A 244,609-nucleotide genomic window follows, 5' to 3' on the forward strand; every position below is an offset into this window, starting at 1 on the left:
TCTCCATAGGAATTCACACTGATTGGGGAAGATGAGTAGCAAAGTAAAGACTGCTCTTCAGGAGAGCAGACTTCAGCTTATGCAGGCATCTTACAGGTAGGATCCTATGGGAGGTAGCTCTGAAGGGTAAAGGAGTTCATGAAAGCTGGCAGGTCTTTAAGGACAGTGTCCTCCAAGAACAAGAATGGTTCATGCCAACACTCAGGAAAAAAAAGTAGATGTATTAGGATACAGGCTTGACTAAACAGGGAACATATGACAGAGCTCCAATGGAAAAAGGCAGTAAATGAGAGGTGGAATCAGGGACAGGCTACAAAGCAGAAATGTATAAATGTTGCCTGGGCATGTAGGGATGATGGTAGGAAAGCCAAAGCTCATCCAAATTTGACCTTTGCAACGGATGTCACGGGCGACAAGAGCTCCTACCACTATGTTAGTAGTAGTAAAAGGCTGAACAAGGAAAATGTGAGTCCATTTCTGAATGGAGCAGGTGATCTAGTGACAGTGAACACATAGAAGACTGAGGTACTCAATGCCTTTTCTGTTTCAGCCTTCTCCAACAAAGTCCTCTGTCCTGGTTTCAGCTGGGATAGAGTTAATTGTCTTCCTAGTAGCTGGTACAGTGCTATGTTTTTGAGTTAGGTATGAGAAGAATGTTGATAACACACTGATGTTTTCAGTTGTTGCTAAGTAGTGTTTAGTCTAAAGTCAAGGATTTTTCAGCTTCTCATGCCCAGCCAGCAAGAAGGCTGGAGGGGCACAAGGATTTGGGAGGGGACACAGTCAGGGCAGCTGACCCAAACTGGCCAAAGGGGTATTCCATACCATGTGATGTCGTGTCTAGTATGTAAACTGGGGGGAGTGGAGCTGGGGGGATTGCCACTCAGGGACTAACTGGGCATCGATTGGCAGGTAGTTTGTGCATCACTTGTATATTCTAATCCTTTTATTATTACTATTGTCATTTTATTAGTGTTATTATTATCATTATTAGTTTCTTCTTTTCTGTTCTATTAAACTGTTCTTATCTCAACCCACGAGTTTTACTTTTTTTCCGATTCTCTCCCCCATCCCACTGAGGGGTGGGGGGAGTGAGTGAGCAGCTGCATGGTGCTTAGTTGCTGGCTGGGGTTAAACCATGATATCCTCCAAGCCTCTTTGCTTAGAAAGTTTGAGAAGGAGAACTACCAGCAGTGTTTGAAGATCCAGTCAGGGATTATTTAAAACTACTTGACCCATACAAGCCCATGGGATGGGCTGCATCAGCTACATCCAAGGGTGCTGTGAGACTTGGTCAATGTCCTTGCAAGGTGACTCTCTGTCATTTTTTCTAAAGTTGTGGAGACTGGAAGAGATCCATGACTTCTGGAGAAAAGCAAGTGTTGTACCCATCTTCAGAAAAGGCCGCAACGGACATCCAGGAAACTACAGGCCAGTCAGCTGCACTTTCGTCCCTAGGAAAATTGTGAAGCAAGCCATCTTGGAAGACATTTTGGGCAAGATGAAGAAGAAGACATTCTGAAGAAGATGATTGGGAACAGGCAACATGGATTTACAGAATTCCTTATGCCCAACAGATCTGATCATCTTTTACAATGAAATGACTGGTGTGGTGATCAATGTGAGAGCAGTGGATGTCATTTACCTCTATTTAGCAAGGCTTTCAAAACTCCCTCCTCCATTATTGTTATATCCAAGTTAGGATTTTTTGGTCTGGACAGTGGACAAGTAGATGTGTGAAAAGCTGGTCAATGGTTGGGCTGGTTAATGGGTTGAACTCCACCTTGAAGCCTGTTCCAAGTTGAACACTGCAGGATCTGTACCAAGACCTGTCCTGTTTAACAACTTTATAAATAGCCTGGAGGAGACAACATCATGCACTCTCATCTTGTTTGCAGATGATACTAAACTAGTGCCTGTCCATATGCCTGAGAGCAAGGTCAGCATCCAAAGGGACCTAGAGAGGCTGAAGGAATAGGCCAACAAGAACTTCATGAAATTTAATAAAGACAAATGCCAACTCCTGCACCTGGGAAGGAAGAATCCATTGCAGTGATACAGGCTGGATATGCACTGGCTGTGGAGCAGCTCTGCTGGAAAGGACACTAGAGTTTTGGTAGACAGCAAGCTGAACATGAGCCTGCAGTGTGCCCTGGCAGACGAAAAGGCCAACAGCATCCAGGACTGTATCAACAGCAGCAAGGCTAATACATCAAGGGGAGTGATCATCCCCCTTTGCTCAGCACTCTTTAGATGGCACATAGAGTACCATCTCCAGTTTTGCCCCTCCTGGTACAAGGAAGACACTGATCAAATGAAGAGTTCAGCAGAAGGCCAAAAACATGATCAGCAGCTGGAGCAATTGTCCCGTGAAGAGAAGCCAAGGGACCTGTGCTTGTTCAGCCTGGAGAAGAGGGCATTTCATAGCAGCCTTCCAGTACCTACAAGAAGGCTCTCAAGCAGATGGATCCAGGCCTTTACATCTGTGTGTGACTTCAGAGTTTGAACAGGAGTTTGGACTGCAAATCTGAACTTTGCCATCAATATTGATTTGACATCTAGCCGTTATTGTTTAATTTTAACATATGTATGTGTAGGGCAAAATTATTCCTGCGGGGTGGGTAGAAAACTTGGCAATCCTTTGAATTTGTATCTTGTAATTTCTTTCCGTGGAAGGACTTACCCTCACAGAATACAACGGACTTCCTTCTCACTTCTTGGCTGGAAGTATTTCCCAGCTTCTCTGTCCTTTTTCCACAACAACCCTCATAAGCTAGGCTTCATAACTTTATACACAGGTGTGTTTTTTCCTCACTGTCATTCCAGGTTGGCTGATGTCTCTCCAGATTGCACTGAGCAAATGGGAGATTGTCCCAGTACCCAAAGGGAGCACTCTCAATCTTTTAAAGCTTTGAAGGTTTAGGGATGGAGAGGGATCACTGAACAAACACAAAGCATGTATTTCTCTCTGTTGTGCATTGTTTCCCACCTTCCTCACTCATAAAGTTTAAGTCCTTGCAATAATAAACAAAGAAGTATAGTAGGAATAGTAAGGACATGTTATTATTCACACAGTACACAGATTAGGGAGACCACATCTGCATGGCAGCACCCAGCACTGAGATCTATACTTGGAAAAGGATGCTGATTAGGATACAGATTGAAAAATGTTCAGAAAACAGTTACAATTCATGGTCTGGAAAACCTGCCTCACAATGAGAAAATAACACAGCTCAATATGGTTTCTCTAAGAAAGAAGATCCCAGAGCTCTAAGAGCCAGGGAAAGATTTCTATTAGTAAGAAATCTGTTCTGTCGAGTAGACAAAGGCATAACAAACAGGAGGAGCTAGAAGTCTATGTGCAGTTACAGGACTATGGCCTCTGGGATCATGTGGACGTGGTGGGAAGGCTCACATGGCCAGAGCGCTGCAAAGGAGTGATACAGGCATTTCAGATGGCACAGGCCAGGAAGATGGGGAGGGGGAGTTGCCCTTTATGTGGAAGAGCAGCTGGAGTGCATGGAGCTCCGCCTTGGGACAGGTCAGAACCAGTTCAGAGCTTATGGGTCAAGGTTAGCAGGCAAACCAACATGGGTGCCACTGGTATCTGCTACAGGGCACCTGGTGATGGAGAATGCAAATGTCATGGTTTAACCCCAGCCAGCAACTAAGCACCACGTAGCTGCTCACTCACTTCCCCCCCACCCACTGGAATGGGAGAGAAAATTGGGAAAAGAAGTAAAACTCGTGGGTTGAGATAAGAACAGTTTAATAGAACAGAAAGAAGAAACTAATAATGATAATAATAACACTAATAAAATGACAATAGTAATAATAAAAGGATTAGAATATATAAGGGATGCACAAACTACCCGCCAATCGATGCCCAGTTAGTCCCCGAGTGGCAATCCCCCCAGCCCCCAGTCCCCCCAGTTTACATACTACACATGACATCACACGGTATGGAATACCCCTTTGGCCAGTTTGGGTCAGCTGCCCTGGCTGTGTCCCCTCCCAAATCCTTGTGCCCCTCCAGCCTTCTTGCTGGCTGGGCATGAGAAGCTGAAAAATCCTTGACTTTAGACTAAACACTACTTAGCAACAACTGAAAACATCAGTGTGTTATCAACATTCTTCTCATACCTAACTCAAAAACATAGCACTGTACCAGCTACTAGGAAGACAATTAACTCTATCCCAGCTGAAACCAGGACAGCGAAAGAGGCTGAGGTACTCAATGCTGTCTTTGGCTCAGCCTCTACCACTAAGATCAGTCTTTAGGAATCTCAGGCCCCTTCTACAAGAGTGAAAATTGGGAGCAAGGAAGACTAACTCTTGGTGGAGGAGGACCAGATTAGGGAGCACTTAAACAAACTGAACATACACAATGAGTCCTGGGAGAACTGGCTGATTTCATCACGAGGTCGCTCTTGATTATCTTTGCAAGGTCTTGGTAACTGGGGGAAGTTCCTCAAGAATGGAAGCAAGCGAATGTCACTCCTATCTTCAAGAAGGGCAAGAAGGAAGAGCTGGGGACCTACAGGCTGGTCAGCCTCACCTCAGTCACTGGGAAGATGATGATGAAAATCCGCCTGGAAACCATTTCCAAATAAGAAAGTAATTTGGAGTAGTGAGCATAGATTTATAAAGGGGAAATTATGTTTAACCAGCCTGATGGCCTTCTACAATGCGATGACTGGCTTGGGGGAGGAAGGGAGAGCAGCTGATGTCATTCACCTTGACTTTAATAAGGCCTTTGATGCTGTCTCCAGTAACATCATCATACACAGCTGACAAAGTACAAGTTATATAGTGGGTAGTGAGATGGATTGAAAACTGAGCAAACAACTGAGCCCAGAGAGTTGTGATCAGCAGCACAAAGTTCATTTGGAGTCAAATAATTATTGGTATACCACAGGGTTCAATGCTGGTGCCAATACCGTTTAGCCTCTTTATTAATGACCTGGACACTGAGACAGAGTGCACTTCAGCAAGTTCACAGATGATACAAAACTGGGAGGAATGTCTGATACATAAGTGTGCTACCATTCAGAGGGACCTGGACAGGCTGGAGAGTTGGGCAGAGAGGAACTTTGTGAAGTTCAACAAGGGGAAATGCCAAGTCTTGTACCTAGGGAGGAATAACCCCAGGCACCAGTACATGCTGGGGGGCAACCTGCAGGAAAGCAGCTCTGCAGAGAAGGATCTTGGGGTCCTGGTGGACAAAAAGCTGATTATGAGCCACCAGTGCAGCAAAAAAAACCAACAGTATCCTGGACTGCATTAGGAAGAGTGTTGCCAGTGGGTTGAGGGAGATAATCTTTCTCCTCCACTCAGGACTGGTGAGGCACATGTGTGGTAATGTGTCCAGTTCTGGGTTCCCCAATATAAGAGAGATATGGACTTAGTGGAGTCCAGTGCAGGGCCACAAAGATGATTAAGGGACTAGAGCATCTCTTGTGTGAGGAGAGGCTGCAAGAGCTAGGACTGCTCAGCCTGGAGAAGAGAAGGATTGGGGGGGGAGGGGGGGGGGCCATCGTATCAACATGTATAAATATCTGATGGAAAGAAATGAGGAAGATGGAGCCAGACTCTTCTCAGTAGTGCCCACAGGCAGGACAAGAGGCAATGGACATAAACTAAAACCAAGAAATTCCATCTGAATACACAAAAACACTTTTTTGCTGTGAGGCTGGTCAAACATTGGAATAGCTTGCCCATAGACATTGTGGAGTCTCCATCTGTGGAACTATTCAAAAGGCAACTGGAAATGGTCCTGGGCAACCTGCTATAACAGACCCTGCTTGAGCGGGGGGGGTGGACCTGATGACCTCCAGAGGTCCCTTCCAACCTTAACCATCTATGATTCTGTGAAGTTCCCATAGCTGGCAACTGACACTGAACACATTGCATTTAGAACTTGTGTAAAATGTTAATGGTGAGAGTAATTAGACTTTGATGAAATTTTTCAGCCACTCTGATAGCTTCTCATCAGCTGAAGCCTCTGAATCAAGAGAAAATATCTGCCTGAAAAAGCTGCTCCAGCTAATTCCACACAGGAATTAGACATTATTTCTAACAAGCACAGAAAAATAATCCTGCAGTCTAAGTCAGGCAAAAGTTGGACCAAAATGTACAACTTCGGTTATCAATGTCAGGCTGCTTTTTTTTGCTCCTTGCACTGAACCTGCTCCAGCATACTCACACACAGACCTAGATTAAATTATTATAATGGTGTTTCCTGGTTTTAATATCTGTGAGTAGCTGAACACCAGTTCTCTGGTCTGCGATGCATATTTAAATATAAGTTAAAACTTATATTTAAGTATAAGCATATTTGAAGTGCACATGTAAATTCTTGTAGATATAGCAGGTGCATTTAAATGAATGTGAATTCCCTTTCAAAATGTAGATGAGGGCTACGTTGTAAGAAATTTTGTACACAAGATTTTCAGAAGAATTGACAAAGAAACTCACTATTTTCTATAATCTGTGAAATACTGGAAAAGTTCAAGATCACTAAAAGTAAGGTAGTATCATGCCCACATCTTAAACAAAATTACTGAGTTGATTATAAATCAGTCAGCTTGACAAAGAAAGAAGGTTGGTTTTATTAAGGGAAAAAATAGCCAATGAGCTGAACACTGTTTCAAGTGCAATTCTGGGGCTATTGAAATCTTTGGATACATAAACAAGGAATATCAACTAGGGGAAAAGAGCCTGATATTCAGGCTCGGCATTCAAGTGGCCAGGCAGCCACTGACCCCCTGAACGAGTGCAGTTGGGGCACGGTGTCCAGTTCTGCTGCCTACCCTTCAGGAAGGTTGCTAACAATACTGAAGGGGTCCAGAAATACGCCAGAAAGAGTCACTGAGGTGTTTTTTATCAGAATAAACTTAAGGAACCAACTTTAACAAGTGTGAAGTTGACAGCTCAGTTGCGTTAGTAAAAGTGATCTTCGGTCTAGCCGAGAAAGGTAGAACAATGCAATGCCAAGAAGCTGAAACTAGGCACATTCAGACCAGGAGGAAGTTGCATGTTTTAAACAGTGAGAACAGCTATCATTGGAACAATTTCTCTAAGGTCATGGTGCATTAACATAGGAAACTGAAACATTAAGATTTTCTTTTCTATAGGCATGATCTAGTTTAAAGAAATTAATTCAGTGCAGTCTTCTGCATTGCACAGGGGGTCCGATTAGATGCTCACAGTGGTTCCTTTGGGCCTTTTAACTGTAATCTGTACTTTATGACTCTCCCGCCCTTCTCTAGGCTGTTGTGTGCATGTAAATGCTGCTCACACAAGTGCACATGCCTGCAACAGTTACAGGAGGATGAATTGCACACTCCCTCCATGGCACTGTAACCCACATGTTTTATGCTTCAGCATTTGACTTTGGCCCAAAGAAAGAGAGAACAGCTGTTGTTTAGGCTCATTAAGAGCCAAGGAGCCTGACAGAGGTCTGTTCCATGCATTGCCTGTGTGCGAGCGGATTGGTACGGCGCTACAGGAGCACAACCCAACAGTCGTTTCCAAAAGGCATGTGCCAGCACCATCTCACAACACACGTCCCCACACCTTCCCTTAGCAGGCACACACCATCACCATCTTCATCACTTTCATATGGTTAACACAGCAAAGACCTTCAAATACTTGTAAATGAACTATTACCTTAATTAACAGAATTTATGCTGAATTAGAGTTGCATATTTTTCATTTGGACCTCTGGGTCTACCCTGACACAGCCTTTTCCTGACTGTGCCATATTTTGGGATTCAGTCAACTCTACCTGCTGGTTGTTGCCTGAAAATGTCTTGTGCAAAACAATTGACTTAATGCCTCTTGTCTGCTCTCCTCTTGGCAGAGCATGTGTCCATCTGGAGTTACAACCTCCTATGACCACCAGGCTACCTCTCATGACACAACCAATATCCTCACAGATATGCAGACTGTTTTTATCAAGTGGTGGCAGCTCCTAGGGCGTTCTGGTTTTGCCTTATCTACCTCTTTTATTTTTGCAGTTATCAGTCTCTCTCAGTTTATAACAGATTTTTTGTGTTGTTCTCACAAGAAAATCTAAGGTCATGTTAACCCTGTTTCATTGGCACCATTCTGTAATAGAAGTACTAAACATAGTCAGAAGTTGACTCTGCAGCCCTTTTTTTTTACAGTAAGTACATTATTATTATTTCAGTGATAATTTCCAACAAAGGGACTGAAGAAAATGGGAATGAAAGGGTGCTCACCTAAGCCTGCACATTACTGCAAACAGCTAAATCCAAGTCCACATAGCTGAGACTGTGTGACTCTAAATTGTGCCTGCTGTTTCAGACAGACCAGCAAAAATTACCTGAAATACCAAAATTTCCTGTTTAGTTGTAGCAAGGTTGTCTCAAGGATGTGGGAACAGGGAGGATAGTAAGGTTTCTCAAACATTTCAGTGAATAATCTATGTCAAGTTTGATCTAAAGGGATAAAACTTCCCTGCACCAGCTGTGTCACCCGTGGGGATAGTTAGTCTTTATGTCCTTTTGCTTTAATTGATCTGTATATTTTGTAGAAATTATAATCCTTAACAGTGTTTGAAAACTCACAATTTCTTTGCAGCCATTATAACATCCTTTTCATGTTTCTCTTGGATTTTCTGGTTCCCAGATTATTTCTTTATTTTTTTTTAATAAACCTTTTTCTGTAACTGCCTAAGAATCACAATACAGGCTGAAATAAAAGTATGAAATAAATATTGTGAATATTGTGAAATAAAATCCTGACTGTTCTGGTCCTTTCCTTCAACTGACAATAATTTTTGGAAATAAGCTGTTCTGTCTATCCTATGCTAATACCCTTCTTTTTTTCTTCCAGGGTTTTATTCCAGCAGCAGTTCTGGCAGCTGTTGTCCACCTTTCATTTGAAATTGGATGGATTTCTGTTTTCCTCACAACATAGCATAAACATGATCTAGCACTAGACTTTGTTACACTGCATTTCTATTAACTACCAAACCTCAGTCAGGTTTGTATTCAGTCTGCAGCATCACTGATTTGGAGCTGAAAGAAAAATTCCTATAATCCCAAGGTAAAAGCTGCCAGGCCCTCCTTAGTGATGGCCAAAAGTGATGTATGGTCAGTCTCTGACCATAAATGTCTTTACCACTGATTGGTAAGGTAAAAAAAATTAAATCCAAGGTCTGAAACCAATGACATTGAGTCTCTTGTTTGTCCCTAAAATTTGCTGACCCTCCGTACTGCCCAGTTTGGCCAGTTCAGTAGGACAAACTTCCCTTCACCATTTGACATCCTGGGGAAATTGTGCAACATTCACTTGTCAGCTGAAAAGGTCCCAGATATAGCCTGAAGCTTATATCTGCACTCCTAAGCAAAGGGGGTGGGGAGCAGTCCCTAGTCCCCAAGGCAAAGTGGCACAGACTGATGGATACCCACATTGCTAAGGCCAGACCCCGCTTCAACAGGCTGGCTTCACCCAGAGCCCAGAGCATTTGGCCTGTGTCTCCTCAAGCCCCTGGTGGCCTTAAGATGTCATTATTAGTTTGTGTTTCTTTTGTCGGTTTACAATACCTAAAATAATATGAGAGATGTGGTATTAGCAGCCTACACAGTGTGTGCACCATCAAACTAAGAAAAAACAGAGCATGGTGACAGATCTGGCATCTGGAAACACAAAGCCTTCCAGGGTGGTCTAAGAGGACTCTGTAACATGAAGGAAGCCAAACCTGGTGCAGTCCATATTGCCCTTTGGGCATGAACTGGCATGAACTTCTTTCAGACTGTTAGACTCATAGAATAGTTTGGGTCAGAAGGGACCTTTAAAGATCATCTAGTCCAAGTCCCCTGCCATGGACAAGGACATCTTTAAATACATTAGGTTGCTCAAAGGCCCATTGAACCTGGCCTTGAACACTTCCAATGACTGGGCATACACAACTTCTCTGGGCAACGTGCTCCAGTGTCTCACCACCCTCATCATAAAGAATTTCTTCCTTACATCTACTCTAAATCCACCCTCTTTCAGTTTAAAACTGCTACCCCTTGTCCTATCACTACAGGCCTCCGTAAAAAGTCTTTCTCCATCTTTCTTATAAGACCCTATTAAGTACCGAAAGGCTGCAGTAACATCTCCCCAGAGCCTTCTCTTCTCCACACTGAATAACCCCAACTCTCTCAGCCTTTTTTCATAAGAAAGGTGTTCCATCTCTCTGATCATCTTCATGGACCTCCTCTGGACCCGCTCCAACAGGTGCGTGTCTTGTGCTGGGGACTCCAAAGCTGGATGCAGTACTCCAAGTGAAGTCTCATGAGAGCAGAGTAGAGGGGGAGAATCACCTCCCTCGACCTGCTGAGCACACTTCTTTAGATGCAGCCCAGGATATGGTTGGCTTTCTGGGTTGCAAGCACACTTTGATGGCTCATGTCCAGTTTTTCATCCACCAGGATCCCCAGGTCCTTCTCTGCAGGGCTGCTCTCTATCCATTCATCCCCCAGCCTGTATTGCTGTTGGGGAATGCCCTGACCCAGGTGCAGGACCTTGCACTTAGCCTTTTTGAACTTCATGAGGTTCACATGGCCCACTCCTCAAGTCTGAATCTTCTCAAACTGTTTTGGAAGTGGCCGGCTGAAATGGTTGAAAGCAGAGGCAGAGTGTGTACTAGCAACTAAACAGTGTGCACAGCTCGTGCTCAGGCTCGCTCTCTGCCTTTTATTTTCCTTTTCCTAGAAGTGTGGTCTACCTGCTGCATCTATAGTGAATATACATCTTACTTTTACCTCTTACTGTATTAATATCTTTCCCTTACGAAAGAAAAAAAAAAAAAAGCACCTTATTTAACTTTACAGTAACATTAGGTCTTTTATATGAAAGCTCTTCAGGTCCTGTGATCTATCGTTTTCGAAATATCTTTGAGCACGACGTAGTAGGTGCCCCCCAGGCTGACTGCAGCCACTAGGATGTTCCCATCTGGCCTGCCATCTTTTCTGTAGCAGACAGAGACCAGATGTTCAAGGAATCAAATTCACTGGGACAGCTGAATTCCTCATGCCTTCAGAGCCGGGCACAGAGAGAAGCACACCACTACTCCGCCCATCAGAGCTGGGGTGAGGACAGGAGGGCTGATAGCATTGTTTCTGCCCATGCCCTGGTTCTTTTGTTAGCATCCAATTTAAAAATCTTAAAAGTTCCCCTTGCTTTCTGATTGATCTTCTGGACACACAAGCAAGTTATCACGAGGCAGAGCACAAACGACAATAACTCCCTGAGTGCCCGCTTGCCCCGGCTGAAGCTCCTGATCCCACAATGTGTAGGGAGTAATTTACCCAAACCCACATTTAGCGTAGGATCTGGGTCTGTAGCCACAGCATGTAAACACAGAGCTGACAGGATCCAAATGTGTACATGGTCTTTCCCTACGATTTATTCTTATGTTGTTACCTTTGCAGTCTATTTGTCTCCTGCTAAGGAGACATAGGATTTACCCCATAGGATTTTTGCAGCTGCTATTGCTGCTGCTGCTCTCCTTGTCAAAATATCTTCGAGCACAATGCCTATCCCTCTTCTGCCCTGTTTGTGGTGCGGTCTGACTTAATGCCAAACGAAGGGTCCTAGTCAGGCGCTCTCTGCTAACTAAAAACCAGTAACACATTTAAGTGCTTCAAAAGCAAGCACTGTCAAAAGCAAGCACTGTCATTTATAAGGCTCGCTGCTGTCTGCCTTCCTGTCCCCTGCCACCCACTGTCTGCAGACACAGAGTTTAACCTTCTGCAGCTGCCTTGGGAAGAGTTTCAGCTCTGCTGGGGGTTTTAACCAGTCTTCTGTCTGACTCATGCTGCTGTATCCCGTGTTGTAACCACGTTGTAGGAGGCTGGCAGAGCTCTCCTCCTCTTGGAGCTTAGGTCCAACAGCCCCACATACCGCACCGGGAACTGCTGTGCAGGACAGCCACAGGCTACCATGGGCTTGTGCCAGGGCCTTTAGATACATGTTCCCTCTGAGAAGAGGCACGGGTTTTGGATGGAGTGCTTTGTGTGCAGGCAGCAGGACAGGGCAAAACAGGTTAAAGGGCTCAGAAAGATTCAGAAGCAAAGGATGAGGCAGGTGCTGGGTGTGTCTGATAGCCATTTCTAAACATGCCCTAAATGGGGTGAATCTCTTGATGAGTAAATCCAGGAAATGCAGGGCACAGTTTCTCAGACTCCTGGCCCATATGCCCTACCCACAGAGCAAAGTGCAGCCGTCCCTTCTTGCTGAAGACCCTAGGATGAGGAGGTTGATGGTGGGCACCAGGGGGAAAGATCGTCCCTTGGTCCATCTTGGAACCAATTTGATAACAGACAGGTCACAAATGCAATAAAGTACACTTGTTCTGAAGGAATGCTGCCAGAGCAGTAACTGAATGGCGTTGAGACCAGCAAAGCTTATTAGAAATGCTCAGGGAACATACTATTTTAAGGGTAAAAAAATAAAGTGGCATAGGGACAGGTTCTGATGTGGTTCCCCCAGGGTGATTTGCACGTCCCACAGTCTTGCCCTGGGATAGCACCAGGGCCACCAAGATCGGCCACTGGCACCAGCTGAACAAGAACCATTTGTGCCAGTTTCCTGGTGGGAGTGATTGATTAGAGCTGGTTGAGCTTGCTCTGTCCAGAGCAGGTGTGGAGCAAATTTGCCCTGACTCAGTCAATTAACTTTATCAGAGAATCAGAATCAACAGCATGAATATGATAACAATGTGTTGCGGGCTCCATGCTTCTCACTGTGCCTGGTCTCACACTGCTGGCATAATTCTGAAGTTATCACTAAAAATGGTGCCCAAATCTTGTGATGTGTGAGCACATGGGTCCAGATTCATCCCATGCATGAGCAGAAGGTTAGTGAGCGCACTGAAACTACACTCCTCCGCACCGTGGGCTTCATCTGATACGCAGGAATAATTATCACTGCTGAAAGCATTTGAGTCTTTGTTTTATCTTTGGGTGAAGTTGTTTTGGTTTTTTTGCTTCAGGTGAGCACCACAGAGAACCCACCCTAAGAAGCAGAGGAATCCTGAAGGAAATCGTATGGTATGGTACAAAGAAGGGAGGCAAAACTTAGAAAAGCAAAACATGGACCAAGCAGCTAGATGCCCAGATGCCCAAAGGTCAAGCCTGATGTGTATCATGGGACACAGAACATGCATCTCCAGGGTGACTTGGGTTTATCAGAGCCAACGTCAGTGTTGGAGCCTCCGTCTCCCATCCTTCTGCCATTACACTGGGAAATTCCTGCATAATTTTGTATGGCCACAGTTAAGGGAGGGAGGCAGGGAAAATCCCATGCCCTATTTGAGAAGTCTAAAAAATGTGTCTCAGGGAACCTTTGGCAGTTCAGGCAAGTGTCCCTCCGAGTCCGATAGCTGGTCAGACTAGTATAAAGTTGACCTCAGTGACCTCACCTCTCAAAAAAGCTGCGTGTCATTCTTCACTAAGCTCTTCATTCAGGATTATTGACAAGAAGAAGGTAACCAACCACTACATTAAACAGGACTTCTTTCCTGTGTTAACATGGTCTGATGCTATATGTAGATGTGTGTAGGGCCAGGGATATGAAAAGGCTGCCTATGCCCTTTCCCTGACAGTGTCTCAGCTCACAAATCCACAGATGCAATCTTACATGTTTTCTAGATCAGACGCACCTAGCCTTGCCTCAAGCCACACTGTTTGTTTTCATGCCCATTTAACCTCAAATAAATCAAACCATTGTCCAAGTGGGTGGCCAGTGAGAGAAAAGGGACAATAATGAAGTAAATCAGTTTGAAATATGTTCAGATCTCCATGCAAATTTGCCTCTTCAAAGGTGACTGTCACCTTGGTGGATTCAGCCTGCAGGTGCACGGAGCCCCTTGCCTCCAGCAGTCCTCTCCTGGAATAATCAAATAACTCTGCAAAGGAAACATCAGTAAGTCTCTGTGACAGCCTAAGACGGGACTAAGAATGCTAAAAGCTTATGTCAGCCCTCAAGCATTCTCTGGTCACTCGGTCTTACCCTCAGAAAGGAAGTTGTGTGTAAGCTTTGTGGTACCTGGACTGCTCTTGGTAACTGAGGCTGTGGTGCAAAATACTCTGAAAGCCAAAGTTCCTGACAAAACTGAACTGTATGGGTTTTTTCTCCATGGACAGCATTTGGCCTCTGTCCTCACCCCACCTTGGTTTCTGGCTGAGCTCTGGCAGTGGGTGTGCTAATCCTGGGTCTGAACGAAGGACTAACTGAGCTACCAGCACAATGCAGAGCAACACCAAGGTTGCTGTAGGCATCTCCAGATGTCAGAGCTCAGCAGCTGGACCTCTCAGGAGCATGGCAGGGTCCCTGCTTCACCTGCTCATGCCTCCCTGCTTTTCCTTCCCTTGCCCTTGTGCCTGCAGTGAGGTGGAGTCCTTTAGTTTGCACCAGCAGGTCTCTGCCCACACAGAATCAACGACAGGACTGGGACCGTAGCTGGCACCATCCTCCTCTCTGGATCAAAAAACAAGTTTAAATCCCATTGCAATGGTTTGGCTCAAAAATATTATAAGTGAGTGTCAGCACTAATCAGAGCTAGGCACTGTTACAAGGAGCTTTCCTTTTGGTCGTGATCTCTGCTGTCATTAAAGGGTCCTGTCACTTTTAAAATGAAGCAAGGCCATATGGTATATGAAGCAAAGCAAGCAAGCAAGCAAAAGTAAGTAAGCAAGAGAAAGAAAAAGAGGTAAAAAAGAAAGAGAGAGAGAGAAAGGAAGTGAGAAAGACAGCAAGACAGAAAGAAAGAAAGAAAGAAAGAAAGATACAGCCGAATACCAATGAGCTGTGCTGCTTCCCTTTTTTTTGTTAAATGCCATTTCCCCAGACCCAGCCTGTAGCCAGAATCACTGTATTGTACTCCAGTGAAGGCAAATAGAAATAATACCCAGGAGAAAAAATGCGATCTAAAAAAGGGAAAAGTTCTCCTACCTTGTATTATGTGCAATTCCAGACACTGTAACAGTGAAACATGAGCTGATATCTCTGTTTCTATGAACATGCTATGTTTTAGAGGATGTTACTCTCAGAGCTTCTAAACTTTGTGACATAAACAGCAAACCTAATTCTGAAAAAAGCACCTACCACACCTGATTACCATAACCAAGAGCACACATCTTTAAATCAAAAGTCAGTTGAGTTGGAAAAGGTTTAAGTTTTTTCAATAAATTACTTTTTATAATGACTATAAAAGTTATATAGTACACAGAGACTTGCTAGAGGTAGATACTTTACTGTACCTGAATTGCTGGGAATACTTCCTGAGACATAAAGCTGACAATCAGACATCTGAGTGTGTTTGAAAAACATCGTCTACCAAAAGATTAAAGTATGAATTTAGCAAAGTAACCCAGGAAGGAAATTCTTTGTTTTTTCTTGTTACTTATCATGGCAACTGACGGGATGTAATGAGAAATGAGCTTACACTTTAATTCAAAAATAGTTGAAATACAGGAAGTGTTTGAGAACAAAATTATTTTTCACTGTTAAATATATGGATTTTGACTCTTACTGAACCGTATTTCAACACACTTTTGTATTTTATGCCCATGATAAGTTATTAAACATATAAAATTGCCTTATTTATAGAGTATTACAACACTGCTAGCGATAGTGCCTCCATTTTTCAATGTAGCAACTCCTTAGATGTGTATAGATTCTAGATGATTTTTTAATTACAAGGGGATGAAGGGAATTGCCAGGAATAAAAGAGGATTGTTATTCTACAAAAAGTGAACACAAGGAGTGATGATTCTAAATTAGCAAAAGTATTGAATTGTATTTTTTATGAAAAATAAAGTACATTTAGGAAAAACAACCTTTTAGTTAGGATTGTTGAGGGAAGGTCATAAGGAAGGTTGAGGGGGAGAAAACTAAGTATGTGAAACTGAGCATATCTCTGTGATGTGCAGCACGGGGAGGAAAGGGAATTAACTAATGAACTTAAACAAACTACTGACAATTATTTTAAAGTGTTCCTGGAGAGTTAGTGAACTCTAAGAGGTCTGAAAAGAAAGGGGAGCCTGTTACTGGTCTTTAAAAATGGCAAGGGAAGAGGAAGAGAAAGAGTGAACCTGTCATCTACCATCTGGTAAGCCTAACTTCAGCCTGCAGTAATATAGTGGAAAAAATATTAAAAGGTAAAAATCCTAAGCATTTAGGGGAGAATGGATCCACAACCAATAAACAGCATGGATTTATAAGGAATGGAAGAAAGGCACACGCAAGCATTTTTTTCTTCCTATAATTGCAAAGTGGTGACTGAAGGGAATACAGTAGGTGTAATATACGTGCCTGCTAACATATAGATTTGGATGTATGGGCTTCAGTAAATTAAATAGGATCTAGCAGTGTGACCAAAAAAAAAAAAAATTCCAATGTAATTTTTGGGCTTCTAACACAGAGGCATCGTGTCATGTACCCGGGAAGTGATAGATGTCTCTCTCAGTATACAATACTGATGAGATAGCACCTCAACTACTGCTTTCAGATTTAAGTACTTTCAGTACCAATAAAGGTGAACTGGAAGGACTTCAAGAAGCATGGAAGGAAAAGGAAAGGCCTATAGAGACTGTTTGGTGATGAAATATTAACTGAAAATAAACATCTGTAGTCTGTCCAAGCAAGGGTGGAAAGAGTAAGCTCAGCACCACATTCCCTTCAGTGGAAAGTTTCCGGTATAGACAAAATAGAGTCAAGTGTAAGAATGAAAGCTGGGCAGGGAGTAAATATTAATTGTACTTGAGCAGAGCTCTGCCCTCTGGTCCTGCTGAGACCCACCCAAATATTTGCTGGTGGGTGTCTGAAAGGAGCAGAGAGAATGAGGACCTACTCTGAGAGCTGGAAACAAGAGAGGAGCAGTTACTTAGAGCTGCATGAGGCAGAATTCAGGCTGAAGTAGATAAATAAGTATAACGGGTAGCTCTGTCACTCCAGGGAATCGTTTGCTAAGGGCAACTATGTCAATAACCCTGGTTTGGCCAAAGTGGAAGTGCCCATACGTGGGGAACCATGTGCATGAGGAGGGGAATGGCTTGGAGGCCCTCAAGGGGCTTTCTCTGGGGAAAGGAAGGAAAGAAAAGAAGGAGAGGGAGCGAAAAAAGGGGGGGGGGGACAGAGAGAAGGAAGGAAGGAAGGAAGGAAGAAAGAAAGAAAGAAAGAAAGAAAGAAAGAAAGATCTCAAACTTCCCAAAACCAAAACAGAGCACACTGAATTGTAGGATCTTCCAGTCTTTCGCCACAAACCTCAGTGTAACACCTCGGTGGGTTTCTCACTGCATATACACCTGGGGTTGTCCCTGAAACTGGGATGCCATCAGGCCCTTCCAACCATAATCTATTTCAAGCACATACATTTCGGGGGGGGGGGTATGTAAATGAATACATAATACCTCCCGAGAGCCTCTTGACTCCTGTCCAAGCACAGCCCTCAACCCATAGGCTTCAGCTTCAAAAGGGTGATAAATAATTATTTCCCTCCCCATGCCAAAACACGCTGCAGGATTGTTTTATATTTCCATGTAATTTTTTTTTTTCCCCCACATTTCCATGTAATTTTCTACCTCTCCAGCCCCATGTCGGTCCTTCCTTCTTCCACCGCCGACATCAACCCCGCCGCCTCCGAGGCGGGCCGTGCATTTCTCTCGCTGCCCAGGAGATGGTGCTGTGGATTTTGGATCGGGAGCCCAGCCACCGGGGCCGGGTGGCCCGTAGGTCCCCTCCGGGCTCTGCGGGGAAGCGCGGCGGTCGCCGCGCTTCCCCGCAGAGCCCGGAGGGGACCTACGGGCCACCCGGCGGGTCTCAGCGGGGACCTTCAGGTGTCGTTGATCCCTCTGCAGCCCTCCAGACTTTCCATCTCCAGCCCTCCCCTTCCGAGGTGCCCGTCTGCGGGTGGCATCCTCTCACCCCAAGACGCTTCAACTCCGCTGCGCTGTCGGGTCAAGTCCAGCAGTGCAGTTTTTCTCCTCCGGCAAAGGACCGGGGGTGGAATGCTTTCCTCCGTTTCGCAGCCCCTCGCCACACAAATATCCCCCAAGCCCGGCTGCACACAGGGCAGCCGCCGCGTCCCACCACCCTGCCCCGCTCCCCGACCCTCCCGGCTCCGGGGAGCAGGATGCTGCGCCGGGCGTGGCGGGGGCTGAGAGCATCGGCCCCTTCTCCTCCCCTACGTGCGGCCCCCAGACCCCGGTGGGCTGCCCGGTCCCCGTCTGCTGCTGGAAACGCTTCCCAGGCTGGGAATTCACCGGCCTCCCGCGGCTGCCTCCGGACTGACACCTCTGAGGCGGTTTGCACTAGGAGCGAATGCAATGGGGGGGAGATCATTTTCTTTCTTTTTTAAGTGTCTTTTCTTCACCCTGAACTTAAATAAACTTTGCTAAAAGCGAGGACAACACAGAAGCAGCTGCGGCGAACGAAAACACCCTCCGACGCTTGACTTAGCGCTGGAATAGCCGGGCAGACCCTGCAGCTGGGGCTGCCCCCCGCCCCGCTGCCTGGGGAACGCTGCGCCCGGCTCGGCTCTCTCCCGGGCTCGGCGTGCCAGAGGCAGGAGGGACTCGGGGCTGAGCCGCTGGAAGAAGGACGGGGACTTTGCGGGGGATCCCAAGCCCTCGGCTTGCTGCGGGGCCGTCCCGCCGCAGTGGGCACGCCGTGCCTCTCTGCCCGGAGCAGGCAGGGAGAGAGGACGCCTTCATCTGTCTAAAAGCTGCCTCGCCGGCATTGAGCTCCTGGGCGCCTTTAGGGAAAATTTGGAGAGCGTCCTTCCTCCCGGAGGCTTTTCAGCAAACGGGAAGCCCGGCCCTGGGGAGAGGGAAGGGGTTTTTGACCTGGGGGAGGGGGGCAGAACAAAGTGACTCTCGAGCAGATCTTGCAAAAGACGCTATGGAAAATCAGCAACCGCTGTGCTGTCGGCTCTCACCTGTGTTCTGGGCCCCTCCAGCCCCCTTGCAGCCCCTGCCCCTGCCTCCCCCCCGCCCGGGACGGCCCCTGCCCGGCCGCTCACGGCGGAGGCTGGGTGATGCTCCGGAGCGGCCGGCGCAGTCCCTTCTGCAGCTCGGCTCCGGGCTGCTCGTTCCCCCAAATAATGACCCAAGTGAAGTGGAGCCGGTGGCAGAGGGCTGCGGTACAATTAAAGCAGGTAACGAGACGCTGGGCAGATGTGTTTTCATTGCGCTGTAAGATAAACGCGGTGTTAAATGCCTGACAACTTCCCAGAAGCAATCAGCAAAAGTTTACGAGTGCATAAACCTCAAAGACCATTCCCCGGTATTTTTATAAGCCCCGCATTTAAAGCTTCTATAAATTCTTCTGCCTGCTTCCAAACTAAAGTTCCCGTAGACTATTAAACAGCCACTTCTTCGGAAGAGGGGGGAGAGGCAGATCACAACAGGCGGGTCCGGGGGAGGCGAGAGGGGCTCTCTTTTTGCCTCCTGCACTTTCCTCTCCCTGCCACCCCCACCCCCCTCCGAGCTAAAGTTTGGAAGAAAGTTGGCATCATCAAAGCGCGGCAAGCCACGGATGAAGGCATCGGCAAGATGACTGGGATACATCCATGTCTCAAGAGCAGGGGGCAGACCCAGAAAGAAGGGGAAAGGAAAGGAAAGGATGAAGAGAAATAAAAGAAAAAGCGAGGTGGATGACAGGACGGGCAGAAGCAGGGACGAGCACATCCACAGATCCACAGACAGAGCAGCAGCAGGCAGGCTGGCGGGTGGACAGGGACGAGCAGAAAGCTTAGAGGAAGAGAGACATTTCAGACGCAAATTGCAAATCTGAGCGAACGCAGCCGAGGTCGAGAGGAGGCGGCCGGCACCTCCTGGAGGTCGCCGCGGTGTCCCCGTCCCCCCGCCCGACGGCGCGGCCCGGCAGCCCCCGCCGCCCCCCAGGGCAGGCGAGGCGGCTGCAGCCTCCGGGCCGCCGGCGGAGCGGGAGCGTACGCCGTCCCCAAAGGTGCAGGCAGAGGGAGGGCAGGTAGCACTAGTGAACCCACAGATCAGCGGGAGAGATCGAGCCGGAGACCTCCGTCTTCGGAGAAACAAGCTGCGAGGGATGAAATGTTCCCCCTAACCGTCAAATTATAATAACAATATCCGTCATCCTTCAGTGACCACATGAGTTTTACAAGTTGGATATTAAACAGATTAAATAACAATAAAAAAAAACCCCAAGCCCTCTTGCCATGATAAAGCCCTTTGTTTACGGTCCCAGGGAAAACGAAGTTGCTAATTGGAAAACAATAAACCTAAAATGCCTTTGGATTAATAATGATAGAGGTTAACGGTGGCATCCCTCGGAAAGGGGGAGGGGAGCGAGGCTCTCGGTGACTGTGCGCTTGGACGGCGACCAGGGACAAGCGCAGCAGCCAAAGGGGGCTGGGGGGGCGGGGGGCGAGACCCCCCCTCTTCGGAGGGCTCGGCTTCTATGTTCGCCTCTGATCCGGAGACACGAGGTGAGGAAGGTCTGTATTGTAGTCATGTCCTCGCTAGATGAAATCTCAGTCAATTACTCTGAAATCTGCAGCTTGGCTTCTTTTCATTCTTTCCAGGTGAAAATTCAAACGTTTTCTGTTGTCGCCTGGTCCTTTCTTTCCTGAAACAAGGCACCCAACTGTTCTGATATTACCATTCAAAAACAGGTTCTGTGGCAAACCTCATTTGTGAATCTATTACAGAGATTAATAGATTATTTCTCCTTTTTCAACTAATTCTCAGTGGGGAAATTTAACCATATGGTAAGGAGAGAATTAGAATTTCATCACATTAGAGCAAAATGTAATGAAAAGAGTCCAACACCTGGGGCCAACTCCGAAAGACACAATTAAAAGGTTTTTAATGAAACCAGAGAAACCAAAAAATTTCATAGCCTTCAGTAATTCTGCCGCATAAGAATGATTTACTGCAAGTGTTGGGAAATATTGTTTTTACTGATGTCATAAGGATGAAAACCTGCCACTAAATACTCTGAGCACTACCAGTAAAGCGAGAGCGAGCGGCTCGCCTCGAGCATTAGAGGAGCAGTGGGACAAAATTCAGACCAGCCCCCGGGTTGCCACTCCAGCTGCTGGGAGAGCGCGGAGGAGCCTGTGCCCGGCTCCGAGGAGAAGCCCCGGGAGGGGAGCGGGGGGCCGGCGCGCCCGGGGGAACCGGGGCGGCATCCCGGCCTCGGGGAGCGGAGCGGGGCGCTCCCGCCGAGCCGGGCTCGCCGGAGGGAGGCAGGGAAGGACGGAGCTGCAAAGAGTTGGTCAATCACAATAAAACAAAAGTTTGGTGGGTTTTGCCCTTTGTCACCCCGCCCTCCCTCCTCCCCAGATCGGTTCATTTTCAAGGTAACTGCTGGGGCTTTATATCTTTTACAGGGACACGGGGGATAATCACTGGAAAGCGGCAATCTGCTACTTGCAAGGGGCTGAGGGGAGGAGGAGGGGAACCTCCTCGTAGTTTGGTCTCCGTGTGCTGGGGGGGGGGGGGGGGGGAAGAGTGGGCTGGGGACCATCCGCCTCCCAGGGAAGCAAGGTGGACTTTGGCGGTGGGCAGGAGTGGGCACGGCGGTTGGGGTTGGTCCGGGGTTTTTTTTCTTTTTTTTTCTTTTTTTTTTTTTTTTCTTTCCCAGGCGATGCTTTTCGGGAAGACGGGTGGGGGGTGGGAGGGGGCTATAAGTTAATGTAAATGCGGGGGGTGGGTGGGCTGCGGTGGGGGGAGAGGGTGTCACTCCTGACTCCACGGCTAAGTTAGCAGAAGTCTGCTGGCAGCACTCGGAAGGGGAAGTGTTGAAGCGGGCTTTTCTGCAGTGCAGGGCTGTAATTTGCTGAAGGAGGCAAAGAACATCCTTCGATCTAAGTAGGGCTTTTAGTGTGCTCATTGATGAGTGAAAGTCGCCACACATGTCAAGCTAAAGGCAGTTGTTGGGTTACTAACAGGACACAACGTCTTGCAAACATATGCGTTAAGCTGTGTATACAGATGGCAGGGAGAATAATGGAGCAGGCGCCTCTTATAAAGCTCTAGCTGCTGCCTGTCTTCAGACCTGGGAAATGAAACTATTCAGACTCAGGGCCAGATAGCGCCTGGGATTGTTTGTTACCGTTTTAATCCTATTAATTAAAACGTTAACCTGATTGGGTAGAAAGCTCTGTCCCAACAGGCGAGTCTTCTTCATAATAACCTACTCTCAGAGATAATGATGTAAAAGACTCCCCCGTCTGCGGCGGCTGCTGGTTGATGGGTCCGGAAATCTCTTGAAGGTGAATCCAAGCAAGATAAACGGTGGAAGCGGCTCCGCTGGCAGCGCACAATGCCCCAGCGCGGCGCCTGCTGAGGGCGAGCCCGAGCCGGAGCCGCAGCCCGAGCCACAGCCGGAGCCGCAGCCGCCGCCGGAGCCGCAGCCCGAGCCCGAGCCGGAGCCGCAGCCGCAGCCGCCGCCGCCGGAGCCGCAGCCGCAGCCGGAGCCGCAGCCCGAGCCGCCGCCGGAGCCGGAGCAGGGGCAGCCGCGGCGCCGGGCACGCCGCAGCCCCGGCGGGAGCCGGGAGGCGATTTCTGCCAGCGGGACGCCGGGGAGCCGCCCGCCGCGGCGCGGAGCCTTGGAGGAGCGGGCCGGGAGCTGAGGGGGGCGGAGGAGGCGGAGGCGGAGGCGAGCGGGGCGCCGATGGAGCGGGCGCTGGGGCTGCCCGCAGAAGAGGACCTCTTCCACAAGAGCCTCGCCGCCTCGGCCAAGCGCATGGAGTCCGCCTTCCGCTCGCCCCCGGGGCTCGACCTCTCCCACCCCCGCGACCGCCAGCCCTCGCCGCTCGCCTGCTACGAGGCGGCGGAGCCCGAGGCGCTGCTGCAGCCCGGCGTCGGCGGCGACCCGCTGGCGCTGCCGCCGGGCTCCGTCTGCGTCAAGTACGGCGAGAGCGCCAGCCGCAGCTCGGTGGCCGAGAGCAGCGGCGGCGAGCAGAGCCCCGACGACGACAGCGACGGCCGCTGCGAGCTGGTGCTGCGCGGCGCCGGGGGGGACCCGCGCGTCGCCTCGCCGGCGGCGGGCGGCGGCGGCGGCGGCGGGGGGGGCGGGGGGCTGAAGGCGGCCGAGGGCGGCTGCTCCAACAGCCACGGGCACGGCGGCAGCAAGAAGTCCAAGGAGCAGAAGGCGCTGCGCCTCAACATCAACGCGCGGGAGCGGCGGCGGATGCACGACCTGAACGACGCGCTGGACGAGCTGCGGGCGGTCATCCCCTACGCGCACAGCCCCTCGGTGCGGAAGCTCTCCAAGATCGCCACGCTCCTCCTGGCCAAGAACTACATCCTGATGCAGGCGCAGGCCCTGGAGGAGATGCGGCGCCTGGTGGCTTATCTCAACCAGGGCCAGGCCATCTCGGCCGCCTCCCTGCCCAGCTCCGCCGCGGCGGCGGCGGCGGCGGCGGCCGCCCTGCACCCCGCCCTCGGCGCCTACGAGCAGGCGGCCGGGTACCCCTTCAGCGCCGGGCTGCCCCCCGCCACCTCCTGCCCGGAGAAATGTGCCATTTTCAACAGCGTCTCCTCCAGCCTCTGCAAACAGTGCACGGAGAAGCCTTAAGCGCCGCCGCCGCCGCCGCCGTTGCCGCCCCCCGCCGCCGCCGCGGCCCCGGGGAGCGGCGACAGCCGGCGGCCCGGCCCCGGCCCCGGCCGCGGCCCCGGCCCCGGCCCCGAGCCCGGCCCCGGGCCGGGGGGCGCGGGGGCGGCGGAGGGACTGACCGCTGCCCGGCCCCCGCCTCCCTCCGCCCGGCCTCGCCTCGCCTCCCTCTGCTCGGCGGGCTTGGCCCGGACGGGGCCGCGACGGGAGCCGGCGCGCCCGCGGCGCCGGGGAGGGGGCGCGGCGGCGGGGGTGCCGCGGGGAGGAAGGCCCGGCCCGGGGGGCGCGGGGGGGGCTGGCTCTTGCCGGGCGCCCGCTGCTCGCCCGGACAAAGGAGAGGCCGAGGCGCAGCGGGCCGGGCTGGGAGCCGGGGCTAGCGCGCCGGGGAGAGGGACGGAGGGCGGCCCCTGCCCCGGGGTCCCGGCCCCCCGGTCCCCCGGTCCCGGCCCCTGGTCCCCGGTCCCGGTCCCGGGGAGGGGAAGGAAGGGGCCGCAGCGACCCGGGCGCGGAGGTGGATGGGACACATCGGAGAGGGCACCTGAGCATAGAATTTTTTTTTTAATTATTATTATTATTATTAGCAGTATTATTATTATTATTATTATTCTGAGCCAGGAAACAAACAAACTTGAAATGTAAACTTATTATTTAAGCGACTCGCAGAAACAAAGAGACTGGACCATTGCTATGGAAGACTTTGTATTTTTTATCGTCTCTAAACTTTGATCCTGTGAAAATGCGCAAAGTTTGGTGAGAGTGATTTAAAAAAAAACCCGAGAGAGTTAAAAAAAAAAAAAGACAAAAAATAACCGATCAACCCCCCTACTCCGTGTGGCTGAAAGTATCGCATTTTTAAAAGAAATATTTATGTGCACCTTGTTTCTTTCCACTTTGCAATGATGTATAAACAAGACATGCTATTTATTTGTTATTCTTTAAATGACCCTTCCACACCAACAATATTTATCATGTGTTAAGGTCACGGGTCTTATGTGCAGTTACTTTAAATGCTTCTAAAATTCTGTTTATGGATTAACTTAAACTGTGTGCCAAGTGTTTAAAACGTTTATTTGCCAACAACGTATAACCAGAAATGTTGATGTATCCGAGCTGCTTAGGTTTCTGAAAGGTCATCTGGATTTTAAGTTGCATCATCCCTGTATTTAAATTGAGCTTTAATAAATTGCTTCAGTCCAAAAATTACAGGAAAGGTGTATTCTTAATTGCTCAACAAACTGATTTTTGAAAGGGTATTCTTTGCATTATAACAGGTAATATCTATTTACTTTTACAAGGCATCAGAGCAATAGCTGCTACAAGAACACTTGCCAAGCCAATGTTTTCCCAGGCGCTGTGTTTTCAAAGGTATAATTTAAACCGCTTTTAATGTGTATGTAAATTATTCTGACTGTGGAGGATTATTTAAGTTGAAATACTTTAAAATACTTTAGGCTGATTTACAGAACGCGTGGAATTCTTTTCTTTTCTCTGGGGGGTGGGGTGGGGTGGGGGGGTGGGTTTTTTTCGAAGAAAAAATGAGAGATGAAAAGCAAGAAGTAGCTATTTACCCAAAGTGAGCCTTCAGTTTGAGTTTGCATGGCTGGGTGGCTGTCTCTCTGCCATTTGTAAATCAAGATTTTTTTTTTTTTTCCTTTTCAAAAACGAGTCCTGCTATTTTCCACTACTTGCAGATAATACAAATTCGGACTGTCAGGTTGGATGGCAAAATAGGAGCCATGATGGATCTGTTGGCAGGTCACGGATGTGTAAAGAGTGATATATATTAAATAGGTCAATCAGATTATGACAGCAATGTACGATCGTTTGTATGTGTATCTATGTCGGAAAGAATCTTTATTAAAATATTTTGAACAAACGCTTGTATTATGCTGTGCTTTGTTAAGCGTGTATCTCCAGATTTGAGGGGGCGGATGGCGGGGGCGGGTAGTTCCCTTTCCTTTGCCTTGCTCTGAATGCGCCCCAGCACCCCCCTCCCGGCTGAGGGTGTCCCAGGGAGGGGGGCGAGAAGTTTTTCCGCCGCGGTGGGTCCCCCCCGGGCCGTGGCGGGCGGACCCCGGCGGTGCGGGGCAGCCGTGGGGCAGTGCCGGGCCCTGCCCGCCCGTCCCGCCGCTCCACGCACCGCCCCCCACCCGCCAGGCCCGTGGGGCTGGGAGCGCCCCGGGGTGAGCTGCAGGACCACCCCCCCCTCCTCCCCACCCCCCGGGGTTTGGAGCCGCTCCTCCCTTCGTGGCCCCTCCGCCCTGCCCCAAACCCGAGGGCAGGGGGCGCGGGCAAGCCCCCCAAAGCTGCCCGGCCCGAGCCGGGCCCGGGCCGGGGGTCCCGGCCCCGCCGAGTGCCCCCCTCCCCGCGGGCGGCCCGGGCCGGCTCCGGGTGTCCGCGGAGCCGCCTCTCCCAACGGCAGCAGCACGGGCGGGGGAAGGGGATAAATATTTTCTGCTCCACTTCCCATCAAAAAAGATTAATCAGAACCTGTAACTTTTCAGGAAACATAACTGTAAAGTGCCACGGAGCTGTGGGAAGGCAGCCCAGAGAGGGTGGGCAGATCAGCCCCCAGGCGCAAGGAGAAGCGTCTCTCAGCATTTACTAGACAAAGGCTGGGTGCGTCTAATTATGATTATTAAAACAATTTCCATGACGATGTCTAATATTATGTTAATTTGAAAACAACTGTGTATGAAAACTGTCGACTATAATACCTAAATTCATTTAATGAAACACATCGTTAAGGCAATTAAACCTCCTGGATGTGATTAAGGAACATAATTACGACACTGTTCTGCGCCATAATTGGGTGTCTTTAATCAAGGGGTAAAGTGATCAGCAACACAGCCATTAGTTTGTATTGTTCTGTCTCTGCTGTCCATCATTCTGATTAGGAATTAACCACCGCCACCAGCTTGGCGTGGTGCGTGTGTGTGTGTGCGCGCGCGCGCGTGTGTGGAGTGTGAGTGCGTGTAACATCGCAGGACACATTTGCTGCAAGATTTACCGCTTAATATCTCTCTGGCTACCGAGCGGGCTTCCCGGAGAGGTTCCCCTGGAAGGCGCGGGCGCCGCTCGGCTGTGCCCGGCCGTGGGACGGGGGGAGGCAAACCGGGTCCCAGCAAACTCCTGGAGCGGCCGGGACCTGGGCAAGGGGCTGCGGGAGGCCCACGCTCTGCCTCCTGCCTCCCGCGGGAAGGGGCCGAGGCGCGGGCGGCGTGTGCGGGCCCGGCCGGGGCTGCTCCCCGCCGGCTCGGCGGAGCGAGGGCGGCCGCTGCCGTCGGTGGCCCGTCGGGCGGTCCCTCCGTTCGCCTCTCTCTCTCGCCTGCCTCTGTTTCGGAGCGACGGGAGAGGAATGAGAGCGCTTCTCATTCCTGCCGCCCGACTTTGGGCTCTCTCGCCTCCTCCTGGCTTGCTTTGGGGGGGTGGGGGGGGAGCGGGGTCTGTGCCGGGCGGCGGTGCCGCCACTGCCGGCCCCTCGCTCTGGTCCCTCCGCGCCCCGCCGAGCAGCCTCGCCGGGAGGCGAGACGGAGCCGCCGGGCCAGTCCCCGGGCAGGTCTCGCCAACGCGAGCGCCGTGTGTGCCGGGGGTGGGGGGAGGAGAGAGGCTCCCCCGCCCCGCTTAACGCTTGATAGATCGCTTCGCCAGAAACGATCGTGTCCCCCTTCAGAGGAGCTTCGTCCCCGTTCCCAACCGCCCCGCCGACCCGGGGTCTCTCCCCCAGCCTCCTCCGAAGGCTCCCTCCGTCCCCGCCGCGCAGCCCGGCTCCCTTCCCCCGGTCCCCGGCCCCTTACCCCCGCTCGGAGGCCGAGATCGTCCCAGCATGAGTGACATTGGCTTTCCTAATGTAATGACTTATGAAAGATATAATCATGTGTTAAATTGAATCCTCCGCTTAACTGTTAATGGTGTGCTCTGGGCACATTTACGTATTAGATGCTATGGTAACTAATTACCACTAGAAGAAGGGATAATACACTTTCCAGACTTTGACAAATAATTATGAGTGTTCACATCCCTGCTAGCAGCAGTTGCAGCGGATCTGCTGGAATGAGTAAGTGAATAAATGAATGGGTAAGTGAACTTGTGTGCATGGAGGGGACTAGATAATGAATAGTGGTCAAGTGAGTTTTCTTATTAAAACCTTTAATGAAAATGTGATTTAGGATGGAAGGGGGGGAAAAAGTGCCACGCTGCCTCTAAACGTAATTAAATCGCGTAATATAAACATCAGAAACATAAATAAGTTTGTTTTTAATTAAAACGCAGCAGTCAAAGTAAATTATCCACGTGCTCGGAAACTTTACAGCAATTAACACTTTTTTGGGGGGGGGGTGGCGGAGGGGGGCTGCTGGGGGCTACAGTAAGCGAGCCAGGACTCCGCGACTCCCTCCGGGATCATGTGTAACTTGGATTGCACCCGCTGCCAACAGGCCGGAGGGATCCTGGGGCGTTAATCAGATGGCGGAACGGCTCCTTGCCGCAGCGGGACAAAACTTTGGGGAAGTCGCGCTGGGCTCCGCGCCGGCCCCGGCCCCGGCCCCGGCCCCCGCCGCCGCCGCCCGCCGCTCGCTCCGCTACCGCTCGGCGGGGCAGGGCCCCCGCCCGCGGGGCTCTGGCGCTAGCGGAGCCCGTCGGAGGCTTAATACCGGCTCTCCGTGGAGTATCGCGCTTGGCTTAGGCAGGCGCCGCAGGGGTTAAGCAGCTCCTGCCCGCCGGCACGGGTGCCGGCCCGGCCCGGGCAGGAGGAACTGCGGCCGGGAGCCAGCGCGGCCACCCCGGCCGCGGCCCCGGCCCCGGCGCCGAGCCTGACCCGGGGACTCATACCAGCCGGCCACGCCGCAGAAGGGACATGTGCTAAATGAGCCAAGAGCTGCAGCCAGCCCCATTTCCCCGTGGTCACTCATCAGCTCGGTGTCGCCCAGCCTCCCCCGCCCCCGAAGCGCTCCGGAGGCGGATTTGCTCCGCTTTGGCTGGATCTCCAGCCTCGGGAAGGGTTAAATCCTTCCCCAAGCCCCTAGTTGCCCTTGTCCTCTCAACCTGATTCAGAGACGTGTAATAAAACATGAAGCAAATTTATGGTCTGTTTCAAGCACTTTACTGCTGTATTTTTAAATTCATATATGCACATACAAGAACTATGATCTGTGAATAATTTGAAATGCTATAGGAAAACGATGCATTTTAGATCAAACATAACCGTTTTCTTACATAATTGTCTCGGATTAAAATAAAAAGAAAGCTACATTTCGAACAGAGACAAAGCTGAAAATCTAATGACAGCCATAAACTGCGAGACAGCCATAAATTAACGTCTTCATCAAACACTGAAGAGATCAGGGCTTATCTAAATCAACAATTATTTCTTCCGAGAAGTTGCAGAACAGCTTGCCCCTCTAATACTGTTTTTAAATCCTCATAATTGAGGATTAGGGGCAAACAATCGCCTTTCCAGAGTAAACCTCCTCTCCGCCAGCCGAAGCCCTCCAAACTCACCTAACACCCGGACCGGTTCTCTCGGAACCTCCTCGGGGGCTCCAGCCCCCTTTCCCCACTCCAGCATCCCTGGAGGCACGGGCTGCTTTTGGGAAGGGGCTGCAGGAGCCCCCCCTCACCCCCCCCCCCCCTTTCCTCCTGATTTTCGTAGGGGGCCGGGGCAGGTGGGAGCGCAGCGAGCGCAAGCCGGCGCCGGGACTCCGGCGGGCGGCGGCGGGGGTGCGGTCCCCCCCCGCCGCCGGGGCCGGGGGCACACAGAGGCGGCATCCCGGAGCGGCGGCATCCCCCCCCCAGCTCCCCGTCCGGTGCTGCAAGCCCTTCGTCAGTGCCGAGCTCCACCGATGCCCGTCCACTTTGCGGGTTCAAAGCTGGAGCGATGCGGCTGCCGCAGCTACCTGCGGCGCCGATTTTGCAAGAGGCTGCTGGAAAGATTTCCTTTTCAGAAGGCAACTGAAAAACACGTCGAGAAGACAGCCGATTCACTGGCTCACCAGATGGAAATTAGACAGGGAAAGACTTGCTGCCTGTAGGAGGTTAGCGACTAAACTATTTGGAAGGAAGAGGTAGTTTGGAGAGAGGAGCTGATAGCAAAGAAGTCACTGTCAAAAGTCATCACAGGGTGTTTACTTACTCTCTTTTGCTCTCTCTGTAGCCAGAGCCTAGACTTTTATTCAACTTTGCTGTACTCATAGCTCCTGTTTGGGGGGGAGGAGGGGGGAATACAAAGCAACGCATCAGTGTCAAAATCGGTTTAACAAAATCTTGCAAGATAGAATCCTGCAAGGCTCCTAGCAGGAACAGCTGAAGCTTAGGCTTCTTTTGATTATTTATTTCGGTGTAAATAGTTTTGAAGACAAGCACATTTCTGCTATTACGAATGATGTATTCACACAACCTCAGTACCCGAGATCCCAGGCAAGCCTGATGCATAGGATAGGCTACGTAGACACGGTACTGGTTTATATGAGGATAAAGATCCTACTACAGTTTCATTCCTTGCTTTCAAATGAAAACGGAACATTTGCTATTTTTTACGTGCTTCCATATATGCAGTACCCATTTCTTCATACTTACTACTATTTATAAACATAGACAATAACTCAAGGTTCACAATACTTTCATATGCATAGTTTTAAGGGGTGTTTTTGTAATGAGATCATTTTTCTGATATGTTGTGGGTTATCGGGACATGACTAGCCAGGGTACATAGCCTGGTTTAGGTAATAGGCAGGAAAAGACTTCACTTTCTATGGTCTGACAGTTAAAATAGGTTTATTCATATGAATTAAGCATGTCATGCATAAATTGATGTCTCAGATAATTTTAAAGTAGAGTACAATATAAGTAACATCAAGAAAGCACCTAGTGTCAACCCAAATATTAGATAAAATACAGTGTTAGGAGGTCTTATTAATCCTTCCCCCCCCGCCCCAAGCTATCTTTCGGACCATCATGGAAAGTTCACTCAGAAATGTGCCCTTCAAGAAATCTCAAACAATGCCACTTTTTATTTATAAACATCAGTAACTTCTAATATAATCTAGAATTAAAGCAATTGCACAGTTACAAAGACATCTATCAAACCCAGAAAAATGCTGCAGGTCTATCTTCTCTAAGATGTATCTTCAACAACCCTCACCGACATACCTGACAAGCATTTCTGCATGAAGGAATGAAGAAACACTGATGTCTCTGGGGTACAACCTTCGTATTAAACACCTACTTGTAGAACTCGGTAGCTACAGTAGTACCTAGAAATGCCAAGTTGCCCTTTGCTGGCACAGTGCTGTATATTGTAACAATTTTCATTAATTTTCCCTTTTAAAATGAATGATCCGAGAGGACAGAATATTTTAGACTAGGTAGTACATCTTGTGCTATACAGAGGTTTGCAAAAGGAAAAGCCTAGGAGCTGTATTTGGGAATCACTAGTGGCTTGCAGATCTTTATACTAATTTTCAATAATGTCCTAAGAATGTCAGAAGTACCACTTGTTTTTCCTCACCTGATAAGAACAGGCTCAAGTTTGAGGGGGGAGGGAACAGACTTGATCATTTCCTAAATTCAAAGGAGTTGCTCCATGCCAGTGCTGAATTAAAGGCTTTTCTTCTCCTTACAGAAATACCTTTCAAGATCAAGTAACAGAAAAATGCGGTATGCTGAATAAATAATTTAAAAAATGAAAGCAATAGTTGTGAATCTGTGAGAAAAGTGTAAATGTAAGCTAGAAAAAAATACCATGGACAGTCATTCAATATTAAAATAGATATATTCATTTTTATTGTGTCCTTGAAATACAAAATTCACTTAAGATGTTAGATTACTAAAATAATGAAGTTTCAATTTTCTTGCTCAGAAATTCACAATATACCTTATTCAAGCTAAGAGCCTTAATGGTGGATATTAACTATTAAAATAGAACCCAGCCGATGTTCATCTATACACAAAATGTCAGTTTGCACAATTAAGAGCAGTTCACAATCTTTTGAATGTCACGAAGTTCAATAATGATGAAATAAAAGATCATTTATAATTCTACAAGATAAATTCACAGACCAGTAATTATTCATAAAAATGGCAACGCCAAAAATAGTGACATGCAACTGGCTTAAAAGCATAAACTAAAGAACAACTCTTGCACGGTTTTATATTAGCACATTAGGACATAGTGGCAGAGATGTGAATGTCTAATCTGCAAACAGGTACACATAGAGTAGCACGGTCTTTTAAGTAATGTAAGAGTTTAAAAAGTTTACAATAGCTTATAGCAGTACTGAATGCCAGCATGAAAATGGAAAACATACAATCTATAAATTAAAATAAGAACAATAATAATAAAAAAATCACATTTTAGCATTCACATTAGTTGATGATGAATTCACTTTTCTTCTCTGGTGCTATAAAGGGCCATACTGACTTAATAAACCTATTTTATATGAGGAAAAAAGGTGATTTTTTTTTTTTTTAATAGCAGAAGATATTACCAATATAGCCATAGGCAGCGGCAACTTACAGTCGGAGGCTGGTACTGACCAGCCGAGTCACATCTCAAACTGATGAGGGAGCGCACCATTTCACTCGAGGAACGGCAGAGAAAATTCAAGGGGCACCCACGCACTTCTCCTGGCTGACCCTACGCCCGCCGGGCCAGCCGGTGAGACAAGCCGGCATTGCTGGGCTCGCAGGGCAGACCCCCCTGCTGAAGCGGAGAGGAGGGACAAGGAAGCACAAGGTCTGACTGCCTCCGACCACTCCCCACCGCTGGCACCTGAACGCTTGCAAACAGCACTGCCGTTTCTGCTTAGATGATTTTGCTGTCTTAGTGACCCAGCGACAGACACTAAGAGCTGGCCGCTCCTGGGTGCTGCGGCAGAGGAGGCCACCAAAAACCATATTGTGCCCTACATCATGACACACGCCCTCCTCGGCACAGCACGCTGCGGCCAGCTTGGCTCCAGCCGGGACCTCCAGGGATGGTGCACGCTCATCCCGTTGTGCTGCTACAGCTTATTGACCGGGAATACCGACACCGTGGGCCTTTCACTCCCTGCTCCGTGGAGACCGAGTCGCTCCTGGTCAGACCAGCTGCCAACGACTCTTACTAAGTCACCTCCTCAGCTGCTGAGTACATGGACCAGAAGGGCTTAACGTTTCCTCCGATCTGCTCTAGCTCTCGTGACTTTACCTGGGGGAGAGGCTTACCTCCTCCGCAGCTGGGGTGTGCTAAGGTAGTGATGCGCTGCTTACCAGCAAAACTAATCTACCAGGAGTGTGGGTTACCAGGGACACAGTTCCAGGACAAGCTGGGCAGGCCCTGCTTTACATTTGATTATTTTGGTCCCTGAGCAAAAAGAGCAACTCTTGTCCCAGCAGAACTCGGGCCTCTTGCATGGTGCAGAGTGTTCTCCAACCCTGACATGAGGCCCCCAGGTGCCTTCACGGAGGTTTCCTGCAACTCCCGGGAAAGATTCCGACCCTTTTTTTCTTTTTTAAATGGAAGCATGCCCTACAGATTTAATTTGCTATTTTGCAGACAATCTAGCTCTTCTTTTAATTTCAAAATAGATACTATACAAACTGATCAGCAATTAATCTGAAATTACTAATGATTTGCATGTACTTTTGGCACAGTTCTATTATGTCCTACCGAATTATGCAGCAGCCTGTGATATTCTAATTCAAAATCCTAAAAATAGAATACAATTATAAAAAAAAAAGTCTTCTGTTTGAAACAAATACCTACTGTTATTTTCACAGTTGCTTCAGGTTTGTTTCAAAGTTGGATGCCAAAGAAAGATTTATCAGAACTGTGGCATAAGACATTTTACAGCTTACATTTCAGCAATAATGGAATACAGTCAATGGTGTAATGATATCAACATTTCCTCTCTCAATAAACCAGGCTCTAATGTCCAAACTGCATTGTGAGCTATGGCTGAGTACAGAATAGCTCCTACAGAGTAACAACAGCAGTAAGTAACTTGAGTACAAGAATCTCTCCATAAAAACAAATTTTATTCTGTGGCACAAAGCAATAATCAGCTTTTGCTGTTGATTAAATGTTGAAGCAAAGTTACAGCATTTAATCAACTGCAAAGCCCATTTAATGTAAGCATACTCCAACACTGTAGACATCATGGATATTATATATGAAGAGAAAATGTTTATCCAATATATCTCACAAAACCACAATTTTCTCCTCGAAGGATTTGGAATGTGGCTGTGCCAGTCTCTGAAAGCCTTTCTACTGATGCTGATGCTTATTTAGGATATGTGCTTTACATGAATAACTAAACAGGCTTCTAAACAAATAACAATACATAATTCTAATCCTGAGTATGTACGTAGCAGTTTCCATCCAAAGGCCATCAAGTGCTTTAGAGATGAGTAAAGTTTCTGATTTTTAAAGACTTATGCTGGCACATCCCAAAGATATGTTTTTTTGGGAACACAAGGCAAATTGAGACTGGACAGCCACAAGAATCCTTATCAGTCTCTGAAGTGATGGCTAGGAAGACAGACAGGGTCTAAAAATCTCAGATCTCGCGCACTAGTAAATTCATTTTTGAAACAAGAGCTGGTCACCCAGTGAAGCAGGTTGGGCAGCCAGCATAACAGAGGTAACTTCTGTGGCTGCCCAGGGTTTTCACTTGCTCAGATTTTGGCCCCAATTTTCCAATTTGTAGATGGAAAAGTCTGTTTCCAAACACAGGTCACACTACTCTGCCTATGCATCACTTAGGCACAGTAAAACACTATAAAAAAAAGTAGTTTTAGATACCACACTTGCCCTTGAAGCCCTCTTCTTATTTTGCCTTTTTGGAGAAGCAAACAAACACAAGAAATGGTCAAAATAAACACACGGACATGTTACTAGGAAAACTGCGAGACAAACAGAAGGTAATTTTTGAGATGACAGAATCATTTCAAACAGGCTTCTATATTTTCTCCCTGAATAATATACTTTTTTGGCTCAAAAGCCAAAATAGATAATTTAGGCTTGATCCAGAGCCTATTAAAATCGACAGAACCTCCCTTCTGACTTTAAATGACTGCAGGAAAAAATCACAGATTTTAATTTCTTTGCATTGCACCAAAAAAAAAAAAGAAGAAGAAAAGCAAAGCATTCACCCTCAGTACATAAAACTGAAGTCAGAAATGTGTTGCCAGTAAGTTGTTCTTGCAAATCATCCCCCACCACTCCACACATCTTCCATCACATCTCCCAAATAAGGGCTAGGACACTTGAGACCATGAAGGGAACAGAGTAAATAAAAAGTTAGAATAATAATCACTAAAAATTCTTTCACCCTCTAGAATTAAGTTCCCCCTTTCTTCCTATTACGCTTCTATGAGCGGACGCAGAGTTGCCTCCAGATGGTGGGTGTATTGGGACCTCCCAATCTAACAAGGGGGAAGCCCCTGTGACAGAGGGCTGCCGAGCCCGTTTCCCATACAAATGGCCTGGATTCAGCCTGATGTCATCCTCCCTGTAAATCCTACTCCACTCATGGCCAAGTGTTTGGGGGTCTGTCTTGTAGGGACATTGGGCTGTTCACTTGGCCTAACTCTTGTCATCTCACCTCACTACTCACAACTCAGGCAGGACAAATTGAGGTGGCACGTCCCTGCATCTCTTATCTACCTCCAGCCCAAGGGCTTTTCTTAGAAACAAATAGGAAGGAGGTAAAGGCAGAGAGGGAAAAGCAAATGTTTCCAAAAATACAAAGCTGAGTGATGAAACAAAACAAATATGGAGATTAGTAGAAGGCATATAGGCAGCCGCTCACTTTCTTAAGGACCTTAGCTTGTAACGAAAGGTAATATCAACGTCTGGCAGGAGGATACCAAGGCCCATACGACTGTTATCAAGTCTGACAGCTTTGTCTTCCACTAGTTCTACATCGAAATGAGCCAACAGTAAGAAAAGAAACATCTTCATCTCATTCATTGCGAGGAACCTCCCTGGACACATGCTGATCCCAGAGCCAAAGGGCATTAGGAAATACTTCAGTTTTCTTCCTGCCTTGTAGAATGTGGTTTTCTTCTTGCCATTCTCTATGTATCGATCGAATTTATACTCCTGAAAATAAAAGAGAGAGCACGCGTGATATCTAACAAGGCAGTTACATGAGTTGCTTTGTTTGCACAACAGTAACGCTTCTGAAATGCAGAAAATAAGATAAAGAGGAAGACAAGGAGCTGACAGCTTCTCCTTTCTAGTTGGTTCCCTCAAGTTTCATTAACTCACATTATCTTCCCTGCAAAGAACACTCCTTAAATCTACTTACTTAGCTTAGCCCTTTTACATCAAGCTCCTTCAACTTCCACGTCTCATCCACTGAGTGTCTGGCCTATATTGATTGTAATTAGATTTTGACCGCTTTGTAGCAGGGACAATGAACCTTAGTGGAAGGACAATTTTCTTGTAAAGCATCATACGCGCTCAGTGTGGTACATACATCATGAATAAGGATAATCTGCCAAATTCTGCAAATGCCTATGAATAAATTAATGCATTGCACTGATCTTGCTCTTGCAAGCTAGAGCAAAATCCATCCTTCTTTTGCACCCAGTGGTGCAGATTATTCGAAAACCAGACCTGATGCTTTGCAGTCAATTTTTCCTTCAGCTGGAGATGGCTGCTGCTTAATTTGCCACATCTGACCTTCAAATGTTTTGCCTCGGAAGCTGTGTGCAAAGCAGGACAACCGCCAGTGACTGGCCATCATAAAGAGGGTGCTTTCAAGTAAGGCTTGAGGTTGCGCTTGTAACCTATGTTCCATAAATTGAACATCTTTCTGACTATTTTCCAGTAGTAGGATCCCTGTTTAGAGATAATTCATGTTTTTGAATGAAGGAGATCTGGCATCCTCACTCAGTCAACGGCAAATTAACCACTTACAAAATCCTCCTGCATGCTTTGAATAAAAATGACAGACACTTCTTGCTTATGGTCACTCATTAGCATTTGTCCTGCTTTGCATACATCTGCTATAGCAGCAGCCATTTGGAGCTGGCTGGGAACAAGTCAGTCAGACAGAAACCAACCTCAACTGATTAAAAAAAACCCACACCACAATGAAAAATACACTGATACTATCTACCCGTTAGATTAAAGGCTCTGAAAACCATGCACTGCAGGTCTTGCTGTCGAGAAAAAACAGTGGCAGGGGAGGTGGTCTGTGAGAAAGGGAACAAGTACAACGTGCACTGGAGGGGATGTAACTTTGGGTGTTGAAGAACAGGAGCCTGTTTCTCTAAATGGCAGAAGCCTGGATTTTCCACAAAGATAAAGGTGATTATATGTGTGTTTCCACTGACAAGTAATGATTTTCAGTCTCTTTGAACACCCCAGCCAAAAGGAAGCATGCCATTTTTTTCCCCCATAAGTTATTGCTTCATTTGAAGAAGCACAGTAACAAACGAAAGCCCAGAATACCACTTCTTCCTTAAAAAAGATTCATTTCCTGAAATGTAAATCCTGCTGGTCTAAAAAAACACTGCTAAATATGAACTGCAATAGCTTAAAAAACCAACCCAACCCAGAGCTCTTCACTTTGTTGGAACATTTCCACAAGGTGCACTCCTGGCATCTAGAGCAATTAAGAACTGTGGTATTGAACGCATAGACATAGGGGGTCAAACCTGATGCTTTCTTTGTCATCTTAAGAGCCATCTGAGAGTTATAATCGCTTTTAACAAAAAATAAATTGGTGTCTAAGGAACTGGGAAAGCAGAAGACAAGTGTGAGACAGGAATGGAGCCAATCACAGTGACATCAAACTCAGGCTTGTGTTGCTGAAGCCCCTCAAGTTGGTTGGTGTTTCCTTGAAAGCTAGTTCGCTGGCTAAATAAAGACTAATTTGGGGCAATAAAGGAACTTTCAGCCATGCACAAGGCCTCTTTGGAAGAGATAGGGTGGTTGATGGCAAGGAAAAGGTGAAGACACTGAGCAAGAACAGGCGATGAAGTTCTGTGTGGACGGCCTGCTAAGGGTATTACGAAAATTGAGCAATCTCCTGTAACTGATGTCTCTCTCTGTCACATCTTGTATTTAGCTTTGTTTGGGAAGCCACCACATAGGGTTTCCTGCAGGGTTTCCTGATACTTCACTCTATGGGATTTGCAGGGTTCATTTACTGAGCTCTATAACTAGCCAAGTTAGGATCTAGGGGTTCACTTATCCACTTTATAGAAAACTGACTCCTTTATTTAGGCTTTGATGAGTGGAGAAAGAGGTCAACAATATATGCTTACACTTAGACAATATGGTGCCAAAGTAGAAGATAGCTTGAACTTAAATTTATGTATCCAGGAGAAAAGCATTGCTGCAAAATTATCTCGTCAAGCTGCCTGTTTTCCCAGGAAAGTTTTCCCTAAATACATGACAAGCTCAAGACTGCACCTTTCAAAAAATTCATTCTCCATCTCTATCTGATCCTCAGTAGTTATTGTTGAAAGCACACTGCATATTTTAAGAACCAAACAGAACAGTGATTTCCCCACTTTTCGAGAGGGCCCATGTGCTGAAATCAATGTACTGCAATGTGTGGATTGCTCATTCACTATCAAAAAGATAAAATATATGAACTAAAGCTGTCCTGTGAAAGCTGAGCAGAGCTGATACTAAGCAGATATATTCAAGCAATGGAAATATGGTAATATATTCCGGCAATTATTGGATAAGGGAGGGGATCAGTTTCCACACTGATGCTTTTGGTCTAGGACCTAAACAAACAGATGGACTTTTGACAAATCAATAATGTTCTCCAAAATAAAGTGTTAAGAATAAAATGAGAAAAAGCTTATTCGTTAGTTGTTACTTTTTAAGGCTAGAAATATTAATCAACCATTTGCCAATATATGGATTATTTTTTAAAATCCTAATTTTCTCAGTAGGCTTTGTCTTCATTTTTGGGTGGGGACAGCCAGCAGAGCCCTCCTGGAGATCATTTCCATTTTCATGGCTCCAGTGTTCATCCCGCTGACTATAACTTACTCCTGCAAACTCTGACATGCTCCACACCTCCTCTCACCAAGGCAGGTGGAGTTCCCACAAAGCAAGATGCTGTCCCGCACCAACAAGGCACTTGAATCTCATCTTTACTCTGCAACTTCATCTCCATAAACTCCCGAAAAGGGAAAGCCTCAGGGAGCAACGCCTCTAACACGGGTATTCTATAAACATGTAAAAAAATCCAGTTCCCTTCTTCTTTGGCTCAAATGCCAAGGATGGAAATCAGCATGGCTGGGAGGGAGCCATTTGCTTAGGAAAAAGGGGATGAGGAATGGATCAGGTACGAGCACTGGCCTCTCAGGCAGAGGAGGCTTTTAACAGCCTCGGCATGCACCCTCGCTCCTCCTCCGTGGCACCCTGGGCTGGGGACAGCAATCGGGGGGAGCAACCTAGCTGAGACGAGGACTATTCAATTTGCATGCAGGTGGTGAATTTCTGAAGCCATATTAAGGCTGAGGCAGGGTGGATTAATTTCGAGTCTTTGATATTCATTAACTTGAGCGTCAGAGAAAAATACAAGGAGATGACACAATTACCCTCCGAGCTTCGCTGCAGAGCAACAGCTTTACAGTCTCAAGTTCACAACACTCTACTAATTGATCAAGAAGGGGTGAATCCCTATGAAGGGAGGTGAAAAAGCATAAGGCTCAAGTAAGACACTGCTATTATAGGGCTTCAGAGAGTCAATGATGCTTTGGGGGCACTTAGCTAAATGGCCCACATTATTTGCTATTTAAACCACCTTCTATTATTCAGACCTCCTTGGGTATCAAATGATCCACTGCCAAACAAAACCCACATTTAGCCTAAAGTTTATGGTAGTCAATGTGCAATTGTCAATTCCTTTGAAAGTAGTCGCAGTCAGTCTCATCACCATATTTCTCTCTTCAGGCCATGAATCCTTTGACCTATAGGGCCCTAGAAAATACATCTGAAAGTAGGAAGATTTGTTCCACAAGAAGGAACAGCAGTAAAAAAAACCAACCCACAGATCACAAAAGGCTTGGCTGCTTCAATGCGCCTGGAGTAGGAAGAGTAGCACCAGCTGAATGTTTACCTTAGGATCTTCATAGACCTCAGGGTCCATGTGCAAAATCTGCGGGTAAAGGGCTATCCAGTCTCCTTTCCTCAAACCGACTTCTTGATTCCCTTCGAGCTTGAGAACAAAATCCTCCTGGCTGATGCGAATGTTCATGGAGGACGAGCACATTCGTAAACTCTCGTTTAAGGCACTCTCTGCGATTAAACAAAAGCGGAGGGGGGGAAGCATCAGAAATATGGGAGATGACTGCAAGTTATGCATGGCTACAGCTGCTGCATCTCGGCAGGTTTAGTAGGGCAGGCTAAAGAAAAAAAAAAAAGGAAAAAATCACAAACCAAACCAAACATAAAGCAGAGACCAGGAGGAGGCAATAAACAACCCCGCGGGGCGGGGGGGGAGCCACGATGCTGAACCTCCCGATGTGATTCTCACTGATGGTGCTGAGAAATCCTGTCGGCTGCAGGCAGCACCGAGTTTTGGGTGGAAAGTCATTATTCAGGCATCACGTTGAAAACAACGCAATCAAAAGACACGAACGCTTTGCACATTTACATATATTTTGGAGGTTGCAAGCAAATACCAGCAAAAGCATACATGGAGCTGCTTAGCTTGTCTTTCGAAAGCTGCTGGATGTAATGGCAGGGCTATACATTAGAAAAATAATTTTGCTTGTTAATTCCATAGTCATTCTGAGGATTTTTAGATTTATTTATTTTCTTTTCAATGTGCTATGCTGCCAAATGATAGTGTCTGTTATGGTCAGAGTGAATGAAAGCAAATCATTATTTGCCTGGTAATTTTAAGAGAGAAAGACACTTTCAGTTGGCCAAGAGAAAACAAAACAGAGTCCTTTCAGGCTTAAGGAAAGCAAGATTTCTGTCTCCACCATCACATCCTGGAAGGCTCCAGAAGCTGAATGTCCTTGCTTTCCCAGTGGCCTTCACCTTTTGCTCCTAGCACGACAGATTTTATGGCTAATTTCCGGCAATTTATCCTGGCAGTTTGAGGAGGAATTCCTTTGGGAATAATATGCATAATTTGCATAAATCATTCTGATAGCATGTATATCAGCATGTAGCTCCTGTCTAGGGCTGCATCTCTCACTTTGTAATCAAAACTGACTATTTTTCCACCAGCGTGTATGGGCGCTGTTATATGTGACTTGATTCCTTCTAATCATCAGTGTGAAAAATAGCCTAAAATAGGGATTCATTTGCACATAATAATCCATTTGTGTCTGCATTTATGTTCTGTGATATCAAATAAGCCTCCTCTAAGTGTTCACCAAGGCACTGTAACTGCTGCACCCAAAAGGTTAGTTTATTAGAGACAGTAGCTACCCAGTGTAGATGCCTCTGAAAAAAAAAAATAACAAACGTTCTTTCACTAAAAATTAAATCTGGTGCAGCATGCATAGCAAATAAAGTGGCCCTGGATGCTTTCTTGCAGGAGGTTTTTCCTTAAGCATGCATTTGTCTAAAGAAATGAGGCTGCGGTCAGCTTTGTGTGGCCAGCGCTGTGATTCAATGTGACGTACAGTGAGTCTGTGCATATTCTTTTGGACTGCCTTCGTTACTATAATCAGGCAGAGTCAAATCGGCTTGTTGGTGACGAAGCCAGAAAAGAACCCTGGTTCCAGAAGATGGCCTCTACTGCGGATAGCCACAAGGCACCTGACACGATAGATTTCAACTGGCAGTGCTCTGGCAACAAAACTTTACGCGGTACAAAGAAAGGGTCCAGCCTTCGCTCCCAGACTGTCTTCAACCCGCGGAAAACGAAGCTGGTGACTCCGCGCCGGTCCACCGTTTGGAAATGGTGGTGACATACGTAGCGACAGCAGAAATCAAATGACAAAGAGGGGAGGAGGGGAAAAAAAGAAAAAGAAAAATAATTATTAAAGTGCCGCTGCAAAATAGCAGTTTTATGTTTAACCACCCAAGTGATGCGGTCACATCCTATCGGTGGACATCCTCCCAGAAAGCGCGGCAGTCCCTGCCCGCTGCCGGATCCCAAATGACAATTGGGCAGCATATCTTATGCAGAAGTTAATCACAATAATGGAGCACAAAGTGTGGCTTAGCGGTCAGATCGTAAATGACAAATCTGTTTTACCTTCCAGTACCAGTTATGTGTGGAAGGCGAGCTTGGCTCTCGCTCTGAGCGATCATGCCGATAATCATTAGATGACAAAAGTAATGAGTCACATTATGATCAACAAAGGAGAATGGAGCTTATATGGCTTTGTGGGCTCACATTAAAAAAATAGACAGTCAGCTTTCCACAAATGCCGGAGTTATACATTGAGAGGAATGACAACTGCACAATAAAACTGCAGCCTTTACTTGCAGTTGTCATAGTTCAGCAGACACCAGCCATCGCTGCTGACAGACCAGCTGGGTAGCTTGGGAGGCCTTCCATTCTGCACCGTGAGGTACAGTAAATTATCCAGCACGGTAGAGCAACATCTGTTTCTGTGCTTGTGCCGAACAAACAAGGCAATTTAAAGCATACCAAGGGATAACCAAGCAGCAAATGAACATGACCCTCATTTTTTTCCCCCCTTCTTACACACATGAGAAGCTAAACTTCACTGTGTGAGTGCTACATAAAGAAGCCAGGCTGTTGTTTGATAAGGTGTTGTCAGAGAGATTTTACATATTTTCTGGGGGGGGGGGGAAGAGAGAGAGAGAGATATCTCATAGTATTGTTATTCTTAGAATCCTCCCACTTCTCTCTTCGTTTCTCTTACACTAAAGCTAGCACTCAGCTTCCAATTCATTCTAGATTTTTTTTTTTAAAACTGTTTCAATATACTTATAAATATTCAGTCTTTAAACCCTAATTTGCTATACTTAGTTCACATGCCTTCAAGCATTTGTCTTCCAATTTCCACTGAATAAATGCGTACTAATGAGAAATAGAGCAAGCTGCTGAGGCAAAGCTGGGTGACTTGAGCCTGGCCTGCCACCAGCTTGTGATAGGCAGGCAAATTGAGTTAAAATGAAAAGTCTTGTCAGCTGAAATACAACATGGTAGCCAAACAGCAAGCTGTCAATCATCCAGCCAAAACAAGGGACTGCAGGTAATAAAAGGTCATTGCGAATCATAAGTGCATTTGGCTTTCGTAGGCAAGTTAATTTTAATTAAACATGATCTCTATCTGTAAATGTTTTATAAAACTTATTGTGCATAATGGATTGTTAATTTTACACTAACACATAGCAGGTAATAGGGTACTATAATTATTAGAGTATATTGTAGGAAAATAGCTATCGAGTATGCAAATATTTGGGGGGGGTCATTTACCCACAGGCATCACGGTGTGCCAACACAAACGATAATCGGAAACAAGTACATTTGCATCTTACTAAGAACTAAATAATACTGCCCATCCCATCCCAGGCAAATATATTCATTTCTCTCAATCCAACCAACTATTTTAATGCTTAGCATTTGTGTTATGACTATGCACTCTGTGTTAGCTGTTTTTGGGTTCCTACCCTTTCTCGTGTATGAAACAATTTTTCAAGCTGTGCTCTTTTCGCAGGAAATATCTGGGATTCAGCAATGACCTGGGGCAAGAATACTTCACCATATAAATGAATGGACTAATATTAAACAAACGAACTGACTAAACATGCCTAGCATTAAACATGCACTAAGTATATCTCTGCTTTACCCTCGGCATTTCCATTATAACCATAAAAACCGACAGACCATTCTCATGTGTCGTTTACCATATTAGAGCTCCGTTGTGAGCCATAACGACTAATAACGTACGTTACTCTGCGCACACAAATACATGCATTTGGGTTTCAGGAAAAGTCTTACGTAGACAAAACGAAGTGTGCTGCCCCAGAAATGCCACTGGAAAAAAATAATCAGGGCCAAAATTTGCCAGTTTTGCTGTGGGTTGAAAGCTTTTTTTTTTCCATAAAAAAATCACATACCTGTGCTTTGAATTTAGAAGAAAATCAGGCCATGTTTTTCCCCACACCCAAGGAATCTGACCATAATAACAACATTGCTTCCTGAGACAGGCTTTTTAGCAATTCTTGCTTGTTCTCCATAGCATGAGGAATCCAAAAAAGGCTCTTGTTATAGTAGGCCAAAAAGAGGACAGAGAACCAGAGCGCTTAAAACAGGAGAATGAGATGACAAGGTGATGAACATACAAGAATCCCACCTGGTCTGCCTTACTCGAGAGCAGGGACACAAATCTCGGTTTCCTACACTCTGGGTTGGCACAGGGGGAGCGGGAAGAGGAGAAGCTCAGTCTCGGAGGTTGGGGTCAGCGAGCTGCAAGGGCAAAGGCAGTGCTGGCCCACAGCCTTCCTGCGATGTGGGGATTTTTGGTGCGCAAGCAATGCAAATTGGGACCTTTGTCCCTCCTATGCATTTATTAACAAAACATCCCTTTCCCCTTTCCACTGAAGCATGACTTTAATTCTCTTATGGTACAGATTTTTTTTCTATATTATTATTTTATGGGATGGTATCCAGCCCTTTATGACTTAAGTGCCAGAAGAATTGAAATCTAGCTTCTGTTCATATCACATTACGTTTAACACGATTATAAAATTTAACAAAAGTGTTACAAGAATACTACAAAGTAGTATGTGGCACTTTCCTCTCAACACATAAATCAAATGTTACCAAGGTACTTCAAGATTTCAAGGAGCAGCAGAGGAATGACACAGTTAATGTTTTAAACTGTTCATACCATTTTGCACCAGATGGTTTTAGTGAAGTACATGCTTTTATTTTCCTCATTCCTACATTTCTGGGGTGCCTTTTTTTTTTTCCTTCTTCTTTTTCCTTGCCATTCCCATCTCAGTCTCCAAATAGAAAATAAATCCTCTCTTGATCTTCTGAATGCTCAGTAACTTTCCTTTTCTCTTATTTTTTGGTGGATGCTAACTCTGATATGAAGCAGTTTTACTCGTGTTTCTTAAATGTACATTAAATGCTCAGAATGTCATGTTACTCTTCAGAAGTGTCCTTATCCAATAGCTCCCCTACTTCAAAAATATTCTCCATTGGTTAGAGAGAAATCTGTACCATAACAGCCATGACTCCAGATGAAACCAACTTACTAGACTCACGCTATATGAGATTAACATTAATGCTCTAACAAAAAGTAACTGGATCAAACTCAATTTTATATTTGTACTATGAGAAGCAAATCAAGTCTGAACACAGATTCTTGAGACATGCCACATTAGATGGTCCTGGAGAATGACAGCTATTACTTAGATCCAAACCAGGCACAGAGACTGCACTGCTCCACCACCCTCTCTTGACACAGCTTTGTTTAAGAGTGGCATATCAGTTCAGGCCATGAGCTACCAAGACATATAGACATGAGCTACCAAAACATATAGACATGAGCTCAATTTTAACAGGGAACTGTTTTTGATATTTAAAAAGAGAGGAATATTGAACCTTAAAGCTTTTATTCAGCTGTTGTCTACCCTACTAACACTACCTATGGAGACTTTCAGATGCTTAAACGTTAGGTTCCTACCTGCTATACCTTCTCTTCTCCCTTGGGCTATTTTTAGCATTTACCTTGCCAGTGCCTGCGCACTAGCAAATGAAGTGAAACCTTCAGCTGATGCTCTGAAGGCCTATCCAGCTCCTGGATCAAGCAACTTCCAATGGCCACTGGCAAGGGTCTCCCTCTGAACCCCTGATGCAGAATTGGAAGATCTGTATCTCCCTTAAAGCTCCCTATTTTGAATCAAGGTACTCTTTTCAACACTGAAAACACCATTTCTGCTTTGCAAAGCTTTGCCTTCTTATATTTTGTTTGGAGGCATCGCTCAACTGAAGCCCGCTTTAGAAGTCTTTTTGTTTTGTTAGAGAGAGAGAAAGAAAGAAACTGCTTGTGAAAAAATTACATTAGCAGTTAAATACATTATTCCACTTTAATTTCAGAAAAGGGTCTTTCTTGGCAGTACCATACAGAAGTATTCGAAATGCATTAACACTTCGGCAGATGCTCAGAATCAAACAACTTAATAGGCATCAACTTTTTTCAAATAATTGCAAGGCTTCGATTTAGCCTTTTGCATACCTTGCATAGTTAATTACCTAGGCTTTAATGTTTACATGCAATGAGAGTATCTACAGCTATAAACTACATAATTTATAATTGATGTAAATGGGTGTTATTATGTCAATTAGGCAGCTGTGTCCTCCACCTTCTCAGTAAACAGGAATGAGTGATAAACCGAGTTTGCCGGGAGAGCCCCTCTTTTCTTCCTAACAGATAAAAATAAATTACCTAGGTAGACCAGGTTGTCCAATTGTTCTCTGGTGAGGTGGATGTTATATGTGGGCCCTCTCTTTTGACCTGTTGACTGCAGCAAATGGTCAATCTCGTCACGCACCGCTGCAAGAGCTTCTGGGTGCCGCAGAAGATAATACATGGCCCAGAATGTAGCTGGAATCGTGTTTCCCACAGAGGCCCACAGGAAGGCAAAATGATGTGCTGGGAGAAAATAAGTGAAAAGGAAGATTAATAGCGTTTATTACACTGATTAGATTTGCAGTGTGCTAATTAAAAGATGTTAGGACACAGACCCAGCCAAGGATCAGTGAATGCTAATGAGGACCAATAGGCTTCTGAAGTCTAATTTTCTGCTTAATGAGAATAGTTTGAAATGTAATGTCGGGGGGGGTGGGGGGAATAAGGGGAGGAAATGCAGCTCAGTTATAATCTTTCTCATTATCACCATTAAGTATCTTGTTTTACCACCTCAGCACAAAAAAAAAATCAATTATCATAGAGGGTTGTTTCAGAGTAAAACATTTTATCATTAGCCAATTAGAAAGAACATAAAAAAATTTCAAGGTCGCCATTTTGCCTTTTTATTTCAAAGGTCTATAGTAAATTATTTTATTTTAGACAAGCAATCATTCATAAGTTTCCTACCTGCTTTGTCATAATCTCCAAGCAGCTCATATTTCTCAAATATATCTTGTCTGGCTTGGACCACTTTTGACCCTCCCAGCCATTTTGTCATGTTCTGAAGTAAAAAATGATGTATAAGCTCCTTCCGAACCTTCTTGGTAGCTCCTAGCAACTCAATTGGTATGTTTGCAGCTAAATAGGGAAAGCTGGCATCAAACTTGATAAATTTGTCTCTGATTTCACTAATAACTTTGCGGCCATCTGCAGCAGGAACTCTTCCATATAGTGTTACAAAACTGGCTTCAAACATTACAGAGCAGCAGAATTTGTACATTTTTTCTGTTTCCCAATCTGTTGCTTGTGAGCATTTCCATTCAAATATATCCTGGAGATTTTTCATCATGTGGTCAGAAATGATATCCAAAGGCTTGCCTTGTAGATACTGGTAGATTCTGTGCAGGTTTTCCTTGAGATCGGGGAATTTTCCTTTTGACAAGGCTGGGTAGTCAAAAGTTTTGGAAGCCATTTTATCAGCAAATTCATGAAATTCAAGTTGCTTGCTATTTCGGATGACATAGACATATTGAAATGGGTCCATGATAAAGGTAATATATCTACCTGAATAGAAGAAAAGAAAAAAAAAACCACACGTGCACTTTTGTAATCTGGTGACACTTTCAGAAGTAATAACTGAAAATAAGCCAATGTCTGGGGAAAAAGCATGCAGAAAATCCCCAAAGCAAAGACCTGTGAAGAAATCTGTAAAGGAAAAAAAAAAAAAGAAGAAAGGAAGATGTAACAAGTTTTATTTAGATTATCTTTGTCAGGATGCAGACTCCACCTGTGTACGCTCTTATGGCTCTTATAAAATCAGCGTGAAGCCACTTCCATGTAGACTGAGCTACTGGTTTTGCCAACAGTAGGGTGAGATCTCTGCAATCGTGGCACTTCTTTGAAGTAAATCCATTACTACTCTGGTTTAATTCATGAAAATACAATGTGGAGTCATAGCAGCATTTGAAAACTGTAGGGTTTTACCAGCAGAAAGGGAGAAACAAACACATTTCACCTGCATGGAGGAACATGAACGACGGGGGCTGGAGTGGAAAACATGCCACCTAGGCAGCTTTTCTTCAAGCAGGTGACACAGAGACTCAAAATCTGCCACCTACAGCTTTAACTGCACACTGCACCCCCCCAACATTTAAAGCCCCTCTCACATCTGGTTTTTTTTCCTGAAGTTTTGCTAACTTTTTGTTAAGAATGTGCTTAGTATCTGTAAAATGACTACCTCAAGATTTGGTTTTGAAGCCATAGGTTACAATGGAGTAAGAGACCATTTTTAACATGGGTGCCATTTTGGGAAACACACAGTCCCAGCGCTATCATGCATTGTGCCAGAGTGCACTGACAACTTCCTACCTTTCCTGGGGTACTCAAAGCAGTGACACAGCAGTACCTTCAGCTGCCTGTACAGAGGGACAGGACTGCATCAAGTTTGATGCTTTTTCAAGTTGCCCATGCCAGAAAAATCCTGCAATTTCTCCCTAAGCTTTAAGTCAACTACCAAAGAAGAGCATTTTGGTGAACCATCATGAATCAAAACGCTAACGCTCCCAAAGCTCAATTAAATCTTAACTCTTTATAGATGATTCCCATGTTAAGACTTAATTTAGAGTTCCTGATTCTTAACTTGAATGGAGAGGTGCATTAGGGAAAAAGGGTACCCATTAAAATGTACACATCCTCTGTGAAATATCCTAGCTGTAAACTCAGGAAAATAGCAAAGCTTCCAGCACTTACATTCTAATTCTGTCTCACTAAAGGGACAAATCTCCTTTGATTTTAATAGGAACACTACATGCTTAACTGAGGACCAAATTTGGCTCTGTGACAGATGTCCTGAGATAAAGTAGTCACTATCACTAAAAATGTCAACAAGTATCCATGGTTACCATATAGTGATATCTGAATTATCATAGTTATTCTGTATTCTAACTTGTATATACACATAGTGCTCTATGGTAAATCTGGATGCACTCTGGACTTCCTCTGCAATTACCAGCTGCCATAATTTTCCCTCTGATTACATCCACTGCAATCCCGGTGAACCAGTAAAGAAACACAAGGGATAAATTGAGACAGAATTTGACCCCCTTTTTTGTCAACAGCATGTGAAGGTTTTTAAGGTACTTGTAGAGTTTACTTTACTGTAAGGTAATCAACCATAGATGTAAATTAATTTTAAAAGAATTAATATATCACGAAATCAGCATGAAAAAGAGATCCTGAATCGGCAGTCCTCTTTTCTGATCATTTCTTCCTTCCCAGACCACAGAGTCTGACAGGAATTTTTAGTCTTGACCTCTGCAGGATCTTTGTTGGGAGTCCTAGAATTGCTCTCTCTTTCCAGCTTTCACCCACTGTCATGCTCTTTATTGAGGCTACCATCTTTGCGATCAAAGCTTGGAAAGAATGCCCATTGGAGCAATTTTTAATAAATAGATTTGGAGTGTTATTAACCCTAAAGATGAAAGCTGGCTTCCTAACTTTGCATTTACAGGGTAAACAATTTAAGTTAAGATTTTTAATTAATATTAATTTAAACCATCTGTCCACCATCTGCTTATTTCTGATGCAAAATATGAGTTTCTTTGTGATCTTTAATCAGACACTTAGCAAACGCACATCAATTCTTATCATTTTTAAGTAAGAAAATTATTTTCAGCAAATGAGTTTTCAGACAAACAATTTTAGCAATAATTTTAAATCAAAACTCACTCAACACTAGCACATACTTCGGAAAAAAAAGATCTCTGAGAAACAGAGTATCACAGATCCTGATTTTTATTATTCTCATCAGGTTCCTGGTAGCAAAAAGTAAGTGTGTACCAAAATATAATTCATTTTGTAAAATCAGTTCAGGCTCCAGACCACATCACTGCAAGTCAACAATATATATAAACACACGAAGCAAAATACTTTTGTTACCTCATTTAGTAAAGGACTGTACAGTCAGAGAAGTGGAACCCTTCTATAACAAAGGCAGCTTGTTTATGTATCTCACCAAGAATCTAAATTTAGATCTTTTAATTAGAAAAAGACTAAAATCTAGAGCTAATTAACTGCAGTTAGTAAGTTGTTGTTGTGAGAGTGGGTATGGGAGGCTTTAGCAATTACAGTCATACTTACACACAGATGCACTATGTGGCTACACTGGTTACCCCAGTCTCTTCCATACAGGAACAGATTGCTAATTACAAAACCGTGCCCCAACACCTCCTCTACCCTGAGCAGCAAACATCCAAACTGGAACAAACTTTCTCACCTCAAGTTATCATTTTAAATTTTGTGAGTGTCAACATGGTCCTTAATTTTGCTTTTTAAATCCTGTCGCTGTCCCTGATGAGGTCTCTTCCCACTTATTGTCCCTGGTGGTGTCAGAGACCAACAAATGCAAATCTTTCCTAAGGTTTCCAGTTATTATTCGGTACCTTAAAATGCAGCTTCCCCCCTCCCCTCTCATGCCTTTCCATCAGAGTACTGGTAAAGGTAAATACCAGATCAGCCAAAAGTGGAGGCATATCACATGCTCCACAAATCAGGAAGCCTGAAATACTGATGGTATGTATACAGAAACCGCTGGGGACCAAGCCTTTCCTTGTTAGCTTGTAAAAAAAAATCCTTCAACACAAAAAACTAAGTTGACATGTCCATACAGAAATGTCATACTCCAAATCCCAGTAGTTTAAGTCACTGAGCTATTTTCTTTAGTGCTGTAGAAACAAGTCAAAATAAGAGATGTATCCTTGTTTCTGTAAAAAGCCCTCTGATTTTTTTTTTAAATACAGCTACAGAGAATTCATACTTCCCCATCCAGTCCTTCAGTCTGCTTTACACCCATGCTGCAAATAGCCTGGTACTCTCCATTTAGTTTCTACAGTCTCCTAGAAATAGAAGATTGATGTGGAAAATATGAAAATTGTCAACTTTGGTAAATCCGAGCACAGAAGCCAGTATTTGTATGATAGTTAAGAAATTACTCTAATAATGCATTCTGGAGCTTTTTAATGCTAATGATGAAAGACAAGCATTTCAGATGGCATCTAATGATGGATGTTATTTCGGTAATGCTTGCAGCAGGCTTCAGCTTGGTAAGGAGGTAATGTAAATTACCTTTTGCCTAAGACAGAAAAATGTGATAAGATGCTGTAGGTGTATCATGACTTAAAAGAAAAGAATGACTTAGCAGCCGTATTCGAAAAGGCAAATGTGCTTAGTAGAAACCCCTAAGATTATTTTATTAAAAGTTGAGTTAGTCTCAGAGAGAGCGTTGTAAGGTTCAGTATCGTTCCTAATAACTTGTCAGGATAAGGAGACAAAGTTTAACCCCAAGAAACAATGACAAAACTGTTTCAAGCTCTTTAAGTTCTTACCTAGCCGTCTGCCTATGCTGCTGACCCTTAACAAGTAGAGAGGTTGGCTTGGGAAGTATGATCATCTCAACATCACAGACTTTCTCTCTCCCTCTCTTTCCCCTCCTTATTCTTTTCTCTTTTTTTTTTTAAGACTATTGCATTTACGTAATCGTCCTCTTATTAGGGAGATTCTGCTGAACTGCTGACAATGATGTACAGTGGTGCTTCGCTGGCATGACGTTTGGGGAAAACGATTCTGCTGCACCACCACACAAAACCAATTAGAGAACTATTTTCTGCGACAGGTCAGGAATTTACATTGTTTCTCATAGAAAGATGTGCTTTTTAATTTCTTTATTAAGATGACATCCATGTCCCTTGCGACTTTTAGGGATGACAATCATTTGCTCATCACATGGGAAAGTACAATCAGCGAAATCGCATTACCGGTACGGGGCAATGCCAGAAACTCCAAGCATCGTTCTGCATTTTCCAAATGAACTAGTTTGAGAACCAATAATTAGAACAATATATATTGATAGAATTTTTTGACAGGACCTTTAGACACCCACCAGGGGGGTAAAGTAATGATAGTCCATATACAGCAGGCTATGCTATGTTTGCCGAACATATAAACCTCATCTTTGTCAAATCAGTAAGACATATAGAAATCCTGTACGTCTTCAGATCAGGACATGATAGGAGGTACTAACTAGCTTCGGCTTCTTCCTTGACTTGTGGATGACAAACTGTTTCTCCTCAGTGAAGTCCTGACGGTCAGTATTTTTATACTGAAAAAAGAGAACTTAAAGGGCTACCTCTGTTATGACAAACTCACAAAATCAAAGATTTCCCTGCAATAAGGCTGAAATGATATCCAGAACTCACTCCATTTACCTCAGTTTTTATCAAGGAAGGCTTCCTCAAAATACCTGAACACAGGGAGATTCGTTAAAATGGAATTTTGTTTAGCATGCAAATAGAAATTTGTGAAACTAAATTACACTCAGTGATTCCTTAAACACACAAATCTCTAAACATAGTCTTGCATAAAATAATAAAGAGGTGAAAGACAAATAAATATTTGATTAAACACATTAAGGATTCTGAAGTATGACTGTATCTGGTTTTATGAATGTACTAAGGTAGTCTCTGAATTATAATTAATCTGTATTCGTAAGAAGCCACAACTTTATATAGTGTGAATGTGCATTAACAATAAAAAAGACTGTATTTCAACAAAAGTTGGTCTTGTAATGTGTCAAACTCATTTTCAAGATGCAAAAAAATCTGAGCATACCAGTTTCCAAAGAAAAAACCCTGAATGAGTAAAAAAAATCACACAGTAAAAATGCTCTTCCAAAGGAAAAAAAGAACAGATTTGGTAAGAGGAAGAAAAATTTTATTAATTAAACATACAGCTTGCAATTTAATTAATTGACTTTTGAAGAAAAAAATTGGTTTTATTGCAAAATATTACTTATATGAAAATATAAGGCTAATGCTACTGCCATGAAATGACAGAGAAAATTTTATACTTTACACTTTACATTTTTATTTGAAACTCCCTAAAAATACAGGAATAGCTAAAAATGAGATAGACTTAACTCTAAAGTTGATCATTTGAACAAGGTTATCAGCATGTGAAGGGGCAAAAGATCCATTACATCCACCTACACTAATAAGAGTTTGCCTTTTTCTGAAGAAAGGAAAATATGAGATTTTAAATTGATTTTAGTAAAAAGTACACCTGTGTATATATATATGAATTTATATATTTAAGTTTCATTCAAGATTCCAGTTTCATTCTATGTTTTTCTTCTACAGCTAAGTGTCTGTGTGAACTCACTCAAATGTTTGTATCTGAGCTAGTGTAGTAGTAATACAGCTATAAATACAGAAAGCAGCAAGGTTATATCATACTTTATTATATTGTTATTTTCAGCAAGCATGATCAGAGTAAGAGGCTGGCAACGGGAAGTTTCTGTGTTCCAGTCCTGATTGTATCACTGAGTCAATGTGTCATTCATTCCCTTGTGTTCCTGTCAACCAGTTGTAAAATGTGTGAGAACATATTCTGCACTTTTTTCCTTAAGTGTTTTCTAAATTTAATCTGATATTTTTCTGTGCAGTGTCAAGATGATGTTAGTTCTCCCTTCTTTAGAAAAAAAAAAAACAATACACAATTAAATGTGCTGGCGAAATCTATGTTCATACATTATATGCCTACAAATTCTGTCAATATGCATATATACCTATAGCTGTTTATAAATCCACTTTCTCATAATTATATCTTATGGATACTTATTATGCATACAATACCTGTGAATTTAAGTAATTTTTATTGGCCTATGCTACAGAAAAATGTTTTTGCTTTAAGAAGATTCTAAACTAAACATTTGAATTAGTATTTAACTTCACTGATGGAAAAAATCAAGAGTAATACTAAAATATTTCTCACCAGCAATATGTACAGTGAAAATATCTCCAAGTTTCTTTTGCTGATCCAGTAAGAATTTGAAAGCATCTTTTCTAAAAATCAAAGCCTTCCCAAGGTAAGGAATCCAGCCATTTATTAGCGGGGGCTCTCCAGTTTTCCTGTTAAAAACAGACAAAGAAAATCAGGAATTAACTTTGGCATGAGAGCAACTCATCTTTATATCTATTTATATATTACACTTAGACCCACCATCTACATATATAATTCTTGTAATGTATAATATGTTGTACAGAAAGTTCTTCGGATATGATGGCAGGTTAAATCTAATCACACCTCTGAGCACAGAAGGCTCTGTGTGGTGATTAGGAAAAATAAGTGAGAGAAATTGAGATGCATTTAACTACAGGTCGTCCAGTTACTACCATCAAGTTATGAACAGAGAAAAATGACATTCAGTAGAAAATCTCCCAGCAAAGAGTCATCGCATTTTCAATATTTGGCGTGTCAGAGGAAGATGTATCGAAAGGCAATTATGACAGATTTAGGTAAATAGGACGCCGACATACCACACAAAACAACTAGCCTTACAGATAACATTTTAAGAATTTCAGTTTACCAGCACACAGACCAGCTACCATTCTAACTAAATATCTTTAAAATATAGATTAATAATAGACGCCAAACATTTACCATAATAAATCTTACTCTCCGTATATTTATAGTCTCCTAAGCTAGGAACGTGTATGAACAGTTTAAGATGAAATTCTAGATAATGATATTTGCACCCCAGTCTAAAAAAGCAGCCATGGTGTGTTAGTTATCTTTATGGAATAGTATAAAATACCTTTTAAGAATCTAATAAGTTACATTTTTCTTTAAAAAGGAAAAAAGGTTCCCACACTGTCCTATTCCTGACTGCAAGTAAATGCCTTTCCTTCGTGCTGGTCTTTAGTTGCTTGAATCTGATTTACAACAAAGAAACATAAAGCGTGCTTGCTCTGGAAAGGATTAAAACAAATACTCGTGAACAACTCTGCTGCTACATCCCATCTGTGAAGGTGACTTATACTACATGCAGAACAACTCATTCTGATTAAACACAAGATATTTACTAGCTTGGATCTAATCAAAGATCAAGGGATCACAAGCTTTACTACTATCATACACAGCATGGATTTTTATGTAGCTGGATTAACCCTATCATAGTCACATTCTCCCCTGAACTGCTGTAACAGAAATGAAAAAAAAAAGAAAAAAAAAGGTAAACATGATATGCTGTATTTACATTTTTTATTTTCCTAATTAAAACTTTCTGAGCAGGAAATTACAAGCTGGAGATTTGCTCTCTTACTTTAAAAAGTTGCTATAAATTTAATTTACAGATAAACAGATGTGGCCAAACCAAGCTGCATATCTTGATCTCTTTCTGTTTAACTGACTACTAATTCCGAATGTTAGTTTTCAAGAACATCCTTTTGTCCTCTGGAAAACCAGTTAAACCTTCTGGTCCAAACCCAACAATCTCACAGCTGACACTTTTGCCCTGGCATTTTTGTTTCTTTGGGTTTTGTGGCTTGGTTTGTTTGTTTGTTTTGTGGTGGTTTCTCTTTTTATTGTGGAGAAGGTGGAGCCCCTCTTTTTTCACTACCTCCCATAAAGCACTGCATTATCCATCCTCTAGCAGTCAAATAACAACATTATTTACTCAAGTGGTCCAGAAAACTTTGTAATGGTTAATTCTGTATTAAGTGAATACAAGAAAAGAACTAATCTGAGATTACATGAGAGGGATCACCAGCCCTGGAAGCATAACAGCCCACTCGATACCCTCAATTATCCCCTCCAAGCCCATAAAGAATCTGGATGATTTACCCATTTTTTTTTTCCCCCAGACTATTAAGTCCTGGGAGCGGCCACATTTCACTTCCTGGGCTGGACACTGTGCCCCGTAAGAAGCATCCTGACAAATATTTAGACAGGCTTTTTGTCATCTTCTAATTGAATGCATCTAATTTCACCCTCCACGTTCTGTCATTCGGTCAGAAGCTGTATTCTTCACAAGCTCTCCGCCGGGTAAAAAGAAGGCAGCTCAGAAATCCAGGGGAAAATTAACTTAATGCTCCAAGTCTGCGGGATCACATCAGGGAGACATTTTGCTATCGCAAAGACGTGAGGGTCATCGTTCGCTTCAGACATGTTTAGCTCAGCAGCAATAAGCTTAACACTGTTAAACACCGTGTCAAGGCTACGCGGCTTTCCGGGGCAAATATAACACCAGTTCAACTTACGACCCACAGCAGACTGATAACAGAAATGTGTCTTCATTTCTAGCTTTCCTTCTCTTTGGAAGACGGAGGTCATCTCCATGACTTATCGATGTCTGGTAACACAGAGCAAAGAAAAGAGCGCTGCATATATTTTAGTGCCTCCCAAAATACAATGCTTCGCTGCACAAACTTTTAAGCAGCACGGTGCAGCTGAGCCTGGCTTCCTGAAGGACTCTCACTCGCATCCTGGGTACCTCCAGAAGTTCTCATCAGCTTCGGGCGCTACACTGAACCATTAGCAAAGCCCACAGAAACTTGAACTGGCTACTTAATTTGTTTATGAACTTTAACTCTGGACTCACACTTCACAGCCACTGTAAAATTTGATGATCGGGCAAGTTATTACAAATGCTAAAGTTACATTTTTCTCATGACACAATATGTATTGTTGTATAATGTAAATGTAAAATATAGCTAAGAAATATAAAAGAGCAATATGAAGTCTTTTGATGGCAATTTAAGATTGCAACTTTTTTAACTGAAGCATTCAGAACGTCTTACCAGATTACGTTTTTTTTCAGACCTAGTTTAACTGCTTAAATTCTAATTCACTTAACACACCTTGTAATATTCCCAGATCTTTTCACTCCACATTCCTATGTTTTTTACAGATTGGGCTGGTTTTGCTTATATACAGGAATATCTTTACTTATCTGAGAAGCCTCCGTGAAGTCAGTAAGACTTAATGGACAAATTTCTCACATATGTGAGTGTATTTTACAAATAAAGCATCAGTAACATGTCCAATGCAATCTATAAGTAGACAGATTAGTTACAAAGTGGAGGGAAAGCAACACAGTTGTATCATCCATCATTGTTAAATGGATAATTTCAAATGGCATTATGCAAAAATCAGCTGGCTACAAATACAACCCATAAATAGAATGAACAGAGTTTGATAACTGTAATTTTTCTTTGCTTTCACAGTGAAAAGATACTTCCTTGTTAGCAAGTAATAAAGTTGCAATGTCTACTCCATCAAAGCAGCAAAGTTTTGGCATTTGTTTACGGTTTCCTCAAGGTGAGATTTTTCAGCTCACCCAAAACACAGAATTCACTGACTCAGGTGTGATTATTTAGCTACTGAGGTAAGGCAGTATTAAAAAATGTGGTTGTTGTACCTATGTCTCACTTATGCTAAGTAGCAGTGATGCAATAAAGCAGGAGAAAAATGGGCTGCAAGATAAATTATGTGAAAAATAGATTAAAAAATATATTATTTTAAATTCAACGTCTCTAAACATTATGTTTTCAATAAGTGAAAGGGAATTATTTGGGAAACCCAAATAAGGTCATTTGTTAAGCTCTCTGAACATTAACATTTTTTTTTTTAATTATAAAGAAAATACCCTGACGATTCACAAGCAAACAGACTTTGCCAACATTATCTCTCATAGAAATATTATTGCTTTATAAAAGCACACAAGACTATTCTTTTGCTGGTTACACCATTTCAACATCATTGCAGTGTAGGGCATTGGATCAGTGTAAATGAAAGGAGAGTCCTCATTTCACTGGTTATTTGTATTCCAAAGGAGCAGATGCCTTCCAAATTATGCAAAAATCCACAGCGCATCTCGTACTATAGCAGATGAACAGGTTAATTTTTCTCTTTGCACATAATAAATCATAAGTGCTTTAACACCCATAGTCGCATTTCATGAACATAAACCTTCTGTTTAATAATGTCTGTTTACAACTACAATCAGACATACAGTAATCTCTTGCCTGGGATAAACATTAATCCAGATCTGTCTAGAAAAATTATACAATTCATTACCATAAGTAATCTCTATTGTGCCCTGTGCTTAACCTTCATCTTTTTTCCTGTCCTATAATCTTGCAAATCCACTGGTGGTGTATGATTGGCATCTGGTGTTAATGCAGCCTTCACTGCACACAGCACAGCTGAAAAAGCGCCTACATGAACACGTCACTCTTCAGGGTACCACTGGTTCAGCTGACCGCTTCTCAACAACTTTCACCAAAGGGTGAAAAAAACCCACAAGCCAGGGAGAAAAATGTCCAACAATATCATTTGCCACAGAGGGCTCATTTTCACTTTCCAAACCATCATTACCATCCACAAAAATTAAAGGTATCGGTCTGATTTTCCCATAGTATCTCTGGTTAAACCATCATATACCATGTCCAAGCTGGAACACACTGTGCTGGGGGACTTTAAGGAATGGAAATGGATGGCTACAGAAGTAGAACAAAAGCTATTATGAACACGTCAAAGCAGTTTGAGATTATTCACAGGCTCGATCACAATATTTAAGCAACAAGACATGACAGACAGTGTCTTTCCAGGGGCTTATGAACACTCTAACTGTGAGGAAAAGAATGAGGCCAAAGGCTTCAACCCCAAGAAAGGTAATCCCCAGAAATGTGGTGTCTGGAGTGTCTTCTTGTATTATGAGAGATAGAACACAGGAAACTTAGGACAGGAGAAAGCCAGCAAGTCTATCTTCCTTTTTTTTTTTTTTAATTTAGCAGTTACAGTTTTCCCCGCAGATGTGCTCATAGCATTAGGTGTTTTGTATCTATGAGGACAGAAAATAATATTATCTTCCAAATATTTGTCCACAACACAAATTTTTGATACTTATAAAATTATCCATGCGTCAGTGACCTCCTGGAACTCTAAATTTTCCAGGTTGAATACATGCGGTATGAAAAAAGTATTCCCTGCAGAACAAGCCAGACGAGTTTTAGCAATACTTCTACCTTCTACCTTTGAATTCTCAGTTTACATACCTCCTATGGAGGTAAGGACCAGATGCTGCTCCTATCTGATCACTATGGAGGGTTATGTGGAGTAAATGGGATGCATCAGGCCAAGTCTTGACAGAGATGCAGACACAGGTTGACTCAGCGAAGAAGAAACAAGAGCCCTGGGATGGAAAAAACCTCACACTGCTGCCACCTATACTTTTGCCTAGGTAAAGTGATTTCATGCTGCAGTACTGATAACTTTGTCTTTTTCATTAGGATAAAGATCACTTGTAAAAGAAAAGGAAAAATACTCCGGAAAGAGTAGCAAATACACTTTTGAACACACCAAGGAGAGCAGAGTTTATCTGCGCTCCCCAAAAGAGCAGTACAGCAAAGACAGACTCTAGTAATGAGGTAATGGGAGACAAATTGGGAGAAATGCTGACAAAAACAAACCAACCAATGAGTGAATTTTTATAGTGATTTTTTTTTCACAGAAAAATACAATCCTTTCGTTGAAAGTTTTTCATGTCAAGAACTTCTGGGATTTTAAGAAAAATACTTTTTTTTCTGTAAAAGCATACAAACTTTTTGTTGCTAAGATCTTTAACTTGTGTTGTAATCCATTCATCACAGGAGCCTCTTCTTTTTTTCTCTCTTCCAGTAATTTCATTTGGGCCCTCCCCAAATATACAAAAAATACCAATACTCAACAACTCATTCAGTAGCTCTGAAATATCACTCTCTAGGAAATGTTATTCCTTTGCAGTTTTTTAGGCTAAATTATCTCAACAATTGTAGGTTGACATTGTACATACCAACTCTTCACACCTCACACTTGTGTGTTGAAGGACACATCCATAAATTCAACCACTATTTGTAGTGACTGTTTGGGACATTGCCTAAAAAGCCAAAAGGCAAGTAAATACCATTGTGGGAAAGTAATCTGAACAGTTTTAAAATGAAAACCCACTGAAAAAGCCCTTTTGGCTCAGGTTTTATCAGAGGCTGAAAATTCCCAGAAAGGTCCTATACAAAATGTAATGTAAAGTTTGTTTCATAACAGCCAGGATAGGAGTCACGGTGAAGAAAAGACCTGGCTAATGCGACAATAATTCAGCAATATTAAACGTTCATATAAAGTCAGTGCTTATAGCCCCATCCTTGAAATTCTACTTTGTTTCTGCTCTGGGTGAGGTCAGTGAGAACAGCCACGACTACTCAACACTTTCCCAGACCAAGCCCAAGGTTATTCTATTACTTTTTACATTTGAGATCACTTGCCCAGCCCAGGGCTTTTCTTTTCTTAATTCAGCTTTAATCAAAGAAAAATAGGCTAGGAAGGAATGATGAGAGTTTACTTATTCCATGCCTCGTATCCCAGGTAGGGAGCTGTGCACCAGTATCTTCCCTCATATTTGTCTATGCTCTTCTTCAAGATACTCAGTAAGAGAGTCTCTACAGTCTCCCCAGGAATCTGTCCTTATTATCAGAAAGCTTCTCCTCACATCTAGCCTTTATCTTCATGTCGTACTTCAAGCCCACAACTTCTCATTTTGCCTGCAAAGGATAAAAGAATAAATTATTCCCTTCACTTCTGCAGGAGCACTTAATATATTTAAAGGTACTTATCATGTTCTCCCTTAGTCTTCTTTAGGTTAAACAACCTCAATTTCTTCCAGTATTTCCTCATAACTATTTTCTGGACCTCTACATACTTATGTCACTCCCCTCTTAATTTTCTAATGTTAGCCCACACCTTTCTCTACGGCAGTGTCCTGCACTGAGTGCAGCAGAGCAATTATCTCCTCCATCTTGAGAGTGACATACCCAGCTTTGCCTCCCAGCACAACCTCAGCTTTCTGTGCAAAATCACCACCGTGTTGATATAAACCCAGCTTGGGAACCATTACAGCCCTCAGCCTTTTCCCAGAGAAAAGATCGTGGTCCTGTCCAGATGCTGTTGATTAGTCCTCTGTGTTTTGCAGTTCGCCATTTGGAACGCTAATCCCTCCTTTGCAGGCTTGCAGCCGCTCCTCTTTTGGTATTATCCACAAACATAAACACTTTTTCTTCCTGTATTCATGTGACAAGGATGGGTTCAGAATATGAAGTCCACCAGTATTTCCTTTTACCACTATCAGGAACATATTTATGCTGCACATTAACTGACTTTACCTAAGAGAACCCAACGACTCTTGCCTAATATCCATCTCTTTCATAAGCCATTTCTGCTCTTTAATATACTGCCTCTCTGCAACACATGTTAAAACTGTATGCAGTAAGTAGCTCATAGTAGGAAATCATATTAACCGTCTGGCCTAGAAATGACAAGTGAAGTGTGGATAAGAATGTCAGCACTCCCCACAGAAATATATTCACACAGGCAGAAATCATTCCTTACGTAATAAAGAGCAAACAAATAAATTCAGGAAATCTCAGAAACAGTGGTGGGACATTATCATGTTTAAAAAAACCCTGGTGACAAGGAAAGAGAGGAGAATGTTAGATGGAAAGATATTGCTGGTTCTGTGTGCAGCAATTGTACTTTCTCTGAGTATGTAGTATATAATTTCAGAAGTAAAAAAAAAGAATTAATTGTAAAAATCAAATATTATTTCCCATAAAACTGTATGAATGCTAAACAATGCAGGATGTTTATTAGAACAAAAAGGGTAAAGAAAATAGACCCTTTGTTTCATGTAACTGAACTGTCCAAAAGTTTGGTATCTTGGTTAAGCCAGACATCTTTCAAGTTCTCTATAATCACGAGAAAGAAAAGGAACGAAAAGGCTTTTTGGAAGTATTGGTCTTCGTTAATGATACAGACAGGTTAGAGCTGCTCACCTAGGTAGCAAAGAGAAGATGACTCCCCTACATTTCCCTAATTCTGTCATGTCTCTTCCCACATTTGGTTTTTTATGTCAGTTTTCTTGGCCCATTCATCTGCAAACTTTTTTCTCCTCCCTATGATCCCTCTGCATACTTCCACCCTGGCTGCCCATGCCTCTTGGGATGCCTCTGTGGACCTGCCACCACCATTCAGCCCTGTAGGGTTTAGGGTTAATCCATCTGGGGTCCGGATGATGGAACACCAATATGATGATCAAAGTAGTAGTAGTTTATTGAGCTTAGCCGATCATTTTTATACAATTCTATAAGTTGTTTAGAAATTCTAATTGGTTGCTGCATGCAAGCATTTGGTGTTCACGCACACAAGCATAAACGGTGATTGGTTCCATCGGTACTGTCCATGCGCACAGACATAAGAAAAGGTTAGTTATACACGCGCATAAACATAGGACATAATTGGCTGTATTAATTAGAGCATGCAAGACTTGTCTTAGTCCAATTGGTCGAGATAAGTCCCTGAATTGAGGTTGTTTGTGCCAAGTTCCCTTTATCGTGGAATGTGCACCTGTGTTTTTCTAATTGGGATCTTTCTTCTTCTATCTTCTTGTTTAGTCTGTTCAAAGCCTTCTAAAGGCGTCTGGAACACTCTTGTGACCATGAGCTACTTTCAGGCCCGATAACTAAGTTCCATATAATTGAACCCTACAAGCCCCTTTGCTCACTCACTGTTAACTTTCTTCCCAAACCAAGCTCTGGGTTCTGGGGAGCCTCTGCTCTCATCTCCTGCAATATATTCCTAGTCCAAATATTGCCCACCTGCTTTCACTTCCAGTTCATCCTCAGTCAAATCCCTTCTTGAATCCTGACCACCACTGTCACCACTGCGGACCACATACATGCTGCATTGGCATAGAAAATGCGTAAGGCTGTTGGTGAGTGTTGTCCAGTTTCGCCACCACGGTCTCCTCTCTGCCTGTACCCATCTGTTGCCTCCTGTCTTGGACGGAGATAGGAAAAGCCTTTCTACAGTGGATGTTTACACTGCCCATTGCAAAATTGATCTTCATTTGTGAGATCGACTAGTATCGACAAAATCACTCCTTCTCCATTTCCCCTTCCAGGGAATATTAGCTATTTTCAGGAAGCAAGCACAATTCATTCAGAATGCATGTGTGTGTGTACATGTATTTATGAACACAGATTATGTGTATATAAGCATATTTATTTCTATATAGGCACATACATATGCATATATGCAAACAGAGAGTAATTTCACCATAGGAAAAAATGAGTAGTGTTGCAATTTTTTTGTAATGGTAACACAAACATTTAGTTTTATTGCAATATTTAGTTTTATTGCAGTAAACTTCTGATGTTATAGCCATGGTGGTATTGTGAGTATCAGTACCACCGATTTGAGTTGAGTGCATTGTATACCATTACCGGCCAACAACAGAACATTGCAGAAAACTGTTCTCTCCCTCGCTTTGTCTACCACACACAGGATTTTCAAATACCAGCAGCCCACTCCTGATTTATCGAGGTAATTAACTAGAGAAATGGGGCCACTTACTCTGTCTTAAAATCTGTATGCACATAGCTTTAGATGAATAAAAAATTTTGCATTTTATCTTTAAAAAAGGATGCAACACAGCTATGAATTTTTTAATTAACGATTTCATGACTCCCACAGTTATGGCCATGCATTCCCCACGTGGAAGTGCAGAAGCACATGGTGCTCTGCAAGCAATTTCCCTCCTCTCCCCATGAGCTTCAGATGTCAGACATTTCATGAATCATATTACAGAATTAACAGTCAGGACATATATGTTTTGCTCAAAAATGTATTGAAAAATTCCGAAGTATAGTCTGAACAGTTGAATAAGTACAAAAATACTCCAAGTACCTTACTTAGTTCACTTATTTGTAAATACAACTTGAAGTTGAAATGATACACTGAGAGAAGGTAACTAATCTGTCACTAATGCATGTATCACAGGCAAATAGGAACTGAATACTGTAATCAGGTGAATGTTTCAAAAGCCTTAATGTTTGTAAGATGAACATAGTATTAGTAGGTCTTCTTCCCTTTCAAAGTGTAATACATACTTGCTTCCCAGATCCTTGTTTTCCCTCATTTCCTTCCAGTGCTACAAGTCTATTGCACGTGTTAAGAGAAACAGTCTTGTAATTGGACTCTCCACTACACATTCATTCTCTCTTGCTTCATCTCCTTCTGCCAGCAGCCTAGATTAACATCTCAGTTTCTCCATCTGAACTGATTTTACTTCTCTCAGCAGAGACCATAGGTGATTTATTTCAGCAGAAAGCATGTTGCAGTCTGCGCTCTTCATCTTTTGCTCCTCACTAGTTGCAACAAGTCTCTCCTTTTCTTCCCTCTTCCTAGACGTGCTTCTGTGCTCTTCCCTCACATCCCTCCTCTTCTTCCAAAACTACCCCACTCTGTTTTCCATTTCACTTGTACCCTTCCCCTCCTTCTCCTCTTTCCCTGAGCTCTGCTCTGGCTCTGCCCCTTTCTGCAATAGCACACACGGGGCTTTTCCAAGCCAGACGTTCTCATAGTTCATAGTTGGGTAAGTCCTGTCCCTGCCTTAACAAGTTGCCACAGTTAGGGAGCAACAAACCTGATTACTTGCAAATTTATTTTCCTAGGGCTGGGTAGTGATACTTTTCATGTTACCGTGTGTATGAGCAGCACCCTTCTATAATTCATGCTACACGCTATGTAACAGCAACCAGATGGAGTATCTAGTTGGAAGTGAGCGGATATGAAGTGCAGCCTTTTACTGAGCATTCCTGGGTAGGACTAGCCTGAAACTAGACCTCTTATTATGAGGGAAATTCTGAAGTATCTTAAAACATTTTTATTTTTAAAGCTTAAAAAAAAAAATCTTAAATACATTTCCCACAAAACAGCTGCTGTTCAATTTTATTTAGCAAATATCAGAATGAAGACAGTCACAGCCTTCTCAGCGTGCCCACAGCTTTTCCTAGGATGCTGAAAGGACTAACGAGAGGGATGGTTGTGCCCTCTTTTCCTTCGGCGGGTTTGAGGAGCAGCCTGCAGCCATCCGCAGGCCATGCAGACACCCTGTGAGCTGGGCGGTGGGTCATGCATCTCACAGGCAATTTCTGCTCGACCTCCCCCTGGGGTGCTCTCATCTGCTTTTCCCCTCTCCCGAGCCTAAACTCTGCTGAGCCCGTAACAGATTTAATATGTATTAATTTAAGAGCTTCAGTGTATTGCCTGAAAACAATGGTTTGATGCTTGGAAAATATATTCCTTTAATTGGTCTGCAGTTGCCCTTCTTAAATATTTATGTAAACTCTATTGTGTTCAAGGGCATAAAGGTTAAACCTAAATGAAGCTCCTGGCCTTGTATTTTTGTGAATTCTCTGGCATGTAGAACATCCTTGCCGGTTTTAGGTAATCTAACTAATTCCAGTTTTAGGCAAATCAAGAACACATTTTCATTCTGCAGTCACGAAAAGCAAAATATTATTAATTGAGGATTATAAGATGGAACAGTAACCGGGACATTGTAGGCCTGAACATGTTTTAAATCCCTCTGCTGTGAAAGATGGAGTAGAAAATATAAATACAATTCTCAATTTTTTTAAATTAAATTGAGTAAATGTCAACTTGGGGACTGTTATCAGAGACATTACAATTGCAAATGAATACTTGTTTCATTGTTTTCCTAAGTTGTTTCCTGTTGAGTTATAAAAGGATCATCCTTCTGAAGAGTCCAAGACTTGCCTGTCCTAGATTTACTGAAATATATTATCTTTTTATTTTTTTTTTTCCCCAAACCCAGATACGGTCCAATTGCATAATTTTATAGAATCATAGAATCGTTTAGGTTGGAAAAGACCTTTAAGATCATCAAGTCCAACCATTAACCTAACCCTGCCATGTCCACCACTAAACCATGTCCCTGAGCACCACATCTACATGTCTTTTAAATACCTTCAGGGATGGTGACTCAACCACTTCCCTGGGCAGCCTGTTCCAGTGCTTGACAACCCTTTTGGTGAAGAAATATTTCCTAATATCCAATCTAAACCTCCCCTTGTGTAACTTGAGGCCATTTCCTCTTGTCCTGTTGCTTGTTACTTGGGAAAAGAGACCAACACCCACCTTGCTACAGCCTCCTTTCAGGTAGTTGTAGAGAGCGATAAGGTCTCCCCTCAGCCTCCTTTTCTCCAGGCTAAACAACCCCAGTTCCCTCAGCCGCTCCTCATAAGACTTGTGCTCTAGACCCTTCACCAGCTTGGTTGCCCTTCTCTGGACACACTCCAGCACCTCAATGTCTTTCCTGTAGTGAGGGGCCCAAAACTGAACACAGTACTCGAGGTGTGGCCTCACCAGTGCCGAGTACAGGGGGACGATCACTTCCCTGCTCCTGCTGGCCACACTATTTCTGATACAGGCCAGGATGCTGTTGGCCTTCTTGGCCACCTGGGCACACTGCTGTGGACCAACACCCCCAGGTCCTTTTCCGCTGGGCAGCTTTCCATGCACTCTTCCCCAAGCCTGTAGCGCTGCATGGGGTTGTTGTGGCCCAAGTGCAGGACCCAGCACTTGGCCTTGTTGAACCTCATACAATTGGCCTCGGCAATCGATCCAGCCTGTCCAGATCCCTCTGTGAAGCCTTCCTACCCTTGAGCAGATCACCCCTCCCTCCCAACTTGGTGTCACCTGCAAACCTACTGATGATGCACTCTGTCCCCTCGTCCAGAACATTGACAGACATTAAACAGAACGGGCCCCAATACTGAGCCCTGGGGAACACCCCTTGTCACCGGCCACCAACTGGATTTAACTCCGTTCACCACAACTCTTTGGGCCCAGCCATCCAGTCAGTTTTTTACTGAGCGAAGAGTACACCCGTCCAAGCCATGAGCAGCCAGTTTCTCCAGAAGAACGCTATGGGAAATGGTGGCAAAGGCTTTACTAAAGTCTAGGCAGACAACATCCACAGCCTTTCCCTCATCCACTAAGCTGGTCACCTTGTCATAGAAGGAGATCAGGTTAGTCAAGCAGGACCTGCCTTTCATAAACTCATGCTGACTGGGCCTGACCGCCTGGTTGTCCTGTATGTGCCGTGTGACGGCACTCAAGATGCTCTGCTCCATAACCTTCCCTGGCACTGAGGTCAGACTGACAGGCCTGTAGTTCCCCAGATCCTCTTTCCAGTCCTTCTTGTAGATGGGTGTTGCATTTGCTAACCTCTCACTTTTGCTAACCTCCAGTCAACTGGGACCTCCCCGGTCAGCCAGGACTGCTGAAAAATGATGGAAAGTGGCTTGGTGAGCACTTCTGCCAGCTCCCTCAGCACCCTTGGGTGGATCCCATCCAGCCCCATAGACTTGTGTGTGTTTAAGTGGTGTAGCAGGTCGCTAACCATCTCCCCTTGGATTACAGGGCCTTTATTCTGCTCCCTGGCCCTGTCTTCCAGCTCAAGGGGCTGGGTACCTGGAGAACAACTGGTCTTACTCTTAGACTGAGGCAAAGAAGGCATTAAGTATCTTAGCCTTTTCCTCATCCTTTGTCACTATGTTTCCCCCTGGATCCAATAAAGGATGGAGATGGTCCTCGGCCCTCCTTTTGTTGCTCATGTATTTACAGAAACATTTTTGTATTGTCTTTTATGACAGTAGCCAGATTAAGTTCTAGCTGGGCTTTGGCCTTTCTAATTTTCTCCCTGCATAACCTCATTACATCCTTGTAGTCCTCCTGAGTTGCTTGCCCCCTTCTTCCAAATGTCATAAACTCTCCTTTTTTTCCTGAGTTCCAGCCAAAGCTCTCTGTTCAGTCAGACAGGTCTTCTCTGCCAGCTCGTCTTTTGGCACATGGGGACAGCCCACTCCTGCGCCTTTAAGATTTCCTTCCAGCCTTCCTGGACTCCTTTGCCCTTCAGGATTGCCTCCCAAGGGACTCTGTCAACCAGACCCCTAAACAGGCCAAAGTCTGCCCTCCGGAAGTCCAAGGTAGCAGTTCTGCTGATCCCCCTCCTTACTTCTCCAGGAATCATAAACTATCATTGCTATGCCCAAAACAGCCTCCAACCATCACATCACCCACAAGTCCCCTGTTTGCAGACAACACGTCCAGTGGGTGCCTTCCCTAGTTGGCTTACTCACCAGCTGTGTCAGGAAGTTATCTTCCACACACTCCAGGAACCTCCTAGACTGTTTCCTCTCTGCTATATTGTATTTCCAGCAGACATCTGGTAAGTTGAAATCCCCCATGAGAACATGGGCTAGTGATTGTGAGACTTCTCCCAGCTGCTTATAGAATATTTCGTCTGCCTCTTCATCCTGGTTGGGTCATCTGTATCAGACTCCTACCATGACATCTGCCTTGTTGGTCTTCCCCCTGATTCTTACCCATAAACACTCAACCCTATCATCACCATCATTAAGCTCTAGATAATCAAAACACTCCCTAACATACAGCGCTACCCCCCTGCCTCTCCTTCCTTGCCTATCCCTTCGGAAGAGTTTATGGCCATCCATTGCAGCACTCCAGTTGTGCGAGTCATCCCACCATGTTTCCATGATGGCAACCATATCACAGTTTTCCTGCTGCACAATGGCTTCCAGCTCCTCCTGTTTGTTGCCTATGCTGCATGCACTGGTGTAGATGCACTTCAGTTGGGCTACTGATCCCGCCACCTTTTTGTGGGGCGAGAAGCCCTGATTCCTACATGACCATTCTCAGGCGCTTCTGTGCTGCTGTGTGGGTCTTCGTATCCTGCCTCCACCAAGACAGCAGACCAAAGGACCTCGCTAGCACACTGCCCCTCAAACACTGGCGTGTTGCCCCCAGGCTTATCCCTAGCAAGCCTGGTTTTATCCCTTCCCCCCTTCAAATCTAGTTTAAAGCTCTTTCGATGAGCCCTGCTAACTCCTGTGCAAAGACCCTTTTCCCCCTTTGATACAGGTGTACTTTGTCTCTTGCCAGTAGGCCTGGTATCATGTAAATCAATCCATGATCAAAAACCCCCAAATTCTGCCAGTGACACCAGGCTCAGAGCCAGGTATTGATCTGCTGGGTCTTCCTGTTTCTTCCCTCATCATTCCCTGCAACTGGAAGGATAGATGAGAACACTACTTGTGCTCTGGATTCCTTAACCAGTTGTCCCAAGGCACTGAAGCCTCCCTTGATTGCCCTTAGACTTCTTGTTGCAACTTCATTACCTGAAAAATCAATAATGGATAATAATCTGAAGGCTGTACCAGGGTAGGAAGCTTTCTCTTCACGTTTTTAACCTGGCCCCCAGGAAGGCAGCAGACTTCCCTAAGAAGTGGGTCCGGTCTGCATATTGGGCCTTCTGCTCCCTTCAAAAGGGAGTCCCCTATGACAGCGACCCATCTTTTTTTCTTTATGGAAGCAGTTTTGACACAGGGCGCAGGCCGACTTAACCTCGGCGACACCTCCAAGCTAGATGAACCACTGTCCTCGTTATTGTTCGGTTCCACTGGCAGAGCCTCATACCTATTAGACAAGGGCACCTGGGAAGGTGGGGCCGTCACAGAGGAGACGCGCCTGCTGTGCTGGGCTGGGCAGGACCTTGTCGCCATTGCTCCCAATCCCTTAAGTCACCGTGTTCAGCCAGGCGGAGAGAGGATAGGGAATCCTGCGTCTCATGCGTCCTGTCTGCCTGTCAGGCCTGTCCCAGGGAAGGTAGGGTGCGATTCCGGTAGTCCGTCTCTCCCGCGCTCCCTGATCCTCCTCAACCCACCCACCTCCTCCCGGAGCTCTATCACCAAGCGGAGGCGTTCCTCTCCCTGGGCGCACCTCCCACAGCGGTGCTCACTGCCGCCGTCCCGTCCTGGCGTGAGGGCAGGGCGCAGCCCGCAGCCTGGCACCTGGCTGGCAGCGTGTGCCCACCCGCGCTCTGTCTGGGCAGCTGCATCAGCTGGGGCAGGCGCAGAGCTTAGAGAGGCCATGGCTTTCTGCGGGGTGGATGCCACTGCTCCCTGGTCGAGCTGGCAGAGCTTCAGCGCCCTTCCTGCACGCCCTTCTGCCCAAACTGCCGTGCGTGCCACGCTCTGGTCGCTGGCGCTCCCCAGGGGCTTCTTTTATATGTGGGGAGGGGCTTGGCCACCTTTGTTCCTGGCCATGCCCCGGTCCTGTCAGCCGCTGTCGTGCAAGCTAGGGGCTCTCAGTGGCTCTCTCAGCCTCCCCTGAGGTACCCCTGGTTTGGGACACCACCCCCCCCCCCCCAAACCCGTGCACTGCACTGGAGCACTCCGCTGCAGACCTTGCCAGCACCGGAGTTGCTCACCTCGGCGACTGAGTTATTTCCTACTTTGGTTCAAGGGTATAGGATACATCTAAACTCCCTGGCGCTGGTAACAGTAATTTCCATTCTTCACCAAGTAAAAGGCTTGAATTTGAAAATTAGAAATTTTATTAAAGAAATGTTCAATATTTTCCAACCAGCTATTTCAACTGAGTACTCTTACACCTGTTTTGAAGCCCCACAAAACTAAACACTGAATCCCAAACAGCAGATGAGGCAGCTGTCTATACAAAATTCATCGAAGTGTCAAAGCGTCATGAAATCTTAAAAGTTGAAAACATTTATATTGGGGAGATAATGAGCTTTACAGGTTCTAATGAAAAGAAAGTGGATGCAGCCAGAGAAAGAGAAAAAGATTCAGGACATCTTATCCATGTTGATATTACCATGCAGAAATGGATGCAAACTTGGGACTACAGCCAGGTGGCTCACCCATTCACCATTCCCCTTGCTGAAACGCCTCCGAGACTGGCTGTACTGCCACTCATCTGGTACAGAAAGCCACAGGTATGGGTGTTTTAGAGTACACCCAAGGATGCTCTCTCATGTGGCTGGCTACTTGACCCGGCAGCTAGCCCATCTGCATCTCAAATTTTGTCATATGACTGATGCTGAACAGAGAAAACAGCCCAGATTTCTTCCTTGCAGGACCTTTAACATTGCTTGCCAGAAGACAGTTGGATCTGTAGGAAGTCTGAAGAACCTCTAGCTCAGGCTGCCAGTAAAGTTGATATGAGATGCTGGGTCTCGTGAATGCCCTGGACGTCAGACCCCGCTGGGATGAGCCACCTCAGATAGTTCATAGATGCAGCTCGCCATCTTATTTCCATCTGTATGCCTGAATCCTGAAGCATGTACTTCCCATTGTAGCAGTATTTGAATACTTGGAATTCAGTCAGATTCTGCAATTTTTGTTTGTTCCAACTGAGAGCCACTGTGTCTTACAAGTACAATGGACTTCCATTATACCAAAGGGTGAATATCAACAGTATCGTAAACTGATGGAGAAAGGTGCAAAATATGGACTCACTGAAGTCAACACTAGCCTGACTATTCACACTAACTGTGAAAAGATTTCATGTCGTGTGCTGCACCTAGAAGTCAGGTATGGGGTGCATCCTGAATTTCATATTAAAATCTACATGCTGTTGCTGTCCCATTGTTCATAAACAATTGGTGACATCATAGGTATGATGAGGAGTGCATCAAAGGCATGGCCAAAGGGTACATTGGTCATGCTGAATTTTGTTTTGAGGGTAGGCAGGAATCCTGAGTAACAGATTCTTCTAGCTGTAGCTCTACTTTTGTTATAAACCTGAGTCTTTACAGAAGGAACTTAAGTTCTCCATCACCAATAATTGTTCCATTATACACTATATTATGTACCTTGGGCTTTATTATTTTTCAATTAGAAAAAAATCCTAAGAAAATGAAAATTAGAAATGAAAGCTTATCAGTAAAAAATTTTAACATTTCAATTCCAAGCATTTGCACCATTCTGATCCAATGTAGCCTTCTGTTAATGATACATCTGTCATTTTATTGACACCCCTAAACAGCTTTATTCTCTTTTCTAATTAAGAGACAAAGCTGATTATGTCAATCTATGAACTGACATCTGAGTGCTTTTGTTATTATGTAAGAAGCAATGAATATGACTATTGTTATGCTAAAACAAAAAACTTGGGAATTTTAACTGGAAAACCCAAGATAGCAAAATATGTTATGGCTAAATTAAAACAGATTCTTCCCATTCATGCAACATGCACATGTGATTGTATTATATAATTAAATGAAGATACTGTGTGAAAAATTAATTCCCAGTAATAGAAAACATAAAGCAATGAATGATACGTAATATGCCTGACTAAAACATGTGAGGAGAAATCATCAGATCATAACATATCTCAAACAAATAAATGACAGATTAAGCCATCAATCCTCATGGAAAAATTAAGCTATTAAATAATCCAAAATGCTTGCATGTCAGGACATGATTTCAGCTCGATCCTGCTGCTAAATCAAAGATACCTGCTCAGTGGGCTCTCCCATGCAAACGAATACATCTGGAAGTATTCTCCGGTACTGCTCTATGCATTAACTGGGAGTGCAGGGAATATCCAGTTTTCACCATTTCCCCCAAGCTACCATAAACATTCCTCTGTTTTGTGAACCAGAACTAGCTGCAATGACTGCTCAACCTGGTGAATTGATAGGTGTTTTTAAGACAATACTGTGGGTGGGATGAAATGCTCACCATTGCAGGAAGGTCTTTGTGTTTGGATGGACACAGGTAAGGCTCTGAAACATCTCCCACACGCCAGCATTAATTCCCGCAATCTGTACTACCTAAAAAGGCCAGGGAGAAAACAGTAGCAGGCATATCCCACAGAATCAGATCATCTTCAATATTTTGGGATGTTAGCAGTTTCCAGACTCGAAGATAACATGAAACAGTTTTCCCCTCAGTTGTGATTAAAGGCAACAAACAGAGGTTATGCGTCTCTTCTGGCAGCACTAGATCTTCGGAACCACTGCCGGTGCTGAAACTCCTGGCAGGAAAACACTGAATCCTTTCCAAGGAGCTCCACTGATCCTGTGTAAGAGGTTCCTGCTGATGGTACTGGGTGTCTTCAGGACAGAACTTAAAGTACTACAGATTGACACAGCTCTTCTGGCATCAACTGAGCTAAATGAATTTACACCCTGATGATCTAGTCCTCAGCTGCTGTGTCAACCAGTGTTGACATACACCCAACCAACACATACATCCTTCTTTTTTCCTTTAAAAACTTCTGTTCTAAATTACCAGAAAAAGCCAAGACATTATAAGCTACAGTATCAACGGTGTAAAATTTAATTATGGATTATTGCATCTGTCCTCCCTCACCTGTACACCGCACCTGTGGTTAGAAACTACTGTCCTTCTACCATTTGCTGGTGGAGGGATTGTATCCTTTTGCCTCAGATAACCAGAGGCAGTGAGTGGCTGAATGTCTGTGACCTTCTATCTCTGCCTTCACAGAGGTTTAGTCAGTGGGGAAACTACCTCCTTACACTTTTATTAAAAAAGATCTGGAAGTGCAAACTATATCCTTTGCATTGGATGTGCAGGTTATGCATATGTCTCTGCATACCTGCAGAGATATGCAAGATAGGAGATGTCTACTACTTGTAAGACCAATGGTCTTGCTCACTACTTCAAAAAATCACTCTACTTCCGTTGCACATCATGGAATACCCAGTTGAGTGAAAATGAAATTTTAGGAACTGCTTTTAAAGAATTATTAAAAGGGATAATAATTTTTCCTCTGCCACAGGATCTCCTCTAACAGGAGGAGATTTCAATTACCTGTTGTTACTAATCAGTTTGATAGCATTCCAACTCTGAGGGCTACCCACTAGTAAGGCTGGGCTGTTCACTGCTTAGTGGGAGAAAGGGAAGGTTTCAGAATGTACACCCTTTGGCTTGGAAAGCATCATGATCTTCTTCTAAGCCACAAACATTTTTCTCACACTTAAGTAGCAAGATTGGGACATTTACAGAAGAGTCTGGAAACACATCACACTCTTAAATGCAGTTTCCATCACATACAGGGTCACCTCAGAGGTGACTGACAACAGCATCAAACCATCCAAATCCAAAATGTAAGTATCTGGAGTTAGGATTACTGAACAAAAAATTATTGCTGATATTTGGTATTTATATTCTTCAGAATTTTCCTTTTAAAGGAAAAAAAGAAATGAAAATATCAAATCACAGTCTCAATGTTTTTCTTCCAATCTGCGATATGCATTTAGTTTATAAGAGCAGGTAAATAAAACCCAAATTAAAATAATGAGCTCGACTCAATGGTGTAAGTCCACATAGTAGCATTAATTTAAATATTTCTATTGCTAGGCCAAGTGGTACTGGGTAAGGGATAATATCTGATTAACATTGGTACACTAACAAAACTGACTGTGGTGGTCACAGAATATGAACACCTGCCAGCGTGTAGGACCTATGCACCAGTCACCATCATCATGATATTCCCAGGGAAAGGGGACTCTATATAATGTGAAGAACTCTCCAAAAATGCCTTTGAAAAGCAGATTATTAAAAACAAACCCTACCACTGCACTTGGCCATTGCCCAGCCACAGAACTTCTCTTGCCTGTGCTGGGATCAGTTCCCACCACAGCCAGCCACTGGACCTCTGCCAGCCACAGCAGAAGCAGGGGTCTTCCAGCAGAACAGGCATCATGGCCGTTTCTATGCTTTCCCTTCTCTCCCTCTCCCCTGATTCCCCCTCACCCCCCTCCCAACAGCTCCTCTGGCTGGGCTAGAGGACATGGCCAAAGGAAGAGAAGTACAGCCAAGACTTTGCTATGCCCCAGCAACCCCTCTCTGCTGTTGCAGGGTCACTGGCAGCCAGAATGATTTAGAGCAGCCTTCAGGCTATTCTAACTTACAGTGAGGGACTTGACTGACTCATTGCTGCTCCAGGACTGTGGGAACATAAAGCTACCTTAAAGCCATTTTCAGACATCCCTGCTTCTGAGCTGTGCTATTTTATCCTTGCCTGTGACTGAAAAAAACCTGAGAGCATGGGTTGTTTACACGTCTTGCAGCTGCAGCAATAGGGTAGTTTCCTTTGCCTTTCTTCTGCCTTCATTTTTTCTGTCTGTTTTGGCTTTACAGATAGCTCTGGTAGCATTCATAGCCCCCTGCTCCATCAGAGATGGTGAATCATGGCAGTCTCTGCTCTATTGATCAGTCTTCAAAAGCTGAGGCTCCCGTCAGCTGCAAGGCTGCGAGAAGGCCCGCTGCGCTGGAGTTTGCCGTCTGCAAACAGGACAAGCGATGTTCTCGTGGTTTATATGTGTGCTGTGCTCATCAGGAATCATTTTGTAATTTACCATCCTAATTTTTAAAGAATCAAATGCTAGTGACAGGCTAAACTGAATCGACTGCTTCATTTCATTGCTTATCAGCTTTGCTTACATTTTTACTCTGGAGGGACTTCGGTTTGAATTTCTGCATCAATAATCTATTTTGTTAGTGCACAGAAAATACCAAACTACATTTATTCTACTAATTTCCGTAGTATTCATGCACTTAATATATGCCTTCTATATTCTCTTCCTTTTTAGATTTGCCATTTTAATTTAATGCTCTTGATTGCATATTCTTCATACTTACCCTCTTTGTCCTTTTCTTCTGTAATACCTTTATTAAATTCAATCTTTTTATAAAAAAGTACTTCCATTTTTTAATATTATTGCTTCTTCTCTATCACTATCTAGATTTTACATTTCATTAAGCAGACAGTTTTAATTTTACTTTTCTCTGACTGGTCCTTTCATTAGGCTGTTTCTTGTCTTGACTCTTTCATTTTATTTTTCTCTTCTGTAATTTGCTTTTATGCTGCTTAACCGACGTGTGTCTCTTTTCAAGTGTGCTTTTATTCCCTGTTACTCTCCTTGTGACTTCTCTTTGTTGCTCAGTGCTGACAGTGTTCTTCCCCATCCCCTGTGAGTGACAGTGACAGCATTTGAGTGGTAGCTGGCAGATTTAGGGACAAGAAGTATCTGTCTGAAAAGATTTTATTTGGTTTTATTTTTATTTTGACTGTAAAATCAGACCTCTCGAATCCTAGAGCACCAGGGGGCATTGTTTCATTTAGAAAATAAAAATTGTCATGATAGCTATTAACTTCCCTACAAGTCCACTGCCATACCAATCTGAGCCAAAGGAAAAAAAAAATCAAAATGGAGCTATTATGTCAAATGCAGCAACCAAGGCAGGTTATGGGTCAAACGTTTTAATGCTTAAAGATCGGTATTATTCTAGAAAGCTACTCTATGGTGAATCGGAAGTGTTGTACCCCTGACCTCCCCACCCCTATACACCTCAATGTTCAACTATAGCATCGAGGAGGAAACAAGAGATCAGAAGTTACAATGACAGCTCCTGAGCAGAAACCTGAATTTAATCAACAGTGGAAAATATTGACTGAAGTATCTAGAAGGAACAGGCAGTGACAGCCAAGGGAAACTACACATAAATGTAAAGAACAGCCTGAACTGCCATTAAAATGAACAGGAATGTAAAGCAGCAGGAGAAATGGAATATCCCCCAGGATTGGGCCCAGTGGCTACATTTTAGTGAAATAATTAATAGGCTGCATTTCATAAGCAAGTGCAGAGTAATAACAAATGTAAGTGCAGCTTCACAGCTGGCTAAACTCACAATAGCAACAGGCAACTCTATTACCACTAGTGAAACAATCCTGTTTGCCAAAGAAAAAGAGAAAAACAAGGCAGCAAAACTGTCTACAATTATGAGGGAAATCATCTATGTAACAACTTAACTAATGCCCAGAAGCTGAATGACTCACAGCATTAAGAAAATTAGAAAGGGTGCTCAGTAGTATTATATAATTCAGGACACGCACATTAGAATATCGTGGTCTTAACATGCCAGCAACAAATTTAAGCACTATGCAATATATGGCTCCAAACGCCACAGAACACAAGCAAATGCTTAATTCAAACCACACTGCAGAATTAAGCATGCACCTATTTACAGATTACGAATCTAAATGTCCAAAGGTGGATTTTGTTTTTGGTGGTGGGTTTTTTTTTGGTTTGGTTTGGTTTTATTTTCATGTGATTTGATGCTTGGGTAGCTTAAAGAGCTCTTGTTCTAAGTGTGATTATAAGGAAAAAGAAATGAAATGTAGCTACCTCTTCTGAACTGCCTGCTGCAGGTGACGACCTCCCTATCGAACGGACGGATGGCACGGTGTGAAACATGCACTCCGCTCACAGTGCTGAGTCTTGCTACAGCTTTGCTAGCTCATGCTATCATGACTCAAGCCCAGGGCCAGGCCACATACAGACCACAAAAAGAAAGGAAGAACAAGCTTGATGTCATTCACCTAATCCATGAATCTGGGATGGTTTCCAAATAAGGGTAAAAAATGACCCTTTTTTTGTTTGAGCCTCATTTCAACTATAACAAGAAGAATCACAGGTCTTCTTGACAAATACCTGCTGAAACCCGCAGGAGCTCCTGCAAGTCCAGATTTCCCCTAGGTAGAGGCAGAGCCCAAGAGAAACTGTGTGTGCCACAACATGAAGTCAGGTGGAAGGCAGCAGAAATCAGATATCAAGTTCAAAACTCATACAGGAAAGTTCTTCCAGAGCAACAATTTCATAAATGCCCACTCTTTCATGTTGCCTTCAGCTTCTGAGCCTCTGCTGCTCCACATCCCAACAACAGGGCACCACCTGGCGCATCATACTCTTCCTCTGAACGGCATATTGATTCTCCATAGGAAAGAGAATCACACAGCAGACACTTCATGGTTTGCTGTAAAGACTACTTAAGATTAGAGAAACCTATGCCTATGTATATATACATGCAAATAAATCAACAACGAATACATCAAACACAAAAACTTCCTTTCACCCCTCTACATTTCATGCAACCTTTTTCCTACTACTGGCAACAGATATATTTTCTTCATTTTTACTAATAAAACTCATATTGACCTCTCTCCTTTATAATGAATAAAGAACAAAACATACATTCACATTATATATAAAAACATATACATTATTACACACACCTATACAGACCTAGTTCAATTCCTGCCATCTTCCTTAGTATCAGTGCTGTATTTTACCTACTTGTGTATTACCATTTTACTGTTACAACAGATATGACTTTAAATGCTTATTTTCTTGTTATATTATAAGCAACCTGTTGAAGTCTAATTGAATATCAAATAAGTAATTTAATCTTGAGCTTCTACTGCCATCTGTAATATTAGCAAAATACTGTAGGTAAATTATAACCATATACCCAATTGGTTAAGAGTTTACAGTCCTTCAAGAAAATGTTCAGCACAACAGCTTGCAGTAACTGTATTATTTTTCATACTTACTATCAACAATATCTTTTATTTATTTTCTTGTAAATTGGCATTTTAAAAATTAAGTGTTTATGTTTATTGTTTCCTTCATTAAGGTTTGTTTTGGAAATAATGTGTCTAAGTATGAAATATAATGTTTACTATTTACAAAAATTTGTGTTCAATGAGTGCTTACTTGTGGACTTAATGTATTTAAAACACAGGTTAAAGCTCCAAAAGAGGTAGACACACCCTCATTAACTCATCACCTAGATATAAATCCACCTGTGAAATTTGGGAGGATTGTTACAATGTAAAGCCTATGAATACATTTAGGGCAAGTTTTAAAATCCCTAGCTGAAACATCCTTCTACTATATATACAGACCTTCTGTGAAGATCTGCATCTTCAAGAACTGCTCTGAAATACCAGCCTAAGCAACTCTGTAGGGCTGCAGCTATGTTACATCTGCAATTTCCTAGACTGCAATGATAAAGAGAATGTTATTGTTCGTTTCAATTTAATGTGTGGATAATACTGTCCCTAGGCACCAACTTTCTACCAAGGAGGTTAGATTATTGTAATATCCACATAATTAATTGCATTATCAATTTTCTTACTTTTTAAACATTTGCTTTTGGTTCCAGAAGATTATTGCATTGCTTCTAAAAATGTCTTTACAATTAATTATCTTTCACTGCAGTAAGCAACTAGGAAACGGACATTAATCATGTAAGACTCTCAAATTGCTGGGATTATCTCATTTTTAATTACAGGTGGCATAAATGGTTATGAGCCTGGTTGTTTGTGCAAGAAATGTGGCAAAATACTTATAGCCTCTGTAATATGCTCTTTTGTAAAGCATTCAGCCCACTTATTTGTTTACATAAAATATTCCAGTCTGCCTTGGAAAGGCTCTTCAGCCTTCAATATCATCTATGGGAAGTTTCATCACAGAAAACAAACATCAGCCATCACTTCAACTCTGCCTTGCAGCCAGTGAGTCAGGGATATCTTCCCAGGGGCTTTAAACTGGTTGTGCTCCCAGACAACACAGAGCAATGCCAGCATCTCGTTTTAAAGACATCACTGACATATTAAAAACCCATGTTCTTAATTAGAAGCCCCTTTTGACTTAAAAAGGGAGCTGATAATCCCACTAAAATGCCAGTTTTCTAATCCCTAGAACGTCCTCGGTCCTGTGTTGTTAGGATGCTCATCCTCCCTGCCCAGCTCGACATCGCGACTGAGCAGAGCCATGCTCAGCAGTGGTGCTGGCTCCATCCATGATGTGCCTGCACCACCCAGCACTTGGTTAGCGGGTCCCGTTTCTACTGTGTGAGAGCACAGCAGACACCTTCCCTAACAGCTAGCTGGGCAGAGCTGCCTGAGATATGTTCCTGGAGAGGGAAGAAGGAAAGGGAAGAGGGAGAAAGGAGAACAGGATCAAGAACGAAACAATGGGGAACATCAAGCTGAAAAAGAAAGGAATAGATTTGGGAGTCACCCAAAGATCTAGGAAGGCAGCAAACAAGAGAAATAAAAATGCTGAGTTCCAGGGAACAAGAAGGCAGTTTCTTAATCAACTTGGTCCAGATCTCATAAGTTTTAAAGGGCTGTCCTTTAACTAGAGCCTGGCAGGGTATCTGTGGAAACTGTACTGTAGAAACTAAAAGTTTGAAATGTTAACCAAACAATTAGCAAAATCCATGGATGGAAAGTCTAAAATTACAAAAATACTGCTCATAGGTCAGAAAACTTCTGAGTCACAGATTTGCAGAAACTAGAAGAGGCAAAAGGCACATGTCTGTGCATACTTCTCCTGCTACGCTTTCCCTGGCACACACCCACTGCTGTCCTTGGAGTCAACATGAAACCCAGTTAGGCAAGCTGTTAGTCTCATCTTGACCCTTCTTCCCTTTAAGCATAAAATGGCAAACGCAAAATATTAATAAATCAGGTTTCTGACTTGGGGATGGGAGGAAGGAAGCCAGACACAGACACAGGAGAATACATAGTCTTCATTCAGATATACCCCTAGACCAAAAGCTTGCTCATTCTGCATTAATACATTGCAAAAATCTACTTGCAGAAGAAAAATATTAGATAAAAATGCACAAACCAATACATGCTTTTTTGCAGCTAGTGAAGCAGAGGTGTCATCTCACAGCCATGGTGGTAAAAACTGTACTACTTCATGTGCGTGCTCACTGCACTGCTCACAATGTTATTCTTCATATAAACTCATTCCTATCTAGCTTTTTACTTCATCAGTTACTGAAGTTTTAACCATATTTGAACCGTACGCAAGGAATAAGATTTACCTGATTCTTTCCTTTCTTTCAGGTCTTTGTATTCCTGGAGAGTTTCCATGCGAATATTTACTTACTTCTTCATCTTAAAAGTTAAAATGAAGCAATTTGTAGTATATAAAGAAAAACTATTAGTTCTAACCAATAGGATCTTGCAGTGCAATTAGCGCTAACATGCAGCCTTCCTGCTGCTCAAACCTCCTCCAGGAAGGACTCTCCACAACTCACCTCAGAGGGTACAGCAGGGTTTCTGATGTCCAAACCTGCCTTATTTTTCTCAGAAAGCACCTATGTCTTTCTGATGTTAGCACTAATAATAGGACAAAACCTTCTGATTCTTGCAAGTGATACCGACTGCAGCTGTTCTACAAAAACATGGGGCAAAATTCCCACCCAACAGCCTTTGCTTTCTTATGTCATCTCCTTCAGCTGAGATATTTCCCGAGTCAAATACTGTCTGTAAATGAATGGAGGGGACTATGACTTGTCACTAATTCAGCCCTTCAACAATGAGATTTTATTCGAGTAGACAAAGAGAATAGATAAAATACTGCTACAAAGGAAAGGAGAGCTAAAGAAGGAAGGACGAGAAGATGGGGATTAAGCAATGTACACTTAGAAGCAGTAAGGCACAGGAAAAGGAGTACGGATCATACTTCCAAGTGGACTTGAAAGATTATGCAAAAAGAGAAACTGCAAAGAAAACATCATGACACCAAGTAAGAGATAGGAGAGCAGAGAAGATGTGGGATCGTGCAATCAATCCATTTCACATTGTTCTAATAAAAAGCAAGATTCTGGGCAGAATTACTCTGAAGTAATCTATCCTAAACAGTTCGTACACTATTAAATGTGCTAGCTAGAATTTAAATTCAAAGCCTACATCTCTTTCACAGTTACTATGGAAGCGCCTACCCTCTGTATATTTCAGATCTACAGGCTTAGACTTGGCCTTCTTTGCATATTAGATTATAACAAAAAGTTGCCACTTCTTCCTGAAAATATCTCTGAAGACTGACCTTTCCCCTTGTGCTGGTTTTGGCTGGGATAGAGTTAATTTTCTTCATAGTAGCTGGTATGGAGCTATGTTTTGGATTTGTGCTGAAAACAGTGTTGATAACACAGGGATGTTTTCATTATTGCTGAGCAGTGCTTACACAGCGTCAAGGCCTTTTCTGCTTCTCACCCCACCCCACCAGCGAGGAGGCTGGGGGGGCACAAGGGGTTGGGAGGGGACACAGCTGGGACAGCTGACCCCAACTGACCCAAGGGGTATTCCAGACCATAGGATGTCATGCTCAGCATATAAAGCTGGGGGAAGGAGAAGGAAGGGGGGACATTTGGAGTGATGGCATTTGTCTTCCCAAGTCACCGTTAGGTGTGACAGAGCCCCGCTTTCCTAGAGATGGCTGAACCTGCCTGCCGGTGGGAAGTGGTGAATGAATTCCGTGTTTTGCTTTGCTTGTGTATGCAGCTTTTGCTTTCCCCATTAAACTGTCTTTATCTCAACCCACGAGTTTTCTCACTTTTACCCTTCTGATTCTCTCCCCCATCCCTCTGGGGGGGAGTGAGCGAGCGGCTGCGTGGTTGCCGGCTGGGGTTAAACCACAACACCCCTCTTTCATACAACTAGAAATCTCATGAAGTGTCCATGTCAACTTGTTCCTCAAAGCTACTGGACATGGTTCAGTAAGGACTAAGTTCTTCTTTCTTCATTCTGAGCGCCTCAGAGGTGGCACGTTTTGGTGGGGAAGGAGGCCACACCTGCCCTTTGGCCTTCTTCTTTCCCCTGTGTTGGGTACAAACTTATCTTCTCTACTGCTAAGACTCTTCAGTGTTTAGCTGTATTCTTGGGGAAAACAAGAGTTTCCAACTAAAGGTCCAATCTGCCAACAGTACCACCCCTCACTACTCAGGTGTCCCTTTCTTGTTACTCTACCAGCAGTTGGGAAGAGACTGCTCCATGCACCCAATGGCCAGGATGATGGCACCTGAGAACAGCGGGGATCTAGCCCCCTCACTTGGGCCATTTGATATATGCATTCTTGTATCATTTTACAAAGCTAAACAGCACCCGACTTAAGATGTGTGGGCTCCCAGTTTTCACATATGGTTATTTTCTCACACTCGGCTGATGATGGTCAAAAGTTTTAGCTATCTATTGGCTGTCAATAGCCTAGGTGAAATGAGCTCCTGGCTCATTTCTGTCTAACAGATGGATATATACCAATAAACCCACCATTACAGAACTGAGGTGACTGTCCATGGCAGATGTACAGGACCAAGGCCTTATGTGTACATTTAATTAAGTTCTCATGCAGAGACCTCTCTCTGCTGAAGATGAGTAGGCCTGAATGACTGATATCATGCTGTTCCAATTCCATGGAGTAAAAAAGGACTGTAGGGCTGTCTGCAGTGTTTGCCACAAACTCTGCAAGTGCATAACCAAAAATTAATTCCACATATACGTAATTTTCTGCATTCATATTACAGATTGTGTCTGTTCCTGGGTTATACATCTTCAAACAAAGTGTCTTTGCTGAGGATATGACCATAAGATTCCATAAGACATGTCACCTGAGATCTTTTCCATCATGGTACAAACTAGACTTCAGTAATGCTCATAAATATGATCATTCTAACACTGTCAAAGACTACCAAATGTTTTTATAAAGCAAAAGACCAGGGTAAAGAGAGCCTATTTATTCTTGTCTGGAATAAATCAAGAAGTCCCACATTGTTTTGAAACAGTAGATCTAAAAGTTAACCAAGAGTTAGTAAAGGGAAACAGGGAAGCAATGCTATTGCCATTTTTCCCCACCATGATTATTTGTAAGAGAAGTATCTGAAGACACAGAAGCATATATAAACCTTTATGAAATAGGTGCTCTTTGTAGGAGTACATAGGACAGACATACTAGAGAGAGTTAGATAACATGTTACTCAAAATAGACCAGAGCTAAATATGCCGGCTCTGCTCACTTTCCAAACTTTTTTTTTTTAAATGCTGACCAAGCTCAGCTGGGCAAGACCTGCTTAGTGTAGTCATTTTCACATTCCCACTGAACATATCAGCTCTGACAATATTTTTTTTTAATCTCAACAGCAGAGAGTACTACATAATTCCCCCTAACTCAGCCAAGAAAAAAAAAATTAAACTTGAGAAACTAAAAGTGCAGGCATAGTTTTATATGAAATTGCACCAAATTTTACAACAGTCTGATGTTCCTGATATTTTTATTTTAACACATCAAGGGTGATAGAAGCTTCTTTTTGCTGTCAAAGTGATCAAAGAGAGGTTGAGAAAGAATCTATAAACAGATGCTGCCCAGTGACAAACCTTAAAGAACAAGACTGTGGGGCCAGATGTTTGAGTGACCTTCGGACTACAGAACATGTTGGCATGGTGTTGATTTAGATAGCTGTTGGCAGGGGCTTTCGATCCAGCAGCTGAAAAAAAAATCTAAATTATGGAAATATTTTTTCTCATCTTTCCCCTAACTACAAAAACTGAAACTACTGGTCAGTGGGGCTGATGGCTGTCAAAGAAGTTGAATTCACCACACAACCCTGCCAGTAGGTATCACATCAAAAAGGAGTTAGCTGAATGAACAAGAACATCTTCAGGCTGTGCCATTTTGCATCCCCCTCAACTTTCAACAGCTGTTTCTTGAGTGAATACAGATGCAAAATAATTATATGAAATGTTTTACATTTTCAATATACTACATAATGTAAATATGGATTCTATGAGTACTTATGGGTGATATAGCATAAACCACCATCAGGAAAGGATTTGGGAAGTGGAATAGGAAATGGAATGACTAATCAATAATGGTGACTTTCCTAAATTATGTTCTTTATACATCCTATTTGTAGAATTAAAATGGCATTACAAAAAAACCCCACTCCAAAACAAAAACCACCAGGGAGAATTGATCACATGCATATTGTTTATGTCAAATACTAGAAGACCCTGGAAATTATTATTACATGAAACATTAGTTGTGCTGCACTTTTCAGGATCTCAGTCTCAGCAAGTCCTTTAATTTTTTAATCAGGTCGGAGAAATTAGTCGTGTATTAGGAAATAAAAAAAGAAAATAGAAAGTTCTTAATCCAAAATTCCAGCAGATACTAAAGTCTGAGCCACTGCATGCTACTAGAACAAATGGAGAAAGCAGAAAAAGTCTTGCTTTGTAACATTAAATGTGATTGAAGACTGTACAGTTCTTCTTACGCTTTTAGACGTTTTGTCACTTTACCTGGAGAAATATACACTGCTTATTCCGAATTGCTGCTGATGTCCAGCACTTGTCAAAACCGCTATCTGTCAAGCACTTCACAAAGTGTTGCAAAATGACAGATCAGGATGTCTGAATAGATGGAGCCCCAGGAAAAACAGAACAGATAGAAAATTCATGACTCTAAACTACATCAAAGCGACTTCTGTCAACATCATGTCAAAAGAAGGAAAAAAAGAACTGTTCATTTTAGAGGGTTTTTTTCATTATATAAACACTTTTTTCACGTATGAGCTAAGTGTAAGGAAAAATTAACTTGGTGTACAGTATGATCATTTGAATGTGCCAAAAATACTCTTTAAATAATCCAGGAATAAGGAAAGTTCTAACAGTAGATACTGTCTGGCAGTTAAAACCAATGACATCCAAAAGAAATGCATGAAGAATCTATCAGCTTAAAATAGGACAAACCATCTGGCTCCAAAGAAATAAAAGTACTCTGCTGTGCATGTTTGTTGGGTTTGCAGAATCCTACAACTGGATTAATTTTGTATTTCCTCTCCAATCAGTTTTGATCATCTCTACTTAGTCTGTCGATTGCACAACGCTAATGAAATGTTATATTCCAGGCAGCAGATTTAGTAATATCAAGGCATTACTTTAATTTAAAAAAAGAAAAAAGAAGCACCACCAGCATTGCTGGACCCTCCATTACAGATGCATCTTTTAAATAGTTCCTCAAAGGAGACAGAAAATAAGTGGGTTATGATACATGACTATATACATTCAAATTATACATAATCAAATTTTGAGAAAGAATCACATACTCGGAACGCTACGGCTAATGCAGATCTAGAAACGCTTTCTGTCTCACTCACCTTCTGCTATAGGCAATTGCCATCAGCACTAAATTCAAAGAAGTTTACTAACACTGTATAGATCTCTAGAAATGAAGAGGCTAAATGCCCATGTACAGTGGTTTAGGTGGCTTTTGGGGCATTGGGAAATATGAAGCGCACACATACACAAACTTGGGAAAGTGGTGCTTCATGCATAGTCAAGTAGGCATTAGCAAAATATGGCATTTACATAAGATTTGGAACTCCAAATTTTCCACATTTACTGTCTCTGGTGTCATCTTTGCTTGCCGGTATGTGGTTCGTGGAACTGTATAGAATGGGTTGGGTTGGAAGGGACCTTTCAAGGATCGTCTGGTCCAACCCTCCGCCCCGGGCAGGCACATCACTCGTCCACCCACTTTTTCAAAGGGCCTATCAAGCTGCTGCTGCCGCCGCTGCAGGCTCTGACAGTAGAGACCGCTGATCCAGAAACCGGCACCTGCTCAATGGCGCAAACATGCTCCACTTTTCCTCGGAGAAGCTGCCCATTAACCGTTGGCCAGCAAAGTTTTGCTAGCTTCACAACATTCGCAAGTATAAATGAGCATGAAAAGGAATAGAGCCTTCTGGTTCACAAAGGTGCTTTAGGATGTCCTGTTGAATGTGTACACATGGCTGGGAATTGCAGTCTATTAATACTGGAGTATGGTGGAAGGCATGTCTGCTTCTTATTGTACGCAGAACTTAATATATCTTGCTTCCTACTTACAAAAAGATGTTTATTACCTGTAACTGTACAGAGGTGCGTGCTTCACAGCAGCAGTGATTGGTAATAAGCCTCCTTTTCTCATTTACATTGATAGCAAGCATTAGTGAAGATATATGCATTTCATTTCATGGTTCAGAAAGAACAAAGTATATGTATATGTGATAGCAGTGGGTGGTTAATGAAATGGTCTGACAAACATAAGCTAATACATAATCATACCAGAATGTGGACTGGAACACCTGTTCCTGCTTCACAGGCTTACAATTCTTAAAGAAAAGTTACTATTCACAAGAACTGAAATCACTACTATTTAGACATCAATATGCTCCGAGGAAATTTTAGTCATTTTTTGCAAACACTAAAGGGGGGGATTTTAATGATATCAAATCTCTTTTGCTTGTGTCCTAAGAGTAATGAAAACTTCACACATGCATGAAGCTCCAGTAATTATTTTAAACTGCCTTCTGTTGTCCCCCTGAGGAACACGGTGGTATTTGTTTGATGCAGTTTAATTAGTGTCAGGGTAATTAATGCTATGCTATCTACATGAGATCAAAACCCTTTCTTTGTAACACTCTGGTAACTAAGAACTAAGAAAAGGAAGTGGTCTGAAAATGTGGAAGCTTGGCAGGCTGGATTCAGAAACGAAGCGAATCGCTCAAATCTGCATTTACACACCCGAAATATTAAAAACATCCAGCCAAGTCAGCACCTTCAAGTGTGAGACTGGGATCGTAATGCATTAGAACAGCGCCGTAAGACAGGAGACCCACTGCCTCCCATGTAAGTGAAATGCTTTTTCTATGGATGTAATCAAATTAAGTGAAACATTCATGGACACCATGCACCTTGTAAGGAGTTTAAATCCTTTAATAATGAAATTATATACTTTTGCACAACCGGATCACCATAGTTATTTATAAGCAGCATGTGGTGCTACCATGTGCTGATATATTTTTCTAAATAAAAGCATCATTTGAGTTTAATGAATGAATGTGATTCTGCTTTAATGCCTGAATAAAATTTGCATTTAATTGAATGTTCAGTCTCCACTTCAAAATAGTGCCCTCTACTAAAAGGACCAAGGAGATACCAGAGTGCAGAAGTTGGGAACACACACAGAAATTCCAGACACACACATTGCACACACTACATAAATCCTTTTTAACTGTTTCTTTGGTAATAAGGAACTGCGGTATAAATCTCACAACACACAAACTCGGGCTGATTACAGGCTTAAGGAAATAGCTACAGTTATCTTGACTGGATAAATTATTATATCCTAGAGGTTATTCTGTTTTTCTAATAAAGCTTCAGCAGCCAACAGAAAAGAAAGAAAGAAAGAAAGAAGGAAAGAAGGAAGGAAGGAAGGAAAGAAGGAAGGAAGGAGAGAAAGAGAGAAAGAGAGAAAGAAAGAAAGAAAGAAAGAAGGAAGAAAAAGAAAAAGCTTGTGATTTTTTTTCTTTCTAACCAAAGAAATTCTGGGCTTGCCATAATGCCTTTGACACTACTACTTTGAAGAACAGAAAAATTTAAATTTTAGAGCCACACACATAGCCTGGAAAACATATTTTATGCAATAATACAGAGTTTCTGTGAGGCTTCTTGCAGAAAAGGAAACCCTGATTTGAAGGCAAAGAAAGTGGCTTGGTCTATCGCACGCATGTCCTGAGGGTGCAAACAATAAGCCCTGTTCAGAAATGGCAAATATTCTGGCAAAAAGCACAAGCAGTAGCCCTACAGCAGTCTGCAGATTGCGTTGGTACCCATCACCATTAAAGTCCTGTTTCTCTTTATCACAGGAGGTTTCACCAGCTTACGCTGGTGGCACAGCAGTGTCTAAGGGTCTCCGCAAAACGCCGCTTTTGAGGTCATCCATGACCGAACACCCCTGTGGATCAGCTGACCAGCAAAATATGCTCCTTCCTCTCTCCAGTTCTGCTTCCCGCAACGCCGTTGTTTATCAATTAAAGTGATAAATACAAATGACTTTGATAAGGCAGGCGACACACGACATAGTAAAGCAACCTGCCGAAAGCCTGCTGTAAGAACCGCCCGCAAAGTTCAACAACTGTGAAAGAACTATTAAAAAGGACACACAAACAAGTGACCTTGACTGACAAGCGCACTTCATCCCAGCAATAAACAGCGGCGGGGCTGATAAGTGTTCATTGGCGCAGAGAGTAATTACCTATCTGTCAGCGTTGCTGGTGTGTGCGAAATAGTATAAATGAAACATACATAATGTACAGCAATAATATCGGGCATGCAGAACCTAATGCATTATCATCATTCTCAGGGCTCAGGTTTATGTGGCTGCCACCACTGAGTAAATGCCTTCTAGCCATGATAATTTCATTCTAATCTCTGTTCCATATTATAATTTTCATAGCTAAAAGATACTGAGGAGCAATACGTTTCAATCAAGGGCTAAATAGAACACAACCTGTAACTGGGTATTTTATACACCTATATATATTTTTTTCTTTCAAAAAAAAATTTAGTCAATTTATGAATAGACTGAAATAAGCTGTAAATTTATGGATGACAAACTCTGTCTGTAGCAATGTCACAATGTCTGGAGACAGGCTTTACATATCTTGTACAAGGGATGCCAGCTTTGTCTATCATATCTCACAAAAGAATTCAACCCTCTGGAAGAATAAAGGTTTCTGTGCCCCTTCCTAGCACGTTATCATACAAGGTTAACTTTTAAATGAACAAATGGGTCCTGCCGAGTTAAGAATAATTAAAAAAAAGCGCCTTTAGACAACGTATGTTATTATTTCAAATGCTGTTTAAAATTCTATTTTGTTACATAACCTTTGCAGCTAGACCTCCGCTGCGGTGAACAAATCTGCCTGCTTCTTCATTAATACCTGTTTTAAAATAAAGCCTTTGTATATTTTGAAATTATCTGGGGAGTCTTTATGAAGAGGAAGGACAGTGATTTAAAGGCGTGCTCGGCCTCCCCTCCCCATCCCGCCCGCAATAGGCACAGAGCATAACGCTTGCCGCTTTATCGACATCCATTTGGCTGGATTTCAGTACCGGGGGAAAAGCGCAGTAAAACGCGTGCTGGAGCCCGCGTGGCACCCCTGGCCGGCCTGACAAACTGTTGCGCTGCCGGCCTCCCGCCGCAAAGCAAGGAGGGATGCGCAGACCGAAGGCCTTGGCGCTCAGGGAGCCCCAGAAGGGGCCTTGGGCCGAGCGGGCGTGCTCCTGCGCCCGGCTGCCTCCCAGGGACCAAAGCCATGGCCCTGGGAACACGCTGGGGCGAGGGTGGCTCCCCGGGGCAGAGGCGGCGTGCTGGGAGCTGCCCTGTGCTGCCCGCAGGGGAGGGACGGACGGACAGACGGACGGACGGAGGGAGGGAGGCGGGTGGCCAGCGCCAGCCGGGGCAGCCCGCTCTGCCCCAGGGCCCGCCACGGGCTCCCACTCCACCTCCGGAGGGATTTCCACCCACGCTCACCTCGGCCAGCCCCCGCGCGTGCCGGCGCTCGTTACGCCAACACCCTTCCTCGTTAGATAAGCGACGCACGTCTGGGAAGATAGGCAAATGTGAAAGCTCAGTGATTACAATGAGCAGGGGTGGGAGGTTTATGCAAACCTTCATTTCGTTTTCCATCAGCAGCCCATCTTATCGTTTGCTTTTTTGACCTTCCATCTGCAAGAAACTCAACTCTCTCCCAAGGCTCGCCTGGACCCAGCCCCGGCTTGCCCAAATCTCCCCGGCAGCATCCGTAGCGGCAGGCAGAGCCTCCGCCGGCCTCCCTTGGAAAGCAGCCTGCGTTCACTGACAGATTTCACGAGCAACCCCTCCGACAAACCCAGACGAAGCTTCAAGTGGTACGGAAACCTGAAAGCCGGCATGTTTTGCCTGGCTGGGAGTTTCACTAGAGAAATTGCACATGGCTCTAAATATAACTCAACAGCAATATTTATTTTATTTAAATGTCTCAGAACATTGCATTTGACAGAAGACAACAGACTGGAAAATTGCTTATACAAAATGCAAGAGGTAGTTGCAGTATTTTCTAGCACGTGGCATTGCTCTGCACTGAGGTGACGCCGGTACTGCTGCGGCCACCTCTCACCCCTGTCCCGGCACCCTCCGCTCTCTGCCTTCTGACACCAGTCCTTAGATGATCGTATTTCAAACAATTATCCAGGACCCAGGGAATCGACAGATACCGGGGCAGCATTTTGGCTGCTGAAAGTTGTATTTTTGCCATATGCTGACAGCTGACAGTCAGGAGGGTGAAACTTTCTACTGAAGTCTGAGCTGGGTCCAGCAATGGACATACCAAAAAGGTATCACCAACTCAGCCCATAAACAGCATGTTGGTGATCTGCCTTATATATTTAACAATGTGTTACCAATACAGAAATATTCTATGTTTCTTGTGAGAAAAAACAGAACTAAAAACAGAACAAAAATGCCCAAGGCAGGTTTCTGTGTCCACCCTACAGGATTAAAAGCGTGGCCCAAAACCTATTAAGCCACTACTCCTGGATTTACAGGCAGGATGAGTTTTAGGGGAACAAGAATTTAGAAACAAAGGGCTTTTTCCTTCTGTTTTCAACAAAACGAAACAGCCTCTCAGAAAGGAGGAGAGAATAATAACGGGAGGCTTTTTTCTCTGAGATATGAGGTGAAAATGAAAATGTTTTTTAGCTCAGCTCAGGGTGCCGGAGTGAGCAAAACAAATCCGGAGCTATTCTGTCCCACTTGCATCAGTTTGCTATGCCGAACCGACACCCGAAGTGGAACACAAACCCCCTCTTTGCAATGCTCACTGACATGCAGACGGTATACAAAATTTAGTGCCTTGCTCCCGAGTACTGCTTGCAGGTGCAATAAAAAGGAAATACAGCGTGCTTAAAGGCAGCAAGAGGCAGGGTCCCCAGGAGCCACCGCCCCAGCAGAACCCTCCTCTTTGCAGACTGTGTATCAACCCCGTGAACAGCCAAACCATTCAGAAAGCAAAAACATCCGGGGCTCAGTAAAACCCGTCCCAAGCTGCCCGGGACTCCCCCCAACTGTCCTCCAGTCCTCCTTTGTTTCTTTTTCTATCCCACTAGATAGGGCACTGTTCAAACGTGATGTGCATACCCCTGTAATAGGCAGTGCCTAAAGGATAAAGGGCTTATTACGCTTTCAGCTAAAGTTGTTAATCCCCTAACAAGCTGAAACAGCATGTGCCGTAGTCTCGGAGGCCCGGGGTTGGACGGGCGATCATCACTTATGTAGGAAGTTGTTGCTACAATGGCAAGCAGCACGGTTCCTTTTGGCTTTCTAAGAATACAAAGGAAACAAACAAACTCAAGGAATGGCACTTTAAATCTCAAATTAAAGGTTCATTGCTTTATCAGGCATAAAGTTTGGAAGTATCAGAATTAAAGCCACCCTCCGTTACTGTATCCCATTCCCTTCCTTTGTATACGTTAGGACACAGCCATCAGCTGCAGGTTTGTGTATGCTCTCTTCTTCCGTGGCCTCAGTGTATCATAAGGATAGTTTTCAGGGAGCAAATTAAGACTATGCAGTAAACGCGGCTGTTTTCAGCAAGGCTCCTGCCTCTAAATGGCTCTCGGGGTCAGAGATTTTCCAGCAAGAGGGAGGGAAATGAAATTGTGTTAGGGAACTGGAGAGAAACACCGGTGTTGTCAAGGGAGATGAACAGCACACCAAAACCAGTCCTGCGCCCCACGCTCTCCCGTATTTCTTATGTCATGTGTGGCAAGGCCTTTAAATTAACATTTTGACAGACGTCTTTACCATATGTCTCATTCTTTGGATGCAGAATTTGTGGTACCTGGAGCCTGAACTTAAACAAGCTTGAGGCACTTACAGCTGGCATAGGTATAAAAGGGTTTGGAGATGGAGTATGTCTGGCAGTAAAACAACATGGCTTGGAGATGAGGCAGAGGGCTAGGAATTAGTTAGGAGGTGTTATGCTATCATCTTTGCTCCATCAGTGGTTCACCACATAGAAATGAGTTGCCTGAAACTATCTCAGTTTCCCCATCTGTAAAATAGGACTAATAACAATCTTCTATCTCCCAAAGGAATCATAAGGATTAATTAAATTCACATTTAATGGTCTCTAAAATACTCTACTGAAAAGCATGAAAAAACCCCAGCTATGTCTGGGTTGGTTTCAGCTGCTAATGCAGTGAGGCACGTTTCCAAGAAGTTCTTAAACCATCCTCACCTCCTCTATCACAAACCAACCAATTACCTGAAGAATAAGAAATCAGACAGCTATCATGTGGCAATAAAAAGCTCATTGTTGCTTACCGCATTGGACCTAACCTTCAGGACTACCTGTCTTGAATTGAAGAGAGCCAGGAGGGCCTTAGGAGGCTCACAGTGTCCTTAGATCTGTCAGCCCTGCTGAGCCCCGCAAGTCCTCACTGTGATGGGAAAGGGGAGGCACCACGCGTGAGCTGATGGTATATTTCAGAGATGATGACTTGAAAGCCCACATAGGTAAAGCTGTAAAGGTACTCTGCCCTGTATCGTTGCTGGAAAGGTATGCTAGGAGTTAGGCTATTCTCGTTCTTTATATTTAAGTTAGAATATTCAAACTGTAGCGTTTTTTCCCCCAGTAAAAATAAATATTCTTAGCTGTCCCGTTCCCCAACCCCAACATGTGAAAAAACAAGGAAATGCAATGGAGAAGAAGGACTCTGCTATCCTTTAATGTTCCTCTTCCCAAATTCAGGCTCTTCCCGGTAGACGGCCCCAGCAGAAAATACGACTCTTTCCAGTACACGGCACAAGCGGAAAATATGACTCTTTCTTAAAGTAATGCGGTACATTAGTAACTTCCCCCAAGCCTAATGATTCCAGAAGGATTCTACTCTTTTTATTTAATTATTAATAAATTCTCCAACTGTTAGTATTGCAGAAGCAAACAAAAGTCCAATTAAAATTTGGAATCCCTTGTAGTAGGTGCCTTTATACCTGCCTCTCATGTCCTTTTGTGTTACTGTCAAACACTGAATTTCCCCTAGTATAAATTTTCCTATTGGAAACCACTGGCATCCTCCCTCCTAAACAGCCTTGTCAGAGAGTGGACTAAGGCAAATTACACTGAAGCCAAGAATATGCCTATTCTGGCTATATACTTATTTAAAGTCAAGGACATTTTAAAGAGCAGCTCCGAGCTACTGTAGAGATGCCAGCCTATGATATTTTGTGAAGTATGTCTATGAAGTAAATAAAAATAATAATAAAAAACCCAACACGTAAATAATATTTAATCAAAGACATTACCCATTATACAGTAGCACCGAAAACTGCTGTATACCCTAGCTGTTAGTGAGAAAATAAAATATAATACACTACAATTAAAATGCTCTAATATGAATTATCCACCCCCAGAGATGAATTATTTAAGAAATTACAAACTGGTACTTTTTTCACTAGGCACTTCATACTGACACATGAGTAGTTCCTTCTCCTGAAGTAAACTGAATTACTCCAATGAGCAAGAGTGGCACATTTGGGCTTTTATAAACAAACATCTATGCTTCTCTAATTCTCTAAAAGGTCCTTTTCTTGGCCATAAAGGCTGTCTTATGCAGCTTCCAGAACTGTAAGAATTCCTGACTGACTAGTAAGATGTTATTTTTCTTCCAGGAGAGAACGATTAATAAAATATTGCCTCAGCAATGAGAGATGATAATACATTTCTAAAATAAAATAAATACATAAAATAATATTTATTTCACGCAGTTAGAGATACCTACTGAAAGTTGTATCTCATCTTGTCTAGGATATAGGTGTTCTGTCACCTATACCATGTACCAGATCGTAATCGCAACAAAGAAAAATACCAGAGCTTTTCCCCCAATTTTTATGTAACGTTATTCAGATCTTTGTAACTTTCTGATAGAAGAAGACCGTATGCCACAACCAAACATATACGCAAAATGTCTGAGTTATGGAGCGTGAGAGAAACATAAACATAGAGCTGTTTCACTTTTATGAATTTATGACTTGGTATCATTTGAATGTATGTTTTATGGTTGGATTTTTGAAAAAGGCCTCACATGATCTCTCATTTCACATCCACAGCTTAACAGTGTTAAATTCAAATCTGCACCCATAGCATGCAGAGTAGGGTTATCTTATCAATATAGTTGGCTGTGCTTTCAGAGCATATGCTGTACTGAACATCCAAATGACATTAGCTACATCCAAGTCTAGCTATTATGTAAAAATGAAAGATTAAGGGTTGAAGGTTTTTAAAAACAGACAATTCCCTTCCTTATTATTTTTATTATAAAAAAAGATTATGTGTACACACATACATACATGAACTCTTCTTATAGAAACAAGAGAATAAAGAGCTTCCATATTCCTGTAAGAATGCCCATACTAAACCAGTTGCATTAATTTCAATAGCTGTGTTTTGAAACATTTTGACTCAATCAGAACAAAGCTCTTTTTATAAAATTTCCAATTAATGTTGAAAATATATCAGTTTTGTGAATTTACAAAGCAATAATCCTACACTCTGAAATCAAATGTAATGGAAATGCCTTCCAACTGGAGAGAGGCACACATAAGAAACCATGGCCATGCCCTAGTAAGGATATAGTTTAAATCACTTGGTTTTTATCAGCCTGCAGCTTGGCGTGAGTTTGAACCCAGTGGCTGGAGGTGAAAGATCTCTGTACTAATTTACTGCACCACTGAAATGCCTCCTAATCCCTTCTGTGACTCCAAATTAATTTAAATCTGTCTTTGTAATTTTTTTTCTCTTGTATCCTAACATATTCAACAACTTTTACTAACACTGAAGATTTCTGTTCTTTCTCTTCTTCTCTGTAAGTAAAATGAATCTGAACGGATGTCAACACCAGCCACGTTCCTGGGATAACAGCAGATTTCATCCTCTGTATCCGAATCTAGTGCAGTGCAGCAGTTCCCATCTGCAGTCATGCAGGTTACCAGGAGAGCCTTGCCTTCAAGTCTTTATATATAGTTTGCATTTACTCCGTTTTCAAAACCTTTGAGAGACTTGCATAGCATTCATAGAAGACAGCCTCCTCTCCCTTAAATGTCAACCACTCCTGACAGCTCTGCCCCTCAGGAACTCTGAATCCTGAAGGATGAATCTTGTGTTCTCAGAACAGGGCTTCTTCAGTACCCGGCTTCCTCCAAAACAAGCCTAACGTACAACCTCTGAGCATTCGCACTAAGGGGAAAAATTAAAGTGGAGCCTACTCCTTTAGGGAGAACTATCAGAGTAATTTTTCCTTAAGATGCAAACCATCCTGTTTTTTTTTCTTTTTTTTAAAAAAGCATGTATATATCTCTATAAATATATAAGTATATATAATATACCTATCAACATATATGCATACATAATATATATATACAATAAGTTTTAATACCATAGTCTTAGGCACTGTATAGAAAGGTGGAGGAATACTTTGATTTGTGTTTCTCCCTGAGCTTCACGATGATTTCTGACAACAACCTACCTTGTGCTAAGTTCCAACAAATTATTACACCAGTCCAAAAAGTTCTTAACTTCGTAATTAGAAGCAGCAGAAGAAACACCCTGCAGCCTGCCATGGATTTGTGACAAACATTTCATCCAGTACACCTTTTTTCCTAAATCTCTACCTGTGCTCCGTTTTGATATCAGATTTTATTTCGTTGTTTTGTGGGAAGATGACTGAATTCAGTTGGCGATATCCTGGCCATGCTGAAGTCAAAAGGAATGCCTTCAAAAAGCATGCAAGCTCTTGGCTTCCAGGCCATCTCGAGGACAAATGGCACTGGAAAGAGCATACGAGATGCTATTGCACAAAGGCCAGAGGCACCTGAGATGACAGTCTTCTGGATCTTCAGTTTAGTCCAGCGCAGTCACTACACTCTCAGCAAGCAAACCCCTGCAGTGCTGGAGAAGGGCAATTTTAGTCCAGAGGGTTGTTGCTAAATAGCTGGACCTGGAGAGAAGCTGGGACTCCCAGACACTGCTTGGGACTAACCCTCCTTTGTAAGGGCAGAGGGAAAGAGATTTCTTATTCACTGGACCACTCAGTTAGTTAGGAGAAATGAAGAGAGTAGTATTTGTGAGGTAAGGCAGGATGGGCTGGGTCACGAGGGATGCTCTGCTGATTAACACTGCTTGATGTCAAAGGAGCTCTGCTAACTTTCAGCAACAGAGGCCCTATCCTATTTATCAAAAAGCTTTCTGCATCTGAATTTTGTGCACACTTACCTCAACCGCACATCCACATGACTGTGTAAATGGGTCTAAGGCAATCTCTTTACATGTACGTTTATTCAATGCGCATGCCTTACACAAAACGCACACAGCAGCAGGGAGGCAATAGACATGTTAAAGCTCCTCCTCTTATTAAGTCTCCCCCAAAAGTCATCAGGCCATTAGGGGGCTCAAAAAACATAGCACATTCATCAGATTTATGAAACTTAAAAGCTTTGCAGATAACATGCAGCTTCTCTTTTTTCTTACCATATCTTGAACCCCCCCCCGCCCCACCCAGATTTCATCACTTGCAGCACAAAATTATGACACAGTAAAGACCATCATCACCATCATCCTGATTTAGGTAAAAACCATGTTTATCATAACCAACGGCACATTACTGAGGTCCTTCTGATAGAGAAATTAGGCCTCTACATAGGGAATACAGTGCCTGTCTAATCTTTCTTCCTCTGTTGCTGTGTCAAGAGGCAGATCTTTCCAACATACAGATCCTCACTGGACTCAAAGCTATTGCAGGAAGCTTTAAAATGAGATATATGGGCCATTCTGCTTAGCTCCTCTGAAGTCTTTAGGGCCTTGTGTGCCTGCCAGATTACAATTTGCCTCTGGCAAGGAGGCCACTATTTTTTGAGTCAAAACTAAAATCTGTGTATAAGAAACTAAGAACTCATTTTCTAGGTAACTATTCTGGTGATGCCTATCTTGTCACACAAAGTCTGGAGTATCGATTAGAAGTAAAATTAGAAAAAAAATCCCAACCATCAATTCATGAATTTGGGATTTCTCTTTGCTATCCATATGAGGTTGTTTAAAAAGAAGTCAGCTTTAAATTCAGTCAATTAAGAACACGATATAAAAGCAGCTCCAGGGGGCAGACCTGCCCCCAAGCCAATTTACCAATTTTGTGGCTTTGCAATCAGATTTGTGTATTTTTGTTAAAAAAAAAAACCAGCCTTCCTTCTGTATCAAAGGCACAAACAAACAAATGTCAAATCTGACTAACGCTCCACTGGCTTCAACAGGCTTTGGATTCATTCTCACCATTTCCTTCAGGGAAACAGCGTAACAGTTTATAAACAAAGTACTACAAAACATAAGCAAATGGAGAAAAAAAAAATTTCCTTTTTTCCAAGACAGTAAACTGCCTTGGAATAATAACAGAAATGCAGCTTAAATTGCTGGTGTCCTTTATTTTTGTGTTCAGTTGTCCTGAATGTTTATGGGAGGTTTTAGCTAGGGATGCTCTTAATTTATAATCTCAGAATGAATTGGTTTGACTTTGAAATTTACAGGAATTTACGTTACTGCTTGCAAGCAAAACTATAAAAAAGACAAGACATAAACAATGCTATTAGAGGCAACAGCTAGAACAAACTAGTTGTACTTTATTATTTTCGGAACTATGTCTATAACCTGAATCATGGATGAGAAACCAATTGCATTAGGCACTGCACAAGGCCAAAACAAAAGAAGGCGGCATTTTCTTCCTCAAAGATCTTACTTTAGACAATAGACAACAGCTGTTTAAAGACAGAAGGAAATGGCATAGGAAAAGCATTCAATTAACATCAATTAGCGGTCATCTTGGCACATAAACAGTTAAACTATTTTTTGTGTCGTCACAAGGAAATGCAAGCTCTGCAAGTCATTTCTCAAGGGCAATATCCTCAATATCCTCAAAGATGAGCTGGCATTCAGGGCTGATAAGGAAGAGTGTGTAAATACTTGGATACTATATGAAAGGTTAGTTCAATCAGTGAGAAGAGAGACCATGGGAGACTGCAAGAATGAGACTAAGCATGTTGCATTTGATAGATTCATCCTTGGTGGTCGTATGCTGAGGTGCAGTAACTGAGGCACAACAGAGTAGGGAACTGAACAGGCATGTGAGATGTACAGACGGACAAGAGAGGTGGTCTCTTGAAGATGTTATGCAAAATAATCTGTAAGATTTGCAATAGTCTGGCTAGAAGACATGAGTAGATGATAATGACATCTGCAAAACATGCCTGATTCACAGGAAGACTGGTGGCAGGGGCTACAGCAATGGAGAAAAGGGCAACAAGAACAGTGGGGGTTGGAAGGAAGGTTGGAAGAACGTAAAGCTGTTTCTTATAACAAGGGCAGAAATGAGAAAAAGAGGCATGCCAATTAAAATCAAGCATGTGCATATTTACGCCTTTAAATAAACGAGTTCAATTCTATTACTGGTGTTTAGGCAGTTAGGAGCTATATTTGCCTATGTAACCTAGGTGATTAACTGCTGCAAGTTTTTGGAAAAGATCAACTCTTTAGTGTCAAAAAGACACTGGTTATTCATCATAAGACCAATAAACGTTGAAGCACTAAGTACTTATTTCATGGCAGGTAACCTTGCAGCGAACTCAGAAAACCAAACCCAAGCTTTCCTTATCAAGGATATCAACTATTGGTCACAGACTGAACAATACTCTCCAGAAGCCAGTATTATCTGGGAAATAATAAAAGTGCTATTTGAAACGCTCATTTACACACAGGCTGGACCTGCAAAGGTGAGTGACTTGAGGTCAGGAATTAGCCATAGTTTCCTCAAGTTCTGAGCACAAATTTTTATAAACATAGATATAAAACAAAGAACAGTTTCTCTCGCCCTTCTCAGAGAGCTGCTCAAGCTGTAACTGAACATCAACTAATACCAGAGTTGTTCATTCTCAGGCCAAAGGAGACCTCCAAGTTATAAATATTAAAAAAGGTGAAACAGATACTACGTTGCTCAAGGGTCAAAAATCTGTATCTAGGCAGGCTGAGCATCTGCATGTCTTGACTTCATTAATTTAATGGTAAAACTGTACAAGCCAGTCCACCTTGAGAAGTGAGCCTTGAGGTTACGAATTAACTCCTCCAGTGGCTGTTCCATTACTCACCATTCCTTGCTAACCTTGAGTAAGTTGACCTAGCTTTACAGCTTATGAACAACTGCTGGCTACCTTGTTTGTTTCTAGCACTCAGCAGATTTAAATTTTTTTTTCCCAAGATTTTTCCAACAAACATTAAACACCTTTGGACACATTCTACACCAAACCAACAAATTTTTGCAAGACACTTCCTAATGTACATAATGCCACATCCACCTTTTCTGTCTGAGGGATGAGACAAGGGACAGTTTCTCATTCAAGGCAATAGTATTTATCTCAGCTAAGACTGGCATACCCGGGCCCAGTTTCTGAACCACCCCTATGATGCCCTTTCTTTACCAGCTATAAACTCTGTCAGAGAGTAGAAGAGGCAATATACATCCAAGTGGATGCAGCAACCACGTGGGGTGTGCTCTGACTTAGGTTAGGATAGAATGTATCAGATAGATAAAGAGAAATAATTACCATTTTATCAGCAGAAACAATCTACATATTTATACTAACAGAGTCCATTTTAATCCTGCCTTTAGTTCCTCCCAATGATCACCTTACTGCTGAAATTTCCTGATCTTGATTTCTGTCTGAACATACTTTTTAAGGAAAGCTTGAGCATCAACAGCTCACCCATCCATGAGAAGTGAAATAAAGTCTTGCCACAATGAAAAAAAAATCATTGCATCCTTGCTTTAAATAGCTGCCTAGTCAAGATGGCCGCAGTTGGAGAGACAGCATTTAGCAAGAAAATTTCTCTCAGTGGGAAGATATCTTGGCTTCTTTGAAGGGGAACTTGCTTTGATTTGGTACCTTCTTTTCAGTACATACTGAAAGTTCATGATACAAGGTCTGTGGGAGTGAAACCTTGTCACTGACTTGTTTGGTTTTATACAAAGCCCCAGTTAACTAAAGAGCTATTTGGTACATGATCCCACTTGAGTACTCTCAAGCATGCACTGAAAAACGTGGGCAAGTCAGTGTTGTGAAATGGCAGGGATACCAAAGCTTGAAGAAAGAGCTCCTACAGCGCTCAGAAGCTGTTCAGAAGTACCCCTGTCACTGCCCATGATCTGAAGGAGCTGCAGCAGCTGAAAGAATGGCTCCATGGACATTCAGTTACACTGTGTGCTTGCATTTTAAGTATTATCTTACCTACAACCAAATAGATTTATTTCAACATTTCAGGAAACATCTGCCCAATGATAAGTGAAGACCTGCCAATCCCCCCTCCCCTATTTTTTAAACGTGTGATTTTGCTGCTATTGGAACAAAAACCCCAAACCCCACGTAATCGATTTTAGCTGAGTCTGATCTTGTACACTAAAATTTGGAAACTAACTCCCTTTTAAAACCAAAGTTGAAGTACCTTGAAAGCAGAGGTTCCAAGAGAAAAGCTGATATATCTTAAACAATCGTGCCACTATCACATTTTGAACACCTTGGAGTTTGCTAAGCTTCAAACTTCTCTATGCCTTTGGGCTTTGCCCTCTTGCATACCAGCTATGCAACTGTTGCATCTGAATTGATAAGGAATGGTTATGCCTCTACATACAAACCCACTTACACTTCTACTTAAAGCTCCACTGCCCAGACCTCTATATCACGATTTTCATAGAGGAACTAAGCCCTTCTTTTAAGGGATGCATTTCCCCTAAAAAGAAACCATGGGAGAGGTTGGATTTGCCCTGAACTTTGAGGAGTAACTCCTATTCACCACTGGATTACTGGATGTGTCTGCCTATCCTAATCTCATACCCTTTTCCCGTCTTTGGTCTCATTATAGCACATTCTACCTTTTTCTCCCCTATACCTGTCAGACTGCTGAAGAGCTGCTTTGAAATGAAAATTCACCATGCTATTTTTTCCAGGGAAATATTTTTCTTGTTTTCCCCAGTACGTTAATAGAACTAACTATAAATTACACCTTAACAAGCATTCCAAATAAAATGTGTTCTTCATGCTCTTTTAATAGCATAAAAACATTTGGATCCAATGGGGTATACATCAGCAAGTTTTTCGCAGTCTTGATCTCGGTACAGAAACCAAGCTGCCGTGCCCAGGAGCACTTTCCTTGCAATTAACTTAATGCTGGATTGGTGTTGCCACACTGAACCAGCATGATGAATGTACAATACTGGTTTTTAAGTGTTGCAATGTATTAGTATTTGTTTCTGCAATAGCTTGCAATGAAATCCAGGCCATGGTAGAAATTGTTATTTTAAAAAACCACACATTATCGCTGGGTGGGAAGGGATAGGGCAGAGTGCGCTGCTTCCCTTTCAGCAGCGTACTAAAACCAGTAACAGGCAAGCACTGGAGCTAAGCTCCATCTTAACAGGCTATCCATCAAGCCAATATCAACAGTTTGAATGGAATACACAAATGTGGAGTTCAGGACGTAAACGCACATTGGTCTCATAAACAGGCACTATACAAATTCAAACATGATCATACAAATCAGTAATTACTGCCATAAGAGGCAATTTTAAATATACACCATTGACTTTCAGTTACATAGTAACAAGATGCTCGGAAACCAAGCTGATAAATGCAGCCAAAGCGTAAGTCCTACAACTACTGAATGAAATCCAGACTTTGCTGGCGGCAAACCCAAGCACCTATCTAGGCAGAAATGCACGTACGCCTTTACATTGCAGAACTCCAAAATGCACTTGTCCTGAAAAGGTCAATGATAAAAATTTGTGGGTCTCTGAACGCAGGAGTGCCTAGCGTTAGGAGCTGGTGCATCAAATGCACTGGGTGCCCCTGTTCGATGTGCTCTGCTGGGGGACAGGAGGAGACTGGGGGGGGGGGTGAGGAGGACCTGGAACAGCTCCAGCATTGCTCGGCGTGGTTCCCCGTTTCCCTCACGTACACACGCATGAACAGGGACAATCACCAGCCTCGTCTGGTGGGAAAACAAGGCCCATCGAGAACACTTCTATCACAGGTTCAGACAAAGCCTGCAGACACAGTCTGCCACGGGAAAGGTTTACTGTCCATACTACAGCCTGTCATTGTAAGTGACTGTATAGACACCGCACAGCGATAAATTAACTAAAAGACAATCAGCCATGCTTAGGATGCTTAATTTCAAAGACACATTAGCATGACTGTAAAATGCTTTCTGAGCATAAAGCTCAGAATTGCCCTGAGCCTTAAGGCACTTCTACTCTGCTTGAGCCCTACCTAACTAAGACACCAAAATGTACTTTGTGACAGCCCAGATCAGTTAATATTTCTGTGCCGGTCACTCCCTGATTTTAAGGCTGATGGCACTGCATTTTCAATTCTTTTTAATGAAGAGTCGGGACTGTGATGAACTGAGAAACTGTTGGCATTATCTTTTACAATTATTATGAGAGCAGCTGTTTGCCTCCTCAGGTTTGCTCTGATGCCTGCTTATCTGTGTGACTGTGCTCACAATCAAAGGAACTATAAAAGCAAACATGTAAAGGAAAGGTTAAAAAAGTAACAACAACTACAGGTACACAACTTCCGAGGAGGTAAAATAACCATAGTTGGTTTTCTTCAAGCAACAATCCTCCCAAGATCAAGCCTGCAACGGATGGAAACCTGACATCTTCAAAGGCTTGAGAAGGGAGAGGGATTTTTCTAGGCGTGCCGGAAAAATCAGAGAGTATGTCAGTGAAATAGCCAACAATTTGGAAAAACTGAAACCCAGAAAGCAGGAGTATGTTGTGGGTTGAACAGGCTCCTCCTTCCAACTCAAACATGAGGATTAAACTGGAACTATATGAATTACACCAGAGAGATCACATTTAGGTAAAGGAATACATGTATTTTTATATACATTATTTTTTTGCCATTGTGAGCCTGGGGTCCAGTGCACTTGGAAGTTTTGGAAATAAGTATCTTTTGTTCAGAAACAGTAGTTTTGAGTAACTTTAATCAGCTTCTTCCAAAGGGAAAGTCTGGATGGTCCCATTGCACTGCGTCTGCTGATACTGTCAGGAGTCTGTAAGAAGAGTAATGTAATATCGGTCCTAATTTCAGAAATGGCACTGCAGCTAGCAATTACCCCTAATAATTAATATCTACACCATGCCCTCACAGATGAGGAAGCTAAAATATTAACACAGATTTGGAAGAAAAAAACCCAAAAAGGCATTGTATTTTACATTCAAAGATTTAAGTAAAACATACATCATCAGTACTGTAAACTATCTTGATGGGCAGTTTAGACGTCTCTGAAGAATTTGACCTGTTAAGACTACACCACAGACTAAACTATTAAAAGACTGCCATGTACTAAAATAAGTCTTTAAGTGTACACTAACTCCAGACTGCACCAGGAGAAAGTTACACACTTAAAAGAACAGAGTTTTCCATGACTCCTGCCTAACAAAATTTTGATTGAAATCAAAGTGGCAGCACTGAGAACACAGGGTTGACATAACAAATGCCATAGCCAATTTGAACAATTATGAGCCCAAATCTGCCGTCATTTACATATACATGTGATTCCAGCTGGTAAGCTCAAATTATGTATGCACAACCAACAGAGAATACTTTTTTATATATCTCCAAGTTTCACCAAAAAAAAAATACAATGGAAATTGAAGTCAACAGCATTTAAGCAAAACAAAAGATGCTTTAAGGAATACGCTGAAAATCACCTTGCTCCATGTATTTGTCCTAAAGGCTGCAAGAGTTTGATAATGATGTGTGGTTTCACATATAAACTTGCACTGTAAATACAAAGAGAACGCAAAAGGATGCACCAAGGATGTCAAATGCAGCAACAAGTCAACATTTTTTAGTATCTCAGCTATTGTATTGCTATTTGTGCTGCTCTCCTCTGTGGGTACGCAGCTCAAACTGATGACAGTGACGCTTCCCACATGGGAGCATGACTCGTGCAAGTCTCTCCAGTGTCCAAAACAGAACAAAATCGTTTGTGAATATGACTGATTCAGCCTGGAGTCTGAAAGAATCAAAGAGGGAGATGATCACTCTGTGCTTCTCCTATCAAGTGGGAGATGGAGGAAGTTGCGTTTACATGCTTGCTTGGGCCAGCTTTGCCCATATGAGGTCTGACAGTCCAACGACAGAGTTTGAGCAGCAGAGCAACTTCTCCTGGGTCTGCCTACACCACCATAGCTCTCCACAGCCATAGAAATATCAACCACACCTGTAACAGCCACCTCGACCACTGCATGATTTTAGCAGCTCAGACAGCATGTAAAATGAGATGCTGCTGCCCTCCAAATGCCTGGAGTCTTCAAAGTGTAATCCATGAATCTTGGAGAATCAATGAATTGCATCTTGGACGTCTCCAAAGGTTAAATAAGAAAAGCAAGTCTCTTGCAACCAGGAGAGGTCTGCATCTCTATAGGAAAAAGAAAATAAGTGACCACAGATCAAATACTTTGAAAGCATCTAACTTGCTTCATTTCACAGTGCCCAGTGGGGTGAAGGCTCTAAGATAAAGTGGTCTACTGGAATTTACATGACAAGAAGGTAAGGAAGTTTGTTGCTTTGCCTCACGCATCATTTCTTTCACACATTCCTCTTTCTGGGAAGAGTTGATAATATTGTCTAGAGTTCATCTACAAGTGCCTTCCACTAACTTAACTGAGAGATCACAACCCTTTCAAAATGAAATTCCTAAGCTCATGAAAAAGCCAGATCTAAACAATATTCATATAATCTATGGTTTAACACTTGGATACTACTTTAAGACTCTACAATTAATTACATTTCTTCTTAATTATTCATCTTTTTTCCTTTTACGCTTCTTCAATACTATTAAAATACTGTTTTGTAAAAAGACCTGTTCTTAAAAACTGTTTTTAAAAAAACCTTGTGAAAGGGGAGCTTTCTTCTACTGATAAGAACATATGGTTTGAAGCGCTCTCGTTAAAATCGTAAGTGTCAACTTAAGTATTTCACCTAAAATGGATCACTGCATTTCTATGTTTCCTTACGAAAAAGTATAAATGGACCAAAAGAGTGTAACACATGCCTATCTGCAAAACCAAGGCATACATGATCTGATCCTTTCTGGGATCAGTGTGCAAGTCTAGCAAGATAAACCAGGTGCAATACAGTATTCTTCCTTTTATGTTACATCCTTCTTTTATTACTTTTATTGAACATTGAGTGTTTCAGCTGCGAATATTTGCAATACAACTAGTCTGCATTTGCTGATCAGCTGTTTCTCAAGAAATGGACAAAACAAGCCATGGCCAAAAAATGACCACCCATCTCATAGGGAAGGGCTGGAGCAGAACATAGCCTGTAAAATCGTAAGACAAAATGCGACTCCGACTTGCTATGCTACAGCACACCACTTGCTCTTTTGCTAGCATACCTAGAAACATATATTGAGAACAAATGGTGCATTTGACCTTACTGACAGTAGCACCGGAGGGAATCTTGTGTTGGTTCAGAGCTGGTAAACCTGTGTATATCATCACTGGAGTGCAATTTGTCCTTATTTTTCTTAAAAAACAACCACCCCAAAGCTCCCCCAAATCCCTACAACATTGAAAAACCCCACTATTTTTTTCATAGCTTTGATATTTTAAAACACTATGTGTTAGTACATATACATTGATGCTTTCTGGAAAGGAAGCAAGGACTTGCTCGACACCGTGAGGGTAAATTAAGTTTATGTATGTGTAAATACAAACCACAAAATACCATGTTTATGGTGCGATATGATAAATGAAATCAACCTTGCATGATTCATGATGAATAAATTTACTGAACTGCATTTTTTTACCTTATGGGCGCACACATTAACCCGTGAAAAGAAAATGATTCCTTGGCACTACACTTCTCTGAAGAGAAAATTCAAAAGGACCCACTCCTGTAACCAAATAATGTCTAAAGCTGCTCACACTGGGGCAAGGGTGCGGAGGTTAAATAGCAGCAAGGGGCAGATAGAGACAAGACTGAAAGATTTTCACCCCTTCGAGTCAACAGGGGAGTGTTCCAGCTGACATATGCAGCCTCTGCTTGCCCTTTGTCATGTCTGTGTTTCACCTCAAAAACTGTCAGTGACTTGTCAGAATCAATCAGAAAAGCTAATGCAATTCTGCAATGATGTACAAGTTTGGACAGCATGACATCAAATTTCTGGTAGTGTGTGTCAAGTACCATATGAAAACAGATGTCCTCATTACTCCACTGCTTCGGTACAAAAGAGTACATCTTACCTTTTTGACCCTTATCTGGCAATTGGGGGATTATAATAAAGGACAGCAAGCGATACAGCCTCTAGCCAGTACTTTTATCATATAAATCGAATTCTAATGCTCCTTATCTTCCGCCAGAAGAACTTTACTTTATCAAGTACAGTTTTTCTACCGGATGCTGCCTTATGTTCCAAAGACTTAGAAGTCAGACTGTCAGTGCTCCGCTTACCTGAGACAACCCACCATCTTGCTTAATTGAACAGGGGTCTCCAGAACTTAAGTCATTAACTGCTACAGCTTGACCAGAAAAGCCAAAGCCTGTTACTGAGAGGTCGGGCAGCTCCCGGATGGAGCCCGAGCTCCGGGCACAACGAGGGACCTGCGATGCAGCCTCACCAGGGGGTTACATACATTCGAGTCCTTCCCTACAGGCAAAGTGCTCGCTCCTAATACACTCCATGGTCCTCAGGTGCCATAGCTGCAGGTGATGCATGGAAAAGGACCTATGGCTGCAAATTTATCCAAAATGCAGCCAGGATTTTAACTGCATATTTTCTTTCATTATCTTAAATTATGAACAGCAGTCTTCCAACAACCTTCCCTTTCATTAAACCAGGACATACATAACGAAACTAATGTCTTCTCTAGCTACACTTCTCCTCTTTGATACTGTCATCAAAGCTCCACTGATGCTATGTAAGAGAATACAATGTTTTTTAAGAAGGTAGTAGGTTAGGATGCCAGCAGACTAACTGCCCAGGACTCTTCTGCGTGACATGTAACTGCTGAAACTGGTGAAATCCCCAGATGAACTGGTCTATCCAAGGCAAGGCATGGATAACAGTCCTTCAGGGGATCCTTGTAGGAACAACAGACAGATTCTCTAATTCCATTAATAGAGGAATTAAGGGAACTCTATAACCTGGGGTGTATTAGCAGGTAAAAGAAGCTTGATACAAAACCGATTTAAATGTAAAAAGAATAAATTCCTACCACATGTAATTAGAGGGAGAGGAATAATTTTATCTCATGAGGAAAATGCAAGCACGCCTCCCTGTACCAGGTAATACCCTGGAACAGACGCATAATTAGATGCCTTAGGAAGAAGCACCGCTCTCCCTGCTCGGAGAGAGCTCTGGAATCTAACTCTTCCCAGAGAATTCCCTTTGTGCTAACAGGGAATGGTGAAGTGAGTCTCTGAATTACTTTGTTTGCTGGTTGTGCCTCTCCCTCCCTCACTGGGCTCTTTGGGGTGTACAGCCTGCTGCTATTTAGGATGTCTGTACAGCCATAAGCCCTCTCTGGGAAAGAGCTGGCAGTGAAGCTTCTGTGCAAGGATGGGCATTGGCAAGGGAATGAATCTCATCTGCAAGAGCTCACATTATGTATTCCCCAGCAAGGAGATTTGCTTGCGCAAAGCCACTCAGCATAACACAATACAATAATACCCAGAGTTTTGTATCACTACTCTTGTTCAAATCTCTGAGCATGTTATGAAAGAGAGGCAGGAACCAGTAATACGATCTGGTTCATGGAAATATATGATCCCTGCTTTAATAACAGGTCATGATACCACCAGTTCCTAGAACAGAGTATTCTTCAACAGCAATGGACAGATAAATGTAATAAGGATGGAAGTCTCATCAGTTGGAGTAAGATGGAATCAAGCCTTTGAATCCTTTCCTTTAGTGGCTTATCTACTGAGAGAGACAAAATAAATCCTGTGGAGTACAAGTGATAGTTAAGTTCTTTGTGATTTGGAGTGAGGCTGTAATTAGCGCACTCACTCTCACAAGCACCTCAGCAACTCATCTTGGGTGCTAAACAACTTTGGTCAACGCTAAATTAGCCTGACCTTAATTTGCCATGGAATTGGCTTCATCTGTGTCGACTCTTCACAGAGATTTTAGTGGCTGGCTTTCCTCCAAGCATTTCAAAGCTTCTTACTCTAAGTTCAGCCTTTCCAGCTACCCACATCCCAACAGAGTCGTACACACAACATTTTATTCCATTATGACATCTAACACACTTTGAGTTAAAGTGTGGTTTGCAAGAGTATGGTAATATCAGCATATTTAGCACATGAAAGTTATGAGATCTTTTTGGCTATGAAGAGTAGGGTTGGCATATTGCATTGCAGGAGTAGCTACTGTATTGCATGTGCAATAAAGGGCTTCTATACTTCATCCAAAGTCAGTCCTTAAACGCATACTGGTGCACAGTTTACAGGCACCATAGCTACAGTTCAGGATTCTTTGGTATACACTAAATGCACCCATTTGACCTCCCACACCTTGTACATTATTTCTTCTTTCTGTGCCACCTCTTCTCACAAGCCCAACTTGTTCTAGAAAGTGGACAAATACAGGTCTTCGAATGAAGAATATAAAAAGTATTTTCATCCCCAAGAAATGCATGAGTGAAGAATGATGAACAGTGTTCAGTGCAGTGCCAGTTAGTAAAGCAACTGTATCAAATATTAAGGCTAAATAGAGACTTTTTTCAAGCATAGTAAGTATGCATCAAAAAGATTTTCCCACCCTCCCCATGTACTGTATATGAGCTGATGTTTCTTCGATTACCATTGCAGATTAAAAGCTCATCATTACAGAGGAGTTTTTTGGCAGCCAATCTGAGAACGACCTCCTATTCCATGTGCAAGCTGCACCTTTCTCTCCTCTCTTTCCTGAAACACGTGCCAACAAAATGGAGTATTAGAACCCAAGCAACATGCCTACCAGCATAAAATACTGCACAGTACACAAAAACTTGCTATCATTTAGGTTGGGAGGGACCTTTTGAGATCATATAGTCCAATCCACCGGCTCAAGCAGAGTCATTTACAGCTGGTTGTCCAGGACCATATATTGATAGATGGGAGACTCCACAACCTGTCTGAGCAAGCTGTTCCAATGTTTGACCACCCTCCCAGTAAAAAAGTGTTTGCTTGTGTTCAGATGTAAGGAGTAACAGAGAACAGACCACATGTGACAAATATCAGCCACGTCACTTCAGGCATCGCTGAAAGATGTTCTGATACCTAGATGTTGAAGAAGAGTAGAACCTCAGAAGATTAGAAGGGACAGATCTAAAGTGACCTCCATGCAAGTAGACAACAGACATTCCCAGAGAAACCTCTCTCTTGTTTCCCTACAATCTTACCCTCTCCCTCCTGCCACCCATGCTGAGGGTACCCACACCTGCACTCCCTGCATTCTCCCAGCTGGTCAGGGTTCTTCACCCCCTCTCTTTCCCTCTTGCCTGAAGAATCGGGAAACTCCAGGACACACGATGCATCCCTAAGGCCAAATATTTTCCACTGTATCTGCACGACACCTCCAAAGTGAGGCAGCCACTAGCTGCCACACTTCAAGTATTGTGGCTCAGACAAAACCAGTTATAACACAAATATTTAACAGATTTTCTCCTTAAAATTGAAGTGAATGACATTTATTCAGTAAATATGCAGAATATTTTAATTGAATTTGTATTTGCTCTTCTGTTCACTGAGATCTCTTCGGACCAAGCGACAACAAATCTGGCTCTAGGACTGCTCTATCTGCAAAATAAATCTCATTTCTCATTGAAAAAACTCAACCCCCTAGGTTAATATTCTGATTTCTTACTATACTGAATATGAATCTTTTTATGGTTCTTTTGCACTTGTGACTCTCAGCGCTGTCACAAAAATATTTTACTAATTTCCTCAAACATTAGCACAGGCTTCCAGTTGTTAAAATTGTTCTTTCTGATATTTGCTTTGTAAAAACATTATCAAGGACAGCACTATTTAACTTCTGCAAACATCAAATTTTTATGATAAATCAACAGGGCAGCAGATACATGTATTATGAAGTTAATGGTCTGTCAAGATATTAACAATGTTGATTCCTGAAGAGAAGTCTAGAATTTAAAAGACAAAACTGGGTTTATCGGATAGGACAGATTGCTGCTTGTCTGACCGACTTAGTCTGTGTGACAGAGCTACAAGCTGCCTTTGGGTTCACAAGTCCTTCAAAACCAAAGATTCATGGTAATAGAAAGCTTTTCAGCATAAAGCACCCAACAATCAGAGTTAAAGTTTTATTTATTGGCTCTGACCATCTACTTCTGTTATCAACCATAAGGGCCCATACACTTCATCAACTCCCAACAATAGCCGCAAGCTTGGACAATCTGTCTTGTGTCTTCATTGGGTAAAACTTCAATGGAGCAGCATCGATTAAAGAACAGCCCACGCATAAAATGGAAACTCATTAAAATAAACTTTTTCAAAGGGGAAAGAAACTTCAGTTCCAATTGAATTGAACTGTTTTTATTTCGGAGATGAAAGCTCCATTACCCAGCTATACATTCATGTGCTCTTGGCTTAAGTGCTTTTTATTTGACTTAAACTTTTGGTTTCTTCCCATGTCTTTTTGGAGGCTTGAGAAACATAATAGGAATTCAGAGCTTATTGAGCTTGATTGGAACACAGTATCTGTGAACCTCATCATAATACGTCCTGGACCTTTATGTTTATCGTCTCACTGTGGCCTCTTTTGTGTGTTTTCTTGGCCTTTCCTACAAGAACAATTGTCTCCTTTCACACGTATTTGCAGAGACGTTTTTAATGCTTTAAACATTTTTAAATGAGTTGCCACAAAATAATGAAGAAATAAAAATAATGCAGGTGTAGTAATTTACATTATAGATAGAAGACTGCATAAGCTGCTGATGTCAAGATAGCTTTTCTAAAGTGTTTATATGAAAAGTGACTTGCAGCTTACTGCCTGAAAATCTCACCTTGAACTTATTATGAGGGCAATAATAATATGAAAAAATACAGATGGTAACCTGTGCTATCTGGAAACTTCAGTTTAAACAGAGCAAGCTTAATACATGGTAGATTACTCATTTATATCAAAGCTAAGTAATAATATCCCAAATGCTTTGATTTTAGATGACTGAACACTAAATGAAATGAACTATATTCTCAGTTACTTACATATACTGAATGTCAAGAGAAATTTGTTTAACGCTGCAAAGCAATACAGAAATATTCACTGACTCTGCCGCCAAACACCCTGCACTGCAGAAAATGAGCCCACAAATGCTTTACAACATTTCATCACACTGTGTGTTTTTGTCTTTATATATGCTTTCATGAAACACAAGGAATCCAATTCTATTAAAAATACATGCAAATATTTCTTAAAGCTTTCTTCTTAAATAATAGCACATAACTTGCATAAAAATTAACATACAGAAGATGAATATATGTTTGTCCTTCAAATTCACCACCAATATTTTTTTCACCTAAATTCTGGTTTGGGGTGAAAAAAATCAAATCACCTTTGATTTTAGCTAGACACAGATGCACACAACAGAACTCGGTTCCTCAAGTTTACATATGGCCACACAAAGGCTGAGAAAACACAAAGGTCTATCAACGATCATCTCTCTAGAACACAAAAAATGTACTTCATGCAGCACATTATTTAAAAACAAACAATGTGTGGGAATCAGACAGATTTAAGACCTGCATTATTCTAAATTTTTGCATAAAGACTCAGTGTTGATTATAAATTAGTTTTTCTTATCAATGTGTTCATTCTCACACATTTAATTCCTGAGGCTGATAGACATTAGTCTAACACTTAGACAAGACAAGGAGAGTCTGAATGCTCAAGAGAAAGCCATGCAAATCTGGGAGACTGGGACTCCCAAATCTGATCATAATCTTACAATTTCTATATTGCATTTGTCCTTAGGATACTGAATGAAGGTACAGTTCCCAGTCTAGCAAGGCAAACTCCAGTTAGCTTTCATCTTGGTACTACAGACACCATCAGTGAAGATATATACCTAGGCTGCCCCCAAATCCATATGCTGCCCACCATGCTGTCACAGCTTCCCCACCCTTCCTTGCTCTCTCTCTAGCTAGATTAAAAGTGGCACAGTTATGGCAGCCTGCGCTTCATTTGCTGCACAGAGATGCCAATCACTTAAGATACACTTAGGCATACCAGAAAGTCCATTTTTTCCTTCTCTGCCTCAGTTTCACCAGCTGTAAATTTAGCCTCCTCTGTGGAGATAGTGCACTAATCGGTTAGTGCTTGTACTTAGTGTAGTCAAAGCATTATATAAAGATCAGTTTTGAAAAACATTTCTTTTAAGGGATTCTATAGCTGTTTTCCACTCTAAGAGCATTTTTAAACCCTGGAAAATGTCTCAGTGTTAGCAAAACTTATTTCCTGTATTTCTTATTTAAAATCTCAATTTAAAAAGTCATTTGAGATAACAACCCCACATTGCTCAGGGCACCAGAATCTACAGACAGGGTTCTTCTGCACAGAAAGTCACCCTAGAGTAGGGTGGGAGTTTGGGTACACAGGATATGTGGGATCAAGTACAGATATGTTAGATTGCTTTGCTACTTAATATTTTTTCATGAAAAATTCAAAGGGCAATTTAGAACAAAATAGAAATGTGTAATCGGCATCAAAATCCATTATAAAATAGGTAAATTAAACATATGTGAAAAATACAGCATTATTACTAGCGTAATGAATATTTTCATGGTATGTGTTTATGGACTTTGCAGTTCAAACACACATGTCAAAAGTTAAACACACAAACCGAAGCAAAAGTCTATAAAACTGAGCTATGCTTCTACATTGCTGTTCCTAGCGTTTATGTTCAGTATAACTCACAGGGATTGCTACTTCCTATCAGACAGTCTCAAGCCAACTGGAGAGCTTTTAAGAATAAAGCAGAATAAGAATAACGTAGGATACAGAATTCTTGCTTATACTGTCTTCACAGGTCATTTCATTATTTTACATGGTGGTTGCAATCTGCTTACATTTTATGAAGAGAATATTAGATACGGTCTTGTTCAAGTTAAAAAGTGCCTTTTATAGCCCAAAACTGAATGCTGCAGTTTAAAAAATAAAATATGAATACATCAAATTATTATAGTTTAACTTGAGACTACTCTTTTTCTTCTGTTCTCACAAAATACAAACTTGCACTACACACACACAAAAAAAATTAGGAAAACTTTGCTTATACTACTATTGTAACTGCTGGCACAGAGCTCTATCCCAATTAGACCTTAAAGAAATGTACTGTCCTATTATCTGAGTGTGTTTTTGGAAATGGCAATCAAAGAAATATTCTAACATGAACAAGTGTTTCTAAGTGCTAATTATTCATGGTATCACTTGCTGATTGGTGCCTGCGGCCATGAAAATTTATTTCTAGGCTGTATTTACAGTAAAACCAAAAGTGCTTAGTGGCAAGTAGCTTAATCAAATTTAAGAACAGCAGACAGATAACATAGGAGAATTTTTTTTTTTGTTGCTTTAATCCTCTCATTTGGTTTTGAAACATAAGGCCCTGTTCACTTCATTTAAGTCTCACAATGACTGGAAGCCTGATCAATCTGTCTTGTGTCTTCTTAGGGTGAAACTGCAATTGAGTGGAAGCAACAGATGAACAAAGCCCACATTCAAATCTGTAGCTCATTAAAATAACGTTAAAATAGGGTAAAATCGCAATTGTAAGTGAATTGTAGTTGGCTTCTTTCAGCTACATACATTTGATTAATAAACCATACATTCATTAGCCATGAATCGCTGGTCTTTAAAGTAAATTTAAATGAATGACCCTGCTTTTTTGATCTTCAGACAATTTTGAAAACATTTATGAAATAAAGCTTAAAAAAATAGGTCAAGGGCTGTTTCCTACAAGCCAAAGAGCTAATGGGATACGATCCGTCAAATCCCATAATCAATTCACATTCTGATACAGAAACTTAGAAAGCTGCAAGTTTACAAGAGACATATTGTAAAACAGCTTTTACAGAGGGAAAAAAAAGAAGTATTGTTAATTTGCTTTAAACTCACGAGCAGTCCAACAATTCCAAGAACATATTTCAAAAAAATACTGTAAGAAGGCAACCTTAATTAAGGTTACGGCAACTCAAACAACAATGGAAGAAACCCCCTAAGTCATGCAGTTGAGTAGCCTGCAGGTATTCATCCCAGACCATCCCATTCAGAAACCTAAACAAGGATGTTTCTGCCTTGAAACAGGGGTAGAAGTTAACCTAGTATTTTTACACTGACATTCCCTCAAGATCATCACCGGTATGAACCAGAGCTGCTGAGACTGGAGGTTGCTGCTGGCAGACGGGAGGTTGCAGCCTCTCTGCCACCATCAGCAAAGCCTCAGGCCCCGTGACAACCCCTCACGGAGAGACACAGGGTAGCACTGGTGCCAGGACGTCATGTTTGGGACAATCCACATTCCCCCCTACCTTTCAGCTTTGATTCTTCATCTTGAAAAACAATCGGCATCGCTGTAATTAAGTGGGCAACTCACTGCGACAGGGTTGGAAATAGAGTGGAAGAAAGTGCCTACAGCCTGAAGTTGACCCTCTATGAGCAGAGCAACGTCCCTGCAAGAGTTATTCCTTCTTGTGCAGATCCAAGTGAGAGCAAACACACAGCCCCTACTAGCTGGAGAGAACTTTGGGGCAGGGGTCTCTGCACCAGGAACGTCTGCACAGTGGAGATGCTTTTGAGGTGGAATGGGACAGTTAGGCTTCTCTCTTTTTAGCTGCCTTGTTTTATTTCCTAGAAGAGCTCTTCTTTGTGCTTCCCAGAGAGAAGATAACTAAATGAAGAATAAAGCTTTGTCCCACAAACAGAAACCATTGTTTGAGGACAAAAAAAATTTACCAGGAATAGCTACTAAAGAACATTAGTATATTCTAGGGACACTTCAGTATTCCTGGGAGTTAATCAGTGGTTTCCCCTTCCTTCCCACCAGAATAATCCCAACTGTCTGCCATCGTTCTTTCATGAGTTCACCATGGAGAAGACACAGACTGGAGGTCATGGTGACAGCTGGAATAAGCCATTGCTAATCCCATCCCTGACAAAAAATCACCAGGCCATGCTTTTAAAGAAGATGAGCAAGACAATAATTTCTAACCCAAATTCAACACTCAGCCCGACACCTGAGTCAGCCAAACACTAAATCTGTTTGCTATTTGCCTGTCTCCCCAACATAGCTGGAGTATCACTCCACACTCCTCGCAGACTGTTGATTATACTTCTTTTACATTTGGGGGGCTCTCTTTGAAGCTGTAACATGAAACAATTTAAGTCAGGGTTAATTTCCCTTAAATTAAAGTAAGGATCCTAACTGCCCCGAATATCCTATACAGCTGATGGAAAGTATCATTCCTAGCGCCAACTGAGGTGCTCAAGATCTGAATTCCTCTGCAGAGACACCTGTTTTACCTCCCTTGACTGCAGAGGGACAACTACAGTCTTCACTTAAACAGGTCACGTGCACCAACTTAGGGTGGGTGAATGTATCTTACACTTATTTACCAGAATTTCACATTTTATTTAAAGATGAGTATGCACCATGATGGCTTTATGGTAGAGAATGGCACGCCAAATAGTTTCCAGCCTGCCTCCCATGTACCAAAGAAGACAGCAAGTACCCTGCTTTCGGCTGTGTGCATGGGATTTGGCTGCAGATTAAATTTAGGTACCTGAATGTAGGCATCTCATAATGCTCTATCTACGCTCTCTGACCCCAACAGCAACGAGTACAGTCTATGGAGCTTGAACTGATTTATTTCACCTGAAGTAAACAAGCAGGGCTCAATTCAGCTGCCTCAAAACAGGGGTCTATCTAGTACCGTGAGATCCTCCACGGTATTTATTCCACATTCACACAGAACTGGCAGGTCTGACACTGCCACGGAGGGAGAATTACATCCTTCTGGACCCACAGCTGGAGGCCATGCAGGACAGACATCTCTGTAGGAGAATGAGTGGTGTCCTTTATGTCTTCATTACAGCGCTAGTATAAATGATTTCCACAAAACCATTAGCAGCATCTCAGGAGAGGTGACCAGGGAGAGAATAAAACTGCACTGTAACTGCTCTGAATGCCCATTTGCATTCCCTGGAGGCTCAAAGGGTTAAACACACCGAGGTACAAATACCACCACACTCAGCTAAGGGGTTCGTGCATGCATCCGACCAAGCCCCAGGTAGGATCATGCTGAAAACTGGGTATCACATACCGACCATCTGAAGCAGAAGAGCACTCCCACTTCCTCACACAGCAGCACTGAATTTATCTTTTCATAAAGCATATGCTTTGACTCGTTTTCTGACAGTATCTAAACAATGTCAACACTTATTTTAGCAAAAGTTACTGCAACTGTGGCAACCATTTTTAACTCTCCCTTCATATATGCCATAACAAGGTGAATTATCCAGTCGGATCAAAAAATGTATCTCAGTTCCACTGGTCATGGGAAGTCTAAGTTAAACTCTTTTAACCTCTTTCCTACAGTGGCAATATAAATCAACCAGATTAACCCTTAGTGAAATTTCTCATAAAATTATGAAAAAAGTAATTTTTACTGCTAAGCCTTTTCAACAGAAGCTAAACAAAACTCTGTTATTGTTGTTTTTTTAAATTATGCCAAACAGCTATTTTACTATAAAACCCATCCATTGATTAGCACTGTACTTGAACCATCACCGTGCCAAGTTACTACATGGCATTTTCCATCAATATTTTATATAATATTTCTTGTGTGTTCAGTGCAGGAGAGAAACTGGCTTTAAAACAGAAAGAAGTGGAGGTAAATATCCATCAGCTAAAACCAAAGGGATAGTAGCAGAAGGTTTTTGCCTTACAATGTATAAGATTCTAGAACTAAATGGATATTTATAACCTTTCATATTTATTTCATGCATAAACTCTGTTAATTAGCCTCATTACTATCATTAAACTTTTATTCACTCATTGCTGGAATGACGGAGTTAATGTGTCGTTTAAGAAGAAAGCCTTTACGTCAAGTTGAAGGCTGAGTACACATTCCTCATTTGATACTGATTACTATTATGCATGCATATCAAGGACCGAATGTGCAGTATTTGTCTGCAGTGAGTACTGAATATCAAATTTGTTTGATAAATCTCTACACAAAAGTTTCTATGTCTTTAGAAATGCCACATCACCTACTTTCCCAAATATAAAATTCACACAGGAACTGAAAGGTCAGCGATTCCTCCTAATAAAACATGAGAAAGCTACCTGAGAGGCACCCTCACTTGAGGAAAACAGAAATAACTTCCATTTTGCTGGCAACCAGCTCTGTTTTAAGGGTGGACCCCACTCAGTCAGACGACAGCTACGGCATTGCAGCCACTCAGAAGCTGCTTTCACCAGTTTGGAATTAAAGCATGGACAGCTGAAGATATAAAATAAAGAATGCAATATCAAATCAACTTAAAGCAAGTATTAGTAGGGGGAAGGTATTTTCTGAGATGACTGGGATAAGTGACTTGGTAAGCATCTGAAGCAGAAATGGATGAGCATGCCAGGACAAAGATCGCTACAGGATCTCTAATAGCCATAAGTAGTCTCCTTTTTTAAAACTCATTTGCAAGAAAGTAGGATAATTTTTCTCTCAGTGTGAATGGGTCCGTATCTGTTGGCTTATACTTGGAAAGCTGGAAAGACACCTTTCAGGACTAACAAGTTTCTGATTAAAAACCATTCATAAATGGAAATTCTGTATGCTAAAGTGCTGCGTAAAACTCCTTCTTGTGACATACAACACCCATCAAGTGCAACGGAACATTTCCAAACACTGAGAAAAAATTAAAACTCAGGAATAGCCTGTTTTGAAAAGATCATTCTGCTAATTTTTGTTGAAATAAATACACTCTTCATACAAATTAGGAGTTGCATGGTATGATTATGCCCATTTCTTTCTAATGGCAATACTGTAGAAAAGCAGTCCTGGGGTACTACACACCTTTTGAGATACTGAGGTTTTGAAACAATTTTTGAAAGGAGCTAGCTAGACATTAAATCTTTCTTTTCTAGGAGAACCACTATTTTCGGTTAAAAACTAAAACAACAAAACCAGTAATTCTTAATCTATCTGGAACTCAGCAGAGCATCTCCAGTTGTCACAACCAGTTCAAATGGAGAACTGGGACTGGCTGCAGAAGCCAGTGGTTTACACAGCAAAAAGTATGATTGATATGGGAAGGAGGTTACTAGTGAAGTACTTTAGGGACTGGCTTCAAGACGAGTTAGGTTTAATACTTTCACCAACAAAATATTAAATATAAGGATGCTAATAAGAACATGAGGTTGGGACTCACTGGCAACAAAAGAAGGACCAGAAATCACAAAGAAGAAATGTGGGACACCAGTAAAGGAAGATCTGTTAGTCTCAGCTGAGAGGTCAAGTGCTTCAGGACAGAGCCAAGAATTTCTGCTGAGTGCTGGGCTTCCGTAACTGAAAACACAGAGGAGACCAAGGACCAAGAGCTATTCATTTCTTCTAGTAATGAGATGCAGAAACACAATACAGTCAATCCACATACTGTCAACAGAAATATCTGTATCACCCCCAATGAATTTGTATCACTCCGATGAAACCTCATCTGGAATTTCAAAGAAAATTTAGTGGACAACTAAAATAAAAAAATTCTCCCCCCCAAAGAAACATGAATTTATATGGTACAGGAGTGAGACCAGTTCTTTGGACAGGGAGATATACTTGTTTAGCACAGTAAAATTATGGCTTCCTAAAAATATACTGGGAAGTAGTGGAAGGTGAAAACAGCGGATTTATTCAAGCTAGTACAAAAGCATGGGCACAAAAGTCTGGGTGCAAATTACCTATGAGCTTCTTCGGGCTTGAGTACCTATGAGCTTATTCAGGGTTGAGATGAGAAGTCTAAATTTTTTTTTTTTTCCTTAGCTTTTTCCCTCTTTCTGTCTCTGTTCTCTCAAACAGAAGAATGATGTTTGGGACCACAAGTCAGGGAACTTGTGTTCTTATAAAGATGAAATTCCTATTTAAGTACTTAACTTCGCAAGTTGAATCCTTTGGAGAAAGACATAAACCAACAAGCCCAATCTTCCCCATTTTCTGAAACTTGTAGTAAGATGACAGTTTGCCGCAGGAAGAGTAGAAATGAAATCTCTGTAAGAGAAGTCCTTCAACGTCACAAATTAGGCTTGATAAATCAAATGCCTTGTCATACAAGTTTTGAATTCATGTGCCAAAGTGGGGATAGCAGGCAGGCCTGCCTTCCCACCGTGGTGAAAACCTGTCTCTGCCTGAAGTCCACGGGTGACATGAGGATTCTTAGCAATCTGACAGCTAAAAACGTGACCCACCTTCAAAAAAGAAGCATATGGCTTCCAGCACCCAATTCTGACAACATTTTGTCCTTATTCCAATTTTGTGCCAAATTCTCTAACTCAACTACATTTTCGCCTAACATATTATTCACCTTGTGAAAGGATGTTAATCAGTATCGTTGTCAAAATGCTTCTTAGGGAAGAAAATTTTCACCAGGAAAAGGAGACTGCTTTAAAAATCTTTTTTAGGGGATTATAACAACATGTCTTAAAAGAAAAAAATAAGGAAAGAAAAAAGGTGGATTCAGATGTATGCGTTTTTATACTAAGATGACTAAAATCCTACAGGAAACAAAGCAAAACAGGCTTTATTTCCGTGTGCCCACTGCAAAGAAACATTATTTATATCAGACTACCATTTCCCTGTCTCCATTAGGATTTAAAGATCTGAGTCTTCCATCACTCTAAAAAAGAAACTCCCATTTTTTTTCCTAATAAAAAAACAGCTAAATAATGTTAATATACAGAACACAGTACTAAGAGTTCTGCATTATTGTTTGCATCTACCTCTTTACAATCCACATTCGTATCAGGAAATGCACAGCAGACATGGGGAAGCTGCATTGACCAAAGTAGAGCCTAATTCAGCCCAAGACCATAGGCAAATGATTCCCTCAGATAACTGCAGCATAAACCCACAACCGTACACCTATACCCAAGTGCACCTCCACAGTTTTTCTGATGAAAACTGGTCATGGAAAAAGGTTTAAGTGCAATACACTAGTGATGTATTATTTTTCCAAGGCACTGATTTCTGTCTATCTACATATTTACACTGCTCTTCATCAGAAGGACTATAACCAAACACTGATATTCTGTAGCTCCTGTTTGTGTGATCCCATTTGAAGTAAAGCAGATCCAGGAATTGCACTTAGTAAAATCTCTGGATTTAACTGAGCGGTAATTTCACACTGCCAATATTTGGTGAAACTGAATAGCATTGGAAGTAGGCACTGGAATCGATTGCTGAAGGCATATAAAAAAAGGAGTGTAATAAAAGCCTACATCCAGAAAGCTGTGTGAGAGCAAACAAATGATAAAAAGGAGGAAGCTGCGAATGCTTGAGAGCGGCCGGGGCTCTTTCAGGATGGGAACGTGTCTTATCAGTATTTTGTGCAGTGCACTGCAGACAGCTGAAAGCATCCTTGAGCAGATGACTTTGGCCTCCCCAACACGAGATGAAACAAACACGACCCTGAGTCTGACGCAAAGGGTGAAACTTTGAGCAGACTTTCACAGACGCCACAGAGCAGTATCCCAGAGTGAACCAAGATTTCCAGGATTCCTCCACCCCACCCTTTCCAGGAGGAGAAGATAGCAGGTGTCTTGGCTCCTCGTCATCCCTGAACTTTGCTGGTGGTGCAGCATCTCCCTCTGTCTCTCTCCTGCTCAGGGGTTTGGTCCTCTGGCAACCAGCGAGTAGGTGTCTGATACATTTTTTTCAAACTTTATGGCAAGGATTGCACTTTGTTAATACTGCCAGACATACATGATAGCTGTCAAGCTGGTGAGTTATTTTAACACTTGGAGAACTGGCTCTGAAACAGTCAGGTAGCAAACTGCTAATGAAAAAGATAAGCAAATGAGTCAAATCAAGCATGCTACACTGTCTGTGTGAATGTTGCTTTGTATGTCTGGAAAGTAAAACAAGTCTTTCTACCGGCCAAATTCATCACCCAAGTGCCCTCCTGTAATTCATTAACTCACCTGACCCACATGTCTCCCCTGGGGGTCACTCTCATCCCCAGAGAGAGAACTGCAGGGGCAGTATTTTTTAAGTACTTGGGGTTTTATTTCTCCTACCCACTTCCAATTCTTCTCTGGAGTTTTCCTGCCAACTGCCATGGACCTACATGCACTCAGAAGGGTAGAAGTTTCTGAAGAATACTATTCTTTATTTAGTAGAATTTATTTAGAATTGTTGTATACACTGTAAGTGCTTGAAAATGAACCGTTCAATGCAGAATTTGGTCCTCACTCAGGAAAGTGGCCATTACTTGAAGCTAGTATGATTTATTGCTCAACTGCTTTACCATAGTCTTTTTCTCCAAACAAACAACTGCATGATCCAAGTGAAGACTTCATTTAAAAAAAAATCTATAAAAGCAGGCCAAATCAGAGAGCAACTAGTAAAGGAGCACCACCTTATTCAAGGAAATATAGTACTCCTCCCCCCCCCCCCATATTAAAGAGTTATTAGTCAATTGACAATTCATTCTGCTGCAGTGACTGGACATTTATACATCAGATGGCACATTCTGAAAACTAAAGTAATTCAGACAAGAAGGAAGCCTAGGAAGGAAGCATTCATATATACTGCTAAGAAAATGACTCCCAAACAAGTTAATAATGGCGCAAGGGCAAAGGGTCAATATCACTGTTTTTACTTATGTTTTTCATTTTTTACACAGAGGCTGACACTGGTTTAGTAATAGTTTAAGTTCGGGTGGGGTGTCCCTTCATAAAATTATGCAAGTAGCCTGAAAAGAGAATACCTTGGAAAAGCTACTCTAAAGCTGTGAAAGGAAATGTTGCAGCTGGTGCAGGTGATCATCTTTTTACCCAGGCTGCCATCCTCTTGTTGTTTGCTTCCCTCCTACATGCACATATACATCATTGTTAATTTTAAAAAGATATATCCTTGAATGTATTCCCTCTGCAGATTCGTTACTACCTCATCACTTCCATCCACGAATCACGAAGAGACAGGAAAAAAGATTCTTACACAAAGAAATATATATTAAGCTTTACGTGACTGTGATGATTTTGAAAGACAGCAGTCCCCTAACCACAGTTGTTGACAATTATAATAGGTTTTCGAAAGCATAATTACAACTTAATTGTAAGGTTTGATTTTGTAATATCACAAATAAACAAAAAAGATGTATCTCTGTATTGTAATTGGCTGATCATACAAATACTTATTAAATATAAACACATATGCTTTTGTAGATTTGTTAGAAAGATTCGTTAATTGCTTAATGAAAGATGTCTTTCAGATACTAATTCCTTCATTTAGTTCGACAGATTAAATTTTATATGAGGAGATATTAGCATGCATGCAATGAAGTGACAAGGACAACTAAAAAGCTTAAAATGTTAATGGATGAAGTGCAGCTTTCTCAGTTACACTAAACTAAAAGCTATAATCTTCATTACATGCACTAAAGATCATCTTTTCCTCTGCTTTCTGCAGAGATAAGACAGCTATATTTAACACAGAAACGAACACCACAATATGTTTCGATTCAGCTGCTATATTTTCATCATCATAAATAAATTATGAAAACTTTAAACAGTGCATGAATGATTCTGCATAGAAAACAACAACAAAAATGCAATTAATTTTTATAGAAGACAAAATTGATAGTTGACATCCAAGCAATCCAATTGCTCCTATATTTCACTGCAGTAGCTTTCGGTAATTATCTTCTTGATAAACTCTCTTTGCAACGTGCTTGCAGAAAAAAAAACCCAAACAATTGACTTTAATTACTAAGGCACGACAGGGTTAATGTCAACCATTGCTGTAAAAAGCAAATTACTAGCAATACCAACAGTCCAGAGCCTTCCTTTTTGCTGTAGACTGGAGTTCAATCTGGCATCATCTTTTCTCTTTCCCCAGTAGGGTGCAGGGAGCCCTCTAGCTTCCATGTGGGTTTCCTACTGTGGTACATATTGGCCAGCATACAGCTGCTCTAAACAACTATTTGCATCTACAATGCGGTCATCCCACCACCTTCTTTTCAGATCAATATGATTGGGACAAACAATAGTTTGATTTTGATTGCTCTATAGTACGCTTGGGTAGAGCCTCTGAATGCAAGCGAATCGCTCAGAAACAATGGGCTGGTTCATCATCCAAAGCGTCCCTTTTCAAACAGCTGCCTCTGCCACACTCACCCTGACAAACGTCCAGAAAAACAGATGGTTTCAGCATTCATGGGCAGTTTAGTGAAAGCCCTAGAGTCAACTATTCAAGACATTTTATCATCTAGCTGATAATAGAGCATTGCTTGGAGATAAAAATTAAAAATACATTTAAAAACTCTATTAATTCGCACCCACGTGCAGCTCCCCTCGCACACACGCAAAACAACTTCCCCGTGCCCTGTAACGCTGCAAAGTGCAAGCGCTAAAGGAAGCTTCACTCTTAATCCCTTCTGTGGGATAGCCGCATCGCTATGAAAAATGACAATCAGCGGGTAATCTCACAGACCACATATACTGCAATACCCACAAACAAAAGCGGTGAATTAGTAATTGAATGGGAAGTTTAACTTTGAGCTGCCTGGGGTTTGCTGTGGATTAAACCAGGTCCTGCCTTTTGAGGTGTTTTTTTTTGGTTTGTGTGTATTTGTGTATCTAAGAGACAGAGAGATTGTCTGCTTGTTTTTTTCAGGCAAACCCGAATGCTTTCGAGGCATTGTTTTGGGAAAGGCACAGGATGAGTCGTGATACAGATTCTGCTCATACCTACGGACGATCGCATCCTTTCCACCCAAGTCACAGGTATTAGCAGCCTCCAAGGCAGAGAAGCTACGGTACTACAAAGCCAAGGGTCTCCACTCCCTTGAACACCTGGAGGGACGTGAAGGACAGGCTGAAGTGCAGCCATGACCATGGCTCCTCAGCTCCACTGCCCACAAAGCCTGACCTAGGGATGACTAACGGGCAGTATTATCCTTCACGGGATGCAAGACTACTTCCACTCGCTCCACAAATCCCTACACCTTTGGGGAAGCTGAAACTCCTTCAAACTACACTGGAAAGTCTAAGTCTTCCTGAGGCAGGACAGGAGGATTTGGCTTCTATGAAAAAAAAAAAGGATTTATATTTTATTATTCCTCACTTAACAGCTAACAAAGATTCATTATCTGCTGATCTATTTATAGTTTGCTGGTGAACACACGAACCTTTCGCAGCAAAGATAAATGCCATACATGGCACTGCAGTAGTCCACTGAGCTGAGCTGCTCCACAGTTAATCTGGACGTGCTTACTCTAACTCTACTTTTCAGCGGAGCAACAGGACTGAATCCTGCAAATGCTGGGAACTTTTTGGTAGGTATATGTAAGTATGTGTCAACAGCTCTAAAGACAAGTAGAGAAACAAAAAGCAAGGGCCAGCAATCATTGTTGCCTATACCTCAATGTCTAAATGATACAATTCAGCAGACGTATCCTGGAATTGAAAAATAAACATAAAGAGAAAGAAATAAAGAAAAATCTGACCATACACTGTAAATGTGGACTAATTTCCTTCTTAAAAATTTTTACTTTCTAAAAACATTGTTCTCACTCCATTGCATTTCAATTCAGGAAAATAATATTCTGGATTCAGTCAGAAATCTCCAGTGAAGAAAACTTTACAGAAGGAAACCTCTGAGAGTTGAGGGATGGTACCAACTTGTCAAAATGATGATACTTAAATCCATGTGGCCACACACACAAAAAATCATCATGGATAAAGTAGTTTTTCTCCACACTACTAATGAAGTCAGTTTCAAACACTGGCTTCTCTGTTTCCCCAATAAACTAATCTTCCTTACTGCTGTACTTGCACAGAGAGACCCTCTGAAGCCACTCCAAGTTATCTGCTTCCTCTTTCACATCTTTTCTGATGCCTCTGCTACGACATCTCTAAAGATGCCTCTGCTACGACATCAACTAATTGTGACCGAGATGGGTATGTTATTCAGATAGCCAATATTACAGTTAGGACTACAAAAATACAGGACTCTCAGAGACCGCAGGAGACTCTGTAGACCTTCCTGCTGCATAAAAGGGGTAAGGGGAATAAATATCCTAGGCAAACCTAACTCCTTCAACCTCTCCTTTTAAATCATGCTTTTAAAATTCTTCATTTCCTCATGATTTCTTTTGGAAACTCTCCAATTTATCTACATCTTTCTTTATATGCAGTCCCCAAAACTGGATTCAATACTCCAGCTGAGGCCTCACCAGCACCATATGGTGCAAAATAATTACTTCCCATGTCTTACACATGACACTCCTGTTAAAGAATCCCGAAAAAAAGGTGCTTTATTTGCAATAGCATGTCCTTTGTGAGTTATATTTCACTTGTGATCTCCTAAAACCCCAGACACTCTTCTGCCTTCCAATTACTTCCACCTTTTGTCTTTGAGCATTTACTGTATCTTTTCCAAAGGCAGCAATTTTGAATTTTACTGAATTTCACCTGGTTGATTTTCATATAGATCCTTCTGAACCGATTCATTCCTCCGAAGTGTTGCAAACCTACCTACCCTGACCCATTGTCCCTGTAAAAAAGAGAAAGTGTATTTTCTCATTAGCATTTTGAACGATGGATTAGAGAGCAGAACTTTCCATGGAAGAGACTGGAGAGTGATGCTAGCTAAGCTGCCCCTGCTGCAGTTGGGCAGAGCACCACTGGTAACTTCTCTTTGAGAACACTTTGTTCAACTGCTTTGCAGCCACTTAGGGTGATTTCATCTAGGCCATATTTTTCGAGCTTGCTTATAAGAATGTCATGTTGGACAGTGTCAAAAGCCTCACTTAAGTCAAGATACATCACATCTCCTACTTCTCTGTTATCCACTAGGCCAGTTACCCTGTCAGAGAAGGAAATGAGATTGGTTTGACACAGTTTGTTCTTGACAAATTCATGCTGGCTGTTTTTTATCACCTGATTATTGTCTAGGTGCTTATGAATTGTTCTAACATCTCTCTGGGGGATCAAACCAGGGCCAAACTGGACTTGGCAACTGGAGAAAGGAGTACACAGGGAATTAATGACAAGTCCTAAGTCTGACTTTCTTCTAGCCCTGCCAGGCTGCTTCTGTTTACATTAAACACAGCTTATCCTTTAAGATCAAACCAACAAAACCTGGCCACCTTCTACGGTAGGACCATCTTGCAGTTAACCACTGTAGCTGCACCACATTGCTACAATGCAAGAACCATTTAGAAACACTCCAGCTAATTCCTGCCCCAGAAGCTGCAGGGCTAAAATCCAACTCCCGCTTTCTCCAATGAGGCCAGGACTTAGGTCTTGCATCTTGGGATGAACTACCTCAGACTTCTGATGCTCAGATGTTCAGAGCTGGCTTTACATCTCCTAATGACACGTTATTGCAGTATGCAGACACATACTTAGCTTTCTAGCACATTTAAAATGTTAACCACTCATTTACATTAATGGGAGTCTTCACACTGCTTGTAACAGCCTTTGAACCAGGCTTCAGGACACAAAATTTATCACCTTTCTTTGTTTTCATAGCCTCTCTCCCAGAAAGGTCCTGACCTTGTTTGAGACTTTGGGTGGTACTGCAACAACAATAATAAATACAACGGGAAATTTGTAAATCCCACTGCAGTTTACAGAATGAGAAGAAGTTGGGAAATCAGCAGATTTTTAGCCAGAACAACAACAAAAAAAAAAGCAAAAAAAAAAAAAGCAGCAATTTGGGAGCATCCTGTTGCCAGGAAAAAAAAAAAGCAAGCCCTTTCCCTCTCTGTTTTGCTTCCAGTTTAATGTTTCCCTGGTCAGCTTTCCTGGTTCTTTTTATTTTGCTAATGTTCAAGTGAGCTCTTCCTCAGGCACAAGTTTCTATGCAAGAGACAAACAAGAGATTCTTTTCTTCCTCCTTTCTATCACTTCTCCTCAGGCTTCCCCTTACTTCTTTTCCTTTTTACCCCTCTCAGTCTCCAACACATTCATCCTCCCCTACAGACTCATCTCTCACCCTCTGTCATGCATTTTTTTTTCTGTCCTACTGCACAGTTCCTGTTTCTTAGTTCCCTTCCAAGTCCTCTTAACCATACAGGCTTTTATACAGGTATTGAACTAAGTGTTGAACACCATCAGGCAGTCACATCTGCGTTACCTCGGTTCAGCTTCCCACACTGTTTGTTTCCATCCACATCTCCTACAACACACCTCACCCTTCGCATCAGGGAGGTTACAGAGCATCAGAGAGAAACAGCACAAGAAGGGCCATGGAAATAGCCATTTCAGCAGCTCTGAAGACAAGCGAGTGTAGATGGAGAAGACTGAGCACAAGAATCCACAGCACAGGACCTGGCTTCACCAGAAAGAAACAGTCCCGAAGGACAGCTCACACTTGACTGTGGTCACGGCTCTTCCTCAGCTTTATTCAGATGAGTGGTTTTGCAACTGCTGGAGACCCTATGTGGTCCACATACCATTTCTAAGGAGGCGATGGTAGACAGCTAACGTATGCTACATGGCATCCTACACGCACCAGGGTCCTAAGTCTTAAAAAAACCAGATAAGCTAAAACAGTGGTTCTGATTTTTTTAAGGTGGTACTGAAGACATTCAGCAAGACCTTGTTCCAGTACTCCTCGATGAAAATCTTTGACCTACTATCGAGCAGGCTATTCCAGTTCATCTCTGTTTCCTCTATGGCCATCTGTTTATCTTGTTTTCAAGATGCAATTTCTTGAAGGAGAAATTATTTCCAGCTTTTACCTTGCTTGGCACTAACGTAATAATAAATAGGTCTGCATTTATAAGCAATGCTAATAACATAATTAGATTCTCTAATCTCTGTTTACATTGTGAAAATAGAATTTGTGTAAAAAATTCACATAAGAATTTGTGTTAAAAAGTATAATTTTGTTTAAACTCTGTTTCATTTTTACTCTGCATAAATGGATTTTCCCCTGCTTTTGTGACAGCCTTGCAGTCCAACACAGGAGATAGAAGTCATTAAAGAGGAAAATATAACAGTAGAATTACAGAAACTGGCAAGATAACATAGAAATAGAAACATTTCCTGAAACCACTAGCTCTTTTTTTATGAAATGACTAGGTTTCAAGTTGATGTTGTCAGTGCCAGTAATCTTGAAATTTACACTACAGTAGTTTCACTATCTCAAGTCAAAGGCAGAGATTTTAAAGGAAGAAGTTCTTTTTGAAAGTTTATGCATTAAAACTTTGAAAGTTATTTGTTGGCTTGATGAAGGTTATTGCATTATTGACAGAAATACCATTTTTTTCATTAAGACCCATATGGCTACAAATATTTTGTTGCAGTGTCATCATCATAACAGAACAATACACGATAAAGTTTTAGATTTTCTATTTAGTCTAAGTGCTGTGAAATCCAGTCACCTAAAAGCATTAAGCAGAAAGTTCAGTTTTTATCCTTAGCATTTCATAGGAAACATAACACTAGATCATTCAGGGGTTAAGCGCAAGATTAGAGTAAAGTATATCCTGTAAATTTTGTAATGATATAGGCTGCATATGGACAGTTCTTCCATCTGCCTAGATGACTACAACAAAGATACAAGTAGATAAAATTGCAGTTAATTTAGTAACATGTACCCACATGATAGCAAGTCCAATTTTGATTGAAATCATTTGAAGGTTCTAACATTTGCATCTCTTCAATCAGCTTTCATTTCTTACAGAGATTCATCATCTCAGTATCTAGCTGGATTGCATGAAAATATGGACCTTCATTAATTTCTAGAACGAAAAACTGAAACTAATCCCGGAGACCATCTGGAAGGCACAAGTAGCATAAAAATTCAGCTCCTTGTCTGTAAGGCCTCACCACTTCTTGAAAAAGAACGAAAGTAATCGCAGAAACTTGGTTTCATTTTTGGTTGCAAGTGCAATTCAAGGACCTCTGTATCTCAGTCACACGTACCTAAGCCATGGTTGCAATGAGGGCAACACGGCAGCCAAGCTAAGAAGTCCAAAGCCTATGAAGTTGGAGCTGACGGTCAACATCTTTCAGAGCATTCGCTTCTAGCTGGAATAGTTCTAAAACATAATGAAGACTTTCTCATGATGGATACAGAGAGGACAAAGTGAATTTGAACTGCGTATTTTGGGACAAATCTTCCAACCATTTTTGATCCTAGTTAAAGGTGTCTATGTGAACATCAACCTTGCCAGAAAAAAAATGGAATTGTCAAGCCACAGAAAGAAATGGTAGATGACATAACCCTTGTCTCATGTTACTGCTACTTACATGTACAGCTTCACTGTAGCAAGTTTGATCATACCCATAAATAAGCATTCATATATGCATATGCACACATACACACAGGTTAACAGAAATTTCTAGTATTTTACAGCAACAACATGTATGTTTTTACGGTTCATTCTCTTTAAGAGTAAATCTCATTACAAGACTTTACAAGTTGTATACCATAACAATATTAGAGGTGTGTTTATATTAATGTGTCTCCTGAAAAGACACTGTCTACATTTTGTTTCAGGGCTAAAATGTATTTGGAGAAGAATGGGCTCATTCAGAATAAATGCTTCTTTAAATCCACTTTATTTTTTCTGTTGAGTTAATCAGATATGACACTGATTTTATCCTGTATTCAGAACCTGTTAGGTATTCTGTCCAGCTCAAATACAAACACTGTTTCAATTACAGAGGAAGGCAGGTAGAAATTAAAAGAGGCATTGCTCCTTTAGGTTTAAAGTCGCTTGGCTAGTCAGATCTTCAAGAAGAATCTCTGTTACCAAGCTGAAGATTTAAACAATCGTGACTTTCAAGAGTGTGTTTCCACCCCATTAGTGATATAGTAGTTCACATCAGAAAGAACTACTGCATTTTACAGAATTCAGCAGAGAAATGATTCTTCTCTAGTACTCTGTAGTGGCAGTATTTCAGGTTTTTTATGCCACGGTTTTTACAATCTAAACACAGAAATTAAATGCTTGTAGTCATAACTCATATCCTCCAGTTGCTTTAAAATGGACATTTAGCTCCTCAAAGGGGTTGACAATGTCTTTTTAAATTATTACTGCTGATTTATATCACTGTAATATGACAAAGTAGACTTACACTCCTCAAATCTGAAGATAGAACAAATATTCTTTGCACACAGTAGTGGGCAAAGGTTCTTCAGAAATAAAATATGCCTGCCCTCTACTGACCATCTAAGAAACTATTTTTTTAAAAACAATATTTGCACCAGTAAAATTTTTAATCAAATTTTAAATTTAATTTCTTCCCTCATTTGTCTCATAACATCATGTCTCCAAATGAGATTTCCAGTCTTCATGTACTTGTTGCATCCCTCCAGAAAGCTCAAAGCCTGTCGGTTTGCACACCACATTATATGTATCCAAATCTCTTTCTTTCTTTTTTTTTGATTCACTGGTCTCCTGAGAAAATCAGGGAGTGAGAATGGAGTAGCCCAGAGTTTAAAATCTGACTGTCTGCCCAGAATTGTTAATGTAAAAGACTCCTTTTTTTGCAGCAGCTGTTACAAATCAAGAAGCAATTGTACTTTGGACATTCACACAGAATGAGTTTTATCCTCAGGAGAGCTTAGAAAAATAAAAAAGTGTTTGCAAAATTCATTGGATACCAAATTTCCAGGGTATTTTTAATCTAGTTTGAAACGCTGTGCACATGTGCTATCAGAATGACCAGTTTTTAAGAGTAACAAGAAAAACAAAGTCCTGGCTATATGTATGTGGCCAGTTCTGGCAGAGACACACAAGGACACATCTGGATTAGTCATCTCCTTTTGAGCTGCAATTTATCTATCTGTTTTAGACTTACTTAAAATGAGATGAACCATGCCTACCACAAGCAAATGTAACCCACACTGAGGAATAAAAGGAACAAAGGAAATGCTCCTCTCCTAGTAAATCCAAGGACACAAGCTGCTTCCAAGCAAAAGAAGGAAGAGTTCAGTCCAGTGAGAATTTTACCTTTGGATCCTGGGGATGAATGGCATTCCAGATAATGATCTTACCACCATTTCTTCTGGACTAGGTAGGACCAGTATTGCCTCCAGCACAAGCCAGTGCTAACTGCTGCTGTTTTCAAAAGCTTTCAGAACTTGCCTGTGCACAGTCCATACGAACAAGTTAGGCTATAAACTCCAAACAGACCAATTATTCCTGACCAGTTCTCCACGTGGGCACTCAAGGATAAGAATGCATCCAGAGTGAAAGTTAACCACCTGTTCACACAAACAGGACGTCAGTGTCTGGCTCTCCAACCTGACACTGATTTTAGCTGTGATTTTAGTAAGAACTGAACCAGACTAACTCATAAGTGCTACTAAAAGTCAAAGACATAACAAATAATTAATCCACTGCTCTTGTCATCGAAAACCCATAGTTATTCACTAGGTGTAGTCCTGTACTAATGCAGGACTAATCTACTATGCTTTACTTTATTAATGCTATGACCTTCTATATTCACCAGCAAGTGGATCCATTCCAGTCCCTGTTTTCATCAGTCTTTGGAAGTAAGTTGGTATCTTCAGAAGCTGTAGAATGGATATAGGCACAAGACTCTGAAAAGGCATATGAATAGGACTGGGGTAGGTTAATGGAGAATGTGACCAAAAATGTTCCTTTGAGGAAATAATTTTCTTTTCCTATGTACATCCCAAACTGTGCTATGTAAATAACCTGAGAAGAAGGAAAGCAACAGTAGTTGTGCGTTTTAATAAGCCATGTGGATAGCTTGCCCTTTTCTGAGTATCTCTCTCCATATATATGGTGTACAAAGACATAGAGAATATGTAGAGATATATTTTTTCCCCCAATAAGAATAATAAATAGCTACATCTTTATGGAGACGTACAATAATGGTGCTTCTCCTACTGCTGCTAGACAGCTGCCTAATGCTTGTCTGCTACTGACAACCAAAAATGGTTTGCAAACAGCAACTTTCTGAGGATGAATAAAAAGAAAAATCTCTGGAATGGAGTATTTTTAAAAAGGAATCACCTGCTCATGAGTGAAGTTTGAAGAGCAAAAGGTTTTATAATCAGCTCTCCACCTATCCGGGCATTTGAATACCCTCCCATCACTGCAATTCATAGAGCCCTGTTTTGAAAAATTTCTCTGAAGCTGAGGCTCTGCTCTGGAAGTCCACAAAGCACAGGCAGCAACACCAGCGTCATATAGTTGCTGGAAATCAGTCCCTGTAGAAATGAAGGTGGAAAGGAGAAGATACACCAGTCATGCTTATATCAGCTATATAAAGATGAACTTTCAGTATAAAAACCCATAATGACAGTAGTGACATAGTAGAATTATTAAATATGAACAATGTGGATTATGTTCATATTGATTACCTCTGGTTCTTATATGAAACCAATAGTTCATGACTGAACGTAAGTTTCAAATAATAAAGTTATGTTGACCAAATACTGATCATTAATAAAGCACACATGATCCTACTCATACAAGCCCAAAAGGATTACTTATCCATGTGGAGACAATAGGCAGTAATTAGTGCTCACAGTATTTACAGCAAAATTTCCTCTGGGAATTTTTCATCACTCTTTCCTTAAGAATAGCCACAGGCAAAAAAGGTTAGTATTTTACTTTACACTAAAATTAATCACAACCTTTTTGAAAACCTAACTAACTACAGCAACACTGAAAAACTGAGTCCAGAGACATCTTCACTATTTCTCTCCTATCAACTTTGCTATAGATACCATCACAACAGAGACAGATGCACAGTATCAAGAAAAGCAGTTCTGAGTGCTGCCGCTGCCAGATTATTGAGCCTCACAATGTACATAAAAAAGTGTTACCCCTGAGGCAAATAAACATAGCAAACACAGTCCTCCAAGAAATACTACACAGAATTGGAAGTTTTATGCTATATTTAAATCTTGTCCCCTCATTTTAATAAGGAAATATTGGTACTGCAAGAGGGAACTACTCTTCCTGCTAATTTAGAACAGGCTGTTGATTTTTTCAGTAGGACTGTGAAGTGCTCTTTTGAGGTTCCCCTAATCCACAGAGCCTTGGAGAGGTAGGACCTACATTTGGAGACAGAGGTTGAGCAGAGCAGAAAGACGCAGCTCTCTTGCTGACACTGGAGAAGTCATTCCCTTGTGTGGGAGATGATGTCCTCTTTCACCTTAGCACTGAGACAAGAGTCCCTTGGGTCTTGCACAGCGTGGAGTCGTGGGGTTTTGCAAGTGGAGGTCCTAGGGAAGAGTTAGGTATTGCCACCAGACACCACCTCCTAACCAGAGAGATGATTAAAGAAGGAATGCTAACCTGTTCTCTGCAATTTATTGTTGAACACCTACCAGATAAAAAAAATAAAGTTGCCTCTTCAAAAACATCTTTAGTATTTTCTTTTTTCTGCATGCCAGGACACAAGACTAATTGTTGTAATCCCCTGTCTTTAAAAAAGTAATATCTACCAGGGTAGCTTTCACTTAATGTTACATGTTTTAGTTCTGATCTTCAATGTCTTCCTTTCCCTTCTTCATTTCAGCTTTCTGAAACCATCTGCTTTCTGTTAAGATGAATTCTTAAAATCCTGTGAGCTGCTCATATGAAGTGAGTAGAAGTTGGATTTTCTAAAAGAGGCAGAGATTTGCAATGTAAACAACCTATATGCAGCTTATATCTTCATTCAGGTTTATAGCAAGTGGGTGGATACATTGCATAACTACACTTCAGAAGGGGTAATTAGGTGCTGAAATATGCATTTGCTTGTGTAGTGAACCAGCTGCACTAATCCATACAAGCATGCATATTTTTGTGCTCATAAATGTGTTTCTTTACCTTCTGAAAATGTGATCTCTTATGAGAAAGAATATTGAAGGTTATAAGAGCCTACAAATCCCTTTCACCACTGCCTGTGACTTCTAAGCTTTGCAGTCTCTAGTTACTCTTCACCACTTAGGAGAGTGTAGAGCCCCAGTGAAAATACTTAGTGTGGTTAGCTAAGGTTGATAAGGTTTATGAACTGCTTCATAAATATTAAAAAATAACAATAACACAGCAAACTGTGTCCGATTTGCTTTCTTCAGGTACGTAACACAGCCAACAAGCACGCTGCAGCCCAGAAGCAGCCTCGCTGAGGCAACTCGAGTGGCGTGTGCTGTAATGCACTTGCTGAGATGCTCCCCAGGCAGGTTACTGCCGCAGAGCTGTGCGGAGGGAGCAGCACACGGCCTCGGTAGCTCCTACTTGTTTAGACAGTGTTTCCGCTGCGGCGTTTCTTCATGATTGCAAATTAATTGAGATGGCCTGCAGAATCAATAAATGGTCCGTTGCTGCGGCCAGTGCCCATTATCCGATCCAACGTGTGGGAGATGCCCTTGCCACAGGATCAGACGCAGTTCCCATGGCATCTAACCGGCTGCACGGCCCAGCCCCACCTTGGACCAGAACCCAGTAACTCTCTTCAACAGCATCTTTAAAGTCTGTATCTGTGCCTCAGTCCCCTCATCAGCAGGGTATGGACAATAATACTATCTAGCCCCAAACTACTGTAATGACAAGGTCCTCAGAAAGAAGGTGAAAGGTGATTGTATAACATTACTATGTATCGCTTTATTCTTTTTTGAAGTAGCCGAAGTATAGGTCATTTCAGCCTTTAATCTCATCCATGTCCTTTGCTCTGACATACTGGCCTAGTTCAGCCTAAAGTTAGTGATGAGGAATATTTTTAGGTACCAGAACCCCACTAAGAAATCATTTTTAGGCCTTTTGCTTTTAAATACAGACAGCTACTTCTGTCTTCCTGAAAGGAGTGGATCAATCTGCAAAATGATTTCATCCCTGCCCACGTAACAGCTTTTTGATCACCTTGGCTTAGAAGATCTCAGCAGTGCTACTCAGAAGTTGCAGGCAAAGGGGAAGTTCATATCCATATTTGAACCACAAGGTTAGACAGGTCCTGTAGGTCTGCTCTTGGTTTGGGGAAGAAGAGGGACAAGAAGGATGGCTGCATTGTCAAAATTTGAATTAGTAGATTATTATATTATCAAATACATACATGGAAAAATGTGTCCTCTTTCACCAATGATGAGCACAAGCAAGTCTGATTCTGGGAAGAGCCCAGCCGTGAGTGGCAGCTGTGGGGGGATAAGGCAGGCATGGTAAATACAGCCCTCTAGAAGAGAATCCCAAATCGTTAAAGGTGATACAATCTAAGGGGTTCTTGGACTTGACCCCATTTAGTTCTGCATTAAACATACAAAACCCAAATGAACATACAGTGCCTGAGTCATTAAAATGCCTGTGGTGTGATGTAGCTCTGGAGACCCTCAAGAGGTTGAGTTCAATCACAAGGCAAAGCACTCCTCACCAAACTAATCGGTCACCGTAAAAAGCACTAAATTAGGTACGTAGCTGAGTTTCAAAGAAAAAATTGTGGGGTGGGGAGGAGGATTGTTCATAAATCTGCCCTCTGATGAGGATATTCTATTACAAAAATCATTTGTAAGTATATTAACCTGTAAAAACAAATTGCTGATGGTTTCATGGGTTAAAAGAGATTGTTATGGAGGACCGTTAAATAAAAGAGAATACTCACAACAAGGAAAGAGTGGAAAGTATAAACTGGAAGTTAGGACTGTATTTTTTCCACTACATTAATGTACTAGTGTTCATGCTAGTATATGGATACTAATTTATGACAGTGTTTACACTTTGTTCACTGTTCTATAAATTTTACTTTGCACCCCTTTTTCCCTGTTCACATTGTGCAGAAAAAAAACTTTCTTTTTTTTTGTTCACATATAAATTTTTTCATGGTTTTAGTTATAAATACACATCCTAACTATTTGGGAACTTAATCACTGACTGGAGAATTAGTGGGACTGTAAAATCAGAGGTCGGAGCTTGAGCAATGTGCAAAACAGATTTTTAACCACACTTCTGAATGCTACTTTTCATTCAGGCCCAGTTCATTCATTCATTCTATAAATGAGATTATAACAATCAGACGAGACACTATGTTTTAAGCTGTGTCTTGTATAACTGAAGTCTCTGCTCTGGGATATTCCAGAATTCCTGTAAGGCAATTTTTTACTACAAATAAATAGTTCAAAATCCTAACAGATATTTGATGGGAGGAGAAGCGAGGATGACTTAAGGACTCGAAATCTGTAAACAGGAAATAGAGAATGAGAATGCTACAATATGCACTTGAGTTTTAAGGTGAGTCTAAAAAACACCGACCCAGGAATGCCAGACCTGACACTAAGGAGACTCTCAGGTAAAACACGAACAATGTAAGGAAACACATGAAGGAAGACAAGCAGGAAGAAAGGGTCTGGTGACACAGGGATGATCCTCGTGAATCAACTAGCACAGTTTTTAGGTTCCAATTCAAACTCAAGGCTTTTCTCCTTGAGATTCCTCCCGTGACGAAGACAAATGAACAGAGAACTGGCAGGCATTTAAAGACACCAGCTGTGTAGGCACTTCTAGTATGTAAGTTTGTTAGTTACAGTGTCTATCGCTATCCCCATCCCAAAGGCCATTTTTCCTGCAGCTTTGTCCCTACAGCTTATACCATCTCTCTTCTATTCGCTTTGTAGCATACTTGTGATACCTTCTGAAGAAACTCCCATAGTTTGCCCAGAGCAGGCCACTTGACCATGAGTCACCCTGCCAATACAAAACACTTCATTTTCTGTTTTTTTGGTGTTTGGTGCAAACAGATAGAAACAAGAAACAAGCTCAACATAAAGTAAGGAAAACCCAGCATTAACACCATAATACTTAACATCATTGTCTTTTTTTTAATTCTTTTTTTCTGGGCACACACGGTCTTTTCCCAAGCATGTACAGATAGCTGTCTGCACTAAACATGAACATCCCCTGACCAAGCACTATATTCCATCTTCTCTGCGAGTGAAGAAGAGATGTGGAGAGATGCCATTCCTCGTGGCATGGTTCCAACACCAAAGCAGCTATCAGCGATATATATTGAAAGGAAGAAGGTGAATCATTTCTTGCTATGAAAAGAACTGCTACTTTGCCATGAATTCCTTTGTTAAAACAAAATTTCTTTAGTTTCAACCTTTTTTAAAAAGCAAAATGTTCTAAGCTGGTATTTTAGAATTTGCATAAAAGGAGACCTCTTGGACACACTTCATCATTTCAAAATATACACTTTACACCTAGGAAAATGTATCAAAGCCACAAATGCTTTGGTCAAGAAGTTTCACCCCTCTTGAATTGACTGATGATATCATATGTTCTAGGAATATTTTTATCATCTGGCATGTTGCTCGGCACCATATGGCACAGCACACTGACAAGAGAGAAAGGACTAGTTTTAAATATTATATATATATAGGTAGATAAAAATAAATGTTACACTTCTATAGAAGTATAAAGACACCATTGCACATTTCTGTAATTCTTATTACAGTAGGGGCTCATTGTGGAAGGTATGGTTTTTGTCCTCACACTAAAATATGGAAGTAAGAACTACACAAGTAAAGTGTAGAATAGTTTCAAAAAAAAATGCAACCCCTCAAAGAGAGCTTGAACTGAATGCAACACTTATTTTCTCACTTAGTAATGCTTCTTTTTCCAAGAGTTGTAATTATTGTACTAATGACATATTAACCCTTTCTCTTGGAATTAATTTCCTGCAGCTAATTCAGATAGACATATTTTATAGTCACTTATAATTTTTATACAGAGCAAAAGCTCCAGTTCTGTCAGTAGTGGAAGGGATGAAGTCCACTGTTTTCTCCAAGAAAACTTTTTAAAGGCAAGCTCATATCATTTGGCATTTTTATATATATATTATCTCTTCGTTTTTCATCATTATTTGAGGTAAAATGACATTATGAATTGTACAAAATACTGTACTGAATATTTACTTAGGTAGAGATCATATTTTTTTCTGTTTGGCAAGGGAAAAGTGAACTTTTGGGGTTTTTTAGGTGAGGTCACTAATTAGGTAAGATGGAACACTTAGCCCAGAAAAATGTTCACCATTTTATTGAAAATCCTCTTTTCTTTTCCTCTGTGGAATCTTCTTGATAGTTCTTGGTTCAGTCTCAAATTCAGCAAGATCTCATCTTATCCTCTGACACGATGATAAACCAGAATGTGAAAATGTGTGTAGAGAAACAGAAAGTTTAAACGTATTCTATACCAATACAAAAGCAACGAAAACTCCATGACCTCCTTTTACTCACCTGCTACTGCCCTTTTTCCCTTCATAATTCACCATTATAGGAACAGGATACCAAACCAAACACAAATCTTCCCAAGCCTTTGAGGACATCTTCCTGTCCATTCCCTGTACCTTTACCACACAAACATTTGCCTGTGTTAGGGCTTTTCCAAAGTGCTTTTGGACAATCCAAGCCTGTAGGAAGCCTGACCCCAACGACTGAAGTGCTCATCTTCCTCCCACCTCCAGATCCTCCCCCTTTTCCCAGGCCTACACACAAAAGTCTACCCTACCTCCACGAGATGCTTGTGCAGATGGGACAGTATTCTTCGACTTTGCTACTGTTCAAATCTTTATTAACCTGTTCATGCCCACAGATAATTGGTGCCAGCCCAACCCACAAGCTGCACCGCACTCTCCTTCTGCCTGTCTGTCCTGGCACTGGCAAGCTCCCCATCCTTCCACCCCGTCTCGCTGTTTGAGGTAGGAAGAACTTTTCCCAGTTCCAGACCTTGGAAACAGTCTTTCACTCTCTTCCTCACCAAACCTCCATGTCATTTAAGATCTTAAATGAAATTACTGAGTTTGCCTTATAGTTGTTTCTATTACAGTATATCTGGCATTAGCGCTAGAGTATGAAGACAGAAAAAAAACCAAAAGGGAACTGTTAGTGATCTATTTTGAGTATTTTAACCATGTCACCTACTCCTTAGAGTTGAAAGTTCAAAAGAGGTTGAAATACATGGTTAAATGACATACATTAACATGGTATCAATAGCAAAGCAGTCTCAGTTGCAAGAAGTACAGCTGCCCTTACTCCAGCCTTTTAGGATCAATGAGGCTGCAGGGCAGCGCAAAGCACAGAACTGCAGGGCTCAGAACAGCCTCTGGCAATCAGCAGGGCAGATGCTAACGCGTCTGAGAGCTCCTGAAGGCGTCTCTGTGCTCTGTGCTTTGTGCCCTGGCTGCCCAGCTGGGTTCCCAAGCCTCAGCTCTTTGTGCTGGACCATGCACCAGAAGCACAGAAGGGTGGAGGCTCATGGCTGTGTACGGTTTGCAGATCCTGTGGCCCAACAAAGCTATGTTATCACCCAGTTTCATAGCTACAGCTCTGTGCTTGAGTGGTTTGAGGATGAAGGGGTGATAAAGAAACTGTGTGTCATTATTAAAGCTCTTCTCACACCTCAGGGAAGCACTTGTCCTCATGTAGCTATCCAGTACGTGAAATAAAATTATTTTGCTGTGAGGGGCTTCTCTTTGGGTGACAGGCAGACAGTCAGACACCACCATTAGAGTTTCCACCTGTTATCATCACTAGAGATACCCTGTTCAAGATAGAGTAACTATGCAGACATACAGAGATGAAATAAATCTTCGGGCTGGAAGCTGCTATTGCAGTTATCAGTAATCATGTCCTGGATTACGTCCAGCATGGACAGTTCCAAAGTCAACAGCTTTAAAGAACACAGTTTCCAAATGCTATGGGAAAGCCTAGTAATTGTAACTTGGGAGGACAAAATTAGAAAGAGAAAATGTGAATGAAATTTAGAATGCTTCAAGACGACTTAGATTTCTATTAGCCAAAGTGCCAAAGGTTGGAAAACTATCTAACTCGGGTCACTAAAGAACTGAAAACAATGCTTACTAATAAAAATTAAGGACAGAAAGGGATATCCTATGGATATAATGAAAAATATATAGTCTTACCTTAAAGAGTATACTTTCCACCCTTTACTTCTAATGGGTATTCTCTTATGTATTTAATAATTCTCTGCAACCCCCTCTCTCAACCCCTGAGTCAATTGGCTTGTTACAAATGAGTAAGGGCAATTGGAGCCCTCACAGGGAAAAATTCAAAACGTGATAATGTAGTTAGCAGGACTAAAGATGAGAGAACAAGCATATTAGAAACAGTGGAAATTATGAAAAGAAGGAAAACTGAACTTTGTAAGAAAGCATACTGCCTTGGAAATATGGGCAAGGATATTAGTAATCAGCCTGGGGCAGGGCTTGAATTCCAGCTGTCAGACATAAACAGGGTTTTAGCCCAAAAATCCTCCTACAAAGACACCATCTCTAAAAAGGGAAGGGAATCAACCACAACACACACAAATGAAGAAGCTTGCAAAAACTCACTGAAGTCTTAAGTGGAAAAACTGAGCCTTAGCAGGCTTTCACCTTACAGGAAAAACACATAGCAACCAACAGTGACGAGGAAACGACAAACCCTGGTTATAAACATGGTATTTTAAACACAAGGATGAGGAACAGAAGGAACTGGCTACCAGGAAAGCCAGGCTGGAAGACGTATACTCTCCAAAGACATGTTGGCATGGCACCGCCGAGTGAAATGCTAAAGCCCGTGCTTCAAGCAAAGCATCGGAGTGGATGCTCTCACAGGCTCTTGGATTTATAATCAAAGACATGATAAAAACAAACAGATCGTGTTCAGAACAGGCCTAAGCATACTGAGACAGCACAGAAATGTCTTATCAACAACAGTAATTTGAAACAACAGCCCTCTATCTACCATTAATTCTCAAATTACTTTGCCCTGAGTCCCTCTCCCTGCCATGGAGCCCAACATTTGTTCAGTTCTCACTCACTGTGACTAATAAATCCCATTATCTTTCAAATATTTGCTCCTGATCACTTTTCCACCCAGCTCCAGGGACCTCCTCACCCCTGAAGTTTGGTTAAGTAAGGAGGAGAGGTGGTTTTGCAGGCAGTTAGGATGCTGAAATCTCTACATGGGTTCTAGCCACCATCCAGGGTTTGCATTAAAGGACACCAAGCGTTTCGATATACAGCTTAGTAACACAATATCAAAGATGACTCCAAATCAAAGTCTCAAGCGTGCATTTACAGAGTGGTGGAAAAGAAGCCAAGTTATCCACAAGACCATCTTAACTTTGGCATTTAAGGAAGGATTTGGTACACAGCAAGTGTGTCTCAATAGGCTTAGCAGGCTTGAAAATCTGGCCTCTAAGGATTATCTTTTCTGTAAGGCTCACATTAAAAAAAAAATTAGACTTCTCTACTGACTGCTTTTGCTTAAACACTTTCTGTATATATTGACATCCAGAAGTAATAACCAGAAGAAAACCTCACCTCCACTTCTAGAATATTTGTAAAGCTACCAATATAATTTTACTAGGCAAGGACAATTTTATTCATCTTTGATTTTTCAACCTTGGGAAGACCTCAGTCTAGACAGTGTGTGAGAAGCCTGTTCTCTAACTTTTATAACTTACTTCAGCACAGTTAAGTAATGCTGGTGTGCAAACAGCTACGTCTTCTATTAATTAGTTTCTAAAGTGGTGGAGGAAGGCTAATGAATTGCAGAGTTATACAGAAAAATAAAGTGAGAATACTTAATTCAGCATTATGGGTGCTCAAACTTCGGTTTTGTTTCAGACCAGAAACTTTTGTGCATCCCACAGAGCCAAATGTCAGTAATATCCAGGTTGAATGTGAAGAACTGAGCCTACCAGAGAACCAAACCCGTGAGGGGTGGAGATCCATCAACTCCCCGCAGCAACCAGCGACACAGACAGTCAGGATTTCAATGACAGTGGCAGGATTTCTCCTGTTAAAATCACTGGTCAAACTTCATTTTGACAGATACCAGGAACAACATCAGGCTCAAGGAATTTTATTTATAAAAACTGTGTAAAAAACTACATGAAAACCAGAATAAAAATTTTCTGTGTATCTAAGTGGTTGTTCAAGTGAGAGGAAAATCTAGCCGTTCGCTGAAATGCAGGACAGATGCATGGTAGCTAAAACTCCACGAAATACTCTGCAAATCTATGGGTATATATTAGCAACAGAATAAAACACTCCCCTCCAACTTCTGACAAAACTGAAAACATGGAAACAAAGATGTTAGTTAAACAACCCCCTTCTGGAAGAATGCTAATTAACTTTTATAGGTTACATTTTCTTGATATACCGAAATCAAAATGACACAGCCATTTGTTTTCCCTGGCAAAGTCATGCACATCACTGATTATTCAGGTTTTGAAAACTGTGTATAATACATACTACCACCTACACAACAGCACAACGCTGACATTTCAGCACAGAACATGTTGAAGCAGTATTTCTGTACTGGAAAAAAAGAACAACTAACAAAGACATTTCCTAGAAGGTATCCATCGAAGAGAAGAGACTAATGTATAAAACATGGGCCTTTTCTTGAGAGCCTGAGGTTACAGATGCCTTTTACACCACATCATGTTCCCAACACAACAAATCTGGCAGCACCACCAGGTTGAAAAATGGAAGGCAATTTCGTTTTGATTTTGTGGAGCAAAAAATATTTGATCAACTTCTTGCAGTAATTTTTGTGAGGCAGAGTACATTTAGGGGAATTACAAACAAGTTGCCTGAATGTCTTTGTTCCATACTCTTTCTTACTTTAAAAATGTATTAATTATCACAGTCACGACTTTTAATAAGCCAAGACAAAATGACTGTATTCTTAATACTACATCAACCATCTCCTGTTACTCCTGCTTATGAGACCGCCTTTACTTTTCATCCATGAGAAAATCCGAGTGATCCTACATAACTGTACATGAGTTCTGCCCAGATAACTTTCTAATTACTCAGAAAAAATGGACAGAGACCTCCTTATATAATAGGATGCTCCCTGCTGAACCAGGGAGGCACTCCCTGCTCTGCAGGAGCCAGATATACAGGGCATCATCCAAATCCCTGCTGTAAATGGGTGACTGGAGTGAAGTCAGCAAAGTCCATCAGTGCAAAAATGGTGCAAAGGACATAAAAACAAGGCTGGATGCTCGCAGCACTCCTGGCACTAGCACAAGAGTGAGGAACTAGCTGTGCTTTCTAAGGAGAGGTGTATGCCAGCTGCTCCCGCACACAAAGCAGAGAAACATGGTAGATGACCCAGACCAGGAATCCCAAGTGTGGACTAAGTCCTCGCTGAACTCTTGACTAATTGGCCTGTAAAAAGAGGTTAAAGTCTCTGACAACACTATCTGACTGTGCAATAATAAACTGAATTTTTCCATGAACTTCAGTGGTGAACACTCAGCATATTTATTTCAGTGTGGTCTTGTTGAAATAGCAGTTATTTGAGGCCCATTGTAGCTCCATCACTGCAGGCACAGAGTGAAGATGACCTACTGGTACCAAGCAGCAGCACACTTAACCACAGATGACATGGTTTAGAGATCATCAATACAGCACACATCCAGCAGGCTTCCAGCGCTGCCATAGCTGCAGCAGCACAGTCACGCTGGGGAGTCAAACCACAAATCTAAAGAAAGCCAAAGACTGATAACCGTTTGGCTCCCCTAATGCTTTTTTTTGTTTAAAAAAAAAAAAAGAAGGAAAAAATGCAAGCTCAGAAGATCATACGTTAACTCAGAAAACACATTAATTTCACCACATCAATAAGAAGCAGTCACTTTAAAGGAGTTGGGCTTTGCTTCCAGTTTCACCCAAAAGATCTCCAAGTGCCTGAACTGACGATAAACGGTAACTGACACTAAAGAAAATGGCAACCAACATAAAAGTTTTAAGGAAAAAAAGATACCTTTTTCTTTTAAAAGTTACTGATTGTCATAAAGCTGTAGGCTGACAAGACCTATGTACTGATAATATTTAAAAGATATGTATCATGAAACATTTATCAATCTAGCTAAGTTTAATTTTTGACACCAAACAGTACAGCTAAATGAACGTAAAGCTTACATCAAAATAAGCACCTAAAATAGTATTTTCAGGAGTTAAACCAGAGTGGAAGGAAAATTACTTATTTACAAGCATCCATAATGTATCAGTTGTGGTTAATTAGTACACTAAGTTTGCAGGAATGTTTGAATCTGGTAGTAATCAAAGGATGGTTGGGGTTTTCAGTCTACAATTCTCTTCTTATGAGCTCTTTGTTTCCAAAAGTTTTACCACCTATTATACCCCAATTACACTACCTACCCTACACCTTTTCCATCGTACACTCGGGAGTTATCTTCCCATTTGCTTACAGTCCTCATTAATGTAGAAAAACTGCCTAGCTAAAAAAAGGAACGACTTAAAGTTGAAATAGAAGCTGCCAGTTCAGGACTGAACATCAGGATTAGAAGTGATATTCTGGGTGGTAAGGAAAAAACAGAGCAGAGGACTTACACTCTTCATGATTGCAATGGCATAAATATGATCGCTGATGAGTCAAATGTCCTTTCTTTTGAAAATAATTAATTAAGCTCCATGTGGCTCTGTCTGCAGGGTAGGACAAGGATCACTTCCCACGTACTCGGTCCTGTCACACACCCTGAGCATACGCTGGGATTTCCCCCAGCCTCCCTTCCTTCTCCCCTCAGCTGGCTTCTGTGGGAAGGAACGCATGCACATTTCACAACTGAAAAAGCCCATTATTTTTACTACCCACGCATAATTTTTTTGATACTAGTAGGAACTATTTTGTACTAAAGTGACCAGAAGAAATTCTTAAAAATTCAGTGACAACAAACTGCAGCCAGCTCTGTGCAGCTGAAGGCTACCAGAGGAGTTTCTCATGGGACAACTCACTCACAAACTTGGGATGGATTTTGTTAAAGCAGTACTATCTCAGTTTCCAGATGCCTAAAACAAACAAAAAATACTATAATGTCACAAAATCTTTGCGGCTCAAAAGCCACATTGCCACATTTAGTGACTATGTGATTAGTTTTGTCATCATGATTACAGAAAATTCACATGCAGTGTCATCCACAGTTGAAAGATGCAAGTCCTTAACTGCGTTCTGCATCTTATTGCTTACAAATGAAAAAACGCTCTAGAGGCTTCAGCCTTCTCAACCACTGAAACAGAGTACATTTGTTATGTATAAGTCAATAGAATTACACCTCCCCATCTTTTGTGAAAGGAGAATAAGCTTCAGATTGCTTTTAAAAGGTTAGCATCCCACTGGGAAACAACAGATCAGACTCGTCAGCAGATGTGGTTAAGCACAACTGTGCCAGTTTATGGGAAGAAAAATAAGGGGTGGGTTTAGCAGAGGACAGTGAGTGTGCCAACTCTGGCTAGCCACACGCAGCTGCTGGCGTTACAGACCCAGAAAGGTGTCTGAGAGACAAGTCACTGCTTCACAGTGTTAGGAATGAGAAAAAAAGGTTGCCTCGTGATCAGGGCCACGTGGCCACTATACTTCCACGGAATCCATACAATTCAAATATATGTAATATTGCATATGAAAGGAAACATAGAATCAGCCCCAGCCTTTTAAGCTGTCAACCAGCAGGGTATGCAGATGGAAGTGAAAGTTCTATTTTTAAGTAACCTCAGTTACCAACAAGAAGTGGTCTCATCCCTTACAAATTTCAAGGCAAGTAAAACTGCATTCCAAATACTGAACTGTAAACTCTTCAAGAATTGAAGAATAAAGGCATTTTAACTGCATGAAAACTGAGCTTTGAAATTCTGTTTAAAGCATAAAATTAGTACCACATTTTCCCCCCAGGAATTAGTACCACTAAGGTGAGGAAATGCTACTGTATTTTCTGTATCGTACCATCAAACCAGAAATTCACATTTGCCTCAGCAAGAAAGTGCTGATCTGTCAAAAAACTTGAGCTTCTGCTCCACTTAGAAGCTCGAGTTCCACTAAAACCAGAAGCTATTCAAAGGTTTGAAAGGAAGCCATTGCTTTAGCAATTCACTGAATCGGAACATAAGGGAACTCTTACGAACCCCAACTAAACTTGCAAGAATTATCCTCTACATGGTGAGGTAAAGTCCCCATGTAAAGATGGTGAAGGTTAGGTCCAGCAGGAGCAAAGAACTCCTGGGTGGTCAGGCTGCATGTCCTTAGTATTAAGATTTCCACTCCTCCCCATACGGCCTGGTCTGCCCTACTCATCAGTAAATACCATGTGAGCAAACATGCCTCGAACAGACACGCTAAGCTGGTTCCTCAACCAGAAAGAGCTACTATGGGAAACCCCCTGCCCCCCAAGGTCTACTGCTGCTGCCGGAGGGCTTTTGCAGGCACACCTGTGGCGCTGAGAAGAGGGACGAATCGCAACCCTGTCTAATGCGGCCAGGTCGGCAAAACTTTGTTGGTGTTTAAAATGTCGCTGAGGAGTTCAGTGACTGTGACTCTCCCCAAAGCACCCTTAACCACTTGTGTATTTTCATCCTGCAAAGTAAAAATGCAAACCTCCCTCTGCCACAAAATCCAAAGCCATTTCTTGGTAGAAGCAGGACCACAAACCAAAGCTCTGTTCCCTTTTCAAAAGCCCACAGCAGCAGGATTTGCTGTGATTTTGAACAGTTTCTTCTTACTGCAAAAGTGTTTCAGTTGTTACTGATGTGTTACGAACCACAAAAATGCTAAATCTACATGCACCACTTATAGAAGAGATTATTTCATTTGGCTATATGATAAAGCTGCAGCCACCACAGAAGCTCCCTGCCGTGAGTAAATATCTAAAGTAAAATCCTAGGCTTGCTGAAATTAATGGAAAACCTCTAACGTCTAAAGTAAGGCCAAAAAGTCATGTCAAACACTGCAATAATACGAAGTCTGATAAGGGTCTGTTATGACTTGTTAATTACTTTAACATGAGATAGAAGAATTAGAGGGCTAAAGGTTAGAAAATGCCAGCTGTAGTAGATATTTTACAGGGAGGAAGATAAGCACAGTATAAAACAAAAGGGACTTGAGATGAAGAAAGAAAATACTAGGCTGAATGACAGAGAAACTGCCAGAAAAATCGAGGAAGACTTAAATGCACTAATTTTTTACTCTGTCTAAAACTGTTGAAAATCAGTTTGATCAGCCAGTCAAGAAGATTACACTGGTGTCAGGGAAATGACAGAATTATATAAATGAAGAGAATAGTGACAGCTCTAATCCCTTCCCTGGGTGAAGGAAGGAGTCCTGCAGAAGGCAGGTGCTGCAGGAAAGGCAAGAAGCTTTCAAGCTACTCTTGGCCAAGTTGAAGATAAGAAGGGACTACAGCATAGCTCAAGGGCAAAGTTTCAAGCTAGACAAAAAAATTCCCAGTATATCTTGATTTAACATAAACCCAGTGAAATTCATAAACATCAATAATCACAAAATTCAATCGTTCAGTAAACTCCATTAGGATTCAATGTAAATTTTCTTCAAAGCCAGAGCACAGGTCTACCTGGGACTCATTGAGGCTGTCCCCTCCCAGGTACGTTTGACTAACAGCTGCCATCTCATTCTTGGGGCCTGAAATTCATTCAATCATATTTTCTTGTAAGTTCATAAAACCTAATACTATCCTCATGCTGAAAACAATGATACAATCCTGAGGTAGGTGAATGCTTAGGTTGATGATCAGGATACTCAGCGAGGCTTGGGGAAGAAGATGGATACGAATGGATAACTGGGGGAGCACGAGCCTTTGGGAAGGGTCAAGTGTTGAAGTCCCTGCCCGTTAGGTCTGCAGAAGCGGCAGGCTCCCGGCATGAGCTGAGCTGTAAGGAAGTGATAACACAAGGATGAAGTGGGACGGAGAGAGATCAGCCCCAACTACGGGACAGGGCAGGAGGCGGGATGAATGTCTCTTCCTGCTGCATGTTGACCGTCCTCATTTGCTCTTTCTTTCTCCCTGCTGCCGACTGGAGATGCACTCCATCACAACCTGCTTTTGGGTTTCATCCCATCAACTGAGAAATAAATCCCACACAAGGAGAACAGAGGGGAAATAAAGGGCAATTAGAAGCACTGGACATTAAGGAGTCACTCACATCTGCTGACAGCTATGTTGAGGATCCAGGCGGAATTGCCAGGTGACTTACCAACAAAAGCGCTTCATTTTTTTATTGTCATTTTGTCTACGGAAAATCCCCTTACAGGTTCCAGTGTGATAAAAGCAATTAGCAAAACCCACTCAGATGAAACAAAGAAGGGTCTCATTAGCCTAGCTTACCCCCTGAGCAGAGAAATGGGAATTCATGAGGACAGTTCCTATACAGTGCAGTGAATTCTGTGAACGGTAAAAAAGCAAACTGAGAAATCAGAAAAAAACCCCTACTCTAATACCTAGCAGAAAAAAGGGATGATACAAAATATAAAGCCTGCTGAAAGAGCAAAAAGTGATGAATACAGACTTTATCCTTTACTGACATAAATCTAGCATTACCTACCAGCCAAACTCTGCAGTCAGGTTATAGTGATTATCAGCAGAATTGCAGTAGGGCTCAAGGACCTTATTTTTATTACAGAATCCAACTGTGCTGGTTGCTTTCCATATACAGAGCAGTTTTGAGAAATTTAGCATGCAAAGTTCATGTTTATTGAGGCTGCTTTGACTAGCCCAACCTTGGAAAATGAAAGAGATGTCCGTGTTCTGTACTGACTTGCAGTAAAATTCATACTTTGGCAATTAAGTGATCTGTCCATGAGCAGGAAAGACTTTCCAGTACCTTGCTGCCTTTAAGGAGATGATTTGATATTTGCCGCAAAAAGTAAAAAGAAGCATCTGATACAGCAGGGCTGAATCTGTAGCTCTGACTGGTGTGCCTGGGACTAAATAGGATACCAGAGGTACAAATGGTCATGGGTGGTAACAGCAGGGATTTTGTCATCCAGAGCCTTGGGTCCTGCCCACTGAGGAAAGCTAAGGGGGATGGCAATGTCCTGCACGTGTGGGAATCCTAAGGCAGCCTTCACTTTGAAAGTCACCAGCATCATAGCACACACAGGGATTTCCATCCCCCTGCCATCTCCAACGCTGCAGTCTTTCACCGAAAACTGAGCCCCGTGTGACGTCTTCAATTCAATGACTGAGGAATCAAAACCACATCTCTGTTGGACACTCCTAACGTGACCAATTACCTACAAAGTTACAACTACAAGCATACTGGGGGTTTATTTCACATGGTCTGGGACAGAAACTCTCTGACAGTCCAAATCAGCACATTGTATTTGTGCTGAAAACAATTACAAGAAAAATCTTCCTGGGCCTTCATTTTGATGAAATGAACCTTATCACTACAGTTTAAGTCGCTTTATCCCTCACATTTCTATTGTATATAGTGCATTTGAGTCTCTGGAACTGCTGAAACACAATTTGGAGGCATGAGATCACACATATGCCTGGCTCCTAAACAATAGTCTCAGAGGTATTATTAATAACAAGATACACTGAAATAGCGTGCAAAACAAAACAAGATCTTTTTTAATGTCCAAGCAAAAAAATGAAGCATTGGTGCATCTGGTCCCATCTGAATTATCTCTGGGGGTTTTATAGCCTTGGTTAAAAAAGTGGCTGCTCTTCTCCGTTTTCCCAAAACAAGCAAGTAAGCACGCAATGCAGAGACTACAGAGCAGCAGCAGGCAGTACATGTACATTGCTCCACCCACATGTTCTTGGGGTGGGGAGAAAGGATAGACAGCAAATTGCTTCAGTCCATACTAACTTGCCATTGAAGCACAAATAAAGATGTGTCAGATGAGCTTGCCCCCACCTTTAAGTGGGTATTTATTTGCAACAGCAGTATTTAATAGTGTTAACAGGAGATGGCCTTGTTTGTTAGTTTTGGATGCCATCTTAGGCTATCTTTCATCACTTTAATTAAATCCTTCCAACGTTTAACAGGACATACATATCCACTGAGACTGAATTCACCCCCCTTTCTTAAACCGAAGTCAGAAAGGTAAGAACAACCTACGGGATAAGCACTGGCCTACTCATCACTCAAAGGAAAAAATAAACCAAAGGCAAGACATCTTTCCATGCACAATTTCAAGCACAATTGTGTTCAAGCACAGTTTAATGTAGCTGATGCAGGAAACACTGCAATGGCCTCGACTATGCAGGAGATGAGACTGGGTGGGTCACAACAACTGTGCTTTATTGGACATCTCTTCCTGATGGTGAAACACGAAGGTATGTCCTACTTCTGCAAATGAGATCACGAAGACAGGAAGGCTGAACTTTCTTTTGAGCCCAACAGATCTCAGCATTGTCTATTTTAGATTCTTACCACTGCAGAGCCAATAGGAGTGGCACGCACGGTTTTATTTTAAAGTCTTCATAAAACAGGTTTTTAAGGCTCTAAATTTATTATAGCTGATGTGGTTCTTTCTGAGGAAGTCCACAGGTTATGAAAAAAAATCCCTTCACTCATAATGTGGTAATATCAAGTAGGATCTAGCAGTGTTTTCACTACATAGGATGCAAGAAACTACACAGCTTACAGAAAAAAAAATAATTCTGACTCATTCATATATGCAAGATTTCTTTGAAGCTTAATTATCATTTTTATATCTTAAAGCAGCAAAGCCAGAAGTTCAGCTGTCTGTTCAACCACAAACCAGACATTGCGCAAGCAGCTGTTTCCCAAGCCACTGAACACTGGCATACGTGGGGAACCTCTCCAGTCCTGCTGTGAACAATTCTGTGTCACTCCTTAGCAGCAACAGATAATTTAACCTGGCTTTAAAGGACATTACATGCAAGCTGCTAGGACACAAACTTCAAATTTCCCTCATTTGGTCCTCAGAAGGAGCCCAGGCTCTGAACCCAGCTTGCTGCACTTGTTCCATGGCCTGGAAATGAATCTCTATCAGTCGTGTATGCTCCGATGGCAACTGTTACTAAAAAGCCCAAACATCTTTTGTGTACTGTCATGCACTGTAAGCTTAATTTTATCATCAGATACACACATCTAAGTCCTCCTGCTGTTGAATCAGAATCTTTCAGGCATGTATTTGGGATTAAGAAGAGCACCACATACAAGCCTGCCCTCCCAGTACTTTCATTTTTCCTCCCTGTTTTGCCTGAATATCAATTCTGCGGGTTCATCGTGTTTTACAGTTGGTTCTTGGATGACTCCTGAACTGAGAGACATTTTCACTTCTCGTACAGCTACACAGCTGCTCCTTTTTAAACGGGAATCGCACATGAGCATTGCAGTGCAGGCTCTGGCAACATGCCTCACCCTCAGCTGTAGGGCTTGGAAATTTGCTATTTAAGCAAAACAGTTATTGTGCTGAAAACTAACCTAGACATCTGAAAATCTTTAAAAAATCTGAAAAAATCCCATCCAACAAAATAACAGAAGTTTTCGAAAGGTGTAAGGAAGAAACACATAGTCCACTGGAAACATTTTACAAATACTGGTACCTACTGAAACAACAGTAAATCTTCCAGAGAGGTTTTTTCTGTCTTAATGAAGTGTAAGTCTGAGATGAGTAAATATCACAGATCAATTCCTGAACAACTGAATGAAAAAATTATACCCTGTCATCAACCCACTGTTTGAGCTACTTTCAGAGAAGCTTCCCAAATGCGACTCACAAAGCTTCTCATGCTGAAAAACCAGCTGGAGAGAATTAGTAGGGCTATGATCTATCACACACCACAAGCTCTGAAGAGGAGCTATCGTAACCTAAAAAACCATGCCAGCACTGAAGAGGAAAACATGGAGCAGTACTTCCCAGCTAGGGAAGCAATGACCAAACGCTACAGCAGCACCAGTTGAGTGGACCAGCAATGGAAGTCACACAAACTCTCTCTGAGAAGATACCAGCAATTGCCCTTCCTTTGGTAAGCATCCTGCCTTTGTTAACCAGATTAAATGAGAGTATCTGAAAATACTTTTATTTTCCTTGGGGACCTATTAGAAAGTTGGAGACCATCTCTCTGAAGCCTTCAGAGACTACAGTATTACACCGTGACAAAGGCGCAAATCCACCCTTCTGCTGGCATGCATACAAATGGAAAGAAAGAGTACAAAAAGACTGAACTCTTCCTGACTTCTCAGTAACTTCATTTTAATCACCAATTCTCCGTCAATTCTGTCTACTGTACTTTAACAGCAGTAGTTTCTTTTTTTAAGGAATATACAGGTTCCTTTTGGGTTTGTTTTTTTGTTTTTTTTTTTAAAGTAATTACTATCAGAGCTAATAATTGCAAAACATCTGCATTCTCACACAGTGTTGAAATGAGACCATCATTTTTTTCTAAATACAACATCACTTAAAAAAGTAATGGAAATGCATCAATTTTCTAGGAGCATTTGTTCAATGTATCATTCAAAAATTTCACATTTTGTTCAATCTTTTTAGGTGAGGCAAGTGACAAAAGAATTTGTAATGAGCACTCAGGAAAAATCTGGGGACGGGTCTTCTGAGAACCAAGGAATTGGGGTGAGGAAAGAGCAGGCCAGTAAGCAATTTGCTCATTTCTTTCTGGGGAACCGCAAGAAATCAGATAGGTAACCACGCTTAGCAGTGCTACACCCTGTCTTAGCCAACAGCAGCAGATCAAGTTACACAAACAAGAACTCCATGGGTGCAGAGTGGGGCTGTCAGAAAGCAATAGGAGCAGCTAGTGACAAACATGCACAGGCTCTCTGACAGGTCTCTGGGATGTCACAGCCCAGGAAGGAGATGCTTCTTCAACTTCCCACTATGGACATGAGCCTGCAACGTGCCGTATTGCAAGCTGGGTTTTTGCTGCAGTGTCAGGAAGGGACAGCTGTGTGAGGGAGACGACACTCCTGTAACATGCCATTTTAGCTTCATTTTGCTCCTCTGTTCTTCCTTCGTGTGCCTCCACAGGGCTTGAGCAAGCCACTTTGTCAGGACACCACGCAAAACTCTCCCATATCAACAGGGACACTGCGGTTGCATCCAGCTAGAACCTCCTACCGTCAGGCCTACAGTATGAGGGAGAATTATTTTTTTTAAGAACATTAGAATATTGCTTAGGAAACTACAAGATTAAAACACGAGAAGCACAACCATAGCATTTTTCTGCTGATTTGAATTACGAATAGAAAGTACGAGCAGTTAAGAGGAAACAAGATATGTTCTATACGAGAGCCAAGATTTTTTTTCCTGACATGTGCCAAACAAGGAAAAGAAACAGAAGAATCTGGCACCATTAAAAACAGTTTGTGGAGAAAGGAACTGAATATCTACAGCCAAGCTCCATGTGGTTTGTAAAGAGGAAACTTTTGTTTTATGGGACTCTCAGTCAGCCAAAATTCTCCCAGACGGCGTGCAAATGGGTATTAGCCTAAAAACCTACACGCATCTTGTAGAAGTATCAGTAAATGGTGAGGAAAGAAAAGGAACACTACTGAAGTTTTAAATCAGAATTCAAAATCTGCCTCATGGTTGAAAAAGTTAGTTTACCAGACAGCTATAATGTCATACATGGTAAGTGTGTTGGAAAGGAAAGGCAGCAAGTTAAAGCACAAAACTAGAAGTCAGGAGAATGAGTTCCAGCCCTGGCTCCACTACCAAGTAGCTCTATAAAACTTGGATAAAAGAGAAAAAGACTGCCAACTTAACTGTGAGATTTTCCTTAACTTCATATAGTGTATTAACATTGCACTTATGCTGTTTCTTTTAGCTTCTACATTTCCCCCACTCCCTGGCATTAGTATGCACTAAGTTCAATAAGTGACTAGATGGAGTACTGAGAACAGTTATACTACTATACCAAAACAAGCTCTGCCCAACTTCTTAATCAAAATACTTGACTGAAAAAATCCCAAACAATTTTATATGGGACTGCAATTCTCATAACTGAGCAAAACACTAAAGCAGCTGACAGGATCCAGCAGCTTAGCTGAACATTGCAATAAAATGTGGCATTTCTGGCTTAAAACAGTAACTAGATCTTATACTTCAGCATACAGAAGAAAGGGAATGGGCAGGCAACAGTTCCTCAGCACATGCTGAATGGTTATACCATGGAAGAATTTTTTACATCTTCCCTGGCAACTATCAGAGTGCCCTGTAAAGCACTCGTCCACATTATCTGTAAATCAAGAGGAGACCACATTGACCTCCAATTGGCAGCAGGGGAACTGAGGTGGAGTCCACAGGCAAGACTACAAGCTCAGGAAGGATCCAAACCCTGCATCCCACTGAAGTCACTCCTCACTGCGGGAGCCGGAGGCTCAGGTAGCTCTGTGGGTTGGGACTCCAGTCCGTCCTGAGGTAGCCTGACAATATAGCTCTCTGGTTATGTTACCAATGATTCAAACACATTAGGTGGCAAATTTCACCATCATGCTTAAAGAAGTAGTTAATTTCTCCTGTAAGAGGACACCAGGATTAAGATTTGCCCCTTTGTGTCTTCCTTCACACCAGCCTTTATAAGTAACGTTTCAATGAAGATTTGCCAACTAGCGTGCTTTCCTCCTCTAAATACAGTAGTAAGTATGAATCTCATTTTTGAAGCAGTCTGTATTTGCTTGGGTTTTCCTCATTCGTACCTTTAGGACTACCAACTTGGAGGAGGAGCAGAAGGGTTAATCGTTCAGTACTTTCTGTAAGCTATGTGCATTTGTGTACAGTGCTGTAGATGGATGCTCCATGCTTCATGTTGCACTGGAATAATAAAAAGAGCTGAAAGCAATTCCCTTTAATTCTTACCATTTAATTTTATCTCCTCCAAAGCATAATGAACAGTAGAAAGCAAAACCAAGCACTTCAAGGAAAAAAAAGAAATAAAAAGATTACAGGCATTTTTCACAAAAACACTGGAAGGAAAAAACACTGTAAAAGTAAAAACAATTGTATTTTAGTGAGAAACATGAAGCTAGCAGTTCTTATTGGCACTAAAAATATCTCCACCCCCCATACACACATTTACCAGGATGGCATCCACTGATGGGTTCTGGATGCTAATCAAGACCAGACCAGATACAAACTAAAGCTGAACAACCCCCAACAAAGTAGGTCAAGAAAACTGGGAGGGAAGGGAAACTGTTGCTAGGTGGCAGTGTACCTTAAGCAAAGAATACTGTAAATCATAGATTATTGGAAAAGTTCATTATCTGCTAAAAGAGGTGTCATCTTCAGTGTCATCTTCAAAGCCTTGGTAGGAAGCAGAACCCAAGATGTACATGATACACAGGCTCCATATCAGAAGGATGAGAAGCCGCGCTGAAAAAAAATAAGAAAAAGAAAAACCTGTCTTGGGACACGCTATTGTGCAAGACCTACAATGTAACGGCTCTCCAGGTCTATTAGTGCCATAAGAGAACCCAAAAGCCAGTGAACTGACTCTTGTACATCTTGAGAAGGCTATGGTTTTGCTTACTTTGTTTTATTCAACCTTCACTAAGCTCTCACCAGAACAAGCAAGCAGAGAAATAAACTTCCACCACATCTTGGCACAGCAGTGAACAGTTGACAGAAAACCCAAGTGCAATGGTGAGAAAGAAAGGTTTTTTAAGGCTACTTAAGAAACAGAACTGTTACTTTTCTGCCTTAAACAGTTTCAGTCTCCAGTCCTAATCTTTTCAGAGTGGAGTAAGAGTGGACAACGACATTAAACAAAAGGAGGTCATGAAAACGCATGGACTCCCTAGAACTCCAACGAAAAGGATGGAGAAAAAGGCCTCTGTAGAAAGCCAAGGTAAGGAGGGAGAGGCTAGATTTTTCTGGTATCCTTCTATCTGTCCTTCCTGATGTTCCCTCCAACTGAAAACTACCTTAACATATTGCCTAAATTAGCAGAAGTGGTAAAAAAGACAGGCTGATGACATCTTGTGAACTACAATTCGCTTGGTAAGAGAGCTGTTAGCAAGCTCACAGCTTGTCACAGAGAAGGATAAGATGTTCTTGAAGGCAAAGACGAAATCTATATTCTTTTCAACAATATCTATCTGGGTTCAGGAGAGCAATTTTTTGGGAAAGTATCTTAGATGAATGTGACTGTGTAGATTGGAGGTATTTTAGAGGACAGAATAAAAGAGAAAAATGAAGGACACTTGGCTCCAACAAGGCTTTAAATCCATAACTCAGGCAATAGCAAAATCCTTTCTGAGAAATTTATCAAGTAATTCTTATGTTGACTTTAATCTGCAATTATACTGTTTAAGTTTTTTTATACCATGTTCTGATGCATTAGAAACTGGTCAGAAATAATATATTAGAATGTACGTGCCCCGTCTAACCCAGCATGGGAATTCCTATACTGCTGTACAGTAAAACCCACACAGGTTACATGTGCCATATATTGTATTATTCCTCGCAAGCAATCTTGACTGTGAAGCCCATTCATAATAATTAAAATAACAACCTTACCAACCTGTAGAGTTGCAGAGGGAAAAATTTTTACAAACCCTTTCATCGGTGTAGCTCACAGAGGACGTGTGTTAACTTTCCAAGCAGACATAAACATTTCATGAGTATTTCAAGATTGGGTCTGTATCTTCTTTATGTGACAAACTTTGGGATGCAAACTTCAGGACAGCAGGATCCAATTTCAATGGATAAATATGGATGCAACAGTCTTTGTTCCACTTCTCTCCACTGTCTCCTTCCCCAAAGCCGGTGGTTTTAATTTGTGGTCAGCCTGAGCCTCTTCCCCTTCTCCCTAATTTGCAGCATCTGTCCCGCAAGGAGGGAGGCAGAGAGCGTCCCAGCCTTCTTCCCAAACTGCTGGTTACAATTTGTGATCATTTTCAGTCATGGACATGCAATAAAAACTAGCAACCAAAAACAAGCATCAATTTGAGCAACTGACACCTACAGAAGTCACTAGGAGCCAACCCCTGTTGATCTTGAGGGCCCTTCCCTGACTTGGGCAGCATGACTGCTGGAAGACAAGCAGGAGTTGGCTTCACCTGCCATCTCACCTCCCGCTCCATGAGACTGTGCACAGTTAGCAGAAAAACAGTTTGAAAACAAAAGCAACCATAAAGCTGGGGCTGATTTAGACATTTTATGAAGAAAACAGAGAATAATCTGTACAATCTCCAGGATAGGAAGTCATCAGGTTGTGCCACAGCAGAAGTACTTTTGTGAGGCAGCACAAAGGAAGCGCTCTCTGGAGAAAATACATTCCCCAGCAAACAGCATAGACAGGCTTTTCTTCATTAACCAGTAAGAGGGAGATCTTTCTGTAGCATGCAGAAGGCACTGAGCCTCATTTGACACTGAAGTTTAACTCAAAATAAAATTTTCTGTGATTAAGGAAACTTTTGTTCTACTTCTGTTTCTTCACCATCTGTGATACGAAACTTGGCAAAGACTCCAATTAGTTTCCTTTGTGTTATTACTGCCACCAGCACTCAAAAGCTAAACATTTATACAAAAGGAAAATCCTCTTCCTTTCTTTCCTGTCTCCAAAGAGTAGAGCTAAATACTTTAATAAGAAAACCGGTACTGAACTCACCCTGAAATCTCGTAATGCCAGACTACACCAACCGCACTACAGAATAAGGCAATGGCAGATTAAGCCAACACAACACCTCCCCGACAAAATCTTTTCTCCAGTAACGAGCACTCAGCCTGAGAGGAAACAAAGCAGAAGCACCTCACACCAAGAAAAGTGAAATCCTGCAACATCTGCTTAAGGAACATCAGGGATGGATTTGGGGAGTTTCCTTCTCTGGGACGTACAAACCCTCGTTACACTCCTGGACACGTAACTCTCAGAGCCACGTAGGTGGTTGTGCCTCACCTCAATCAAGCAGGAAAGAGGCATCATCCGGCAAAACAAACTTGCTTAACTCCAAAGTGCAAGTTAGCACTTCGTGGCATTTACTTACTTACTTAAACTCTCCATGTATGTATACACACATCTGACTACTGTTGCTATCCTGATGGAACCCATGCAGGGCTGTGGCCAAGATGTTAAATTTGATTATTCTGGTAAAGTTTATCTTGATACATTAAACACAACAATCCCCTTATACAGAGTTTGCACACTGGTACAAGCATACCAACATTACGGCAACATATTAATTTCTATAAAAACACATGCATAGATGAAGTAGCAACATTTTCTCTAGCACAGCCAAGTCCTACAAAACCAGAATTGTTCACATTTTTGTCCAAATGGATATGATCCGTGGCCAGGAGTACAACCTTGACTTCAGCATTTATTCACGCAGTAATCTGCCAACAGCCCTTACGTCAACAGGCTCCCAAATGGGTTTTGTGTGGATTCCTGAGGGGGGTATCCCTGCCTGCTCCCGAGTTTGTTAGATTCAAATGGAAGACAGGGAAGGAAGAAATCTGACACATGGAGGACACACGGGAATGGATAAACAGAGAAGGTTCAGTTAAGCAAGGGGAGATCACAAACTTGTACCAAATCTGAGGAGCATGAACTAAGCCTTATCCCCATTTTTTAATCCACTGCACCCTTAGTATGGCTTTTCTTCAGGCAGATCAGAAATGACTGCTGAAGGCAGTCAGGCTGCTGCCAGGCATCTCTCAAGACCATGTACAATTTCTTTTCTTCCTTTATGCTAAAAAAGAAATCAATTGCACATTTTACTGGAACGGGACAGCACTTCAACACCAGCACCTTAAGCTGAGGGCTGTACTACACAGAGCTTGATGGGTTTTTCCACTTTTTATTTCCAGTTGCTTGCACATTAGTGCTGTGTACACTTCTTTGAGAAACAGCACAGGATTTAAAGGAGTAGTTTATTAATCAGACAGCAGTTTGGTTTTTTGGGCAAGCCAGTATGCTTTCTTGCTGAGGCCTCCTGTATAACAACATTCTGTTGTGGCACAAACATCCAAACAATTTTGATATAGACTCTGAAGAGCTGACTTAAAGAACTCTACAGCCACAAGGGTTATGAAAATAACTCAAAAATGTGTTCTTTGATCCTTTTTCCCTACCACTCACATCTGGCTGAAAACTTCACAAGCCAGAGCTTTGCCTGTTTCCATTTTCAAAAATTCAGTCTTTTACAATTCTACTAGAATTTCTACTAATGGCAGGCATAATTTTATAATATGACTGAGCCAGTGTAACAGCTTCTACCCCTAAAATGACACCCAATCCCTTTTGGCCTGGCCATGTCCTTACTGCTCCCCTTCTGTTTTCTGTGCTGATCTCCTTCAGGGAGCTAACCTTATAGGAAACTAAATCTATCAAAAAAAGTAAGTAGGTTTTTGCTGGTTTAATTCCCAGAACCAGCTCACAGGGGGTCAGATAAGCAACAGGGAGGAGGAAGAGGAGGAGGAGTGAGCAGTTGAGCAGCAGCTATGCATTCAGTAAGCTGAGCTGAAACATGAAGCCCCATCCTAAGCTACTCTGTCAAATAGTTTGTCTTATGGCATGACTGCACTCGAACATTGGGATGGATGTCTTCCACTTAAAGGATGAATTGGGCTCTCTACCTCAAAACACATTAATAATGGTTCCAAAACAGATGTAATGGAAATAAACCATCTCTGTTTACAGTAACAAGAATCTTCACTCTTTTTCTCTGTTACTCCATTCACTCTATACATGGTCCCAAAGTTAGGGTTATAGGTCTAAACACTGCCAGACTGACTTTCTCACTTTTCTTTAGAGGCTAGTACCACAACTTTTTTGCATTTGTATGTCCACATCTTCCAAAAATAACTTTAATGATTAGGAAAAGTAACTGTTTACTATTTAGAACAAATTTAGTATTTGCTGTGCATTTCATTATGCGATTAAAAAGAATAAGCAAACAATACAGTGAATACTGATCCCTCCCCTTCTTCACTCCTCCTCCACTAAGCCTTTACACACATTTATTCATCAGCTGTGGAACAGACACTGAAGAGCATCAAGTACTGGCAATGCAAGTGAAAAATACCTGGGGAAAAGTTAGCATGTAAAGAAACGGGTATTGCTCAGAAACACATAGTTCCAGATAGCGCTTCTTTCTGCCCCAAACACTGCAACTTCTACTTAAGAGTGTCCCAAAATATGTGCGTACCTTCTGGGAAGCCTTAGGGCGTATGGTTGAAAGAAACTGAAGGCCACACCGTGTGAGACACTAGCACAAGTCACCGAAATGCCCACGACCCGAGTTCTAGGGGCTTGCGCTCCTGTCAGCTGCTCATCACAGAGAAAAGCGACAGCGGAGGGCCCATGTCGCAACCCAGCAGCAGCATTTGTCCCCCCTGCCTCAGCAGATAAGGTCAGTGCACCTTGGACTCCACGGGAAGGCTGTCAGGTGCCGGACAGGGTCCCTTTTGCTACCCACGGCGCACAAGTAACATCCAAGCTTTTAGCAAACCGAAGGGTCACCCATATTCACACACCAAACTGCCAGGGGCCAGCCTATGCGCTTCGCGCACCCCTTGTTTTGGAGCACGGACTTCCTCGCCCGCACGGGAGGCGAGGCGAGGCGAGGCGAGGCCAGGCCAGCCTGCCCGGGAGCTCCGGCCGCGCCGAGCACCCACCTGCGAACGGCGGCCCCCACCCGCCGGTCGGGAGAGGAGCCGCCGCCGCCGCCCGCAGCCCCGCACCAGCCCCGGCTCTCCCTCGCCTCCGCCCGCGGCCGCCGCAGCGGAGCGGAGCGGTGCCGGAGCCCTGGCGCTCGCCTCAGCCGCAGCGGGGGGCCGCGGCCCGCCATCCCCCGGGGCCCCGCCGAGCCCGGCCCGGCGGCGGCGGCGGGCGCTGATAGGGCTTCCCGGCGCGGAGGGGCGGGCGGAGGGAAGCGCGGCCCAATGCGCGGCTCGGCGGCGCGGCTCCCGCCTCGCAGCCCCGCTCCCCCGCTCCCCCGGCGCGGCCGTGAAGGAATGCGGCGGCCGCCCCCCGCCCCGCCGCCCCCGCCGCCCCGGTACCTCTTCCTCCTGCAGAGCACGCACACGGCCCAGAGGAGCAGGGCGGCGGCGGCCGCCCCGCCGTAGGTGCCCAGCTGCAGCGCGTCGGGGCCCATGCCGGCAGCGCTCGCCTCGGCGGCCGCTGGTGCCTCGCCGTCGCCGGGGATGAAAGTTTCGCCCGTCCTCCCGCTCCCTGCAGGAGAGGCGCCCGGCCGGCCGGCCCTCCCCCGCCCACCCCGAGCCCAGGGGGCTGGGTTTGGCCGCTCGGAGCCGGACTTGGCGAGCGGGCCCCGGTGCGACCCGGCCGGCTCCTCCCCGGGGAGCGCGCGGAGCGGGGAGGGTCGCGCCCGCCCGCCCCCGCGGCCTCCGGCTTGCGGGGAGAGGCTCCGGTGCGGCGGGAAGGTCCCGGGACGGAGCGCGGGGAGGGGGATCCCGGGGCCATCCCACCGCGCCGGAGAGCGGCCCCCGCCCTCCGGTCCCCTTCAGCCCTCCCCGCACCCCGGGCGGGGCTCGGTACCCCCCCGGAGCCGGCCTCCGGCGGCGGAGCGGCGGGCCGCGGGGCAAACGGTGCTGGGCTCGGGCAGGCGGCGGCTGTGGCAGCCCTTTGGCCTCCATTTGGTTTTGGTACGAACACCCGATGTGTGTGCCCGGCTTAAAAAGCGGGACCACACACACCCCCGCCCACCCGCCCGCTTTATAAGACTTAACCTGAGGTAGGGTAAATGAGATACAAATAGTGAAGGCTGGCTCGTGGTGTCGTGCCGTGTGAGAAGACGGGTCCAGTCCTTCCAGTCCTCCCACCGTGCCAGCCCTTCTGGTGTGTTCTGGAGAGGGACAACAGAGGAGGTGAGAAACCAAAAACTGAGGCAACGCAGAGATCCCCAGCTTGAGGAAGCGGGATGGGGCGGTGCGGGGAGAGATCCGGGGAGTTTGGTGCTGCATGGCAGGGCGGCAGCAGTAGCTTAGAGCTCCGCTGCCACCTGGCACAAGGTACACTCAGAAACCTCGCTGTGATGTAAGGCCCTTCAACACAAATTCTCGCTGAAAGATGGAGTAAGATGCTTCAGGTTTTGGAATCGTGGTCTGGTTGAATGCTGGCAGAAGTTAACGTACCATTGAGTACATGAACCAATGAGTATCGTTCTGGGCTGCGTGCAGTATTATGCATTATGTGTTTCACAATATTTGGTGGTCTACATATTCCTTTCATCTTGGAAACAAGTTGTACTACACTCAGTTTTCTGAACTGCCCTGTTGTAAGTTTTCTCTGAATTGCAGAGACACAAATGTATCTTAGCAGATAAAAAAGCCAGTTAGCTAAAAACCTGACCTTAGCAGTTCTCATCATTTTTAGAGGCCTGATTCACATCTGAGGGTTTACAGTTTGGCAGCGCTGTGTCTTCATCCTCAAACATTCCTGCTGATTTCAGTGAAGTACTCAAAAATGCCACTGTATTAATCAGAGAAAATCTAATTAATGTGTCTCGCATTAAAGTGTCTCAGAATCAGGTCACTACTGCTTAAAACCACCAGCTGTCCCTCCTGAGATCAAAAAATCAGACACCCTTATTGTGCAATAAGATGCATGGAGGGAAACCATAAGAGAAACTAACATTTTACTCATAGCTCTGTAGGGCTTTTTACAGGGAACTGTGTTTGAAATCCCCAGCTTGGGATTCCCAAGGGGTTTCTTAGCTACTAGTCCTGTTAATTCTTGGAAAACGAGTAATTTGGGACTGAAAAGCATTGCACTGTAAGACATTACACGGTGTACAATATTACTCATTTTACAAGTGACTTCTGCTGTGAAAACTTAGTGTTTCACTTCAGTATAGTGAGAAATAACTGTTCACATACAATGAAATAGCTATGGCAGCTAGACTAAGCCCTCATCCAGATTCAAAACATCAAAACATCAAGATCACTGTAGTTCTGGCAAGGGGTGTGAAGAGGGTTACAACAACATTTTTTAGTTTGCATTTTTCATATTTGATTGAATTTACTGTCTCACATCAATTGCAGATGAAAAAAAACCACCCCACATGCCAAAAAGCACCACACCACAAGCATGACTGTGTTATTTTAAAATACAGGGAACACAACTTGAAAGGTTCTGAGTACCCTAAGGGTGCTGTGTACTCTTCTGTGTCAACCCTTTAAAAAGCCCAAGAAGATGGATCAATTTCTCCTCAACTATTAAAGGAATCTCAAAGAGTTAGAAGCCCAAACCTGTTGAAGTTTGATATCTCATATGTAGTATAAACTACCTTGATGCAGATCCAGCTGGATGGTCTTTGCACATAACGTACACAGTTAAAATTATAATAGATGTATCTGTACATGTTGGCATCTCAGCTCTCTGGGGAAAGAAGGTGAGGCTGAACAGTCTCCTTTAACATAGCTGTAGCAGAAAGGAGGAAATTTATTTCATTTTCGGGAGGTGTAAGCCTAGTCTTGTAGTGATATGGTCTCATGTTGAAAAATTACTCTTTTAAGAACTGGAGGGATTTTCAGTTTCAAGGTGTCATGAGATCTCCATGGAGCTGTCACTGCAGCATGGTCATAAGTGCGGAGAAAGAATGCAAATGCTGTTATATTTAGAAAGGGGTAACGTTACTCTCCAGCTGGATACAACTGTGTCCAGTTGTTATCCTTACTGGTGGGGTATAATTGCTGTTGTTCTGTGACGGTAGTATTGGCTCCTTGGCAAACTTCTTCAAGTGCAGTTCATATGCTTAGAAAGCTGCTAGAAACAACTGCAGGCTGGAGAGAGGTGAAGCATTTGCAGCTATATATACTGGGTCGGGGTGTGGGGGGGGTGTGGAGAATTCATAAGATAAGCTTAAAGGGCTTTTCAGTTGAAAGACACCAAAGATTTCAGAGAGGTTCCTAATACCATGGTAGTAAGCCTAGATAGATAGATAGATAGATGCTCAGTTGCATTTCTCCTGTTTAAATTGTGAACATTCTGTACATATGCTACAGTTCAAAATGCATACTGTGTGTATGTTTCATACTGCCAATGTTGTAAGATGATATAGATCATATTTTTTTGTCTTATGAAAATGCAGAAGACTCAAAATAAACTTCGAACAGTATATGCTGCAATCTGTACTGTATGTTACACATCACAGTGTGATTTTACTATATGCAGCACATGGACAAATGCCTGTTCTAGTGGGTAGCTTTCATGTGCACAAGGATTTAAACTCCCAGGCTTAGACAAGAGCATATTCTCCATCACTGAAACACCAGTGAGATATGTGGTGTAAGCAACGGCAGGAACAAGGCTTATTTTTCCACTCGCCCAGCGCTACTCATTCTAAGGCTGTTTTCAACAGCTTATAGCTTTGCTCTGCTGTAACTGTTGCAGTTGCAATACTGCAAGTCCATTCTTGCCTTCAGTTTAAATGCGCATGAAGTATTTTAACCAAAACAATCTATGTATTTTTGTGAACAATGCTAAGGAAAAATACCCATGGAAACATTTTTAGTGGTTTTGAGAAACGGCAGTGGCATCAGACTTTGAAACGGGGTCAACAAATTAACCTCTATGTCAAAGATAATCTGTCCAAATTTATTTAGGTTATAAGCCCCACAAGAAGAGAGGTTTTGTATACTCTAGTGACCTGCTGGACCTTTGGAGCTTAATTCCATGAAGATGCCACTGGAACTGGGTCTGCTTCCAGCTCTCAGCTCAGCAGCTGTTTTCTCTAAAAGTGAAGCTCTGAGCTAATAGAGATCAGGCTGAATTCAGGGCAACGAAACTAAAAGCCTTTTTGTTCACTGCTCCCTGTCTCCCTTCCTGCTGGAATACAGGCAAAGGGAAGTGCAGTGATTTAAGTGTAGGACGAAAAGGCTACAGACCTCACTCACTGATTTAAAACTAATACATTTGATCCTCACTTTGTGTTCTTTCCTTCGAGAACAGATCAACCTGCATTTAATGCTTTTGTAACACAGCGCTGCATCCTCTCTCCCGTGACCTCCTGTGTCAATCACAGCCAATCGGCCTAAGCTCTGAACAAGACCCCATGCTGAGAGGGGCGAGAAGTCCCACTCCTCTGCCCCTGCACTTCAGATGTCATAGTCCCACTTCCCACTATCATGTGGACTGTCATGCCAAACGCATACCTGTTATGTGCACCAACTCGTATCGTGTCAGGGGAAAAAAGAAGCTGAGAGGTCCAAAGGGGCAGGGGTGGTGAGGTTGGCTGGTAGAGGTGGGGAACTGAATAGGCAAAGAGATCATGAATGGAAGCCAGGGAGGGAAACAGAAAAGAGGATTAGGAACAGATGAGTGGAAACTGGGGATGAATGAGCAAGATGAAATCTGGGAATCAAAAGAAAGGAGAGAAGAGGCGAGTAAGAATCAGAAAGATTTGAGGAGGAGCGTGACAGAACTGACACCGCCTCAGTGGAGAGATTAAGATGTGGAATTCTGATATGACTCAAAGGTGAAATCCAAGAAGAGAGGTGGAACTGGAAATGAGTGGGAATGACAGTATGGGAGAGGAGAAGCCAAGAGGACTGAGGTCAAAACCACTGAGATGGTTCCTACAGTTTGGAGGCTGGGTCTCAGTGGGAAAGAAGAAAGAGATTTGGGTCAAAAATTGACACTGGGAAAGCATAAAAGTGATGGGCAAGAGGATCAAGAGAAGAAGGGACCAACAGAAGAGGCTACATCTTCCTGGCTGCAGTTTTACTTTTTGTCTAAGATGGTACAACTGCAAAGAACCTCAAAAGACTTGGTCACATTTCTCCTTACTGCCATCTTTGCCACAGGTCATGCAATCCTGTAATTTCCCTTCTGTTATATCTAACAATCATGTGATCAGAGTGAGAACCGGTTATTTCCTAATCTGGCAGAAAACTCACTCACTGAAGGAGAAGAATGGATAACACGCCACCAGATTAGCCATAGACTCAACTCATCCTGAAGCCATACAGTCATTAGCTTGTGCAAGGAAATGGGCTGGCAGTCTAAGGTGTGGACAATGGGAAAATGAGACACCCTATTCTGGGAGTTAAATGAAAGGGAGCTGTGCTACAGCATGAAGGTTTTCAGCCCTGGTGATGCTCAGAGAAATGCTAGTATGATGCCACGTGGGAGAATTTTCACATTTTCACTCTGACTTTTTAACAAGAAAATTTTAATACATACACATATCTATAAGGAAGAAATTTAGGAATGATCTTTACAGATGAACCTAGATTATGTAGACAAAGAAGGTGGAGAGCTCCTGCTGCCTTCTTGTTGTTCCCGGAAATTTGGTGAGGCAAGGAGGTGACTGCAAGAGCAGTGGCTGTCCTGGCTAAGTTAACTGAATACTCTCCTTGAGAGTTATATTCCATCCCTTTCTGTGGTAAGTCGTTGTTATGGGTTTGTGTGGTGCAGGTTTTTTTGGTAGTGGGGGAGGGGGCTACAGGGGTGGCTCCTGTGAGAAGCTGCTGGAAGCTTCCCTGGCTCCAAGTCAGACCTGCCTCTGGCCAAGGCCAAGCCCATCAGCAAGGGTGGTAGCGCCTCTGGGAGAACAGATTTAAGAAGGGGAACCTACAGTGAGTAGGGGATTGGAATGTGAGAGGAACCCCTCTGCAGACACAGAGGTCAGTGAAGAAGGAGAGGAGGAGGTGCGCCAGAGGAGGGGATGCCCCTGCAGCCCGTGGTGAGACGGCAGGCTGTCCCCCCAGCCCACGGAGGGGAGCGGGGGAGCGGAGGCCCCTGAAGATGGCCGGGACTCCATGGGAAAGCCCACGCTGGAGCAGTGTGTGACTGAAGATCAGCCCATGGAAAGGACCCACACCAGGGAAGTTCAGGAAGAACCGAAGCCCGTGGAAAAGACCCACGCTGGAAAAGTTTGTGGAGGACTGTCTCCTGTGGGAGCGACCCACCCCACAGTGGAGCAGGGGACGAGTGAGGAGTCCTCCTCCCCTTGAGGAGGAAGGAGCGGCAGAGACGACGCGTGATGAACTGACCCCAGCCCCCAGTCCCCCTGCACTGCTGGTGGGGAGGAGGGAGAGAGAACCGGGAGTGGGGTTGAACTGGGAAGGAGGGGTGGGGGGAAAGTGTTCTAAGGTTTGGGCTTACTTCCTAATATCCTTGTTTTGTTTTGTAGTAAATTAAATTGATTTTGTTTCTTCCCCAAGTTGAGCCTGTCTTTTGCCCGTGACCATAAGTGGTGAGTGATCCCTCCCACGAGCCTGCCTTTGTATTTTCTCCTCATCCCACCGTGGCTGGGGCGGGAGGAGTGAGCGAGCGGCTGCGTGGTGCTTTGTTACCGGCTGGGCCGAAACCACGACAGTCATATACCATCATGCCGCTCCTAGGCGAATTCTCTGATAGTCCTTCATTTTCTGCAGGCTCAACTTGAGAGCTTGGGTCTGATTTGCCAAAGTGCTAAGCCAATCAAAAGAGATACATATCTATAAATATCTAGATGTAAAAAACAGTGGTGTATTCAGGACTTGCCCTTTGAACACATAAAGCACTCTCAGCATGAAAAAAACCCAGCATTTAGCTTCCCTACTGATGAGTATCCATGAAAATATTAATGCTGGTGTACTCTAAACAAAACTTATATTTGCAGTATAGTAAGGTACTCAGCTGTATGCCCTGAGTAACATCACAAAATTTCAAAGAATGCCATATTCCCTGCACAGGATTATACAGAGAGAATTTGGCAAAATTCTGATGAAAAATAAGTGGAACTACATCATACTTACCTTCATTAAAGGCCTACAATTCTTTGATTTCCTAACTTTCTAATAGCTGGCTTTGTAACCTTCAGAATGTACTTTTTACTTTTCATTACTATAATTCAGTTTTGTTTGCCTTGGGAATAGTGCACTCTTTGCTAGCAACAAATATTTGGGGCAACTAAAGAGTGTTTGTACTACGATAAAAACAAATATCATGTATTAACTCATTAACTGGCAGGTGTACATATATAAACAACATCTGGACAGTTTTCATTTCTCTGGAGTACTGAAAATAGCTATAGCACAAATTGGAAGAGAGGTGAGGAAGAGAGGGAGAAGAGAGGGAGAAGGAGAGGAAAAAAAGGATTGGATGGGAAGGGAACATAAAAAATTCAGCTCTCAGAGTCCTGTCCATCATAAGGATGAATCAGCACTAGGGTGTAGTATCCTGATTTGCAAACAGAAACAGTTCAAGAGAAATTCTTAAGAGTACACAGTTACCCAAGTGAAAAGAATGAATGATGGAAGACTGCAGATGAAAAATCCTAAAACTATTAGCAAGTGTATTATTGATAGAGTGTGATGTAAGAATATTATATGAGCCAAATGATGAGACAGTAGAAGCAGTGGAAAGGGAGAGAGTAAAATCCAGATAGGTCTGTCATCAAGGGTGATAATACTACTGGCTTCAATGCAAGTGGGAATACACCCACAGACATTTCTGAATAGGTGAATTCCCTGATGTAGGGAAATGCAGGAAATATACAATCACAAACAAAATCACTGGCTGGAGTATTGTCCTAAAATGATTAAGTATTTATGTCAGGAATGCTAACTGTTGCAAAACAGGGCAAATGCATATGGCAGGTATATTAAAAAAAAACCAGAAGAAAATGTATAAAAAGGAGACTAGACCTCCTAAACTGAAATAAAATCAGTAATACACTCAACAACTTGTGAGCTGTCTTGGCAAGAGCAGACAAGGTGGAGCAGTGCTGAACAGATCAAAGTGCAGAAGAAAATTTTTAATGAGCAATGCTGAGTTACCGCATACACGGAAGTTAGCAATAAAACACAGGGAAATTATCAACTAAAATCACATTTTATGTCAAAAAGTGGAGATACGTGCAAGTTCCAAATGCTTGCTTGTGTGTTCGCATTCACACTGAAAAGAAATGCAGTTAACAAAGGTTTCAAGCAGAAAAAGCTCATACAGACCTGAAATGTGACCTGAATAGCATGACTCAGTCACAGGATTTCTAAATCCTAATGTCTTAGACTAGAGCTGACAGTGATTCCCAGGGTGCTAGCTCTACTCCTGCACAATCAGTTTTTCTTTCTTATTAGCCAGTTCTGAACTATGGTTTATCAATACATTACTGCTACAGATCTTTTAAACCATGCCTTTACATGTGATAAATTTGTGTTCTTTGGATTTTGTTAACTAGTTACTGCATTGCTTGTTCATCTGGTATTACTTTGTATTAGTGGTCTTGCTGATCAATCATGTAATGATTAAGATATTATTTAAAGGATTTGGGTTTATATTTTATTGTACTTAATAATTTGAATTAAGCCTAACTGTGAAAAACAAAAAGCAAACATCATAGCACAGTAAATTCAAACAGTGAACAGTGTATGGAGAGTCCAAAAATTGGCTTAGTAGCCAGTTGTTCAAGAGTTAATGTGCAATCAGTTAAGTCAAAGGTACTCGAGACTGCTCAGCACTTTTTATGATTGACTTTTAAAAAAACAAATCTCATGTACTTCAAGATGACTTGTACGCTGCTTCTTTCTTTTCCATTAGTCTCTAGGTTTTTACCTTCACTGTTTCCTCTCCTTCAAAATATCTTGATTTGAAGACAATACAGAAGTGTTTTGAATCTCAAAGTGTAGGGTTTTGACAGCAGTGCACCAGCAGATTAAAATCTGGAACTGTTCTCTACCACTTACCTGTGACCTCTCTGACGGATGCTCTGACTCTTGAGGTGAAGACATTTGATTTGCCTGTGAATCAGCTCCTGATCCATCAGTTTTCAATTGCCCGTATTAAAGTAAACAAAATCTGAATTAGTCCTTTGTTGCTTAATGAGCGACACTCAGCTCATTCATGGGGGCATGTTCTTGCCCCAGAGACATCATGGCAAGGCTGGGGCAGACACTAATGGCCCATCCTTATGTCAGTCAGCTGATTTTAATCTTGTGCTGCAAATCTGCCAGAGCCTGAAGTTGGCCGGTAAAACTGTTGGGGTTGCTAAATGTGTGCCTCCCTATGCGCAGGGCGGGGGGGGCGGCACACCTATGGAAGGTGTTTTGGTTAAAGGAACTGGGCAGGGGGTGGGGTAGTCTGTACTTTGGACTCTATCCTAAATAGGTACTTTTGCTGCATTAAATCATCTGTGGGTGGATAAAGACTTAGCTCAGGCAGGTCTACAATCAGACCACAGAAGTTACTTCATCTTAATTTCTCTCTAAAGAGTGGAGCAAGCACAGATCCTTTAAAAGGTGAAGTGGGAAATACATATGCAGCCAACATATGCCCATGGTTACTTTCCAGGTTTGTCACAGGCTAAGTTGAAACTGAGGCTGTGTGTACTTTATTATGATATTAGAAGACACTGTAGCTCCCTTCTACACATGTATTCGGATTGGCCTCCAAAGGTGGTCAAGGTATCAGAAGGGAGATGATACTTTCCTGGGTGTCATCTCCATAGGCAGAACTGATGCCACTGAGAAAATGTAGAAATAGAAAGAGGAATAGAAAAGTAGATGCAGCCCTATGAATTCAAGCACTGGGCTTTCAAAATAGGAGAGAACATGTTGTAATTTTTAAGCAGAAATACTGAGTTGGGTTAGGATTTGTTCCTTAGCATATACACACTTGTGAGATGGTAAAAGCAGCGCAGCATTTTGGTCACCTACCTGCTGACTACATAACCTCTTAAAAAACTTCCACGCATCATCATGTAATACAGTCTATGAGTCATCACAGTAAGTAGCTGATGAAGAGAAGGCAGCAGTAGATAGAGACATTTATCCCTTTTGGATATCTAGAGCCACTCCGAAACGCCCTTTCAGTGGTTCATTTGTGTATGGACACTCGTGCTATAACTGAAATTAAGCTGTGGACTTTGAGCTGATTGTAGTGTTGAAGTGATGGAAGGAACACTTGAAAGTTATTCTGCTTTATGTCTATAGCACAGCCAAGGCAATACTTGATTACTAGGGAAAAGGAGTGTGAAAAATGAAGGAAGTGAACTACTTGAATCATTAAGTTTCAATCAGAGCTGTGAGCCGGCGCTATGTGCAGCTCACTGGTTATTGCTATGTGTTTTTTGCTCTGGTAACACAAACTTTCTAAAATCAGTTAAAAATGGCTGCACTTAGAAAGTCTTGTTTTTGAAAAGTGTTTTGGTTTACAAATATTCTCTAACAACATGCTTCTGGCTTAACAGTCATAGGCCTGGTTAAAACCTGCAAAAAGGTGTAGTATTGTGCCTGTGCAGGAATGTATTTGAGTTTGTGGACTTGTCCATATTTTAATTCAAATGATTGCTTCATAGTTTGAGTTATACTCTGCAAATGCTAGAGGAGCCAAAATAGTATATTATCAGATGCAGATGACCGTGGTTTAACCAAAGCAGCAGAGTCTCCTGGTCATATCACACATGAGAATGCAAAAGTAGGCCAAGATGGAGTTCACAAACACCAATCAAACAAATGGGTACTGCAAATGTAAGCAAGTGAGAACACATAAAAAAACTCCTAAACCAGAAAAAAAGTATTTAAAAAAGGAAAATAATTGTTTACCTTGAAAAACATTCCTAATTTGTGATTTTTTTTCCTTCCAGGAGGAAAAATTGGTGGTGAGTGGGATCAGACATTTCCTTGATGCAACCCTGTTTCTCTACAGAGAGCAAAGACCTGATTTCCAGCTCAGACTAAAATGGGGTGTTCCCTTTGTTCACATTTCCAAGCCTTCCTCTAGCCATTACTTTTTTCTTATGACAGGTCCACTGCTTCCTGCTTTTGCTCTCTGCTTCATGTTTCCAGCTGTTTCTCTTCTGCAGATCACAGGTGGCTTCTGCTTCCACCTAACAGTACCCTCCTGCCCAGTTTCCCCAGTTTCAGTTTCTGGGTGAGCTGTGTTTTGGGCTGTGGCTTCATTTCCCTCCCCTTACTCCAGATAGAAGCATCACTGCTCCTACATTTGTAGGAGGAGAACCCGTGAAGGTCAGTAACCAGTTGCACCAGATTCAAAGACGTGTCATCTCAACATCCATCATGCTCTTGTATTATAATCACAAGCACTAAATCGTGATATATGTATTTAACAGGCCCCTGTAAATTTCAAACTTGTATATATTCAGAATATAAATTATCATATTTCCTTCCTTATTTTGGAAAAGATCCCATTTTATTGAAAAACAAGTCTTTCCTATTGCTTTTTGTGATAACTAACAGAATTCTCTATCACCTCAGACACAATTTTATATTACATGGCATAGGCTGGTTGAAAACATAATGACAGCATGATAATTTTCTGTTGAATTCTGTATTCATTTCTATTACACCTAATTACATTTTTGTGATATTATATTGGAGTTATTCCTAGAATTCCATGCATTTTTTCTAGGTAAATCACAATTAACTTTTTTAAAAGTAAAAGAAATACCTAATTAGTGGTACCAAATTCCTGATAAATGTAGTGCTTCTTGAGATTCCCTCAAAAGTAAAGTTTACTTCTATTTGCATTTAGATTTCTAACCCAGTGCTTGGACTTTAGAGGAGACTAAAATTAGTTTGCTTAAAGAATCTGCTTATATCAGGTTACTTGCTTAAGTATGCCTATCAATCATTTCATCCTACAAAACTTTAAGTTATATTTTTAATTATATATATGTTGTAGAAAAAAGTTGGTCTTCATCCAGTATATCGCTTAAGCACATGCTTAGCTTTAAAAGCCTGAACGGTCTCATTGAACTCAAAGGGAGAGACTACTTAAGTTCAATGACATAGTGAGAAGCATCTGCCGGAAATTTTGCGCTTGTAACAGATACTATTTCAGCTCTGAAAACAACACCAAGGACTTGAGCCTGTAAGACTTTCACATTTAGAACTCCTACCAATGTCAGGGGAAATCTTCATGAAGCAGAAAAGTGTAATAGTGTAATTATTCACCTGCTGGAAGATGGCATATTATTCTATCACCTATTAAAATAAAATTGATACCTTTACAAGTTTCTGTCTCAACAACTTTGAAAGCAGTAAAATGTGTGCAGGAATTGTTAAGTATTTTTTTCTTTTCTGGATCTTAAAATTTTGTCCTTAAAAGTCCACAGAAAGTCAAATTAGGGAAATATTTTCTCCACTACAATGGTATCCATCTTCCCACAGAGTGTTTTTGTAAGCAAAAACTCAGGGAATGATATTAGTGACAAATTACTAAATAAAATTCAAATGTCTCCACTTTTATTTTAAAAAGAATTTCAACTGACAGAAAACCAAAGCATTTTGCATTGCGATTTATTGGCAATGCAACATGTTGAGTTTCAAGTGAGCTGTTTGTCTTCTGGAACAGTCTAGAGAAAAGACACTCTGAAAGTACACCCAGAAGATGTGAATAACTCTGGTACCTCTTACTCATCACTGTTTAACAATTAGTTATTGCAGGTATGAAAATAAGGAGTTGTATTTAAATTGTTTGCAATAGTAACTTTTCCCTTTCTTGATTAATATTCCTGCTCTAGATGACAGCAAATGGAGTGAGGCAACAATCATGTCATTAATGATCTGGTGTGAACGAGCGTGGCTCTCTCTTGTCTCCAATACAGCTATGCCAGGTTACATCAGCTGGGGGTATGACCCAGAACTCTGAAAAGCAGGTTATCATCATACTGGCTATCGTGAGTGGCCTAGTCTTTTTTTCTAGGCAGTAGTTGGCATCAAAAGCAGTAGTGTAAGTGACAAGGCCTTTGCAGAAGTTGGTTAGAGAATAATTGTGTAAAAGCTAGGTTTCCTTCTATTTCCAAGGGAAATTTTGCTTCTGCTTGGAACAATGAGAAGGTGCAGTCCTTCCCACCTGATTTTACTGTAATAGTATTGTAACTATGGACATAGTTATTACTATTAATACCTATTATTATTATTAATACATATTAATACCTATACCCTATTAACATCCACCCCATGCGCATTTGTAGATCTTGCTCATGTATAATACCTGATGATTGTTTTTAGAAATGTCTGATCCTGCTAAACACTTGACCCTTAGCCTTCATCTTGAAAGGTTTTGTACTCATATTTAGCTTTGAGCACAAGTCCAAAGTGCACCTGTATTATGGCTCCAACATCTTGGCACAGAGCTGCTGCAGTCTGGGGGCTGGGTGCCTCAGCTCCACCTTAAATCTTTGGGTCTGGTCCATTTGCCATGTTCTAAGCATTGTGCTTTTGGAAGGTGCCAGATCAGTGGCCCTCAAGGCTAAAGTCTTCTGTATACTCACAAAATGGCAACACCACAGGCAATAGCAATGCAAGATTTATCACACATCTTAGCAAACAGTGCTGCACAGAAGGAGCCATGTCAGCCCTGAGAAGGTCCTTCAGCCATTGGGTCATTCAGCTTGATCCAAAAAGTCAAGAGCCTCAGTGCTTCAGCTTAGACTGAGCAGTCCACTAATTTATTTGACTTTATACCTCTATAAACAGCTGCCTAGCCCAGCTAGTGCTTATTTTGACTAAGAGGTAATAGAAGTTCAACAAGACGTGGCACTAGATTCCAGAGTACCCAAGACAATCAAAATAAGTCAAGTGTCTTTCCAAAGCCCAGTCCGCGCTTTTTTCCTCCCTTGCTGAAAGGCTCTCAGTGCTGCAACTTGGCAGCCAGCATGTTATTCCACTGAGAGTGAATTTCACATTCAAAGACCATCCCAGTCTTAAAATGTCAAGAAAACACCTGCTCTTCCACTGTCAGAAGGCCACTGATGAACCACAAATGTAATTTTTAATTATGTACAGATTACTATATGGGAAGTTTAAATCATCTATGTCAAATTTTTGGTGTAAGCTTATAAAACAGTGAGTGCTTAGTCTGCCAAAGCATGCAGGAAACCTGCCTTTTAAAACAGCTTACTGGTAATACTCAGCAGCAACAGACCTAGCGGTTCCTTGCTATCCTTCCTGTGACAAGCAGGGTATTGATCCCCAACATCTCCACTGTCTCACTCAGCCTTTCTTTTTGATGTATGGCATTTTGAAAAGTAGTAACCAACACTAGATCAAAAGCAGATAGTTGATTTCCTCTGACAATCCCTTCTGATATTGCTTGCAGGAAGGAAATGCTTGTGGACACAGGATTATTAATGAAGTGCTGCATGCAGAAGACTTAGCCTTTAGTGCCAATGTGCAGACAGAACCTGTGTTCCCTTCGTTTCTACCTGACTTCTGTTGATCAAGTTTATCTGATACTTGAATCATTCTTACCACCTTTGCTGGCTCTTTGCATTATACCGTTTTATTGAAAGCAAACGGTAAACCCAAGCTGTGGCTTGGGGCAGTGAGGTTGGTCATTAGGAAACACTTCGTCACCAGGAGAGTAGCACAGCGGTGGTAGAGGTTCCCCAGAGAAATCAGGGTTTAGCCCACTGTTTTAGAGTAGTTTCGAGGATTCCCGAGAAGGTAAACACACACACACTGACTATAAGGGAAAACCCAAGCATTTTATCAACTACACACATGTGTTATGCTAAGGGGTTTTTACAAAGCAAAAAAAACCTATTAACATACCAACCCAAGGACTGTGAAGAAGAAGATGAACCATCCGTACATTCCGTATATTCTTGTGCCGTCTTGCGCCGTGAGCCCAGTCCAGCAGTCGGTAGGTGCCAGCTTTATGTGGGCGTCCCCACGGAGGCAACGGTGACCTTGCCGTACACCAGCCCACTGCTCTTTGGAAAACCCCGGTATTTTATACATTTGTGGAGGAACAGGTGTCGACGCTCGTGGCCAATGAGTGCCAAAACACGCCTTGATTGCAACATAGGGAGCCTCTGGCACATGCGCCCACTGGCCAGGCACGCTGCACGCGCCATAGCCGTCCCTTCTATTGGTTCATGGGTTCTGTGCACACGGCAAATTACCATAATCCATCAGTCACATCCATTATGCTCTAACCAATAGTAGGACTTTTGCAAGGTAAGCAAAATTATGTGTGGTGCCTTGTATTCCTCCATTATTGCACGTACTACCTCCCCTAATATTGCTCTACTTTCTTATCCTTATGGTCAGCGTTTCAAACAATAGACAATAAACTATCTGTTCCCTGTGCTGACTGTGTTTTTTAGTTATCTACTTCTTACTCAGTGTTCATCCACAGACCAAAATTCCATCTTTTAACCCTTCCGTACACACCCACCCTTGGAAATTTTCAGCAGCTGGTTGGAAAAAGTCACACCTGACCTGATCTTGAGTTGATGATAGTCCTGTTTCAAGTGAGAGGCTGCACTAGAAAATGTCCATAAATTCCTTCCAACCAACATAAAATATTTGCCCTTTTTGCTGCATTCTTAGGATTACTGACATTAACAATCTGCTTTGAAAAAGAAAAGCAATTGTTAAACCTGAATATTTAAACTGAATAAAAATTTTTTTTCAGTAGTGGCTAGCAAAAAAGGAGAATGAATATAGATTTTAATACCGGTCTATTAAAATGAAAATATACATGGCCTCAGAGAGCTACAATGGGAATGTCTCCCTTCTCACCAGCCCACAGGGGTTTGCACATATGGTAGCCCACTTTGCATTGCTTGGAAACTTTATCACAACATTTGCAAAAAGTGATTTGTGTTTTGGGACAGTAATTCATTTTTTAGAAACTTTCTTTTTATTGACTGCTAGAGATGGGCTGAAGCCAGTTGTGTCTGAAATGAAACCAAAAGCCTCACGAGCAGATGGCCTAGCATGTTCAGCAAAAGTGCTATCTGGAAATGTGATGTATTCTTCACTAATGAAGAACCTTGAGGACTATCCTTTCTGTTTACCGTCAACCTCTGAATGTGTACCATTCCCTTATTCTCACAGGCACTGCTGCAAATAAGAAATAACAAGTAGGAATAGCACTAAGGTTTGAAAGTCACACCATATTTATATTTTTGTTCCATATTAATAACATTAGATTGGGGGGGAGGGATGTCCTAATATCTAGCAGCACAAATACTTCTAAGGGTTAACTTGTCCATATATATATGAAGTGGAATATACCTGCATCTGTAAATTGAAACCACACTAAATGAACATTTTGATATAACTTTCAGTTTCCTTAGTGTAGGCTACTCCATCTGATTTTTTCTCCCAATTTATTCACTGCAGGGGTGGGGAGGAAGAAAAGGAGGCATGGTTCCTACGTGCTTTCAGCCAGTTTCAAGGTTACAGCTGCCTTCTCCATCCACTACTTTCCTCTGGATAATGTCATGTTTGCCTGGCTTTCACTGCCAGACACTCAGCTTGCCTCCTGTCACATCATTACCTGCCATTTCAACATAGCCTATTATGTTCAAGATCAGGACACTTAGATGTGTTTTAATGTGCAAAGATGAATATGTAGGTGTCTACAGATAAGGTAGGTAGTTAAACTCCCATTACAGTCAATGGAGACAGTTACCCTCAAATGGACAGGCATTACTGTCATTAGCTCTGGGCTCCACACAGCATAGCTCTCCAGTGAGCACCAAGGGGAGCTGCACACCTAAAGCAGATGTAAGCACCTACAAAAGAAGCCTAAGTTTAAGGAGGCTTAATGTGGAGCTGAATCACATCCTGGCTGATTGCCAGCAGTAGTCTCTCCCCAAAATTCCTCCTCAGTTTTTTCCTCTGTCCATTTCTGTTGTTTTTCTGCTCCCCTTGCTCCTACATGTCTTGTTTAATTCCTTGTTTCGTTGCCTCATCTCATCTCGTTCTGGAACAGTATATTCAAAATCTGCTCTTTAACAACAACCTTCGTTCGTACCTGGTTTAACTGCCACTCCGATAGTGTGGCTTCCTCCTCCTGACATGAAGTTTGACACAAATCATTTATCCTCTCACCGCAGTTTCATATTTAACATACAAACATGTTTGTTTGTTTCTTTGTTTTTCTGAGGGAGGGAGATTCATTATTAAATTTAGGTTCTGTTAAAGAAAAGTGAATTTGTCATGATTGGTTAGTGTTTTGGCTATCCATTTCTAAAGAAACACTGCCTATGGTCTTGTTAATGTGCCTGATCCTCAGGCATGCTAATTTTTAAAAGCCTTTGAAATCAATGGGAGCTGTGGAAGCTTAACCCGTCTCCTGATTTCTGCGAAAGTTCTCCTCCACGGTGTTTTGTGTCTGTGTCTATATGAACAGCACAGCAACAATAAAGCAACCAGAGCAGAGCATGTGCGCAATGCTCAAATTATGACAACACTGAAGAACCCTCATGTTCCTCCAAATGTATCTCTCTGAGCAAATATGAGAAGAGTAGCTCACATACAACAAAACTATGGGCTATATTCTGAGCTTCATTGCGCTGGTTTAAAACTGGAGTGATTTCATTTACTTTACTCCAGCCTAACTAAGATTAGGATCTGCCTGTATAATCAATACAGTAGGCATATTGACCTAAACCTGGAAAGAAATAAATACTGTCAGGAACAGTCTTCTCGCAGGGAAACAGACAAAAACACCTGACTTTAAACAGACTTCTAAAAACCACATCTCTTATGAAATCTCTTGGGAGCAGGAGTTCTTTCAGTCTCCCGGGGCATAGCAAGCAAAGCAAGGTAAGTTATCTTGACACCAAGTCCTCGAGCAGCAGATCTTTTGGGGAATGAACAAAGTGCTCTGTAGAGCCAGCCTGGCTTATTGTCAGAGTCATCTGTATCCTTGAAAAGTACAGCTGGGGTTAGGGAAGCTGCAGAGAACACTTCTGTTACACTGACGTGCTTCTTCAAGGAAAGGAATCATCATGACTTGAGTTTCAGGGGAAGTATTTTTAGTGTTCCTTCCTCCTGAGGGGAGTTTCTATCATAATCCATTGATTTGCATGGAGCTTATTGTGCGATACAGGGGTTCTTTTATTTTTTTCTTTAAAAAAGAGAGAAACATACTTGAAAAAATTCTATGCCTTTCAAGAATTTTCCTTAATACAGTAGCCCTGCATGAATTATTCCCAGCAATCCTGAACTTTGAAGTGGGAATCTTTATCATATTAAATAGTTACTATGTTATGCAAATAAATATACACATCTGTATATGTACAAATCTCAGAAAATATTTCTTTCCTCTGTTTTGGGCATCTCAAATGATTCGTTGACGCTTTAGGAGTCATACGACTAAATGAGAACAATACCCAGTTGACCAGTCTGCCAGGAGAAATAAGGCTGTATTGTAAGAAGGAACAAAGATATTTTTTTTCTCCTGGAGTTCTGATTCCTCATTAAAGAGTAACTATCAGGAGTATACTTTCAAGGGTCATTTCTGTAGTTGGTCACTAGAAGAGAGTGATCGCACCTGTATGGCATCACAAGCCACGAGGAGGAGCAGGGTGCTCTCCCCTGAGCCGGGAGGGAGAGAGAGCATGGGCTGAGCAGTTTGTGGCCCTTTTCATGCAACTCAAAACATGGATTATTTTTACCCAGGATTAAATCACCTTGAGGTACATTTTGGACTCCCCCATCCTTCTGCATTACCCAACAAGTGCACCCAGGTCCTTGAGCAAAAACAATCCCACATTTAGGTTTACCCTTTCCTGAGGAAGGAATAACCCAGACTGTTTTTCCCAGCAAGTTTCTTACATGTACTGTGGGGTTCTTATCTCCTTCCATGGTGCACAGGGGTTTTGATTGGGCAGGGCCAGGTCGACTGGCAGATCCTCTAGTGTTAACTAGCCAAGTAGGTTCTGCTAAATGTGTGTGCCAATGCTTGAATGTCCCAGCACCCATTGCTCTCAGTGTAGTTTTTAATAGTCCATTGTATCGTTCAATTTTCCTGGAGGCTGGTCCATGATAGGGAATGTGATACACCCAATCAATGCCGTGCTCCTAGGCCCAGGCGTTTATGAGGTTGTTTCGGACATGAGTCCCGTTGTCTGATTCAATCTTTCAGGGGTGCCGTGTCACCATAAAACTTGCTTTTCAAGGCCCAAGACAGTAGTCTGGGCAGTGGTATGTGTCACCGGGTGTGCTTCCAACCATCCGGTAGTTGCTTCCACCATTGTAAGCACATGGTGGTTGCCATGGTGGGTTCATGGTAGTGTGATATAATCAGTCTGCCAAGCTTCCCCATATTGATATTTCAGCCATCATCCTCTATACCAAAAAGGCTTTAGCCACTTAGCTTGTTTGATTATGGCACACATTTCACATCTATGGATAACCTGTGCAATGGCATCAATAGTCAAATCCACCCCTCGATCACAAGCCCATTTGTATGTTGCAGCCCTTCGTAAGTGTCCTGATGTGTCATGGGCCCACCAAGCCATAAATAGCTCACCCTTATGTTCCCAACCCAGATCCACCTGAGCCACTTCAATTCTAGCAGCCTGGTCCACCTGCTCATCGTTTCGATGTTCTTCAGTCGCATGACTCTTGGGTATGTGAGCGTGTGCGTGACATACTTTTACAACCAGGTTCTCTACCTGAGCAGCAATATCTTGCTATAATTCACCAGCCCAGATGGGTTTACCTCTGCACTGCCAGTTGGTCTCCTTCTGTTGCTATAGACACCCCCACAGAGCATTTGCCACCATCCATGAGTAAGTATAGAGATAAATTACTGGCCATTTTTATTGGTCAGCAATATCTAAAGCCAGCTGGATGGCTTTCACCTCTCCAGACCGACTCAGTTCACCTTGTCCTTCAGCAGTTTCTGCGACTTGTTGTGTAGGGCTCCACACAGCAGCTTTCCACCTTTGAAGTTTTCCCACAATACAACAGGATCCATCTGTAAACAGGGCATATTGCTTTTCATTTTTTTGTTATTTATTATACAGAGGGGCCTCTTCAGCATGAGTCACCTCCTCTGGCAACACTCTGAAGTTTCAGCCCTCTGGTCAGTCCATGATCACTTCCAGGATTCCCAGACAGTTGGGGTTTCCCATTGAAGCCCGTTGTGTGATCAGTGCGACCCACTTACTCCATGTGGCATCAGTTGCATGATGCATAGAGGAGACCCTCCCTTTGAACGTCCAGCCCAGCACTGCCAGCTGGGATGCCAAAAGGAGCTGTGCTTCAGTACCGACTACTTCTGAAGTGGCTCAAATTCCTTCATATGCTGCTAGTATTTCTTTTTCAGTTGGAGTGTAATGGGCTTCAGATCCCCTATATCCCCGGCTCCAAAACCTTAGAGGTCAACCCTGAGTCCCTCCAGGCACTTTCTGCCAGAGGCTCCAGGTAGGTCTGTTATCCCTGGCTGAGATGTAAAGCATGTTTTTCACATCTTGTCCTGTCTGGACTGGCCCAAGTGCTACTGCACAAACTATATCCTGTTTAATTTGTTCAAAGGCTTGCTGCTGCTCAGGGCCCCATTCAAAGTCATTCTTTTTCTGGGTTACTCGATAAGAGAGGGCTTATGATCAGACTATAACCTGGAACATGCATTCTCCAAAAACCCATGACACCTAAGAAAGCTTGTGTTTGTTAGATGGTGGAGGCATAGCTGTTATTTCATTGATCACATCCATTGGGATATGATGACGCCCATCTTGCCATTTTACTCCTAAAAACTGGATTCCCTGTGCAGGTCCTTTGACCTTACTTTGTTTTATAGCAAAACCCGCTTTCAAAAGAATCTGGATTATTCTTCTCCCCTTCTCAAACAGTTCCTCGGCTGTGTTGCCCCACACAATGATGTTACCAGTATACTGCAGGTGTTCAGGAGCTTCACCTTGTTCCAGTGCAGTCTGTATCAATCCATTACAAGTGGTAGGACTGTGTTTCCACCTCTGGGGCAGTTGATTCCAGGTGTACTGGATACCCCTCCATGTGAAAGCAAACTGTAGCCTGCACTCTGCTGCCAGAGGGATCGAGAAAAATGTGTTGGCGATACCAATTGTTGCATACCATTTGGTGGCCTTTGACTCCAGTTCATATTGGAATTCTAGCACGTCTGGTACGGCAGCACACAGCAGCAGTGTGACTTCGATCAGGCCTTGATAGTGCACTGTTAGCCTCCACTCTCTGTTAGATTTTTGCACTGGCCATGTGAGACTATTAAAGGGTGAATGAGTCTTGCTGATCACTCCTTGACTCTCCAGTCACCAGATCAACTTGTGGATGGGAACCAGGGAGTCTCAATTGGTGCAATATTGTTGCTGGTGCAGTCATGGTAGCAACTGGCACCTGCTGTTCTTTAACCTGCAGCAAACCCACCACAGATGGGTCCTCTGAGAGACCAGGCAAGCTAGACAGCTGTTTAATCCTCTCTGTGCTCAAGGCAGCTATACCAAAAGCCCACCGGTACACTTTTGGGTCTCTAAAGTACCCTCTCCTGAGGTAGTCTATGCCAAGGATACATGGAGCCTCCAGACCAGTCACAATAGGATGCTTTTGCCACTCATTCCCCGTTAGGCTTACCTCAGCCTCCAACACAGAGAGTTCTTGGGACCCTCCCGTCACTCCAGAAATATAGATGGATTCTGCCCCTTTGTAATCTGATGGTAATAGACTACTCTGTGCACTGGTGTCCACTAGAGCTTTATACTCCTGTGGGGCTCATGTGCCAGACCATTGAATCCACACAGTCCAGTAAACTCCATTGTCCCTTTCCTCTGCCTGGGCAAAGGCAGGGGCCCTCTAATCCTGGTCACAGTCTTCATTACTGGATTTTTGTAACTGCAAAATGGAAGTCCCTTCATCAGGGTCAAAAGTACGATCAGCCCTTCTACTCTACCCAACAGACACTGGAGCAGTAATTTTCCTGGATGGTTGCATTTTGGCCATTGTTTTTCCTTGCAGTTCCAGTACCCGAGCTTCTAGTCTCTGGGTAGGTTCACCATCCCACTTCCTCATGTCCTGCCTCTGGACACGCAGGAAGAACCACAGGCTTGCACGTGGTGTGTGCCATCGGTACTCTTTCCCTTGAACAGAAAAAGGCTGACTCTTAATAGCTGAGGTGTTGGTTGGAGTGCGTGAGGAAGACCTACCCTTCTCAGCTTGCTTAGACATCTTTTGGGTCAGTCTGTCCACAGCCGAGACACAGGCTCACATGGAGGAAGTGAGATTATCTTTGTATTCTTAGAGTTGTCTGGCCGTTTCATCTATAGTTGGTACCTTCGTGTCTGTCCAGCTCATTCTCGCCAGGGTGTGGGTGTATGACATCTGTGCGTTTCGTACAAACTTTTGCCTCATGGACCATATGTACCGGATTTCATCCGTGTCTTTGGATGCCTGGTTGTCATCCAGGTTGTTATAGATCATCTCCAACACAGCTAATTCCCTCAGGTACTGGATACCTCCCTCAGTGTTGGTCCATTTGCATCGGGAATTTGCAAGTTCTTCCTTGAAGGGATATCTGTCCTTCACACTTGACAGGAGTCGCCGCCAAAGACTGAGGACTCCTGCCTCTTTTCCAATCCCTTTGTCAATGGCCTTCTCCTGAGCAAGGGATCCTAACTGCTGGGCTTCTTACCCTCTAATTCCTGACTACTGGCCCCAATATCCCAGCGTCAGAGTAACCAGCTGAGAACTAACTCACCTGGTTGACAGCTAAAATCTTTTTGCATATCTCACAGCTCACATAGGGATAGGGATCGGGTGGTTTCTGTCTCATTTATGATTTCAGTTTCTCCGTCCTCATGTTCCTGTGACTGCTCTGCTGCAGAACAGGCCACCTCTTCTGATTCTTTCTCCTGCTCCCTCTTAGGAGAAGTTTCTTCATCCCTTACTAAACGAGCTGACTTCTGCTTCCATTGTTTCTTTTTAGTTACAGGAGTGACTGATATAGTGTCTGGTTTAGCCATAGTGTCTGTTGGTATGTTTTCCTCTCTTCTCCCTGAGGGTGCTGCATAATATCAAGCAGTGTTTGGCAGATGCTGGCCAGGGCCCAGCACAGTGCGGTAAATTGTGCCACATTGGAATAGCCATGGCTTTTTTTTTTTTTTCCCAAGCATTCTGTCACTTCATAAGAATCCTGTAGTTGCTTGGGAGTGAAGTTCCAGACCATTGGAGGTGAGGAGTTCTCTAGATATGTGCCCATATTCTCCCACATGCCATGCCACCCATGACCATACTCTTGCGGAGCCTGGGTCATATTCCTAAATTGCTTGTTAACTTTAGACAAAACCAAAGCAATATTCCTAAGAAATACCAATAGGAGTATTTTAACTATGCAGGGATGTTCAAGATACTGAGAAATTATTGTAACAAGGGAGAAAACATTGGAGAAGGTAGCGAAGGTGCCATTCTGTATTTCCTCCACAAAAAACCTCTCAGAGGAAGAAGTATAATTGTTAATTGTCTCCATGAGATGGTACCCAAAATACAGTAATGGCTTCAGTAAAGAGCCCAAATACCAGATTAAGCTCAAGGTCAGTGTTTTAATAACAAATGTCCAGGCAAAACATCACTAATCACTACAGATCACAGCAAACTACAAAAGCCAACACCAATCTTTAGCATCTACAGCAAAAAAAAAGAGCATGGCACAGATCAGATAAACTAATATCAGGAACAGATGAATCAATCATAGAATCATAGAATGGTTATATCTTAAAGATCATCTAGTTCCAACCCCTCTGCCATGGGCAGGGACACCTTCTGCTAGACCAGGTTGATCAAAGCCCCATCCAACCTGGCCTTGGAACACTTCCAGGGATGGGGCATCCACAACCTCTCTGGGCAACCTGTTCCAGTGCCTCACCACCCTCACAGTGAAGAACTTCTTCCTTACACTTAATCTAAATCTACCCTCTTTCAGTTTAAAGCCATTACCCCTTGTCCTATCACTACATGCCCTTGTAAATAGTCCCTCTCAACTGTTAATAGATATAAATCCCTTCTAATATGCTCTGGTCAATCTGTGATGATCTCAAACCCTTCAAGCCCCACATGGGGCACCAAAAAAGGACTGTTGTGGTTTAATCCCAGCCGGCAACTAAGCACCACACAGACTCTCACTCACTACTCCCCTCAGCAGGATAGGGGGAAAAGAATTGGAAGAGTAAAAGAGAGAAAACTTGTGGGTTGAGATAAGAACAGTTTCATAATAGAAATAATAATAATAATAATAATAATAATGATGATGAAAAGGAAAATGACAGAGAGAAATAAAACCCAAGAAAGACAAGTGATGCAAATGAAAACAATTGCTCATCACCAATTGACTGATGCCCAGCCAGTCCCCAAGCAGTGGCCCCCTGGCCAACCTTCCCTCTAGTTTTATTGCTGAGCATGACATCATATGGTCTGGAATATGCCTTTGGACAGTTGGGGTCAGCTGTCCCAGCTGTGTCCCCTCCCAACTTCTTGTGCCCCCCCAGCCTCCTCGCTGGTGGGCTGGGGTGAGAGGCAAAAAAGGCCTTGACGCTGTGTAAGCACTGCTCAGCAGGAACAAAAACATCCCTGTGTTATCAACACTGTATTCGGCACAAATCCAAACCACAGCCCCGTACTAGCTACTATGAAGAAAATTAACTCTATCCCAGCCAAAACCAGCACAGTTACTTTTGACAGATGTGTTGTAGTTATATTCATTTTTAATCTTGGCCATATGGAGGCATAGTAGAATGATGTTTCAGACATTCTACCAATCCAGGATTACTAAAGAAGAGAGAAGAAAATGTCAAATCCACAAAACCATACATAGATGAAATAGATTCTTTTTTAAGTCCCCCCCCCGCCCCAAGAAGGTCAAAAAAGAGAATTTCCCAAATGTATCAACTAAAATTCTCAGAAGCCCTGTGCTAAATGACTGGAAGCAGGAAAAGCTCTTGCAATCCTGTGGTGAGTCAGTAGGATTCTGAGGGGTGGGTGTTCTTGGGTCAGATGAGGATACTATTGTTTGTACTTCCTGCTGTAATCCATGTTTACAAGTAGCCCATTAGTGCAATTTTGCACCAAAGCCCCCCAAATTTGATTTTATTTTTTTATTAAATCTTATTTGTATAAGCTAAACTAATGATGTATGGACTGGAGAGTGGATGACTTATGCTTTTCATTCACATGTGCTGGCAACAGAGGAGTTGCCCTGTTTTCCAGAAGATGAATGTGAATTGCTAAGGAGAAGAGACGGGGGTAGCCGTGCCCCTGCCAGTATTTTCAGGCTGGTATTTCTGAAAGAAGCAATTCTAAATCTAACATTTCATCTGTTTATTTACTACATGCAGGAGCCTGGTTTTCTCAGTTGGTTGTTAAACAAAACAGCTGTCTACTACACATCTGTTTACAAAAAAATATTAGCAGATTGTACAATAAAAGATTAGGGAAGCTTATTTTAATTTGAAATGAGATAATGGGACAATCTTAAACCTAGGATCTGATCCTGAATCTTTGTTTTGCTCTGGAAAACAGTTCTGAGCAACTAATGTTCGGTGTCTTCCTACTGTCCTTCCTATCAGTCTGGACCACATGGCAGCAGCCTTTGGTCACATCTGTTTGAAGCTTGGGGAAACCAGTGATCAGAAGACAAGCCAATGGAAGAAGCAGTGACTTTCTAAAAAAAAAAAAAAAATAAAATCAAAAATTAAATAAAAAGCCAAATCAACATGTTAAATACTCAGAGATCAGGAGAGACCTAATCTTCTGTAGGTAAACTCTGTCCTTCAGTTTTGCCTGAGATCCGGACTTCTTGCAACATGCAAGGAGATGTATAATCAAACTGGGATGGCTCTTGCTGTGACAGGGTTTCCACCTGTGTAGAATTTCTGTACCATAACAATTATTTTTTAAGTATGAAATTCACTTCTTTTTGTCATGGAAAATTCCCACAACTACTCATTTCTCAAGGGGAATTTCAGGCACAACAAGTGAAAATTGTTTAAAGGAACATCTGTTTTCTCTCATAAATTATATGACAACATCTTAATAGAAACACAGCCCGCCTGTATATATTTCTATCCTTTCACCCATTAATTACAGAGAACATTAAGGTTTCATTTTACTGTGCTTTAAACATCTGGTGCCAAAAAAAGCAGCAAGGAGAAGAGAAGCTTGATAATGTTATTAGACTCAGCAGTCCCAAAATACTGATCAGCAGTCATTATTGGCTGTTGCTTCCATATGAAACTAGTCTTTAATGTGCAACTCACTGACTGTATGTATGTATATCTTATCAAATATGTATTTTAAATAAATATATAATCATAGATACCGTTTTATCCTGTTGTGCAGTATTTTTTCATAAACTCAATTTATAATAGTTAACAAAAGCATCACGTGGTCTAAATTCAGCCGACTTTTATAATCAACTCAGTAACACATCCAAATTTAAATCTGGTGTCCCTGAAATACCTGCAAGGCTTTCTTGGAATCCAATGCCACACCAGGAGGAGCGTTGCAGTAAAGCTTTTAATTCAGTCCTGTGGTCGTCGTGTGCTAAATAACCAGCAGAGGCAGAACAATCATCAGCCCTAACGTGGTGGGAGCGATCCCTCCCTCAGGTTTGCAGTGATGGTAGCCACAGCACAGCTCTGAACACGGCCTGAGAGTGAGACTCGACACTTCGACCCGACGTCCCCGCCTAAGCTGGCCACAGCAATACCAGCCGGGGCTGCATCCAGGAGCGAAAAGCAATATCCACAGGTTTCTAAGGGAAGGCTTCCACTTTATTTGAAACTAAAGCAGCTCCAAGTTCCAGCATCTGTTTTTATGCTTTAAATTACCCCAAGTAGTTTCTTCATTTTCCAAAATTGCACTTCCTTAAAATGCCTCCTATTACACTATCACATTTTACTGTGCATTAAACATCTGGTATCAACAGCCTAAACAACAAAAAAGCATGATTATGCTGTCAGACTTAATAATTCAGAAATATTAACCAGCTCTTATACTATCAGGAGTTTTTCATGTGAAATTGGCCCTTGATGTGTATTTTGCACTTATGAGACTTTGCTCATACCGGCATAAGATAACAGTGTTCAATCTTTCATGTAACTAACAGAGTTAATTTGCCTAAATGAAATCACTTTATCAGCAATACTTTGCCCTGCAAAAACCAAGGGATTATCGTACTTTGTTAAAACATACCAAACTGCGATCTGGAAAATGGGGGCGGGAGGGACGACTTCTGTGCAATAATAGATTAGGAAAGCTATTTAGCCTTAAGCAAACTTGAGAGCTATGGAGGATGAACCATGTGGAAGGAGACCATAAAGCTCCTTGCCTGTTCAGTAACCAAATGACTGCTGCTTAGTTAGCTGTAAGCTTCAGTTTGAGACCTTTTGCTCCCATATTTAATTAAAACATCATTGTCATCTTCTGTGAGTACTGAGCTGTAATACTGCAGGCCTATTCAAGATCTGTTTCTTAATTGGTCTTAAATAGGTTAATTGCAATTCAAAGAACAAGTCATTACCAGTGGGATGCAAGTGTATGACGCAATGGGACAGAGCACGAGCTATTGGCTGGAATGCCTGATGAACAGCATAGTTATTATTTTAAGGTTATGGTTGGAAACGTTTTTATTACATAGATTTCTGGAGTTTCTTTCAGCAGCCACCTCCTCCTTCCTACCTTTGCTCTGTGGGATCTACCACCGCAGCTGTTAAAAACTTCACGTCCCCTGCTTGTGTGTCTCTGCGCTAATGAAAGGGCTGGGAATCTTTGCTGAATGGGACAACACCAATAATGGGGGTTTAAGAGACTTTTTTCTTCTCTTTAGTAACCAGTTGCAGTCTTGAGACAACAAAACCAATCTAATTCTGAGTACCTGTGAAGTCTCACTGCCTACAGAAAACAGCTCTTGAACCCTCCTGGGGTCCCCGGGGGCATCTGTGTGAGAGTGGTGTGAACCTGTACCCAGGATTTAATGGCACTGTTATTACATTACAAGCACTTTTGTAATCAAAGCATTTCAAAGTGAAACTGCAAGCATTTTCTAACTTGTCTAGTATCACTGGGTTGAATAACTCTCTACAGCTTTGTTTCCCGGTTATACCAACAGATGCTATCAATATATTAATGCTTCTGTGTGGTGGGCTCTGGATAGCCAGCCTTTTCAGGTAATGTCCTTGAAATGGTGTTGTATATGGAAAAGGTATAGTTATATAATCCTCAGAAAGTCAAAGTAATTTAGGCATTCAACTAGGTAGATACAGATTTTGCATGAATGTTTTAAGGAAAGTTGCATTTTTAATCCCTTTACTGGCTTCTAGTCCTGCCAGGCACATGGTAACATTCCCTGGAAACTGAACAGAGGATAATGTAAACCTCTTCAACAGGCAATGAGACTACTGTCTTTCCCAAATAACCTGAAGCACCAGGGGCTGGCATGTTCCTTGGCATAAGGAAAAAAAAAAATAGCTGACCAACTTGTTCAGCACTTGCCTCCATCTTTGCTTGCCTCTGCTTCAACCTACAGGTCCTGGTGCAATTGCACCACCTGCCCACTCAATGGCTATAGTCCTGGGAAGCACAACGATATTTCTTATGTACGTCTCAGGGTTTTATACTGCTGCCAGAAGTCCTGGCACTATATGAAGGCATTTGCAATAGCAAAGTGCACAGAGGGATTCAGGGAATCTCCAGTACATTTTAAGGCCAAAATTCTGTTGGGGTATGGCTTTCTCAGATAAGAATTTGAGATGGAGAGAGAGAAAGGTGTTCAAATTGTGCACTGTAATTTCTGGGGCTGAAAGGCTTTCTCATGGCTTTTGCAACATTTCCTAAAGCTGTTTTCCTCTGGGCTATTGTTCCTTAGCCAGATGCCCTGAATAGAGAACACTGTGTCCCCAGCTTCGCTCTTAGCTTTGTGGTCAGTGTAGTCTCCAAAGAGCTTAGCTGTCAGCAGGATTCATAGATGCAAATTTGATGCAACTGGGGGTTAAACCATGAATTATTTTCAAAATTAGGACAAAGGTCTTAGTTGGCATTGAAAAATTATATCAAGGCAGTAGAGGACTTGAGTGCAAATCCGTTTTTAGGAAGTCCCCGTCTCCTGATATTCTGGCTGGTACTTTGCTGGTTAGTACTAGCTCTAGACAATAGAGTTTGCTGTCTAGATCAGGTAAATCTGTATTCTTCCCCTTATTCTTGCATTTGACATAATAATTACCTAAAGAGCTTGTTTTCAGGGAGGTACAAAAAAGCACGTTTAACATGCCTGAGCAAACACCCCAAGCGTGCAGGCAGTGGCAATGGAGCAGGTGGATGGCAAAAAGAAGGTTATTTTTAGGACTTTGCAAAACCCAAATCTGAAGACTCAAAGCATGTCACATAGGTCACTGAACAGCTGTTAGACTGTGAGCACTCTCAGTCTGCATTCAAATCAGTGAGCTAGAGGTAAAAGAACAAATTTTCAAGTACTGTATGTTCTCCTTCAACTGTTTTTGTTAATGAAACTTTACAAGTCAGAAAAAGTGACAGCACACTCCAAGTGGGATTCATTCGACCACATAAATATATCTACAGAGGACACTCTGTGTATAAGTTACTTGCTTTGACCCCTGTGTTAGCAGCAGAGAGACACACTGGTCCAAGGTGTGATCCATCCCATCATAAAGCAGATATCTAAAACATATCAGATACACTCTCCTTCTCTCTGGTGACGACCAAAGAAGCCAAGGGAAACAATCTCAGATATAGTGATCAGTCACTGAAGATATCCAAATTTTTTGAGATCACCCCCTGCCTTCCCACACCTATGCTGAGAAAGTCAGAACAAGGACCAAATTTTTTATACGTTAATGTTCAGGGAAACTGGATTCAGGAAAACACTAGGCAACAAAACCCAAACAGAAAGCTTTCACCAACTAAATAGGGTCTTTACAGGTCCATTTAGCTGACAGTTATTCCTGTGTGCAATATCAGGACTGAAAGGAAGACTCAGTCTCAAACTTTCCAGAGGTGTAGACAAATAAACCATCATTAGTCTTGAGTCATTCTGCAGTGGGAGGATTAATAAACTTAGAAACTGTCATCAAAACAAGTGATAGAATTACTGCTGATCACTACCCACAGGGGTTTAAGGACATGCACAAGTCATGGTTTGCAGGTAGAGGTAATATCTGCCATCAGAACAGCTGAAGTAATTGAGAAAGCTACAAGCTTTTAGGCATACAAACCTTTTCTCAGCTCTAAAAAATTCTGCTTTTTCAAACAGAGATTCATAACTTCTGAGCCAAATACAAATACAGAACACTTGCCTGGCTGCACATTACCTACTAATATAAGGCCACGTTTTAATGCACATTTAGTAGTACCCTATTCTTTGAATAACCTTTCTTTTATCAGTTAGTTATTTGTGGAATATTATCCTTATTAGTCAAGTCTGTGTGACTATTAATCTCTTGCTGATAAATAACAACACTGATCATATATGAAATTTTAATTACATGAAAAGAACAAAAGCTTCACAGGTGAGGTTAGGAACAAACAGAAAAATACTATAGTAAGTTAGCTGTTGGGGCAAATTGAAGAGTCAGGTAACTCGGACACTTCAGTATCTATGTGAAGGGCTTTTCTATATTTTTCCCACACTTCTGCTCATATGTCATCAATTTCCACTATCCTCCACTGACAGAGATGATTGAAACCTACATTACAGCTTGATAAATACCTCTTTTTAAAAAAGATCCCAAGACTGATGTAACATGACAGAAAGCAAATCCCTACACTTGAAATCTAAACACCACTCTTGTCCAATTCTTCCAACTACTGTAAGCGAACAAAAGAAGGACGAAACTAGGCTTTAAAATAATTTCTATTAAGCATGGGATTTCACTCTTTCTAGACCAACAAATTATTTCCCCTTGATAATAATTGAAATTTAGTAAATATTTGAAAAAAAAAATAGTCAAAGAAACAAAGCTTTCCCTGCAGAAATTCAAGGGTACCTGACCTCATTACCAATCCTGATTTGGCAAATGTAGACTGTCTGTGTTGTCAGAAGGTAAATACAAGGCATTTTTATATTTTCATTTGCCCCTTTCCATTAATCCCAGTTATTCCAGATGTTGGTAGCATTTAAAAGCAGGTTGTGTCTTACATTACCTTCTATATTCTGTCTTGTATTACTTACATATGCAATTTTGTAATTTTACAAGCCAATTACTTTCTTATTGCTCTACAGATTCCCTGCATTTCCAAAATATTGTATATATAATTATAATTGTTAACTTAGAAACAAACCTGTGTACACCAAGACATAAGTTGTCCTGAAGGAGTGGAAAAGAATCAGGAGAGAAGACTCAACAGAACAGGAAAGGCAATTAGGAATAAAAGATCTTCCTCAGGTTGCAGGAAACATTCTTCTGGTCAAGTGTCCAAAGAAGGAAAAAAAATGAAAGCATAAATTCTAGCACTGTAAATGTGAACACTAATAAAGAAAGCAAAATTAACTATTGATAAATAATTCAATAAAAGCATAAAAACAATAACAAGAATGTTTTTCATAGCAGAGAAGAAAATGCGTGAAACCACTTTTGAGGGCTAAGAAATTACTCAAGTGTGAAAAGAACAGTGAAGGATCATAAAGCCATAGCAGAAAAGCTGGATGAATTCTCTGTGTTGATAATTGCTCTTGAGGAGGACACACAGGTTCCTGTACAGGCACTTTTCTACACAGGGAACATGTTTAGAGAGAAGTGATCAGGCGTCACAACAGGGGGAGGATACCATGAGAGTCTTGCAGGCATGTGGGCTGGAACCTCTGCTGTCCATATTATAAATAATCTGTAAAGAGGGGTGGCAGTGTTGCAGGTGATTCAAAACCATTCATGGTAGTAAATGTGTACAAAGAGTTACAAAAGGATCTCACAGTACCGAATGACTAAGAATAATATGGGAGATTCAGTATCCATAAGTGCCAAATAATGCACATAGGAAAAAACAATTGTAAACTATACATATACAGTGATGCACTCTAAATTAGCTACTACCACTCAGCAAAGAGATCTTGACTCATTGTGTGTATGAAAATGTCAACTCAAAACTCATAGGCAATAAAAAACCCCAAATAGATTGTTAGAAATTATTGGGAAAGGAATCAAAGATAAAACAGAAAGATCATGATGCCATCGTGAATCCCTGGTGTGTCCCAGGAGTACTGCATGTGGTTCTGGTCCCGCTATATCTATCTGTCTATCTAGGAAGGATAGAGCAGACAAATAGTGTGAAAATGGCGATCAGAAGAACAGAGAGAGGCTTCCTTCATGAGCAGGGCCTAAATAGACTCAAGTCCCCTCCATTTGGAAAAGGAAAGATTGAGGGCAAGTCTGTAATGTCACAAACGGCATGGAGATGGAGAACTGGGAACAACTAGTAGTTGTTTCTCTAATACAAAAATTAAGAGGAAACCAATTACATTATTAGGCAGCAAAACAAAAGGCATTATATTTTCACATGGTAGTTAAACCACAGAGTTCATATCTAAAGGATATAATAGAATGTATACATTGGTGTAAAAATAGGGTTGTTTAAATGGAAAGATGTGGCTGTCACGTCCAGCCTGCAAAGTCCGTAAGACTGCACAAAATGGCAGAGAGTGTATTTGAGTGAGTGTTGTGCTGTTCATGCTCTAGCAGTGTCATATTTATTATTAAAGATCAGATACTGGATACAATAGAACTGTTCCCTGACCCAGTATGAGAAGATGTACTGAGTCCAGTACATCTCAGAGGCTTTCACCATCACTAGTTAATGTCAGTTTGTGCCTGTCTGATAGATACAAGTGTCTAGCGCTAACAGGGGATTTCTCTGTTTAAGAAACAACACTGCCTTTATGTGCCACATAGTATCATTTATGAAGAGAAGGATATTCAGTATGAATGTTACTGGCCTCGTTTGTGGGATTGGAGGGAGGTTAGGAAATCTCAGAAAACAGACTTTTTGTTTCACTCTCTTAATACAGATTCAAACTCTGTAAGGCAGTAAGTCCTCCTGTAAGTTGCATGTCTTACCTATCTCTGGTAATAAACACAAACATCTCTCTTTACAGTATCTCGTAATGATGGGCATTCTTCCTTGCAGACAAACATTTTGCTCATTTCTGGTTGTAGCGACATTATAAATCTTACCTCATGCTTAGTGCTGTAAAAGCACTTGCAGCAGGAATGGGGAAGCAATGGTTGCAGAAAACGTTATGCTTCAAGAAATTAAACTAACATAGTACCGAAGCCTTCGGTAGCAATAATTTTGCTGTGTCCCAGTATTTGGGGTCTTTGTGCCATGTTATTTCCCACATCTGGGCCTTGGCAGGTGGAGAGGTGCACTTAACTTCCTTCAGCTCTGTGCCATTACACTGTATTTGTTTTCACTGTTTGCACAGATGTAACTGTAAAAACTTTACTCTAATGGGAGCTGTGAGAGCTTGGGAAAACCCACCTGGAAAACCAGCTTGTTTTTTAATATATTTTGTTCAGAAAAGCTCACCAAACTTGTAGGCTTAGGGAGAGCTTAAATAAAGCCAGTTGAGAGTTTTAAATGGGGGAGATGGGAAAGGGGCATGAAGCAGAAGCACAAAATCATAATAAAAAGACTAGATGACAAACAGTCAAAAAAATTCTGTGATAAGGTCATGGATTTAGGAGGGAACATTTTTTGCTGTTGTTTGATTTGGAACAGCAAATTCCCAGCACCCTAGCCATCTCAATATTATTTTCGTTCCCATGAATCCTCATGTTTCCCAAGTGGAGCAAGGGCCAATGCTTCAAAACTGAGCTGGATGCCAAACAATAATGAATAGAAGGGAAGATTTTCCAGCAACTTATAGATTTCTGAAGTCTGAAAAATAGAAACACTAGCACTTCCCGCCCTATTTGGAAAATAAGGTGCATTCTAAGATGAAAGATATAAAGTGATAGGGTACCTTTCATTTTGGCAAAGGTTACTTTATTTTTAAATAAAATCCCTGCTTTAGTTTGTGGAGGGTGTGACTATTCAGACAATTGGTGGTGACAAAAATGGGAGACCCCAAACTTCAGTAATTTTAGCCCTTGAGGGAAGAGCAAACTAAGTAGTTACTATCTGTAATACAGAATTAGCCAAACACAGGCATGATACACACTTACAGAAAGGCATCGGTGTTCCAAAGAACTTAATGTTGATGAAGATAGAAAAAAATATTCAAAATATAAGGACAGAGGGTTTTTTTTCCATCGTAAGTAGATAAAAGTGATGATTTCAAGGATTCGTTGGGTTTTTACAATGCATGAAGTATTCCATATCGGCCTTTAAGGAGATCATTCTTAGCTGGGTGATTTCTTAAAGGTTTGAAACCAGAAAACAGGTTTGAAAACTCAAATTTCCATCCAGGATTTGAGTAAATGTTGTTGCAGGAGTAGCTCAGTTACATAACTCACTACAGTGAGCAAAATAAAAAAAAACAACAAAGAAGCCATAGTTAGAGGCCAAGTCCTGATGCAGTATAAATGGATGTAACTCCTCTGACTTAAGTTTTGCTAAACCAGTTTGGACCTAGCTATCTGGGAAGATTTTCTATCTATCAAATACCTAACCTGAATTTAAAAACTAGGCAATCTTATTTCTCTTCCATCCCTATTTATCTGAAGCTTCAACATGTGTTTTCTGCAAAAGAGTGCACAAACTAAACCATAAGGTCACATCATCCTGTTCAGAAATTTGCCACCTCTGATGTTCTGATCTGCCCTGGAATCCTCATTCTTGTCAGCATCCCTTTTGGGAACAAACCCTCTGAATTTTTAATATAATTTATGACTTGGCATACTTAGAATCTTGTTTTGTCTTTTGTAGATTTATTGACACATTTCCCAAAAGCACAGCTTTGTAAGGCTCTGGCAATGTCTGTAATATGGAACTGAGAGCATCCGTTATTGGAGGTGAATGCTTTTTTGGCTATACCTTGCTCCATATCAGGATGTGAACTCCATATCAGCATGTGAACACTGCAACGTTTTCATCCAAGAGAAAGACATGAACAGCCCGGTAAGAGGCATGGTGTTCTAGTCCTTATGCCAGCAGAAGACAGCACAAGGAGCCTGAGGCATGCCCATAGTGCAACTCAGAAGGTAAATAAAGAGACAGCCTAAGCCAGATACAACTTGTACTATGTACCTGTGATGCTCACAGAAGAGTTACAATGGATCAAGTGAATTTATTACTGCTCCCCTGGAAGTTGGCAGGACAGAATCTGTTTGGTGATATGAATCTGTTACTTAATTGGTTGTGTAATGGCAAGGAAACAGATATAAGCAATTATGTAGTACAACTTGACTCATCTTGTTCTTCAGTTTTACAGACTAAGGGTGGGATTTGAAGCAAACTGGTCAATAGTATCATGACAGGGTTTTTGCATCATTTCAATGAAGAGTAATTCCACTGCAGTCAACTGAATTATGTACAAGTAAAATTTGTCCATATTAACAGAATCTAACTCATTCAATTCACTGGCATAATCCACATTTTCAGTGATACCATTTGGTAGAATCAAGTATAATGTGAATCTTGTAGCTGTTCTGGAGTACACACCAAATTTAATCCATGCACTGTTGAAAACATCTTCCTGGGCATTAAGGAATGTATTTAGCAACAAAACATTTATGATAGAAAGGAATCATTGGCAAACAAATCCACTTTACTACATCACTAAGTGCAATATAATACCATGCAATGTTACCAGCAACAACTGTCCTCCTCCTACCAGTAAGGGCATAAAATTCTTTGGTATTCTCCTTAGAGAATGATTCACCTATATCAGAGGCATTTCTTTTAATCTAATTTATCTGTTGCTGTCAAAGATACATATTTTTAAAACTTCATTTCTAGAGAGCCATTAAGTGATTAAAACCAAATGAGAGGAAAGAAGACAGTTGGTAGAACAACATAAATCATAATCGAAAACATCCTGGTAGTATAACACCGCCAGACATTTTGAATGGTTTGCGAGGCTCTGAAGAGTTCCATGGTAGTATGGCTTTTTAACATCCTGCTCAGTAGTTAAAGGGTATTCAACCTCATCTGCCTTTGTTGATAGCTGATATTATTTGACATTTTAACAAGGTTCTGTATTTGCAGAAGCATCTTATGGCACCACTTTCAACATCAGAGTCTATCACAAAAAACATTTTAACTGTTTTGCAAACAAACTTTCTTCCAGTTAATAATTAAACAGTGGAACAGCTTGCGGTATATGCTTGGAACTAATTTTACTATATATAGTTGGAAATGACAAGAGCACATGAAGATGTGACTGAAGCCTGGTAGCATTTAAATACTCAGTACTTCCTCTGTTACCTTGACTAGTGTAAAGTTGGTTCCCAAGGTAAAAACTAAGTGGTCTGCTGGCATATGGTATAACCTCCATTTGAGCGCTAAAAGCTGGATACTGTTTTTGTGAAACAGATGTTGTTGAGTGCAGCAATGCACAACTGACTCTATCTAACAGCTGGGAATCCTTCGTGACCCATATAGCTAGAAATAAACATGGTCCTATGCTTGGCAAAAGTGTAAGGAAGCAAATTTTCATTTGTTAAGGGCTTATCAAAATGAAGAATAAATGTTTTTAGCCATAAACTGATTTTATTCACAAGAGTAATCTTTCCAGCAGCTTATGCGATGGCCTCATAATATTACAGGCACCCTTTGCCAGATGAAGGCTGCAGTTGCACTGACATATAGTGCAGATGGAAAATAAACATCTGCCTCAATCAAGAGAGAAGACCAAAGACAAGGTTGACGAATATTATCTGGCATGACTATCTTTGCAGGAAAGCATATAAATGCTACAGGACCAAAACCACTGGCATCGTCTGGTGTTGTCCTTATGTGGTTACTGACCATGAAGAGAGATGATTAGTATGCATTCTCCAAGGAGGAGTAGTGCAGATGCTCAGGATGATATGATTCCAACTCACTAGTATGTGTTTTGCTATAGCCATACAATGCTAGCAACAGAGCAGTTTGAAATATTTTTTCTCAGTGTTTCGATGATTTTGTATCCTCAAATATACTTCTTTTTGGGGGCGGGGGAGAAGAGAAGGTTTAGCAATAATTATGTTGTTAAACATAATTAAAACATGGATATAGTGGCAACTTTCAGCACTTTTTTCTTAAACCACTTCAGGAAAAAATATTTCTGATCTGCTTTAAACACAGTCAGTTTGTGGAGAAGGAGTTAAATGTGAAGATCACTCAGCTGACAGCAAACTATTCAACTGATTCCCATTTTACCTCTGGGAGAGAGAGTAGCATACATTTAAAGTAACTCTACATACATGCACATATGCACATATCTACTGTGAGCTGATATGGGGTTCCTCTGATTCTCTCACAAAGGATTACATGATGCCGGATGGATGCAGCCTCACAGGTTCTGTTTTTCTAGGAGGATTTCTTTGACAGATTAAAATAGGTATCTTACCAGTTTCTGGTCATTTTGATGGTGTCTGATTTCACATTTAATTTTTGACTATGTAAGTTCAAACTGCACCTCTTTGCTCTAGAAAAGAGTTAGTTAGGAGGGACATATTAACTATTGTTCAGTCTTAATTAGTGGGTTTGACCTGGTAAGAATTACATGCATGATGTGTATTAGCTAAATGAATGGGAAATTTATTACTGATAGAAAACAAATTTAGCATGAGGATGAAGGTATAAATTTGAAAGCTGGTGATCTCAGATCTCACCAAATCCTGGAGAACGACAGGCATTGTGTCCAGCAGAGAAAAAAAAAAGCATCTGGATTGTAAGGCATAATATTACAGGCACCCTTTGCCAGGTGAAGGCTGAAGTTGTGTTAACAAACTTTTCACTGCATACCAGTCCAAAAATCACAACTCACAGTAGTCTGTCAGACACAATTTTGGGGGTATGTACACACAAATCACATCAATGTGGCCATTCCTATTATTCCCTGAAACTGCATTAGGATTCAGGCTTGGGTTTCTTAGGTGCCTCAGGAGCCAGGTGAGGCTGTTGAAGCTCCTGGTATTAAACATCCACAGAACAATCACAAGGAATTGGAATGGGCATCAAATACCATCTGAGGCTGAGGCAACAGCATCATCTCCTTTGATGTAGATGAATATTTCTATTAGAAGGACCTTGTTCAGGAATGTCCCATACTACCTGCTCTGCTTGCACCTGGCTAATATGGGGGAGGTCCTTAAAGGGACTCAGGGTGTGAGTATAGTCAGAGCTACAGGTTCTGAACAGACTTTTAGATTCAGCTTTGCTGTTTCTCAGTGATAGCACAAGCTTCATGGTATTAGATGGTGTTTCCTTTAAGCTCCAGATCTTGGAACTGCAGAAGAATCTCAGTTTTCCTTAAGAAATAATAATTTACTTTGTAGAAATTAACTAAAAAGTGAGCTTTCAAAGTCCAGAAATCAGAAGGGAAAGGAAAAGGAAAAGGAAAAGGAAAAGGAAAAGGAAAAGGAAAAGGAAAAGAAACCAGCACATACAATCTCAGAGTGTTTACGACTATCTCCTGGTTGTCACATCTGCTTTGTTATTCTTTTCTATCTTATAAATAAAGCTTCTCCCCTTTTGAGAATGTTCTGGGAACTCAGGATTTGATTTGCAAAGTTTCATGGGTGCACAAAGCTGTACAGGAAATGACATTTCCCTGCCACATGCCATATGAGATGTATCAGAGGAGTGCTGAAGGGGCAACTACAGCACCCTCTGCCCCCCACCTCCCCAATGTATATCTGCCAGCGGGCAGGGTGCAATTCCTAAGGCATATGCAATTTTCAAGGGTTTTTACCAGTATTTCTCAAAAGTCAACTGTTGTGATAGAAGAAAAAACAAGTGTAGGATAGGCTAAAACTGGCAAAGCCTCAGTCTGAGTTTGGGATATTAAAGAGGATCTGGACCTTTTTCCCAGTTTTGGTTTCTTTTCTTTTTTTTTAACAAGGGTTATTTCAACTGGTTGCCTCCCACCTCTCGCCTGCTATTTAAACAGCAGTATGTTTCCTTTAGGCAGTTTTCTTCCCTTATGTGCTGTTTTTATTTCATAGTCTAGCCCTCAGACTTGTCTTTCCAACTGCAGCCCCAGCAGACATACTCTCTAATGCACTAGTCTTAAAAAATTAATTTGAAGTAATAGACTAAAACAAGCTTGTTAAGGATGGTGCTAGCCAAGCCAATCACTAAAAGCTCTAGTTTTCAAAACCATATATGTGTCTGTATGTGTGTATGGCACAGGGAAAATAGGAAAGTGACTGTCTCTGAACATGCATGGAGGTTCACAGGCTATGGCAGACTTCAAAATGGACAACAATATCATAACAGTATCCTGAATATCACCCAAAACACCTGCTCCACAAGCTGTTGGTTTTGATAACAACCATTTGCAATAGTAAATGTGAGTTCTCAACATATGTACATGAGACAAAGGAAAACTCAGATCATCAAGTAAAAGAAATTAAAAGATGGGCGTGATGCTTTTCTCCCAGTGACATCATCAGTGAGGGCAGAACAGCTCCAGTGACTTCTCTAGATATGAATAAGGAATGACCTTCTGGATCACGATCCAAAATAGCCCTAAACTTGTTCAAGCACTAAGAGTCATAGAATGATGTTTAAACTACTTCTGTCACATTGCCATTTGGCACTTTCTTGCTGCAGTTAAAGCACCCACCACAATACTTCCTTCTTAGCTTTTTCCAAACTTCTTGGATCTATGTTGGATTTCAATGGTTCTATTATTTCAGTCCCAGACTAGTTTTTCTTTCTGATACATAGACTGAGAATCGACAGACTGAAATTGAAATGGCACAGCCAATCTCCTATATCCATCAGTAAAAAGTACCACTTGGCAAATACTGTCAAGATGTGATCTTTCCTATTTGCCCAGACAAAACTTTCTTCAATTTGAATGTTTGAGTGTGGACTACAGGATTCAATCCTTTGTACAGTTAATGCAGAAGAAGGAGATGACTTAAAATGTTTTCATATTTTTTTCAGTTATGTGTTATTTATTGTTCTTTTTTTAAAGTAGCTCTAGTACAGCTTGAAAAATGAGGGGAAATTTCATTATAATTTTAACCTGTCCTGATGTTTTCCGAATCATTTTATTCTTTGAAAATTTTAAAATTTTTCATCTGTTTTAGTCTTCTACATTCCATAGGCTTTCTGTGTGATATTAAATAGCAGCACTGAAAAACCATAGTGAGATGCTGATAGAGTGAGATGACAGATTTTTGTCATCCCTAACATGTCATTTGTTTGGCCTAGTATTTCTGCATAGGATACCAGTCTGTTCAAGATTAGTGGGTTTCTCATATGGTATACCATCAGCCAGAAATCTATATGGTTCATGCCCTCACAGCAATATCTGTATTTTCTATTGAAAACAGGCATTCAAAATTATCCATAGGTATTCCATAACATTAACAACCTTGTTCTTTATGGGGCTGAAAATGAATTATGAATATATTTAAAACCGTTCTGCATATTTACAGTTCTTACATCCTTTTTTACATTTTTAGTATTTTCAAGCAACCTGAAGGCTGGTTTAATTTTGCTCAATGCTACTGTAATTTATTCCTTAATTTTAGACTAAAATGGTCATCTAGGCCCCTATATAATCAGTGGAAAGATAAGTGCTTCCAAAGGACAATATGCTACACCTTCCTAAACACTGATTTTCAGACCAGAGGAAGTGCTGTGTTCAGGTTCAGCTGGCTTAGACTGGGAAATTAATGTTTAGGCAGCTTCAGTTAACACAGACAGGAAAATATCCAGCTCAACACAGCATACCACAAGACAACATGTGGAAGACGTTTTCCTGGTTCCTCATACCCTCCTACATTGGTAATACGGCAAGTATTGAATTCTTATTTGTCTTGGCACTTAAACATGGAAAGGATGAAGGATGTTTTCTTTGTTAGGTGTTTCATATGTGTATAAATATATATATATGTACAATATGTGTAAAATGAAAAAAACTCCAACCCTGGGTAGTTGACCTTGCGGTCTTCCTGAGACTACATTTTTTACTTGAGACGGCTTAATCCCATCATGAGCATAAAGCTGCACCTAGGAAAACCACTGAATTATTGCAATCACAACATGGAGTGTTCCGAACTCAGTCTATACCTCATTATGCTAGGCGCAGCACTCCCAAAGGAGCAAAGGAAAGTGGACCGTCTGTGAGCTTAAGCAGGCATACCGAGGCCATTTTCACAAACTTCACCTCAGTTCTACACACAAAACGAAGAGGCTGTGCCCTTCATGTGGGGAAAGGCACAGACAATGCACTGGAACACTGAGACGAGCTAAGCTTTTTCACACAGCTTGTTCAAGCAGCAGATGAAACACTGGCCATGCTCATGTTTTGTCCTGAGATGTGGGAAGTATTGCTGCCTCCATTTTACAGATGAAGACTCTGAGGCAGAGGTGTGACAAGGTGCTTGAAATAATGCAATGAATTAGTGACAAAGCCAGGTTTAGGAGACTCATTCTTCAGTGCCTCAGCCCTGTTTCCATTCTCCAGGAGCCTGTTTCCTCAGAAGACCGTGGCTTTCTTGGTTCCTACAAAGCCACAGTTTGTTAATTATGTTATTTTTGCCAAATAACGTTTACGGTAGCTAAAATATCTCCGAGTTACTACTATGATAAGATATATATGAAAACCTAAAAATGGGGGAGCCAGTTCTACAGGGTATTTTGATTTCCATGAAATAAAGACATTAATAAAAGAATTTCAGGGCTATATCAGCAATTCCTTTCATAGGAAGAAAAGGGAAAAGCCCAGTAGTAACACACGGGAACATAATCTTTTATTTTTAGAAGAATGGTAATATTTCTCTGCAAGTAACACCTGATTAAGCAAACTTATTGAATAAGGTCCATTATGTCTGCTTGAAAAAGCTGTAAGTTGAGACATTTTAAGATAATCAGATTGTAAAAGTGCACTAAATTCTCACCATTAAGCTACCTCACCTTCATTGAATCCTGAATTCTCATTACAACTAATCATATTTCCATGCAAAGTAAAAATAATTCAGGTACTTGAAACTGGGGTATATTCTGCTCTCAATACCCATGTACATCTCCTACTAGCAGTAATGGCAGTTAGATACAAAGTGGGAAATACATATATATCTCAAGGTATTTGCAGGGTGACAGGTACCGCCATTATTTTGGTGAGCAGGAAAAACAAGAAAGAAGCCCATGTATTCCAAACACCAGTTTATCTTCACACTGGAGATTTTAGACAGAGCATTTATTTATCTGCAATCGATAGCACAGCTTTGCTGAGGATGGGATGCATCTCATTTAACCTAAGTCACTAAAAGTTAGATGCCTAAATCTGAACTAGCTGTCTAGAAATGCCTCTTTCTTTTCATCATCCAAGGAGCCGAGACATGATTTTAGGAGGGGTTGAGTATGTCTCTCTCTCTCTCTCCAAAACAGCTTAAAATTTGAAATAAAAATCAAGTGAGACACCTGTTAGCCTAGATATCCTTTAAAGAAAATGGAACAGTTTTTATGTGGTTGCATCTTCATGTGAAGCAATGGAAGTAAGAATGGGGCAGTCTCCAATTTCCAAGTGAAAAATAAGGATTTTTTTTTTTTTCCCCAATTCTGAGGATTGATACAGGAGAGAAAGGTATATTACTTTGTAAAGCCAAGAGATAAGATGTGCAGCAGTTATACATGCGTTTGCAGCTGTGGAACCTCTTTCCCAAGGTCTGCCGTCACCTGGAGTTGGTCAAACAATTACTTGAGAATAGTATTTATTATTAGTTTCCCTTTTGTGAACCAAATAGTTTCAGTCACCTTAACTAATATCTAAAGAAAGTCAGATACATCATTCTCAGCTGCTTACAGCTCTTGATTTCTTTATTTGTCTCATGATTGGTCAGTGAAACTTTTCCCAAAGGAGGGATTCTTCAGGCTAACCCCCAAATTTGCTGAACTTCCGAGACACGATCTCAGTTTAAAAATGAATTCACATTTCTACTTCATCTAAGATATTTCTGATATTTTTCTGCTGGTTTCCCCACTAAAGTCTGAACCTTGGTCCTTACATGGGATACATAATTTATCTGCTAAACAAATCTCATCATCTGCTTAAGACTTCCCAATGTTTTTATTTATTTATTTTGGGTGTTGAATTCTGTGGTTATATTTTAGTGTGGAATTTAGTAAGCAATTGATCTCAGCTGTCTCTGAAGATTTGATATCCATGTGATGCACATTGATCACTTGTGTTTATTATTTCTGGGAAACTTAAACTTTGCAAATGAGTTTTTAGCACCTTCAGAAAGGCTAACACAATAAAAACCACCTTGGTCTCACAGGGTGCTTTCAGGGGTGGAACTCAGAAGCGAAGTTGTGAAGAAGACTGACTCTCTCAGTGGTGTGATTTTATAGTCCATCCTACTGTAAATAGAGTTGCACTGTGTAGCCTTACAACTTCCATGATGGAACTGACACATTTATTTTTTTGGCTAAAAAGAAACATTTTTACCACTGAAATGGAGCCTTCCTGTCCTGCAGCATGGCTGAAAAGAAAGCCAAGCTGGTTAAAACCAAAACAACACAATGAAACGAAACAGCGTGCAGCTGCCTCCTCAGGAACATCCCTGCAAGGCAGACAAATGGATACATTTATTTTCCCAGATTTATTTGCTAATGTAAAGATCCCAGTGCAAGCATTAGCACTTCAAATCATTATATAGTTCTGGGGCAATCTTGGGAGGAGTTGAATTTCATTAAAACGAGTTAGTAATTTGAGATTGCAGTAACTGTAGACATAATCTTGTTCTCATATATTTCATGATACGGTGCAAAAGAAACCATTCCTTAGACAAATGCTCCATAGCTAAACATCACCTTGCTACATGAGTAAACTGAGCAAAATACACAAAAAATATCTTGGCTTCCTTTTAAGTTTGCACCTCTATTGACCAAATAAACAGGTAGCGCTTTCATATTTTCAAAGCAAGAGAAAGCACCATATTTATTAATTTAAAAAGAGGAAACAGGACATTTTCCCCTGCTATTAAAGATCTAGCTTGCCTGTCCAGCCGGCACCAAGTGACTACCCTTAGTGTGAGGTGTTGCATCCCTGCTGGAGCCAGAGGAAGGGACTGCATTGCTCAGCGGAGCACGGGCCAGAGCTCCACCAAGGGCACAGCACCCTTCCCAGCGCCCTGTAGGGATGCTGGGCTGCCTGTTACACCTCTTCAGCCCTTACTACATGTGGTATTGGCTCTTGCAATGACCCCGGCCTGACTTTGCTGCCTGAATTCGGCAAGGTGCAATCACTGTACGGCGTTTTGTGTCACAGGATGGTGACCGGGACAACTGCACAAAGCCACTTCACGCTGCAGGCAGGGGGGACATGGCTTCTCTGTAAGGGGGAAGGTGGGATCAGGCTTTCTCTCCACAAACACTGGAGCTCGCTGAATGACTACGCCACAGCCTGGGCTTGTGTCCATATGCTCTGGGCTTAAGCACAGACTCTTTATAACATAGCTATAGCCAGTGAAGCCCAAGTCCCTCCAGAAAACATGCTAGAGAGGCTCAGAAATCTGCATATAAAACAACAGCAGATTTTTAGTCGTACCTTTTTAATGTACCATCCTTAAGCAATGCGATGCTGACTGGCAGGATGGTTTTGTCACTGCTGTGTGAGTGGGAAGGGCAGCTGAGACCTCCAGTGAAATGTGGACAGCACATATTGCCTGTCCTGGCAGGGCAGAGCACTTTGGCCAATGTCTCTAATTAGGTTCTGGTGCTTTAGTTTGGACAGTCTGTATGGGTAAATAAATCCCACCCTGGGATGTCTTTAACTCTGCCTTGTATGCTCTACATAGCTGAGACATTGCCTAAGCTATACCAGTTTTTTCAAGTTGCTGCATGGCCTGTGACACTGCAGTCTCTGAGATGTTGCATGGTACAGCCTAAACCTCTGCCTTCTGTCCTCTATGCAAAGCTTTCCAAGCCACCTCCAAAGGGAGAGAGCACCATGCCTTTCACCTAGAATATAAAATAGGAATCAGGGTCTCATTCACATTTTCATAACCATAATATGCAGAAAAAATTAGCAACAGAAATGCTGTGTCCATGTACTGAGAGACAGCCTGAATGCATGTGGAACGTACCGCTCAGTTCACTAAGCCTGAAGAAGTAAAATTGGGTTTCCTTGCGTGGAGAAATCTCAATATCCAAAGAAGCCCCCTTTAAAACTAACCTCAACTTTGTTTTGCAAGAACTGGTCTGCACAGCATTTTAGCTCCAATTAGAAAACTACCCTGCGAATACTGCAGTCAGGCACCTGTGACAGGAACAAGAATTTGGGGGGTTTTGGTAGTTTGAGGAAGGCATTATGAACAAATCGCAGGAGCATACATCTAGCCCCAGCTGCTGACTAATCTGCATTACAGTGAGGATTTAAGCATGTGGATAGACAGTCAAGAGGCACAGCCTTCTCTGACATGGGAGCAAAAAATTTAATCATAAAATACATAGTTCAGAAAAAATACAGCTTCTTTTACGGCTTCTTTTCACAAATTAAGCTGTTCATATTGTGTATTTGTGAAATCGTACAGGGATTGAATAACTTTTGTCAATATGGATAAACCCTTTGACTTACAACTGGAATGTCAGACCTCAGTCTTTGTTCAAGTGTGTTTTGGCAAATCTACCACACAATTTTTGTCCTTCTTTTGAAAACCTTGCAGAATGACTTACTCCACCTAGACTAATAATCTGTAAATAATGTTTAAATAAAAGGGCAAAAAAGGGAGCCGGTGACTAAACACCAGGCTCCAGCAGAAGGGTGAGGGAGCACAGAAGTTTAGCCAGCTGTTTCCATGAAATCCAGGAAGAAGGCAGAATGCCACTTGACAATTTTTAATTCTTCTGGAAGAAACAGTTGGAGATCATATGCTCTCTAGCAGTTGGAATACCAAAATCAGTACTCCTTTTGCCAGCAGCAGTATGAAAACACTTTTTTGTCCCTTCTGTACTATCTACCATGTTTCCTAAAATCACATACTGATATTACAGCCATGTTCAACCTGTGAGATTTGAACATTGAGGTAAAATTTGATGGTTCTGCTGTCTCATGGGACACAGTCTCCTAGTAACATTTAAAAAGAAAGAAAGAAAGAAAAAGCTCATCTCATTTTATACATCTGATATACTTTGGAGAAAACAGTTCTTCAGAAGTGCTTTTATGAGTCCCGAGAGTTAGTCATGTCCAGCAAGGATGGGGAAGCCAAATGTGGTGTTTTCATCGGTAAAAGGGCAACAGTCCAACTCAGGCTGTTGGAAGTTCCCAAGCATTCCCCTGGTGAATGACTGAGCTGGAGAACCACAGACATCCTCAGTGTGTGCTACCAGAGCTGGAAAGCTGGAAATTTCATCACAGCTTCCTTTGTTATATGTTAGTCACACAAGACAAATCACACCGCAGCATGGTTGTGATATTTCTTGGTTGCCCTTAATAATCTCTCACCTGTGACTACACAGACAGAAAACCTAGCTCTGGAGAAGTCCTTCCCAGCTTGTTTTTAGAGAGTGAGGAGGCAAATGAGCTGAGGATGGAGACAGAGACACTGCCTTGATTCTCTGGAGCCACACGGAAAATCTGGATACTCTTTCATCACTGGCTCCCAGGTCTGTGTTATGACAGTAAACAGTGGCTTGCTATATGAATACTTCCCGAAATTCCTCTGCTTTTTCAGACCTGCCTCATTCTGGTTCAATGGGGACAGTAATTGCAACCTACCTAAAGGAAGAACAAGTGAAATCATACACTGTCTGACTGTGGGAACTCAAAAATAAGGACATTTTTGGCAACATTAATCAGAGAGTTCTGTGACATATCTTTTTGTTCATTCAGAGTCTGACTTCATCCTCTGACTCATGCCTTGATTGCTTCTGGTAATTACTGAAGCCCATTTAGCATGCTGTGTATTAAATAAGGCAGAGACCCAGTGTAAGCGTACAGAGAGCTGCTTAGGTGGGCAAGCTGATCCGGTCAAGAAGACCATGTGGGAGTATGACAAGTCTTCTAGCATAAAGAGGACTTGCTTAGTCTAAAAACTGATCTCATAAAAGGTACACAATTTTGAAGTCAGCATACAGCAGAAAATCAGCAGGGTGGAGGGGGAATTCTGGAAGGTCTACTAAGCTGTCTGCTAACAAACATAATTTCCCACCACCCCCAATGAAGGTTGGCAACAAAGAGTACTTTCTTTCAAAAGATGCCTGCCATCAGGTAATGTTTTCTTTAAGCTTCCAACTATTTGCTTCTTCTTGACATTCACCTTGAGATGCTATTTCAGGGTTAACAACAAAGAACAACTTCTAACTTAAAACATCTGGGGAAATGGACGCAGCCTGCAAACACTGCATGCTACAGATGGCCAATTTGTACCACAAAACTTTTATTTAAGTCATGGGAAGCCACTTGTTTTAGTGCTTTGATCCACATTGTACATTGTTCTGTTTCACTGCCCAACAGATTGCTAAATGATGCTACTAGTATTAAGAAGAGTCCTTCAGCAAATAAGGTCTATTTACTACTACAGTGTTTAACTGCAAAGATGGATCAAAAGCAAGCATTTCTTGTTTTACAATCCATCCTTTTTTTTAGCATTGCCAAACTAAAGAATTAAAGAAACAGATCTCCTTTAATGCAGTAACTCCCCATCTCTCACATCCCTCCCACCCCTGCCCCCACCTTTTCCTCAGTTTCATGCTATAATCCTAGGCCAGCTAGCTCAAACGACCACATTATTTCCTTGAATAAGTCTCTCTTTATTAAGGTTTTTCCAGAAGCTTTTGACAGAATGAAAAAAAGCAGTATGAGGAATGTCACTGTAACGATGTAAATTGTATGCCTGCATTTTTTATTAATAAGGCAAGGCTCTCCAAGGGACTAAGTTACATTGTTTTATGAGATTAAATTATTAGACCTGGAACTGAGAAGGGCCTTGTCCTATTGTTGAAGAGGCTGCTGGGGAGCATGGAACTGCAGGGAGCATTGGCGAGTCATGGTGAGATCTTATTTCTCCATAGAGAACTAATATCCCAGCTGCTCCAAATGCACCTGAACGGGTACTAGAGAGATGAGGAAGCTAACTTGTGGCAGATGGGACCAGACCAAATGGTCAGTGAAATGAACACATTCAACTAATGCACTAACCATCTCTAAACTGTTCTCCATCAATAATTTAAGGCCTTATGTCATAGTTTGTTAAAAATTATCTTTGATTAGTTATGTTATTAATACAATATGCATATTACAATAGTGTCACATTTTCTATCCATCAAAGTCAGAATAAGTCAATATGAGTGCATCAATAATTTATATTGGGTGTACTAGTCAATTTTCTGCATGCAATAACATTGACTGCTGGCAATTACTGAATGCAACTGGTGCTTTTACCTCTATATTCACATTTTAAATTAGGTCATATTTATTTTCCAAAATACATGCAATACTGCATTATTTGAGTTTTGCTGTTGATTTTTAAAGGCTGAAGTGTTTTTTCACATAAGGCTCCAAGCAGAATGAAGCAGATATAGTCTGTGATATTTCAGAAATAAAACCAGAGTATACGTGGAATCATGGAATCATAGAATCATAGAATTACATGACTTACTGCATGTTGCTCCCATAAGATCTAGCAATCAGCAAACCCCTCAGTTGGTTTTTCTGGTACGAGTGTAAGTAGAAAGCATTATCCTTAATTTAAATGCATTTACAGTATCACAGAACAGAATCTGAACCACTGATTTGCAAACCTTATGCATTTGGTTTCACATAAAATAGTACCTCATCAAAAACCTTATTTGCATGGCAGTCTCAGGGGAAAAAAAAAAGTTACCACTTGTGTAGGGCTTCTAAATATCCATATCTTTTTTTTTTTTTAGGATGCAGTCAGACTTGCATCAGTAAGGAAGTATCTTCCAGAACTCTATGGAAATCTACTGTTAAGGAATTAGGCCCCTTCTCTGGAAAGGTTAAGTTACTCTATAGCTTGTATTGCTATGTGCAGAGCAAAGCTATTTATTCTGCTCCAGCTAGAGCTGAGTGTAGTATGTGTGTCAATGCTAAGAGAATCTAAGGCTTACTTGTTTAAAACAAAAATTTTTTACCTGTGATTCAACAAGCTGTGGGAACTCATCGTTTCTGAAGGCAAGTTGTGTACATTGATCACCTCAAGCATTTTGTCTTCATGACGCTTTTTCCTTAGTTTTAAATTCTTCTGTAAGGCATCTCCCTTCTTCCATTCAGTCCGACTTTGACTTTTGGAAACTTGGAGCACTTTTTATAGATTATGATGGGAAGTTACTTGTGTGGTTCCATGTATTATATAATAATGGTGCACTTCAGTAAAATAAAAATCAGTCAGAACCAAATTCTTTCCTCTGCTTTTCCTTTTACAGAAAAAGACAAGGGACAGATTTTAGAGGCAAAAGACACAGGGTCCAGCAGAACGTGGAATAGGCTGCTGCAAATCAGCAGATTTTCCTGATTGCATTACTCACGGAAGATTGAGAATTACCTCTTGCTAGGCAATAAAAGAGTCTTCAGAAGCAAGTCCTCAGGGCATACACAACAGATACCAATAATACTAGTATTGACTGATCTGCTAGTTTTATTTCTAAAATAGAAATATAGATTCAGACATTGTTTTTCTTCTAGCTAAGAAAATGAGGTACAGATGAAGAAAAAAAAAGAATGAATCAACACTATTCTTTTAAATGGGATAAGATAAATTTACTGAAAAACTCTGGAAGGTTAGGTATTGAAACTGGTTTCTGGTCATTTCTGTCTCAATATACCTCTATAGCAGGTAGCCGAGAAGAATTTCTGCTGTTGTAGCAGCCCACTCTTAACCTATTTTGATATCATAGGCACAACAGAGGAAATAATTTAATCTGTTTATTGAATGAAGAAGAATTTTTAAATGAAACAGAAATGCTCTGGCAGTTTCAGCCTATACTCCAGTGATAAGGGATCTACATGTCATCGCAGTAGCTCTGAGATGCCTCGGGATCCACGCCGGTTACAGCTGCCTTCTGCTGCTAGAGCAATAGACATGCTTGAAGTGGGGTTAAGGTGCTTGGCCCCCATTGCTTCTCACCTGCTCCCTGAACAGTTTGTTTTCATACCATCAGCCCTACGCTTGGTGCTCTTGTTGTGCTCTTTTCACTCTGAATGGTCTTCATACTCACAGCCACAAGACATGACAGAGTTCAAGATACCAGCTGACATTTGTATGCCATGGAGCTTCGAGAACTCAACTTAAGGAGCTTGTTCTTGCTCTCTCTTTTACTGCTGGGATATGCAGCTTCCCAGAAGTCATCTCCTTTGTCTTTCTTGTGTCAGGTGTGACCTGAATTTCATACAAGCCTCAGTAACCTGGTTTACGTGCTAGAATTCCCTAAGTTGGGAGGATTACATCAATAGCATATACTATCATCATCATGTTCATCAAGAGCAACATGTATTTCCCTGTAAAGGTAGACAGGTGTTGTGCAGTAGAGATGTGCAATGCAGCACCTCTCTGAGAGCTAGAGCCCCTTAGTCCCATGCTGATTGCTCTGACTGCTTCATTCTGCTTTTACCAGAATCATCCTGTAAGCCAGTTGGAGGCCCTGTGGCACGAACACCAACAAAGGAAAATGAACTGTTACTATCTATATCAGACTAGTAGTGTACACTATACCAAACTTCCATTTCTCCAGATGTACATACTGCTTAAAAATATTTAAGTAGTTTTCTAAAGCCTTATGACAGTCAATTTTCATTTCTGTGGATTATGAAAGCAAAAGTGCAAGCAAACAGAAATCACCTCTGGAGTAAATGCTGAAGTTCTTAGGATTTTTAAGACTCTTAATTATAACAAAGCTATCATTTAGGAAGGAAAAAGTGAAAAAGGAATCCAATAAAGGGTTTCAGATGTAAATTCTGTAATAAAAACAGCCTGTTCTAGTCATCATCATGAAAAGCCACTTAATTTACAGAGAAGTATCCACTCAGGTGCAAATTTTGGCTAAAAAGCAGAGTGTTCCTGTTCTTCTGGTAGTTTCTGTGGATCACCAGACAGCCTGAAATCAATCTCTCCAAAGCACAGCAGGAGTATTTTAAAACCAGTGCAATAGTCACCTCGGTCACAAACTCAGGATAGTTGCATCTGCTCTGAAGCCCACTCTGAAACTTGCAACATAGGAAAGAAAAAAACAGACCTACAAAGAAGGAAAACGATCTAGAGCAGAAGTCTGCAGCTCTCCAATGCCCCTATAAAAGCAGATGGCTTCATTGTTTGAAGTGAGTGGCAGTTGTACTAATAATCTCAAAACTAACCTAATTCCTTTATGATTACAGAATCAAGAGTTCTCATAGCAAAGGGAAATTAAGTGTTCAGTGGGAAACAGCCATTTCTATTCTTCCTGTTTGCTTATCTGAAGAGCATACAATGCCAGTTCTGGATCTTAGTCAGCAGCTATCAAACACTGTCATTTCATCAGAATTGTACATTTAAGTGGACTGTGCAAAGTTGGACAATCACAGAGACAACTGTAATGGAAATGCATTCTTAAAATAACTTCTCTGCCTACAGATAGCATAAAAGATTGTAGAAAGTATCTGAATATTTTTAAATATTTAGTTAACTGATCTCAATTCATAAGTGTTCTCTTCCTCCCTTCCACAAAGATGTTTCCACTAAACATCTGCTGCTATGAACCACACTATAAAAAGGAGCTATCAACAGAAGGGAATTTTAATAAACACTGTTCTTTGTTCCTTGTATTTTAATGACTGATATAATTAGAATGAAGGTTAAGGGAATATTTGTTTTCCTTCCCCTCAGGGCTACTTTGAAACAGTTTGACTTGCAAACAGCATTTCAAACTCATGCAGCTATAATCCTTAAGCATTCTGATGCTGTACAAGGGGGAAAAAAAATATGGTTAAGCAGCAAGAGCATCACCCAAACTCTTTTTGCCAAGTGATTATAGCAAAGGACTGCATGGAAGTTAGGAGTCCTAAACTGTTGCTACATTATCGCCAACTGATCCAGTTTTGTAAACCCCCAGAATCCAGGAACTGATGATATGTGTTCCAGAAATGTCGTGATGCTTGGTAGCTCAGTTTTTTCAGGAATTTTCTTGGGTCTAGTTGGAGACTAGCTGTGTGTCAATATTCATATTCACTTACATTGGTAATTAAAATATGTTAGTTCAGCTAATAGCTTAAACTAGACATCATCTTCCACTAATTTAGACAAACTGACTGTAGAAAAAGTGAAAATGTTTTCTTCAAAACTTCATCATGAACAGGTTGGAGACTGTGTTGCACAGTCCTTCATACCAGCCATCTTCATGACAGAATCAACTGCTAATACAAACTTGATCAGGGTGAAGTGTGGGTTCACAATTGTCTGCGGGTGAAGTGTGGGTTCACAATTGTCTGTCAAATTAGTCAGAATACAGATTTCATTCTGTCCATATATTTTTATGTAGCTCTGTGTCAGCTGGGGGAGGCTAGGTGATGCTTGATTTAGCAAGCAATTACAGTTCCATGCATAGACAGTACTTGATCTGTCATAAAACCTGCTGTACAAAGACAACTCTTCAAAAAAGTTTTAGAGACTTTGAACTGGTTGAATGAGTTCATAGTAGGCCGGCACTTCTAAAGTTGTAGAGGACACAGAATTTGGGTTCAGTCAAGAACAAAATCCATAGGCACTCCAAAATTTCTGAAACACTATCAGTCCATACAGGATCTGGCATTGGAACCAGGACCATACCTAACTTTTGGGTACCTGACCTGCAGAGTCAGAAATCCAGGTTTTTCTCTTTTCTGCCTGAAATCTTATGGACAAGGATATGGAGAGCTTCAGACTTTTCTAAGTGTTTTGGAGGTAGAGCAGTCCAGAGAGAGCTATCATTTGGCCCTACCAAGTTTTTGTACTGAAGTATATCCAGAAACCTCAGATATACTCCCTGTACACATGCAGGTTAATAACAGTACCTAAGTCCAAACCCCTCAAGAAGCATTAGATGAATCTTGCATGCCAGAGTTACTGTAGACAGGGAAGAGCAGATACTTTATTTCTGGATGGTACAAGCAAGGTCTACTGGTAGTAGATAGAGAGTTTGCTGGTAAGATCATCAGGAGGGAAAACATCCCTGTAAACTGACAGGTAATTTTGAGAACCAGATCCACTACAAAGCAACTTGAATCAGTTGGTCAAGTTGCACATAAAATACTCTTCCAAGGCTTTACAATTAGCATAGGCCAAAGAATGCAGCCAGGCAGAAGTACAGCTCATAGCACTGGGAACAAGTCAACCTATTATAGCCATTTTAAAGGACGTGACAGGGTCCCACATCCATGGGAGTAAAGGAAAGAATTTGGGAACATAAGTAGATCAAGTTCATTGTAGAAGCTTGGAGCTGCTGAGGTGGGATTACTGTGTTATAAACAGACAAGACTGGACAGCAGGTGATACCACAAAGCATGTTGTCAACAATCTTCTTGCCATACTAGGAATTTTGAGTGATTTGATAATTGAATATGGTCTTCTTCACATCCATATTGGACGATCAAGCCCAGGGCCTTGTACTGGTGGTTGGCTATCCCATAGGAAAAACTGCATGTGTAGTGTGAGTACAGATCATGATAGAACATTTACTTCACCACATCATCTTGATTCATTTTGTCAGGGTTGCACTGTCTAGACTCACTTCTATGAAATTGTACCCATGAGCTGAAAGGGCATATTTTTTTTTTCTGTTACAATATTTAATCTGCAGAAATAAGAACGATCATTTGTTAGTTCAGTCCTGGGTTTTGGTCATGAGGATATTCAGCCAATACTGTACTTTACCTGACACAGTAATGACACAAACAAAAGCAGATATTGTCAATCATTTTTGCAAAGCAGAAATTCTCTCCCAGGATTTTGGTGGCTAATGTTACTAGAATATGACGTAAGATAAGCAGGAAAACATCCCCAACTTTTGCATGCAAAGATCTGATACACATCTCTAAGGCAGATTTTAACGATGTATCAAGGAACAAACAGATATAGAGACAATCCATTTTTCTTCTACTGAGGCAGTATTCAATGTATCAACACCAAGTGTGAATTGCTTTTGTTTCTATTTGGTACAAAAAAATATTGCTTGTAAAAAGGCTTGGTATGAACGCTCCTAATCTGAAGTCATGTCCTTTAAGTATAATGAACTTTATATTTGAGGTTTGGGGGGAGGAGCAATATTTATTACTGAGAAATTTAAAACAGCATGTACAAACTGCTTCATAAAGGTGCTGTGAGAGCTGGCTGAAATCAGAACCATCACTAGTAACAGTACAAATCCAATGGGGTTTTCCTGTTTGTTTTTAATGGAAGTACTTCAGCTTCCCACCTCACTACCCACTTTTATTCCATTTTTCTTTCATATTTAGGCAACTATGGCTTTTGCTTTATGTTTTTAATCAAGTACCATTTATTTGCATCAAAAACACAATTAGAAGTTGCTCCTTGATGTCAAGACCAAAGTGACTGCAGTCTGAAGTAAGCAGAATTGACCCTGAAACGACATTAAGAAAATAGCAACTTCTGTGAATGTTTCACTGCAGCCAGACCTGCCGGAGCACCGGCCCACTGAGATTAAAGCCTGGGGCCACCTCCTACCCCACCTCTGGTCACAGTCCCTGGGTTAAGCCGCTCTGGTATGCAGCACACAGCAGTGCTCGCTTGGGGAAACTGGATCCCCCAAATAAACAAATAGTAGCAATGCCAGGAGGAGCGCCAAAGAAACAGCATCCTCACACTCGGCTGCAGGCTGCACAAGGCTCGCAGGCCATGTGCTCGAGCCTCGGTGGTGAGAGGTCTTTTTTTTTTGGTTGTTGCCCCGGTCAAATCCTGTCATGGTGCCTGTGCTGCAAAGTCCCTTCAAATTTACAGCAAATTAACAAAACCAGACATAAACGTAAGAGAATTGAATGACTGAGTTTAACTTCCTGGGTTTAGATAGCACTTGCCCTCCTGGCAGCAGATTTCACTGTCTTTCTTCTCTGGGAGCAAAGGATGCATTTTGCAGGATCCTTTCTTTTCCAATCTGCCTGAACCCTTTGCAGAGAAATCCCTCCAGAAACACAAAGGTGTCTCCAGCTTCGCCCCCATCCTGCAGGTGATCACGCTTTCCTTGGTCCTACAAAAATCTGGCTAAAATGCTATAGCTGGAATAAACCTGAACATTAATAATTCCTAACTTTTAGGCATTACATCACACCAGTGAATCCCCACTGAAATATTTATGGTTGTGGTAATTTGTAAGGAAATGTTACTAAAAGCACGTGAAGACTGGAAATACCTTCCAGCAAGATCCAATCAGTAACACCAACTGATTATTGCTATCCCCAATGCTTGTAACAATCTCTTGGACTTACTAATATATAATGCTGCCTTTCAGATTTAGATTACTATTTCTTCACTTTCATTTCATGGGACAGTTTAAATTGGGTGAATGACAGATGCCGTTACAGATAAAAGAGCTCAAAGTATGGCTGGGGTAAGGATAATTGCCAGCCAGCATCTTTAAAAAGGCATTTCAGCAATTTATCCAACACCTGAATTTTGTTTCACACAAATGCAACTTCACCCCAGGCCAGCAATAGTTTGACTCTACATAATAATAATTTTAAACTCTTACCACACAGCTGTAATAAGAAAGCATCATTTTGCAAGAACATGAAGATCTAGGCAGCTTATCTTCTGAAGGCTGTTTGGTAAACACAGCCTCCTACTTTAGATAATTTTTTCTCCTCCGAGAGGGTGGCCCGAAAGGGAAATTCCAAAAGTTGCACAAGAAAAATAATCACTGCCTTGCCATTGTGTAGCATTATGACCTTAAAAAAATGCAGTCACATTTTTAATATTCTTTTGTTTGGATTTTTTTCACATGAAAAGTTGTAGTTAGACTATTCAGCTCATTTTGGTTATTGTTGGAGAGAGTCTGCTAGCCAGGATCTCTCTCACCAGGTGCAAACTTGCATCACTCTCCTAAGATGGATTCAGCTTCCCTGGTTCATAGTGGCTGGAAATCTGTTTTTTTCTTGATTATCCTGTCCTGATTCTACAAAGTGATCTGCAGGGCTGCTCTCTCCGGGGACCCCCACACTTCCATGGGTCTGTGTCCACCAGTGGCATGCAGTTGGCTGGGTGTGCAGTCGGTCCCTGGGGCTCTCCCCAGCCCTCCAGGTTCAACTTGGCTTGGAAGTGCTGCTTGGGTGGTGTCCAGCTCGAAGGTTTTCCTCCCACTTTGCTGTAAAGCAGCTCAGTTTCTGCTATTATTTACACTGTAGCATCTTCCCTCATATACCTCAGGCTACTGGCATGAAGAAGCATCACTTAAAAAGTAATTTAGCAAATAAGTATACTTTCCCTAGGGTGCAAATAAGAGGAAAAGTTGCAGTAAATAGCTAATGTAAGCAAAAGGTGCCTTGGGGGAACCCTAAGAATCACTTCTTTGAAACCAGCAATAACTTCTGGTGCTATTGGTCCTGAGGCAGCAGCAGTCAACATTGTTTAAAAAAGCTCCCTTATGGTGTACTCATTAATTAACTGCACTGTTTGTTGATTCTAGATTGATTCAGTTTGTTCTCAGGAGAGTGTTTTTGGAAACTCGGTAATGCCTTGATGCAGAATTTCATCTTCAGGCCCTAAATTCCCAGGATGCTGCTTTACTGGGACATACAGAAGATGAAGTAAAAAGGAGAATTTGTTAGACAAAAATGATAATCAAAATATTTTAAATTCAGATGTAATTTTTGAAGATTTTCCCCACAGAGCTAAAAAATTACCTGCAGCAAAGTTTGACTGACAGGCAGGCTTTATCAAACAGAGAACAAGACAAATGGCATGCAAAACAGAGAGGAAAGTATTTGCTCCTAATTACTCGAGAAAGCATTTTAATTAAGTTGTTTGCCAATTAATGCCTCATTTTTAACATTCCATAAATATTTAAACATGTTTCATAAACTTTTCTTCACAGGGAAACACTTGTGAATGTTGTTAAAGAGATTCTTTGGGATCTCAATACAGTACACTTTACAATTTAAGCTTTATTTCCTCTTCTTGTGAATAAATAAACAAAGAAATATGTCATTTCATGTCAAAAATGGTATATCAATATGTCTATATCAAAACCATATCAATAAGATTTTGAAATATTGTCATGTGAGGACTGGCCTTCTACTGTATGAATGACAGACTGGCAAATTATGTTGAACCTGAACTAACAACAGACTAATGAAATGCAAAAGCAAATAAATGCAGATACCTCTCCTTTTTCATGTTCCTTCAGACTCATCACTCAGGGCTGTTTATAACCAGTCCTGCTACTAAAAAGTGTTTCAGTTCAAAAAAGTTAATTAAGAAAGAATAAGAAGCAAGTGGCAAGAAGGGAAACTGGAATGATCTCAGTAGTGAAGAGGCTTGATTCTGGCTGCATTTTAACCCACATGCAACTATACCCTTTGCCCACAGGGACTTGCTCAACCTACAAGCTTAAACCCTCCCTCCCCCAGTCTCGTTAGAGCAGAAACCTGCTCCTATGCTTGTGTGCACTGTGAGTGGAAATGAAAGTACCCACACTCAAACCTCCGCTCCCTCCATCTCAGCAAGCCTCTGGACTTCTGCATACAGAAAACAAATGCCTCTTTCTCCTGGTATTTTAAAGGCTTCCTGTTTTTATGGAGCAGCTGACTATTTAAAACTTCACACAGGCACTTTATCTGTTTATTTATTCATTCATTTGTTCTCCCCAGAACCGTTCTTACCCATCTGAGGTTTCTTTGCACAGATGACCACAACTTCCCTTATCTCAGAGCTTTACTTTAGATTTTGAAACCCAGATCCTACCCCAGGCTCCCTTTGCTGTCATTAGTCATTTATGGCTGGAATCAGGCTCTGTGTGATGATGTGGGAGACAGAGAGCCTGGGCCTAAAACACCAGTGGTCTGGATTGAAGGGGACATGGGTAATGGGGTTTATGTACAGATGGAAAGGGGGACAGGACAAGATTGAGGGGGAGGAGGATGATGATGCAGCTGGGAAACCCACTGCTGGGTGAAGCAGTATAGCCTCAGCACATCCCAAGGGCTTTCCCAGCCCTCTGGCACTCACTGGGTCAATTCTTGCAGAGCCTGGGTCCCTGCTGGCCCCCTGTCATCCAGAGCTACTGCTCAATCTGTTTGCTCAACTCATAAAATGGCCACAAACTCTGACCCCGGGGCAAGAGGGGCCAGGTCTGGAAGGAGGCACTGTGGTTTCACCTCCACCTCACTAGGGCAAAACCAGGGATCTGCAGCTCCCCAGCCATGACATCACAGACTGTCAGCTGTTTCTTCAGCAGTACTTATCTTAAAAAGTTTTGTTCCTAAACGTTTGCCAATTTATAACTATAACTAAATTAGAGCACAACAGAGCAGACCGATTCCACTGCACTCAGGTTTTTCTCAGTCCGTGCATCTGTACCATGGAATGAAAGCCCAGAAATGATGTCTCCTTGGATGTCTCAGCCAAATTTATAACTGGCCCCCTCTTCTTTTCTTGCCCATTCCTCTCTGTCTGCTCCAGTTTTTCATGCAGACTTGGGGCAATTTATACCTGCTATGAAGCAGCCCTCACCTGTCTATGGTGATAGCTGAGTTACAAGGTCAGAATGAAGATGTGTTTGTGAATAACAAGTAATAAGTAATTAATTATGTTAGAGGGTAACTTTTGCAACCAGTAATCCCAAAGTCATAAGGGAGTCAAGCAAAAAAATTCCAAATAAAATTGTTTATTCAGAAAATGCCTTTAAAAAAGAAACAAAAAATACTGCCTGTTCAAACTTCCTATTACGAGAAAGGAAGACTTCAAAGGAAATTTTCCCCAGCAGGGGGGTTTCTTTGTAACTTAGTCACCAAATAAAATCTAGGAACCATTAAATTAAATACTTCTTCTGCTTTCTCTACAGATTTTTAGAAACAAGACAAAGAAAGTGGTGACAAGCCCCTGAGAAAGAAAGGAAAAAAAGCAAACAAAGTTGTAAGAAGCTAAAAAGCATAGAGGAGCCCTATTAACAGGTAAATAGGATAAAGGACAGAGAGTGTTTGAATGAAGGTTAGCACAAGGGAGTCCTGAGGCTGACTTAGGCTCCTGGGGCCTGCCATGCTATGAATATTAAGCAACAGCTTAGCTTTTCCTCTGTCTTGCAATATACAGCTCCTCTCAGAGTTTTGGCCCGTGGAGACGCTGAGACAGGGCTCCTGATCATACCTAGAGTCCAGAGAAGGCACACATCAAAATAAGAAGCACTACCTTTTTTCCCCCACCACCCCACCATTTGCAGTGGGGTGTTACACACCCCAACTCCCCCCCCCCCCCCCCCCCGCCCAGGAATCAGCAGCTAGTGCCCAGATTGCCTTCAGAAAGGGGCACAGATGGTCTCCATGAAGGTCTTTCCACCATGCCAAATAGGACACCTCTTTCCAGAGCAGCAAGACCTCCCTGACCAGGGAACATTTGACCTCTGCTCTTTAGAGCACTGAGATCAAGAGCTGCAAGACTTCACCTATGCTTTCTAACAACATCTCGCTGCAGAACTTAGCTAGAAAATTATGTTCACATGTAGCGACTCACAGAGAAAATATACTGTCTGGCTAAATGGCAGGAGCTCACAATACCCGATAACCTTGGTGTTTCACAGAGGATGAGGTTCCTGCAGCTCCCAAGACTGTGGGAGGAACTTGGTAGGGCTGGGGAGACTGGGGAGAAGCAGCTGTGCCTCCCCTTTGAAGACAAATAGAAATAGTAGAAATAGTAGAAATGGATAATAATACAGCATTCACATTTTTCTTTTACCAGTGTCATGTGGAGCAGCCTGCTGCTGCCAGCAGCACAGGCGTACTGCAGAAAGGGGACTGGAACCCATGCTTGCTGTGTTCGGGGCAATCAAGCTTTTCTTCCATTTGCTGGTTTGAATTTCAGCTACAAGCAATAAACAGTCTCAAGTGAAAGACAAGCACAGGGACATCCATATCTGTGTATCAAGCATAGATTTACCACTAGGCAGACAAGCAGGTTTTAATGTCAGGCAATGCCTGTCTGAAGTCTTTCCTTCTCCTGCAAGAGCTGTATGAAAGAGACAAGTCCTTTGCTTAAGGACTTGTTTTCTGAGTCCGGATTTTTCTGTTGGCAATAAGCCAAGACTTCAGATTTTGGGGGACTGATTCTGCGTGGTCCTTTGAGCAGAATGAAGAAAAGTCATACACAACATAACCAGTTTGCAAGGTTTTGATAAGATATGTAGGAAGAATATTTCCTTTCTGTCACATGCTGTGCTCATGGATGTTGGTTTTTTGAACTTTGTTCTATCACTTGCTGAAATTCAACAAAAGTCAAGGGATTTAAGGAAAGAAAATCACAGCGTGTCCTTGTTAGCAAAGATCACCCGATAATCAGTTTGATGGCTAAAGCACAGGATGGAAAAAAGATCCCTCTTACACATTTGTTACCTTTGTCTGCGTTAAGGAAGACAACTATGAGAATCTGGAGTAACTCCAAACATTTGCCAGCTGGTTTTGAATGTTCTCAGCTGTGTGTGCTGTTGGATAATCTTAGACTTATTTTGTTCTGTTTGTTGCTGCCAGATAGCGTTACTGTTTAATGACAGTGTTAGAGGAGGCAAAAGTAGGTCCAGCTTCTGAGCTAGAAATAAGCCTACATAGCTTTGGCTGAAAGTTAATGCAGTCTGAAAAGAGAAAAAAATAATCCTCCAGTGTATTCATTTGGCTGCTTCTCCTAATATGTGTGGGAAAATAAACAATTTTCAAACCTTTAGTTTTGGTTTTCTTCCATTATTAAGGTCAGTACTTTCCTCTGATGTGAAAAGAATCAAAGTACAGACTGAAGGCCCTTGCAGAATTTCTGTCAGATCGGTCTGATCACCAGGGGAACTTCTCTCGGTTACTTCCCTTAACCTTGCAACTAGTTTTGATGATTTTCCATCCAGGCTCATGGAATTTTTCTGATCTACTCCTAGATCTAAATGGAAACTTCATAGGCAGTCAAATACTCCTGCTTTCTGAACATTTACCCCGTGGTTCAACAACCCACTATTATTGTCTCTTAAAAATAAGATGCTTCATCTTGACGACTAAAGTCAAAGTCAGCTTCTTCCCAGCACAAGGTCTAATTAAAGACACAAGTAATCTGATGGAAGTTTTGCCAAGCTTTGTGAAAACTGTGCATCAGAATTTGCTTAGAAAAGGAAATGTTTTTATTTAGTGAATTAATTCAAAACAGCTGAAACTCTTAGTTAAAAATACTGAGGGTCTTTTCAATAACATATACTTTGGTTTTTTACCTACCTTTATCTTAAAAAAATCTCCCCCTCAGTTTTGTTTTTATTTCTCCTTCAAATTCTCCTCACGCTTTTAGCTGTCACATTCCTTTGCCTTATAGAAATGTTCTATATTTTAAATATGGAAAGTAATCAATAATTTGGACACTATTCAGCTGTTCACATCTCTTCAGTCAGTCTTATCTGTGGGACGTTTATGCCACCAAAATCTGTAGTTAGCTGCAAATAATCAGCTCACATGTCTAGAAATGCCCAATAAATCAGCTACGTTTTTGCTCTCGGAGTCCAGAATTAAAAGCTTGGTGAGAACCCTGTTCTTGCAGACTCAGTCCTTCTAAACTCAGAGCTTGTGGACATTTCTTGATGGCTAGATTCTATCAGAAAATAAAAGTGCCACAAGCAAAAGCTCTTTCCAGCAAAGAACTATTTCGTCCCAAATCTCAGCTGGTTTTGAATTGTTGGAATGCTTCATTCTGTTGCTTGGAAACAAACAAAAAAACAAACAAACAAATGTAAGTACATACACCCATTTCAAAAGTCTTTTTAATTACAAACTTGTGATAAACAAAGTCCAAAACCAAAAAAGTTACAACATGTAGTTCCCCCAAATATTCACAGAGCTAGCTTTTCAATCCACGGATACTATTCCTGCTGAATCGAGATCCTGTGACTCTGTTGGGTTTGGACTGGGCCTGCTATTTGGTGGAGTGATGTAGGTAGACCCTCAGAGCTCAGCAAGCCTCTGCCGAGCCTGTGGTACATGGGCGGTTTCCAGGAGGGAGCTAGCTCCGTCTGGGTGAGTTTCAGGGGTTTTATCTTCTTTACCTCTCCATCCTAGAGCCTCTTTTTTTTTTTCCACAGAAAGGCTACCTGTGTGCAGAGGCTGGGCAAAGTACACAGCGTGCTTCCAAGCACCAACCCTGCTCAGAGGACCAGGACCCTGGTGTGGGCACACACCCACCTATCAGGTTACATGCAGCCTAAGCAGGGTTTCTGTGGGCTGGAATGACTCTCATGGCCGTGTAAATGAGATTATAGCTTTGAGAAGGTCTAGAAGCATCCTTACAACTGGCATTTCACTCTTACCTCTAGGACACTTCCCACGGAACAGCCAAGTACCACCATGAAGGAGCACAGTGTTTTGCAAGAGGGACGTTCTCTCAGAAGGACTTGAAATTGTAATTGTGTGCTGTCCTCACCTACCTGATGCAGGTTTAAGAAATGAATAGCAGCCTTGTTCTAACAGAGTAGGAAAATGGTTCAGTGCTGTGCTGTTTCAGCCCACTGCATAGACACCATGAAGGCTCCTGTGTGCATCTGGTGCTCCGGAGATGTGCAGCTGGTGCAGGGGGTAGGACGAGCAGCAAACAGCTGCTCTCTGAGGTACGTTCCCCTTGGGACCGAGCATATCTCTAGTCAGAAATATGTCAGGGAGTTAGTGCTAGCTGAACCAGAAGTCCCACCCAGCTGAAACAGCCAGCGGGGACTGCCTGCCAGTGCTGCCAGGGGAGTCACACCGTGGAGGGATGGAGAAGACAACAAGCAGCGCAGGATGCCTCTGTGTGAGTGCGGCCTTGTGCTTCAGACCCTCAGAGCATAGCCCACAGAGGCAACGGGGGGCAGGCAGGGGCCCTAGGCTTTCCTCATCTCCCTGCTGCTAGTCCCTGGTACAAGGGAGCTTCATGCCTGGCAGCTCAGACCATTCACCACAACCCTCTCCTTTGAAATCGTGCTCTCACCTGCTACAGAAAAGCCCATGCATCCACAGGGAGACTTGGAGTCCACGCCAAAAATTCTGACCCTCCAAGAGGCCTGGGGTGAATTTAGAGACTGGCCTGGTTTCAGCTGGGATAGAGTTAATTGTCTTCCTAGTAGCTGGTATAGTGCTATGTTTTGAGTTCAGTATGTGAAGAATGTTGATAACACACTGATGTTTTCAGTTGTTGCTAAGTAGTGTTTAGACTAAGTCAAGCATTTTTCAGCTTCTTATGCCCAGCCAGTGAGAAAGCTGGAGGGGCACAAGAAGTTGGCACAGGACACAGCCAGGGCAGCTGACCCAACGTGGCCAACGGGATTTTCCATACCATGGGACGTCATGTCCAGTATATCAACTGGGGGCAGTGGGGCTGGGGGGTTTGCCACTCGGGGACTAACTGGGCTTTGGTCAGCAGGTGGTGAGCAATTGCGTTGTGTATCACTTGTATATTACAATCCTTTTATTATTACTGTTGTCATTTTATTAGTGTTATCATTATTAGTTTCTTCTTTTCTGTTCTGTTAAACTGTCCTTATCTCAGCCCACGAGTTTTACTTCTTTTCCCAATTCTCTCCCCCATCCCATTGGGTGGAGGGGGGAAGTGAGTGAGTGGCCGCGTGGTGCTTAGTTGCTGGCTGGGGTTAAACCACAACAGGGACCCATCAAACAGAGGAAATGTGATGAACCTGAGCTCCCCACGTGCCAGCTTCTACTCTGCCCAGAAGCAGGGGAGAAGGCAAGTGCAAATCCCTGCTTTCATGAGAGATTTCCATAACCTGATACTTAGGTTTATTCCTATCAGTGGTATTCCATTATTTGGGTTTAGAATGTTGTGCCATGCCCCTGCTGACTTCTGGCAGCTCCTTACTTCGAGCAGTGTCCCTTTTAAACTCCACTCCAAGACATTTAACTCATCTCACTTACTGCATTTAGAAACCAGTGTTTTCCCAATCTGAAGGCCTCTGACTAGGTCTGAAGACCTATACCTTTTACCTGCAATACTACACCTGGTCTGTAGGCCAAAAACCAAACCTGACAAAACTGGCAGTTTATCCTTCACCTTCAGTGGGTACTTCTTTTACCTCCTGAAGGAAGCTGGACTTCCCATGGGATAAATGCACCCTTTGGCAATTTTGGTTTCCTTTTTAGATGTGCTTAGGTTAGTATAACAAAAGGACCTTTCTAAAGGTGTCATGGCTTAGTAGTAAAAACAGTCCTTGTGAGAAGGAAAACCAAAAATCCATGCTCTAGCTTTGCTGTAGGATGTAGTTTTCAGTCACTAATTCACAGAATTACAATAAGGCTCCCACATCCCGGCTCTCATTAGAAGCAGACTACGGTGGTCCCACACATAGCATGGATTTACTTCCCACTCCTTTCTTGATGGACTCTGGTAGATATGACTGTTTAGCATTGTCCGTTTTGCAGAGATGTAAAAGACTAAAAAGACACAGTGTGTATTCTCCTTGTCCCTCAGCATGTCTCCCAGGTCCTCCTTGTTTTTAAATTGCTTCACCTGCATCTATTGATATATAGGCAAACATATGTCAAGATAAATCTTTCACCTTGTTCTGCACTGACACTTTACAAAGATAACAGCTGCCACTAGATTTTGATTAACCTTTTTAGAAGATCTTTTACTAACCTATCGCCAACCCAAATCTCTTACTGCTGAGTGTAATTTGTTCCACATCCAGACAGCAAAAATATCTATGTTCTGGTGAAATGTGCCTTACATAAATTAAGAATTATCAAGTTGGTTTTAAGAACTAGGCGTAAAAAAAAATAAAAGATGCTGAAGCATTTACAAGTGAAAGGGATTCCCCCATCTGCATCAGTGTCCTTTAAAGCCTGTGCCTTGAGTCTCTTAGGTGCATCTAGAAAGAAAATATTTTATCCCATATCTGAGTATACTAGATTGCTGTCTAGATTTTGCTAGTGAATACAGTTTTCAGATAGCAAATGATATTTAAGCTAGGTTGCAAAGACAGGCACACAAATCCATTTTTATATATGTCATCCACTTCTGCAGGGATAAAGATCAAAATCCTTAATATCCTTCTTCTAGCCCTCTTTAAACAGAGATTTGCACACAGATTTATTTCAATTCCAGTTGATAATGACTTGTAAGAGTCTTGATGTCTTTGGAAAAATCAGCCTTGGCAGTTCTCCATTGACCCCCATAGTCAAGAGCACCACATCAGCTTGAAAATGGCTTGTTTGTGTGACTGAAAAGAAAATCCAATCTACTTACATATTAGGTCAATTATTTAAATTAAATATTATCATAAGTCTTCATTTTAAGTGTGCTTGGCATGATTTGGGTTTGTTGTTTTCACAAAATATCAGCTAAATATTTATGGCATTGTTATTTTTATTTAACATAACTTGCTATAAGCACAGGGGGTTAATGGATTTACCTTTTGCGTTAGGGGAAACCAGCGTTTGGGTTGTATTTCAGCTACAGTAAGTGGTACTACATTCATGAAATAGCAAAAACTTTTGTGCAGCATAAGTTATTTAGAGGAGAAAAAAAATCAATATGGTGTAGAAAATGACAAGAGTAAACATGGAAATTAACTCCTGGCACATCTTTTGTTCTGAGCTGTAATACTCATATTAAGATTGCCCCTTTTTAATAGCTTTCGAAAGAATTTCTTGCATAATGGCATTTTAGTCATCATGTTAATGTCAACAAACAAGGCAGATTAATGCTTATAATCCTGAGCTGTCTCACACTCTGCTTATTAGCACTGTAGGCAGATCTTCATTAGGGTGAATGACATCTGAATCTATAAGCTCGTCACAACAGAGGCACCTTCTTGCTGTGGTGTCACCCTGCAGATGACAATGTCGGCCATTATGAATGACACTCCACAATTCGTTACTTCCTGCCTCAAATTGCAGTTAATCTTTCATCCAAACTGTACACATGTGCAGCTTTAAGTGGGCTATCACAGCAAGTACCCAGTAATGCTGCAAGCACATGGAGAATGACAGAAGGTAAATTGCTTGTCAGGAGGTCTGTATTTCAATTCACAGCATATTCCAAACACGTTGTGGTGAAAGCTCTCCACAACAGCTGCTTTCATTGCTAACTATTTTTGATGTAAATGTCAATAAAGCTCCAGGCCCTTTCATATTTTTGGCCAAGACTGTCCATCTTTCCCTATGCAGGCTGGCAGGTTGGGCTCCATTTATCTACTCTTAGAACATGTCCTATAATAATGATTGTCTCTGGAGACCGTTTAGAGTGATTGAAAGCAGTGATTGGGACAATAGGCTGCTGAATTTCATTGCTGGACTGGGTTGACAGGTGACTGCTTTTATATCCTCTAATCTGGAAGAGATGGAAATAAAAACACAGTTATATCTAATCAACAGACAGGCATCTACCGATTGCAAATCTATACCTTCAGCTTACCCTTCTCATCGGAAGGACTTAACCATGAATTATTACAGGAGTCTCATATTTCTCCAGTGGTCAGAGAGGTTTTCAGAAGAAGGGAAGATGGAGCAGATATGTGTTGCCTCACTAGAAGTGAGAAGTAGGGAAAGAACTAGTCACAGGCCGTACAGCTCTACCAATAGAAACACCAGCTGCTGCTTTTAGTATCTGCAGTTAAGATCTTCATTTTGCTTAATGAAAATCTCTGGGTGTTACAGAAAGAAGGAATTTCATTTTTAATCAAAGAGGCCATGAATGTTATACATTGCCCATGAATTTTAACATACTGATTGTAAAAATGTACTTTTTTTTGTCTTGCATTTTAGCAAAAGTTCTGTAAACTCACTAAGCTTACTGTGGATGGTTTTATTTTCTTTCATGAAGTCGGTAATTAACACACCACTGGGTTTTCCGAAGGAGATGGGAAGATGATCAGGTAGAATTCTGAGAACAGTATGGCAAACGGTCTAAAATATTCACTCCGCACCAGCATCTGGCTCTTTGGCAGACCCCAAAGACAGTTGTGCTGGCACCTTTGAAATTCCCTGTGAGTCCATGTAGTTGCCCATGGTTACACAGCAGCTGGGAGCTGGGCTCTGGCTTCTTCATCTTCCCTACTACCATGTCCCCCCCACCTCTGTTCACCTATGCTTCTGTAAATCATATGCTCTTCTGTCCATTAGCGATGCCCGCATTACATCCATTTCCCCCTCTTATTTGCAGATTAAGGGGTAGAGGGTAAGAGAGAGTTTACCCTTGCCCATCTCCTTTTGTCTAAATCCACATTGCTGTAATTTTGTTCATATTTTACATTGATTTTTGTTTACTCAAATCTCAATCTCTACAATACTGAGCAGCTTTCTGTAGCTCTAGGCAATGCTGACACAAGTTGTGAGAATAATATGACTAAAAGCAGTTAACTGCCCAGCCCCTAGCTGTCAGAGTCAGATCTCTGACAAAAACCTAATTCAAAAAACTCCACGCTGTACTGAGTTCTAGCCTATAATTAAAAAATCACAAACAACTGAATGCTTTTTGACTTCAGAAAGCCTTTAATAACAGCAGTTTTATTTTGAAATTTGTTGGCGTATAGGGTTTGTGCGGCAAAGTTTTGGTAGCAGGGGGGCTACAGGGGTGGCTTCTGTAAGAAGCTGCTAGAAGCTTCCCCTATGTCCCATGGAGCAATGCCACCCGGCTCCAAGATGGACCCACTGCTGGCCAAGGCTGAGCCCATCAGTGATAGTGGTAGCGCCTTTGGGATAACAGATTTAAGAAGGGAAAAAAAAGTTGCTGTGACACAGAAACTGCAGCCGGAGAGAGGAGTGAGAATATGTAAGAGAACAAACCCTGCAGACCCCCAGGTCAGTGAAGAAGGAGGGGAGGAGATGCTCCAGGCGCCGGAGCAGAGATTCCCCTGCAGCCCGTGGGGAAGACCACGGTGAGGCAGGCTGACCCCCTGCAGCCCAGGGAGGTCCACGGGGGAGCAGATCTCCACCTGCAGCCTGGGGAGGACCCCACGCCAGAGCAGGGGGATGCCCAAAGGAGGCTGTGACCCCATGGGAAGCCCACGCTGGAGCAGGCTCCTGACAGGACCTGTGGCCCCGTGGAGAGAGGAGCCCACGCTGGAGCAGGTTTTCTGGCAGGACTTGTGACCCCAAGGGGGACCCACGCTGGAGCAGTCTGTACCTGAAGGACTGCACCCCACGGAAGGGACACACGCTGGAGCAGTTTGTGAAGAACTGCAGCCTGTGGGAAGGACTCACACTGGAGAATTTCGTGGAGCACTGTCTCCTGTGGGAGCAAGGGAAGAGTGTGAGGACTCCTCCTCCCCCTGAGGAGGAAGGAGCAGCAGAGACAAGGTGTGATGAACTGACCCCAACCCCCATTCCCCGTCCCCCTGCGCCACTGGGTTGGGGGGGGAGAGGTAGAGAGAACCGGGACTGGAGTTGTGCCTGGGAAGAAGGGGGGGGGGGGGGGTTAAGGTTCAGTTGTTATTTTCTCATTATCCTACTCTGATTTGTTTGGTAACAAATTCAATTAATTTTTCCACAAGTCAAGTCTTTTTTTCCTGTGATGGTAATTGCTGCATGATCGCTCCCTGTCCTTATCTCGATCCATGACTCTTCCATCTTATTTTCTCCCCACCTTGTCCAGCTGAGGAGGGGGAGCAGCTTTGGTGGGCAACTGGCATCTAGCCAAGGTCAACCCACCACAGAGGGGAAAATATTTACTATGTGACAAATATTCATAAGAAATTTTATTTCTCCAAGGAAATAAGATTGGCTATTTTGAATAAGATTCACATTAGATATCTAATGCAAATTTTCTTCAGAAAGAGAAAAAGAAGGAATTCTTTCCAATTCTTGAATAATAATTTTGTATATACTTTTACTTAAGTAAGTGTAGCTGACATGTGGCCCAAGCAATCCTTTCTGGTTTAAGACCCTGAAATCAGTTTGGAATGTTTAAAACTTGGTTAAAACTATAAATGCTGGGCACCTGGTATCAGATCCTGACTGCCAGCTCCCCAGTTTGTGCAGACTTCCACAAACCAGGGATGGAAATACTTGACATCTCACAGGCCATGTGAGGAGGCTGGAATGCCAAAGAGCATTATGGTTTTTCTTTTTAATGAGGCAGTTGTTCACAAAGGAAGAAATACCTGAAGTTTTGATAAATGTATGCAAAGAGGCTATTACAAATTCCTTTAAATATATTGGTTCTACTGACAGACTATAAAGAACAAAAGGAAATAAAAAACCCAAAGAAATAGTGTCCAAGAAGCAAAGATACATGAAAGAAATAACCCACACATTGTTTACACACAAATGTTCAATTTTCGTACTATGGGGGATTAACAGCTGAGTTGGGAGAGTCTAGCAGGAGTAGCCCATTTCATACAACTTATAATGTAGCTGTCATTCAGGCTTTATGTCTTTCCTCATCCTTACCCCAAAGAAAATTGTGTGTGAGTCTAGATCTCAAATCAGTTGTTTGGTTGGGTTTTTTTCTATTTTCCTTTAAAAAGGTGCCATTTCTTGCTAAAAAGAAAACTGGATGGAAGATTGATTGCATTGTCAAAAAATGCACTAAAAGCCAGCAAATCCATAATATTTGGAAGTTAGGAAGTTTTCTGCATGCAGTAACATCCACTAAGACATAAAAATAGGAAATTACTGAGTTTCACTACATCACTACAGAGCCAGAAGCACTATAGTGAAAATATAGAATCCTGTTCTAATTTATTATTAAAAAAAATATAGATTTTTTTTTTTTTTTTCACAGAGGTACTGAAATACTTGAGCTTCCCATCAGCAGGGAGAGGATTGCCATGGAAGGACACTCAGAAAGAAGGAAAAGCAGGGAAATGAGTACTGGATTATTTAAACAGGCTTCATAAAGCCATGTTGGTCATTTGAAGAAGCATGACTGTTAACTCAAGTAATAATTTTTAGAAAAATATTGTCCAGCTACTTGCACTAATTGTTCTTAGACTGGTTTTGTGGGCAAGCCACCAAAGAAATCTGTCTCTGGTCAGCCAAGGCAATTGTTTATTAATTTGGAAATGTCTTAAAATGAAGAAAGCCCTTACTGCCTTGCTTTTTGTTTTATGTAACTTCCCAGAACATGAGTTATTGTCAAATGTCTTTTGTAACCAGCTTTCACTTCAATTCTCTCTGCTTATCCAAAAAGATAAATAAAAGATTTGATATATGGTCCCCTGTACATTGAACAACTTAGGTTTGCTAAGATCTTTTGAAAAACATAAGATTAAGCCTGCATAAGATTTTGCTCTGCAAAGTGGCACTAGAAAAGGCAGGTAAAGGTGTGGATCTTTATAAAGGTGGAATAAATGTTTTGTATGAGTCCAAAATCTTATGGACTGAATTAGTCAAAAATTGTATACCGTCCCTCTAAACGGACATCCACATCCTGGATTTCACTCTGGCTCATGCATTTGCAAGTACTTTGACCTTCATGGTTCTGCTACAATATCAACTAAGGGGTGAATTCGGACAGTGGATGTAAAGTGGTGCCAGAGCCTTCTTCAGGCCCTTCACCCAAAGGTACAATTCATTGACCCAGAAGGAATCCTGCAGAAAATATAACAAAATACCTTTTCTCACTAACAGTGTCATTCCTAGGAGACTTTTCTCTTGCCTCTGTCAGACTCTGGAGGTCCTTGCTGGAAGGTCTAGGTCTAAAGAGGCCTGAGATGTGCGGATGTAAAGCTGATATTAAAGCCTGCTGTGCAAAGGCTTTAAACTGGAGAGGTCTGTGTTGGCTAGACACCTCATTCTTCATTCAGAAATATCCTAATTTTATATATTATCTGCTTCTGAGGGTGTCCAGAACTGCCTCACCAGCTGGTGCCCTCTGAAGCCCAGTTGAGCAGAGTGGAGCAGAAGCCCTTGTAAGGTCAGGTCCAGTAGCTGTGTTCAGAGCCATTTGGACATGCCAACCCAACAGGGCATGGCAGAATGGCCAAACAGAAAAGCCAGCAGCCTTGAACACATTCTGTGCATTGAGTAACCTGAGTTCCCCAAAGTGATGGGAATCAAACTACATCCCCTTGACAATGCTGTAACAACCAAGCTGTGGGAAAGGCTGGTAAGACAAGGTTTATTGCACAGGTCATTTTAAGTGTGAAGTACAAGAGGAAGCCCTGGAGACTGAAGTGGACAGCAGTTTGGCCATCTTGTCTCCTAAGCACAAGCTGTACCATTGATGTGTTCCCAGAACCTCAGCCATATATCTTTTAGTGTTGATGTGCATGTCTGCAGCAGACACAATCAGGTTTTCTGAACGTGGAGTGTGTCCCAAGCAGAGCTGTTACCCCAGCCAGGCTGCTAAACATCTGGAATTTCTAGGCAGGTTTTCAAGATCCTTAAACTCTATCTGGACAAATTTTTTGGCATGAAAAGGGAATGTATCAAGGGAAAAGTTCAATATATGGTAGCCTTTCATACAGTTCCAGTTAAGAACAGCATGACTTTCTGCATGGTGGCTTAGATCACACAGGCTGCAGAAAAACTGCATGTTGAGTGCATACAAGGTATAACTGGTGAGAAGGGAAATGTATTGCACAGTTTGAAACTTTGCAGTGGAAGGGGAAATACACTCTAGAAGATTTCAGATCCTAAATACAGCTCACAATATTATGTTCTAAGTGAAATTTAAAACCTTTTCTGACTTAAAATTAATTAATCTGTAAGAGGGAGAAGATCTACATGACTTGTTGTTTCCAAAATTACGGTCTCTTCCTTAACTGCATGCTATGTTATGTAGGTTAATTTTCCCTTCTTCAGCATTGTTCTGGCTTAGACAAACCCTCCCTTGAACAAACTCTATGCAGAACCCATTCAGTAAAGATTTACGTTAAAATCACTGTCACGGAATAAGTGTCTACCAGGACTAGATGACATCCTTAGACTTTCATGGAGGTGTCAATGGGGTGGAATATGTTAGGTAATGTGTGTGTGCACCCCCCTCCTCTGGTAAAAAGAACATGGTATCCGCTGAAGATCTTGAAATATCAATGTTAGTAAAAGCCTGGTGAACTGTCCTCCTCATCAGAAGAGCTAAGATCTGATACTTCTGTTAAGAGAGATTGTCCTTGAATAGTTGCAGGTCTTACATTTTTTCATAATGTGATTCAATTTTAATTTACTTCAATTTATCCTGTGCAGCTTTTGGTACCTCACTAAGGTAAACTAGGCTCAGTGGAAGGAGAGAGAGAGTGGCAGCTCAGGGGTGCGAATCTTAATGCACCAGCACAAAACCCAATCAACCTAAGTTGTAGGGCACCTAGGTTGCCAACGTAGTCACTTCAGTTAAGTGTCTAAAGTTAAATGGGGTGAATCACTCTCAGTCAGGTTAAAGTCAGTGCAGATATAAACTCGCTTCACCACTCCCTGGCATACTGGGGTGTCATGCACTGAGCTGATGTGAAACATTATCAGCCCTGAAGAGTGGGTGGTTTATAGATATTCCATACTCTGTGAAGCACTGTATGAAACAGCAGCCTGATGCACTGTGCCAGATCTACAGCTTTCTACCAAAAACATTTTTCTGAGGAAGGCCAACAGTCCTGGCCTTTCCAGGTTTGGAATCCACTTGAATAAGAATAATTTAATATAAAAATACTGGTTTAAAATTACTTCTGTTTAATTTTGTTCTTCAACAGAGTCCACAAAGAAAAACTTTAGTAAGATATTCATTGTGTTAAAATGAACTCTGGCTTCTTAAAATATTAAGTAATCCAAAGAATGCTCTAGAAGACTGACTCAAATGTCTGATCATAATCTGTGTCACATCAGCAATGCTATATCTGTATTGTGATATAGGAAAAGCATGGGGGTTTTGGTGAGCATATTAGCTTGCAATTTTAGATGAATAATTAATCTAAACTTCTCTTAAAGACAGATGCAAGGCATAACCTGAAAAATGTCACAAGCAGTAAAGCAAGTCTTTGATATATGAGGATATGAAAAAGTGTTAGTCAAAGTGTATAATAAGGTCCTTTTATTTACAGTAAAGTGACTTTTTATTGTCTATAATTTTCCCCTTTCATTGATCACAGTGGAGGAGTTAATGCTTAAAAGAGGAGTTCCAATTAGCTCACATCAAAAAGTCAGGAGACTTTGTCACCAGAAAGGTGTATCGCTATCCTGCAGCTCCTGCAATTCAGCGTAGTGTCAGATATGTGTCTCCTGAAATCTCAAATCAGCTTACCGAAAACACATCTACCATGGTCTTACAACAAATCATTGAGGAAGCAAATTTATGCGATAGTGATTGACTGTTACACAATTAAATGTGATGGCATGAGGTATCAGAGTAACATGGAAAATTTGTCCATTGCTATATGTTATGTAAGGGATGATTCATCCCTGAAAATATCTCAGAGAAGAGGTGCAACTCAATCATCTTCATGCCAACTGCACCTCTGACATGATTATTGCTCCTTTGAAAGCAGCTGAGTTCTTTTCTAGTGGCATCATTAATTTGTGCTATTATAAGGCCAGTACGAAATTTATGAAGACGAGTTGGCATATAAATACACGTCCAGAAGGAATGTGAAAAGGAAATACGTTGAAGTATGCATGATTTCAGGCATCTATTTCATTGAGTAGGGCATGTCTTGAAAAGAACATTTATGAAAATGTTCCAAATGGTGATTGCTGGGGCAATGGTGGTTTTTTTTCTTTTTTTAAAATGTTTTATTGGTTGCTGTCATTGGCATGATAGTAAGGAAGAAAATGAAGAAATGTGAAAGGAGAAGCACAAAACTGACAGCCCATCTTTTCTAACATTGATAAATATAATCACTATTCTAATATCCTATAATGTATTGTTACAATGAGAATTTCAGTTGGTTCATCCTTTCACACACTTGGAGACGGTGGATTTGAATAGTCTTTGTTGGAACAGAACATTGCAAGCAACGAACATGCAGTCTGTTTGCATGACCAGGCAGAGATTTCACCTTGTAAAGTCTGTAACTGGACTACAGTTTTTGACTGCAGCATAATAGGAAATGTGCTGGAAAATCCCAAACAACTAGTTCACTAGTTTGTTTCATTGCAACATCCTTATGAAGTTTTCCTGCTTTGCTGGTTAGTCACTTTAAGATTATCCAGTCAGAGGCTGGAAATAGAAGAAACATTATCAGATAGAGAGCTTTGAGTTGCTAATGCTGATAAAGTTTTATAAATGTGTCAGAGAATCCCATGACCTACTCACAGAAAACCTACGAGAGGGAGAAAAGTCACCCTGTGTGAAGCAGCAGGAAAAAAATGTAAAACCCAGAGAAATTCCAGTTAGGTTCTGAAGTGCGTAATGTTGTGCCTGGGTCCCATACATATAAGGCTGAATTGTAGCCTAACAAAACAAAGCTGTACTCCATAAGTACCACAACCATTGACATTATCTATTCATCACTGGTTGCGAGGGCTTTTGTTTTCAGAGATGTACTTAACTCTGATTAGAATCAGCGATAGAAATAGGGGAGAAGAAGCATCAATAAAGTTTCAGGCACACTCTGTTTTTTAAGGGCATAAGACAGGGTAAGAAAAATTTTCACACACTTTTTGCATCCTGCTGGGGTATTGCTGAAACTTTTGCATCTTGAGTGCTGTGGGCATCACCAATAAACCATTTCAGTCATTTTAGACTAACACAGTTTCTTGCACGGGTCAGAAAGACCAGGCAACAGATGCTGCACCGATAACTTGGAATGTGTTCCCCACAAGACAATGAAAAAGTTTAAAAGCCACAAAGCAGAAGTGGCGAGGAGATAGCTACCTCCATGCTCAGTGTATGGGCGTGGATGAGTCAAACGAACAAACAGCAGGAAGCTGGCTCCTAATTTTCCCAGCACACAGGCTTGCGTTTATTAGCAATTCCTCCTCACTTTTGTGCAGGCACCAAGTCCGCGCTGTTTAGCTGGCTGCCGGCAGGACGGTAGGTTGGGATGGGGAGGGAAGGGCTGAGGAGGGGAGCGCGGGAGCCCTTGCTCTGGGATGGTGGCGTGGGGTTGTCAAAAGTGAGCAGCCGGCACCGCAGACAATTGCGAGCAGGGGGAGAGCACGCGCTTCTCTCGTGGCTCCCTTTGATGCCTGGATTAGATCCTCACTTGGACCAGCAAACTCTAACACCTCTTCTGAAATCAGCTCCAACTGGTGATGAGCTACATCTGGCCTGTGAAATGAAAATAGCAAAACCTTTGATTGAGTCCAAGTTAAGTGGATCTTCATCATCTGCTCAGTCAACTTTTGCCAAGATGAATGATACTATGACAGTATTCTAATAATTTCTGAGGTGGATTCCCTCCTTTTTTCATCCATCTGAAGAGAACAAACCGCAAACACTTGGAAAATTTACTGCTCTGTGAGGGAGGAATTTTGGTCTTCATTTTGAATACATCCGTGGCATTTCACTGAGTGAAATGGAGCACTGCGTGGAAGTCTGATTCAACATAAAAACACAGACCTTGGTGTTAAAAGGGGGGATCAGATTTTTTTTAATGTGTCACAGTGCCTGTTTTTACATCATTTATATTTCAGTGTTTTTCCTGTAAGCAGTTGTTATATTTGACAGGACTTGGACATTTTCTTTTCAAAGAGCTTTATCTGCAGATAAACTAGCCTGACAGAAAGAATGGTTTCCCTTTGCCACCTGTACCACAAGGCAAATAAAAACATATCTTTACTAAAACATTCACAAATGAGGATATCAGACAAACAGAAATTTTGGCACTTAGAGGGCAGCCGTACAATGACCATTTGTGCTATTCTGCAAATTTTCTGGAAAGCGTTGGACTTCTGTACTTACCTTACTGCACATTGACTCTCCAAATGCTAAAGATAGCTATTAAATGACTCCAGCATAATTTCCTATGTATCAGTCTTTCAGTACCTGAGGAGATATGCAGCAGCCATGCAAAGCAGACACCTGAGGCTTGCTTGCCACGGTGCCGATCCATGGCAGGCACAGAGCACACCAGGAGTCTGCTTCCCTCCTGGCCTTTCAGTTTCAGTGTAGGTCCCAGTATTTTTCCAGATGAGGTACCCAGATATCTACATAGTGATAGGAAAACTCTGTCACCTCCTACATATAAGAGTGTGAAATCCCCTAAAACCCAAACTTGTCTCTCCCTCTGGGCTCGGGCATCAGTGGACTATTCATCTTCCCCAGGTCTGCAGAGCATGCAGAGAACATTTGCTTCACAACCCAAAATTCACTAAGTTAGAGCAAGACTAAAGCCACAAGAGGCCAAGCAAAGCAGTCTGGCTGGCTTTTTGGCATGAAGCTATGGTAAGACCTAGTATATTTCAGCTCCCCACTTTACTGAGAATGTAGAGTTCTACTGTCCTGCAAACCAGCAGCTGAGTTGGCATTTCTCTTTCTTTCTCTCCCTTGCAGTCTGATGTCTGCCCTGGCTGATTAAGCACTAGCAGCTCTTTGCTGACATAGGAGAGTGGAATAATGCTGTACCCTGTCACATATTTCAGTAATGGTGTCCTGGTTTCAGCCGGGATGGAGTTAACTGTCTTCCTAGTAGCTGGTACAGTGCTATGTTTTGAGTTCAGTATGTGAAGAATGTTGATAACACTGATGTTTTCAGTTGTTGCTCAGTAGTGTTTAGACTATAGTCAAGGATTTTCAGCTTCTCATGCCCAGCCAGGGCACCTGACCCAAACTGGCCAACGGTGTATTCCATACCATGGGACGTCCCATCTAGTTTAGGAACTGGGAAGGGGGGGGGGGCAGTTTTTTTGGCCGCTCGGGGACTGGCTGGGTGTCGGTCGGCGGGTGGTGAGCAATTGCCCTGTGCATCATTTGTACATTTCAATCCTTTTATTACTTACTGTTGTCATTTTATTAGTGTTATCATTATCATTATTAGTTTATTCTTTTCTGTTCTATTAAACCGTTCTTATCTCAACCCAGGAGTTTTACTTCTTTTCCTGATTTTCTCCCCCATCCCACTGGATGGGGGGGAAGTGAGTGAGCGGCTGCGTGGTGCTTAGTTGCTGGCTGGGGTTAAACCACGACAAATGGGATGTTTCTTTTCCCTGCATCAAACAAAAGCATGTTGAACTTTTTTCCTTCAGTTGATAGGTAAGAGATCAGAGGAGATGTCTGATTTTCTAAATACCACATTTGGCACTATCTTTCCCCCTTATCCATCCTCTCACCAGCTTTAATTCCTCTGTTTTCCTGTCTCTTTTTTCTTCTGTTTTCCCTTTTCTTTCCACGTCCTCTTCGTGTTTGCTCTTTCCTCATGTCTTACCTGATTACCTTCACCTTCTCCAGACCCACCTGCTGGCCCTGTCTCTCTGAAGTCATTTCTGAGGTGCTGTTAGCAGTCCCTCTCCTGTGGTGTCTACAGCCATGTGCTTTTTTTTACTTCCTCCTGCCCCTAAGGCAGACTGCATGCAGTTTTCAGGGTTGTGCTACTCCCTTTTAAGGACATCTCACTGCAGCCACGTGTCAGCGTTTCTCCTGGATCATGGTGCCTTTTGATGCTGAGATGCCACCTCACCAGAGTCTGTACAGTTATTTAGTGTTGTTCGATTTGATCCAAACTGCTTTTAGGATTTGGGGGCCCAGTTGGTGGGTTTGAAGATGTGGATAAATGCTTTGAAGAAAGGAATGATAGATTTGAACTAATCAGATTTTTGTCAAGCTATAACAGGCTATAATGCAGTTGCCAGCAATGGCTATAGAAAATACTCTTTTCTTTTCCTAAGTCTGGCCTTCAAGAAGTCTGAAACAATAGTATAGGTAGATGGCTAAACAGAGAGTTATGCATTACATTTTGTTATGGAGAGGGAAAATACAGAGTATTTTTTATCACTGGGTTTATTCAGAGCCAGATTTTAGAGGGAAAGACTAGTGATTAGTCTCTGTTTAATCGCTAGTGGGAGATAGTTCACATTACCAAATGATTTGATGTTTCAGCACAAATGACAAACGGTGTTCAGAGAGGTCCAAGACTCTGTCAGCATGGCTGGAGACTAAATCACCTTTCCTCTTTATAGTAGATTGAGTTGTCCTTCCAAATCGGGGTTAAGGTCATTGGCAGGGCAGTCTGAGAATGAGAGCATCTGTCTGAAATATACCTGGACTGTGGATGTATTCAGAAATTCAATTTCTGACGCTGCCAGTCCCTTGACCTTCACAAGCACACATGCTTACCAAAACATATGAAAATAATAATAATAAAAAAGCCTGGATATTTTTATCTGACTTCAGCTTCAAACTCCTCTGAATGGACCAGCAAGAGCTGCTGGATAGCATACATCACAGAGCCAAAAATAATCTTGTGCCGTGGAGAAAAAATAAATGCATTTTATCTTAATTCTAGCATAGATGCCCTGTTTCCTTTCTTCATATGCACACACCACTCTGCCTGCAAATTATCTGAGGTCCCCTCACGCTCCGTTGACGACAGCTAGACATTTTCTAAAGTCCTTGAGCAATCATGCCTTCGAGTAGATATACTGAAATCACCACACCAAAGAGACAAGCGCAGGAGCCCTAAATACACATTTGAGCGTTTTCCCCCACAAGTTGACTTTGGGAGGGATGCTTTGCATATGCTGATGAAGTGTGGGCTTCCGACTGCCTGGGGAGCCGGTGTCCCTCACAGCCGAGCGGCGCTGGCCGGTCCCGGGGGGCCACGGGGCTCCGGAGGGCCGTGCTCGCGGGGGCTACCTGCTTCGGCTCCGCGCAGCAACAGTGAGAGCCATATGTGGAGCTGCAGGAAAACAGATGCTGTTTTTCCATTTGTGAAATCAAGTTGTTGGAAAGTAGTCAGCTTTCCGATGTACAAGAGAGAGCTCATCCAATCAACCCGCAGAGACGGCGTGAGCTTATTTTTTTTTCAAGAACTGTTTGACAATACTTCCGTCTTATTGGTGGCTGGAACGGTGTAAGAAATAATGGTATGGAAAAAATCAGCTGATAAATGGCTTTGATAATAGGCAATTTTTTGATGGCCTGTGATTTTCATAAACAAAGGGGGTGTGCGACCTGGATTTTGGCTGCCAGATCTGCTTCCAGGCATACATCTCTAGATGTACAGTAGGTTTACTGCAACATCTTGACTTATTGTATAGCAGACATAACCACCTAGTTAGATTTCTTCTTAACCTCAAAACAATTAATAACATCATTCCCCTAGAATAAAATGAAGACAGTGCCCTGTTGTCAGATGAACCTCAAACATGTTTATGTTAAACCCACAATAGCTTTTAGTTGCTTACTACCAACTGAAAATGTGTGCTATAATAGCAAACTGCCTAATTCTTAAAAAAAGTAGGTTTATAATCCAAAGTGGTTTTCTAAATCACTGTGACATAGCGAAACATAACTTTGTGTAATTTGTTGTCCTTTAATTATACAAATTATTTTCTCAGAAATGCAAACATTGAAAGTATCAGCTGGCTCCAGTGGCTCCAGACTGATAAAAGGCATCTTTTCTGTTACTCTGGTTAACAGGACAGTGTAAGATACTAGAAACAAATAAAGACGACTTACTGGAAAACAGCAAACAAAGACTAGTGTTATTTTACCAGGATTATGCTGTTAACAGTCTGTGCCAAGATCTTTAAGATATTTTGTCAGCATGTTAGGATCCTTCACGTTTCTCTGCAGCATATCTGTTTTCCACTGTTTCAGAGCTGTGGGAATCTGTCCTAACTTTAGCATCAAATCTACCTCTTTCCAGCAACATACCTCTTCCATTGATTGTATAAAGAGTTTAGGTTGTTAGCTGCTCTGAATTACATCTTGGATGTCTGAAATAGATGGGGTAGGAAGTATGTAATCAGAAGTCAGACTCCAGCCTGAATTTGTGTCAGAAGGCAAAAATTATGCTAAAGCTAAATCCAGAAGATTTAGCTGCATGCAGGCTTTGCCCATGTCTTCTGAATTTCTTTAATTAAATAAACTGTATCTCACTGTTGCAATGGAGTCCTTGTTAAAGGTGAGGATCACAGCCACATCAGTGCAGACAATTAGTGTACTCTGGGGAGGTCTGTGGCATTGCAAACATGCCTAGAACTAAACAAGAGACCATGTGGAGGCACAGAGGTAGGATGTATAATACATTTTATATATCACCATTGTTGTTACTTTTAAAAACAAAAAAATATCATGTAGCTTCACACTCTGGGGAAAGGACGAAAGAACAAACACAGTGCATCAGACATGCTGCTTCCTGTGCTGTTGGATGCTGGTCAGATGTGAAGATTAAGAAAGCAGTACAAGAATATAGAGCGACAAGAAGTCTGTACAGCCGAGATTTCTTTAGCTGCACATTCCTGCAGCTCCAAAAGCAAATCACCCCTGTTCTTGTGATTTTCAGTGGCTTTGTCAAATCAGAAGGAAATGCAAACTGAATATTCAGAAATGTTTTCTTGCAAGTGATATACCTTCATCCAAACTCTCAGCTTTTCCACTTGAGTCATTTAAGCATTTGATGAAATTAGGAAATGTGATTAGAAATGGGAGAAATGTAATGCATATACTTGCCTTAAAAAAAGCAATTTCAGGCATAGGCTATATGCATTATTCCACAAACAGAGGACACTCACCTTACTCCCCAACCCCTAACCCCCCTCCCAAAAAAAAGTTAAAAAAAGTATTTGCCTGGACAAATAAAATCTGATGGAGGAAAGCTTCTGAAACTCTTTAACTCTCTTTAACCCATTTTTTTCATTCCTTACCAAATGGCGGCAACGCTGTTGCAGTCAATTCACATGAATAGCCAAACTTCAGACCTCAAAGATCTAACAAACTTTTGCTTAATTTTTTCTTTCATTTGGAATTCCTACTTCTCTGAAAGTGGAGGCAGAGATACATAAAATTTCATAACAAAACTTGCACTCCAAAATAACGTAGCTAAAGGATGATTTGTATAAAGAAGCTATAGAAAATATTGAGAGTGTGGATTTGAAAAACAATGGCAGTTCTGCATAAGATCTCCAGTTTGCTGCATTTATTTTTGGAAGAATAGCTTTTCTACAGCTGTTTAATCCACCTTGAAAATTGTTTATTGAAGTTCCACGTGTGGATAAGTCCCCACTTATTTTTTCAACAACAGTCCATAAAACCCCCCAGACTTCAGTTATGTATTCAAACTCATGGAAATGCTAAGTCAATGGAGGTTCACCCATCAGTATTTTTCATATATATAATTCATGCTCAGTGAAATATGAAAACCTCAGCCAACATGGCTGCAAATCTGGTCATCACTTTGGTTACACAGAGGTCAGGTGACACATGAACCAGTCACTCACAGCGTAAGATGCATTTTTCCCTTGACAGCATGTTCAGTGCTAGCTTAAAGGGCAACCCATCCATCACAGCGCAGTGCAGTGGTGGATCCACTCGTTTAAGTCCCCTTCCGTATTCCAAGCCATTGAGTTATGTCAAATCAGTACTAGTTTCACCTAATCCAATACCCAGCTCCATCTGTGGCTGCCTGAACACGCAAAACCATCTGGGGTCCGATGTGTCTTGTACCTGAGACTGCATGAAATGCACTGCTCCGCTCTTGCCCATGTCACTTTAAAAAGGGCTTCCTTTTCTCCGTGGCATTTTTTCACATGATAAAATATCTGTGGAAATTTTGGAGATGTGGAGAAAGTGACTGATGGGTAAGGTTCACAGGCCTTGGAAACCTTTTTCTGTAGAAGATTAGTCATTTTTTCTCAAAATATACCCTTATCTCAGAGTCTAAATCTTTCTTCTTTTTCAGCAGTTGCAGTTTCTGTAGCCAATTACAAGCCATTTGTAAAGGAAATTGTGTCCATCCCAAAAATATGTGGAAAGAATTCAAACTATCCCATGAATGAGTCACTACCCTTGTGTCAGACTGGGCTACGCAGGGTAGGTAGAATTGCTGACCCCTCCACCAGAGCACAGGTCTCTGAGCAGTCAGTGCCAAGTTACTTCCCATGGTTAATTCTGACTTATAGAAATATTCTTGACCTTGACTGCAACTCTAGATTTTGTTTTTATTGTTGCATGTACATGGGGTTGGGGTTTTTTGTTTTTCTGTTTTAACTTTACATGGTGTTGGTTTGGTATTTTTTTTTTATCTAATAAGGAATAAAGGAAAAACAGTTTGAATCATGTGTCCTGTTGTGGGGACCAAGTTAATTAAAATCCTGATGTATATATACAGCTGATACTCCTCACCCTAATGAAGAACATTAATTCTAGAACATGTGTGGCTGTAGTCACATTGCTACAAATTACTGGACTCTTTCCTTTATCTGTTTCCAAGAAAGTCTCCCCCGGTTAGTTAGGAAAAAAGAAAAATATGACGCCTTAGTTCTAAGCAGCATAAATTACATGCATCAATCAGAGGAAGCTTAAATTAAAATACACATTTGGCAAACAAATATGAATATGTTGATCTCATCTGTGAATCAAAATGATTTAATGCCAGTACTGACCCCCCACTGATCAACATGAAGGTCACTGCAAACTGCTTGATTCTCATTGAGAAATGTTGTTGTGTCTGTTAAAGATGCAGTTTCATACATTCCCTAATGCTCAATCTAATCGGTAATTCCAGTATAGCAGAATTGATTTATTTTAGAAAGAAAACACAGAATTCATTTTTTGTATTTATGTAATCCAAAACAGATAGCTAAATTAAAATGTTAAAAAAATACATGTGGTTTATGGGTCTGGGCTGAAGGTTTTCCAATGTGTTTATGATGTTTTCCAATCTAGAGGAATACTATTTGTTAAATAGAACGCTACACCTTTCAGATACCAAGTGATCATAAATCAGTCTTCCCTTATCATCCCGTTCATGCTTTCTGGCTATAGGAACAACTAGTTTAACTCAATCATGAGGCAAAATGTTGTTATGAATGGATCAGCCAGGGCCAGTTGGGTTTTCATTGCTCTCAACGGTCTCAAACAAACAGATGAGTAGGACAGTGGTCTTACTGAAACTTGAACCTGTCTCTGCCTTTTATAAGGTCTTTGCCTGCAGTTAAAACATCTTGGAGGCAGGGCTGGAGAAAGTCAGCATGGCCCCAAGGTAGATGGCACTGGGGAAGGAGGAGGGCCACGCTGTGGTGCAATGGTACACAGGCTCAGCACCTCCTCTCGCTGGGTTTCAGTGCCGTCCCTGACGGGAGCGGAAGCAACAGGGAGCAACATCAGATTCCACCCATGGGGACAAAGTCCCCAGCGAGACACAAGGGAAGAAGTCAGTCCAGGAAATATTTCTTTCTGCATCAGACTCAGTGGATATAATCCAGGAGGTTTAGATATATTCACGCATGTATGGAAACGGGGTTTTCTCATAGGTATGAATGTTTTTGCATTGTTGTCTGTGAAGAATTGCACATCCTGAGTAAACATTTCACACCTCTGTAACTGGGGACTACAGCAGTGGTGAAAGCCAGCTTCTCAGTTCTGTAAAAACCAGAGTCCTTTGTGGTTACAGTGTGAAATTATGACTTTCAATATCCAAGACTAAACATTTTTCTTTCTTAGATAATCCTTGCCGGTCTCTCTACTTAAGAATTTTTTCCATCAGAGGATTTTTGCTATTTATTTCCCTCTTCTTCTCCATGTGGAGCTGACATATTCTCCATGGCTATTCAATAATCAGGTCTAAAGCTCCCAATAGCCCACCTGCAGTGTGAAAATCTTTTAGAGTGTACTCCAATTTAAACTATCTACTGGGAAAAAGCAAGAAGAGACAGCTTAAAAATGCATTTTGACAGGAACAGATCAGAGGTGCACTAACGAAAAAAAAATCCTTTTGAAATTACTGTACACCTTGAACAAAGCTTAATTTGAATCTTTGGATTTTGGATGAAAAGAAACAAGAATTCACTCATCTTTTTGCGTCATAAAATAAAACCATCAAAAGTTCATGCTAGTTTAACATTCCAGCGCAAGC

General features: G+C 42.0%; 2 protein-coding genes and 1 non-coding gene across 3 annotated transcripts; 2 read left to right on the forward strand and 1 right to left on the reverse strand.

Moving 5' to 3' along the window:
• Positions 1 to 22,680: 22,680 nt before the first annotated feature.
• Positions 22,681 to 23,586, forward strand: BHLHE22 (basic helix-loop-helix family member e22). Its single transcript, XM_075024336.1, has one exon. It carries the CDS (start codon positions 22,681 to 22,683, stop codon positions 23,584 to 23,586), a length of 906 nt encoding a protein of 301 aa, XP_074880437.1.
• Positions 23,587 to 31,352: 7,766 nt separating this feature from the next.
• Positions 31,353 to 161,247, reverse strand: CYP7B1 (cytochrome P450 family 7 subfamily B member 1). Its single transcript, XM_075023361.1, is given in 8 exon segments — positions 31,353 to 35,704; positions 39,699 to 39,877; positions 45,976 to 46,182; positions 46,627 to 47,223; positions 53,485 to 53,621; positions 160,790 to 160,995; positions 160,997 to 161,059; positions 161,061 to 161,247. Coding segments are annotated over 8 exon segments (1,836 nt in total). The 5' UTR covers positions 161,211 to 161,247; the 3' UTR covers positions 31,353 to 35,407.
• Positions 161,248 to 178,936: 17,689 nt separating this feature from the next.
• Positions 178,937 to 179,075, forward strand: LOC142029599 (small nucleolar RNA U3). Its single transcript, XR_012649962.1, has one exon. It is a non-coding gene; the product is annotated as a small nucleolar RNA U3 (small nucleolar RNA).
• Positions 179,076 to 244,609: the final 65,534 nt, after the last annotated feature.

The sequence above is a fragment of the Buteo buteo genome, chromosome 3, assembly GCF_964188355.1.
Source record: "Buteo buteo chromosome 3, bButBut1.hap1.1, whole genome shotgun sequence".
NCBI lineage: Eukaryota > Metazoa > Chordata > Aves > Accipitriformes > Accipitridae > Buteo > Buteo buteo.

What these genes read in the sequence shown, in the direction of transcription:
- BHLHE22 (XM_075024336.1), top strand. Translation starts at nt 22,681, where the DNA reads ATGGAGCGGGCGCTGGGGCTGCCCGCAGAAGAGGACCTCTTCCACAAG.